Below are 267,737 nucleotides of genomic sequence, written 5' to 3'. Positions count from 1 at the left end.
TCCACCTACACAGCTCCACCGATGCACCCACCACACAGCTCCACCAATGCACCCACCACACAGCTCCACCGAGGCACCCACCACACAGCTCCACCGATGCACCCACCACACAGCTCCACCGATGCAGCTGCCACACAGCTCCACCACACAGCTCCACCGATGCACCCACCACCCAGCTCCACCGATGCACCCACCACACAGCTCCACCGACCCAGCTCCACCTATGCACCCACCACACAGCTCCACCGATGCACCCACCACACAGCTCCACTGAGGCACCCACCATACAGCTCCACCAAGGCACCCACCACAAAGCTCCACCGATGCACCCAACACACAGCTCCACCGAGGCACCCTCCACACAACTCCACAGATGCACCCACCACACAGCTCCACAGATGCACCCACCACACAGCTTCACAGATGCACCCACCACACAGCTCCACCGAAGCACCCACCACACAGCTCCACCGATGCACCCACCACACAGCTCCGCCGATGCACCCACCACACAGCTCCGCGGATGTACCCACCACACAGCTCCACTGATGCACCCACCACACAGCTCCGCCGAGGCACCCACCACACAGCTCCACCGATGCACCCACCACACAGCTCCAATGATACTCCAACTAAGCTCCACCAATGCACCCACCAAACAGCTCCACCAATGCACCCACTAAGCTCCACCGATGCACACACCACTCAGCGCAACCACAGCATCACTCAGTGCAACCACAGCGCCACTCAGCGCAACTACAGCATCACTCAGCGCAACCACAGCGCAACCACAGCATCACTCAGCGCAACCACAGCACCACTGGTTCAAATATGTTCTTTCAATGTTTCAAGCTGTTTTCAAGCTTTCACGCTTTATTACAAATCTCAAAAAGATGTTAATATTTCACTTCTGTTCTTGGATTTTCGTCCCAATAAAAAATACTGAACATAATCTTCACAAAAGTTATTTACAAAAGTTTAAGCTATTGCCATTACAAATTACATAAATTATTGAAGTATTAATTATTTAAAAAAATTAAAAGCCATTGTCATTTGTAATATCAATACATCTAAGTCACGTAAATACAAAACATGTTGCATTACAAATGCTATAGGTGTCACATTTGCGAAAGTTATAACTATTGGCATTGTAAATGACAAAGCTATTAATTTAGCTATTTAAAAAAAAAACATAAATAAAAAAAAATCATTTATAAGACCAATAGCTCAAATTTTCCTAATGCGAGCCCTATTGCATTTCCAATGCTTGGTTGGTTAAGGTGTCTTACTCACTTTGACTGCCCGCCACCTCTCCCGCGCTGGGCGGCTGGGGTGCGGCAGTGTTGGTGCTTGGGCTCGCTGTGATAATCACTCCTCCGCTTGGCGGTCTGGTGCGGTTGGGGTTCCCCGACCCTAGTGTTTTGTTGCATTGTGCATTGTCACTCGTGTGTACCGTTCCTTTTGTAGTTTGCTAAGCGCAGTGGACATGCTGCCTGACATTGTGCCTGGTATGCGCTGTTCTCTACCTGTCCGCAGGGTGCCCAGCTTCTTTTAGATTTCTGCTGCCGTGCGGGACAGTCCCTGGGCCTTCTTATGCCTCTTGTTGGTCCGTTTTCTGCAGCGTCAAGGGGGGGGGTGGGCCGGTTGCTTGGCGGCGGTGTTCTCGCCCCTTTTTAAGGAGTTTCTCCTACTTCCCAGCTGTTGCGTTTCTCGGTATGGAGGAAAAACATTCAGAGAAGCGTCCTCGACGGTTGTCTGGGTCAGATTGTGATCCTGCCTTCTCCCTGCAGCCTGGGGGCATGCATCCTGATGTCCTGCAGGCTATGATTGATAAAGCAGTGACTTCGGCATTTGCTGCTCGAGGTGGGCCAGTGTTTTATCTCCCTAGGGGCCAGATGTAGGTAAATCATATTTACCGACTCTTAAATACCGAATTTTACCGATTCGGTATTTAAGAGTCGGTAAATATGAAGAGGGGAGATGTAGGTAATTCGAATTTAAGAATTACCGAATCGGTAGGATTCGGTATTTACCGATTCGGTAAATACCGAATCGGTATTGCCCATTGATTCCTATGGGCCATGAAGCCCATAGGAATCAATGGGCAATACCGATTCGGTATTTACCGAATCGGTAAATACCGAATCCTGCAAAGGGTGCAGGGGGTGTCACTTTGACACCCTCTAGCACCCCAATTCCGGACTTGTGCACACAGACATGCCCTAAGGGCATGTCTATGTGTCACATTGCACAGGTGTGCATGCACAGATGTGCATGCACACCTGAATTCGGTATTTTACCACCCAATTGGATTGGGTGGTAAAATACCGATTCTTAAGGGCCTGTGACACTCTTAGGAGTGTCACCTACATGTGGATTTACCGAATCGGAAAATTACCGATTCGGTATTTTACAGAATCGGTAAATTTACCGAATCAGTAAATTTACCGATTCTGTAAAATGATGGCCCCTACATGCCAAATCCTAAATACCGGTCGGTAACGGCCGAAATCGGCCGTTACCGACCGGTATTTTCTCTCCTACATCTGGCCCTAGGTGTTCTTCTCAGCCTGACCCTGACTCTGATGGTTCTGATGATGTGCAGCGTGGGCGCTTTGTTAAGGGCATCAAATTGAGAGAGGTCCTGACGCTCTTGAAGGACAATTTGGCCTTTCCTGCTGTTATTCCTTTGGAGATGGAGGGGGATTTTTTCTCTGAGTACCGTCGGAAGGAGCCTGACGCCCTCCCCATTCATAAGGCCATCCGGGGGCTCCTGTCCAGGGAATGGGCTGATGTTGAGAAGGCTGGGTTCCCGTGGTTCCTTGCCAAGAAGTACCCTCTTCAGGACTTTCTGACTGAGTTTTTCCCTCAGGTGAAGGTGAACTCACTCACTGTGGGTTTGGCCTCCAGTGGTTCTATTATCTCTGAGGACACTTCTCCTAGTGATCCGGTGGATAAAAGAGTGGACAGTGTTGCTAAGCATGCTTACTCCACTGCTAACTTTTCCATTAGGGAGGGGGCTTATGCCTCGTACGTGGTCCAGTCTCTCCTGCATGATTTTCACATCTTGTCTGAGGCACTCCAGCAGGGGCAGGACGTTAATTACCGTCTGTCCCTTATGGAACTGTACGTTCGCTTTTTGTTGGACATTACTTTCGGCTCTTTGGCTGCTGCTGATGCAATCTCTGGTTCCATTGTTTCTGCTCGGTGTAACATCTGGATGAGATCTTGGAAGGTGGAGGCCTCTTAGAAATCCCTTCTTTACCGCTTACCCTTTGATGGTGCTAAGTTGTTTGGGTCTCAGCTTGAGGATCTCCTGAGAAAGTCTGTGGAAGATCGTAAGCTCCTAACACCTCTGCGGCCTGCTCTGAGGGGTTGGGATTTGGGTATCGGCGTGCCTTAGGGGATACCCCCTCTGCGGGGCGGGGTTCCTCCCAGCCCTTTCCGGGGAGGGGTTGTAGCCATGGCACCCCTTTCTTTGCCAAATTCCGGCAACAGCCTCCGGGTGCTGCCCTTACCGCTGCCTCTCCCAGGTCCTGGCTATCTCAAGGTGGGCGGACGGATTGATCGTTTTTCTTTCGCTTGGGCTCATGACACCACCGATTCCTGGGTTCTTCATCTAGTGGTCGAAGGTTATTCTATCGACTTCTCTTCTCGTCCGCCAGATTTTTTTGTTCCCACTCCTCGAAATCCTCTGAAGCTGCTGGGGTTGAAGCAGGGGATCTTGGATCTTCTCCAAAAGGGTGCCATCTTTCCTGTTCCCGGGACCGAGTTGGGTCAGGGTTGCTACTCCCTGATGTTCCTGGTGCAGAAGCCTTCGGGGGATTTCCGTCCTATCCTGGATCTCAAAACCATGAACTTCTATGTACCTTACCAAAGGTTCACGATGTTGAATTTGCAGCGGATCCTGCCCCATGTTTCCTCTGGGGCCTTTCTGTCAGCCTTGGACCTTTTACAGAAGTATTTACGGTTCTTTGCCCTCGGTCAGCACCTCCAGTTTTGTGTCCCCCCCTTTGGGTTGGTCTCTGCCCTTCGGGTGTTTACTAAGGTCCTGACTCCCTTGGTGGGTCTGTTGCATGCTCAGGGGGTGCTTTTGTATCCCTACCTTGACGACTGGTTAATTTCTTCTTCATCTTTCCTTAAGGCCCTAACAGATGTGCTTTGCCTGGAGTCCCATGGGTTCCTTGTGATTCTCAGGAAGTCCCACCTCATCCGGTCTCAGGAACTCCAGTTCATCGGTACTCTCTTCAATACCAGGTTGGGATAGTGTTTCTTCCTCCGGCTTGCCAGCTCCGGCTACAGTCTCGTCTGGAGTCCCTCCTGTCAACCTCCTCGGCCTCACAAGGGATTGGTTGCGGGTTCAGGGGGACATGTCTGCGTCTCTGTTTCTGGTTCCTTGAGCTTGTAGAAACTTCTTCCATCTGGTGTATCATCTTCTGGTTCACTGGGATTTGGGGTCCCAGGACTATGATGCCTCTCTTCCAGTGACTCCCGCCATTTCTCTTCAACTGCAGTGCTGGCTGGATCCGGACAACCTGGCAAGGGGGTGCCCCTGGACTCTCCCCTTCCCTGTACACTGACTACCAATGCCAGCCCTTGGGGTTGGGGTGCCACCCTCAGGTTTCTTTCTGCTCAGGGTCCTTGGTCCCCCACGGAGAGCTGGATGTCCTCAAATTGGAAAGAACTGGCTGCTGCCTTCAAGGCTCTCCTGCACTTTGCCCGTCACCTGGGGAACGGGTGGATTCAGGTCTGGACAGACATTCAGGTGACCCGTGCCTACTTGAATAATTTGGGGGTACTCGCTTTCCTCTTTTGGCTCTCCTGGCAGGTCAGATTAGGTCATGGGTGGAGGCCCTTCTGTAGTAGTATTTGTATAGCGCACCGAATCGACCCCCGAAGGGGTATCTCATGCGCTTGTACGCATACCGATGTGGAACCCTTCCTGGCTTTTCCCTGTGAAGTGCCCACTCCTGGGCACCCCCAAGGTGAAGCCAGGCATCCTAGCGTTGTTGGGGCCGTCTGCTGGGTCTGACAGCTATCTATCTGCCAGGGAGGGAGAATGAGTGTGCGGATCAGCTGAGTCAACTTCTTCCTTGTTCGGTTTCTCTGTCCCTGTCTCCCTTGGTATTTCTAGAGCTGTCTGGGAGGTTTGGTAGGCCCTGGTTGGATCTCTTTGCATCCCCTCAGGATGCTCTTTAGCTGAGTTTTTGCGCCCTTCTTCCTTGCGGGGAGGAGTGGGGGGTGGATACCCTGAGCTTTCCTTGGCTTCGGGGTCTTCTGTATGCTTTTCCTCCCTTTCCCCTTCTGAGCAGGGTTTTGGCCAAGAACAGGCCTGAGAGGGTGGTGGTGCTGTTGGTGGTCCCCTTTTGGCCATGCCAGCCTTGGTATCCCCTCCTTCTTCATTTGGCGGTTGCTCCTCCATGGAGGTTCCCCCTGTCCCCTTCTCCACTTCGTTTTCCTCACCTGTCTCACCAGGCTCCCAGCCAGTTGGCATTGGGGGTTTGGAAGTTGAAATGCGAAGGCTAGTGTCTTTTGCTTGTTCCTCTGCACTGCCTTGTCTATTCAGAATTCTCAGAAGGGCAGTACTCTTAAGGTCTACGAGCGTCACAGGAAGAATTTCTCTGCTTGGTGTTCTTCGTGGGGGTTTCTCCCTGATACCTGTGAGGGGGGCCTGTGCTTGAGTTCCTCCGGGATGGCTTTTTGCTTGGGCTGTGGGTCTCTACTCTCCGCAGCCAGTGGTCCGCCATTAAGGTTATCCGGGTGTCCTCTCTCGTCTCCTTTGAGTCCTGGGCTTCTCACCTTCTGCCCAGTTTCTTTCATCGAAGGCCTGTCATTGCTTCTCCTGTCCCCCCCTGGGATCTTCCTTTAGTCCGTCATGCCTTGCAGCTTTCCCCGTTTGAACCTCTACCTTCTGTGTCCCTGGAGTTTCTCACCCTGAAGGTTTGTTTTCTAGTGGCCATTACCTCTGGGCGCCGTATGGGGGAACTTGGCGCTTTGCTTTGCCATCCTCCCTTCTTACGTTTCTTCCCTGACAAGGTGATCCTTCGTCCTGACCCGGCTTTTCTTCCCAAGGTGTCCTCCGCTTTTCATTTGTCCCAGGATATTGGTCTTCCTGCCTTTTTTCCTGCCCCTCTACGAGGAAGAGACCCAGCTCCATTCCCTGGATTTAACTAGGGCTCTGGTGATCTACCTTGAGTGTACGGCTTACCTTCGCCAGGTGGATTTTTTATTTGTCACCTCTGGGGTTGCCCAGCAGGGTCATCGTTCTGCCACGACTACTCTTTCTCGTTGGGATCGGTCCGCTGTCTCCTTGGCCTACCTGCATTTGGGGGTCTCTTTTTCCCCAGTCATTCAGGGTCGTTCCACCCAGGGGGTGTCTTCCTCCTGGGCCTCTTTTGAAGGGGCCTCCCTGAGAGATCTGTGTGCGGCGGCGACTTGGTCCTCGCTTCATATTTTCATCTCCCATTATAGGTTGCAAATGGGGGACGATTTTTCTGGAGATTTTGGTTCCGCTGTCCTTGCAGCTGTTTACTGGTTGTGTGTGCTCGTCTGCATTAAAAGTTTTCTTGGCATCTTTGGTGTCTGTTTCTTTTGTTCGTATGGTGCTTGGTGACTGTGACGAGGAAGACGGAGGAGGAAGGTAATGACTCGGTTACTTACCTGTATTCTTAATTACTCTAAATCATAGTCTGGCCACCATATTGGGTGCGGACTTTTGTTTATGGCTGAATGCTGTACGTGGAACACGGGGTGCTCCTTGGTGACTGTGATGAGGAAGACTATGACTCAGAATAATGTAGATTCCCAGTAAGTAACCAATTCAGTTTCAGGAGAAGGAAGTGTTGCACAAGCAATGGCAACATAATTCAGAGGACAAAGTCCCAATGTGTGCTCCCCCCAACTCTGCAGCACTGTCCGCATTTCATAAGTTATGTAAGGTTTCCAAGATATACATAGAACCTAAATAGGAAATTGCATGCATTCTTGCTTATCCTGAAATGTGACTAGTTTATTTCTCACAGGGACAAACTCAACTGTTTCCCTCTTCTTGAAAGATACCAAGAAACTAACATTCTGTGACACACTTGCATAACAAATTAGAGCTCTGACTGACCTTCTGTACCTCAAAATATGGCCCAAGTTCCCTATATGTAGAAAATGTGTAGAAAGATAAGAATGTAGAATCATACATACTTACCTATATTTTCGAACCTGTAACAACAAAAATGAAATTTAGTTTAGTGTTCAACACTCTCATAGCTGACAAAATCATCTTATTAATTCTCTCAATATATTCAATGTTTTAAAACTCTTTAGGAGATATAAAGCTGTGATGCGGTTTATCCACACACTGTAATGGACAGTGCTTAGTTTGTAAAATATTAAGTGCAAGGGCTCTGACCATGAGGCTACTGCAGCTTGCAGCACCCATCGTCCTGGTCATCGCTGCCAAAACAACTACTAACCATCTCTCTCGCATGTAAATGCAACAGTTCAGATAATTCCAGGTCCCCAAAGCTAAAGGAATGGTTGGGGAGGCAGGTATTATCAATTTTAATGTATATTGTAGTCCTGAATTACTGTTGTTCTGCTCATCTCTAAATTAGATTAGCAGCGCCACCATGTGGTGGACTGTTCTAAGTATAGTGTTGATAATTAGGTGCCAGTGCTGAGCACCGGATACCAATTAAGTGCTGGTGCTGAGCACCGTAAAGCACCGGCTCGAAATAAGCACTGGTGATGGGGTCACACAAAGGTCCTATTGACATTCCACCTGTAAATGTATTTCTTGTATTTTGAATTGACTCTGGTGTTTGTGTTACTGAGTACCAAGAGTTTGTGAATAACACTGCTCTTTTAGAAGGTACATCTCCCTAGTAAGCGTGTTAAATTCTTCCCAAATTAGGGCTGGTCATCATGCCTTTGGGGTGTTTTTAGGAGGAGTCTGGGGGTCCTCCCCATGTAGCGGAATGCAGTTTTTGATTGCCACCACTGGTGGAAGGAGGAGAGAAAGGCAAATGTGTCCTACATAGGAAGTCAGGACCACCTCATCTGCTGTCATTAAGTTAGGATCCTCTATGTTCACAAATTGTTTACCCCCCCCATTGGTGACATATATCCTTTACCTTTTTAGACGTTTTTATGGCTACCAAACAAGGAACATGGGTCAAGGCCAGTGGTGGCTGGAAACAATATTAAGTTGTAGAGGTGAGACTCAGTGACAAAGTTTCAATTGTGGTTTGCTATAAACAGTGGGGCTTATTTATTGGAAACTAACACAGTGTGCTGCCACAAGTTATTTTGTTGCGCCACACTGCATTAGTTTCCAGGCACAGGGATGCAACATATTTACAGCAACATGTCGCATCTCTGTGCCTTTCCCTGCATTGGTGCAGAAACTGCTGGCATGCGCCACCACCTTTGAACCATGGTGCAAGGGTGTCTGCGTCGTGGGGAGATTGCTTTTGTGCATGAAGGGAAACCTTCCTACACAAAAACAATCACTTGAGGTGATTTCCTCTTCTACTACGTGCTGTAGAAAGTGGCACGCATTGAAAGAGGAAAGAAACAGGAGAAATTAAAACATTTCTCCTCGTTGCGCCTCCCTAGTCTAACCCTGGGGGGGGGGGCGTAGCATCCTGGCGCATTTCCAGATTTACGATTGCTCGTAAATCTGGAAATACATCAGTGGACATGGGTGTTGCATGGTATGTCATGCCCTTAACATGTGTAGCGAGTAAAGGGGCGAGATTTATGAGCACACGTAAAGCCACGCAGGGTGGCTTTGAGTGTGCTTGAATATTTTACGCAGCAGGTTGCGCCGTCGGTGCGCCAGTACATGACGCAACAATGGCGCAAGGGGCTCATAAATAAGTCCCCGTGTTCATAACAAGCCACGACTGAGATCTCTGAATTTGAGGCTGAAAGCAGCACAAGTTCATCACAACGGGTCAAAGATGTGCCGCTGCCGACTCTAGCAAGATTAAATTAAATGCTTAGTTTGCATGCTATCAACAGCAACAACATTTGCTGACATGCGTTACATTAACATTTTAAAGTTAAACTTTAGAGTTAACTTTAAAACGCTAATGTAATGCATGTTGGTGATTAGTTACTGTTTCAAAATGTGAAAAAACACTATTTATGTACCTACTGCCTGTCATCTGGTCCTGGTCCACTTCTCCAGTCATTAAGGGCCCTAGAGCCAACTACCCTAACCATTCCTGACGCTTCTTTCATGCTTGATACACCCTGAGCGATGTGCCAGTATTGGTTGGAGCGGGCTGGCTTCGCACTCTTTCAAGTGCCTGTGCCTTCTCTCCACCCGGCTGCCTAAGACAGCTCGGTTTGGAGAGGTTTAAAATGCATGTCAGGCTGACCGTCGCAAGACAGCCAACCAAAGTGACATGCGTACTTTGAACTGCTGTAGCTGCCAGCACTCCTCCTTGCTGCCAATCAGCTGCAATGGCCTAACCCGCCCTCCCACTCAGCTCGGGCTGACAGAGAAATAAATGAAATGGTAATAAAGTCAGTTTATTACCAGTTTATTTTTCACTTTGGCTGCATCTGCAGTGGGAGTTGGGTGCCGTTCCAACCCCCATATAGAGAAGCCGCTGCTGGCAAGGTCAAAAGGAAATCCTTCGTTTCCTACGGGGAATGAAGGACTGTATGCAAATGAGGGAGCTCCCATCATGAAAGGAGCCGATAGTGACTAGGGTGACCAACTGGCATGGGTGCAAATTCAGGACGGTGAGTGTAAAAATTCAGGACAAATGGTCAAAATTCAGGACAAAAATTCAGGACAAAAGGTCAAAATTCAGGACAAAAGTTACGTTTACGGAAACATCAGAGGAGGTTGCGCAATAGTATATAAGTAAGTAAATAGACAACCAAAATTAGTACAAGTCTTATATTAGGTTGAGACAATCGTGCACTTCTTGGTTTCTTTTGGTATGCACAACTCTGCAGGTCTTAGACCCCTTAGTTCCATCATCGCCAGCCTTTTCATGGCCATGAAAAGGCTGGCAGTGAAGAAACTCGTAATATGCTTGGTGGTGCCGCAGCTGCACCACCAAGGTACATTGATAAGGGGTCCCAGCACACTTTTACTTATAAGAGAAAGATAAAGTAAAGATTGAAAAAACATAAACGTAAGCCAAGTCAAGTAGTAATGCAGGTACACTGTTATTTAATCACAATGGACCTGGCATGACCAATATATTGCTTATTTAAAGGTACACAAGTTCGTGCCCCAAGGGGTGAGGGAGAGGTAGGGAGAGCGAGTTGGTGTGATGGCATGCAAGGATGGAGGATTTTTGCAAGATCAAAAGTGATGGTCAGTGTTGGAACTGGGGTAGCCTGGCCTAGGGCAAGACTACAATTCAGAGGCACAGTGTAAAGGTTGCAGGCCACCCAAGAGTAAAACCACGCAATAGCACTCAAAAAGAAAACACTACACCAAAAATGTGGGAAAATACGTACTGCTTTATAAAAATAATATTCTCTTTGTTCTCACAATATAAATAGCTTAGAACATTTCAGGTCACTTTAGTATCAGCAATTATATCACTTAAACTGCTAAGCAATTAATCAGCCAGTTTCAACAATACAGTACAATTGTCATTAAATCAGTATTAACACTCTCAGGTTTGTTAACTTGAATCAATAATCAATATCGATAGTATATTTCCTCAGACTCCAGTATTAATTAGATTATACTCCAGTGAGGTGCTCTAGAATTTACTTCCTCACACCACTACTCATTAACAGGGAGCACATTCAATGAGAGGTTTCAGGTAACCCAGATGTCAACAAATGTCTCAGCCGCCTTAATTAGGGGCTTATACCTCTTCTAATTGACCAGAACTCTCAGCACCACTTTAGCACGTGCTCCTTCTCTCAGGCCCTATTACAATAGCTTTCTTTTCCCTGAGCCAGCACTTTCTAGGGATAGCTCCCTCAATTACAGGTGAGGAAGACAGTCAGGGTGTTGGATCTGTTTACACCGGCTCTAGCGCCCCTCCTCTCCCTCACAGACAGTTCTCTCAGGGACCCTTCTTTATTGAAATAACTGGAGGAGATTAGGCCCTACCGGCTCACTCTCCCCACCTGCCCCACACACTCCTTACTGCACCAGGGAGGCGTTACTCCCCAAGTCTCCACGTGTCAGGCTCAATCAGGCGGCTCCACCGCAGTCCAGGCGGGCAGATACCGAAGGGGACCTCTCCCTCACAATCGGCTTTCTGTCCTCGAGGCTAGCGCAGGAAGGTTCGAGGCAAGATCTCTTTCACCCGGCACCCGCTGTCAAAGCCTTAAGACTCGCGTTCACTCTTCCTGGGGTCAGCGCTGAGGGGACGGACTGGCGCAGATGAGCGCCACTGCCTTTTCCTCCGTCGAGCCGGCTCCGCCTCACGAAGCCCGGCGGCTCCACTGGGCAAGCGCGGGAAGCGAGTGTCTCACGGACAGAGACCGCGCTGCTCGCACTGCGCTACCGCTCTTCTCCTCAGTTCCAGCCGGCGCCGCCTCCCAGAAGCCGGCGGTCTCACAGGGCATGCGCAAGGGAGCAGTGACTCCAGCCCAGAGATCGCGCACTTGTGTCAGCGCCTCCCCTCGCTCTCCTCACACACTGGGGCCAGGGAAATCACTACAGGACGGCTCCTGCGTCCAGCGACGGCCTCGCTATCTCTCCTCAAAGTTCCAGTGACCTTAGCAATGATTCGGCACCACTCCACCAACGCTGGCCTGGGGGTCTCCTCGCTCAGCCTCACCCTGCTTCCGCCCCTTCAAAGGAGGGCTCCTCCTCGCAGCAAGTCTCTGCCCCAGCCAGTAAGTGAAGAACTTAGGAGGAGGGGGGGGGGAAAGGCTCTGCCAGCAAGAAAAGTCACGGCAGCCAGTGGCAGGATACAGTTGGCCACTGCTACTGGGGGGGGGGGGGTCACAGGATCTACCCCTACCTCTACTAAACACTGCTCAAGAAGAGCCTCTCTCTGCTGGGCAGAGGACTGCGCACCGCAGCACTGCAGTCTCCTTCTCCTGAAGGCTTCCCCTGTATAATTTAAAACAAGGGGCAAGCTAGGCGCCCAGGGTCTCCAGTAACCCTCAACAGCGGGGCCAGGACAAGTAACCAAAAGGGGAGTAGTGTGGTGGATCAATAAGGCAGCTTCCCAGTCCAGGAGGTCAACCCTATGTCTAACCTTTTCCCACCCTTAGCTACAGCCTGTCCTCCAGCTGACTTCCACAGGTAGACAAAATGGCTGCCTCGCATTCCGCCTTATATAGGCTGCCCTTCAGTGGTCCAGAATGGACCAGAAGGTTCTAGAATGCCCTATGCTAGGCTATGGCCAAGTTCTGTGTGTGACAGTTAGGGCAGTTGGTGGCCACCATTTTAGGTGGTGCCAACTTTCCTGTCAGAACAGGCCTCTGGGCCTGAGGTAAAAGATTATGAGGGGGAGAAAGAACACCTATCCCCCTGGCCAACACCTACAAAAAGTCAGTAGACAAAAATTATTAAGGGTATGAGGGGCAAAAAGGGGACAAAATAAATAATAATGAGGAGGGACTACGTCAAAAAAAGCCAGACAGGTCTAACAGTCAGTCAATTATTGGTCCGAATACAAATACAGATAAATTGCTTCCACGTGGAGCCAGAAGACAAACACATCAATGTTAAACAATATTTATATTGCCATGTTTTAGGTGGCCCTCGTGAGCGTATTATAACTGAGGCATGTGCTGGCGGAATAATAGTTGTCGACGTTTCGACTCCAATGTGGAGAAGGATCAATGGAGGCCTTACAGGGGGTCTTCCTAAGGACGGGGGGGAAGCGGGTGGGTGAGGGGGCAAAGGCTGTGATGTAGATTACCACAGTGTAAATTACATGGAACTGCGGTCACAGTGGGCTCAGCAGTTTAGAAAGAGAACGGAGGTGGCAAAGGATTACTGAGGATAGAAGAAATCAAATCTCCAGTGCGTGGTAAAATACTTCATGACAAAAGCCGCCGTGTTTGGTCAGCCAACCCGGAATTGTATTGAGGATAGCAGAGATCAAGTCTCCAATATATGGTAGATTACTTCGCAAAGTAAAGCCGCCGAGGACGGTCAGCCAACCTGTATAGTTTCTTGAAGTGAACTGTGGTAAGGTTCCCGACAGCAGTCAACGTGCTCAGTCAATGCTGCACCACCAGCATATTACTGCATCACACCGCTGCAACACCACTAGGTACAGGGGGTTCCCCGGCGGTCGCAGAGGGCCTGCGGCAGTCCGACCACGTAACTCAAAATAGGGCTGCAGGACCACTGGTGTGGCTGCCGCAGGTAATGAGGGAGAAATCCATCCAAGGCTGCAGCACTAGGCACTTGCCTGGCAGGTTAGTATGGCACTAGAAGATTTTGGGATTAGTGCACACCAGTCATGTATGTTAGACGTTTCTAATTGCGCTCTTTGTTCTCCATTAACTAGAAATATTGAAATAAAATGAAATCTCATTGTTCATAGACTATGCCTTACTACCAGTCTATCACACAATCAGCTTCTGAAGTGCTTTTGTCTTAGGGCTTGGAGCACTGCATAGGCTACAGGAATGATAACTACGCCCCTGGCAGCGCCGGCTTTACTTCTGGCTCCACCTAGTGTGACAATCTTCGTTGGTCCCGCCCCCCCAAAGACCTCATTCTTCAAGGATTCTCTCAGTACCACTATTCAACAGTGTCCCTCTTTCCTTCATGTACTCTCTCCCATGTGTATTTAATCATTTCTTTTATAGTGGTACTCATCCCAATGTAGTGTCAAGAGTGCTTCACATCACACACTTTATTCAGAGACAATGACTCATACGTGTGCAAGTCAATGTAGAGGAAATGTTACTTAAGACAATGAGGGCTGCAAGATGTAGGAGTTACATGTCATTCATACTGGTAGGCATTATTTGCAGGGCCACTGAAATTATGTGGCAGGGTTGACTAAATAATACAGCAAGTAAATGCAAATTATGCAGCATACTGCGGCACATATACTGTAGTATTACTTTATTATTTTTTAATTTTAAAACATGGAAAATTGGTAATACTGTCTGAGCAAAGATTTCCCCTCATCAGTACCAGCTTAGCAACTTAATAAATAAATAAGCAATGGAAAGATGACCATTGAAGGGCCTACCACTATGCGTGAATACAATTTTCCACTCTTTTAGTAACTTTTGATCCATTTGAGCTAGAAACAATTTTTTGTTAAAATTTGCAAATTATGCAAAAGATAATGGGCTATATGGTAAATACGGCAAATCAATAATTATAAGAAAAAGAACAGCAGCCGCAGAAGTGCATAATTCCAGTTGCCCCGATTACATGTTAAGAATATTTGGTCTGGAGATATACAAACTCAGGGTTTAAAACATAACATAGTGGTTGGGGGTTGTTCTTACTGATACATATGTATTATTATCCAAATGTACCCACTGAACTATCTACATATAAAAAATGTTGAACTGCATGTTACACTTTGTGCTTTCAGGAGGCACATTCAGCTAGATTCATCATAGTGCCGTTTTGCGAGTCTTTAATAGCGATTATTAAGGATTCGCTATTAAGGACTTGCAAAACGGGATTCATGTAGGAATCGCTAAATAAATTGCGATTCCTACACATTCCTTATTTGCGATTAGCAAATTGCTAATCACAAATAAGAAATAACTCCCCATTCATTCCTATGGGCCTAAGGCCCATAGGAATGAATGGGGAGTTATTCCTTATTTGCGATTAGCAATTTGCTAATCGCACATAAGGATGCGATTTCAAGGGTGCCAGGGGCGTCCAAAGGACACCCTGTAGCACCCTTGAAAGGTAATCTACATTGGTGTTGCGCACACATGTCCAAAGGACATGTGTGTGTGTGTAACATGCAACTTAGAAAAATGCATTTAAATGCATTTTTCTAAGGTTTCGCTATTTACCACGAGGTTTGACCTCGCGGTAAATAGCGGCCCAAAATAGCGATTTTGCAATTTTTAAATGCTTCTTGAATTGTATTTAAGGAATCTCTAATTGAGATTTCGGCTTGATAATCTGGCCGATTATCCCTCTGCTCTGCTTTAATACTGGGACCAGTCAAAGCTCAGATATCTCTCAAGGAGATACATTAATCACCAGAGTTAAACTGAGATTTTTTGTATGGTGGCAAAATAATTGCAGACTGGCAAAGAACACAGAAGTCTTTGCCATTAGCTCTGTAGTCTATTTCAAAATGCAGCACACCGGGAACCCCATTGCATGGCTCTTAAGTTGAACTTAGTATGTTATTTATTCATCCTTCTGAGCACCGGACGGAATTTTACTGTCAAGTATGTTAGCAAGAACTCTTCTATTAAGCGTTGCTGAAAGCTTTTGGATTACACCATAGTTGTAAGCTGATGTTTTAAAAAGCAGAATGCAGGCACAGACACACAACGTGCTGTAACTGCAGCATGGCCCATGGTCCATTGTCATTCTGTATGCGAGAATCGCCACAGACAGAATGACAATGGGGCTAACTGACAGACGTGAGGGGCAGTTGAAGCCTCTTCATCACCTCATAGAAATGCGAGATGGCCCCAGCAGTGAGTGCTCTAACGCTTGAAGCTTCGCACAGGGGTCATCCCAGATTTCTTGAAACGTCAGAATTACGGACAAAAGGCGTCTGTGAAAAGAATTATGACGGACAACGGACATGGCAATGAAATTACGGACGGTCCGTGAAATTTACGGACGGTTTATCACCCTATATTGATCATCGGCTGCTGTCTTTTTAGAAACAAAAGGGCCAGGTTATAAAGCCAACCTTCCAAGCACATTCTTGGCTCGAGCTGGTTCCGTTTTACATGAACAACAGCGCCCCCTGCTTTTGGACTTCGAGCGAAACAAAGAGCAGCACCGTGTGAAACGAAGAAGGATGGGCCGGATTCACAGAACTAACTTAAGACAAAATCCTAACTTCTGTGAATACCAAAAGTAGTAAGTTAGGAATTTGTCTTAAGTTAGTTCTGTGAATCGGGCCCGTAGTTTTTAGTTCCCGTTTTTTCAATTATTTATTTTTTAGTGTCTTTTTGAAGGTTTTGGTATTGCTGAGTTGCAAAAAACAATCTTAGATAAAAAAAACGACTTAGAAAATGGATGAAAGGATCTGCGCAGGTCTAACTGCGTACGTCAGTCATTCGTGCCTGCACAAACATAAGCATAAGTGCACCGATTCTACTTATTACACACAAGTAGTTGTGGGTGGGACCATAAACGAATGATAAAGAATGCGTTTCTCCATGGACAGACTCGTTTTCATACATTTGCCAGATATAAACTTTATATTAACGACTTACATTTGGCCCACTGCAAAGAAAAGCATTTTGTCATTACCCATCCCACTGTTCTCTTTATATTCAGCTTAGAAGTATGAACAGGTGAACCGAGCCTCGCAGGATTCGAGCTTGTGGCTTTCAGATGACAGATATACGGCATGTTATTTTTTGTTATGGATTTACTGTTTTGTTATGTTGTGCTATTTTTATTTGTGGTATCTTATGACGTATCCACTAGGCGCGACTGATTAAGAAGTACATCAGTTTTGTACAGTAGCACCATGTATTTCTGACATCAGTTAACTACTGTGGAATATGAAACATTACCATCGTTTTAGTAATGCAGTATTTGCCCCCTCTTTGTAGCCCGCACATCTTCATTTTTATCCTTAGATTTCCCTAGCTGTCCGAAGATTTAACGGGCTTTCTTTTATATAATTTTTATAACCACAAACACCCAATTTAGGGTCCGATTACAATGGCGGACGGACTGGAGTCCGTCGGCCATCTTGGTGGTGACTGGTACCGTCCGCAATACATGCAGCGGTCCCGCACACCCAATTAAAATGCGACTGCCACTGTGGCATTTTGCACGTTAACATTGCAGCCAGCAGCACCCGCCAGATGTTCAAAATGCATGTTGTGCATTTCACTGCACTGAGTGGCAGGCACCTGTAGAAGTCGTCGTCTTGATTCATTAGTGGCGCATACACATACAGGAATACATCTTTTTTTCCTTTAAATCTATATTTACAGTGCAGTGTTTCTGGAAGTTTTCATATGAAAAAAAGAGAGCAAATTGCGTTTTTTCCATTTCTTACTTTGTGAAGTAAGAGCACAATTACGGCTGTTTTCTTGGGAATTTGGCCTCGTATTCACATATGATATCTCGGAGAATGCTAGGTGGACTAATCACTGAAGCAGGGTGGTGGGAGGGGCTAATGCTCTTTGACAAAGAGAAGCAATAGTGTTGAGAAAATATAACTGGAGACCAACTGTTTATTTAGAAATTGCATCAGTGCCTACCTGAGTCTCAGTGGATACCCTGGTGGAATTGGGGAATCAGTAAGTGTGAGACGTCAATGCTGTGATCATGGTAAAGAAAATTAATATTATTTATATTTTGCAAATGCTAGTTATATTTTGCAAAGTTGTGCACGGTGATAGCACATACACTGAATATGCCGTGTTCACCTCTAGCTTTTAAATTTCTTGTCTCTTTTTCAAATATTTTGAAGACCACCCCTATCTATAAATAATCAAGGCCACCTGTGGCAAAAGTTATTTTACTGCTGTATGATTCAGTCTTGCAGCAAATATGGTACGTCTATTAAAACATCGGTCAAGATACGAAAAATCTTAGAATATTTCATCAAGGCGTTCAGAAAAAAGCAAAATGTCTTCCATCACATCTGTGTGCACCTTCCCTCGATTGCTCCTCACTTTGGGCCTGAGAGGGGCGTTTTCTTTTGTTTCCTGAACAGCACCAATCAAAGTTCTTTATGCTGGGCGTACCTGCCCCTTTTTCTTTAATCCATTTGAAAAAATAATACAGTGCACACAGACTCTGGAAAATGTGGTGTAAGAGATTTTCTTTTTTTCTTAACAGCTTGATGAAATATTCTAAGAATTTTTGTATCTGGACTGACGTTTTAATTGAAGTACCATACTTGGGGCAAGACTGAATCTTACAACGAAACTTCTTTTTTCTGCTGTACCCTGAAGAAGTCTATTTTTATATAGACTGAGGACCAGATGTACGACCATTGTGATTTGAGACTCACAATTTGTGAACCATAAATCACAATGTACTACAGTGTCTCAGACACTGTTTGCAATTCCCAATGGGGTCGCAAATTGCATGCCTCATGAATATTAATGAGGCACTCACAATTTGCAACCCGATTGGGAATGGCTTGCCCTCCTAGGTATGGTGGCCTGCTGGGCTCAGCAGACCTCCATGTCTGGGACTGCTTTTAAATAAACCAGTTTTGTTTTTTTAAACGCAGTCTGTTTTCCTTAAAAAAAAATCGGGAATGGATGCTTTTAAAAAAAGAAAAATGAAACTTTTCGATTCACTTTTTAAGGGCAGGTAGTGGTCCCTGGGGACACTGCCTGCCCTTAAAAATATTTTCATCTGCATTATCAAAGGGAAAGGGGACCCCTTCCCATTTGAGTGTGCTTTAACACCCTTCTGAGAAGGATGGTAAACTGCGACTGTTTTGCGACTGCAGCAACTGCAGTTGCAAAACAGTCTTACATAAGGTTCAGACTCGCTATTACTAAGGGACGCCCTTGGAACACCCCTCAATCAATCAATCAATCAGACATGTGGAAAGCGAACTACTCACCCGCAAGGGTCTCAAGGCACTGGGGGGTGGGGTGGGGGGGGGGGGGGGGAGCAGCTACTAATCAAACAGCCAGGTCTTGAGGAGTAACCTAAAGGTCTGCAGGTCCTGGGTGTGTCGAAGGTGGATGGGGAAGGTGTTCCACATCTTGGCAGCGAGGTGGGAGAAGGATCTGCCGCCGGTGGTTGTTCGGTGGATGCGTGGGACGATGGCGAGGGCAAGGTCGGCAGAGCGGAGTTGGCGGTTGGGGTGTAGAAGGTGAGTCGCTTGTTGAGGTATGCTGGTCCGGCGTCGTAGAGTGCTTTGTGAACGTGGGTGAGGAACTTGAAGGTGATCCTCTTGTTGACAGGAAGCCAGTGCAGGTCCTTCAGGTGGGCAGTGATGTGGGTGTTGCGGGGGATGTTGAGGATGAGGCATGCAGAGGCGTTTTGTATGCGTTGGAGTCTCTTCTGGAGTTTGCACGTGGTTCCCGGGTAGAGGGTGTTGCCGTAGTCCATCCTGCTGGTGACGAGGGCTTGGGTGACCGTCCTTCTGGTTTCGGAGGGGATCCATCTGTAGGTCTTGCGAAGCAAGCGGAGGGTGTTGAAGCAGGAAGAGGAGACGGCGTCGACTTGTTGGATCATTGACAGGGAAGAGTTCAGGATGAACCTCAGGTTGAGTGCTTGGTCGTAGGGTGTGGTGGCAGATGGTGTCGAAGGCGGCCGAGAGGTCCAGGAGGATGAGGGCTGCGGTTTCGGCGTTGTCCAGCAGGGCCCTGATGTTGTCGGTGGCGGCGATGAGGATGGTTTTGGTGCAGTGGTTGCTGCGGAATACGTATTGGGACGAGTTCAGGGTGTTGGTCTCTTCGAGGAATTGGGTCAGTTCGATCTTCTCGATTACTTTCGCCAGGAACGGGAGCAGGGAGATGGGCCGGAAGTTCTTGAGGTCCTTTGGGTCTGCTCTGGGTTTCTTGAGTAGGACGTTGATCTCTGCGTGTTTCCAGCTTTCCGGGAAGGTGGGGGTCTCGAATGAGCTGTTGAAGATCTTACGGATTTGGGGTGCGATGACGGAGCTCGCTTTGTTGGAGATGTGGTGGGGGCAGGGGTCTGATGGTCAGCCAGAGTGAATGGTGTTCATGGTCTTGATGCTGTCTTCGTCGTTGACGTTGATCCAGGAGCTCAGGTGGCCAGTGTTACTGGGGGGTGGTGAGTCTGGGGTGTTGGTAGCTGATGGAGAGGTCTGGGTGTTGAAGCTGTCGTGGATATCTGTGATCTTGCGGTGAAAGAAGGAGGCTAGAGAGTCGCAGAGGTCTTGTGACAGTGGGATGTCGTTGGAGCTGGAGCTAGGGTTGGCGAGTTCCTTCACGATGTTGAAGAGCTCTTTGCTATTGTGTGCGCTGTTGTCGATGCGTTCCTTGAAGGAGATTTGGCCGTTCGGATGAGTTGGTGGTGTCTGCGGCTTGCGTTCTTGAAGGCTGCATGGCTGTCTTTTGTTTGCTTGCGGCGCCATTTCTTCTCTAGTCTCCGGCAGGTCTGCTTGGATGTCTGGAGGTCAGCGGTGAACCAGATGGCACTTCTGTCGGTGCATCTGTTTGTGGGTTTCGTGATCGGGGTGAGAGTGTTGGAGTGGTCGTTGATCCATTGCTTGAGGTTGCGGGCGGCTGTGTCGGAGTGCTCGGTCGGTGGGTCTCGTGCGAGGGTGGTGATTAGCTGGTCTTCGGTGACCTTGTTCCAGCTGCGGTGGGGGATTTTTTGCTGGTGGTTGTGTGTGGTGGTTTTCTTGAAGGAGAAGTGGATGCAGCGGTGGTCGGTCCAGTGGAGTTCAGTGGTGTGGCTGCTGGCGGAGAAAATGGGGTTGAGCGTGTGTCCGGTGAAGTGGGTGGGTGTCATGACAAGCTGTTTGAGGCAAAGGTTGGTGAGGTTGTCCAGTAGTGTGGTGGAGTTGCTGTTGTTGGTGTTCTCGAGGTGGAAGTTGAGGTCTCCAAGGAGGATGTAGTCTGTGGAGGCCAGGGCATGCGAGCTGATGGCCTCTGGGATGAAGTCGATGAACTGTGTCCGGGGTCCGGGGGTCTGCACACGAGGGTTCCTCTGAGAGTGGTGTTGGGATTGATGTGGATCTGAAAGTGCAGGTGTTCAGCGGCGCTGAGGGTGTCTTTGGTGTTGGTCGAGATTCTGAGGGTATTTCTGTGGACAATAGCGATTCCTCCTCCTGGTCTGTTGATGCGATCCCTGCGGGTGAAATTGTAGCCATCCGGGATGGCTATAGCAATGTCAGGTGCCGATGAGGAGTTCATCTAGGTCTCCGTCATGAAAGCGACTTCTGGGGAGGATGAGTTGAGCAGGTCCCAGAGTTCGACGGCGTGCTTGTGGACGGTGCGGGTATTGAGTAGTATGCGTCTGAGGTGGTTGTTGCCTGCCTTGGTGTGGGGGCAGGTCTTGCTGGTGTACGCCGGCTGGTGAAGCTGCAGTTTCGGCAGGTGAACGGTCTGTGGGTGTGCTTCGGGGTGGCCTGGAAGCAGGCGGTAGCTCGGCTGGTGTTGAGTGCGTGGAGGAAGGTGGTGTCGTAGCGGCATCTCGCGTTGTGGTGCTCGCAGGTGCCAGGGGGTCTGGCACTGGGCGCGGTCCAGGTGTGGACGGGCACAGACGGGCTTTGCTTAGGCGCGTCTGCTGTGCGACCGTGCAGCGGTCACTAATTAACTAGGAGAGGGGCGAGCCGCTGGGAGGTGGGAGGTGGGAACGGGGTGGGTTGTAATTGTAATTGTAATTGTAATAAGATTTTTAAGGGAACAGCCAAGTCTTTAAAGACTTTCGAAAAGGCAGAAGGTTAGGTTGGGCACAGAGGTCCAGTGGGAGAGCATTCCACATCTTGGACGCATGATAGGAAAACCGCCGGCCTCCGGAGCATGCTTTCTTAATCCTGGGTATTTGGGTAAGGTGGGCTTTAGAGGAACGGAGAGTTCTAGTCGTGGTATGCGGGACAACGAGGTCCATAAGGACAGGCGGGGCTTTTCCATGAAGGATTTTATGGGTTAGGCACAGGGCCTTGAACTGCACCCTTTGCTCCACGGGCAGCCAGTGTAGTGCTCTGATCGCAGGTTTAGCTGAGCAGTGGTTTTTTGTGCCTGTGAGAATCCGAGCGGCAGCATTTTGCACAACCTGTAGCCTGGCTGTGACTTTCTTTGGTGCAACGAGATATAGGGCATTTCCGTAGTCCAGTCTGGACAGGATGAGGCCCTGTAGGAGGAGCTTTCTTGACTGGAAAGGAAGCAGGGGGAGAATCTTGTGAGTAGTACGTAGTAAACCGAAGCAGGTTCCAGCCGTTTTCCTTGCCTGTGTGTTTAGGGTGAGGTTATGGTCTAGCCAAATCCCCAAGCTTTTGATGTCTGTTTTTGGGGTTGGGGCAGGGCCCATGCACGGGGGTCATAGAGACTCCGGGCGGAAGTGAGACTGATTGCCCATCACCATTATCTCTGTTTTATCCCCGTTGAGTTTTAAATGGGAGGAATTCATCCAGCTGACTATGTCCCCCAGGCAGGATTGCAGGTCGATGGTAAGATTATCTTGCCGACTGAGGGAGACAACCAGCTGAGTGTCATCCGTGTAGGTCAGGAGTTTAATACCATACGGGATGACAATTTTTTCCAGGGGCGACATATACACGTTGAAGAGCGTCGGGCTCAATGACGAGCCCTGGGGCACTCCGCATCGTATAGGGGTCTCCCTGGAGATAAAATCGCCTTCCGCCACCTGGAAGGAGCGATTGTGGAGATAAGATTTGAGCCAAGAGAGGGCCGGCCCTGAAATACCAAGGTTTTCGAGCCGCTGTGCCAGGATGATGTGGTTGAAGGTGTCGAACGCCGCGCTGAGATCCATAAGGATCACTGCCACTGATCCTCCTGCATCAATGATCTTCCTAGCCTCTTCGACGACCGCCACCATCGCTGTTTCCGTGCTCTGGCCCGGGCGGAAGCCTGTCTGTGATGGTTTTAGCAAATCGTTGGATTCCAAATATTTTGAAAGCTGACCATTGATGAATTTTTCAGCCATCTTGCTAATGCCAGGGAGGAGAGAAATCGGCCTGAAGTTGGCCAGATTGCCAGGGTCAAGGTTGGGTTTTTTGATTAAGGCTTTGACCACAGCCTTCTTCCAGCTTGCGGGAACCGTTCCACTTTCTATAGCAGTGTTTATCAGGTTCACCATAGGTGCTAGAATGGTAGGAGCGACCTGTTTCAGATGTCTGACTGGCGCTGGGTCATGCGGGGACCCGCTTTTGAGGGATTGAAGGATGGGCCCTAAGGTTGCCTCATTGATGGGAGAGAACATGATTAGTTCTGTATCCAGGTTCTGGCACTACGGCAAGTGAGGAGGTGGGGGGTCCACAGGGAGAAGAGGGGGGAGATGTTGAAGGATATTTTGTATTTTCAGGTCGAAGAACGTGGCTAACTCATTACAATGGTTGTCCGAGAGATTATGCGTGACAGTTGATTCTGGGGTTTTTAAAAGTTTTTTCATGATTTGGAAAGTTTCTCTGGATGAACAGGATGCCTCACTAATTTTTTCATCAAAAAAGGATATTTTAGCATTTTTTAGGGCCTTTTTGTAGTTGAGGATAGTCAGTTTATAGTCATTTTTGCTGTTGAGATCGAAATCTTTCCTCCATACTCTTTCCGCTCTCTTGCAAATTTTCTTTAAGAGGCGGACCTCGTGGGTGAACCACGGGGAGGTGGCTTTTTTCCTAGGTTTCCGATACGTTTTTTTGGGAAGAACTGTATCTAAGGAATTTGCAATCCAGGACGTGAACTCCACGTCTGCTAAGTGAGGGTTCATTTCAGGAAGTGGCCTGGTGGCCTCTAGAGCTTGTTTCCATTTGTCGATGTCAAGTTTCGCCCATGGACGGGAAAGTCTGCTAGGTGCTTGGGTGGAAGGAGGAGTGGCCTGAATTCGCCAACTGAAAGGGATGAGCAGATGGTCGGACCACGGCACAGGGATCGGTGTTCCCACCACAAGATCAGGAAAATTGCAAAAGATGGGATCAAGCAAGTGTCCACGATTATGTGTGGGAAGATCGTTTTGTAAGTGGAGTTGGTGGGCTGCCAGGTCTAGAATCAGCTCTGTGACTATTTCATCTTTACTATTGTCAAAGTGGACATTGAGGTCCCCTAAAATTAGGAGATTGGGCCGTGTACTGGCCATGGCCAAGGAGCATTCCAGAAGTGAATTATGGAATTGCCCCATGGCTCCTTGTGGACGGTAAATGAGAACTCCTGAAAGGGAGATACGGGGGGACATTTGGATAGTGAAGTGCATATTTTCACAGTCCGTCAGGGGGCTGTCAAAGAATCTACATGAGAAAGACTCTTTAAAGATAACGGCAATTCCTCCTCCCCTACCCTTAGGACGGTTCAGGTGTTGTATCAGGAATCCGTGGGGTAGTGCCTGTACTATATCGGCATCTGAGTCAGGCGCAAGCCATGTTTCTGTAAGAAACAGGATCTCTAGATGGTGTTCCTCGATAAGTAAGTGTATTTCATGGGCGTGTTTTGGCAGAGACCTGCAGTTGATAAGAGCCATATTGATGATCGTCTGAGGGTGGTGCTCATTTATAGAGGGGGTGAGTTTGAAAGGACAGTGGGGACAGTGGGTGAAGCAGGATTCTCCTCTCAAAGATTGGGAACATAGCGGTAGAACAGGCAGATTGAGATGGCATAAGGAATCTCTGGAGTATGAAATCCTCGACCGAGCCCCCGTGCCTGGCTTCTGGCTCGTTCTGGCGCGGACGGGCGCAGACGGGCTTGCCTTAGGTGCGCCTTCGGCGCGCCATCGTCGCGACCGCTGCGCTTTCGAAAGAAACACATAATTTATGGTGAAAAAGAGTCGTGGGGGAGGGGCGTGGCCCCGTGAGAGGGGGCGTGGCCTTAGGGTGCGGCGGGAAATGGCGGCAATATTTGATTCTATTGCGTGTCCTCGGCAGCGCTAAGATCCGCTGCGAGGCTGTGGGCAGGAGGCTGGCAATGTGGAACGGTGAGGTTGAGGCGGGAAGACGAACGCTGAGGCAGCGTTATGGGCTGAGGAGGAAGCGGAGGGACAAGCCACTGAATACAGTGGTCAGAAGGCAATACAAGACTCAAGGCAATACAGTGGGCAGAAGGCAGTACAAGTTTAAAAAGTACAGAAAGAAAAGAAAAACAGAGCGCGGCACCCAACAGGTAGTGATTTCGAACCCTGCCTGTGTGGGACTGAAGCTGTGGGTCAGTCCAGCGGAGCTGCGGGGGAAGAGCTGATCTTTGACGGTGGTCAGGGGTCTAGCTCGTGCTCCCCGCAATGGTTGCCATTAAAGTAGAGGAAGGGGAGGGGTGAGGGTCTGGGAGGCGGGAGTGGGCGGGTTGAGGCGGGAAGGAGAATGCTGAGGCAGCGTTATGGGCTGAGGGGGAAGCCACTTCCTAATAGGGTCTCTAATCCAATTTAGCGAGTCGCAAATCATTTTCAACTCGCTAAATAGGGTCTACACATGGGAAAGTTGATTTTTGCATGTGCAAACGGGTCACACACCCATTTGTACATGCAAAAGACGGTAGTACACCTGGCCCTAAATGAGTTGGCTGGCTTTTTTGGTGTAAACATGCGAAGCAACCATTAGAAAATGACAATAAGTAGATGATAAGTCACTTTACCGACTTTGAAATGATCAATCAATTTTATTTGTTGTATATGTGGTGCACCTCTGTTGTTTACATTTATTCGTTTCCCGTGATATAGAGTGGCGTCTCTTGGCAGAGGGTGCTTACAGGGAGTCCTCGCACACAGTAGAAGGTACACTCTGGGAACTATAAACAAACACTGTAGGAGATAATGGTATAAGTGCGGCACTCTTTTCGGGTCTATTGCCACCCTTCTTATCAAATTTCTTTTGCTGCTGTCCCTTAAAGTTACACTCCTTCCACTAAAAGTATTGTTAACATCTGAGTAAAAGTGCATTAGATATATATTTTTCCTGGTTTTAATACTCTGATGGTATTAGGCTTGTCTAAGGCCTTTACTCAGCAGTGCATTAAAGAGCATCAGCAATCATGAAATAAATATAAAACCTACAAATAGTTTTTGTAGGTTAAGGTTAATAAGCTTAAAAATAATCCGATTGCTAATGCCAGAAAGCCTTTTTGTATCAGAGCTAGTGGTGTAAAGAAAGTGGAGGGGCCCCCTGCAAAGTACATGGACCCCCACACTCCAGACCCAGTCAGGCGTTCTAAGGCACGGGGTGCACCGCCCATGAACAGTGATGGAGCGCTCCCCCTGTGGGTAGGGGATGACCCTTACTGCGGGGGCTTTTGTTAGCCACTGATCAGAGTGTCTTAAAACAATCAGCAAATAACATAACACAGATGTTTAGCATTGAGTACACTTGAAATCCTGACACTTGAATTTTAACCAATCCCAAGATTGAGCTTATTGCCTCATTCCTAGATCAGAACCAGGTACTTTGGAATCATGTAATTTTGCACCTGTGCATTTGTCTCAATTGCCACATAATCCATCACCTGCTGCATAATCTGCATATTAACAAAAAAAAATTGAGCAGCTCAAATGAATCAAAAGTAATAAAAACATGGCAACACGTGTTGATGAATGAACAGTGGAAGGCACTTCGCAAAGGTTGGCTAATCATCTTTCTGATGCTTATTGATATATTTGGGCATTAGATTAGTACTAATGAGGTGAAATCTTTGCCCAGATGGTGTTAACAGAGAGAAAAATGACAAAGTAAAAAGACTTTACTATCACAAAATGTGCCACATTATGCAGCATAATTTACCTTTTCTTGCCTCATAATTTAGGAAACTCCATATAACTTGGTCTACACCTGCCGCATATTTCCAGTGCCTCGGTCATACCTCTTATGTTTTAAATAATAGCCAAGATGAAACAGTGAACGTCAACAGTGATCCACGTTTACAATATGTTTGTGGAGGCAAACACAAAGTGTCAGCCATTTTATGAGCACGCTCTTTGCCCAACTGTCACAGAAGCAAAGCACATGGCTGATAAACATATGGAAAGAGTATGACCATGATCCGGGGCATATAGATAACGTAAATACTTACAACGGCTCTTTGTCTGCCTTGGGCTTCGGTGGGCAACGGATACATCTTGCCAACAGGTATGTGAGGTACGCCAGAAGTCCAAGCAGAAGGCAGCCGCCCAGGGCAATGACGAATGGTACATACCACGCCAATGAGGAATAAGCATTTTCTCGCCGTGTTACGTAAGTCACTGCAGTCTGTGTGGAAATAAACAGTTTAAAGGGGTAACTATACGTAACAACACTCTTCATTGACTTTTACATTGTTTAAATGCAAGTACGCCTTAGTACATGGCGAAATTTGGTAATTCAATCTAATATCCACATTTAAACCATAATTATGCTAACAACCACTATGGGTCTGACAAACCACTGACAACCCTAACAGGGATAAGACAATACCACCTGCCTAAGTAGGTATTCAAGTGACACCCGGCAAAGATTTGTATGGAGACCAACAACATGCAAAACACAAAAATCAGTAATTAAAAATGTGCTTGGTTTTAACATTTTTAGCACAGGCAAAGCGCAAAAATCACCTGCTAACCTGTTAATATAACTTCAAAAAAAATATGTGCACATAATGGAGAAGTTTCTTACTCCCCAACATTCAGGGTCGTACCTTAGTCAGTGACAATCAGGGAAGATTAATCTCACATTTTCCAACCAAAAAAGCAGTGGGCCGCAGGGTGAGATGATTCATGTTTTGAATGAGCTACTGTTTCCATGAGAAGCAGGGTCCTAATTGATTTGCATCAGATGGACCTCTTCCTAGAGTGGCAGAGTGGGTGGAAAACAATGGTTTGGAATGCTACCCCAAGTCATGACCAGTGGTTAGACTGTTTGCAAGCGTTCATCCCATGGAGTACTCCGGTGGGTGCAGATTTAATACTTTTGTGATAAGCCAGTCACTATTTATCAGTTCCCAATTAAAAAAATTAACAGGTTATAACCTCTTAGTGATTACAGAATGGTGGGAAAAGCCAACACAGACATAGCAGACCCAACGCAGGGCCCCTAGATTCAACTACTAAGCCTAGAATGCATTTATTTGGGGGTGTCACACCCCAAGCACCCCCTGAAGCTCAACTCCTGCAAAAATTAAATATGGTTGCTTGAGGAAATAAAGTTGTGTTGAGAAAAACAAATCTTTCTGCTTTTCTTGCCTGATCACTAAAAAGGTAAAATTACTTGAAATAAACTTTGGTGCCGTTCCCTCTTTGTAAGCTATTTTGAGGCTCATTGACGCAATTCAAAACTTCATAGAGAATACAAATCACTCCTTACTTTCTGACTGCTGGTTTCCTGGCTGAATGTTTGGCCCGCTCCTTGTAGCCACAGTTTTTTAGTTAAATGTCACTAAATGCCACAAGTGGAAGACAAACCAATTTGTGCATTGCTATTGGTGTAGCCTTAAATTTTCATGCTGAACATGGCTCCCTCTTCATTGCCATGGTGTGGCCTCCAATGCAAAATAGGCTCCTATTTGATCACCCTGCACTCCTAACACTGAACCCTCCTGATGGGACCTACACCAATAAATATGTTGTAAAACAAAATAAGATTGGCAGATATTAGTCATGGACATCCATTATATTACCAATTTGAAGATGTGTTCCTGGGATCTTAGCTAAGATGACTCAGGGACAAAGACCTCCTGTTGGGACAAAAACCACAAATTACTAAACATTACTCCAAGGAATTGAAATTGAATTCAGTCCAGGAAGCAATAGACCATTCTGGGACGGCTACAGGTGTCACTAAGGCCAAATGTGTGTTTGTGTTGAGAACTGGAAACTTTGACGTTCTTTCAAGAGTCCTCAATTGCCCAAACAAAGGGCAAATCCTCTGAGTAACCCATAGTGCCATCCTGTTATTTGTGTCCATGTTAAAAGTGTTAAGTGTCTCCTTAAAATGGTCCAATACTGAAGGAAAAGCCACAAAGGTGAAATAAAATGTTTTGCAATATTAGAATCTTAGTAGTTCTTGATTGTAGACAGTGGAAGATACTGGAGTTGACAAGCAAGGCAACAACACCACTTTGACTCAGGTTTGAGAAACGTCCTACATAAAACTAGTAAATCCAATGTAGCAAAAATGGGTGAGGCAATGGAAAGGGCTATACTATCAAGCACAGAGTGCACCCCAAGTGGTAATTGTCCACTACCATCACCAATTCAAAAGCAAACATAATAATAATAATAATAATAATCTAAGGGGTTCACCAAAAAACAATTTCTATAACAGATGCAGAATACCATTGCTTTTGAGACCAGATGTCATCAATTTATATATGTCATATGAATACTTTCTTGTGTATAATAAATAAATCTGCAAAATTATGAGATTATAGAAAGGATCTGGTGGGTAGTACCCTAGATTTAACAATGATCCCATATTATATTCGCTGTGTGGCTTGGCCTTGAAAAAATTACTTAAACCACAAAACATGTGTTAGCTGTACCTATGTTGAAGAAATGTATGCCACATTGCTATAGTAAGTTGAAGAAATTGTATTGAGATGCTATTTTCTTTTTTGTAATTTCATCAATTAGTTGATTTTCTTATTGTTGTACCTATATTGAAATTATATATGAGGAATGTATATAATAGCCTTAGAGGATTGTATTGTGTATATTATATTGAGATAAAGAAATTATTTTTTCTATTCTCTCATAATTTTGCGGATTAATTTATTGTATTTAAGAAAAAATTCATATGACAGAAATGAATTGTTGAAATTTGGACTCAAACGCAATAGTATTTTGCATCTATTCTAGAATTTGGTTTTTAGGGTTCCCCCTATACTATACTTTTTTGCTCTTAATTCCAAAGTTGTATCCAGCTGCACAAAAATGGGGTGAAAAAATCTGAGTCTAAAAAGCATAAAAGTGGGCGATAAACAAGATGAAAAATAATGAAACAAATGTATTGTAATACATCCAACTAACAGCAAGGGCAAGGCCTCCATGTATATGAACAATACAGGTATTACAGGACAATAGATTGACACCATATTGGATTTGGAAACTTCAGAAAACATGCATGTAAGAAATTGGGTTATTTGTTTAGGGGGTGGAAGCCTCACCCAGGCAACAACCACAACCCTTGTCAGGGTGAGCCACAAAGGTCACTAAATTAACCTGTGCTACACCCTCTGGTAGCTTTACACAAAAGCAGTCAGGCTTAACTTGGAGATACTGTGTAAAGTATGCATGCAGCACTTCAAACAGTAATGAAGTGAAAACACAAGACAAATTAGAAACCAATTTAGAAAAAAGTCAAGCCTGATCGATGGAGCATGGGATGGATACACAAGGTGGATCAGGCCTGGTCTCAATTTACCTTTCGACTTAGGAAAAATCCTGAAAAAAGTTCCTGACAAGGTAGTTTTCAGCAGGGCAATGCAGCAGGTGGAGTCCAACAAGTCGTGGTCACTGGGAAGCCTCTGAATGAAGTCTCAGTGAAGTCGTCGATGATGTAGGGGGGAGGCGGATCCTCTGAGCAGGAAAAGCAGAATTTCCAGGCCAAGGAGGTCGTCATCATTGATGGGGAGCTGGTCGCTGTCGAGCCCAGTGAAGACTTTTACCTTTGGACTTGGACAAGTCTTTGGAAGTAGAAAACCTACCATGCATGATGAAGCTGCAGGCTATAGCCAAAGGGGGCTCCATGATACATGATACTGTCACTGAGAGATCCTGCTGAAAGGGATTTGCTTCTGAGGAGAAGAATATAATGGGAGTCTGTCAGTTCTCAATGCAAGGTTCACGGCACAAGGAGCCCCAGCCCCACCCTCTTCAACGTCTACATGAGACGCCTTGCAGCCATCGCACGCCAACACAACCTCAACATCATCTCCTACGCTGACGACACCCAACTGATCCTCTGCCTCACCAGTGACCCCGCCAACGCCAGAACTAGCCTACACGAAGGGATGAAAGATGTCGCCGAGTGGATGAAGAACAGCCGCCTGAAACTGAACTCAGACAAGACGGAAGTCCTAATCCTGGGACCATCGCCCTCCGCCTGGGACGACACCTGGTGGCCCCCGACCCTAGGCAGCGCACCCAAGCCAACAGACCACACACGCAACCTGGGCTTCATCCTGGGCTCCTCCCTCTCGATGACCAGACAAGTCAACGCCGTCTCCTCATCATGCTTCAACACCATACGCACGTCCGTAAGATCTTCCGATGCATCCCGACCGAAACCAGGAAGAAGGTCACCCAGGCACTCGTCACAAGGCGACTGGACTACGGAAACACCCTCTACGCCGGAACCACAGCCAAGCTACAGAAAAGACTCCAACGCATCCAGAACGCCTCTGCCCGACTCATCCTGGACATCCCCCGACGCAACCACATCTCCTGACACCTGAGGGACCTGCACTGGCTCCCCGTCAGCAAGAGAACCACATTCAGACTCCTCACCCAAGCACACAAGTCCCTCCACGATCTGGGCCCCAAGTACCTCAACGACCGCTTGACCTTCTACACGCCCACCCACCAGCTACGTTCGACAAGCCTCGCCCTCGCCGCCGTACCACGCATCCGAAGAGCCCCCGCCGGAGGAAGATCCTTCTCCTACCTGGCGGCCAAGACATGGAACTCCCTCCCCACCCACCTCCGGCTGACCCAGGACCATCTCCCCTTCAGGAGACAACTCAAGACCTGGCTGTTCGAGCAATAGCAGACCCCCCTTCCCCCAAGCGCCTTGAGACCCTCCGGGTGAGTAGTGCACTATACAAATGCTATGATTGATTGATTGAGCTTGTTATGCCCCTGTAGCTGAAGGAGGGTAGCCAACAAGCCATTTGAATTATTTCTAGTGGTTCCGGGTTCCAAGGAAATGGCCCAGTTCTCTTCCTTTGAATTACTTCAGGTGGTCCTGGTGTTCAAGGAAAAGGTCCAGTTCTCTTTCAAGCAGCAAAGCGGTCCTTTAACCCCTTTCATGCTCATGACAAGGTCAGCTCGTGATGGGTGTTACCTGCGCTGTGCGTTTGACGAGCTGACCTTGTCATGAACAATGGTGATTGAATGAATGCAGCACAGGAGGGGAAAACCCCATAGTAGCCAAGTTGTTAAGCAAGAAGGCAGTCCTCTGGTAACAGCAGGGCAGTCCTCTGAAGGCCAAGCAGTCTTCTGGTGTCCAGGCAGACCTTCTGAAGACTTCTACAGGTCCAGGAGTGAACTTAAGAGGTGATCAGAGGTTCCAAATGTATACCTGGTTCCAGTCTTTGAAGTGGGGGAATTCCCTATACAATCCCTAAATCTGGTTATGTAAAGTTCTTCCCTTCCCTTGACAAAAGGTTAGTGCCAGGCTCTTTTAGGCATGCTGGAGGCAAGCCTTTTGAAGTGTAAGTGAAGCAGGAACAGTTCCGCCCACAGCCATCCTCCATTCTACCCTACCCTATGGGCCTCTAGGGCTTACCTTAGGGGTGATTAAAATGTATTATAAAGGAAGGTTTGGGCTTGGCAAAAGGCTCATTTTGCCAGGTCGAAATTAGTTTAAAACTGCAGTGGAGCTGCAGGTACAGACCTCAAACATGATTTAAAGGGCTACTTTAATGGGTCGCCCAATGAGTGCTACAGGCCCACTGGTAGCATTTAATTCACAGGCCCTGAGTACATGTTTGTAGTACCATATACTAAAGGGCATATAAGTAAATTCAATGTGCCAATCAATTTTCATTTAAGCTGATCGACCTACAAATATGTAAAAGCGTTGAACAGAGTGGGAGCCTCCCTGCACCACAGGACCAGTCGGGGTCTGGGTTACACCTGTTATACTGGCCAATACTGGAACGATGTACTGAACAGAAAGCAGCAGGTGTCCCACACATACAACAGCTTCAGCCAAAACAGGTTATTATGGAGTGGTCTACCAGGTAATAATGTTGTACAGTGTGTGAGTGTTCACCAACAGAGCACAGGGAGTGATGCCCGGCATAGGAGACTCCTTGCTTTGAGCTCCCTGTGTGCTTGTACAGCCTTAAGTGTCAATGAAAGGATTCTGTTTTAGGTCTGGTTCTGTTGCACTCTGCTAGGAGATCATGACCTTGGGAACCACTCTTAAATCTGAAACATGCAAAGATGCTAGTCTTGGTCAGAAGTCCTCAAACAGGGTTGACCCAAACGGAATTATAATGACAGTCCAGTGACAGCGGGAAATCTGACATGCAGATGCACTCAATGAAATCCCTCTTCTGCATGCTTGCAGCAGAAATACATGTGCACAGCCTTGCTGATGACTTTTCTCTTGAAGAAGTACGGTGTCAAGGGGCGTCTAGCTACAAGCATTAAATAAACTTTGATGCAGTCAGCGGAGAATTTGGCATTTGTAAGGACGATGCTAAATCTCTAGGAATGTTAACAGTGGTGGGAAATGATTCTACCTCTGGTGAGGTGTCCTATGGTCCAAAGCAACTGGAACCGTCCAACTGGCTTTATTCTGCCACTGAATCTCAATCTCGCTCTCTCTATTCTTGCAGCAGGCTGGTTTGTTGACTTCCTCATCTCATCATTCAAATAGATTTCAAGTAACTGTTAAGCCAATGAAGGGATATATTTCCAAAATGTGTTAGCTCATTGTTAAACGATAACGCCTATCTCTGTGGGCTGTATACCTTGAAGCTATAGCTGCCTGGATAACCCAGGCAGGTGAAATGAGACAAAGGCACTGGAGTCTGACATAGGTCTAGGCGATTGCCTCTCTATAGATGGGACCAGGGACTTTGCACAGCTGCCAAGTTTTCAGAGTGCATATGTTTGTCATTCCTTATGTTTGCAGTCTGCTTACTTGGGACATTTACTAGACTCGTGTCTGACACTTTGCAGGACACTTTATCACAAGCAGCTGAAAAGGACGACTGGGGCAATGCAGGAAGTTCTATTCTTATTGTATTGTTTAACTGAGGTACCCGAACTTGTATCACAAGACAGGAGGCTCAATTATGCGATCTCTTTTCTTGCTTTCTTCACATAGCACATTCGAATAGTACTCTGCAAGTCCCACAGTCTTATTTCCCAGCAAGAAGCATTAACATGAAAGACAGACACCGAGCACTATACACAGGTGTGATTTCCAACAAAATTACTCTTTTCTTGCTGCATGCAAGTTAAGTTTTTGTCGAATGTGTGCACTTTTTTATTTTGATTCTTCTACTTTTTGCTTAGATTGTGTGGCTACTGTAGAGTGTAAGCGTATTGTTTACAGTGTCTTGAGTTGATTGGGAATGCTTTGTATCTGATTGGTAGAGTCTGTGGCTTCAGCATAGGTCAGTCTTGTCTTTGGTTTCAAAGTGATACTTATGTATGGCAGTGCAAGGGGAAACGTTTGTGTCTACCTGAAAATTGTTACGTGGCTGGTTAATTTGTTTCCAGTAGTAGTGGGGAGACCGGGGCTGCTTCACTTCAGTTCAGTGGCGCAACGAATCTTGAGGGCCCCCCCCTGCAAAGTACAAGAAGGGGGACCTCCGTGCTCCAGACCAGGGCCGGCTTTAGGGCAGTGCGACCGGTGCAGCTGCGCTGGGCGCGGACCTGTGAAGGAGGTGCTGACCTCAGGAGGGCGCTGTGTTTAGCAATAACTTATGATTGGAGAGTTGAGGTGCACTTCGCCCGGTGGCAGTGAGTGAAACTGAGGAGGCTGTCATGGGGTGTGGGGGCACCAAAAATGATTTTCGCACCGGGCGCAAACAGCGCTAAAGCTGACCCTGCTCCAGACCCAATCAGGAGCTCTCAAGCCAGGGGCACAGCACCCATGCAGTGTACCAGAGGAGCCCACTGGAGCTCGCGGTAGGGGCTGCTGGGGCTATTGTTACACCACTGCTTGATTTTATTGATTTATTAGATTATACAATTAAGGAGAGAGGTGCACTGGTAAAGCAGTCTTTCCCTTGAAGGTTTGATACTTTGTTTCCCTGTGGCAGTCTTTAATATCAGCACATCAAGAAAAGAGGACGTTTGTTGGGCACCACAACTCTTTCCAGTGGTGTTTATCTTTCTTTGATGTTAATGCTTCCTGTTTGAGAATGAAGGATTGTGGGAATTGCAGTGTTTTCTTTGAATGTGCGATGGAAATATAGCTGGAAAATCGACTGTGTAACAAGAGCGGCCCGTGCAGGTAAGAGCGGTGTTCCGGATTGGGAGGGGGCGGATTCGAAAGACTACCACGAGGCAAAAGTAAATAAATAATTAATTTTCCATCGGCATCTTCCGAAATTCCCCCCCCCCCCCCCCCCCCCCCCCCCACACACCTGGCCCCACCTCTCTTACCTGCACAGGCCGCGGCTGCTGCAGAAAGTCTCAACTCTCTCTTTCCTAACAGCTAGAGAAGATGCCATTTGTAATGTGAATAGTCATCCCCAAAGTTGTCCAGATCAGGTCTTAGCCTACTGTCCTTTTTGTGACTTAGTTCCTAGTGTCTAATGATGTAATAAAACTTGATAGCCATTACTTTCATGTGAAACTCCTAGGAATAGAATCCCTCCCTGTAATGACATAAAGCGAAATGGCCATCCTAGTCATAGCTGTGAGAGTTATAGAAATCTTAGGGGAATCATTTTCCAAACCAGTGACTTCACAGATGTAAACACAGCTTCCTGTTTTAATCAATACCTGTAGCACAGGCAGTAGATAGCCAAGATGTGGAGCAGGAGCCTGGAATGGAAGCCTCAGACAAAAACATGTTGTAAGTTCCAGACAAGCCCAAACTGATTAGATCTGGGGTATCCCTTAGCTTACCGTAGTCGTTATGGTAGTGGTTGGTCCTGGAATAAAAGCATTAATGCTCAGTGTCACCGTCCCAGTCTGAATGAGTCCCGTCGAGGCTCTTGTTGCGGTTCCCAGTAAATTGTCATCTGTGATGTACACCAAAAGTTTGTAGTCCCAGACTTGGTCTAGTCCATTGGCGTAGTCAAACGGGATCGCAAGAATTAAACTTGTGATATTTGTGCCGGCACTCGGTGAGAAAGTGAAATGGTTGTTTATGTTGCCTAAAAAACAGAACATCATGGTTATGATATAGGCCCGTTGCTTTCTAGAGCACTAATCTGCAGAAAATATTTATTATATTTATTTCAGTATTTGGCTGATACTGGGGTACCATGGCAGTTCACTCTCACGTCTCGGGACACAGGTTTAAATACTAGGCCCTCAATACTAACGTTTTTGGCAGATGCTGGCACTACGTAACAGATTGTATTAATTTACTTACTATTTTATACATTTACCTGTAGAGTACTAAGCTGTTGCATCACACAAACGCAAACATTAGTACATTAGTAACTACGTCTCTACCAATACATCAGAAGCCATTACTCAACAGTGGGAGTACCATTAATCTGCATGAGTTACCACATTGCAGATATATATACATATATCTGCAATGTGATCAAGCCTCGTTTGGGAGGCGAAACGCGTCACGGCGGATGGCTGGCAACACTTTTGCACAATAAATCACTGAAGAATTAGCACAAATTCTGGGCTTACTCGCGTTATTCTTCTGGAGAGGAATGGTTGTGCATAACGGTTTCGTTATATATATATATCTATATCTATATATATTTATTTTTTATTTTTCCTTCACTCCAGACCACCAGCCGTTGCTCCACAATGCCACTGGTGCTTGCTCTGCGCACGGTGGAGTGCGTGATTATTTTTCCAACACTTGGTCACCTTTCCACACTGGACCAATTGCAATAGAGAGCACTCTGAGCCATTATACGTAGTCCAATTTTCCGTATTTATTTTCGTGCTACAGCTTAAGTTACCAAACGCGTTTCGGCATTGCCGCCTTCGTCAGTGTTAACGTATGGTGTGAAAAGGTGAATTTAAATAAAGTTGTGCTTTACAAAATTTCCCTGAAATATGAATAGAACTTCAAAGACATATTTGTTTTGAACCTGTCCTCCTTCCCCTTTAACCTCCTCCTGCTTCCCTCCCGTTACTGTCACATTCTCTGGGTAAAATCATGACCAGATGACAAAATATATGCCCATACAGGGCAGAATTACTTTATTAATTTTAGATTGGAATCGAACACTATTGGCTGGCATAATCATTATCAATTGTAAATATGTATATATGATGCAGTGGCAAAAATTTGGGATCGAGCAGCAGAATAGTTGATTGCAACACATATAAAGTGGCCGTATTCTGTTTCAAATCATGTTTACTTGCACTAAACGCTGGAAATGAGTGTGATTTGTAGTGTATTAAACTCACAAATACTCAATGAATTTCACAAGCTAATGCTATATACATATTTGCTTACATATTTAAATGATGAATAGGCAGAAGTTTTCAATTCATTATTGTGAAAGCAACAACATTTGTATTGATTAATTTGACCTTTACAAAATGGCGACCAAGCACGAAGCGATCTTCAATTTTGTTTTCTTTGTTTAAGACACACTATGTCACTTTCTATGCACATGAAATTTTGTAAAGCACAACTTTATTTAAATTCACCTGTTCACACCATACGTTTACACTGACGAAGGCGGCACCGCCCAAACGCGTTTGTTAACTTAGGCTGCAGCACGAAAATAAATACAGCAAATTGGACTACGTATAATGGCTCAGAGTGCTCTCTATTGAAATTGGTCCAGTGTGGAAAGGTGACCAAGTGTTGGAAAAAGAAAAAAAAAAATATATATATATATATATATATATATATACACACACACACACAAACATATGTATGTGTATATATATACATGGTTAAGCCTTCTTATTGAAAGTTTCCTAGTGGTTTCAAAGCTTGTATTTCCCAGAAAAGAGATTGTAACTGAAATAAGTCCTGTAATTCACAGTACTGAATTATTTTGAAGGACGTTTAGCTTCCCCACATTACATAGATGGCCATTTTGTCAGTGCTGGTCTATCAGAGCATTACTCAGCAAACCTTAAAAGTTCACCCTTGCGGGTCCATAGCAGATGCAAGCAATCAGTGAAGCCTCCCCAATACATGAAAATAAACATTGTAAACACAGAACATTATCATCAAAAGTCAACACTGGACTATATTGCCCTCTATTTTCTTTCCATATATATGTCTTGTTCACCCACTTTGTAGTGACAATATACTATATATGAAAAGTCCATTTTATAATGAATGTTTTCAATTTCCTTACAATGAGCTATGCATTTAAAACGTGGTCTACAATAATACACATTGCTGCATAAAACATGTTTTAAATATTATATTAGCACAAACACACACATTATCAAAACATTAACAGACATACCTATAGTCTCTGGAAAGTAATGAATACTAAACAAATTATGTTTAAATGTTCCAAATCTTTCTGAACTGTACTAAGATCAATCAACCATGTAATATAAAAAATATGTTATGGGTAACGTGTTATATGGTCCTATATTGCCATCTTGGAGTTCATGTTTATAAACATCTGCAGAACTCTTGATGGCAATGTAGGCTTACCTGTTATGTATTCTCTCTCTCTCTCTCTCTCACACACACACTCTCTGTGTCTCTCTTTCTCCTCCCTCTCTCCCTCCACCTACCTCTCTCTCTCTCTCTCTCTCTCTCTCTCTCTCTCTCTCTCTCTCTATATATATATATATATATATATATATATATATACATACACATATGTATATGTGTGTATATATACATATAAATATAAATATATATATGTAACTAAACCATATTTCACAGGTAAATGTTTTTGCATTTTTGTGGCTTTTTCGCAATGCTTTGGGTGCCTCCTCTCTTCCATACCCCCCTCCCTCCGACACGCCTCTGGGTTCGAGCACCTCCTATGGTGCACCCACCTGGCTGTGGAATTTGTTTTAAATTGCAATTTTATTAAGTATGTGGATTTTAGGGTGGTGGGGAAAAATGAAATTACCCTCATCAGCTAATCAAATTTGAGAAAAAAAAAATCCAATCATCAGTATTCATGATTTTCTGAATCACAAGTGTTAACTCTTTGGAACCCACCCAGCGCAAAAATGAATTAAAGGATTTACACTAAATGAGTGAAAGCCAACTTTTTATTTGAAGTTCTACTTTAATACCAAGGGGCATATCATCAAGTCCCGGAGATAAAATTATCGCCGCTTTAGAAAACACAACTTTTTTGAGCCCCAGCCTCTTTAACTAACTTTTTCCTCTTCACAGATCTTCACAAAAATTGGCATATCAGACCTTAGCTGACTATGCTAGGCAATCTGCAAACTTTTGTGCAGATCCATTCGGAAGTTCTTTTACTTGTCTGCTTCAAGCCCATATGTCAGAGATCTGAGTTATTTTCTGGGTGTGGGTGGAATGTGCACAATAATATGCAATCACAAAAGTCAGTTGATTATGTCTCCAACCATCGAAAAAAGGAAACTACTGCTTTCATGTATGCTTTAAAGTATGTAAACCAGTAAGCCTATACCACCACTATACATTCTCAATGGATTCATGTTCTTTGGCTACATCATGGAGGATTGATAGTATCCTACTCATAGCCTCTTAATCGCTTTGTAGACATTGCATCATTGCTTAAAGTGTTGACTCGCTCAGCATTTTCAAGCCTCCCTTGCTACCCAGACACAAATTAGAAATACTGTGGAGTGGTTCTTCCCCTTCCGGAGGGACTGTTCCCAATGCATATACCTACTTAGGCATTTCTTAAACTAAAAACAGAAAACCACTCTCAAAGAGAAGCTACCACCACACCACAGACAAAGCATAATTTATCACTTTTACTGACTATTGGGCTTTTTGACTGGAATATTGGTACCCACTGCCATCGCTGCTAGGAAAAAATAACCAAAGCCAGTTACTCTTCTGACCAGGGAACTCACATACCATTATGGACACTGTGGGGCTGATTATGATGGAGAATTTTCCACATCCTCCGGGCCGGCGGAAGCCACCGCCGGCCCGGAGAATGCGGAAAATCCTCTACGGACCCACCAAAGACCCACCGCCACATTAGGATGGCTGGTGGGTCCTGGTTTCAGTCCGCCGCTTTTCCGCCGTGGTTGACTTACAACCGCGGCGGAAAAGCTGTAACGTGGCTGGCGGTGTCTATCAGACACCGCCAGCCACATTAGGATGGTGTAAAACAGATGCCTTTCCACGGCGGCTTTTCTGCCATGGAAAAGCATGTGTAACTTCACTGCGGGGGCCCGTTCCGGGCCCCCTAGGTGAAGGGGGGGTGCACATGGGGGGTACCTATGGTACCCCCCTGCATTTGTATGCAGAAAACGGCAGGCACCGCACGGTGCCTGCCACTTTCTACATACAAATGCAATGTGTGCATTTTTAACAATGCTGCGGGTGCAGCTTGAAGCCACACCCGCCGCAATGTTAAAAATAGAGGATGTGACCGCCAGGGTGGCGGTCACATCCTAATTTGACAGGAGGGAACTCCGCAGGCCATGCAGAGGTTCCCTCCTCCTCTATGGTCGCGGACGGACTCAAGTCCGTCCGCGATCATAATGAGCCCCTGTATGTGGCATTTTATACGTAGGGCTGGGCAGAAGTTCCTCCCAGAAGCATGCAGTGCCGGGGCCTGAAACCAGGGCATATTCGTTAAAAACAGATGACTCCCTCCTCTGCCACTATCCACTTCCCATTGAAACCGTGGGGAATATAACCATTTCCACCCCAGGGCACATATTTGTTTTTCTAATCAAGGATCTCCACCAATTAAGGACCGAGCAATCAGGAGGAATTCTGTTTTGAGGATATATAACAACAGATGACTATGCGCTAGCCATTGTTTAGTTTAAATGCTTAAATCAATGTCACAATCAATTATAACAAAAAATGCATTCTATAAAGACACAACAAAAAATGGTGACGTACAGGTGCCATCAAAAATAACACAACATTGAGAATAATAGACTACACATACAAGAACAATAAATGTAAAAATCTGTCAATCAACGAAAAAAAGTTTTCAAATCTAAAAGAAAGACCTTTAACAATTAGTACAGTCCGTATTAGGATCAATGAAGTCAAGGTTTCAACCATTTTGGTAAAAGTGACCTGGGCCATCATCAGGACAAATTGTCAAAAAATATTTAAAGAGAAGCAACCTACAAAAAGAAGAGAGAAACACAAGTCCTCACTAGTGTGCCAAAAGGAATGAATGTGAGCCAAGTATCATATCCACAAAGAAGGTTTACCTTTTCTTTACTTTATATTTTTCATTATTCTTAAAATGTTCCCAAGAGAGCCCATCATTTGATACAGTTAGGGAGGCAGAGCATCATTGGACAAAATGCTCAGCAGGATTACTTGGCTTTGATGTTTTGGGAAAACACTGCTTTTGGTCAGCTGGAAGATCACATTCAGTCTTCCCCATGCCAAGTCTTAATTTATCCACCCAATGTATTCACCACTTCTCTACAGAAAGACTCATTCTGGTTCATTGGAGAACCACTGTTCATCACAAGAAAGGCAGCTCATTTAAGCTCCTTGTGGTTGCCTCGGTTGTGTGTCACCCTATTGGAAAGCTCCTGTCTGCCCCAGCATCCCACAGAGCCCTGTGGTTTTTATAGACCATGTTTAAACAACCCAGAGGTAACTCCCACCATTCGTTTTGCCCTCTATAGCACTGGTCCCCCCTCTCTCCACAGCCAGCCCGATTAAAATAATCATTGACCACTCGACGGCATCTACACCAAGGACCTTGTGTTCCCACTAGGGACAATCCCAGTGTCGGACGACTTTCTAGAAGGCCACCTTCTTCTTCGCCTTTTGAGAGATCTCCACTCCATTAAACCCTTACCAATATTACAATTTGACCAGTATAGTTCAGAATTCTAACTTTGAGAGTTGTAAATTCCAGCTTTCAGTTTAGGTATGGATAAAATTCATTTACAAGCAACAGGTCCAAGTCAGTTATTTACTTGTCCACAAATGCACATATTCTATTGGGGCCTAAATCCATTGCTTTATCAGCAAGTTAGCTGACTGACAACCTTTGTAAGCCTTGTGTTACTCTGTTTATAAAGCAAGGATCGAAAATACATGTGGGTACTCTCCCTGGTGCCCCTCAGTGAAAAAAAAGAGTGTGATGTATTGTGAGACAGACCCCATGCATTTCTAGTGTCAGCAAATAGGAGAAAATCAAAAAACTTATTAGGAGCAGTACAGTTGCACAAGGTAGCATATTGACGCACTGGTCTTTTTATGTATTTATTTCTGTTTGCCTTAAAGCATTTGCCTAACATTTTGGCCACCACAACTGCAAGAAAAATGACATACCTGAGTTAATGAAGTAGCGAAATGATGTGGGACCAGAATCCCGGTCGATACATGACAACTTAAAGTTTTGAATGCTTGTTCCAACTGCTTGAGTCACTGGCACGGATAGGGTATATGCATTTGGCACACAAATGGGTTTTTCATCATTAGCTTCAAGAATATTTACAGTGACCTAATGAATAAGATAAGATTAGGGACACAAGACATTGTTTAGAACACTGTTAAATGATGGAAGCCACATAGATATTTTGGATATGGATATATAGAATAAAAAAAATAGAAACAAAGCTGCATAAAAGTACTAAAAAGTACAATTGGTAACATGAGCACATTTTATAAAACACGTTCAGCCTAATTTCAAATGCTGTAGTAAATGGTTGTAATGAATACGTTACTTACCTCCAGTAATGCTCTTTTTGGAGTGTACTCTATCTATCTACCTGCAATTTCCTCACCTTTAGAATATTCCCCAGGCACCAAACTACATCAGAAAACCTTTCGTAGCAGAGCTTCTGTGCACTTGTAGGTGGTGACCTTTGGCTCAGTGTTGGCTTTGTTGTGCTCTGGAAGAGGCAGAGCAGTGCAGAGTATAAGTGCCACTCCTGCACACATTCGTTTTTGCTTGAGTCTTTCAATGCCCTCGGGCACAGGACACACGACATTTGGAGGTATCAGAGTGCAGGACTCTAATTTGGGACCTTGTTAGATGGGAAGACAAGGCCATCCACAGAAGGAGTTGGCATGACAATAAGGGATCACCGGAAACAGGGTTCCATAAGGTAAGAAACTTGTTCTTTTGATGGATGCTTCTAGGCACAAATTCCTTCCCCTTAGACTAGATACCAAAGCAGTACCTGCCAAAGATGGAGGGTCTGTGAAGTCTGCTCAAACTAGAAAATCTTGTCTGACTTAATGGGCGAAATGCCCTTCCAATCATACCGGCTCAGTAGTACTTTCTGAACATGTGTACTACTGCTCATGCCGCAGCCTGGCAGATGTCAAAGAAAGGCAGCCCATTTGGCATCACAGTGGTGGCAGCCTTGGTGGAATTGGCCCTCAATTGTTCTGGAGGCTGCTGCTTTATGGCCAATGCACAACAGATCTTAATACAGAGGCCTATCCACCTGAACAGAGTCCTTTTCTGCACTGCTTTTTCTTTCTTTCCCCCAGAGAATCCTACAAAAAGCTGCTCGTCCACCCAGAGGCCTTTGGTGTGATTGATGTAAAAGCCTAAAGCTCTTTTAGTTGTCTCTTCCTCTTTTGACGGGTGGGCCAAAGAACACTGGGAAAGTGATGGCTTGCACAACATGCAAAGAAGTCATGACCTTCAGTAAGATGGCCGTCGGATCCTCCGCAACAGTTTGTCTAGAAACAAAAGTTGTGTAGGGCGGCTGCACAGAGAGAGACTGGAATTCACTCAGGCAATGAGCTTAAGTGATAGCGATGAGCATAGCAAACTTTAGGGTTTCGAAGCCAGGAGTGTGCAGCTGAGCTGTGCATCAGCTCAAAGGACGTACACATGAGAAATGTCAGGACAAAATTAAGGTCCCACAATTGCATCACAAATGGTTTTCGAGGAGACGTGTGTCAAACCTTTAAAACAATGAATAACAATAGGGGATTTGAACAAGGACGGCTGGTTCGGTAGATGCAGAAAGGCAGAAAGAGGCAACAAATAACCTTTAATAGTGCGTACTGCAAGACCTTGCTTTTCCAAACACTAAACAAATACGGAAATATCCAAAAGTTTAGCTAGTTAAGAATTTGTCTTATCAACACCATATTAGGCCACAAATTTGCCCCAGCGCCCATCGTAAATAAACTTTGTGGAAGGGTGCCTAGCAGCCAAGAGCACATCAACAACTTCACCAAGCAATTCAAATGCAGTCAACTGCTGCTCCTCAATCTCCACAGATGGAGGTGCAGTTTGCTTAGGTTTGGGTGGAGAACCCTGAAATCCTTCTGAAGTTTGAATGGAGGGCAGACGCTCATGCCCAGATGTTTTGGGTACCAGGCTGGCATGGCCAATCTGAAGACACTAGGATGACTTGGGCCCGGTTCTTCCTGATCTTCTTCAGAGCTCTGGGCAGGTGGGTTGGGAGCCGAAATGCATGTCCGGCAGTTACTCAAATGTGCAAAGGTTTGGACACTGCATGTTCTTGACGGTGGTAAAGAGATGTAGATAAGGTTCCCCCCACAGTTGGATGACACCCTGTACCACCTTGGGGTGCAGAGGTCATTTGTGATCTACCAGGTACTGTCAACCTGGCATTCAAGGATCCAGCCAGATCACTCACAATCAGGGAGATGCCCTGACATTCCAACCAGCTCCAAAGGTGCAGAGCATCCTGACACCGGAGGCAGTACTCCACTCCACCCTGCTTGATGCAGTACCACATGGTGGTGGTATTGTCTGTGAGAACTTGCCTCTCCTTGATGGATGGCAGGAAGGCTTCCAATATGGAGCCGAGTTTCCACTGGAGACTAAAGTCCTCTGATCTCCACCTGCCACTGGTCAGATTGTGGTTGAGCAGCCACCTCTTTAGGTCTTTTGCAGTTATCTCTGAAACTTGGATGGCATCTGACAGATTTCCTTGATGCTGGGCACATTGAGGCTTCCACTTCCCCTGCAAAACCCATATATTCTACATGGCATAGCCACCATAGCAGGACCCATCAGGCCAAAAAGTGTCAAAACTGTTATCAACAAGATCCAAGACTGAGTCTAAAATGCTAACCTGAAAGGAGGAAAAGGCTCTGAACCACACTGTGTAAAAGATAGCTCTTATAAAAGCAAGTCCCTGCAAAGATGCAACTTCAGCTCACTGATCGAGAACCCCAACAAAATCAGGATGTTTGCTGTTGTCTGGTGGTGGTCTACAACTGACTGTGGTGAGTCTGCCTTTAACAGCCAGTCATAAAAGCAGGGGAAAGCTAGTATCTTCACCCTCTGATGCTGGGCGGTGACCACAGCCATCCCTTTCATGAACAGCTGGGGGGCTCTTGTAATGCTGAAGGGGAGAATAACACGCTGAAAATACTCTTGCAGACATGCTTGCTACCAGGTGAAGATGCATAACAAGCAAATGGTGTACCAGCTATGTCTTAAATGTATACGTTGTAAAACTTAATAAAATATGTTTTAAAAAAATTAAAATACTCTTTGCCAACATTAAATCTTAGGTACCATCTGAGGGACTGTAAGATGGGCCCTGGAGAACATCCAGTCACCCAGATCCAGGGGCAGACGGAATCTGGGCCAGCATGAGCATTTTCAATTTTGCCTTCTGTAGTAAGGCATTCAGGGTTGAAGGTCTAAAATAGGCTGAAGGCCTCTTGTTATTTTTCATAAAAGTAAATAGCAAGAGTAATAAATTGTCCCTATTTCGGAGTTCAGAACCCTCTCATTGGCCCAGTTGGAAAGTAGAGCTTTCATCACTTGCAGTAAGATTAGTAGGTTCTCTCCTCAGAGCCGTTCTGATGTGAGATGATGCTGCAATTGCAAACAAAACAGGTGATGGACCGAATGTGGTTCAATGTCACACATTCAACCCAGTCAAAAGATCTGGGCCCAAATCCATCGTTTTTTTGCACTCCACACCACCCTGGGTTAGACAATGGCGATATGCAAATCAGCTCTGACCCTGTGCCCCATGGGAACAGTCCAGTCCGAACTACAAAAGCCATGTCCTTCCCAGAACGGAATCAAGCATCCGAGGACCGGACCGGTTTCGAGGTAACACCTCTCATCAGCCCGGCTAGCTTGACTCCAGTGGTGTGGAGTGCCTGGGACCCACGTCTGAGCATCCCCAGCACACTTATGGCGGCAATTGCAAACAAAACAGGTGATGGACCGAATGTGGATCAATGTCACACATTCAACCCAGTCAAAAGATCTGGGCCCAAATCCATCGTTTTTTTGCACTCCACACCACCCTCGGTTAGACAATGGCGATATGCAAATCAGCTCTGACCCTGTGCCCCATGGGAACAGTCCAGTGCGAACTACAAAAGCCATGTCCTTCCCAGAACGGAATCAAGCATCCGAGGACCGGACCGGTTTCGAGGTAACACCTCTCATCAGCCCGGCTAGCTTGACTCCAGTGGTGTGGAGTGCCTGGGACCCACGTCTGAGCATCCCCAGCACACTTATGGCGGCAATTGCAAACAAAACAGGTGATGGACCGAATGTGGATCAATGTCACACATTCAACCCAGTCAAAAGATCTGGGCCCAAATCCATCGTTTTTTTGCACTCCACACCACCCTGGGTTAGACAATGGCGATATGCAGGGCCGGACTGGGAACCAGAACCGGCCCTGGCAAAGTGCTCGGCCGGCCCCCCCACCCCCCTCTGGGGGGAGGAGGGGGAAGGGGGGGCGCGACAGCGCTCTGTGCCAGGGCCGGTTTTCGGCCGTTTTTGTTACAGGGCCGTTTTTGCTGCAAAAACGGCCCTGTAACAAAAACGGCCCCCCAGGGGCCCAAAACCGGCCCCAAAACATGCGGCCCACCGGGGGATTGCCCGGTGCCCGCAACGGCCAGTCCGGGCCTGGCGATATGCAAATCAGCTCTGACCCTGTGCCCCATGGGAACAGTCCAGTCCGAACTACAAAAGCCATGTCCTTCCCAGAACGGAATCAAGCATCCGAGGACCGGACCGGTTTCGAGGTAACACCTCTCATCAGCCCGGCTAGCTTGACTCCAGTGGTGTGGAGTGCCTGGGACCCACGTCTGAGCATCCCCAGCACACTTATGGCGGCAATTGCAAACAAAACAGGTGATGGACCGAATGTGGATCAATGTCACACATTCAACCCAGTCAAAAGATCTGGGCCCAAATACATCGTTTTTTTGCACTCCACACCACCCTGGGCTAGACAATGGCGATATGCAAATCAGCTCTGACCCTGTGCCCCATGGGAACAGTCCAGTCCGAACTACAAAAGCCATGTCCTTCCCAGAACGGAATCAAGCATCCGAGGACCGGACCGGTTTCGAGGTAACACCTCTCATCAGCCCGGCTAGCTTGACTCCAGTGGTGTGGAGTGCCTGGGACCCACGTCTGAGCATCCCCAGCACACTTATGGCAGCAATTGCAAACAAAACAGGTGATGGACCGAATGTGGATCAATGTCACACATTCAACCCAGTCAAAAGATCTGGGCCCAAATCCATCGTTTTTTTGCACTCCACACCACCCTGGGTTAAACAATGGCGATATGCAAATCAGCTCTGACCCTGTGCCCCATGGGAACAGTCCAGTCCGAACTACAAAAGCCATGTCCTTCCCAGAACGGAATCAAGCATCCGAGGACCGGACCGGTTTCGAGGTAACACCTCTCATCAGCCCGGCTAGCTTGACTCCAGTGGTGTGGAGTGCCTGGGACCCACGTCTGAGCATCCCCAGCACACTTATGGCGGCAATTGCAAACAAAACAGGTGATGGACCGAATGTGGATCAATGTCACACATTCAACCCAGTCAAAAGATCTGGGCCCAAATCCATCGTTTTTTTGCACTCCACACCACCCTGGGTTAGACAATGGCGATATGCAAATCAGCTCTGACCCTGTGCCCCATGGGAACAGTCCAGTCCGAACTACAAAAGCCATGTCCTTCCCAGAACGGAATCAAGCATCCGTGGACCGGACCGGTTTCAAGGTAACACCTCTCATCAGCCCGGCTAGCTTGACTCCAGTGGTGTGGAGTGCCTGGGACCCACGTCTGAGCATCCCCAGCACACTTATGGCGGCAATTGCAAACAAAACAGGTGATGGACCGAATGTGGATCAATGTCACACATTCAACCCAGTCAAAAGATCTGGGCCCAAATCCATCGTTTTTTGCACTCCACACCACCCTGGGTTAGACAATGGCGATATGCTGCGGCAGGTCAGAAATACACTGAAGGACATAGACCTGCTGAATGATCTGAAGGACACACACACCTGTTGTATGCAATGCATTGCCGTCCTGGGAGGAAGTATTGGATCCTTCCTCTCAGAGGGTGGTAGTGTACTACTAAGGGCAAACTAAAGCGGATGCTGCTGGGGAGGAAGCCCGGGAAGATCAAAGCTGCTGGTGATATGTACATAGCTTGCCAGATCCCCGTTCCCAGCCATGAAAAGAATAGGTGGAGGGGGCTGGCATGGCCTGTTCACCAACCCTATGTGGTAGACCAGGAAAGGCTGAAACTGGTGAGGAAAGTGTCTTGCAGGAGTCAAGAGTTTCAAAGAAGGCAGGGTGGGCCAACCTTCCTTAAAGAGTTCTAAGGCAGGGGGGTGTGGCTTGGACGGCGCTGGTAATGGCCGCCTAGCCTGTTCACTGCTGCGCAGGGGAGCGGACTTCACGATTCTAGGGACGCTAAACTAACCCTGAAGCCGAATGGAAGGAAGAATCGGGCTTCGGATGCTCTGAGGCACACTCCGTGTAAATTTGGGCGCATAATTCCCGCGGGTTACACCTTTTTTACCAACTTGCTGCCACGCGACCAAGGATGAACCCCGGAGCAGCGCACTGGTAAGCTGCTCGTCTCATAGCGAGCAACGGCGGATCTAAGTGACTCACACGGAGAAGAGGTGAGCCTTAGAGGTTACTCTACTCGATGCTTGGCTCTCCGGTGGGGGATATCTTCATTTAACCGGCGTAGACCATAAATACCGGCGATTCCTTATGCCCGACTGCCTGCCTGACCCTAAGATGGCCGCCTGCTATCAGCCTCGAGCGTAGATCACTCTAAATGCGCTGTATCACCGCAATTACCCAGCGAATCGCTTCAAGGGCATAGCGACTTCACCCTGCACCTTTATGAGGGAGTCCCCTGATTGTGAGAGCGCATTTTAACCAGCGTTTTGACTAAAACTTGGAGGAGCCTACCTTCACTACCGCCTGACCCCAAAATGGCGACTGTGCTCAATTCTACCGACTTTTTGGGCGCGAAAACAGCAATGTAAAGTGGAATCTATGAACTTTGAGCATTATGCGATCTTTGTACAATTAGCCCTGCAGTCCCAAAGTGCTGTAGCTCAACCTACCATCTCTTATGTCACAATACCACATGGGGGTGCAGTCACAATCAGAATTGCAATCACAAGTAGTGCAGGACGAATGAGCATTACCTAACATTCAAAAATGTACTTTTCTGAGAAGTACTAGCTTACTGCACACTCCATTGTGAAAGCCAAAGCTAAAGCACAAGAGACTCGACCCTTATCTGGAGCACGACGTAGCTACCTGACAGAACTCCGAGACCTATGTCACAACCTTGGGGTCTCTGACAGTCAATCTGACTCGGCCAGCGCTCTGACATCCTACAGGTCATCCTGTGATTTCTCGCAAGCTGGAAGGCCACTGCAATAGCTCCAACCACACACAAATCTCCTCCAAAATGGCAGACAGAGACGAGAAGAAGAACAACAAAAAGGTGAAACCGGAACCCTCATTGTCGGACTCTCCTATTAAATCGAGGGCGGACGTCAGTAGCACCCTAGAGGTAATCCTGAAAAAACTAGCAGAAGTACACGATCTAGCAAAGTCAACCAAATCCAACACTGACACTTTGCAGCTGGAACTTACTGCAATTAGAGCTGACATGAGCTCTGTACACAAAAGCATAGATGAAGCAGAACAGAGAATTAGTGACTTGAAAGATAAAACCAATACTGCATCCACTTCCATACAGCAACTCCAGGGATCAACGGACCAGCTCAGACGCCAGTTAGCGGAGTTGGAGGACAGAAACAGAAGGGGCAAAGTGCGCATTTTTGGAATCCCAGAAAATGCAGAGAAAGATGCGAATTCCTGTGTAGACTTTCTAGAAGCTTGGATTCCGAAGATAACAGGGATTTCCTTCCACCACGAGTTTGAACTCGACAGAGCCCACAGAGTTCCCAGCTACATCCCTCACAGTTACAGAGGCCTGCGTCCACTGATATGCAAACCACTGAGGTACCAGCATACGGAAGCTATACTTCAATTCGCAAGACGCAATCACAAAATCACTTGGGAAGGCCATAATATAACTTTCACCCAGGACTACTCGAAAGACACACTCGAAGTCCGGAAGGGCTTCCTGGCCCTGAGAGAAAAACTTAGATCGAAAGGCATTCAGTACTCCTTCGTTGGACCGGCGAAATTCAGAGTCACCATACAGGAATAAACCGAAATTCTTCACGGACCCCAACGCACTGGCACAATTCATTGGAGACTCTCCACCGCAGAGCATGGACTTGTCCAACGGCTCTTCAAACAAACGGAAGACCAACTCGCAAGAAAATATAAACTCGGGTTCTGGTCATGGGTGACTCTGACATAACAATCTCAAGCCTCTAACTTGAAGTTCCTAGTGTTCTCATTGTTCAGTATCTTTTACAGTAGATAGTAAGTCGAAATAGTATTCACCCTTGAGCAGCCGAACATTCTGCTGCCTCTTCCGCTTCAGTTTCTGTTGATGTTTTGAATGGATCTGATTGACTCCGTCAGGTAAGACCGCTGAATGTTCACACCGAGGTCACCTGCACATCCACTAATATCCTTATCAAGTGTTTTAGAATGGAACTCGCTTTGTGCTCTTTGATCCAAAATCGGGGCGTATGCTCTGCTCCATCACCTTTAACACCATGAACCTACCAGGGACTCAGTGATTCTCAGAGACTATATATGTACCTATAGAAAGTCCCCTCATGTCATCTTGTCTTTTGATTGCGCATGCCTTTTGATTACACATTGAGAAGTGTGGCTCAGGGGTTAGAGGCGGCAGACCCGGAAGCTGAGATCGGCCCTGGACCAGGGTTCAATTCCCCGCCCCGACGGGGGTTGGGCTCAATAATTCCACGGACTCGATAATTCTCGCTCCGGTGCCTACTCGACTCACGGGTTCACACTCTGCGACTCTGGGCAATAGCTTGCTTAATCTCCACAACGGCCCCTTGTGGCGGGATGCCTGGCTTTCACCTTGTGGATACCCTGCCGGGGTATCTCACAGGGGAATACCAGGACGGGTTCCCTAAGCAAGCGCATAGATGCCTGCGATGTGGGCGATTTGCGCTATATAAATACATGTACATTTACATTTACACATATAACATGTATACAGTATGCGTGTCTAAATGGTCATGTTCAAATACCTTTTCCTTAATACTCTTATTTAGTAAGTTTTTAAACTTCACTGCTTAGTTAAGTTTCAAGTTTCATGATCATACGCTTTATCAGTGTCTCAAACACTACTATATACTGCTTACTACATACAGCTATTGAATATTGTTAGTTGCCTGTTCCCTGTTACACCCACCATTCTAATCCCTTCCTGCGTCGCAGATGGATGGCAATGCCGTCGCAGTTCCCACGTTCTTTTGAGAGGGGACGTGGGAGGGGGGAGGGAAGGAGAGGGAGGGAGGAAGGGGGGAGGGGGAGGGGGAAGGAGGGAAGGGGGGGAAGGGGAAGAAAAAACTCTGGTTTTTTTCAGCATGCTTTCTTTATTTGAGGTTAATGCTTTTTCTCAACTGTATGTCTACAAAAGTACTGCTTTCCGATATTTCATGGGGGCCCTCGCAGAGCACTCACAGTGATCTAACCTATCGTGCTATTAGCCTATCCCCAGAAATAGTCTACAGTACCATGTTTACCACAAACCCGAAATATGCCTACTCAATCGACACCATTGTAACAGCAATACACGAGAGACGGAACAGAACCAATGAAGCAGCTTACTCATTCATACTCAACACACACCAACCACTCTCTAACCTACTCTTCAACAATATAACACCTGAACAAGAGCGACACCATAGTAACCAATGACTCGTAATACATCTATCTCGGAGGGCCTTAATATTGTTTCCCTCAATGTTAAAGGTCTCAATCACCCGGTCAAGAGGAGAAAAGTTCTGGAGGATCTGTCCAAATCCAAGGGCGACATCCTACTCCTGCAGGAGACTAAACTGTCAAAAGATGACGCTGACTTTATAAACCAACATTGGATATCTCACAATCTTTGCTCTCCAGCGGTTAGCAAAAAGAGGGGGGTTCTTACACTAATAGCTAAGAAATCCAACATCTCCGTAGTTTCACACACTCACGATAATAACGGCCGCTTCGTCATGGCACACCTTCAGAGAAACGAAGATCATATCCATGTCATGAACGTATATGGCCCCAACAATGACGATCCAGAGTTTTGGGATTCACTAGCCCCGACCCTAGAATGCATACCCCAGGGAGAACTACTAATTATGGGTGGTGACTTCAACCTGCCACTAGACCCAATTACCGATCGTCACTCGAATTGCGCCTACCACCCTACACGTTCGCATACTAGTTTACACCGCCTATGCTCCAGATTCAACCTACACGACTCATGGAGACTCCAACACCCTGACGGCCGAGATTACACCTTCTACTCGCCTCCTCACAATTCCTACTCGAGGATAGATTATATCCTCATTATTAGCCCCTTCACTCACCTCATCGAAGAAACCAGTATTGCCCCTAAATTGATTTCCGACCACTCAAGCATACAGACCAAACTAGTGGGCTCCAGTTCCATTCTCCCCCCTAAAAGATGGAGATTCAATGACGAAATATTTTCTGAGCCGGAAAACAAACAAAAGATCGAGGAAGCCATCCTAGACTACCTCAAACTTAATGACACCCCTGACTCAGACATAGCGAATGTTTGGGAGGCACTCAAAGCCACTCTGAGAGGAGTAATAATAGGCATTCGAGCTCAAGCTAACAACAAATTAAACAAAGATTTGTCCACTCTGGAAGGTAACATCAAAAAGCTGGAAACCGCCCATATGGCAGATCTTCAAAACTCGATGATTTTAAAAGACCTCACCAAACTCAAATATGAATACAACTCGATACTCAGTAGAAGGGCAGGGGTCTGGGTCAATAAGTTTAAGGCTCTAAGAACGTGTGAGGGCAACAAAGCTGGAAAGATTTTAGCGTCATATCTAAAACATAAAAATAAGCAATTCAACATCGCCTCAGTTAAAGATAGCAACAATGTCATCCAAACAAAGCAGAACCTAATTCTCAATACATTTAAATCATTTTATCAAGACATGTACAAAAATAACCTAGACTTTAACTCGGAAGAGTGTAACAGATACCTAACCTCACTGGGTCTTCCTAAACTCAACGATGTTGACAAGGACACACTGAACTCCCCGATTACCCTACAGGAAGTATCAGCGTCCATTAAAACGCTTAAATGTAAGAAAGCACCGGGCCCTGAGGGGTTCTCAGCCAGCTTCTATAAAGAACTCACGAACTCCCTGAGCCCAACTCTCCTAAAACTTTTCCAATCCTTTAGCGTAACAAAAGGTATTACCAATTCGATGAGTGAAGCTACCATCATAGTCATACCCAAAGAAGGTAAAGACCCTCTGCTAACCAAAAATTACAGGCCAATCTCCCTAATTAACTTAGATTGCAAAATTTACGCAAAGATCCTCGCCACACGTCTAAACTTACAACTCCCAAAGCTAATTAGTACATCACAAGTAGGCTTCATGAAACAGCGCATGTCCAACGATAATACGAGGATCCTCTGTCACGTCATTGAAAAAGCCAGAATACTCGCAGCCCCGGCCGTAGCCATTACTCTCGACGCAGAGAAGGCGTTCGACAGAGTCTCCTGGTATTTTCTCAAGAGCTGCATGTCCGCCTTTAACCTGGGGGAACCATTCACTGATTTGGTTATGGCCCTATACCGTTCACCTTCCGCACGCATTGCTATAAATGGTTCATTGTCGGACCCCTTTCCCTTGGAACAAGGGACAAGACAGGGCTGCCCCCTCTCCCCCCCACTCTTCCTCTTGGCAATGGAACCCCTAATTGCTCATATAAAAAAAAATGAAAGCATCAAAGGTGTGAAATTCGGAGATAAGTGCGTCAAACTTGCCGCCTATGCGGACGATATCCTGGTTGTAACAGAATCACCAGAATCTTCCATCACTGCACTAATGACCACCATAGATACTTACTCTTCCCATTCAGGGTACAAACTCAACCGGGATAAATCTGAGGTCAAGCCACTCAATATTTTAACCCCCAAAGAGGTGCTGGGAGACTCAGGGCTATGTTGGCAACCAGAGTTTGTGAAATACCTAGGTATCGAGTTTGGTGACTCCCTCATGGAGACCCTCCATCGAAATGAAAAAATAACTTTAAATAAAATCAAGACCCAACTAGAGGGGTGGTCCCCCCGATTCATTACTTGGTGGGGTAGGGTGGAGACCATCAAGATGATGATTTCACCTCTAGTTAATTACCTCATATCTATGCTCCCATAAACCTCACATCTGACTTCTATCACAAATTAGACATGGCTATCTCTAATTTTCTATGGAAAGGGAAAAGAGCAAGAATCAGCATAAAAAAACTTCGCTTAGACAAATCCGCGGGTGGGGTCAATTTGCCAGACTTTAAAAGGTATGAGGCCGCATTCCTAGCCAAACAAGGAGCCCACTGGCTCGCTCCCTCACCTGACTATACTCCAGTATGGCTAGAAATTGAGGAGGAAATTCTAGACGGTATCTCCCCTAGCGCGGCTCTCTCATCTAACCTAAACAAGCTAACCCACTCAAAATCAATATTTCATAACACCAAATCTGCTCTCCTAAAGTTTGATAGAATCCTAGAAAACAGCATTCGGGCTCACAATGGGAATCCCTTTGGGACAACCGTAACATTATGTACAAGGGTAAACCCATGCACAACGAGACATGGATCAAAAAAGGCATACTGTTCCCATACCAGCTGTTTGCGGGGGCATACCCTATTCCTTTCAGTGACTTACAACTCAAATACGATCTTGCACCAATTGAATTTTATAACTTCCTAAACGTAAAAACAGCTTTGTCCAAAACCAAACTCTCCCCGACACCACCCTCACTCCCGCCATACCTTGCCAGATTAAACAGACTAGGACACCAGGTTTCCTTTCTCTATAGACTCAGCCGTCCCCAACAATCTGGCCTTACTGCCCCAATTACACAATTCTGGAATAACCTTTCATCCAGGCCAATCACAGACTCAGATTGGACCAACACATGGGTATCTTGCACGAGACACAAAATCAGCCCTACGCTGTCTCAGACAAAATACTGGCTCCTACATAAGGCCTTCTGGACCCCGGCGCGATTATTTGCACACAACCTCACCCCAGATGCCTTTTGCTGGAATTGCAAACGCGCGGAGGGTGACTTGTCACACATTATCCTAGAATGCGACTGCGTGGCACAATTCTGGGGGAAGATATTCAAATTGATCTCAAAGCTATTCCACATTTCACCAGTAAAAGAGCTCCCTTACCTAGTTTTCGGGTTCACCCAGGACCCATCCCTTGATGCAGACGATAAGGCATTACTTGACCTCCTCCTCTCGGCGGCGGTTAAGACAGTCCTCAGCAACTGGAAAGATACCAGCAAGGCCAACTACGCAGGGTGGCTGAATTGGATAATCAGCTTACGTGGACCAGACAATATTGCACTCCTTCAGACACCGTGGCGCCCTCCCACGAGAAAATTATGGTCGACTCTTGATAACTACTTCAAGTCACATAAGCCACCTTAGAATGGCCCACACACCGTCCACGACCCACCAACATATGCTCCCCGACTCCCTTCATTGCACTATTAATTATCGTAGAAAATTCTCCTTCATGAATGAGTAAAATGCTGTTGAAATACAATGTCTGTTACTAAATTGTTATTGAGTATAAGATATGTGCTCTACTGTTCTAGGCTAGATACCAGCCATGTACTTTTGTACTGACATTTACTATGATATATTGTAGCGTACAGTAATTTTGATTCGTAAAATTATGACTCATATTATGCCAATGGATTTACTTTTTATATGTCTATTCTGAAACAACCAATAAAAACTTTTGAAATTAAAAAAAAGAGTTCTAAGGCAAAACCAGTGGTTTTGCTGAATAGGCAGGATACATCGAAAGGCTTATCCATAAGGAATGCTTGGACATTTCCTGAAAACCCTATCGATTGCATCCACGCATGGAGATGGAGCATCACCTTAGTGTGGAAACCTTGCCCCAAGCAATCAGTAGTATCCAGGCCAGAATGAATGACACATTTAGCCACAATCTGCCCTTGTAAATGTAAATGTATTTGAGCTTATATAGCGCACAGCTACCCACAAAGGGTTTCCCGGCGCTTGCTTAGGGAACCCGTCCTGGTATTCCCCTGTGAGATAACCCCGGCAGGGTATTCACAAGGTGAAAGCCAGGCATCCCGCCGCGAGGGGCCGTTGTGGAGATTAAGCAAGCTATTGCCCAGAGTCGCAGAGTGTGAACCTGTGAGTTGAGAAGGCACCGGAGCGAGAATTATCGAGTCCGTGGAATTTTTTGAGCCCAAGACCCGCCGAGGCAGGGAATTGAACCCTGGTCCAGGGCCAATCTCAGCTTCCGGGTCTGCCGCCTCTAACCCCTGAGCCACACTTCTCCAATGGTATGAGACAAGGATGCCCTATATTCTTTTGAGACTGCTGGCAACATCTCGCTGGCCATGTTCGAGAGTTATGTGTATCTTGGTCTTGTAGGCAAACTAAATTGATGAACCATAATGCTATGTTGGATGAAGAGAATATTTGTTTTCAGAACACCTCAATCTTTTTCAACTCTGTGTCTGGGGACAGTGGGTCGTGGGGAATGAATTATGATTTACCATACTGGCCGTTGCTTGGACCACCAAACTCTCAAGAGTTGGACGCTGTGTAAGGAAAACACAGTCATCAGGCACCCATCTGTGGCACATGTCCAGCTACTTGTTCAGTGATGGGCTAGAGCAAGGCTTAGATCAAGTGCCCATCACAGTGCCAATTAGTGCTTTGATGAATGTGAGTTAGGGATCAGGAGGAAACAGGCCCAGCATGCAGGACTTCTGTAAGGACATTTGTCAAAACTCCAACAGAAGAAAGTTGTAGGTCCTAGACTTCAGCAGCAAATCAAATTATTACAAAGGAATCACTCTCTTCCACTGGCACCCCAAGGGGGAAAATTAACCCTTTATCAGAAGAAGTATTAAGCCCCTTGGTCTCCTGTAAGTCCATGCATACGCTGTCAACATCACAATGTGGGGGTAATTCCTCCCCTTTATCACCATTGTCATCTTTGGGTGGTGGTAAACTCTGGTCAGAGGCAGAGCTAAATGATTATGGAGCCTCTGAGAGCAGCTGTGTGGTACAGGGGATGTGTTGAAACATGGAGCACTCAAGTGGAGTCATGACCTTGCTCAGGTTTGAAATCAATTTGGCTCAAAGGTGGATATTGGAGTATGCACCAAAACCCCCTCTGGTGCTGTTGATGTTTGTAATGACATTGATGAAAGAGGGAACGGAGTGGAAGTCAGCACGGGAGTCAATGTGGAACCCGAGACAGGATCTAGGAACTTAGATGGCACTGAGGACTGTTCCGCCAACACGCAACCCAACCAGAGACACTTGTGGGTCCCTGGGACCTGAAGGCGTGTCAGAAGAAGCTGGAAGAGCCTGAAAAAAACACAGCATGGCCTCTTTAAAGGCCTTGACCAGCTTTGACATTGGCAGAGGTCCGTCGAACTTGTGACATATCGATTAATTGCAGAATGTGCTCCAAATTTGGGGATCAGGAGTGAGGCCACGTGGTACTTTGATACTCTTGTGACCTCTTTAGATAGAGTGGCAGGATGGGATTCAATCCTACTTCGCCTTCTAATGTTTCCTCTTTCATTTTGACTTTGATTTACTGGATGACTTCGACCACGAAGAAGACCTGACATGGGATTGGCCTCAAGAGCACGAGCCGTTTGGCGCATGAGGGTGCACTCATTGTTTGACTTGGAGTTGTGCTCAGAACCCAAACACCAAAAGGCACAACTCATGTGGGTCCATTATCGACATATGTTTTTGACAATCACAGCATGATTTGAACTCTGTAGTTTTCCATTGTAAAATCATAGAATATAAATAAAAGAGTTAGCAGAACTCTGGATCCACATTCGAAGGTGTGAATAAAGGAAGTTACACCAGCATGCAGAAATGGTACTTACATACAACTCTGCACCATCACTTCCAGGGTGGATTTGTGTGCGGCTCGCCAACGTCAAGTAGACAAGGGCAGGTGAGAATTTGCAGTCCCCTATCGTGCTTTTTGGGTGCTAGAACACAGGCGGTCGTGGCAGGTTTACTTTGAGAAAGCTGCCATTCACGTTGAGAAAGCTGCAGAAAATCTACTTGAGCAGCAGAAAGAAGCAGCAACCTCTGGTGCATGGTGTGATTTGCGCTGATTTCAGAATGCTGAACAAGCCCCCGGGAACCCTGGTGCTAAAAGTAAGCGCGGGCAGAACGACATGCCAAATTCTGTCCATGGAATCTCGCTGAGTTTTTAAGTAACTCCACGGAGTTCTGCAGAGTGAAACTCCCCGGCTTGCGCCCATCCCTGGCAATATTGTGGTAATTAAATGTGATAATACTGCATTATATCAAAGAAATATAATCAGAGATTACCTATTACCACTGCACCACCATGCACATACATTTATAAAAACTTGCAGGGATGTGATGACTGTTGTATATTCCCCAGTTATTTGCCTGGGCTCTTAAATCCAGAGGTAATGTCACATCTAAAATATACAGTAAAATGTTTACTCTGTAGATTTACCGCTGCACTTTTAATGACTATACTGAGTGAAGTCAAGCATCTATTTGACTAATATGCCAGCACCAGGGATTGTCCAGGATTGGTCTGACTAGAGTCACTCTAATGTATACCACTCAAGATATTTATATTATGACTAGTTGCACACTGGTGGGCAGAGGCCAGACACAAGGGGCATACCACTATTTCTAATCAGCCAAGGTTTTTACCTTTACAGGATATGGACAATGTAAGGAGTCAGACAGCTCTAAGGTTGGCAACACATATGTCTACCACTTGCTGATGCTTTTGGTCATGTTTATATGTCCTCTGTGTAGCTGTGTACTATCACCGAGGACTGCGAGAAGTCAATCTCACAAGGCTTCTGTGTGCTAACAAATCATGACAATGACTGTGCTTATGTGGAATATTCCAGAGTAGCATGTCACTCACTGAAAAAGCACTCTTCGGAGGTCATACACGCTAAATAAATACATTTTACAATTAAAGTTTTACAGTCTAACAGTTTCTGCCCAAACAGTAACTAACAAAAGAGCAACATCTATTTGTTTCGTATACTTTGTAGGAATGTAGGGTGGTTCCTAAAGTGAGATAACTAGAGACAAAACAATGCCTTATGAAATACATAAATAATATGTTGTACATGATATGTTCCTTCTCATGATGCGTCGAGGTGGGTTAAGAAGATGGTGGAGAGGTGTGGTACAGCGGCCAGGGCAGCTGACTTTAGAGCACAGAGTTCACGGTTTGATCCCTGGCTCTGGCAGCAACTCAGCTCAGCACCATGCGACTCTGGGCAATAGCTCACTAGGGGTCAGATGTAGGTAAATGGCATTTACCGATTCGTAAATACTGAATTTTACCGATTTGGTATTTACAAATCAGTAAATGCCATGTAGGTAAATATTCGGTAACAATTACCGAATCGTTAAGATTCGGTTATTACAGAATCGGTATTTACCGATTCGGTAATTGCCATTTATTCCTATGGGCTTTGAGGCCCATAGGAATCAATGGCAATTACCGAATCGGTAAATACCGATTCGGTAAAATTACCGAATAGTCAAGGGTGGCAGGATGTCACTTTGACACCCTGTTGCACCCCTGATTCAGGCTTGTGTGCCATCTGACACACATACATGTCCTTAGGGCATGTATGTGTGCCACATGGCACAGGTGTACATGCACAGATTTGCATATACACAGGTATTCGTTATTTACCACCAACTAGTAGTTGGTGGTAAATAACAAATCCTTAAGGCCCTGTGGCACTGTTTTCAGTGCCACCTACATCTCAAATTACAGATTCTGTAAATTTACCGAATCAGTCATTTTTAAGGCCCCCTACATCTAAAACTCCAAATACCAGTCGGTAACGGCCAAAATCGGCCGCTACCGACCGGTATTTGGCCACCTACATCTGGCCCTTAATTTCCACGATGGCCCCCAGTGCCTTGAGACCCGTAAGGGTGATTAGTTCGTGCTTTACTAATGCAGATTTATTTATTTATTAAGGTGCAGAAGTAGGAAAGTGGAAGTAGGGTGTTCTGTTAAGTGGGCATTGTAAAGCTCGAGTGGAGGTAGAGTGGAGCCTGCAGGGTGGTTCAAAGCAGCGAGAGAGTTGTGCATGCTCGCAGGCTGTTGAGAAGTAACTTAGGGCCTGATGGAGGACTTGGTGGATGGGTCACTCTGTCACAAAAATGTATACTGTCCACCTTATTAAAAGTAATGCACTAATGCAGGTGAGATATCTGTTACGTTTGAGACAGAGCAAACCTTCCGACAACCTCTGTATCAGGCCTGTATTGAGCAGGAGTTTCTACACAGGATTTAGCAGAAAAGAGTTAGTGAGGCAATTGACGGATGTTGCCGAGAAATCAGCTTTAGCTGTCTGTGTGCTGGTGACAATACAAGGAGGTGCATGTTTTTCTGGGTAGATTGAAGATGGTGTTAGTAGCAAAAATAATGACTTAGTAAAAAGGGGAGACTTTGTTTTAACAACGGCCTAATCATAGGCTGTTACATTAATGCAATTTGCTTAAGACTAAAGCAATTATTAAAATCCGTCTGACGAGCAAGCTGCTAACAAGTGCTTCATGGATGTATGTCATTACAACGCATACTTTTACAATGCATACCTTTACAACACATTTTTTACACCGCAACATCCATTACAACGCATTCCATTACAACGCATGCCATTACAACAAATTCTTTGAAACTACCTTTACAACGCATTCCACTACAACGCATACTACATTTACAACGCATACCATTACAACACATACCATTACATTGCATGTATGGTAAGTATTGGATAGTGTAGGGGTAAAAATTACTATTCTAACTCCAGGGGGGTGCAACAGTAGGGTAAGTGTTGGATAGTGTAGGGTAACAATTACTATTCCAACTCCAGGGGGTGCAACAGAAGGGTAAGTATTGGATAGTGTAGGGGTAAAAATTACTATTCTAACTCCAGGGGGTGCAACAGTAGGGTAAGTGTTGGATAGTGTAGGTATGCGTTGTAATGGTATGCGTTGTAATGACTGCATTGTAATGACATGTGTTGTAGTGGTATGCGTTGTAGTGACATGCGTTGTAATGGTTGCGTTGTAATGGCATGCGTTGTAATGGATGTTGCGTTGTAAATGTTTTGTTGTAAAGGTAGTGCGTTGTAAAAGTTGCGTTGTAAGTGTTGTTTCCCGTGCTTCATATATTCTGTAACTATTGTTTCGCTGCAGTAGCCAAGCAAGAAATGAAAGAGGTACGATGTTTGGTAGGATTAAATATCATGCCGAGTTCCTGGTTCGTGACAAGGGTGTTACTATGTCGGACAGGAAAAAGATGGGCTCAGATGAAGAACTAAGTTAAATATAAGATTTCTTATTTTGAGGAGTTCAGCTTATGTAACTAAAGGGCCATTCAGCCAAGAATAGCAAAGGAGGGAGGAAGATAGAAGACGGAAAGATGTTAGCAGCACCTGCATTGACGTGGTACAAGATACCAAATGACAATTTAGGACCACCAAGGGAGGAAGTGCATAGAGAGAAAACAAGAAGACCAAGGAATGACCCTTGTGGAATATAAACACTTAGAGCAGTAGGTGATGAATTTGAGGAGCATCAGAAAACTGTCACAAGTAGGTCTGGCAGGTTTACATTATCAGCGTTTGCTGAAAAATCAACTATAATCAGGCGAAAGAATGGCCAGTTGTGGTGGGGAAAAGTCTGTTTTTGTGTACGGAGTGCTCGGAAGCCATACAGATTGTGGAAAAGTAGGTTGTGATTATTAAGCAAGATGCTTAAGCACAGGATGTTCTGTAGTCTCAGAAAAGAATGGTAGTTGTAAGACAAGGCAATAGATATGGTGCAAAGAAGAGTCAGCATCAGCTGTAAAGTTTGAGTAGAGGTAGAACATCAGTACTGAAACATTATGCTACACGCTAGTGAACAGCGTGGGTGAATTGAGGGAATAGGCAAGAATGTGCTGTATATGAGAGGTAGGTTATTTACTGACACCACAGCTGCACAGGTGAGCATGTGCACAAGAGTGGTCCATGGTCTTGAGTACAGAGAATAATTCAGCTTGATAAAAAGAAGGAGGGAAATTAGATCAGCTGTAGGCAGTGCTAGAAGGAGTGGTGAATACCACTGGAGGCGCAGTGTATGATAGAAGGGGCAGTGAATGACTGGGGAGATGAAGGAACATCAAGAAGATAGCTAGGAGGGTAAGGGCGTGGCCTAGCGTCGGATCATGACGGCCACACCTTGAGAAACTCAGCTGCCGGCCTGGTTCCAAATAGGCAGTGGTGGAACAGTTTCTGCCTTTGCTCCTAGAGGCCAGTACGCAAATATTGCCAGAGACTAATCTCCTGAGGTGGAAGCCGGGAGCACGATCATTATCCTTTTAAAATTTGAGTGTCACAATTTTGTGCGGTGTATTTTAAACCTACCTGATCTCCTTCCCAGACTTTGTTTCGGGGCCCTAGCAGGCTCCTGCCTTGCCCGTGCAGCGGATTTTAGCGCTGCCACGGGATCACAAACTAAACAAAACACCCTGCCGCCATTACCGGCGAACCCGCAGGCCATGCTCCTTTTCAAGACCACGCTCCCCGCCGATACTATTTAAATGACGCTGCAAGCGCCATTTAGAGACTAATCTCCTGAGGCGGAAGGCGGGAGCACGATCATTAACCTTTTAAAATTTGAGTGTCACAATTTTGTGTGGTGTATTTTAAACCTACCTGATCTCCTTCCCAGACTTCGTTTCGGGGCCCTAGCACGCTCCAGCCTTGCCCGTGCAGCGGATTTTAGCGCTGCCACGGGATCACAAACTAAACAAAACACCCTGCCGCCATCACCGGCGAACCCGCAGGCCACGCCCCTTTTCGAGGCCACGCCCCCCCCCCGCCGACACTATTTAAATGACGCTGACTGCAAGCGCCATTTAGAAACTAATCTCCTGAGGCGGAAGCCGGGAGCACGATCATTATCCTTTTAAAATTTGAGTGTCACAATTTTGTGTGGTGTATTTTAAACCTATCTGATCTCCTTCCCAGACTTCGTTTCGGGGCCCTAGCACGCTCCTGCCTTGCCCGTGCAGCGGATTTTAGCTCTGCCACGGGATCACAAACTAAACAAAACACCCTGCCGTCATCACTGGCGAACCCGCAGGCCGCGCCCCTTTTCGAGGCCACGCCCCCCGCCGACACTATTTAAATGACACTGACTGCAAGCGCCATTTAGAGACTAATCTCCTGAGGCGGAAGCCAGGAGCACGATCATTATCCTTTTAAAATTTGAGTGTCACAATTTTGTGTGGTGTATTTTAAACCTACCTGATCTCCTTCCCAGACTTCGTTTCGGGGCCCTAGCACGCTCCTGCCTTGCCCTTGCAGCGGATTTTAGCGCTGCCACAGGATCACAAACTAAACAAAACACCCTGCCGCCATCACTGGCGAACCCGCAGGCCACGCCCCTTTTTGAGGCCACGCCCCCCCTTGCTATCTTCCTTCACATATATAAAAAAAGTGCATCTTCCAGACACGCACCGGACGAGTGCAGCGAGCACGCCGTCTGCGCGCCGAAGGTGTGCCTAAGGCAAGCCCGTCTGCGCCCGTCCGCGCCAGACCGAGCTCTGAGCCCAGGACCCCTGTATCTCGTACACCTCCCCCACGGAGGTATACCCAAGATACCCTCCTCAAACTCAGGGACTCTTCTTCCTCTCCCTGCTGCAGCACTATATCCTTAGAGGAAGGACAATCCTGCTGCCCAAGCTGTCCATTCAGGCTCACACCGCGACTCCCCCTGAAACCACGCTGGATCAAGATGGTTCTACTCAATTGCAGATCCCTCCCGAAACACCAATCAGAAATCAATATGCTTTTGCAAGATTCCGAGATTGAGATCCTCTTTCTCACCGAAACATGGATCAACTCCAATTTAGACCCTGACATAGTCCAATCACTCCCCCCCGGGTACCTAATCAAGCACCAGGACAGACCCTTCGGGATAGGGGGCGGAATTGTGATCATTTACCAAAACAACCTGTCCTGCCACTTCAAGGACGGCCCAATTCAGGACTGTGAAAATGTCCAGTTCTCTATTCACTTATCCCCTTCTACAACCCTCTCGGGGATTCTCGTCTATAGTCCCCCAGGACAGCCAGGCCCTTTCTGCAAATCCTTAAAGGAAACCATCTCCTCTCTTGCTTGTCGGTCTCCCAACTTTACGGTCCTAGGAGATTTAAATCTCCACTTCGACGATCCAACTAACAAAACAGCTGATGACCTTAAGGAAGACCTAGCTTGCCTTAACATTTATTTGAAAAGCAATCAGCCCACCCATTCTAAGGGCCACCTGTTGGACCCCATATTCACCAACCTCCCGAGCCTAGTAATGAATAACCCCCTCCTATCCCTTGGTCAGACCACTATTTAATCCCCTTTAAGCTTCAACTTTCATGCGAAGCGCCGGAGAGATCTCCTCCCCAAGCACCATCTCTTCCGTGGCAAAAATTGGATACGGCTTCTTGGACCCAAGCACTGGCCTCCACTACACCTGTGCTTGACCCAGACCCCTTCAGAGCAGACGGCCAACTCCGCTCCTGGATTGAACAATCCCTCGACGCCATCCTTCCCGTCAAACCCCTCCCCAGTAAAAAGGGAACTTTTAAATCCCCATGGTTCACCCAGGAACTACGCAAACTCAGAACAAAGTGCAAAAAGCTTGAGCGCCTCTGGAGAAAGGACTGGGCTATCGAAAGCAAAATCGAATATAGGTCTGCCCTGAAGCACTACAAATCTTGTATAAAAAACACCCAGGCAACCTTCTTCGAGGGGAAAATACTAGCTGCTGCTACCTAACTCTGCCAAAGAAACCTATCGCGTCGTTCGCCTTCTTACAAAAACCCCAGAACCACCACCCAGACCTGACCCTTCGGGCACGAGATGCAACCAGCTAGCTGAGCTCTTCTCAACAAAAATTAACAACATTCTTAAATCGCTCCCCACCCCCACCACTTCCCACCTCCCCTCGACCCCTTTTTCTGGCTCAGTAGCCCCATGCCTTGAAGCATTTTCCCAGGTGACCACAGAACTTTTCCTGACCACCCTACAGTCAGTGAAGAGTGGGGCCCCCTCAGACCCAGCTCCTATGAGCAAACTAAAATTGGTCGCCTCCACTGTAGCCCCCCCTTCACCAACCTTATTAATGCGTCCTTTTCACTTGGCATTGTGCCAATCAACTGGAAAAAAGCCACAGTCCGGGCACTTCTCAAAAAACCCCATCTCGATCCCACTGACTTGTCTAACTTGAGACCAATTTCTCTCCTCCCGGTCATCAGCAAAGTGGCCGAGAAAATCGTCAACCATCAACTATCCCTCTTCTTGGAATCCAACAACCTCTTGCGCCACTCCCAGACAGGGTTCAGACCAGGACAGGGAACAGACACCGCACTTCTAGCCGTGGTCAAAGAGGCAAGAACCATCATCGACACGGGAGGATCAGTGGCAGTGATCCTCCTAGATCTGAGTGCCGCCTTCGACACGGTGGACCACGCCATCCTTATCCACCATCTCAGCATGGCAGGAATCGCTCTGTCCTGGATCAAATCATTCTTAGAAGGCAGAACCTTCCAGGTGGCTGACGGCACAGTTAGCTCAAGTGCTCTTCCTCCTCAGTGTGGGGTCCCCCAGGGCTCCTCCCTGAGCCCCACCCTTTTTAACGTATACATGTCTCCCCTTGACGACATTGTAACCCCATTCGGCATAAAAACAGTTATGTACGCCAATGATACTCAGCTGGTAGTCTCCATAAACCAGTCGACCAAAAGCCTGGACAACTTGTCAGCATGCCTCCAGAACATCTTTCAATGGATGTGCGAATCACGCCTTAAACTAAACAGAGAGAAATCCGAGATCCTTCTGCTAGGAAACCCTCGCAGACTCCCCCATCCCTCTCCTGGCCACCCTGTATGGGATCACCCCCCACCCCTAAGTCCGAAGTCAAAAGCCTAGGTATCTGGTTGGACCAAGACCTCAATTTCAAAGTCCAGGCCAGAAAAACCGCCGGCACGTGCTTCGGCCTTATTAAGAAAGCGCGAAAAATCCTCCACTTAATCCCCTTTCAATCCAGGAAACTGCTTCTTCAGGTGCTAGGTAATTCCAGACTGGACTACGGAAATGCCCTTTACTTAGGGGCACCCGCATCGGTCATCAACAGACTGCAATGCGCCCAAAACGCCGCCGCCAGACTCCTAACCGGGACCAAATCTAGATGCTCTGCCAAACCAGCCCTCAGATCCCTACACTGGCTCCCGATCAGGGAGAGGATCACCTTTAAGACCCTCTGTATCTCACACAAAATACTACAAGGCAGAGGCCCGCCTATTCTGAGATCTCTCGTCAGGCCTCACCATTCGAACAGACAACTCAGATCAGGCTCCCTCTCCCTGGCCAGCGTCCCCAGAATAAGAAAGGCCCGCTCTGGTGGGCGACTGTTTTCATACAATGCTCCAAAGCTGTGGAACTCACTCCCACTCTCCATTCGAAGAGAACACAACTTACTAGCCTTTCGTAGGCAACTAAAAATGTGGCTCTTCCCATAACTCCTCTCTATTTCTTCCCCCGTCTGAAAGCTTCAGGTTGATTGTCAGCGCTGGGACGCCCCAGGGTAGCTATGCGCTTTACAAATCTGCATTCAAATTCAAAATTCAAATTCAAAGCCTCCAGGAAGTTTGTGCGGATATGATTCTGTTGCACCTGCGACACCGTCACTGATGAGCCGTTCCCCGACGTGGCTTCCCTAGCCACACCGCAATTGTGGGGGCAGCCTCAATGGGTAGAGCATGCTTTACCAGGCCTGGATCGCTTCCTGTCACGGTCTCCAGAGGAGAGAACATTGCCAGAGCACTGCTTTTGTGGTGGGCTAGCAGTGGTACCACCGGCTCTGCGAATTGCTGGAGACTGCTGTGGGCCCACAGAGAAGCGGAGAGTGTGACCTTCCTTCAGTGCAACCTAGGCTTCTGAATACCAGAGTGGGGGCGGGCTCCACACACAGAAGCATAGAGAGTGGGGTGCCCCCTGACTATTGATATCTCTCTTGAGGTTGCATGTAGTAGTAAGACGGCCACTGGATGGCAACTTTGCTTAATTTCCCCTTTATTTCTTTAGAGGATTCTTTAGTAGCAACTAAAAGAATCAAATCAGTGTCCAGTTCTGACCCCTGCCTGCCCAGTTTAATTGCAAAAGGGGCACCTAATATTAATCTGTTGGCTAATAAAGTGCTCAACACTTCTTTAACCTCAGAAGTGGATCCGGTACAATAGAAGCAAGCTAAAATCCATTTGCTCAAAAAATACTTCAGCTGACCCAAGTGTTTTGGAAAATTATAGACCAATTTCCTTACTGCCACGCTCTTTTAAAAGTTTAGGTAACACGGGTAAACCATCAACTCTCCCAATATCTTGAAACTAATGTTCTCCTACACTCAAGCCAGTCTGGGTTCAGACCTAATTTCAGTACGGCGCTGACAGAGGCCACTGAGCATATTAAAGGCACCTTAGATAATGGGGGGAAGGCGGTCTTGGTTATGCTAGACCTATCTGTGGCCTTAGATACAGTCCCTCATTCAAAGTTGTTAGCATGATTCTAATCAATTTAGGTCAGTAGCATAGCTTTAAAGTGGCTTTTATCCATTCAGGAAGAGAAAAGTCAGGATACCTTGTTTCTCTTTAGAAGTGCATGAGGTGTCGGTTGGTGTGCCCCATGGTTCAGCTCTCAGACCCGCTCTATTTAATGTCTACCTAACACCCCTAGCCTGGATAGCTGAGAATTTAGGAGCCAAAGTGATTTCTCATGCTGATGACACTCAGCTGCTGTTTACCTACGGAAAGGGAGAAGAGATTGTTTTGGAGGGTGTTAAGGAATGCCTTCCATCTGTGTTTCATTAGATGACTGTTCAATTAAAATGCAATGCCGAAAAGACAGAGATATTATTCTTTGGCTCTATCTCACCAGTGTTATGGCAGACAATCTGGCCAAATGATGCCCCACCCACTGGCCCTCAACAGGATGCAAATACGAATTTAGGCATCAAATTTGATAGAGCTTAGTCTTTTCAATCCCAAATTTAATCAGTGGTAGGAACCTATTTTGGGTTGCTACTAACCCCAGGCGGGTAACTCCGCTCCACCAGTGGAGTTTGCAGAGATTTGCCTACTCCACCCTCTGTTGCGAATTCGGAGGTAGGCAAAACTCTGACTCCGTGGAGGAGCAGAGTTAGCCAGCCCCTCCACCCTCCCAATTTATTTAAAAATCAGGATGCAAGGAGCAGGAAGGAGAGCGGACAGGCAGGGTAAGAGGCAGCCATTCAGGTAGGTGCCGGCTTCATTAATTTTTAAATAATTTGGTAGGGGGGAGGGAGTGGAATTTTTTCGAACTCCGTGGAGCTCTACGTAGAGACACTACACCAGCTCCGCCCACCCTTGGTTGCTACACATTCTCAAAAAGTTCCCTCCCTTGCTCTACTTTCCTGCTAGAAAATGGTCATTCAGGTTATGATAACACCCTGATTGGACTATGGAAAATGCTGTATACTTGGGTCTTCCAGTTAATCTTCTTAATAAACTGCAGGTTGTCCGCTTTGAATCTCCCGCCAAGGTCTTATATTTCCTCTCACTTGAAAGCTCTTCATTGGCTTCCAATAAAAAAAAAAGATTGTCTTTAAATCACTTGTCCTTGCTCATAAAGCACTGCAGCCCATCAGGGTAAGTTATCTCAGGGAAAGGATGAAAGAGTATGCTCCTTTTAGAAGTCTCCGATCTTTTACTGGTCAGTTGGCTAAGATCCCAAAGATTTATCGCGTGAGAATTGGAGGCAGGTCTTTCTCCTATCTCAGGTTGGTTGCCTAAATTAAGATCTTGGATGTTTCAATAGGCCTGTGCAGATAGCCTTGAAGCCAGCACTCATTTGGGTATCTATGTGCTTTATAAATCTCTTTACTATATTATATCATTTTGACAATGTCATAGCTGTTGCCTCTGCAGCCCTCTTCAGAAGCACAGAATAAATGCAGTGAAGTCATGGTGGGGTCTTCCATTTTCCAAGGCCTGCAGCAGGGCCTTTTTTAATTACAAACCTAAAGACACTCCCTAGCAGTAGCAACTCGGGGTAGGCCCCCAAGAAATGTAGCGTCCTCTGCCTTCTGGGTGCTTGGTCGAGTGTGTATTGTGAATGCCGCCACTGGATTCTGGGCAGAGCTCTACTGCCATGAGTTGCCTGCTTCCTACACTGCTGCTTCACACACACTCCAAAGTGTGGGTAAGGCAGGCCAGACAGTGCTCACTAATGGGCCACAGAAAAGCTCACATGAGGCCAGGAGCCTCTGCAGAGCTAGTCAACATGTAGATGCTACAAACACCTCAACCTGGACTGAGTGCTACTTCTGCACAAGAGTCCTCAGGTCCACCACCTGCCACACTTGACCAAATCTTAGCAGCCATAATGGACACTATGTAATGGAGTACTCGCAGTCAATCTTCGTCTCCTTAGAGGGGTCACTGTAAACTATTTGAGAGGCTCCATACACAGAAAACCACACTCAAAGACCTGCAGTATCCGACTGCGGACTTCCATAAGCAGCTGTAGGATCTAATGTCACAGTCGATTCCTGGTAGAACAAGAAGAAAATATGGACGGAAGAGCTAGGAGAAACAATATCTGTATAGTGTGATTGCCAGATTACCTAGAAGAGGACAAACCCACTCAATATATTGAGAGTGCTTGCTAGCACAGACTGTTGCTCCACAGTCCATCTCTTCCTGGTTCACGATTGAAAGGGTGCACCGAGTCCCAGCCAAACCTCCCCCTGCAGAAATCACACCAAGAATAGCACATCCAGGTAACACCGGCAACGTCTTGATCCTTACGGACTACACTTTAGCGGTCCAACACTGTAGGGCTAGCTTCATGGAGTTTAAATGCAGGCTTCTAGAGAAGTGCCTAAAAAATTAATTGTTATTCCCCACTATGCTCAAAATCATGACAGACCAACAGACATATTTCTTCAACACTCCTGAGTAACACGGGACTGGGTTGAAACCTTTGAGGAGTATGGCCCACATGGGGAGGCCAGGGACTCTCAATTATCATCCTTGTTGCCTGCAAATCAACTCCTACGATGGAATCGCAGAAAACCTCACCACCCGACCCCACCCTCATTAACACAAGCCCTGTGCCACCAACGTGAGGCCATGTTGACATTCTTCCAGAGGTCAGATTTGTTGGGCCCCAGGACTTCAATAGCAGCATGTTAACAGACCTCCCTGTAGTAATGCACCAAACCTCTGATAAGATGATTTAACTGGTTACTTCTTGAATGCTTTACCCCCATCCATAGTGGTGGGGTGCGTCTAACCTGCGGTATGCTTGACCTTCTGCATCTACGTAACTGAGACTGTGCTTTAGGCATAGGGGAGTGCAGGGGGTTCTTTAGCGACTGCAGGTCAGGGTCACGAGGCCAGGCCGGCAGAGAGACGACTTGGTATATTGCTGACCAGTTGCCAAGTTTCAGGCACACTCAGCTTCTCACACAGGTGTGCCTTTTGCTGGTTCCAGTGCAGTGTATGCCTCATTTACAATGTAATGTTCTAGTTTGAGTTTGTTCTTACTTGCCCAGGGAAAGTTTGGGTCCTGGGCATATGGGTGGGGGAGGGGCGAGTACAGCCAAGAGAGGGTTCTAGTTCTCTATAGCATACATCTTGTCCACATCTGAGGCCTCTTGGATTTGTTAGTGTCTCTACCTGATGCCATTACTTAACACTGGGGATGACAACATATACATTCTTGAGCTGGAATTTTCAGGGAACCTCCACTACTAAAAAAACATACAAAATTCATTTTTTTCTGCGCAATAGGGGTATCCACATCTCCTTGCTTCAAGAGGCAGAGGGAAGAAAGATACAGATATCACAAAGGAAGCAAATATGGCTGAAAGAAGAGAGGGGGGACTACCACTGCAAGTGCATCTGAGTGACATCTACCCAGAGGTGTCTTTGATGTGAATCTTCAAGTGTGCCTATGATGGAGCAGGATTGTTACATCACAGATAGTTTTAATGAGGAAGTAAATGTTGCTTCAGATTGAACTTTTTTTCTCTTTTGCTCCCTCCTCCATGTGCCATCAGCTTTATGGTCTCAATGTCTTATGGTGTTTAAGTGGGAGGGGAAGCATCTAGTTCACCCTAAGTAAAGTAAGACTGGAAGAAGGCAATACTTCTATCACTTGTAGTAGAAGATAAAGGATATGACTAGGGTTCAGCAGATGGGTTACTTTATTCCAAATGAGACGGATATCCCATCTGCCATATTGAAATTGCATGATATCAAATGCAACTTCTGATACGTCTCGTTTGTGACAGTGTAACCCATCCTCCAAACTCTAAATCAGTCCCTAGAGCTGCTGTTTAGTGAAAACCATTGTCGGCTTATTGTTATGGTTAACATAAAGGGACATTGGCAAGAACAAACCTTTTATATTCTCTAACCTCATGGTTTAGAGAGTGAGTATGCTAGGAGTTAATGGATCAATGCATGAATGAGCAAACTGATTTATAAGTGAGTCTGGTGGTGAGTAAGAGAGTAAACATGGGATGAGTTTGGGTAGGTGAATGAGTGCATGTATTACTGAGTATGACTGATTGACTGGCTGCAGTAAGCACATACATGAGTACATTATGAAGTGACATTGCAAGTGCATGCCCAATTCAGTGATTGAGGCAGTAAGTGAGTGGGTAGGTAAATGAGTTGACCTCTCATTGAGTAAGATAGTGTGTAAAGGTGTAGGTGAATGAGTAAGTCAGAGGTTGTGTGTATGTAACTATGTAAGTAAGTGGTCCCTTAACTGAGTGAGAAAGTGAGCAAGAGGATAGGTTTGTGGGAGAATGAGAAGGTGGGTCAGGGATATCATTAAACAAGGCCCCACAGAGGTTGTTTCTATGACTTTTTGTTTTTCATATAAATTACCACACATAATAGAACACATCTAGCTTCTCTACTTTTTGCTTTGAAAATGAAAACAGACTTTGTTCTACTCACCGTTGCCGTTGCCACTTTGGAATCGGGGTCAGCCGCTTGGACCAGGAGGACATACTTTGGGGTGGTTTCATAGTCTGCAAATGTAATGAGCTGCAGGTTCCCGGTGCTTGGGTCTATCCAAAAGATGTCACTTGAGCCCAGGGTACTGCCTCCAAACTCGATTGAGTATGTGATTCCAATGAAAGGGTAATCCTTGTCCGTCGCATACACCTGTCCGACCTTGGAGCGTGCTAACAGAGAAAACATCCATATCCATCAACGGTTCAAAAGACCATGAAATAGGAAATAACACAGCAATTTTAAATACAACAAAGCAAATCTCTTTATGTGGGCAAGCTCTATTGTGCCACTTGCTATCGACTCTGAGCACTCTCTACAGGCCTTGTTTTTCTGCCAAGACATGATCTCTTCATGGTAATAAGCTCCATCAGATGTGTACACAAGCCCACAATCCTCGCAGACATCCACATTTAACCCCTTCCCTACTGGCCCGTTTCCGCCGCTGTGCGGTAAACAAAAGAACAGGGGCGGGCCATGACGAACCCCAGCCGTCATCAGCACACGAGCACCGTAGTGCATGACGGCTGGGGTTCGTCATCAGCATGGAAGGGGTTAAAGACATCTCATTTGCTATTGAACTCTCAAGTGATTTGATGTCTTCCCACACATAGAGCTCCCTGAATACTCGCTTCTGCTTAGGTGAATACAAACACATGACCTCTCTGCAAAATTACTTTTATATTTCACCGATCTTCTCTAAATTGCTACAATTAGTGCTTACACGTATGGTTTCAATATTTAAATCTACTTCACAAATTGCACAATAATGGTGGTTTTTCCTTTCGGAATGGCCCCAGTAAGTTGAATTCTACACGCTAAAATGAGACTCTTTGGAGGCTTTGATTTTGATAAAGAAGTTCCTACAAAATGGCATCTACAGTACTGCAGCAGACTGGTCTGTGTTAGAGAGAGGATACAAAGAACTACCTCTTAAATGATCCAACCAGATTAGGGTTAAATACTTTTCTCTTTATCCAGTTGGTATCCGTTCCTTTGTTTGATGAAGTCTTCATGGGTTCTGAGACCTATTGGTGACATCATTCACTTTAAAGGAACATCTCAATGACCACTTATGGGTCGTCCGCCCACTGGCATTGACATTGACCCTTAACATACTTTGATCACATCTACATGGGATTTGAGACCTGTTATGACATCATTCAGCACTCAAAAAGCATCTCAATGACTATTGGTAGGCCCTTCCACCTCTTTCAGCCTCTGTGGCAGTAGAGGCATTGGATCAATTTCTCCCTTACTATGATGCAGGAGCTCGATCGTTACCTCATCCTCATCTCTCCCACCCTAGTTCCGAGTTCCATTATTCACCACACTCTATTGCCCAAAAGCCACATTTTGTCTACTGAAAGACATACGTACATGCATGTGTATGTTGTATCTCTTATCGGAGTAAAACTGTTACCTTGAGCTGATCAAACAAACACATCTACACAAGTGCATTCATTCATGTAAAGAGACTCACATCATGCTCACATCAAAAACCATCAAGGGAAAGAGGACGAAAAAGGACAGGTGAGCAACAGTAAAAGGGAGAGTAGGAGAGGAGCCCTATAAACTGGCCTATAAACTGCTAGTTGAGGACTGATACACAATATGGAAACAATTGGTGGTTTTTAAGGTGTCAATGTAAAACCCCAACACAGTTGACCATATAGAGACACCTCTGTTAGCCGCGTCAAAGTATCAGGGTCCCGGGTTGGATGATAGGAGCTGTGCATCTGTATGTTGGTGTTTTGTATGAGGATCAGAAGAGGTCCGTGCAGGTAGGCGCGGTGGTGCCAGGTGGGGGGGATTCGACAGATGACAACGGGGGAAAATTATTTGCTTATTTATTTTTCCCTTGTTGTCATCTGTCGGATCCCGCCCGCCGCGCTTACCTGCAATGGCCGCTACTGAAGAGGAACTGTGCACATGGTGGCATCTTGGTTCTGTAGTAAGTTTGTAAAGGTCAAGTACTAAACGATTGGCGGTGTGACCTGTTAAAAAGGAAACGCCATGATTTTAACACACTTCTAAACTTTAACAAGGTTGGGCTACTTGCATGACAGACGCATATGGCTCAACTCAACAGCTAATGCACTTGAAAAGGGCCCGCCTACCATTCTAACTGTTCTGACCTCAAGGAACGGGCAGGGCAGTGCCATTTAAAAGTTCTCACAGCAAGCAATGACTTTGATATTTAATCAATTTGTGCGCCAGACGCAATGATTTGAAAAGGAACCATGGATGAATTGGCAGCCAGTGCAGTAAAGCTAAAGTGAGACATGCATGATCATGTCTAGGCAAGTCAAGAACCAATCTAGGTGCAGCATTCTGTAAAAGCTGCAATATGTGAGGTGCCGCTTTTGGTAACTCAGGTGAGATGTGTTGCAATAGTCTGTCTGGGAAGATAAAGCTTTCAAAGTAATGATCATGTGCCAGATGTACAAAGCTTTTTACCAGTTGCAAACCCTCTGATTCGGTAAATCGGAGGGTTTGCGACCGGCAAAGAGTTTGTCTAAACGTACTGTACAAATTTTATGAAACTGAATCTCAAAATGGGATGAGAAATGGTTACCGATTGGGTATTTAGAACGGTTGGGATTTGGGCATTCCCTTCCAAGTAAAGAACTGGTATTTTATGTATCTATGCTTTTCGACAGGACATTTTAAGAAGTTACCAACTCCCAGGTGGCTTGGAAACTCATCCATGATCTTTTCAGGTTCACAAATTGTAGTGTCAGCTTCAGGGGGAGTGTAAAGTGGCCCCCCCAACCTCAGGTTCCTGTTCGAGGCAACGACGGAGAGAGCGTGGCCTCCCATATCCTGAGATTGGTCCAGGAGAGGTGAGGTTTTATCCCCTGCCATTCTGGGTGAGAAAATATACCACTTGGCATGGAGGAATAGATATGTATATCCTTTCATGATTTATTTTGTTCACGTTCTAGATGGTTTATTTGGTAGCACTTACAAGCAGTAGCAATTAAGTATAAATAGAACAGAGGCCCTGAAGAAGCCTAGGGAATTTCCCCTGTTGGCAGAAACATGTCGGCCCACAAGCAGCTATCTGGTAAAACTGCTCTTTTGCGCTGTTCCTGTTTTTAAACAGGAAGAGGCTTACAGCCATTAAATTATCTTGCTGTTTGTTCTCTATCCTTTTTTATCTTTTTTTTCACCACAATTATTTCTTTTTGCACTGCACCTTTTCCCACTAAGTGATCTCATGCATGGTCCACAAACGATTCGTGGGTTGATCCCAGTCCTATAAGGTGGGTTGAAGGTAGTCTTAATCACCTGGAGACACCCCATCCCAACCTTTGGATGACCACATGATAATACTATAAGATCACTTACAAGACATTGATGGGAATCCATCTCTGGCTCCTGGGTTTCACCTACTGTCTCGAGTGGTCTAATGCATGGGTTCTCCGCTATAGACTAGACTTTCTAGGGCACACTGCCCGGCACTAGTCAGGCCTGAAAGTTAGTATATTTGAGAATATCTCACAGACTTTTTTACTAGACCCCTAGGTTTCTATGTATTGTACATCTTGTGTTTTCGGGGACAATAACCTTGGCAGGTCTTTAAATTCCCTTGGACCCTCCTCTCACCTTCTGGTTAGATATTGGAGTGTAAAGTGGCCCAGAAGACCACTGCAAACTCTCAATGTTGTTTTTCAAAACTTTTTTTTTTTTTTTTAAAGAAGCCTTACTTACATTAAGGAAATCAGGCTGCTTTAAAACAAAAAGGTTTTAAGTTTTGAAATGTAAATACAAGTATGACGAGCTACTGTCCCTTGCAGCAAATCCGAGGGAGCAGGGTCGGCTCCTCTGCTATGGTGGAGGAGCGCTGCCCCACTGGTGAGATGCCAGCACACAGAAGAAAAATAAAATGACAATAACATTATTTAATTCTCATTTTATTTTTCACTTTTAGTCGGCGACCACGAGTCCGGGGCAGGACGGGCCATGTCTCTGCGTCGACAGGGGGAGTGGTAGTAGTAGGCACTGAAGTGCGCATGTAGGTTTGGCCAGCCGTCCATGGCAGTCCAAACCTAAATGCGTACTTTGATATCTCCAGGTTTTTCCTGGGAGATAACATCAGCGCTCAGGGCACAGGCAACCAGTCCCCACAGAGTGTTAAACTGGCCCTCTCCGCTCAATCCCAGTGCTTCTCTCATGCTGGGAGAAGCGCTGGGATTGGGTAGGATCTGCAAAGCGCTGCATGATTAGGGTGTAGAAGAGTGTAGGGGAGCAGAAGAACGCAGGCTGGCAGCAGAAGGTAAATCTTTGAACCTTTGTATTTTTTTTTTTCCTGTGCTGCCCCGGCTGCCCTCCCAAGTTGGATTGGCACCAGCCCCTGCTGGGAGCGAGTTGCAATTTGTGACTGCCTCTTGAATCTTCAGGAGCCAAGTCGTTCTACAGACCCTTCTGAATCGTTATGTAACAAACTGACCTAACACTACATAGCTCTGTTCGCAAAATATTTTTTTGTTCCCAAATATTCAGTATGCAAATTGCAACTGCTTTTGCCAGTACAGCTTTAATGCATATGGCGCTGTGTGAAAATTAAAAAAGACAAGTTAAGACAGAGGGGCATATTTACAAGTAGATCATAACTTTTAGCGATTTTCAGGTGACTATATCCCCTTCTAATTTGCAAAGTGGAATTAAGCCACATAACGTGGCTTAACGCTGCCTTGTAAATAAGGCCCTTTTTCATGCTTCACTTAGCATGAAATGGGTGTGCAATGGGAGTTGCAGTGGGTCTTCCGCCACAACACCCATTGCTTTTTGACGCTGCCCCATATTTACAAGGCTGGGCCAGCACCAAAAACTAAGACCAGGTAATGCCCAGTCTTAGACTGGCGATACAATGAGAAATTATTAATTTATTCTCCTTTATTGCTCCATCCATGTGTGCTGCATTCTACAACACACATAAAAAGAGCAAATTGCCTTTATTGATTACTTATATGCAGGAAGGTGTGCCTTCCTGCACATAAACAATCACACCTGCAGCGCGGGCAACATGGCGCAAGGGTGTCTGCGCTGGTGCTAGGCAGTTGTATTAGCCCCAGCACCAGGGTAAACACAGGGATGTGTTGTATTTTTGCAAATACTGCACATCCCTGAGTTTTAAAAATGTTGGAGAACTGCGTTACCAATTTTGGAGTAACACTATGCTCTGGCATTTGGTTGTAAATATCTCCAAGAGGTTGGAATTGGAAGGAGCACAAATATGTGACTGCACTGACTTGATCACGCATTTCAATTTTAAATCAATTTTGACACCAAGATTGTGACAGGGTTACCTAGCGATTGTGCTCAGAGTGAAGTATGGACCAATGGAAGTAGAATCTCTGTTTTGTTACCATTCAATTTCAGTCTATTATGGCACATCAAAATATCTATTGCAAGAGGCAGTTGTGAAAGTTGTTGATGGAAAAGTCGTGATCTTTAGTGACTTTTAACACAATCTGCAAGTCATCGGTATATATGAAATTTGCTGCTGAAAGCCTGAATAAGGTGAGCTAGCGGAAATACATGTTGAAAAGAAGTGGGGACAAAATAGAGCCTTGAAAGATACCACAACTCAGTTGTTGAGGTGATGGGCCATAAGGGTAGTAATGACACTTGTTGAGTTCTTAAATTTAAGGAACTCTGAAACCAAGCAACAGCAACACCCTGGACACAAAGATCAACGAGTCTAGAATCCAATTTGATGATCTATGGTGCCAAATGCCACAGACAGATCCAGTAGATCCAGTAGCACCAGGGCAATCGATTGACCATAGCAGCAACTACAACCATCTGAGTATTGCACGCTGATGAAATCCTGCCAGCATCGTGTGCAGATCGTTGTTTTTCTCTGCAATCTCCTGCAGTTGTTTGTAAACTGAGTTACTGGATCAGAGGAGCAGCTTCTGGAGCTTCGCAACCGGGCAAGCCCACTTACATCAAACTAGCTGATGGACATTCTCACCACTTTCTTGACCACCGACTGTCACCTTACTGTTTGTACCATTGAGAATGTGGTTCCATGAATATGCAAATTGAATAGGATTAAATGTTGGTTATAAAAATGTGCACATGTTCTATTGACGTCTATTTGTTGTGACTGGTATTGCCATGCAGAATTTAATAGAATCCTGGATTCAGTTCCTTACGTGCTGGAACATATAAATCCCAAGGAGCAGCATGATTCTTCCAAGGATGCCCCTTTCAATCTGCTTTTGTTGGTGGAGTTGGCATGTGCACTTGGAGGTAGTGTACACAGCCTGGAGGCAAAGATCCCTTCAAAGGTTACTGTTTACATCCCAATTGACTAGGAAAGAGATGTTGATCCAGAGACTGTGGAGGGGGGGCCTGTCATTCAGAGGAGCAGAGGAACCAGATAATGACTCGCCCATCTGGTTGGCATCATTCTGCTCTGTAGATTCCAACACCAGGCCCCAGAGGGAGATATAGTAAAGACAAAGGAAACATCACTTTGATAGTTCTTCCTATAATGGCTGATCCAAGTCCATGTTTTGGCTCAAAACCGCTGTTGATGGGGAGGAGCCAAGATGGCGGCGGAGACGGACGTGTAGTTGCCCGGCTCCCCGAGCCTCTGTTACCTGCAGCACTATCCTGTCCATTATCCGTGTGCAGCGTTACTGCGGGAGGAAGAAGACAACGCGTGATACCGGGGGTGTTTCTCCGGTGTCTCTACCCGTCTGCTAGCCGATGTTAGGGCATGCTGATCTGGCGACCATTGCCGAGCCCTGGAACCGGAACCCGTGTCCCTGCGCACCGCCGGAGAAGGCTGTAGCTCCGAGGGCTGCTTGAGCAGAGTTGTGGCGGGCGTTCCCTGCCGGGCTGTCTGCTGTGAATGCACCTGCGCCAGCCCTTCCGTGGGAAGTGAACACCAACCGATTGCGGGTCTACTCCGCTGTTCCGTTTCTGCGTACCGCTGAGGTGAGCCGTGCTGCTCCTTTCTTTACTGGTGTGGGACCGGCTGCTGTGATTCGCCCTGATACTCGCCCCTGCCCGCAACTATACAAGTGGGACTATCGTTAATTACTGCCCGATGGTGACGGGCCCACATATCGGGAGATCGCATCCAGTCTGTTCATTGTCGGATTCGCCTACGCTATCGGCGAAATCCCTTGCTGGAATAAACATGGCGGCCGTCCCCTCTGTGGTAATGGTGGGCTCTACCTCGGCTCCTGATTATATCACACTGCATGGACCCGAGCTGAGTGGGGGACGCGGTGCTGCGCTTCGGACTGCGGACACGGCGGCTTACCCGCCTGCCTTCACCTGTGCCTCTATCATGACCGCGATTACCGAACTGAGGGCGGAATGGCATGAGTGCTCCCGAGCACTGGGCATGAAACTGGATGAAGCCGCACTTGGATTAGGGGATGTATCGCCTGGCTGCTCTCCTTTTTCCCACGATCGGCCCCCTCTCTGCGTTGTGCGGGCTACATTGTTGCCGCGCGATGGTGAACCGGGACACACTTCTGGCACTGGTAATTTTGGTGGACTGCCGTCTGCCTATCCCGGCGATGCTACATTGTTTCCTATCCTGCCTAAGCTTTCCATCGCGGCTACGGAATCGCTATCCTTCTACATGGATCCGCTGATGCTGCTACTGTCTTTCTGGATTGCCTATGCCACGCATGCTGTGACTTCATCTCCCTGTGTACTACAACTTCGGATGGACTTGGGAAAGTCGCCTTTCTGGATTGCTAAGACTGCGTGTGACTGGCAGTGTCCATTTTGTCTTGGGGGATCCTTTACTTGCCAAGTGCGGCCATCTTGTCCCTTTGTTCTCTCTGATGCGGGTCTTTCACCGGAGCCATGTTTGGGAGGGCGCTTGAGATCCGGCCAGGGCTAGAATGGCCCTTCTTCATACGAACTGTGTCTGATGGACGGTTTGAGACTCGGAATGGGACGCCTCCTCGACGCGTGATGTTGTTTTATAAGATGTCTTTCCCTATTCATTTTGTGCTTGATGATCCTTGACTTAGTCATTATGTTTAGGGGGGAGTATATGCTATGGTTGGGGAAGCCCGGGAGACCTAAGATTTGGCCCTCCTCGTGTATTAAAAATTTCTTCTTCTTTTCTTCCTTTTCTTTTCTCTAAATTTCGGGTTCTTATTGGGCGACAGACACACTGCCGGGGGGGGGGGGTAGGCCGTAGCCTCTGCATGGGTGTAGGGTGGGGGGTGCAACTTAGTTTATTTTATTTCGTTTCTATGGGCCTTATTTTTTTCTCCTTATCTGCGCTTTTCTTACCCTAATTCTGCCCTGGGTCCGCGATAGGGGTTAGTAGGGAGTGGGTGGCGATGTTCATGATGCGCAAATGCTGACAGACAATCTTGTTGCTTATAAATTGAACCGTCATGTTGTTTGAGGGGTGTTAGCTCCCATTGTTGTTTCACGTGCTGATGTTGCCTGCTCATGTTGCTCAGTTATTGCACGGACTCAGTTCTCCTTGGATACTATTCTTCATTGCTTTTATTAGATCGGGAAAAACTTTAAAAATTAACCTTCCAAGCTCCTGCTTCTCGGTGACACGGTTCTATTCAGTGTAACGTCAATTGATTGTGTAGTTGTATTCTGGTGCCACTGAGAAAATGTATTGACCGTACTTGTGCTTCAAAAGTATCGTGGCCGGCCTGACGGTTGTAGGCCCGTATTTGTTCTTCTACTCATGCACAATAAAGGTTTACAAAAAATAAAAAATAAAAATGAAAAAAAAACGCTGTTGATCCAGGACTTTGAGAAACTTCCTTTTTCCTCATTGTATGGTCTAGTGACCAATCACCAAGTAGCATTTCCCCACAGATGCATGTCAGTCTATTGAACTACACATGCGCCTGGTGTAGAATGTGACATAAATCATATTATGACATGAAATATATAAACCCAGAAACGACAGTCATATTTCTTATTTTCTTGGCCCTGAAACATTGGCTACAGCTTTTTTCCTTCTTCTATTATTACAATACTGTTTGTATTGAAATTAAATATAAGTAAGAGGTGAGAATCGTTAACTTAAATTTTCTACCAAATCTTCTGCATTTTTTCATACCGATCATTGAAATGTTCCTTAGATCACGTGGTATTAATAATTAGGGAACTAATGCCAGCTTCCATGAATATACACAAGGCTGTGAGATGCCCTCAGATGACAGATTTAACTTACATCTATGAGTGATCATTACTTACGTGGAGAAAGTTCAGAAACATTAAATGTGTAAGATGTGCTATTGAAGACTGGAGGGTATTCGTTCACAGGTGTCGTTTTTACATAAATGTACAGAAAATCTGGAATACAAAAAAAAGAAATGAACTGTAACTTTTCTCTGTCTCCTTCAAATGTAAAATAGATCTTATCAACATGAATGGTTGCCCGAACGAACTTATGGCATTCAGAAATCCTGGGATATGGCAAGAGAGTATATATGGGTATGCTGTGGATTCTTATCACAGAGGGACATTCGGTCTAGGACTGTACTGCAGACATATGGCAGCATGGCCAGCAGATCATTGTTTGGTGGAATATAGGCCTACTTTGTTTCTTTAATTAAAGACTCATTTCCCTTTTATTAAATCACTTGCTATGAGCATACTACTAGCTCTGTCTTAAGCCTTATAATGCCTGCCGTAGGGCGTATCAAGAATGCCTCTTCAATTACTTGCAACTGTAAAGCACTTATTTTGTTGTCGTTTTTTTATGTTTATATTCAGTTTAAAGTAACATTTGAAACTTTACTTAGTTAAACACAACATTAAATAATCAATCAGTTTTATAAATATATTTCAATAATCGATAAGGGATTGATGTAGAAATCGGGCTGTCTCCTCCATTCATAAATTACAAAGGATTAACAAATGCTCCTATGTCCCCTGCAATTTTTTACATAATCTCTTATCACCTTCAAGCCCAAACCAGGCTCATAAGGTTTCTTAGTCTTATTACCTTCTTCACATTCAGTGAACAATCTATTAGATCATAATTTTCTATAAACAAACCATTGAATCCCCAACAATATCTATTATTGCTAAGTTCTGCACAATAATGAATCTAAGGCCATATGTACAAATATGGTTTTAAGTTGTGACTTCCCAAAATATTTTGTAATGAACAAATGGCAAATTGCAATTTGGGAACTTGTTACCGAACCGCAATTTGGTTTTGGGATTCAGAATTTGGAAAAGGCTTGTTTAGGGCGTCCCTTCCAAATACTGACTCACACTGATATGTATTAATGTTTTGCGACCAAATTCCTGTTGCAAAACATTATTATTTTACCCCCTCCTCAAAGGAGGTGGTAACCCATGTGCAAATGGGAAAGGGTCCCCAAGGGACCCCTTCCCGTTTGAGAATGTTAAAAAAATTATTTTAAGAACAGGCAGTGGTCTGTGTCTAAATGATTTTCACATTTTCCTTTGAGGAATATGGGCTGAATTAAAAAAAAGTTGTATTATTTAAAAGCAGTCACAGACATGGTAGTCTGCTGACCCCAGCACGCCACCATTCCTTTGTTGACAGAGATTCCTAGTGAGTCACAAATTTTCGGAGAACAACCTTTACAATGCGGTCGTTACACCGCAGTATGTTTACATCGCAGGCTTTATAACGCAAGTTGTTGCAACGACTTGCGTTGGTTGGGGCTCTAAGCTAAGGAATAGTTTGATTTATTATTCCAACACCTTCCTTACTGTTACGTAGGCTGGAGTTGGAATAGTAAATCATACTATACCTAAGTCCAGCACCCTGCACCACAAGTCGTTGTAACGACTTGCATTGTAACGAACGCGATGTAAAATACTGTGTTGTGAATGTATGCGTTGTAACATCATATATTCCAAATTTACCTAATTAATATTCATGAGGTAGGTCCATTTGCGACCCCATGATGAATTGCTACTTTTAATTAGATTTTTCTGTACATTAGGAATGCATTTTGTGTGTGGGGATATCATGTTAATGGAAATAACGTTTCCAGCTTGTATCCCAGCACAAAAATCCAACTATTACAAGTAAATTCCCACTGAATTGGGAATAACCATGTGAACCAATTTTTTTCTGCACAAATATTTGCACAGAATTCTGAATTCTGTGGATTCCAATGTTTACAGTAGATGCAGTTCAGAATGAGGTCCTTTCATAGATGAGATTCATTTGCCAACAGGTGTCTTTCTCTGAACTTCATCACAGTTAGTTTAGTGGCCGTAGAATACCCTAGTTTAGAGAGATACCCTGGTCTCTTGCCAACAGTATGGCTATGTTGTTTATAAATAATAGTTCAACATTAATCATAATGTACTCCAAGGGATATGGTCCCGCCATGAGTGGGTTGAATGGTGATGAAAGCAATAACACAATAAGGCTTGCAAGGGGGTAAATGTTATAATGAGAATTTCTGATTTGGAACCATTAAGACACAGGCATTCGACAGCAAATCTGGTGTATACCTAGGCAGTTTGCTGACTCAGACTTTTGTAATCGCCTGGTGCCGCCAGGAAATTAAATGAAATGTTGAAAGCAAAGTGTAAATTTAAAAACTGTGTTTTCCAGGTCATACAGAAAAGGTAGCAGGGATATGAATAAGTATTACAATACCAGAACTGTAGGATTCTTGTGATCACAGGAGATCTTTCCTAATATTTAGTAGCGGTCAGTTGTTCCCCCTTAGAGTCTGAACCCAATATGGTGATTAAAGGAGAGGACCATATACTTCCAAGTGAATCTAGATCGCTTACATGTATGCACATGCCATGATTCCATTTTGAACTGAATTTAGAAAGGGGCCAACACTGAATTATTCCCCACAATCAGAATCTGGTTTCATAAGCAGGGGTGTATAGAAGGATATGTTATCTAATGAAGATACTCAGCGCGCACATGTAAGTATTTGCCATGTGCGTGTTTCCTCATGGACAAAGCACACTTCACGAGTGATATTAACATCTCTGTCAAATTCAGGAATGTTACAGGAGACATAAATAAGGGAATGTTGTATCGAAATGAATCATAGAAGTATCATAGAAGTATATATAGGTTATGCATTGTATCCGAAAATATTGATCTGGGGTTTTTCATTGGAATTCTGAAGGTTAAATGCTTTATTCTGTCCAGAGGCGGTGAGTCTTTGAATTATTCTAACCTCCTGAGTTCCTGTATTGTCAAGATGGCTGGCATTAAACCCCATTACTTTTTTAGTATAACTCTGTTAGCCTTGACTGTTGATTTTGACCAGTCCAAGCTTCTTTGGATAGTTTACATCCATAATTTTCATCTTCTCAATTTATGCATTAAATGCACATTTGGAAATGTTCTTTTTAAGACTGTTTATTTTTCTATACTGTGAAGGGTGCTTTGCATACCTCTCTGTTGCTGTAATACTGAGTAGTCGCCACTGGTGATGATGAAGTTCAGGGAAGGGACAACGGAGGGATATTTTAAGAATAGCTGTACTTGAGCATACTCAAGCTTCTCGATAGCATCAGCAAAGGCCAGCAATGGTATAAGGGGATATGGGACTATCCAAATCTGCAGTAGGGAGAGTAAGTTCTGGGTCTAAAAATATAACATAAGGCTTTAGAAAGCTATAAAGTGCATGTTTTGAATGAATGTTTTGGGATAATGAAACACAACTATGAATTTAAGTCTACTCCAAGGGTTGACAATGTTAATTCACAAATAACAGATCCAGGCTACCTTTCCTTTTCAGGATGCTCACATTGGAAAAAATGATATACAATTTATCTAAATGTAAATGATTTACATAGTGGTTATTGTGACAATCTGGCATCACCCTACTCCTGGTGGATCATAGTTATTCTGCACTACAGTACTAATTTGGAGTATCATACTCTTCATGTACTTCGTTTGCCACCAACCAGGTGACTTTGTCACCAAAATGTCACATCCTTGGTCCTCAACATTTGATTAACTTAGAATAACAATCTATTATCTAAAAGCACTCACTAAAAAAATGTGAAAGTCCAGGATACACCTGTGGACTCACCCCAGGTTCTAAAGTCCCTTTCATACGTCACGCTGAAAGATCACAATCTTTTCTAAAGTTTTATTAAGCCAATACTTACTAGTGTAGTATGGAGGAGCGACATCCTGCATCATGACAGACAGGGTATATTCATTGCCCACTGCTATATTATTTGGATCTTCAAAGTTCAGATCACCGTTCAACTGAAAACAATAAAAGAGAAATCTCATTAAACCCACTACTTATTCACATTCACCACCACTTGCAAGAAATCCCGCAGCCCAGATTTTTGGAAATGAAGGGATGAATGCAGTCCAACCACTTGAGGAAAGAGCCTTGTGGCTTTGAGGCTCAATTCCCATACATTTTCTTTGTGCACCATTTGGAGATCTGCCCACCACCTCAAGTTTACAACAGGCATCGTAGGCCACATTCAGTAAAACTTGCAGTGGAACAAATTTGGAGATGTCAGGAGTATATAAAGAACAACTGAAGGAGTATTACCCGATGAGGGAGATGAAGGCTTTTTCCAGACTAGGAAACACTGTTCCTTTGTTAGTAAACCCCTCACTCACCACCTAGTGGTGACTTGCTTCATCATCGGAGCCCACCCAAGTGGCCTAGCGTCACTTGGGTGTGCTTCAACACCTGGGTTACAGTGGAGCAGGTAGTGAAGTGTGGGGTGCAAACAAAAAAAGTGTAGGTGTTAAAATTGTCCTGGTTAGTGCTTCAATATAGACTTTAATAAAAAGGTAACTGGACAAAATTTAAAACGTATGGTGAGATACTGGCAGGGGAGTTACGACCTGTGTATCTCTGCTATGTGTTGGTCAACATGTTTCTACCATTAGGGGTGATCCCCGGTATTCTTCAGGACCAAAACAAGGAAGTGGGAGGTGTGGGTCCCCTAGAAGACGCACCCTGTCCTAAATCCTTGGTCATCCAGATGAAAAAACTGTTTCTCTGGGAAGTCACTCCTAAATTTTAGGAAATGAACAAAAAACTGGAGTAATACTCAAGTTGGGCTTCAGCGAGCAGGGGGTAGGCGCTTCACTCCTGTCAACATACTAGTTCGTAGTGAAGAGGAAAGGCTTGCAGCCTACTTCTACCTTCCGCCGCTCGGTTGAAGGTAGAAGTAGGCTACAAGCCTTTCCTCTTCACTACGAACTAGTATGTTGACAGGAGTGAAGCGCCTACCCCCTGCTCGCTGAAGCCCAACTTGAGTATTACTCCAGTTTTTTGTTCATTTCCTAAAATTTAGGAGTGACTTCCCAGAGAAACAGTTTTTTCATCTGGATGACCAAGGATTTAGGACAGGGTGCGTCTTCTAGGGGACCCACACCTCCCACTTCATTGTTTTGGTCCTGAAGAATACCGGGGATCACCCCTAATGGTAGAAACATGTTGACCAACACATAGCAGAGATACACAGGTCGTAACTCCCCTGCCAGTATCTCACCATACGTTTTAAATTTTGTCCAGTTACCTTTTTATTAAATTCTATATTGAAGCACTAACCAGGACAATTTTAACACCTACACTTTTTTTGTTTGCACCCCACACTTCACTACCTGCTCCACTGTAACCCAGGTGTTGAAGCACACCCAAGTGACGCTAGGCCACTTGGGTGGGCCCCGATGATGAAGCAAGTCACCACTAGGTGGTGAGTGAGGGGTTTACTAACAAAGGAACAGTGTTTCCTAGTCTGGAAAAAGCCTTCATCTCCCTCATCGGGTAATACTCCTTCAGTTGTTCTTTATAAAGTCTTGATCAGGGGATCAGGAGTATTCCCCGTCCAGCATCCAAGGACGAAATTCCTTACTCTCTACATGTTCTAGATGTCAGGAGTATCCCTGAAATGCTTAAGCGCAAAACCAGTTCTCAGAGACTTGCTCAGATGCCTCTTAATGACCTTTGAGGCACCTACAAGTGAGCTCCTAGACAAAATGCTCTGTAAATGCACTGGACCATGAGTGGTGCACGTCTGCTGCATCAATAATTTTTCTCCAGAGAAACGCTTTGTGGATTGTGTGTTTTGCTCCTTCTCAACAAGGTGTTGCCTGTCCTCACAAACAGGCCTGTCAACATTTAGATTTGTTTCAATGTGCGTGTGTGGTAAATTCTTTGTTTTGATACATTGTAGTGGCTAGATTGAGGTAATATTGGATGTTCCCTGGCACTTAGAGTTAAGTTGAATAAGAAGCTTAATGAGAACAAACAACTGACATCATTACCTTCCACACAACATTGGGGACTCTTGTTCACATGAGGTATATCAACAAATATTTTAAACCAAAACACATAATTGGGGTGAATGGTTATTGTAAACATCTCTTTAGAGACGTTTTCTGAGAGAAGTAATTATGAAATATATGCCCTGGAACCCACTGCCCTACACTTTGAGGTACATCGGAAGAATGACATGCTGAGCCATATACCAGATGGCTTAAAAGTCCCACCCTGCAATTATACACTCAAGCCAGTAACTGCTGCTTTATCAGCCTTTGCGGCTACAACAAACATGTCACAATTACAACGGAGTCATAACAATGGATTTATCACTACAACAAGGCAGAAAAGTCATAATGCTTTGAGTTAAAAAGTACTTCAATTACAACACATTTTAAGGAGACGGATGTGTAGTGGATATGAGCAGTAAGGGGATTTTATGTTTCAAGAATGGTGAGTGGTTAAGAGTACTATGGGGCAAGTATGATGTAGGGAGGAGTTTCACAAAGGGCTAATACAGAGTTTTTAGAGGTCAGTGTAGGATAGTGTTAAGGAGTAGTAGGGGGGTTTTATGGTTCAGAGAAGGGTAGCATTAAAAGGTAGCAAGGGTTTTTAGCTTTCAGGGAAGAGTAGAGTTAAGAGGTAGTAAGGACTTATAGCCTTCCAGTTAGGGTAGCATTAAGGGGTAATCAAGGCTTTTTAGCGCCCAGGGAAGGGTAGCAATAAGAGGACAGCAGACCCGACTGACCTCAAGAACTTCAGGCCCATCTCACTGCTCCCTTTAGCTGCCGAAGTCATTGAAAAAGCTGTCAACACCCAGATAGCACAGTTCATAGAAACGAACATCCTAGACACCTTGCAGTCCAGATTCTGCAGCAACCACAGCACCGAGACCACCCTTCTTGTCGCCATCTATGACATCCACGCCCTCCTCAACCATGGCACACGGCAGCCCTCATCCTCCTGGACCTATCAGCAGCCTTCAACACCATCTCCCACCACACACTAGCCACCAGACTACACGATGCCAGCATCAAAGGTAAGGCCTTAGACTGGATACATTCCTTTTTATCAGGCAGAACATAGAGAATAAGATTCCTGCCCTTCCTCTTAGAACCAACAGAGATCAGATGTGGAGTACCCCAAGGATCCTCCCTCAGTCCCACACTCTTCAATGTCTACATGGCCCCCCTTGCAACCGTCGTCAGCAACCATGCGCTGAACATCTTTTCCTACACCGATGACACTCAGCTCATCCTCTCCCTCATCAAGGAACCCAATATCACTAGGCACAACTTCCAAGAAGGGATGAAAGCCGCCACGACCTGGATGAGCAAGAGCTGTGTGAAGCTCAACTCTGAGAAAACAGAAGTCCTCATCCTTGGCTCCAACCCCTCAACATAAGATGACACCTGGTGGCCCCAAGCCCTCGGAAACCCACCCACTCCAACTCAACATGCACGCAATCTCGGAATCATACTCGACTCTTCTCTCATCATGAACCACCAGATCAACACCTTATCCTCTACATTCTTCAACACTGCCCGCGTACTTCGCAAGACACTCAAGTGGATCCCCCCAAATCCAGTAAAACCATAACCTACACACACACAACCAGCAGACTGGACTACAGCAACGCCCTCTACACTGGAATCAACAAAAACCTCCTCCCCAAACTCCAAAGTGTCCAGAATGCTGCAGCCAGACTTAGCCTCGATATCCCACAAGACAATCACATCACCCAACACCTCCATGACCTCCACTGGCCCACCGTCGAAAGAAGAAAAACCTTCAAGCTGCTCACACACGCCTACAAAGCCTTCCACAACACCGGACCCTAATACCTCAACAACCGAATCTCCTTCCACGCCCCTAAGAGAAACCGCCGCTCAGCCGAACTCGCCCTAGCCACCGTCCCTCGTTTCTACAGGACCTGAGTTGGTGGAAGATACTTCTCCTACCTCGCAGTCAAGACCTGGAACGAACACCCCCTTCACTTCCAACAGAGCACGAAACTGCACCAATTCAGAAAGGATCTTAAGACCTCGCTCCTTCAATGACCGTAACGGAGCTGCTAACTCCCCCCCTACCCCCGAGCCTTGAGACCCTTGCAGTGAGTAGTGTGCTCTACAAAACCCCTGATTGATTGATTTATTGAGGTGGGGGGCTTTTTAAGGTTGTGGGAAGGGCTGCATAAATGGATAGCAAGGGTTTTTTAGGGTTCACAAATGGGAAGCATCAAGGGGTAGTAAGGGGTTTCAGGGGTAGTGAGGGGTTCTGGTAAGGATAGCATTAAGGGGTAGTAAGGGCATTTTAGAGTTCAGGGAAGGGTAGTACTGAGGAGTAGTAAAGTAAAGAATATATATATATTTTTACCAGGAATAGTGCATATGAAATGCAACTGTTTCTCACTTGGGTGTGAACTTCATGGTGCTTGTTTATCCAGCCAATATGGTAATAAGACTATGTACGATCTATTCACATGACATACACAGTAGGCCTCTGGACTTTTGTTTCACCTACAAAACAATAACATTATGACACATTTAATTTCCTTTAAGCGTGAAATCACATGGGAATTATGTCATATGGCTGTACTTCATAAACACGCTGTTTACCCTGCCTCTTGAAGTTTCCCACTTATAGTTCCTTTTACACAACGATCGCTCTATATTTAGGTTGACAAACAAAGCGGCCCCTCTAAAAATCATGAGATTCCTAAAGGTCTCCTTTCATAGTTCCCATTGTTGTAAAGATCGCTTCATATTCACGTAGATAAACAAAGTGGCTCCTTTAAAAATTACGCGATCCCATAGGGTCACGTGACTGACGTCACCGCTCCGGACGCATTGTGCGTCCTAAGCGTATATTTTGAACACAGCGCCATTACCGCACTGGATGATACGGGCGGCGGATGTGGCCGCTTTCAGGTGTTCCAGCAGGGAGCCGTTTGGCAGAAAGTAAGTCCTTTGCCAGCCCGGACGGGATATTAGAACTTTTTCTAAACTGCCACTGTTTTCGGAAATACGCTAAAACGCGTGTTTGTAAATAATTTTTTCTAGCACCCAAACGTGAAGATTCCTCCTGCCGCATTGCCCATGGGCTTATCTTCATCAAATGAGTAGTAAGTGCACAACTAGGCTCACCTCCTTTGAAGTATTTTGTGCTCTACAGTCTTCTTGCAAAAGTGTGCGTGTGTTTTTCTAGACGTAATTTGGTTGAATTTTCTAACTCACCCATTTTTATGATCACTTGGTACATCCAAGCACTGTTTTTATGTAATCATATTCTCGGTATACAATATCTGTTAAGATAAAGTAATGTCTTTGTCTTTAATGTTGATTGAAAGGTGGACATACCGATAATGATGGGTCTACTTTACTATTTTGAAGGTACAACCTTTCTTCCTTCGAAATAAAGACACATTTGGTAGGAATAACTAAGTGCATGTGAATGGAGCCATAACAGGGTAGAAGTATATATTTTATGGCGCCAAAAGCTGAATATCTCATATTCTGATTCCTTTCACTTTTTCTATCTACCCTCACAGATCCAATGGTGTCTCCTATAAGAAGGAGCCTCTAGCAGCTTGGGGGAAGATTTTCCAACTAGGCGCATCGACACTTGCAGGTCGTATCAATAAATGTCACAACTCCCTGTATCTGCGCATTTTAGGGTGCCCAGAACAGTGAGTTTATTATTTTTCCTGGTCCTGACGAATGCCGAGCAAATTGAACTCAAATGGCAGAAACATGTTGACCGTGTTTTAATTATTTTCTTTTCACTTCACTAACGGGACTATCTGGTTCAAATTTGCACAACCCTGAGTAGTCCAGAAAAACCAACTATGTTTTTCGATCACTGTTTTTAATAGAGTTAGAGCTACCCTCTTAGTAAACAATTTTGAGGAGTAGCGCATACTCTTTTTAGATTCACTTTCACCTCTCTAGCGATAAAAGGGACCCAATGAAGACAACTGGCTACCAGTGTTTCACTGGGGCCTGAGGGTCCTTTTAGCTAGTTCTTTGAACACGTGCACTCTATTTTCTATTTTCTCCAACTGACAATAACAGCCTTGTCTATTAAACTTAGTGGTATATAGAACTAATTCTGGCTAGTAGAGTTTGCCTGTTGTGGATACTAACACTCTCTTGTTGTTTGAATTATATTTATTGCGACAGGAACGTCAGATTATTTACAAAATGTATTTTGTGATAAGCTGTGAGCAATTAATTATTATTGTATGGTGCTGAAGAAATTAGAAATCACGAACTGAGAGATGACTATTTAAACACAATTTTTTTGAGTCTTTTATTACCACTGACACGTTCAGGTGTCTTATATATAGTATGTGGGTAAGACGGCAGCCACAGTAAGAATAGCTTGGTAAATGTAATATTGGTAACTGAAAATGCATTGTAACTTTATTCATTGTGCATGCGTGAAATGCAACTGTTTCTCACTTGGGTGTGAACTTCATGGTGCTTGTTTATCCAGCCAATATGGTAATAAGACTATGTACGATCTATTCACATGACATACACAGTAGGCCTCTGGACTTTTGTTTCACCTACAAAACAATAACATTATGACACATTTAATTTCCTTTAAGCGTGAAATCACATGGGAATTATGTCATATGGCTGTACTTCATAAACACGCTGTTTACCCTGCCTCTTGAAGTTTCCCACTTATAGTTCCTTTTACACAACGATCGCTCTATATTTAGGTTGACAAACAAAGCGGCCCCTCTAAAAATCATGAGATTCCTAAAGGTCTCCTTTCATAGTTCCCATTGTTGTAAAGATCGCTTCATATTCACGTAGATAAACAAAGTGGCTCCTTTAAAAATTACGCGATCCCATAGGGTCACGTGACTGACGTCACCGCTCCGGACGCATTGTGCGTCCTAAGCGTATATTTTGAACACAGCGCCATTACCGCACTGGATGATACGGGCGGCGGATGTGGCCGCTTTCAGGTGTTCCAGCAGGGAGCCGTTTGGCAGAAAGTAAGTCCTTTGCCAGCCCGGACGGGATATTAGAACTTTTTCTAAACTGCCACTGTTTTCGGAAATACGCTAAAACGCGTGTTTGTAAATAATTTTTTCTAGCACCCAAACGTGAAGATTCCTCCTGCCGCATTGCCCATGGGGCTTATCTTCATCAAATGAGTAGTAAGTGCACAACTAGGCTCACCTCCTTTGAAGTATTTTGTGCTCTACAGTCTTCTTGCAAAAGTGTGCGTGTGTTTTTCTAGACGTAATTTGGTTGAATTTTCTAACTCACCCATTTTTATGATCACTTGGTACATCCAAGCACTGTTTTTATGTAATCATATTCTCGGTATACAATATCTGTTAAGATAAAGTAATGTCTTTGTCTTTAATGTTGATTGAAAGGTGGACATACCGATAATGATGGGTCTACTTTACTATTTTGAAGGTACAACCTTTCTTCCTTCGAAATAAAGACACATTTGGTAGGAATAACTAAGTGCATGTGAATGGAGCCATAACAGGGTAGAAGTATATATTTTATGGCGCCAAAAGCTGAATATCTCATATTCTGATTCCTTTCACTTTTTCTATCTACCCTCACAGATCCAATGGTGTCTCCTATAAGAAGGAGCCTCTAGCAGCTTGGGGGAAGATTTTCCAACTAGGCGCATCGACACTTGCAGGTCGTATCAATAAATGTCACAACTCCCTGTATCTGCGCATTTTAGGGTGCCCAGAACAGTGAGTTTATTATTTTTCCTGGTCCTGACGAATGCCGAGCAAATTGAACTCAAATGGCAGAAACATGTTGACCGTGTTTTAATTATTTTCTTTTCACTTCACTAACGGGACTATCTGGTTCAAATTTGCACAACCCTGAGTAGTCCAGAAAAACCAACTATGTTTTTCGATCACTGTTTTTAATAGAGTTAGAGCTACCCTCTTAGTAAACAATTTTGAGGAGTAGCGCATACTCTTTTTAGATTCACTTTCACCTCTCTAGCGATAAAAGGGACCCAATGAAGACAACTGGCTACCAGTGTTTCACTGGGGCCTGAGGGTCCTTTTAGCTAGTTCTTTGAACACGTGCACTCTATTTTCTATTTTCTCCAACTGACAATAACAGCCTTGTCTATTAAACTTAGTGGTATATAGAACTAATTCTGGCTAGTAGAGTTTGCCTGTTGTGGATACTAACACTCTCTTGTTGTTTGAATTATATTTATTGCGACAGGAACGTCAGATTATTTACAAAATGTATTTTGTGATAAGCTGTGAGCAATTAATTATTATTGTATGGTGCTGAAGAAATTAGAAATCACGAACTGAGAGATGACTATTTAAACACAATTTTTTTGAGTCTTTTATTACCACTGACACGTTCAGGTGTCTTATATATAGTATGTGGGTAAGACGGCAGCCACAGTAAGAATAGCTTGGTAAATGTAATATTGGTAACTGAAAATGCATTGTAACTTTATTCATTGTGCATGCGTGGTAAAAGTAATGCATAGTGTTAGCATTCATCGTAGTAACCTATATTAAACTGGTTTATGATAATTAACCCCAAGACTTAACTTACTCTTCATGGAGCTTTTTGTGTTACATATTTCTTCTTGGGCCCAAACCAGCATTTAGTTGTCTTTGAAGATGTCATTCCCAGGAATGGTCAAGAAGAGGACCGCAGCTCGTTTTGTGAAGCCATTAGAAGCTTTTAACTTATGCAGTGAAAACATATGATTACACGTGGAATGGTTATACACTTAAGTGGCTACTTAATAAAGGAAAACTTATGTCAACATTCAACAAACATTCAGACTCTCTATTTATCATGAACTGGCCATGCAATTATACCTTGCCAGCTAAGTTGTAGGGGCTAATTTGCAGTTCCGCAAGGGGGCAGGATAAAAAGTCCAGTAAAGCAACAAGAGACAGCTGAGCAGGCAAGCAATCAAGCCTTTATTGAAAGAGTCCCATATACTTCAGACCCTTACCATGGGAAGGAGTGGGTTGAGTTCTATAAGGAGAGCATAAAATCACCTGTGACCAACTAGCACACTGATAGAGTTCCTGACAGGATAGTTGGTCCTCTCCTCCCCAAAGTGCTACTTATTGGAGCTGAAAACAACTGAAGGCTATGAGCCTCCTCAAATTAACATTGTATGTCAGATTTGGAAATCAATAAGGATATTGTAAATTGTCATCAGGGTGGGCTAGGCTACTGGGAAATCAGGCATTGCCCGATGGGCTGGTCTGGCAGATCAGTGCAGGGGGCGGTTTTTGGGCTGTTTGTGGTCCTGTTTTATGGTCTGTTCGACTTGATTTTACTGTTGATTTCCCAGACATTAAAACAAACATTACCTGTAGCCACCTCAGATCCATGCAATCTTCCATACTTTTGAAAACATTTATACAGAGCGCCTTTACAAGTTTAAAACTGCCCTAATTTGCAAACATGGCCCTCATTTTTACCTCTCTAATTCACTAATGGGAGCCACTTTTGAGTTCCAGGTGCATTTTCTGTCCCAGTCCGACCACGGTGGTCATAGAAGTGGCAAGAGGTGTGCAGGCGCGCAACACCCATTGGGCTCACCGGGCTTCAGCCCCCCCCCCGTCGCCTCCTCTGCCCGGGCTAAGATTACACGCACTGAAATGGTGCAAGAAGGCGGCGCATCCGATCGGAGAATGTGATTTTTTAAATGCTTTCTGAGAGGCCCAGCAGCCCGAGCCAGACAGCCAGCCTCTGAACAGTTTCAGCGTGTGAACCCCCCTGCCCCCACCTCTTGTTTTCCTTTAGGGTGGCGCAGAGGCGAAATCCTTGCCTGAAGGCAGGGATTTCACCTAAGCACTTGATGGGTTGTGAGCATGGGGTGTGAAGATGTGCACAGCAGGGGGAAGGCATGGCCAGTTAAGGTGATGCTTTTCCTTTGTAAAGGAATTTCTGCTGGCATCTTAGCCCAGGGTGTGCTGTCTGTGCACTTTTATAGATGTGTATTCCATACAATTGCACACACAGCAAACCCTTGGCTATGACGCCAGCAGGAATTAATTTACAAAGGAAAAGCTTCACCTGCACTGGCCATCCCTTTCCCCCTGCTGTCTGTGCATTTGACCCACATTGATCTGCACAGTGAGACCTTCGGGAGGGGCTGGATGCCGAAGAGCAGGCAGCAGTTTTTTTTGTGTAAGTTCCAGTAACTTTAATGCATTTTTCAGCACAGCAATACCTACTGCCTGCATATCTAGGTTACTGTGAATGTTGTTCTTGACTTACATACATAGAAACGTCAAAGAGGACAGTCCCCTCCAAATATGCAAATGTAGTGTAAGTTTGTAGTGTTCATTTTTTTGGGGTGCTAGTGGGTAATTTTAGAGTTCAGGGTGGGTGTGGGTTTTATGGTGCCAGTGAGTAATGTTATGGTTCAGGGTGGGTTACGGGTGGGTTACGGATTGGGGTGCCAGGGGGTAATTTTAGGGTTCTGAGCGGGTATGGGTTTTGGGGTTCCAGGAGGTAATTTTAGGGTTCAGGGTAGGTATGGGTTTTGGGGTGCCAGGGGACATTTTAGGGTTCAGCGTGGGTATGTGTTTTGGTGTGCCAGGGGTCATTTTAGGGTTCAGGGCAGGTGTGGGTTTTGGGGTGTCAGGGGGCAATTTTAGGGTTCAGGGTGGGTATGGGTTATGGGGTGTCAGGGGGGAATTTATGGTTCAGCATGGGTATGGGTTTTGGTGTGCCAGGGGTAATTTTAGGGTTTAGGGCAGGTGTGGGTTTTGGGATGTCAGGGGGCTATTTTAGGGTTCAGGGTGGGTATGGGGTGCCAGGGGACATTTTAGGGTTCAGCGTGGGTATGTGTTTTGGTGTGCCAGGGGTAATTTTAGGGTTCAGGGCAGGTGTGGGTTTTGGGGTGTCAGGGGGCAATTGTAGGGTTCAGGGTGGGTATGGGTTATGGGGTGCCAGGGGGTAATTTATGGTTCAGGGTGGGTATGGGTTATGGGGTGCCAGGGGGAATTTATGGTTCAGCATGGGTATGGCTTTTGGGGTGCCAGGGGTAATTTTAGGGTTTAGGGCAGGTGTGGGTTTTGGGATGTCAGGGGGCTATTTTAGGGTTCAGGGTGGGTATGGGGTGCCAGGGGACATTTTAGGGTTCAGCGTGGGTATGTGTTTTGGTGTGCCAGGGGTAATTTTAGGGTTCAGGGCAGGTGTGGGTTTTGGGGTGTCAGGGGCAATTTTAGGGTTCAGGGTGGGTATGGGGTGCCAGCGGGGAATTTATGATTCAGGGTGGGTATGGGTTATGGGGTGCAGGGGGGGAATTTATGGTTCAGCATGGGTATGCGGTTTGGGGTGCCAGGGGTAATTTTAAGGTACAGGGTGGGTGTGGGTTTTGGGGTGCCATGGGATTAACTTTAGGGTTCAGCGTGGGTATGTGTTTTATAGTGCCAGGGGTAATTTTAGGGTTTAGAGCAGGTGTGGGTTTTGGGATGTCAGGGGGCTACTTTAGGGTTCAGGGTGGGTATGGGTTATGGGGTGCCAGGGGACATTTTAGGGTTCAGCGTGGGTATGTGTTTTGGTGTGCCAGGGGTAATTTTAAGGTTCATGGTGGGTGTGGGTTTTGAGGTGCCATGGGGTTAATTTTAGGGTTCAGCGTGGGTATGTGTTTTATAGTGCCAGGGGTAATTTTAGGGTTTAGGGCAGGTGTGGGTTTGGGATGTCAGGGGGCTATTTTAGGGTTCATGGTGGGTATGGGTTATGGGGTGCCAGATGGGAATTTATGGTTCAGCATGGGTATGGGTTTTGGGGTGCCTGGGGTAATTTTAAGGTTCAGGGTGGGTTTGGATTTTGGGGGCCAAGGGGGAATTTATGGTTCAGGGAGGGTGTGGGTTATGGGTTGCCGGGGGGCATTTAAAGTTCAGCATGGGTATGGGGTTTGGGGTGCCAGGGGTAATTTTAAGGTTCATGGTGGGTGTGGGTTTTGAGGTGCCATGGGGTTAATTTTAGGGTTCAGCGTGGGTATGTGTTTTATAGTGCCAGGGGTAATTTTAGGGTTTAGGGCAGGTGTGGGTTTGGGATGTCAGGGGGCTATTTTAGGGTTCATGGTGGGTATGGGTTATGGGGTGCCAGATGGGAATTTATGGTTCAGCATGGGTATGGGTTTTGGGGTGCCTGGGGTAATTTTAAGGTTCAGGGTGGGTTTGGATTTTGGGGGGCAAGGGGGAATTTATGGTTCAGCATGGGTATGGTTTCTGGGGTGCCAGGGGTAATTTAAGGTTCAGGGCGGGTATGGGTTTTGGGGCTCCAGGGGAGTGATTTTAGGGTTCAGGGTGGTATTGGGTTTTGGGGTGCCAGGGGGTAATTTTAGGGTGTGGGGTGGGTATGGGTTTTGGGGTGCCGGGGAGGGATAATTTTAGGGATAGGGTGGGTATGGGTTTTGGGGTGCCAGGGGTAATTATAGATTTCAGGGCGGGTATGGGTTTTAGGGTGTGAGGGGGTTAATTTTAGGGTTCAGCGTGGGTATGTGTTTTGGTGTGCCTGGGGTAATTTTAAGATTCAGGGTGAGTATGGGTTTTGGGGGGCAATGCATCAAACTAACAAAAATGTGTGCTTTAATTGTTGTCCAGTTTCAAATGCAGAATTCACCACATTTTTTTCTCAGCTTGACCTGAGCATTAACCGATCCTGATTATCTGCCATTTTAGCTCCGCCCCATTGATTTACATTAGCCACGCCCCTTCATCTGCCATGTTAGCCCCCCCCGAAATTAAGACCTAGTTGCGCCCCTAAGATGTGTACTAGTTTATTAGGGTAGAATAAAAGGATAACTAAGTCCAAGGTATAAGTGACACAAAGTAACGCGGAAATGAAGTCAAGGTTCCTGGAGGTCTCAGCCAATGTATAGCACTTTCTATAGAGTGATTACGGCATGAATGGCCGACGACAAATCCGTAGCATGTGCGCTCGTAGTATCCCTGTCTCCGGGATTGTGTTTCAACCGGATAGCAGCATTTGCAAACCTGTGAAAATGAATACCTCCCTTCTGTTTGATAAAGAAGGTGAGGATGTTTGGATCTGCTTTGCAAGGGAACATATGACCTGCTCAACTTTTGGATCCGCTTCATCAGGGAAAACTTCTGCAGCACCACTTATAAAGGGGCGCAGTGGCACCATGAGCCCTGGGACAAACAATCATAGTCTGGGGTGCAACAGTGGAGGAGGTCGATCCTCTGCTTTCTTTCACTGACGTGCTCAAACCGCCCTCTGAAATGTAACACTAGCTGTGCTCCTGCCCTCCCACATGTGCTCATGAATGAGTGCCACAGAGGAGCAAAGCCATTGCTCCTTCTTTTTGTGCCACAAGTTTTAGACTTTATCACATTGTGATATTTTCTCTAGCACTTCTTTTATTCCTTCAATAGCTAAATTCTTTAGGTATTTATTTTGACATTTGCTTCTTCCATTGCATTTATGAAATAATCAAAGGTTTTGATCCACGCAGTACATCTGTCAACGATTTTTTGCATTTTGGAGGTGTCGAAGGGAGGCGGTGGTTTTAGGAATAAGACATCATCATAACCTGTGGAACTTTTGGCTACATTTATGTCACTGTTCTTTGGAGTCCATTAGGACCCAAAAGAGTCCTGTTATCTCTAACTCAACAAGTGTCAGGAGGCAAGTGTAAGTTACTGAAATCGCACTGATTTTTGGTGCAAAGGCCGTGACGGTGTACCCCATGTCACATGGTGCACAGTGAACTATCTATCTAGCATATTGGTTCCATCTGATATTTTTTAAGTCTTTGAGGTGGACCTCCATGATAGCTTTCATGAGAGCGGGTGTAGTCCTGAGTGCAGTGCTGCACGCATCCTCAAAGGGGCTGAGCCATAGACCCCTGCTCCCTGCTGAATCTATGGTTCTCTGGTGCAGAGCAAGACTGCATGCCTCTGCGCCAAAGAACCCTTGATACACTGCAGCTTCCTGTTGGTCCTTGGATCCCCCATCCCAAAGGTGAAGAAGAGGAGACAAAAAATGTAAACTAAATCCTTTCTTGTAGTTGGCTCATCCTTGAGAGGTGGATTTGGCCTAATGGAGGCTGTTTAATGAGACATGTGGCAGGCCAGTAGTGTGCCTGATTTGTATTGTGCTCCTTACAAGTAAGGGAGTGACTCAAAATGGAGTACTGGTGACCAGTTGAAGGGTGGTGCAACATATTCACTTTCTCCCTTTACGATGATCTTGGTCTTGGGAGCATTAATGCAGCCGAAGCTCTCCTTCCAGGTAAATACAAAGAGTGATATTAGCTATTTTGATTTGGCTGCTGTGTTACCAGGAATTAATTCAGATATTTCAGCACATTTGAAAACTTGATATTAATTCAGGATTTCTCCTAGGGGTTTAAGGTAGATGCTGAACAAGAGGCGGAAAAGGGAGCACCCTTCGGGGACACTACATGGTTACTCACAATGAAAACCATCATCTGCTTTCAAATTTGTAATAACCTTAGTGCTTTATAATTGCTGTTCTAAATTTCTTTTCTTTTAAGCAGTATTTAACCTGTTGTCATTTAAAGCCACCCACCTACGGACTCTGGCAAAGGTTTACTTCGGTTCAATCAGGTTAATTTTTGTTTTTTATTTTTTTATTGTCAGATAAGTATTATCTTTTTTTAAACCAGTGCACAAAAGGACAAAGTAAGCTTTTTACAGAACCCAGCTCTTGCTCTCCTCCCAAATCAGACTAGAAAAGTACTGGAGTATTGTAAGTACCTAGTCAGGGTACCTTTTCAGTGTCAATGCGTTTTTAATAAATGTAAACAAACAATTGGACTATAATATGCACTAGGTATCCCAAATATTTCATAATTTCCTTGAGTGTGGGGTGTGGTAAGGCTCTCCCCATTGTGTCCCTTTTTAGGAAGATGGTTTTGCTCACGTCACTCTCAGTTTTGGCATTTTCCATGCAGGCAGTAATCAGCACCAGTGGGGGAAGTGGGCTGTGTCAGTGGGGAAGAGGGTGGTGCCAGTGGGGAAGTGGTCACCTTTTTGGTGCCTGTGCTTATATTTTTTTTTACAAATTAAACACTGCTTCCCACCCTCAAAAACAGACCAATCGGAACTGTGGGACTTTTATCAATTCACATTTAAAAGCTCACCTTCAAGAGAACTGACTTATAAAACCATACATCAATGGTACCTGACCCCAAAATGCTTATGTGGACTTTCCCTTGGTCTCAGACAGGTGTTGGATATATCATGCAGAGAAGGCATCCTTATTGCATATCTGATGGGAATGTGCACACATCCTAACGTTCTGCAAGGAGTTTTTAGGCCGCAGAGGGAACCTGGGAAACTCTATCAGCCAGATTCATCAAGCGAAATGCGCTCGCAAAAGGGCCAGATTCTGAGAATCTGGCCCTTTGCGAGTGCAATTTTTGCATTTGGGATTCATCATCCCAAATGCAAAAATCGCCAATAAAGAATTTGCAAATTTGCGAGGATTAGCATTAAAGGAATCTCTATTAGAGATTCCTTAAATGCTTTTCATGAAACATTTAAAAATTGCGAATTCGCAATTTAGGACCGCTATTTACCACGAAGTCAAACCTCGTGGTAAATAGCGAAAACTTAGAAAAATGCATTTAAATGCATTTTTCTAAGTTGCATGTTACACACACACATGTCCTTTGGACATGTGTGTGCCCAACATCAGTGTAAATTCACATTTCAGGGGTGCTACAGGGTTTCCTTTGGACACCCCTGCACCCTTGAAATCGCATCCTTATTTACGATTAGCAAATTGCTAATCGCAAATAAGGAAGCTGTAGGAATCGCAATTTATTTTGCGATTCCTACATGAATCCCGTTTTGCAAGTCCTTAATAGCGATTCCTTAATAATTGCTATTAAGGACTTGCAAAACGGGACAATGATGAATCTGGCTGTATATTTGATAACACATGCCTACTATTAAAGTGGGGCAATGACAGCTCAAGGGCCCAGAGGTATGGGTGAGGCAAATTTTACTTGCTGCAAAAATGCTAATGGCAATCAACTGGAAGCTGAAACAGCTTCGGAGATAGCACAGTGGTTCCACATATTATGGCAAATGATACATCACCTAAATTTGGGAAAATATGGAACCCGCTAATCTACTTCTCGAGTATGGAACAGTCTTCAGAGCCAGCGTCCCGAGTCCACTTGGACCTGGAATGCCAAGCGCCCTCCAGTTCTGAACAACGTGATTCAGAAGAAGAGGCAGTCCACTAGGAATTGAAAGTGTTTTTGCTCGGCATTCATCTATGTTGTTGATGATATTTCCCTGTTTGATGGATGCAGATACTGCTGTGCATTTAGAGTAGGATGAGGGCGGTGGTGGGGGATTTGAGAATTTTTCCCTTTTCCTTCTCTATTGTCACCATAGATGGATGGCACAGACTGTTAACACACTAATCGCAATTGCATGGTTATACATTCCAAATAGGGCGGCCAGCGCATAACACACATTTTAGTGTATTTCATGCTCCTTCAAATTCTGCATCATCCCAAAAGTTCTCCTTTGCCTATTTCCCGCTGAATTTACTTAAACTGTGCACAAGGACTAGCGATTCGAGGCTGCCTTCTAGATGACAGAGAACACAGTGAGGTGGTTTTAGAAAGAGATATCCCCATGACCCTCTGGTTTGACTGGGATAGGATAGCATAAACATAGCATAAGAGATTCCAGGCTGGGACACAAGGAGGTATGGCTTTTTGGTGTAATGGCTCTACCTTTTACTGCCCTGCAAATATATACCACAAAGTTAGCGATAAAAAGCGATTTACCAGTATTTTTCCAGAACCAGGTGGATCCATTTTAAATCTTGCGCCACTGCCAAGTCCAGCCACTCCTGTGAAGTTGAAGATATTATAGGGTGCCTCCACATCAATATCTTTGCATTGACCACTCACCATAGCATCAAAAATGAGTGTCCCAATGGGTTCAGTTTCTGGTACGGTTTCGCTGAAAAGGCAAGCACAAGGAAACGGGTTGACTTCACACATTGTAAACTTGAGGTTACATTGAACGCATGTCTGTGTAAGAGGCAATTGGGCATTAAGCCCAAAGGCACCCTGAGCGGATACTTATGATGGGTCCATTTTGTTAGCGACCCAGACTCGAAGACTTGTAACTTGTGTCAAGCCTGGTGAACACGTTAGATCCCATCCACAAAGGCATAAATGAGCACATAAAAGAGTACTACTATATACATGCCTCTGTGAACCAGCCTTAAAATATCTAAAATGGAAATAAAATAGAAATAATCGAGTCATTGTTCATATACCATTAGTACAAATAGTAAAGACTGTGCCCTCTTTGTACATTTACTAATTAAGGGTTGGATGTTTCGGGTCAATTCACAAAGGCAAGAAAAAAAGACCTAAAAGGCTACTTCCTGTTCTCATTCATGCGTTTGTGAATCAGCCTCATTACACCTTTTTTGTGATTTACAAAACTCTTGCTATCTCATTAATTCAACTCTTGTGCAATTGTAACTGCAAGACAGCATATAATTATCAAGTGGCTACCTGAGTGTATCTCCATGATGCTGAGGTGTCTTTTTTAGGAGACGAATAAAACGTTGTGAGATTCACATTAAAGGAATACATAAGACGTGGTTGAAAGATACGGTGGGTTTAATAAACCTCATCCACGAACAGCCAAGATCAACTGACAAAGTCAAGAGTTCTCATTAGGAATCAATGTACAGGGTTCTGAGAGCTAAGAACACTGGTAAAGGTTCTCAGGTCTTAAAGGGAAAGAAAGGATAATATCACACATCTCCCTTCCTTACATTATAAAAAATAAAAGAAAGAAAAGGGCAATTTTCATAAAATGAAACTTCAGTAAAACAAATAAACAAAGACATGAGAATGAGCAGAAAACTTCATATGAAGCAACATCAGAATAGCAAAAAATAAAGACATTCAAAAAACATTTAAATGGTTAGAAGCACTATAAACTCCATGTGAAATAACAACAGGAAAATACTTAAACATAGTCTTTCAAATAGCAAGGAGCTCTGCGAGTTCTTTGACTCCTTTTGTATGAAGGCAAGGACCTGTCAAGAGAACTGTTAGCAACATGGTGAAATTTGCCACATGAGCCATCATTGTAGATAGAGTCATCTGAAAGGGACAACTTGGGATTAACAACAAGCACACGGGGGGAGGAGCCAAGCTGGCGACCGTGATGGCCGCTTAGGCTCCCGGCTCCGGGTTCCTTCTCTCCGTGCGCAAACATCCTGATTCCTATCCTGAGCGGATGCCGCAGATTCGTGGAGGCGATGTGCTGTGGTCACCGGCAATATGCTCCGGAGGTCCCGGCCGGCGGTAGAAACGCAGAAATTTCCCCTCAGCCTTTCCAGCCGTTACGGTGCTGAGACCGGGGCCTCGAGTGCGCATGAGGCCGGCCACCAACGTGATTATCTCGGCCATGAGCGGGTGGCAGAAGCAGCCGGCCTGCATTGGAAGTCCGCTTGACCGTCTCCTGGGGCAATTGTCCAGCCCACTTCGTGGGACGACATCGCGAGACACACAGCGCTGCGTGTTGGGGGACAGCTGAGATCATCCTGTCCTTCTTTGTCGCCGAGCGCGGCCATTGTGTTGGTCCCCCACCGAGACTTGTGGGCGGCCCAGTGTGCGAGACGAGATCCTGCCTTCCACATCAAGGGCTCCGGCCGGAGTCGTTTGTCCTGCAGTCCACTATCCCTGGCATTGGTTGTTCCGGGAGACATCAGGCCGTTCTACGCTCCTTTGTTCTGGACCCAGCCCGGGGCACTACGGGGCTAAATTACATCAGGGTAGCTATGCCGGGAGGCTGCGCCCTAAGTCAAGGACCTCCGTCCGGGAGGGAGAGTGCTGTGGTTCATGGTGTTGTCCCACACACACATGGGAAGGGGCCCGATTTGAACGATCTCATGGCTGCATTGGACTCCCTTTGCGTGGCTCTAATCGGTGGCGCCTGTGCTTTGGAAATGAGGCTGTACGCCATTGCTTCTTCCTTGGGACAGGAAGACTTGCGCTGCCCGCGATGGCATAATGCTGGCATTGCACCATTCTCCGCGCGGAGTGTTTCATCTTTCCCAGTGGTACTGACTGACCCGAGGTGCTGTGCGGACGACTCTACAGAGCCTAGATCTACTTTCTAGATGTTCGACTATCACCAGACAGCTCCTAATATTCCCCGGACATCGCAACTGATACGGCCCGTTACAGTGTTTCTTTCTTCGATACTTTGTAGTCTACACTTGGACCGCAAGAGTTATGAAGGGACAACAATGGCATGGCTCGATCTTTGCAGGACATGGACGGTTGGTTCTCGATTGTTTGCAAATGAGGGGGGGATGGAGCGGCTTTGTTTGCCCGGGCGGTTGGGCTTAAATGTATGTTATCGAATATTGCTCGCTCAGCTGACGCATAAGGAAGGGCCGAATAGAAGGGGACAGGGTTGAAAACTGTGTGCTGCACCGGGACTGATAATTGGCTGGTAGAAACGTGTTTTTTACGGAGCTCATGCTAGTGCCCAGGACTCGCATAACCTGTCTGTATACTGTTTTGAGTTTATCTTCCATGATTTGGCTCTGCTTTTAGGACGTTCATAGTGCGCAGGGGGGGGGGCGGGGGCCAATTAGAATGGCCCTCTCTCCGTTTTCTTTCCTTACTGGCCTCCGGGCTGGGCGGGGGGGATTTTCCTATCTTTGGGAGGGGTTTCTTTTTATTTTTGGGGCGACAGGCGCGCTGCTAGGGGTTAGGCTGTAGCCATCTGCAGGGGTGCAGGGTAGGGGGTTGGGGGGGGTCTTGTCCGGTTTTTCATTTCTATGGCCTTTTTGTTCCTTCTTTTCTCTTTTCTTTCCTTTGAGTAGTACACTGGGTTACTTTTCTGTCTAAATGGTTCTTTCTTTCTCCTTTCTGTAACTATATTTCGGGTACTCTTTTTACGGGCGACAGGCACGCTGCTAGGGGGGGTAAGCCATAGCCTCTGCAGGGGTGCAGGGTGGGGGGTAGGGGGAGGGTCCTCTTTTTTGTTCTATTGTCCTTTCTTAGTTTCTATGGGTCCTTTTTTCCCTCACTTATCTATTTCTTTGTTTCCTTTATCTTTTCTTCCTTCTCTTGGGTCAGTATGGAGGTCAAGTATTGCGCCTCTTGTCGTATCTGTACTCTGGGATATTGCTAACTTTATTAAGGTGGTCTTGCGTTCATGGGGTGGGCGATGACTGGTGCGAAATGTGATTAGATCTTCCTTTATCCTGATATGTGTACTGTAGCACCGGCACTCCGATAATGATTAGTAGCTCTGTGGACATCCTGACGCGTGCATTGCCCACTCTGTGCCTTTAGGTTGATTGTATGACATCTGATCCTCTTTATTATATATTTTAAAATGAACCTTATCTGATCCTTTAACTCAGTGGTCACGTCTATTCGAAGTGCTTTTTGTAATATATGCAGTATGTTGTAATGGTGAACTACTGAGGTGCTCTCTGGTTGACGAACGTGCTACAAATTGATTTTGAGGCCGGCCAGGATGGTTGTAGGCCCGTAACTGTATTCATACGATGCACAATAAAGGTTTTCAAAAATATAAAAAAAAAAACAACAACCACACTACTCTTATTCCAGATTCTCCCATCATCCGTCTTAATAGCATTCTTAAAAATCTTAACAACAGCTCTAACATCAGTGTATTTCGACCACGGTTTACGACCTACCGGAGTCTTTATTTTTACAAAATCACCCAATTTGACCTCCTGATACCCCACACACTTTTTCTTATCAAAATATTCCTTGCGAGCGGTTTGTTTAACTAACTCTCGGGTTCTCCATTCTCCAATGTCATTGTGAACCAGACCTTTATTTAAACACATCCACCCAGGACACCACAAAGTATTTGGAACTCTCCCTTTGAACAACTCAAATGGAGACCTCCCAGTGACAGAATGAGGGGCATAACGATAAGTATTAACCCTGTCCTGAAGAGTTGACTTCCAATTCAAACCAGAAGACCGAGCTAGCTGTATTGACTCTCTAACAGTCTTGTTGACTCTTTCAACAGCGCCATTAGTTTCCGGATGGTATAGGGAACACCTTTTATGAACCACACCACATTTTTTTTTAAAGTCAGGAAACATAGATGAACAGAATTGTGGTCCATTGTCAGATTACAAGCTATTAGGAAAGCTTTCTTTATTAAACACACCTTCTAAGAACTTAATGATAGAATCAGAGGTAATTTCCCTGACCGCACAAACTTCAATCCATCTAGAGTAAAGATCAATTAGAACAATAAGGTAAGGAGTATCAGAAACTCCAGTCAAAGGACCCAAAATGACAATTGCAACTTCATCCCAGGGATGACTTGGTAAAACCCTTTTAACCATAGGCATTTGTTTTGTCTTTAAAATCTTGTCACTAGCACAGCATTCAACACAATCCCTGACCATCCTCTCTATTTCTAAGTCCATGCCAGGCCACCAGAATTGCATACGTAGGATCTTTTTTGTTTTCACAATGCCTAAATGACCGCAATGGGCATGAGACAACAATTTTTTTCTTAGACTACCAGGAGGAACAAGTTTAGTACCACGAGTTAATAAACCTTCACTCACAGAAAGTTCACCCGAGACTAACAACCACAGCTTTCCCAAGCGAGTATTGTTCTTTAAAGAAAGAATAACTTTACAAATCTCCTCATCTTTCTCTAACTCCATTCTCCATTCAGATTCATCTATTGCACCATCAGTCACCTCACACACATTTGTGTATTCATCCGACTCACAGATATCATCCGTTTCAGAATTTTCAGTATCAACCAACCTAGATAAACAATCAGCTGACTTATTAGCTACCCCCGGAATATATTGAACTTCAAACTCATATTCCTGTAAGGAAACAATCCATTTTCTGATCCTCGATGATATAGCGTCTAGACCTTTTTTAGAAAAAACTTCTCTTAAAGGCTTGTAATCAGACAGAATACAAACCTTGGTCCCCCAAATCAAATTTTTAAACTTCTTCAAAGCCCAAAAAATTGCAAGAGACTCCTTCTCTATCACAGAGTAATTACGCTCCGACCCTTTAAGACAACGAGAAGAACAGCAAATAAGAGAATCTTTCCCATCTTTCTTCTGAACAAGCACCGCTCCTAGACCTTTGTCACTCGCATCCGTAAATAAAACAGTGGGAAGGCCTGGTACAAATGCATGAAGAGAAGGAGCTTCGTTTAATTCTTTCTTAATACATACAAATTCACTCATGCACTCTGTTGACCACTCAAAAACAACATTCTTTGCCGTCAACCTCCTTAGATTATGAGTCTTTTCTGCAAAGTTTGCAATAAATATTCCATAAAACTCAACCATCCCCAGACACGAGAGTAATTCCTCTTTACTAGTGGGTTCTTTCACTTTGTCAATAGACTCTACCAAGTCTTTCTTTGGAAAAACACCATTTCTAGTGATACGGTGCCCCAAATAGTTAACTTCCTGTACCCTGAACTTGCATTTAGCCCTTTTTAGAGACATTCCCGCCCCATCTAAACGTTTCAAAACAGCACACACACGACTATCATGTTGGAGAATGTCATTACCATAAATCAAAAGATCATCTTGATAACACTTAACGCCAATCAACCCTCTTAAAATTTTGGACATAATGCGTTGAAAAACTGAGGCGGCAGAAACAAGACCAAAAGGCATTCTCTTAAATTTAAAAGTGCCCATGGGTGTAATGAATGCAGTCAGATCCTGAGAGGAATTGTCCTGCTCCACCTGATGGTAAGCGGAAGCTAAGTCAAGAGTAGTGAAGTATTTTGCACCTTCTAAAGTGCCAACCATCTCATCTATGTTAGGAAGGGGAAACCTATCCACCACAACTTCTTTATTTAATGATCTTAAATCTATGCATAGACGAATTTCCCCTGTTGGCTTTTTAGCAATAACAACGGGGGCAAGCCATTCAGTTGCTTCAACCGGTTCGATAATGCCATCTTTTACAAGTTTATCTAATTCTTCTTGAACCTTAACTTGCTCCATTAGAGGAATTCTCCTAACTTTTGCCACCACAGGAAGAGCATTATCTGTCAACTTAATATGATGTTTGTAACCACGCAAACATCCCAAATCTTCTTTAAAAACATTCGGGAACTGTTTTGCCAAAATATTCGACAAATTATCATCACTCTTGTTAGGTACAGAATTAGACACCTCTTGAATCTGAACCTGGGGAGAGGCATTAGGATCAAGTTTAACACCAAGTTGACGTTGATGCAACTACCCCAATAACGCATCACCTTTTTTTGAAACATAACCCTTTCCAACAATGATGTGAGAACCCAATTCTATTTCAGCCATAAAGTATCCTAACATTCTAATTGGTTTCTCACTATATCCTAAAGGGGAGATATCACATTTTACTTTTTTGGAAAAAAAATCATTAAACAGTTTCTCATCAATTAACGTTATTTTAGAGCAAGAATCAAATTTAAAATTAATCATGGAATCTTCTACTCTAACCAGATAAGAGGGATGATCTGATTTGTCACCATTCACCTCAAAACAGATAGATCTTACTTGAGGTTGAGGCCATCTTCTCCTAGAGCCATCACCTTTGTATCTTTTTGTTCTGCAAAATATGGCATAATGCCCTCTTTTATTGCATAAATTACATATTGCTTTCAGAGAGGGACAAATAGGTGAATTTGCTAAATGACTAACTTGACCACATCTAAAACAAGACAACTTGTTATTCAAAGCAGAATTAGAAGAGTTAGATAACATGCTCTGCTTTTCTTGTAAAGTTGTGCCTTCTTGTTTCTTTATTTGACATATAGTCTCATCAACTTTTAGTTCATCTTTTGACTCAGAAGTAGATGGTTTCTCTTTCTCTTTCTTTAATTCACCAACACATTTAGTCATATGTTCAACTTGCTTTGCAATAACGAGAACTTCTTCGAGAGGAGGTTCATCCTTCAACCAGAGTTCCTTCCTAATGTCATCATGTGCGCATCTCAAAACAATTTGATCACAAATTCTTTCGTCTAGAGTTTGACCAAAGTTACAAGAAGATGCCAACATCCTTAGAGAGGATACATATTCTTCTACCGTTTCTTCTTTTTTTTGTTCTCTTAAGCCAAAGTGGTATCTCTCCATTATAGTACTGAGTCTCGGTAAGTAGTGTCTATCAAGTTGTAGAATGGCAATCTCATACTCATTCAAGTTTCTTTGTTCGGCAGCCGATAAATCAGGTAAATGTTCAAGAACATCTTGACCCTCTCCTCCAAGACAATGTAGAAGAAGAGAATGTTTTCTTTCTGCACTTAGATTTGTTCAACAAACCCTTGCATAATTTGCAAAATTTTTTTTCCATTTTTTCCATTTTACATTGGGTTCACCAGGACTTGTAAGAAAAAATGCAGGTTGAGTAACATTTTGCATTTTATATTAAGAAAAAATAAATATGTAGTAATATATTTCTCAGGGTTAATCCTTTGTCTTTCTTATTAAAGAAAAGAATATTTAATTGTTCATTAAACTTGTATTTTTCTTTTTCTTTTTTTTTAAATTGTGAAGATACATTTTTTAGTGTTTAAGATTGAAAAGAATTTAATCCACTTTAAACTTGCTTTAATTATTATATTCTTATTTATTTGAAGTGAGGAAAACGTCATAAAGAAAGTCTCTCACTAAGCGTGTGCCTTTCAATAGAAAAAAAGAACACTCATGATTTAATAATTGCCAATTGTCTTTGACGCGCGTCTTAAACTGAAGCGCAACGTTCGAGAGACAAACAGAAGAGAAGCAGATGACGCTCACAATGAAGACGTCAGATGAAACGCAGCGTGAAAGAAGTTTTGCTGTAACGCAGCGCTCGTTACGTTAGTGCGAGCATACACAGCGTAAGCAGAGCTTCTTCACGCGCTCAGTCTCTCGCGCGCTCTATCTTCTTTAAAATCCTTCCCTCATATTTATTTTACTTAGTCCCGTTTTTTTTTAAGTATACCTCCCGCTCTCCTCACTGTTACAAGAAGATTAATTCTGCCGCTGTGAAGTCAACGCTTTGCTTCCTTTCCCAATGAAACAGCCGCTGGAGGAGAGACAAGGTCGGTTTTTCTTTAGTTGATGTTGTGTTGAGGTCGTTTCCGATCGTCGCCAGTAAAACGTTGTGAGATTCACATTAAAGGAATACATAAGACGTGGTTGAAAGATAAGGTGGGTTTAATAAACCTCATCCACGAACAGCCAAGATCAACTGACAAAGTCAAGAGTTCTCATTAGGAATCAATGTACAGGGTTCTGAGAGCTAAGAACACTGGTAAAGGCTCTCAGGTCTTAAAGGGAAAGAAAGAAAAATATCACAACGAACACATTCAGTTCTAGAAGCGTTTTGGGGGAAATGCAGCACTTCAAGGAGCAATAATCACTTCAGTACCAATGTAAAAATGTCACGATAACCAACTATTTATTTTTTCAGCTTTTTTGGTTTAAAGATTAAACAGATACAGCCCGATTCATCATCGGCATGTTTTGCGAGTCTGTAATAGCGAATAATAAGGAATCGCTATTACAGACTCGCAAAACGGGATTCATGTAGGAATCGCAAAATAAATTGCGATTCCTACACATTCCTTATTTGCGATTAGCAAATTGCTAATCGCAAATAAGATATAACTCCCCATTCATTTCTATGGGCCTAAAGGCCCATAGGAATGAATGGGGAGTTATTGCTTATTTGCGATTAGCAATTTGCTAATCGCAAATAAGGAATGTGTAGGAATCGCAATTTATCGCAAATAAGGATGCGATTTCAAGGGTGCTAGGGGTGTCCAAAGGACACCCTGTAGCACCCCTGAAAGGTAATCTACATTGGTGTTGCGCACACACATGTCTAAAGGACATGTGTGTGTGCAACACTCAACTTAGAAAAATGCATTTAAAAGCATTTTTCTAAGTTTTCGCTATTTACCACGAAGTTTGACCTCGCGGTAACTAGCAGCCCGAAATTGCGATTTCGCAATTTAAAAATGGTTAATGAATTGCATTTAACGAATCTCAAATAGAGATTCCTTAAATGTAATTCCTCGCAATTTAGCGAATTCGCTATTTCCGATTTTTGCATTTGAGATGATGAATCCCAAATGCAAAAATTGCGCTCGCAAAGGGCCAGATTCTCAGAATCTGGCCCTTTGCGAGTGCAATTAAGCTTCATGAATCTGGACGATAGTCTGCCCAACTTTCCACCACCGTCGGTCACTCCAACTGATCTATTCAATGGTGTACATTCTCTGTTTTTTAAAAACATGACAACTAAGCCCTTCCCCGCACTGCAATTTATGAACCTAACTTAATTACTTTGTGTTCCCCGCCTAAATCTTCTATCCATCTAATCCAGTGTTGTGATAAGTGAAAGTAGCTGCCAGGCAAAAGGTTGACTCCGTGGCCATGTTTACCTGGTGATTCATTGCATTCAGGGAAAAAACAATAACTAGAATGCTGCAGTCATCATGGTGTAGTTATTGTTAGGACCTAGTTACCGTAGGAAGAGTGTTTTTTTGGTTTGCTAAAAGCTTTGGTGCTGTTTGACCACAAAACTTTCTCAAAATTTTTTTTCCCTGTTAGCTCCTTCTAGAAATGTTGTGGCGTGATCTGTCAAGTGGGGAGCGAGATAAAAAAGGGCACTAAAATGTAATTTTCCCATGCACTTTCCATAGGGATTTTTGAACTGTACTATAGCCCAAATGGTTGCATGGAATTACTCTAAATATGGCAGAAAGCTAGAACTTGATCCAGAAAGTGTGCTTTTTGTGATTTGGTGTAAATCTGCTCAGAATTTATCAAGAAAATAAGGTTAAAAATATTTGTTTATCTGGGTAGTTGGGAAGAACCACAATCGTGTAATGTCAAATAATAAAAACATAATAAAGCATTCCCGTCTTGCACCTCCTTGAGCAAAAAGCTCCTGCGAGTCCCGCAGGAGCTTGCACTCTGATTGGCTGGCTGTAACATGAAGAGAAATCTAGCATCTTCCATTTCAGGACACGAGGACTGAGAAACTTCCCCTGGGACCAAAAATATAAAAACACATTTTGGGGAGGTTTCTGCAATCCTGTTGGACTCTCGCAGAAGTCAGCAAGGCTCTCCAGTTCCAGCAAGAGTCCCCTGGGAGCATAAGGGACTGCACTAACTTCCACAAAAGTCTTGCAAGCAGGGGCAGCTCCTCCACTAGGGCGGAGGAGCATCGCCCAACTGCTTTCTCGCAGTGCGAGAAGCAGAAACATAAAATGGTAATAACTACCATTTTATGTTTCTGCTTGGGTTTGGTTGCGGGCAGGCGGGTCTGCTCTGCAAGCAGGGCTAGGCAGGGGAGGAGTGGTGTGCCCACTCCTGAGTGCGCATGACTGGTCAGGTCAGCCCTCTGGGGCCGACCAAACCAGTCATGCCTACTCTGCCCTTCCCCATTGCAACCTACAAGGTGAACATGGCCGAGCCATTAGCCCCTGGCAGGGCAGCGTCCTGACCAATCACAACGCTGCTTGCAGCATTGTGATTGGCTTAGGGGTGGGAGCCTGGCTGCCTGTTCCAGAAGAGAAGCAGAGATGGCGCGAGACCCGGCCGGCGGGAAGGTAAGTTTACTTTTTTGTTATTGTTAACTTAAACCCCCCCCCGCATGACCCCACTCCCCGCACAACCCCCCCCCCCACCCTCCCCCCACCCACGAGTCATGCTGGCAGCGACTGATCGCAAGATCAGAAAATCATTCAAAAAGAGAGGGGGCATGTGTGTCGGTGGTGGCCTTGTCACATATAGGCAGTTGGCCCTGCTGCCGAAGGCCGTGCATGGCAGGGGATTGGCCTTACGTATGGCATATTACTTTGTTAAAAAAAACTAGAATTTCACTGAAAAAAATGTTAAAGTAACATTATAGTTAGGTATGACAATAATATTGTACTTTACACAAATAAAAATCTCAGAAATTAACTAAATAACCAAGGCTAAACTGACGTTAGAGTTAGGTGAAAATGTCAGTTTAAACTTGACATTTTAAACTACAAAAACACTGAAATTCAACAGTTATTGTTATTTCAAGTTTCTGTGCCATGCACTGCTTATGACTTCACATATTACAACACCACTCATGACATGTTCTGTGACATTATTGATAACATTACTGAAGACAACTGAACCATATATATATATATATATATATATATATATATATATATATATATATATATATATATATATATATATATATATATATATATATATATATATATATACATATATATATATATATATATATATATATTTATATATATATTGTTTTGTATTGTTCTTTTGTAATTTCATGTATATAGCGCTTACTACCTCTGACGAGGAGTCAAGCTATTTTTTCGGCGAGTAGGACGCTACTCCGGAACCCATAAAGGATTAGTGGTGATTTAGTATAGTGAAATATGAAAGCAATTTGAGTGGTGGATATGTTAGTCAGTTATTTGAATTGAGAATGAATGTGTAGGGATAGAAGAGGGGAAAAGGTTTGCATTTATATAGTACTTGCTACCCCTGATGGGGTGTTAAAGCATTTTTTCAGCAAGTAGCACACTACTCCTGAACACAGAAAGCACTACTGGGGAATTAGTATAGTGAAATATGAAAGTAATTATTTTTGTGGTGGATATGTTATTCAGCTATTTGGATTGAGAAGGATAGTGTAGGGATAGAAGAGGGAAAAGGTCTGCATTTATATAGCGCTTGCTACCCCTAATGAGGTGATGAAGTGCTTTATCAATGAGTAGCACGCTACTCTGGAACCCTTAATAGGCTAGTGGTGAATTAGTATAGTGACATATGAAATTAATTTGAGTGGTGGATATGTAAGTCAGTCATTTGGATAGAAAAGGATAGTGGAGGGATAGTAGAGCGAAGGATTTAGAACTTTGTTTTGTTGTTGTTTTGGAGCTCATAGCAGTAGGGGGAGGCTTGGGATGAGTAAGAGGGAGGTGGAGGGGGAAGAGTCAGAGTGAGGGGTTTAGAAAGCCTTGTTTTGGGTGATCAGAATAGTAAAAGAGGTATGAGATGATGCAAGGAGGGGTAGAGTAGGGAAAAGTCTAGAAAGGGTTATTTTGGGAATCAGTAGTGTGTGTGAGTAGGAGTGGTATGGGGAATAGGATGAATGAGATAGTGAAGGTAAAGGATATATTGCTAGAGGTATAGGTTGAGACACAGGATAGTGCATTGGAAAGAATAGTAGAAAGAGGTTTGAGATGAGTCTGATAGTTGAAATAGAGGATATATTGAGAGCGGTAAAGGGTGAGAAATAGGGTTGTGCATTGGATATGCTGAATTAGAAGAAAAGTAATAAATATATACATCCAGACATGCATGGAAAGCATATAGATGCATAAAGGAAGGTAGAATATGTAGATTAAAAATGCATTAAATAAACTCCATCTTTCAAGTGTTGTTATACTTTAAATTAATTTTATTTAGTTATTTATTTATTTTGAAATTCAATAGTGAAGCAATTGTAGATAAATAGTTATAACATATTTACTTATGTATGCAGTCACTTATATATGTTAAAAAAAGAATAATGTGACTATCAGAAATATGTACATTTGTTAAACAGAACTAGTGAATATCTATATTTTTTAACATAATTATTCTACACATTAAAACAAAGCGATACACACACATAGGTATATATTTATAGTACAAATAAATGCTTATATACAGAGGGATATCCTGTATATTTCTGTTTGCCTATGGTAGTTATGTGGGGAAGAGCCAAATCCTGATGAGTTTCTAAAGATAAGGTGGTTATCCATGGATCTTGTGTTTGGGGATAAAGAGTTCCATAGTTTGGCTGCTTCCACCCACAGTTTTTTCTTGTACGTTGAGATTTTGAGGCAAGGTGCCACTCTAGAGCAGAGGTTCCATTGTTGAAAGTGTTTGGTGATTTTATTCCTGATGAAGAGTGGTCCTGTTACATGTATTGCTTTGTGGTTGATACAAAGCATCTTGAACGTGGATCTTCTGGTGACCGGTAACCAATGCAGGGCTTTCAAAGCAGGGGATATGTGGTCTTGCAGTTTTACATGTAAAAGTAGTCTGGCAGCTGATTTCTGATTCTGTTGTAGTCTGTTCATGGTTGTTAAAGGTGATCAAGTGAGTGCCTCATACATTTAAGGATTCGTTATTTACCACCAACTATTAGTTAGTGGTAAATAACAAATTCCTTTTAAAAAGCAATTTTTTGCTTTTTATTCAGTGCCATGTGGCAGACATACATACCCTTAGGGCATGTATGTGGGCCACATGTGCACCCATGCACTATTCAGCGGTGCAACAGGGTGTCAATGTCACACCCTGCCACCCTTGAAAGGGTTCCCCCTATTACCGATTCAGTATTTACCGAATCGGTATTTACGAATCAGTAATTCCCATTCATTCCTATGGGCCTCCAGGCCCATAGGAATGAATGGGAATTACTGAATCGGTATTTACCCATTTGGTAAATACCGAATCGGTAAATACTGATTCTTAATTACCTAATCTTACCGATTCAGTAATTTATACCAAAAAATTATCTACATCCCATTTACCTGTTCTTAAATACCGAATCGGTAAAATTCGGTATTTAAGAATAGGTAAATTGAGATTACCTACATCTGGCCCTTAGTCTCTGTAATTTAAGCCATCAGAGATGGATTTTGATGCAACAATGTGCATCACTAGAAAGGTCACATTGTTTCAGTTGAAAAGAGTTACAATTGAAAAATACCACTTTTCAGAAAGAATTGAATTTTTCCTTTGAAAAAATTAAAACTCATTTATGAAAATGGGCATTCTCTGATTGTATGACAGTGTCTGGAGGGAAGATAGGGACCATCTGGCCAAAGGACAACATGTGCAAGTCATTTTCATGTATTTCTTGTTCATTTTGTAAAGTGTTTGCAGGTCAATTGTTAAATTCTTTTAGGAGGAAATAGGCAGGGCAAGTAGTGCCACAGGATGAGCAGCAGAAGTGCATAGAGTGTACCAGCCACCATTCATGCAGTGGCAGTTGGTACCCTGAATAATTGGTGAGGCAACCACTGACCGGCAATGCCATTTAAGGTCAACGCCAAAGTTGCTAGTAATGGCTCATTATAAACAATATATAATGAATCATGCCTGAAAGCTCAGGCGTTGAGTTTCTTAGAGTGCTTGTCAGTGGGTCATAAGAAAAATATAAAAATAGAAATGCACTGGCTTGCCTCCTCTCGCCGTGTGCTTCCAGTCCACTGTGCTGGCCTGCAGAAAAATTCCACACCAATCCAGATGCTGCTCTCAAGCTGCTGATAATGTTAAGCAGCATGAGAGCAGTGCCAGGATTGGTTGAAGCGGGGTGCCTCGATGCTCCCTCAGACACTGGGGGCCTATGCCTGCAATCCACCTAGCTCTCTAAGACAGCTGGGTGGAGAGGTTTAAAGGGTGCATGTCAGGCTGGCTGTTGCAAGACAGCCGGCCAAAGTGATAAATGCACTCTAAATTAGAGTGAGCACCACTCCCCTGATACCAGCCATAAGCCGTCGCCCTGCCCCCAAAGATGGCTCCGGCTGGGGAAAACAAAAAATAAAATGTTCATAAATTAATTTTATTACCATTTTATTTTTCACCTTTGCTGCGCTGACAGAAGTGGGGTGACGCTCCTCCGCCCTAATGGAGGGGGTATTACTGATTTAATGTGTATATCCATCACGGAAAAGGGAGAGGCCTGCTTGTAGGAGTCGCAGGAGTTACAGCTGATGTATATGGTTCCAGGTGCTGTGTTGAAAGAATGATACATCTGCCACAGTTCTCAGATTGACATGATGAAATCCCAGGAGAGGCATGTTGAGTGTTATCATCTCAGGGGTTCCAAAGTGGCCTTGGTACTGATGGAGCATGGTCTCGAAAAAAGGAGACTTGCTTGAATTAAATCTTCTCATGTAACTACTAACCTCGTATTAAAACTCGTTTGTGGAAATAACACGCATTCACACAACACTTGAGTATTAGAATGAAGCGTGTGTTTTACTAACCAGTAACTCGAGAGTGATACTAAGATGGCCTCTAACTGAAATTCTTTAGTGTGCATGCGCCTACTGCACCTACATAGTATGACGTATCTAATGCTTGGAGGGAAACTTTCTGCACTTGGGCAGTAGCTAACAAGATGGCCGCTTGAAACGCACATGCTTGCCACCTCCTTGCTGAAAACTAATTCCAACTATTCTACTAATGCTAATGCGAGAAGAATAATATTAAGTAAATGGGATTAGAGTAGAGATAGATGGTATACAGTGAAATCATTTATTTTTGATTTTAACATTTGTCTTTTTGACTCTTTCAATAGTGCTTATTATGGGCCTGCAATTGTGAGCCACAGTCTATTCTCTCTCGTTTTGATACACATGCGCAATGCAACCTAGCTGGAATAAGCCATGTCAACTTGAACATTGTCCAAGGCTGAAAACTGCTACATTCATGGGAACCGGAACGATATTCCCACCTACTGTTTTTTTCTTCTAAAAATTTGACAATTGCATTGTGAATACGGGTGGGAATAAAGACTGATGTATGAAATCTAAGGGGTGGGATTTTAAACAAAGAACTGAAAGAAATAATGAAAAAATAAGTATGGTGTGATGATCACCTTGCTTGTCCAATCAGAATTAGAAGTTTCATAAATTTGAAACATTAATGGGTGGCATACAGGAAAGTATATTTGAGGTAGCTTTTAGTTAGTTAGTAAGACTGGATACTAGAGATGACAGAGGGCGGGATGCTGTCGGAGGGCATAGAGAAATTCCAAACTTAACTGCTTAAGAAGAATTGAATTACTAAACCAAGTTATCCTAAGTAAATTAATTTAGAAGATGGTTGTGGAAGAATCCTGAGGAGGAAGAGAGTGTCAGAGAGGGGTGCTACGCAAGTGTTGATGAAATGCAGGTCGTGTGTTCTGTCCTGATTCCTGTCCTGAAGCCTTTGTACGCCAGATCTTTCCTGGGGGATCCTTCCCAATTCCTAGGCCTGGGAGTTGGTTTTCACACCATTCTTAGTAAATATTTCTACAATTGTGTATGCGCTTATGTGCTTTTCTCTCTGTCCTCTCCTTTTCATGCAGCATCATTGCAAAGTATAAATGAAAATTTATGATTGATTATTTGAATCTTCTTCCTTTGAGAAACAGAGTTTGTCATGTGCTGTGTAAGTGGTTCACATGAATTTTACTCTAAGATAAAATTTTAAAATATATCCGACTCTGATCATTTCTAATGTGTAAGTATATTAAAAGCTTATGTCATTTCACCATCAACCATCGAAATTGTCCATTGACCTGAGAAAATAACTTTTGATCAGTGAAAGGTTAGTTAGGGACTAGAGATAACCAATCTTGAGAATTACAAAACAGCATGACCCCAGAGGATATTACCAGTGTGTTGTGAATGAATTTATGGGCCCAGTTGAGTATGTGGTGTTAAATTACCTGTTGCTGGTAACCCTCTGGATCAGTACTGAAGTCTAAGAATTTGCAGGAGAGTTGAGGGAGGGTCAGTGGAGATGTGGTGTTGTGGAGTGGGTTGAGTGGCTTTGAAATAGCAGCTTAAGCCTAATGCAGAAAAACATTACATCAGGCTACTAGGGCCTTGACATTTCCTTTCCAGGCTGCCACCACGTGATAATCCACCGGTGCTGAAATTGCTTCATAGTAAAATACTATTTGGAATCCAAACCTCAGTGTAAACTCACAGATTGGGCTGGAAATTAGGGAATATTGGTTTCACTACATCAGCTTCTCAGAGTCCTGCTTTTTGCTTTCGCTGTCCACTGAATCTCATACAGTGGTGATGTGATCCTTACTAAATTCCAAGCATACGTTGTGGACTTTCTGTATCGCAGCTGCAGTATCTACAACAGGTCCAGAAGGCTGCTGGAAGGGCAGTTTTTCCGCCTTAGAAATGGGAACCTGCCTCTGACCTATATAATTTTCTCTTCATTAGCCTCTAATATGCACCAGGAACACGTCTAAAAGTCTTGAACCTAATGTTCAAATGTTCGTATGCACCAGGCCCCCACGATTTAATTGACAAATGTAGCTGGTGTTTGTTATCGAGTACCCTATGCTTAGATAATCAGCTTTTATTTTATTGATCCTTCAAACATAGGCAAAACTCTAAGGATGGTGGATGGGGTTGTTCGAGGGTAAAACATTTGCAGTACTTGTAAAATGAGGTGTGGAATTTACTTTCTGTTTCTTTTTGCCAGATACAGTTATGTCTACCCTATAAAAAACACGGAAATAATGGGGCCAGCTGGGGGGGATTTCGAGACGACCGCAAGGCAAAATTAATTATTTATTTCATTTTCCCTTGTGGTCGTATTTCGAAATCCCCTCCAGCCGGCCCCACAACCCCATCGCTCTTACCTGCAGCGGCCACAGCTGCCCCTGACTCCATTCTGCGTCAAGATATGATTACATCAATGGAGGCCGCAATGTAAATTGTTCAATTAAAGTAAATTCATAATTTCCCAAAAATGACACAGATGATTTTCTATGTCTGGCTAATGTTGCAAATGTTTTTCTTGACTCCATTGATTTTCTCTAAAGGTTATGGAGATAAAGTTTCTGTTTAGTTCTAAATGTTTGTTCCAGGGAAACTCATAGGAAGATCCAATTTGTGAAACTTTTTTCTTCAAATAGCATCAAACCTCAGAAGTGGAACTTGAGAAAGTGGCTAAATAGGGGCATCATACTTGACTCCAAATGACATTTCACCAGAATATTTAGGCCCTGATTATGAGTTTAGGTGTTATTTATCGTACCTCATAAATAATGATACAACATGGTACGTTATTTATCAGGTGCTATAAATAACCCTTATTGTGAGTTGTTGGGGAATAACATGCACATTTTGGTGTAAATCAGAATGATATGCTAAATTGCATATGCTTTTCCCATGTAAAATTTTGGCAGGCTTGACCTGCTGAAATTTAACTAAGGTTGAGGTATTGTATGCATCCAATACCTATCAACTCCTATTTCCAACCTGTGCTTAAACAGGGATTTACACACAGTTCAGAATATACAGACCAACATTTTTAATGTCTTCCCCAAAAAATCGACAGCAAAAATATTGACTACCACATTTGTGTGAAAGTAACATCTTCTACAACCCTCCTTTTTCTATACACTGTCTATCCAAATTAAATACACACTCGGGTGCAATAGTGTGGAATGTACCAATGTATTCATTGTACGGATGGATCATAAAAGGCTATCCAAGGCTTAATTCAGGCTCTGGACTATGCATGAGTAGAGACGTGGCCTACAGTGAAGCAATTTTTGACCCGGTTCTGGAAACTGAAACGTTAGACCCTTTTGGGTGGTCTGAATATTTCTGTTTTGGACATTCCCATTTTTTTGTGATCTGGACAATCTCCATGTGTGTTCACTTAATACAACAGAACTCTATATGAGAGAGATTTGGATTGTATTAATATATTTTGCAACACTGGACCCAAGACAATAAAGTCTCCAGTTGGACTGAATACTGAACAATATTTTTTCATTTATTATGAAACAGATAAGCATTAAAAAAATTAACATTGATTTAATTAGAAGCGTTTGGAGTACGGTTTAACTAAACCACTAGACAATGTAAAGGCTTGTCTGATTGATCCAGATTATATTTAAACAGTCTTTGTAGGTGGCGTAAGAAGCTTCACTTCCTCCCATGATTTAGGGAGCAGATAGAGCGCTTTACCCAAGTCTGGTGGTAAAGATATGGTAATGATATGCTATGGCAGAGTTCTGCGATTTGAATGTGTTAATACACTATGTTAGAGAGTATGCCCTACCTGAAAGCATACTGTTCGCACACTGGCGGGTTGTCGTTGAGATCCCCAACTATGAACGTTAGGAGAATTTTGTTGCTATGTAGTGCAGAGGGGCTTTCCCGCACTCCAATCTCCAAGTTTATGTTAGGATGGAGCCTAAACGGATCCGCTTCACGGTCTATGGACATGGCAATCTGAATTACACCTGTGACTAAAAAGAAAGATATAAAAAGAGATATCATTTTTTTTATAATACTTTTTACCTTATAGACATGTGTATCTGTCCTGACGTTTCTCATTTTGAAAGCGACATAAAAGGCAAATTTATAGATTGCATTTTTAGATGCTCAAGGAACAGCGTTGCAAAACATGTAAAAACATTTCAAGAGAGCTTCCTACACATATGTGAGGCATGTCAAAAGGCACCGGCTAATTTTTCAATTAAAATTGATTAGCAACGCTTACTCAAAATACGTAAAAGCCATCAGGGAAGCATAAACAGTGTAATTTATTGACACTAAACCACCATTAAAACGTACATGGTGCAGCGTGGACTCAAAAGCCACACCAAAGCAGTAGCAGCCTGATTCATCATAGACCCGTTTTGCGAGTCTATAATAGCGATTCATAAGGAATCGCTATTACAGGCTCGCAAAACAGGATTCATGTAGGAATCGCAAAAAGATTTGCGATTCCTACACAATCCTTATTTGCGATTAGCAAATTGCTAATCGCAAATAAGGAATAACTCCCCATTCATTCCTATGGGCCAAAAGGCCCATAGGAATGAATGGGGAGTATTCCTTATTTGCGATTAGCAATTTGCTAATCGCAAATAAGATAGCGATTTAAAGGGTGCCAGGCGTGTCCAAAGGACACCCTGTAGCACCCCTTAAACGAAAATTGAAACAGGTGTTGCGCACACACATGTCCAAAGGACATGTGTGTGTGCAACATGCAACTTAGAAAAATGCTAAAAGAATTTTTCTAAGCTTTCGCTATTTACCACGAGGTTTGACCTCGCGGTAAATAGCGGGCCGAAATTACGTTTCCTGAGTCTACAAATGTTCTAAGTGTCCCCCTTTTGGGCAGATTGTATGTTAGAAAGTTGTTTTCCTGAGAAGTTAATATATGATGTCGTGCAGTATTGTAACAGTAACATCACAGCATGCATGAGGGTTTCACAATGGTTGCCCTCTGTGAGCACAACCACTAGCGCAAAGATACAGCCACTGCATTTACCAGTGGCTTGGATTCTAGGTCGTTATTGAAGATGACCCATATGTTTCTCAACAAGTACACTGATGAGGATTCTTATCTATTTGTGGAGGCCAGTAAAAAAAAAAAAAGAGTAGATCGATTGATGCAGCTATTGCGCCAGAACATTTAAAGAAACTTAACAAAAGCGTCATGAGCATAGAGCCAGCTCTGTAAGCCACAATCACAAATCAGTCAGCCTAGAAGAAATATGTGCAGCTTCAAATCAGAGGAGAGGGGGGACAACCTTCTGACATAAAACAAGCATTGGCAAGCCACTAGGTCTCGCTTTTGTGACCTAGTGGTTTTGCCAATGGTATTTAGCTACATTGCACAGTATGCCTGATGCCTGCGCATCATGGTTAAAGAATTAGCACAGGGAGCAGATGGGGGCAGATGCACCATAAGGGACGGGGTGCGAAGTAACACCGGGTCGCGGCCAAAAGCAAAACAGGGTATGGGTGGAGGGAGCTACATAGAAGGCATGGGTATTAGGGGAGCAAACAGGTAAAAAAAAAAGCAAAGTGGATCTGGTGGCGAGAAGTACATGGGTGAGAAAGCAATGCAGAGGAGAAGCACACGGGTGACGGAGAAGATCTGTGAGTGCGGCAGTGGTGGAGGAGAGTAGACGAGGAAGACATCTGACAAACACATGCAGTCTGGGGAGTACTTAAAGAAGAAGAAAGAAAACGATTGAAAAGCAAGCAGTGGAAGGACACAAGTAAAGCATCCATGGTCCAGAAGAGTGACAAATGTAGATGAGGAAAGAAAGCCGAAGATCAAGCCACTACAGAAGCAAGCAACTGAGAGTCACCATAAAGCCAACAAGTGATAAACAATGGGTGGTCTATCAGCCTACTGTAAGCTAACAATATGTCTCACAAAAGGCAGGCAGCACACCTGCTGTCTAGTAGGCTTTGACCTAAAAATGTGACTGACTGAATCACAGACCAATGGATAAAGAGGCTGACTGAAAGGCCCCATAAGTAAGTTTATCACACAAATAATGTTAGTAAACTTACACGGTCTCTCTAAAGCCATACCTAGGAATTGAAAGAGTCTGTGCCTTTAATAAGTGATACTGCATTGTCCAAAGAGCATCTTTTGACATGGATTTCAGGAAAACAGTCTTTTGTTTAACTGAAGTACTAATAAAGAAATTAGACTCAGTGCTACAAAAGTATTTCTTCTTTCACTCACCAGCCACGTCTCTCAAGCAAGACGAGGGGAAATGTACAGTTGAGCAAAGTAAATGGGCAGTGCCCCCGTGCAGAATGTGAGGTAGGACCCCTGAATCTCTCATATCTCAAGGATATTCAATGGCCCAGGGTGGAAAGGAGCCCATCTGAAGTGTTTGGGGGCTCCTGAACTGTCCCCGCCTCCTCACTGCAGGGGCTGCAGAGGCCTGTGTAATGCCCCTAGTAACGTTGTGTATCCCAACCTGCACACTTAAACATGTTCTGGAGTTTTGAAATGAGTTTTCTAACATAAGGGTGATCATTTCGTGATTATGGACTGTGTATTACAGAAGATGGCACAGCCGACCCCAATGAACATAAAAGAATGAACAAGAAAGAGGCACAACTGCTCAACAAACAGTCACTTCGGGAAAACAATGTGCCGAAATTAGGGAACAGGATTTGAGTGTTTCTAAGTATACAGAAACAAGATCAGAGAACCGACGGATAAAACATTGGAAGCTTTATCATAATTCCAGGGTGACAGATAACAAGTGGCACATTCCTTGGCACACGGGGATTCAATCTGGGTGAGAGGCTCTGATCAGAATCTGGCAATTGACCTGACATGGCATTTAAAAAAAATATAGAATTATAGATGTGTAACTATGATTTACAGGGATTTTTTTAGAATGAGGGCTTCTGAGGGACATCAATTAGACAATGAGAACTAAGCTTGAGTTGTCTATCATGTCACTCAGTACCCTGAGGTGAAAATCAACCCAGTAACTCAGAGTTACCCTTCTATTATGTTAAGCTGTGTATGACCCACAAAATCATCTGCCCCTGCATATAACTGCTAGACTGGGGGAAAGGGGTAATGGGGAGCCATATAGTATTGCAAAACCCTCCCTGTCCCAAATGTGAAAAAAAATACTTCATCCCTGCCTTCCTTCCTCCTCCTGCGGCTGTGCTTTCTGCTGTAAGTCAAAACAGACAAGCAGTGCTGCTCTGACAGGCTCCAAGAGTGCTGTCCCAGCCAGGATGGGTGGGCCTTTATCACGCAGGAACAGTGGATAATGTGTTTTTTTTAAATCAACTGTTGGTACGTCACAACTGAGATTGACCAGGTTTAGAATCTGGTGAGAAGGATAGAGGATTCCTAGGGAATCAGTCAATCAATCAATCATAGCATTTGTAAAACGCACTACCCACCCGTGAGCGTCTCAAGGCGCTGGGGGGTGGGTGATGCTGCTATTATCTTCACTGGACAGGAAACAAGTTGGCAGGGTATGTCCAGAAGTGGGTCCCTTGCTCACTTTGCCACTGGATTCAAGCTAGCTTGGATGATGAGGGCTGTTAGCCCACAACCTTTCCCAGGATGCTTGTTTCCGGTCCAGGGAAGGCATGGCTTGGCAGTTCAGGCCGGACTGTTCCCATGAGGCACAGGGTCAGACTGGTTTGCATATGGCCATGTCTGAACTGGGGTGGCAGAGTGGGCTAAAGAACGGTGATGGATTAAACCCAGATCAGTTGACTGGGTGTGAGTGTTTGGTTCAGATGCTCCGTGCATCACCACCCCCTTTTGAACCGCTTCTGCTCGAAAAGCCAGGTCTTGAGGGAAGCCATGCAGAACAGCAAGAACGATGTCCCTTCAAGTACAGCCTCTGCCACTATAGGCCGTTCGATCCCAGGGTGTACTGTCAGCTTTCACTGAGCAAACACTCAAAAATAACGCCCTGATGTGGCTTTTGAGGATTTTTAAGTGTAACCATTTTATGTTGCCCCAAATTATGGCTGTGGATTCCACCTCTGGTGTCGCAGTGGACTGTATTCTTTAAAATCAAAACAAGAAACAGTTTACCAGATGACTCTTCTCAACAAGAACACCGTATTTAAGTCCCACGTTTTCCTCTAAAAATGTAATGCATTCTAGGATGTGTAACGTTGGTTTGTTTCAATTGGACTAACATGGTGATTTGTAAAAGCAAAGCATGTGACAGGAACATGGTTACCATGAGGACATGGGGCCATATGGTAATTAAAAAAAACAGAAACACCACACCTCACTGTACGTGTATATACATTCTGAAGAAACTGTGCTATATGGCAGAAAGTCCAGCGCCTGTGCAAGGTTAATAGGCATTGCTGTCAAGAAACCCCCACCTTCAGCGAGCCCTGACATTTTAGCCAACATCACTTTGCATTCTGGGACTTGAAGTTTTTAATTTCCCAATGTCAGGAGATTACAATTTCTAGCAGGCACTGTGTTGTTGTAAGAAGTCAGGACTGATTGGAGTGTCATTCATTCTACAAGATACTTGGAATCCTAGCACCAGGTTTGGGAAATATATAGTCATGCCTGGAAGCTTCTAAGGGGGACCTGCTCAAGTATGAAACAGGGAATCTCTGGAACTCTGCTGGAACAATGTAAGCAGTCAGAGCAGGACTGGGGAGAGTAAATCAAATGCTAGACTCTGACATGGTTGTAGTGAAATAAGGAAAGTTCTGTCAGACTAGTACCTCTGTAATGCAGTGGGGCAGAGGCCACGCCCCCATGCAAATGAGGGAACACCTCTGGGGATAGCGCTGGTGCATTATGTGCGCCAGCAGAATTATAGAAGGGGAACCACGAGCGTCTGCTTCTGAATTTTTTTTTGTTCAGTTTTATATAGCGCAAACTCAACCCAAAGGTATCAGAGTGCTTTACATGAGCAACAGTAGCATTACAGACGGACGCATTTATTTTGTTAGCCACAGGGAGATTAAGTGATGTGTTCAGAATCGCGGGATGTTGAGCGTCCCTGCCGATACTCGAACCCAGGTCCCCAGCTTTAAAGTCCACCGCTCTAGCATTTAGGCCACTTCCTTCTGTAATCCAAAAATGCCCGGGGTGCACAAATGAGGTCAAACGCCAGTTGCGCCCCCCTGGGCACTCCAGTAATACTGCTCCAGAATGGGAGAGAAAACTTGTGAACAATGGCGTATTCAGTACTTTAAATGGGCCGGTACTCACCGGTACTGAGTACCGGCACTTTTAATTTTTAACCTCCCGAGTACCGGCACTTTTTTCATCGTTATGGAGCGTACCGGTACTCATGACTGGTAGGCTCAGTGGTACATGTGCTGCTGAGGATGAGGTTATCTGAACACAACTCAGACAAATCGCCACCGTAGCCCTGTGCCGAGCCGCGGCTGAATCATTCAGCAGCGGCTCATTACATTTTGTTAGTGTGGCAGGGGAGCAACCTCAGTATCACACTGTGAGTGACATGGGGGCACGCTCAGTATCACGCTGTGGGTGACAGGGTCTGGTCAGACCCTGCACTGTAAATCACAGGTATGAAATTTCGCAGCCACTTAAGGTCCAGACAACTGGCTGAGAGTCTGCAAGGAGAAAGCTGTGGGAGGTAGGAACTGGCGGCATTGATGCTCTCTTGACCGGGTGAGAGGGGTGTTGGGAGACACTGTCTCTCTCCCTTTTCTGTAGTGCAGGCTTCGATCTTCACCTGTCTGCTGCTCCTTCACTTTTCGCCATTGAGATGTCTCTACTGGCTCCGTCTACTTTCTATCATTTACCGGTAGCCACCGAAGTAAAGAAAAAAATGCATATTCACCGGCATCTGCAGAAGCATTCGGGATGGGAACCATAGTGGTTTATGTGGTGTTCATCAGGGATGGTTCCACTCAGCAGTTCGTATATTCTAATCAAATTAACATTTTTACAGAATTGTGGTCTGGATGAATTTAAGGTATGTTCACAAATAATGAGGCTAAAGTTTGTATACTGCACACCACAAAGCATAAATACATAAAACTAGGTTCTGTCGAATTCTGAATATTGACAAGAGTCATGAAAACTGGTGTATAGCAAAGGAATCGTGTGGGTTCTTTATTTGAAAGTGAAAGGAGCTAAAGACATACATATTTAAGGCTCTGTTCCTGTTGATGCACAGCTTACCACCATGGTCTGCTCCTGGTAATTAATATCCATGCTGTCCTGAGCCTGGCCTCTGGCCTGAAAATCTGAGCAAGGTTAGGCTGTGGTTGGGGTGGGGTCGGAGTTGAAATCTTTTCAGGGTTCTAAGTTGAACTGGGCTGTGAGTTAGGGTCTCTGTGGGACTGGGGGTGGTCTCTAGTTTTAGGCTGGAAGACAGGTAGGCCTGGGCTGCGTTTTGTGCCCAGCCGGAGAGATTGATAAATTATGTGCTCGTCTAGGATCTGAGCTGGACAAAAAAACTAAACTCTAAACTTAGGTGGGCTCTGAGCTGTGCTGGTTCATCAACTGGTCAGTGAATGGGCTAGAATCTTTAACCCTCACCCGGTTGGACAGAGAACAGGACTGGAGTGAGCTGCAGACATGGGGGCGCTGAAAACTGGTGATAAAATGGCTGCATGTGGGAGGCTGATGCTGGAGTTTACTCACAGAAAGCACAACTGGGAGAGATCCGCACCTGCCACACACTTACCGAAGACAGACTGACAACACTTACTACTCACACATCGCCTCACAAGAACAGGGAGTGGCTCGCAAGCAGCTCCTGTCTCTGGCCCAGGCAGGGTTATGGGCTGGGTCATTTTGGGTAGGGTTGGGTTCTCCTGGATAGGGTTGGGTTCTGCACTGAGTTATTCTGGAAAGGGTTGGGGTCTGCACGGAGTTCTTCTGGGCAGGGTTGGGTATGGACTGGGTTCTTCTGAGCAGAGTTGGGTTCGGGACTGGGTTCTCCTGGGCAGAATGGTTCTGGACTGAGTTCTCTGGGCAGAGTTAGGCTCTGGACTGGGTTATTGGGTTCTGGACTGTGTTCTTCTGGGCAGGGTTGGATTCTGCACTGGGTTCTTCTGGGCAGGGTTGGAATCTGCGCTGAGCTCTTCTGGGCAGGGTTGGGTTATGGGCTTGGTTTCTTCTGGGCAGGGTTGGCTTCTGCACTGAGTTCTTTTGGCAGAGTTAGGCTCTGGACTGGGTTCTTGGGTTCTGGGCTGTGTTCTTCTGGGCAGGGTTGGATCCTGCACTGGGTTCTTCTGGGCAGGGTTGGAATCTGCGTTGAGCTCTTCTGGGCAGGGTTGGGTTATGGGTTGGGTTCTTCTGGGCAGGGTTGGCTTCTGCACTGAGTTCTTCTGGGCAGGGTTGGGTTATGGGCTGGGTTCTTCTGGGCAGGATTGTGTTCTGGGTTGGGTTCTTCTAGATAGGGTTGGGTTCAGGGCTCGGTTCTTCTGGGCAGGGTTGGGTTTTGGACTGAGTTCTTCTGGGCAGGGTTAGGTTCTGGACTGGGTTCTTGGGTTCTAGACTGGGTTCTTCTGGGCAGGGTTGGATTCTGCACTGGGTTCTTCTGGGCAGAGTTGGGTTCTGGACTGAGTTCTTCTGGGCAGAGTTAGGTTCTGGGCTGGGTTCTTGGGTTCTGGACTGGGATCTTCTGGGCAGGGTTAGGTTCTGGACTGGGTTCTTCTAGGCAGGGTTGGATTCTGCACTGGGTTCTTCTGGGCAGAGTTGGATTCTGGACTGAGTTCTTCTGGGCAGAGTTAGGTTCTGGGCTGGGTTCTTGGGTTCTGGACTGGGATCTTCTGGGCAGGGTTGGATTCTGCACTGAGTTCTTCTGGGCAGGGTTGTGTTCTGGGAGTTGGGTTCTGGACTGCGTTCTTCTGGGCAGGGTTAGGTTCTGCACTGGGTTCTTCTAGACAGGGTTGGAATCTGCACTGAGTTCTTCTGGGCAGGGTTGGGTTATGGGATGGGTTCTTCTGGGCACGGTTGGCTTCTGCACTGAGTTATTCTGGGCAGGGTTGGGTTATGGGCTGGGTTCTTCTGGGCAGGGTTGTGTTCTGGGAGTTGGGTTCTAGACTGGGTTCTTCTGGGCAGGGTTGGATTCTGCACTAGGTTCTTCTGGGCAGAGTTGGGTTCTGGACTGAGTTCTTCTGGGCAGAGTTAGGTTCTGGGCTGGGTTCTTGGGTTCTGGACTGGGATCTTCTGGGCAGGGTTGGATTCTGCACTGAGTTCTTCTGGGCAGGGTTGTGTTCTGGGAGTTGGGTTCTGGACTGCGTTCTTCTGGGCAGGGTTAGGTTCTGCACTGGGTTCTTCTAGACAGGGTTGGAATCTGCACTGAGTTCTTCTGGGCAGGGTTGGGTTATGGGATGGGTTCTTCTGGGCACGGTTGGCTTCTGCACTGAGTTCTTCTGGGCAGGGTTGGGTTATGGGATGGGTTCTTCTGGGCACGGTTGGCTTCTGCACTGAGTTATTCTGGGCAGGGTTGGGTTATGGGCTGGGTTCTTTTGGGCAGGGTTGTGTTCTGGTTTGGGTTCTTCTAGATAGGATTGGGTTCAGGACTCGGCTCTTCAGGCAGCGTTGGGTTCTGGACAGAGTTCTTCTGGGCAGGGTTAGGTTCTGGACTGGGTTTTTGGTTTCTGGACTGGGTTCTTCTTGGCAGGGTTGGATTCTGCACTGGGTTCTTCTGGGCAGGGTTGGATTCTGCACTGGGTTCTTCTGGGCAGTGTTGTGTTCTGGACTGAGTTCTTCTGGGCAGGGTTAGGTTCTGAACTGGGTTCTTGGGTTCTGGACTGGGTTCTTCTGGACAGGGTTGTGTTCTGGGCGGGGTCCTGTGTTAGGCCCTGAGCTGGACTCCACCCTCATCTGAGCAGGGGACAGACTGGCTCTCGGCTGTGCTGTGAGAAGGAAAAGGCTGAGCCAAGGGTAGGATAGATTAAAGGGCAGGGTTGGGTTGCATTTGCAAAGAGTGGTGAGCTGAGGGCAGGACTGGTTCACTGAAGGAGATTAGCTCTAGACTTGGCTGGGGTGGGTTGGACCCAAGGCTGGGATCATCCCTGAGCTGAGTTCTTGGATCTTCAGAGTTGGGCTTGAAGTGAGATGTCTCTGTGTTGGCATTGCCAATAGGTCACGCTTTTGGGACCTCATAAGTATTTAGTTACGCAGCACAATATCCTTGGTGCAACAACATCAGCTGTTACACTTATAAGGTCCCAAAGGCGAGACCTATTGGCTATGCCAATGCTTGTTAATTCTGTGGTGAGCCTTTTGTGTCATTGAATATGTGCTTTTGTGTGAGAGAGCGGAAGCGACAGAGAGAGCATCAGGACATAATATGAAGGTATTTTAACTGAAAATGTGAGGAATGTTTTGTGTGTGCATGTCTGCTTGTTCTTGGGCCTGTGTGTGAGCGCATGCTCATAGGCAAGAATGTATGAATGCTGTAACAAAATAAAACAAATAAGAACTGAAGCTGCAAATATAAAAAAAACACAGAAACTAAAGCATAACACATTGTTTGGCCTTGATGTAATTTTTTGTGAGGAAATACCCACTTTATGTTCACACATTTATCATGTTTTTTGGTGTGTGCTGAAACTGCTGTAACTAACATGTTTCTTTAAATGCAATGAGCGGCTTACACAGTTGAAAGGGGCATATTAGGAGACAGGTTATTAATTGTCTCATATGCCATGCGCACATGTGCAGAGGTAATTTGCACATCCAGGCAATTTGAGACTGTTGATAAGTATTTAAGGGCAAAATGATTACTTGACAGATGGCAGTAGTGTCTTTATATAATTATGCCAGCCCTCAGCTCCGCCCCTTGCCCCACCCCTAGCTCAATTTGATGAGTACCTGCACTTATTTTTCCCCATTTAAAGCACTGGGCGTATTTCAGGTGAATACATTTGTCACATATTCTTGGCTCCTTATATAAAACATGAAGAACGATTTCTGAGCAGATGGTATTGTTTGTATTTTATTAAAAAGTTTACCCAGGTCAAATTAGAAGATCAAACATTTCCGCCACTTTCTTTAAAATACAGAATGTGTTACGTGTCTTTTCATCTTTTGCTTTGATCTTTTTTTACTTGAATTGGTTTACAAAACCTACAACTGTCTACTCTTTAGAGGTGGAAAGGATAGACATATGGTGAAACAAAAGTACCTCAAACCGAGCACGGGAAGTGGAAGGACAATAATTAAGCAATTCATCTGTGCTTGCTCCATGCTCCAGTTGACAGACAAACACACAACAGTAAGTGCAAGCAGCAAATGCAGACCAATGAGAAGCAAGGAAATGAGACCGACAATGAAGCCAATGAACGGTAAGCAACGGGTGGGCTCCAATCCCCTTTTAGTTAACAAAATATCTTACAAGTGTCAGAGCATGCGCTGTCTCACACAAGATGTAACAAGCATTTGTAATGCAATAGGTCTCGCAGCATTAAAGTTTGAGTTATTGGCATTGTATATGACAATGCGTTGCATGAATTTTTTTTCAAGCTAAACAAAGTCGGCAAGGATACCTTATGTGGGAAAAAAAAGTTCTGAATTTGTAAACGTGAAATAATCCTAATATCAACGAGGCGCAGTGGATGCGGACCATTAACAGTGCAATAGGCAGGAAGGTGATGGCCGAGAGGTCCCCTGAAGAAAAGAATCATGCAGCAGTGATGGTGTGATCGGGGGGTGGGGGGGTGTAAAACCAAATGCAGAGGTGAACAGCAGCACACAGCACGGGACGAGGCGAAGGGATATGGAGTTAGATGTCGTCTTTTTTTTTTTTAAAGAGAAACACAAAGATTTAAAAAATAATAGGACCTGCAAGCCGCACAGATAGTAATAAAGAGCACACCTTACTACCACGGACTGGAAACAAAGGTCCATACAAATAACGCAGAAAACATGAATCGTGAAGGGTGGTCTAAGTGCTCATTTCATTATAATATGGACGCATCATTCTGTCTCCAGATGATAGACATTACTGCTACCTGTCTGAGGTGAAATTAACCTGTTTTAATGTCTATACCAAAACATGGCTTGCATGCTTTCTGCATTCACAGAGGAGGGGACATCGTCTTTGGGAGGGTCAAGCAGCCAGGGCCAGTAAATGAATATAAACCATGATGGCAGAAAAAAGGGTGAATGGTCAAACAGAGAGAGGATTCACGTCCATAGGCCATTGGCTGTAAATGCAAGGAGATGAGGAAAGCAGAAACGGATTGATGCTTACAGGCTAGCATTTGCAAGATGACGGGACAGGTGTGCGAAGGTCCATTTTAAGGCACCACGGAGTCAGGCAAGTGAAGAAGAAAGCAAGACAAAGAGATACGAGATAGGAACCCATGGTGTCAGGTCTAGACCTGAGAACAGATTGAGTAGGAGGGCGGTTGGTGGGGGCTGCTACAGTTTACAGGCAATGTGTTGAACATAGTACAGACTCACTGTGAAGATGAAAGGACATGTATGAGGACCCATGCTTTCCAGCACCAGCCAATCAGGTCGTGTTTGCATCACACGCATGGTGGGCCGGGGGTCATGCTTAGGCTGCCAGATTTGGGGCAAAAGCACATTCATTGGAAGAGATCATGCGGACATGCACAACTAACCAAGCGAGTTGGAACAGTCATTGTGTGTGTGTGAGTGGCTATGCTTTAGGAGCACTGACCTCTGTATCCTGTACAAAGGCACACTTGCTCTGAGTGGCGGCGCTTAGTAGCACCATACTGTCAGATTCACTCTGAAGCACGGCCACTCGGAGTGGTCATGCTGGTATGTAAATGCTGGACAGGTATAGTGCAAAGAAACATACACTGGAGAAATCAGGCATTTACTACTGGCCTCTCATATATAGAGTGAATGGGCTGAAAATGTGAGGGGGTCTCCGAATAACACGTCAGGCTGACAGATCCCGTCTGGGGGCGCCGTCATTGGAAGATGACACTTGCAAGCTGGTGATACAATGTGACGAGCAAAAAGCAATCAAACGGACTGTTCGTGCAACAGACAAGCCCGGTGCGAATGGTCAGTCATAGGTAGAGGTCATGATTACAAAACCCAGTTTATCAGGTCCAGTGTGATGGCAAGGAATGAAGATTACAGGCACCAGGCTGTAAAATCTTGAAAAGTGGAAGGACCTGTTAAGGGCAACTATCGCACGCTGTACTAGGCTGCCCGACTCATAGCTCATAGACACGAGAAGGAATCAAAAGATACGGGGCAAGCACCCTGGCCGGTGTGCACGAGTAGAACAGTTCAACCTCTGTTAAGGATCCCTGGAAACATTTCCATTATGGAGGAGGCCAGGAGGCATTACTGGGCATGCGGACACACGAAAAGCTATCATGTCTGCCCTCAGCAAGCCAGAGATGAACGAGCACACCCGGGGAGGGATCTGGGCTAACCCACCACATAGGAGGAGGAATGCGCTCAAGCAGCTAGTCACAAAGAGGAGGATGGCAAGTGGCAACCCCCCCTAATCCGATTGGTGATGGATGGAAGTACCTGTGATTCTTGCGCTCGGTGTTAGAGCCTGATGGCTGCCTGTGAAGGATTCAGTGTCCCGTGCTCCTACAGCCGCCCTCCGTAGCAAGGTCTTGACAAACCGTGAGCAAAACCGAAAGCTTCCGTGGGGCGGGACTTCCGTCTTCGGAAAATCATAGAGCAGATTATAAGTCACAGCATAGGTTTGTTATTGAGCAGTAGCTCCGCCTCTGAAATCTACCCTATTAGGGTAAGCTGGAAATCGACAAGACATGTTCTGGAACAGAGCGCTCAAAATCAGTCTTCTCTAATAGTGTCAGCATGACCACTTGTTTGAGTATCTCTGAACAGCTGTCTCTATGCAGGAAAGAGCTAGTGAGCACTGCTGGAGTCTTGGCAGAAGACAAACATTTGCTCTGCAGGACTGGCATTGCCGCGTGAGTAGGGGGCTCAAATGGACAGAGGGGGCAGTAAGGAAAAGACAGAGAAGTGCTATGGACAGGAGGAAAAGCACTATGATGTGTGCTTCATTAACGAAATTATCTTCATGGCAGTAATCTTTTCTTTAAAAAAACGTGCTAAAGATATGGAGTAATAACATTGTGGGGTTTTTTGTGACTGGTTCTTTGCAAATTTTAAAAAGCTGGTCTATTTGGGAGACTCAATAATGCAAATTGCATATTAAAGCGAACCATTTGCCTAAAAATATCTTTATTATAGAACCCACTTTACCCCCTAAATACTCTTTATCGTGATCTTCAATTGCATTTTACTACCAACGTTCAAACCTTCTTCAGACAGGGGTCATATTTTTAAATTTAGGGAAGACCAAGTACATTCATTTGATGTTTCAGGAGGAAAGCTTGTTTTGGGGTGGTGCTATCTAGAGAAAATGATATCTCTATAAAATATATGAATTTACCTTGCATTAAAAATGTAGCCCCTTGCATACTGGTTTCGGTTAAATGCATAAAAAAACACAAATACAGGTGAAAAATGTCATGGCTTAAACCATATGTACAGGTGACCAGAATGTAAACTGTTATTTATTTCTTTTGTTGAGGAAGGGAGGGGCATCATGACTCACTGGAGGCTTAACCTCTTGTAAGTCATGGCCCCTCCCTATACTCAACAATAGTAATAATTAGCATATTACTCTGCACATCTGCATATATGCTATATGTACTATAACAGTCGTCAACATTTCTTCACTCTACAATCTCGGCTCCATTTCTTTTCTTTGTTCTCTGGTAATCTTGGACCGGCTAGCAGCATTCAGTGATTGGCCTATCTCTTCACAAGCAGAGCAGGAGACTGTGACCACAATTGCTTTAAAGAAGATCCGACGATTTAATTGATGTCCTTCTGAGTGAGAATCACAGAGCCATCCTGTTTCTTAAGAACATGAGCGTAGCTCTGAGGCCTCTCAAGGCTCCAATGATGCTAAACGAATTGGAGCAGTTCGCTCCAATTCCGGCAATTGCTTGATTTTTTTCTTTTTTCCCTCAGCAAGTCCACTCTACTTCAATTGAAAAGGGAGTTACCTTTCTAACTTCTGAATTCTGGCCTTTCATTCTCTAAGATTGTCAATCAGCAAATTCCTAGCTCCAAATGTGTTACTTGTGCAGGGTCCCCTTACAACGACTTTCATTGCTTCCCACTCTAGTCAACGACAGCAGTCAGTGCCCTCGTGCTGTGAGAAACAGTGGCTAAGAGCCTATTTTAAAGGGTCATATTCTAAGCCTCCAGGTTGCAATTCTCAGTGTCACGTCAGTCATCCTTTTTTTCATTTGCGTACAGCACCAAGACCGAGTGGTAGTAGAGCACCCTCCCCTGAAGCACCACCTCTCAAAAGTATAGCTAAACTTAACTGTGTTCACTGCATCCTTGGTAGCCAGGCAGCTGGCTTAGAACAAATGACCACGTCTCTCTCTAACAGGCAACGGCTGCTTTGGTTGCTGGTCAAACAGCCTGTACAGATTAAGGTAGCTTGCTAAACACATACCATACATAACGATCTGTAAAAGACTTGCTATATGGAGCCATCCATAAATATTCCACTGGTTGGCTACTAAAAGACACGCTCACTTGGGTAAGGCAAAATCTATCAGACACCTCGGGCCCAAGTTATGGGATAGCCTGACTATTCATCTATGTATAGTTCAAGCAAAATGGCACCAAAATGACAAAAATCCAATAAAGGGAACCAAGCATATGTTTTTTTAAGTTCTAAGGAAGAATAGCACCAAGAAGTATAAAGTGACAAAGTTAGTCAATGGTCATGGTAGCCTGAGACCTGGGCACAATTTGACGCTGACTGCGATGGAGCGTGGCTGAGATACACCAGCCAGGTTTGTCCTGGTCAAAGATTTTACCTTGTGACTTTACTCCTTGAAGCTCCAATCCACCACAAAAGTACACTTCTAAAGCCATCTTGGATCTCAGGAGAGGCACTTAGAGACTCAAAAGATGTGATAAGCAGAAGCCAAACATCAAGGTCCATTCCAGGTCCATTTGCCACTGGTCAGCTGGGCAGTTGCAGGAAAAGACCTCTTGTAGCTTGTTGTGTCCCTGCAGCGTTAACAAGAATTCAGCCTTATGACACTTGGAGTCTGTTTCGTTGACATGGGTACAAGAGAGAGTAGGTTCAGTCTTCAGGGCTCTTCTCAGGTTGCAGAGAGCAGGTTAAGTCCCCTTCTGAAGTTCTCAAATGTGTGCCTAGATATGGCACATATATGCCTCGTAAAAGGTAGTGGGTGGGAATGACTCCAGGGCATGCCATAATCAAAGGGGTAAAAGTTCCCCGGGCCAACCCTACCCACTTTGGACATTTTCAAGATGGCGATAGTCTTTGGCAACACTAACTTTGGGATCTAAATGCTAGAGGTGTGTCTGGGGTGTGTACTATGGTAATCCTATTGGCCTTCCACATATAACACCAAAATCCAGTTTGAACCAGCCACAGTAACCAAATAAACCCAGAGAAAGAAGTCTTGTTCAACAAAGCGAGGCGTTGCTGCAACCAGATAGTGGATACACAAGAACTGTTTTAGCATCCTGATTTTGCCTACTGTAGTGCACCCCAAGTGTTATATGTAAAACCCCAGCAGACCTATCAAACAGGATGTGACACTCAAGCACGAGTTGACACTGCAAAATCAAAAAAAGGTCCACTGTGATTGGAGACTACCGGCTGGGCGACAAAGGAAAAGCCCTGGCCAGTGGTCAGTTAACATTTGCCTGTGACAGGAGAAGACCCATTGGAGTCAATTAAGTTCCTAGACACACCGTACTAGCCATCCTGTCATGGGAACACCTCCCACACAAAAGACCTTTGTTCTCTGCTATTCGCGCAGTTTTCACACCTTTTCAAATGCTAATTAGTGGGTGGTAGAAATGGGGGAACAAATGCAAATTGGGTTTAGGCAGTAAACGGTAACTTTCTAACAGTATCTTTTCCAAAATATTTATTACAAATCATAGGGGGCGAAACATGTATTGGCTGTACACCAAAAGAAATTGAGTGAAACAACTGAAAAAGAATAACGCTTTCTCTCTCCTTTACTGTATTTCTGTTTTCTCCATAAATCTTTATCGAAGTCTGAACGTATTATAGGAATGTATATGTATTAATGTTTCCATACCTTTTTAAGCTGTATTGACTTTTAGTGGGTATGTGGGACATACTCGCAACTTTAGAAATGTGTGAGAATAGGCCACGTAGAAAAACTGTAGCTTCCGTGTCCGAAACTGGTGAAAAGTTCCGACCAGATGGAGCTCAGCAAATCTAAATATCCCTTTAAGAACAATACATTGTGACACAGTAAGTAGCCCACATGTGAAAAAACACGAGAGCGACCCCTCTACACCAAGAGTCAGGGTACCATATACGGTTTGAGAGTTCACTACAACACACTCACTGAGTAGTGGCGTATCATAACCTTGCACACACTATCACATCTTAGTTTTTAACCTTACCGAAGGGTCTCTGAATAAAATTTGATCTCCTTTAGGTAATTTTAAAATCACACTCTCCATCTTACACATTATACCCCACACACACCATCACAGCTGATACAAGAAAAGATCTCCGACAAAGAGCCCTCTTGCTGGGCTCGTGGGGCATTCCAGCGCAGGCCCCACTAGGAGCAAAACGCCCAATGATGAAGCATGACACCCACAAGGGTGTGTGATGGCAACACTTCCAAATAAGGAAGATCCCCTTGGCATCATATATTCCAACCACACCTTTTCTTTATCATTTCCTCTGCACATAGGAGCAAGTACCCACACTGGTTAGAAAAGGAGAAGCCTCGACATGTTGCAGACAGGGCACGTGCAAATAGTGCTGAATGGCTCGATCATACGAGGGTGGCAGATTGCATGAAACAGCCTCCAAAGATCTCTTTTTATACGGAGAAGAAAGTACCAAAATGAAAAACATTCATCTTGTCTGAGGTTGCTCAAATCCAGCACTGCAGCTGGCTGCAGGCATTGTTTTACTAACGTCATGAACCCAGAATACATTTAAGAGTCATTCCAGCATACACAAGTTTTAAATATTCATCAAGGAGCCCATGGGGGAAGTCAGTGGTATGTTTGACTTACTTTGGTTGATGGTGAAGTAGTCGTTCGGAGTGTTGATGCTGTAGAGAAGGCTGCCTAAAAACCCAGCGGAGTCAGGATCTTGCGCCGTCACATTTGCAACAATGGTTCCGGGCACCTGTTCTTCTGGAATGTTGTAAACAGTTTGTTTTCTGTAATGGGGAGGCAATAACCAACGTCACTTGTAATGTCTCGTAATTCAGCTTGAAATTGAAATTCTCTAGTCAAGTCAAGTCAAAAGGTTTATTGCGTAATTAATTAAAATTATTTAAAAAAATTACATGCTAAAATAGTAATACCAAATTTAAACATTTTACTAAAATTGTTACTGCGCCACAGCTAGTAAATAATGTAAAACAATATTTAAAACTTTCATCCAGAGACACTCCACCTATCTAGGGTTCTCAGTCTGTTTTTGCAGGTTCAAGATTTCCTTTACAGTCCCTGGAGTTAGGGTGGCCATAATGTCCTGCCTCATTGTCTTCCCCCTGTTCGATTTGGCCCAGACGTATTTTCACCTCTGCCAGGAATTTGATTCCCCGGCATTCCAGAATTATAGAACTGCCTCCCAACCAACTTGTTACGGCTTGTCTACAGGAACTGATCTTTAGCTCGTTAAAAGTGGGTTTCAGAAGTCGTTGCCTCTGAGCCGTAAATGCCGGACATACACAAAGAAAATCGGCTAAGGTTTCTGTATTGTAACCACATAGCCGACATTGCTCCGTCTTGTAGGTACCTTTTCAAGATGGTAATATATCCTTCGAGATGTGCATACCCATCCTGTAATCTATAAATGCTCTTTTTAGATACTAGCTAAAATGGGAAGTTATGGAAACATGTGGTTTTCCTGCTGTAAAAGAGTCGATAATAGTCCAGCCGTGCCGACGTTTTGTAAGTATACATTTATCTTCTTGCAAGGATTTCCTTTTTGCTGCCACGTTGACGAATCTACTGCTTTATCCATCCCGGATTCCCATGCTGATTCCAGCTCCAACTCTTTCAAACAGGATTTCAAATACTTTCCCCAGGTGCACGGGGTTCCGGTCTCCCCTTGGTTTTTAATTTCTTCCCAGCTTAGCCAGTCCATTGTATCTGGATCTTCAGATCTAAGTTTGTAACAGAGTTTCACGAAGCCGCTCATGCTCCTGAATCTCTGGTTTTGCAGTCCAAATTCGAGCCTGATTTGCGACGCTGAGGCAGATTTTGGAAGATTAAAAACAGCTTTATAGATTTTGATTTGTAGATCATTTAATAGGTCGGCTTCCTTGCCACACCAAGTAACCAGACCGTAGGATAGGGTGGGTAAAAATTGGGCCGTCATAACTTTTAACAGATGCTTATAATTTGGGCAGTCCATTTTTGCTTTTAGCAAACGGTAAGCGAAGATTAAGGATTGGGCTTTGGCTTGTATTGCAATTTTGTGCTCCGTGTGTTTCGCTCCTTGTGATATTATAATTCCAAGGTACTTATAAGACCCTTGTTCTTCCACCTTTACACCGTTCGCCATCCATTTATACTTAAGCTTTTGGGGGTCTACTAGACAGACCACTTTTGTTTTTTCTTTGTTTAATTTCAGCCCTTCCTGTTTCAAGTATGCTGCTAATTTTTTTAGTGCTCTTTTTAAGCCAATTGGCGTTTTGCTCAGCAATACTATGTCGTCTGCGTATTGTAAACCAGGAATTCGATTGTTAGCCAGTGATGGTGGGTGAATGTCAGCCGACTCCAAAACACTCGAGAGGTCCGAGAGGAAGAGGTTAAAAAGGGTTGGAGCTAAAACACAGCCTTGTTTTAGACCTTGGTGTGTTGGTATACTCCTCGTTGTACAGACTCCGTTTCCCAATTTCACTCTTGCCCAGGTATTTTTATATAATGCTTTTATTGACTTTACAAGTTGGATCGGCACGCCCCAGTTCTTTCATTTTTCCCACAAACGCTCTCTTTTGACCCGGTTGAATGCAGACTTGATATCACAAAACAGGCGTACAGCTGTGCTCCCTTTGCTACAGCTCTGTCCATTAACAATGACAGGCAGGTCAGGTTGGTTATTGTTCCCATTCTCCGCCTGAAGCCTGTTTGAAACCAGGGAATTATATTTGTTTCTCCAATCCAATCCTGTAGGTTTGAGAGAATGCAAGAGGCGTAGAGCTTAGCCTCCACATCTATTAAAGATATAAGCCTATAGTTTGCTGGGTTGCGATGGTCACCATGCTTAAATATTGGATGGATAATATTACTTTGTTTCTTTTATTCCACGCTACACTCCTCCACCTGACGTGGCGTCCGAGAGATGGGGAACAGACGTTAGGAGCTCCAACAACAGATCCTTAACCAGTTCCAGGGAGCCCCGAAACCACCACCAAAACGGATCCTGTCACGTTTGCGAAACAAAGACTAAAGAGTAGACAGAAGCGTGTTTTTGGCAAAATAAAACCATACCTTACACGACCTGGCCTCCGCCCTGTCATTGCAACCCCGCCACAACTAGTGTCAGAAGTGGGATTGCCATCCCAGACCATCAGCCAACCCATGATAGACACCCTTAGCCAACACCTCATTAAAGGCCAGGAAAAGCTGGAATGGGCCATCGAGAGACAGATGACCTCAGCGCAGGCGGACCCCGAAGTGTTTAAAAGTACCATCACTGCCCATATCGAGAGCCTACAGAAGACAGGGCACGTCCCTGGCACCTCTATACCAGTAGAAAGGGGTGCTCCCCTGCCGAACTCATCTGGAATAGCCCTCCAGAAGTACTTGCCTGGGGAGGATCCAGATGCCTTTTTATTGAATTTTGAGAGGGCAGCCCGAGCTTGTGGATGGCCCGAGGACAAATGGCCCTTCTTGGCACCCCTCCTATCAGGCGAAGCACAATTCGACTATCAAGTCGCCAATCCTACGGGGCACAATCCCTACCAGAGGATTAAAGAGGTAATCCTTGACCATCTCGGTCTAGATGCAGAAGCTTACAGAGTAAGGTTCCGAAAAGAATGAGGAATACCAGGGGAGAACCCGAAGCACTATTTTTTCGCCTTAAAATGGCCGCAGATAAGTGGCTGAAGCCGGCCACTAGCACCAAGGATGAGATAATGACCCGGGTGTACCTGGAACAATTCATGAAGGCTCTCCCATACGGAACCCAGAGGGGGCTCAAGCAACACTCTCGGCCGAGCAAGCTATTGAGATGGCCGCATATTACTCAAGAATACAACCGCGAACAATGATATGGGACAATGAAAGACCCCACAAGAGTGCTCTACCCCCAAAATCCGAAAAGAAACCAAAATCCCTGATGGACATGCCAAAACCCAAACCAGTCCTAGTAGAGACCCCCCAGTCCAGAGGGCCCCAGTGCTTTGAATGTGGCGACTGGGGCCACATAGCCCGTCTATGCCTCAGAAAGAAACCAGCGTAGGAGCCCATGGAGGTTGGGTACATCCCGAAGGCAGTACTATACTCAGCAGAAATGGGGACATCCTTTTATCAACGTGTGCAGGTAAATGATAAAATAGTAAAAGCCCTATTAGACTCAGGGTGTAAGCAGTCAGTGGTTCAGAGAAGCATTATCCTCCCTACTCAAATTATCCCGATACATTGGTCCACATCCGGTGCGTGCACGGAAATGTAAAGCCCTATCCACTGGCGCTATTGACTATGGTACCCTGAGATAGAAACCCATGCATGGTAAAGGTGTGTGTGGTGGATTCCCTTCCCGAAGATATCATTCTGGGGGTCGACAATCCCAGCTTTCTCTCCATGTTCCAAGATAAAGTAGGGAGGCAAACAGGAGAACCAGGAGTCCCCTTCCGGCCTTCACTTCCCCAGACCCTTGGTTGTTAGATTGTAGCTTCCGATTCGCACAAGCCAATGATTCCACCTTATTTAACACCTAGGAGTCAGCCCATGTTAATCAGAGTAACCCATCCACCACTTATCCACATTTCCTGATCAAAAAAGACCCCCTGTATCGGGAAGGTCAACCAGGGGACCCACACAGCTACCGATCCCTGTACCATTCCGAGTGCAGATCCTATTTTTCTCCCACGCACATCTCACCGCAGGACTCGCAGGGGCTGAGAAAACCCCTGAGAACCTACTGCGTCCCTTATCTGGCCTGGCATCTATAAAGACATCCAGCGGTACTATCAAACGTGCGAAATATGCCAGAAACAGAATATGCAAAGACCTCCAGCAGCCCCTTTGCAACCCATGCCAATCATAGGAACCCCCTTTGAAAGAGTCGGTATGGACTTAATAGGACCACTACCTAAAACATCGAAAGGGAATCTTTATGCATTGGTTATTGTGGACTCCGCCACCAGATTCCCCGAGGCAATGCCCCTCAGGGCCCTCACTACGAAGAACATTGCAGAAAAGTTTGAGGAGTTGTTCTCCAGGGTGGGTCTCCCCAAAGAAGTATAGACGGACCAGGGGGTGCCGTTCATGTCCCTTCTAATGAAAGAAGTATGCCGCTCATTGGATATACAGCACCTCTGCACGTCTGTATACCATCCTCACACTGACGGTCTTGTCGAGAGGTATAAACGCTCTCTAAAACAACTTTTTAAAAGATGCTCACCGTAGAGGGGCAGGATTGGGACCGTCTCCTACCACTGGCCCTATATTTGTAACATTCCCGGGTACAAAGTAGCCTGGGCTGTTCAGCATTTGAAATGCTGTATGGACGACAGCCCGATCACTCCTAGAGATGACCAAAGATGTGTGGGAGACAGAAGAAGAAAACCACCAGCGTTCCTAATTGTATATACCCAACAACTAAGGTCAAAGCTGGGAAAGTTGAGGGATTTAGCCTACTCAACCTGGAGAAAAGTAGGAATAAACAAAATAAGTACTACGATAGGGAGAAAAGGTTGAGGAAACTATCAGTTGGCGACTGGGTATTAGTCCTACTCCCTTCTTCTACCCGTAAATTCCAAAGCAAATGGTTAGGACCTTACCGAGTAACAGACACCCTAGGCAAAACAACATATCGAGTACAGATAACACCCACAAAGACACAATGCTACCATATAAATATGCTGAAGAAATGGCTTGGGCCCACACCTAAAGCAGGCTTCAGCAAGAGTTGGGCAAAAAAGAGACACTTTACATTATATTCTGCAGTAGCCTTTGGTATGCTTATAGCAGGTCAATGTTGGAGAGACTAGCTTGATTTTACCTGGAGAGGGACAGTTGACTCCTCTCCCATTAGACCGGTAAAGAACCATGGCACTCACTAGTCTTAGATGCCACTAACTGTCAGCTCCTTCCTTACCTGGTGAGACGACTTCCCACTCTAGGATGGATGTGGACAGGTGCTGGGTGCAATCCCTCCCAGAAGGACCTTGTGTTCTGCCCGTGAGTAGCATACAGCACGCGGAGCAGCGCCTGTCACTCGAGGATGTCGATCACTCTGGGGAAAGCCACCAGTTAAGCCCGAAAGTGGTACGAAAGAGGAGGATGGTGCAGGGGTTCATAGGGAGTGAGGACTTTCACACCTACATTCACTTTTAAACCATGCTTCCTTTCAGAAGCAGGAACTTTTAGAGGAAAGACTGTTGGTATTACAGTAGGAAACCTGGCCACTGGCCAAACTTCTAGTGATCCTAGAAACTGTGAAAATGATATACCAGCCAGTTGAACGACATAAAGACGTCCAAGATTCATTGCTTGAGAGTTTAATCTTTTTTTTAAAACAAAAATTTAACTTACGTGGTGAAGAAAGGTGTTTCATCATTTATGTTATTAAGATTGATGATCAATGTTCCACTGACGCTCAATCCTCCAGGGTCCGACACACGGACGCTTAAGGTGTAGCTGTGAAAGATACAGAAGTGTGAGAGGAGCCTCGGTTTGGGAAGGTTCTGAAGAGATGGTGATGCATCAGGACAGAAGGTGCAGAACGTACCTGTCTGGGTCAGTCTCATAATCAAGCACCTTTGTTGTGGAAACAGAACCGGTAGTCGAGACTTGGAATGGAGCAGATGCAGGGGTAAGGGCATACTATGCAATACAAAAAGAAGTGCTGATGAGTGTTAGAGTGCTGACATTCGTATCAAAAGTGAATCTCTGAAGTACTTTACCAAATATTGATATGTTTTGTGTTTAGAAAGCGTGGATGTGACACATGAAAATCACAGATTTGCATTTTATATACCACAGTCCGCTCTTGGCACATAGATGGCTACATCCAATATTAAAAGAATCATATACACATTCAAATTAAATTGATATTAATGAAATGTTTCTATGTGTAGAACAGTGCGTGTTATTGCATAAAATACAGTAGTTTGTTTTAAAGACCATATTTCATAGGGTTGATATAATTACCATTGCTTATTTACTTTAGTTTTTTGGAAAGTACATCATTCACCTGAATTATAGAGTTTTTCGAATGGGAGGGAACACAGCCTTTTTAGAGTTTAGGGATCTGTAAAGGTAAATGGAGATAAGGGTAATTTCAGTGTTTAGGGAAGGCAAGAGGTAAAGGTAAAGGGAAGTAGGGTTACTTTTAGGGTTTGGGGGTGAGTACTGGTAAAGGGAAGTAATCTTAAATTTAGGGGTAGGGGAGAGATAAAGGGAGGTAAGGGTAATTTTGAAGTTCTGTGGAGGGAAGAGGTAAAGGTAGGGTAGAAGTAAAAAAGGAGGTTGCTTGGTGTGTGTGTGTGTGTGTGTGTGTGTGTGTGTGTGTAGGGTTCCCCATTGAAATAATATATATTTGTGTGTGTATGCACACAAGATATATAAACATGCAATATATATATACACATATACATATGTATATATATATATATATATATATATATATATATATATATATATATATATATATATATATATATATTTTTTTTTTTTTTTTTATTTAAAGAAAGAAAGAAAGAGTAAACACTGCGAAATTGCTTGCTGAAGGTCCAATATGAATTGCTAGCGTTGTAAAGGTCACCGTGTTGTTACATGCTTGGTAAAGACATGCAACGGTAATGGCATGTGTGGTAACGTCACACGTCTAATGGGAGACCTAGGATCATTGGAATTGCTTTTCTAATTCTAAATATACTCTAATCTTGGCAATTCAAATAATAACAACACCAAACCACGCTGCTAAGTTTTACCATTGCTCTTTGATAAATCCCTATTCTCTTCAAGAGAGGAAAGTAGAAGCTGATCACCCTGAATGCAATCAGGTCCCATTATTAGGTGAAAGTTGCAAACAACAGCTTCAAAATCCTCTCACCTCTACAGACAAAATGTATTTCTTAGCTGAGTAGAATATGCCTGCAATGTAAAACCTTGATTGGTTCAAGATGTACATCCACAATAGTGATAAATATGTAATACAGGTCCCTCCGGGTGGGGACGGAGTTAATGGGGAATAAAACAAGTTTCTCTATTTTAGCTCTTATACGAATCTTTGCTCTCCATTACAGCAAAAAATACTGAACAGAATTGCCCAAATTGGCATAAAAGTAGATCTTTACTCAGAATTGGTACTTTGTCATTTGTTTTCAGATATTTTTCGCTTTGAATGGTTATATCTATAGTGCCATTTAACACATCTATATAAAGTGTGGAGGAAATCTAACATGTTCAGCTCACAATTAGTCTGTTGAGTTTTGTGCAAATCAAGAGAAGCAAGGTCACGGGTGTGAATGAATAACTTTGGGGCTGTGTGATGAACATGCATGAATTTTGGCAGACACATAGGAAGATAAACATGGTGCAGGAGGGATCTCATGTTTCACATTAATCAAACAAGCTTTGGTATCATTGATGGCATCATTCCTAGCATCACAATCTATTCTTTAGTCATTGTATTAGTACACCTAGAAAAGCTCACCATTGAATGGAAACAACCCTTTATTTTCCCTACGAAATGTGATTTTTCTCACCACTCAAACTCTGCAGCTGGTTAGTACCTAGACGTAAAAATGTACTCGTCATTATCCCTCATTTCCCAAAAATTGTCTGTTCTGAAGTGTTAGGCAATCTTCAATGGCATCGGCCAATGTTTCCCATGACAGTGGTCTCTTGGTCTGAAACAGGACTGGGTGCAAGTCATGATAACCCCTACAATTCTGCACAATTTACTTTAGGAAGAGCATGGTTCACCAGCCTTCGTAAATCATACACAAACGCTGTTAGCCCTTATTGAAGCCGGGACTTTGTTCCTTATCATAGTGGCAGGAGCTGTGAGTGGTCTTCGACTTGTGTAAGCTTTACAGGAACCTGGTCCTAGTATGAGTTAATGTGCAGACTAACCCTGGGCAAAGCACTATGCTACGCTCGGGTAGTTTGCAAAGTTTCCGCTACTTTGCACTACGCAAATTGCACGTAGCACAGTGCAAACACACGTAGAGTAGTGTAGTGCTGCGGTCATTTTTTGCTTGCTCGCGGTCCTCAACGCCAAGTTGGCGACCGCATGCAAGCAAAATGACATCCCGGCAAGACTTTTTCCTCCTTTGCGATCATCAACATCAAGTTGCCGATTGCGAGCGTGGAAAATAAACCACCTGGCGAGATTCTCAACGCGGAGAGGTCAGGTTTCTCATTGCCAGTGGTCGCGTATGCTCGCGACCGATCGCAATGAGAAACTACCAGTCCTTGTGAGAAAGCTGCCGCTCGAGTAAAAATCTACTTGAGCTACAGAAAACTACAGCTTGCACTGTGCAAGATGTCGTTTATAATGATTGTAACCAAGTTGCACCACTGCCGCTGCAGCGTGTCTTTCTGGGCACTGGGTAAAATGTTGCTGTGAAACACAGCTAGTATCAACAAAAATAATTTTCTCAAACGCTGAATAGTTTTTGAATGATCGTGTATTTCTCTTGTGATTCCAAAGTAATATATTTACATTTACAAGCCATTCCTTTCACATGGAACCATTTTTTCTGTATGGAACTTCATTTCCCATAATGCATTTGTTTGGTATACACATGTAGCATTCTCCCTATGCATTTCGGCAAGTTGTGCTTTCGTCAGGGGAATATCTGAAAACATTAAATGATGATATCATGTAAGAGTGTGTCCACTTCAGGTACAATCACCACCGTAATTGTGACTGTGTGACTGTTTTGCACCTTGTGGGTGCAGCGGTTAATTTAACTAAATGAAATCTCCTTAGTGTGAGTCTGCTAGTTTTCACCGTGACTAGTGGCTTATTCATTATTGCTTGGCCGATGTGCGCTAGTGATGTGTAATCGTTAATAAATGTTGCATTCTTATCAAGCTGGGTTCTAGCATGCTCGGAGCTAACTGCAGTGGCTGTTTGTATAAGCACGTCCTCGAGCTGAGTGGTAACCCGCTCGAGTGTGCTGGAAGTTATCCCTTAAAACTCATTGCGATATACACCTGGCCCTTTGTAGCGTCAAGGTTTCTCTTGTGTAAAACTTGAGAAACTACCAGTCCCCATTGAGAAAGCTGCCGCTCGAGTAAAAATCTACTCGAGCTGCAGAAAATTACAGCTCAAATGTTTGTCCGCACTGTGCAATAATTGAAAACGGCATCTTGCACAGTGCGAACAGGCTACTACGCAGTTCACCTAGTGCTACGCGTAGCGCGAAGTGCACTTCGCGTAGCTACGTGTATCGCTACTTCGCGAACTATGCCCAGGGTTAGTGCAGACAAGCGCAGTTGATTGGTCAGCTCTGTGGTTGAAAATCTAGATCTAGCAAAGAGGATCCTGTTTGATTAGACGCAAAATGAGCTGTACATATAGCCTCAAATTACGTTCCCTATTTGAACTGTAAGCGAATGTAAAGTGCTGACATGAGGTGTGATGTGACCTCTCTTTCAGAGCCACAGAAATAATAAATGAAATACACCCTACCCCCTGCACAACCTCTCCTTTTGGTGTTATATGTACCATAATCCATATGGCTTTAGATTAATTCCCACACTGAACTTCACACTGTGACTGTACTGCTCTTGTTGTAGTTGTTTTAAGCATGAAGATGCACCCTTATGACTAGGCCTTGGTGAAATTTTATTTTCAAAGGGGTATTTGGCGTATTTTGGGTATTGTGCGAAGTAAAAGTTACACAAAGGTTCTCAGATTACCCCATTACGCCAAGTTGCATATGGCGACTCCCTTTCAGCGAGAAGGTGTACCACGAGATGTACCTTTCGGGCAATTTTTTAGCGCGAGCTGCATTTCTCGAGTAGCAGTTTCTTTAATGTGTTCAGGCAACAGACATTTCCAGTATGGTTTTTTTTTTACCACAGGTGATTGTCCAGGAAATTCTTGAGCATGAAACTACAAATCTGAATTTGAGTCACCGTTTTGAATGTATGCTGCAGTTCCCTTAATGAGGGCGGTCAACAAACAGAATTTTTGGTACACTAATTGATCGTTTGGGTATATTTTAAGCGTGAAACTACACATCGTACCGCGAATAGCAGTATTTTGAATGTAAGCGACCGGAAATTATCTCAAAATTACATTTTCGAGTTGAATTTTTACCGGAACACATATGTTCATTTATTTTTGAGTGCAAGATGCATTTTGCATAATTACTTATTATTTGCATAATATTTAGGTAACTTTGCGTAATTATACTACAGAAAATTTTGCTCATCCCAACTTATGACCTCCCTCCATTGTCCTACCTAACCTGCTACCTCTTATAGGCCCAACTGTAATGTCACGTCTTCCATTTCCCTCCTGTGCCTAGTTTTTTTTTTTTAGGGTGCTGTGGTGCTAGTCATAATCCTTTCCCTTTCGGCCTCATCCCTTCCTGCCTTTTCCATGACTCACAACTTTTCCTTCATGGCCATGCCATGACCCTGCCTGCCTCATTGCTGTCAGCCTTGGACACTGCAGGTTATTCCTTGCCTCTTTCTTGCCTCATTGCTCTAGGGCCTGCCTTAGCCCCTGCTGATCACTCCCTTGCCCCTGCCTGCCTTACTGCTGCTGGCTTTAGACAACACAGGTCACTCCGAGGCCCCGCCTTCCTTGCTTTTGCTGCTCCCAGACACCCCAGGTTTGCCATGCCCTCTGTCTGCTTCCCTACTTCCAGTCGGGGTACCCCTCCGCACCATAAATGGCGTTAACATCACATGTACGAATTCACGAAGAACATGAATGTTAATTGCCTACACACTCAAACATGGCAGTCAATGTTGCTATTTCTTTAGAACTTACCGTAAGATCACTTTTTGGACTTTCTGGATCAGAAGCCTCTATTTGGTAAACCATCCCAACAGGAACTTCTTCATTGATATAAATCACTACATCTGTGCAAGATGTATTAAAAAAAAGAAAAAAGTTAGTAGTAGGGTATGTGTTATGGGTATCAAATTCTTCTAAGCTCATTAACACCAACACAGGCATTTAGTACCTTTCAAAGGCTTCTGGTGCGCATGTGAAACTTATGCACATTAGAGTGACAAGTTGTACCTAGAATCCTTTCTGGCCAGTCCCAAAGATGAGTTATTTGAGCACGAGGTCAGGGAAACTATATGCAAATGTTGTGAAAGTCTACACAGTTGCACACATTGAGAATGCATTGGTCACATCTACTTGCACTTAAAAATATGCACCCAAATGAATCAGCTGCAATTGGCACACAGTGCCTGTTTCCAGAGTGGGTGTAGCGGTGAAGAATTTTGATGAAGAAAAATGATTCTCTATGAACAGGAAAAAGTGAAACAAAACATATTTTTGAACTTCTCTTATTTCCTAACGCTATGCACTAAAAAGAACTGCAATTTCCAGGAGGTAGAGACCGGAACACTTACGTTAGAAAACACAGAGAGATGTCAGGAATAGGTCTGAATGGCATAAGTCAGACTGGGAACAGAAACCGCCCTGGAAAACTGCTCAGCTGTCCCCCACTGGGGTGAGGGGGAGTGCAGCTGAGCAATTTGCGACGGCCAGTTTCAGCCGATTTTGTTACAGGTGGCCGATATTGCCGACCCAGGTAACAAAAACGGGCCCCCAGGGGCTCAAAACCGGCCCCCACCCAAGTGGCCTACCGGGAAAACGCCTGGTGCCCGCTATGGCCAGTCCGGCCCTTAAAGTTCCAGAGCTTGGAGGCAACCTTGACATAAGCCGGTACAATGCATAGGTATACTTAAGACATCAAGACATTCACGCTTTTTTTTGTGTCAGGTACCCGCATTGCAAACTAATCAAAATTGAGGCAGGCCAGATTGGCTGTAGCGGCCACCGGGCGTTTCCCGGTGCACCACCAGGTTCGGGGGCTGTTTTGGGCCCCTGGGGCTGTTTTTGTTTTGGGGGGCCGCAATAGCGGCCCTTTGTAACAAAATCGGCCGAAACGGGCCCTACCAGCTCGGCCCTCCTCCCCAGGGGCCGGCCGAGCTATTTGCCAGGGCCGTTTTCGGTTCCCAGTCCGACCCTTGTATTTGTAAAGGAAGATGACATATTCAATCTCATCTAGGAGGACTGGTGGTGACGAATATATATTCAAACTTAGTAAATGTTGAGAGATATGCTTATTGCAAAAAATATTCTTCTGTCCATAATTTATAATATTTTACACATTTTAAAAGTTTCATCATCTTTTTTTAAACGATGAAAACCTAAATCTCCCCAGCACTATTTTAAACTGGGTTTATTGCCAGTTTCTTACCTAACCATCAAACATACCTTCGGTCGCCATGTTATCCAGAAATATAGGTGGCTCGTTGACGTTGACTAGTTGGATGGTCAATATCTGAAGGGCTGTGAAGCCGTTGGTGTCCTTGGCATAGATCTGCAGCTCAAAGCTGTTTGGTGCAGACTCGAAGTCCAGCGGCGGGGCTCCAGTAGTAAAGACCTGAAATCCAGTTTACCAAAGTTATCTTGCTTTTCGGATAGTTCTAGATACTTATCAAATGTAGACCAACAATGACCAAATAGCCTTGCCAAGAAGTGTATGTTTTGTAACTTACTCTCCCGTTTAGGTAAAATAGCACCATTTCTAAACAGTTACCAAGGTAACACCCTCAGTCTGGAGATGTTTTTTTCTCATTTTCTAAATTTATTAAATCTTGATTATCACAAAACTGTTTATTTTTTGGTTTGTCGTCGGATTTCAACCATTACCAACTAGATACGTCATCCTTTCACACAAAAATATATATATACGTTGATAAAAAAATAATTCAATATTGGCAATGAATCACTTTTGTCAATTGTTCATTGCATTTACTTATAGAGAAGATGTCGGAAAAAGCCAATATTGAACAAAATTATTTTCTTGCCGCTCATGTACAAATCCAAGCCTGCCCTGCACTGTCCCATTGTGGGCAGGTAGAGGGTCGCATGGCAACAAGTCCTGTTTTCTCCCCCATCGACCATCCTCAATGCCTCATGGTATAGGCCGACATTAATAGTATTATTTTTACTCACCAGATAATGTAAGCAGCAGCAGTTGTAACAACTATTACTGTACGTCAATAATAGCTATTCTTACTACATATTGATACTGTAACCTACATTACCTGCCCTTACTGTTACTACATATCGATAATAGCACTCCTTATTGTTACAACATATCGAGAATGTAACCTATGGTACCTGCCCTTACAGTTACTTCATATCGATAATGTAATCTACAGTACCTGCCGTTACTGTTACTTCATATCGATACTGTAATCTATACTACCTGCCGTTACTGTTATTACATCTCGATAATGTTATCGACAGTACCTGCCCTTACTGTTACTACATCTCAATAATGTAATCTACGTACCTGCCCTTACAGTTACTTCCTATTGTTAATGTAATCTGCAGTATGCGCCGTTACTGTTACTACATATCGATAATGTAATCTACAGTACCTGCCCTTACTGTAACTACATATCGATAATAGCTGTCCTTATTGTTACAACATACCGAGAATGTAACCTATGGTACATGCGCTTACAGTTACTTCATATCGATAATGTAATCTACAGTGCCCGCCGTTACTGTTACTACATCTCGATAATGTAATCTACAGTACCTGCTCGTACTGTTACTACATCTCAATAATGTAATCTACAGTACCCGCCCTTACAGTTACTTCCAATCGATAATGTAATCTACAGTATCCACCATTGCTGTTACTATCTATCGATAATGTAATCTACAGTACCTGCCCTTACTGTTACTACATATCGATAATAGCTGTCCTTATTGTTACAACATATCGAGAATGTAACCTATGTTACCTGCCCTTTCAGTTACTTCCTATCGATAATGTAATCTACAATACCCGCGGTTACCGTTACTACATAACGATAATGTAATCTACAGTACCTGCTCTTACTGTTACTACATCTCAATAACGTAATCTACAGTACCCGCCCTTACAGTTACTTCTTATCGATAATGTAATCTACAGTACCCGCCGTTACTGTTACTAATTCTCGATAATGTGATCTACAGTACCTGCCCTTATTGTTACTACATTTCAATAATGTAATCTACAGTACCCGCCCTTACAGTTACTTCCTATCAATAATGTAATCTACAGTACCCGCTGTTACCGTTACTACATAACGATAATGTAATCTACAAAACCTGCCATTACAGTTACTAAGTCTCAATAATGTAATCTACAGTACCCGCCCTTACAGTTACTTCCTATTGATAATGTAATCTTTGGTACCCACGGTTACCGTTACTACATATCGATAATGTAATGTACAGTACCTGCCCTTACTGTTACTACATCTCGATAATGTAATCTACAGTACCCGCTGTTACTGTTACTACATATCGTTAATGTAATCTATAGTACCCGCCCTTACTGTTACTACATCTCGATAATGTAACCTACAATGCCTGTCCTTACTGTTACTATATATGAATAATGTAGCCTGAAGTAGTTGTCCTCACATTAGTAATAATCAGTAATGTATTCTACAGAAGTTCTTCTTGCCTTTACTTTGTATCGATGATGTAAACCACAGCAGTTGCCCTTCGGTTTACTACATCTCAATAAGATAATCTACAGTAGACTTCTTCTCCGATACTGCATATCGAAAATGTAACCTACGGTTGTTGATGTCCTAACTGTTACTACATATGCTACATTCAATAATCACTGTTGCCACATACCTATCATGTAGCGTACAGTAGATTTCCTTGCCGTTATTACGTATTGATAATGTACCCAACAGAAGACCCCCTCACTGTCACTAAATATCAATAATGTAACTCACAGTAGATGTCATCACTGTTACTACAAATTGATCATGGACCCTTCAGTAGTTGTTCTTGCTGTTACTACAAATTAACAATGTGACCTACATTAGTTTTCATCAGAATTACTAACACTAATGTAACCTACAGGAGTTGTCCTGTAGTTACCACATATCAATCATGTAACCTAGATTGATTGTCCTCGCAGTTACTAGATATTGATAATGTAACATACAGTGGATGTTCTTACTGTGACTAAAGGTCTTACTTAGAGTTTGGCGGGGGATTCTCCATCACAAATGTGGAGGATGTTCTGTCCACCATTTTACAAGAGCATTACAGCTTATGGCCCTACTAATATGGCGGAGTAGATAACTACCACGTTTGTGACGGACATGCAAAACTCTGAATAAGGCCCTGAAATATCAATAATTTAGCCCACATTTGTTGTTGTCACTGTTACTACAGATCAATAATTTACCCTGCAGTAGTTGTCCTTTGGATTACCATTGACAATGTAAACTATTGCCAAGGCCACTGGAATTTTTCGAATGTGTGACGCTGAGATTTTCACATAATGATATATTTGCCACATAATCTATTATCTGCAACATAATTTACAGGTTTTAACCAAACAAAATTTGTTTCTAGCTCAAATGGTTCAAACGTTACTAAAAACGCGATGGCACGTGTTGCCACACAGTGGAAGACCCTTTGCAAAGCTCCAATGTAAACCTTTCTGTTGCTTATTGCTAAATTTGGATGTTAAACTGATACTAAAAAGGTGCAACCAATGCCCAGAGAGTGTTACCAATTTTAAAAATGATGAAAAACAAGTAATACTATTACAAAATGTGCCAAATTGTGACGCATAATTTGCTTTTCTTGGTGCATAATTTCCTCAAATTTGCTGCATAATTTGGCCTTCTCCTACTGCATAATTCCAGTAGCCCTGCCTTTAGTAGATGCTCTTGCTGTAACTGCAAATCAATATTGTAACCTATAGTAATTGGTCTCACTGTTACTACACATTGGGCAGTAGTTGCCCTTGCTTTAACTGCTATCAATAATTTAACCTATAGTAGCTGCTCTTGTCAATAGAATATTCTACACGTGTTTCTCAGCAATCTTCTGCATATAGAGCGCTATAACATTCATGCAGGCCTCACCAAATTGAAACCGTCGATAGGCAGATGTTTGGCAGTTGCATCCTTATATGTAAAGCACAAATATGTTAACAATATTTCACTTTAGAAGTAAGGCAGTAGTAGTAGTTACAGCCAAACAGATAGTAGTAAAAGAAGTGACCTAGTGAAAGGTAAAATTTGCAAAAGGTAGCAAGTCCTGTATAATTTCAATTGAATTTAATGTAAGTATAAACGAGTCATATACACCAAGGGCTGATGGGCGAGATAGGAGAAAGGCAAAATTGTGAGTAAAGAAAATGCAAGGAAAGCAAAATGTGAAAGAACATGCAAATACAGGCTGGAAAGGGAGCATGATTACTCTATGGCACATCTTTACACTGGAATACTAACACAGAAAAACAAGCTTTGAAAAAGCCAATAGGACCTGATGCAGTGGTCCAACACATGAAAACGAGGTGTTCACAAAGGCTGTTGATTCTTGTTGTATTCACAAATGCTGGTAGTCACAGTAAAAACCAGTCCTAGTGGTTTTTTAGGTCTCGCCTAGGCAGCGTGCCTGCGCTGCATAGGAGATGACCTCTAGAAATTGGTCAGCTCTTTTCCAGCACTCGTGCTTGTGCTGGCATCCACCTTGTGGGAGCGTGCAGTGGCACGTGCACTAATTGAAAACAGATGGCCCTCGCGCCGCTCCTCGCTCCCGCAAGGTAGATGCCAGCACAAGCATGAGTGCTTGAAAACAGCTGTTTGCATTTACCTGGTTGCCCTCGCTATCCCTTCTTAACTGCTTGTCTTGCTGTCGCTTTGTTTGCTTTTATTTGTTTCCCTTGTCTTGCACTCGCTACCACTTCTTAATGTTTTTTATATAAACTTTTCATGAGATGTTTGCATTTGTCTGCTCTTATTTTTTCCCCATTGCTTGTCTTGCACTCGCTTTCCCTTCTTAATGTCTTTTATTTCAACTTTTCACGAGCTGTTTGCATTTGTCTGCTCTTATTTTTTTTCCCATTGCTTGCCTTGCACTCTAGTCCCAGCGCTGCCCAGAAGCCACGTGTGTACAGAGCCTCTGGCCCCACTTACTACAGTTCATCCCGGTGCCCTGACACCCGCCTCTGCCTGTGGCTCTTGTTTCCTTATTGTATGCCATATACGCCCATGTGCTTCCCAGCTGTCCTCACAAGCCCCAGTCATCCGTTAAACATGTATTTAAAACGCCAAGAAGTGAAGCATCGACTTGTGATTTTCAACCGTTATAATGAGCTGCAACAGTTCAATTAAGAAAATGTGTTGGAGTTGTGGAGCTTACCCAAGGGTGTGTGGGAGGCAGACAAGGTGTGATTTGGTGTATGTGAGAGAGATGTGTCACCCTGACGTCCGCGCTCACCCATGCTGCTTTGTTATATGTTCGGCTTTTTGTATAGCCAGAGGGAGACATGCTGGACTTGCACGTTTGTGCACGTGTGGTGTGGCACAGGTACAACCACACTGTGTGAGAGGCCAGACTAACATATGGGTGGGTCCCTTCGTGTAGTACAGTGTACAAGGCAACGTCTTGTGTTGGTATTTTTCACTTAGATCCTCAATATACAATGTAGAAGTTATCTGGGGAAATAGATTTTCCTAATGAATCTGCTACACTCATCTTTGAATGCATTTTCTTGAGCTTTAAGAAAATGTATTCTAAGATGGCGGTTCCATTTTTTTTAAACGTTATTATTCATTTACCATTCCGAGATGACAAACATCCGTTGGAGGGGCCAGGGAGGCAGGGTTGATGCCCTCGGGATATTAATGGTGGCCGTCATCAGTGGAAATAAGTCCTCACTTGAGAGGCTTGGCGGCCTCTGTGCCCATCACCAGGGAGCCCCCCTGTGACCCGCGAGACGCAGTAGCTAGAAGTGCCAGCAGGATCACACCAATTTCACCATTACCCTATCCCCATACACACTCCCTTCTCTTCTCTGCCCCCTCTCAGCTCCCTGCTGCGCTCCTTCATTATCTGACCCTCTCTCCCCACTTCCTCTCTCCTCTGCCTTCTCTTTCCCTCCCCATTCTCCCCCTCCTCCGTACCAATACATTTTCCTTCCCCTGCTCCTTCCCCTGCCCTCCCCCTAGCACCCCCACCACCCCTTCTCGTTCCCCACACCCCTCTCCTGCCTTCTCGCGCCTAGCAATACCCAGAGTGTTCTTTGTAATATTTGTAAACTCGCAGCTTCTATGCTGCATGGCTAACCACTTATATGGTCCCAAAGGCGAGACCTATTGGCTATGCCAATGCTTGTATTTCTTTCCAGCGCTGGGAAAAGTAGAAAAAAATATTGCTTTCTGTCTAAAATGCATATGAGATTTAATGACTTGAAGTGAAGCGATTAGTTAGCCTGATCTCAGAAGATCACCAAAGGATTTAAATGGGGTGAGTTAGTTCACAAAAAGAAAAAGATGGCGAGAAAAAGATAGTTGAGGGAGAGGCTCTGACTGTTCAGAACTTTACATTATTCATGTGTAAATATATCATAATATTGCCGGTCCCTACTGGAAGTACAGCTTTTCTGCAAGACATTCTTTACAAAAAAAGTAAAACCAAGTGCAAGAGTGTGTTGTTATGTCAAAGCAGTCATCTCATCACGAAGGATATGTTCTGACTGCAGACAGATCAGTGATGCTATGGAGTTATTGTCAGTCCGAAAGTAATGTGTCGGTCACTGGCATGCTGGACTATGTATCTGGACTTCATTAATTATTTTGCTACATTTGGAAACCCACCGTGTAGAGAACTCATTTCAGTTTGTCAATGAGTGTTGGATTTTTCTTTTTTCCCCCAGAAGCTATTAGGGGAAAATCAACCAGGCCTTGTGGTGCCTGCGTGAGTACGAAGAAGTAGCCATGGTGAGACTGGCCTATGAAGAAATTAAGCACTACCCAATGGGCTGGTCAGACACATCAGTGTGTTGACCTGTTTTTTAGCAGTTGTGGTCCAGTTTTATGGCCAGGTGTGCCGTTTTTTAGGTATCACCTAAGCAGTGCATACACTGCTTCCTGCCAGGCTGTATCTCCTCTGTTGGGTTTGAGCACGCCCTGGGTTGCCATTTGTTCCTGTGTGTGCTTTTTAGGTCTCGGCCTATTCCATTCCGCAGGAATGAATAGGACGAGTCTATTGTGGTGAAACCAAGAGTTAAACTAAGGTCTCTCAAAAAAAAGCGGATTTGCACGAGTGCATGTGTTCTCGTGACCGCGCTTTTCCGACCCGCCTGCCTCCGAGAGCTTCACACAAAGCCATCTGTTGCTTCCCCAGCGCACTCGGCCTCACTTCTCCTCCCCCTAATTACACTTCTTTCACGACCGCGAGGCCGTACTTCAAAAGGATCCTCATCCGCTCCTTTCTGCCCCCCACCCTCGCCTCCACTTCTCATCTCTCATCACAGCTCCCCTCTCATTCATCCCCCCACCCCCAAATCCGCTCTTGTTTTAGGACTTGTGCCCTGACTCTACGTCTCCACTCACGTTTGTGGAAGTGAATCTGTGTGGTGTTTAAAAACTGTTGAAATCATAATGTGTGACATCAATCTACTTCTAAAATAGCACTCTTGAACAGCAGGCCGCTGGAGCATGTGAAGGAATCCTGCGCATGTTTATGGCAGCTTTAGAACATGCAATCCATGTATGACACCGGCCCGGATCACGTTCACCAGTGATCTTTCCCTCATGCGCATACTTGTAAAATATTAATTCCTGGCACCTGCTTCACGTGCAAAATGCGTCAGTAAGGCCGCATGGCTGCAAATTAAATCCCAGAAATGTTGTTTGTGACGGATGACGCGTCCCAGATGTCAACGCGCGCGGGCAGCTATATTTTGTATTTGATGCATGGACTTTAAAGCTATCCTGAAAAAACATGACTGCAGCATAATTTTTTCCTGTGATGCTGCTTTGGTGTCGACGGGATATATCATTCCTCGACAGGGGCCTAATTTACGGTGGAATGAAGCGTCAGTCTCCCGTGCCGCGCTATTCATTCTGACGTGTTGTGCTTGGCAGCGCGTGCCACGGTCCCTCCATGTGCACAGCCAGTGTTGTCGACCCATTGCAACCGGGCACTCTCTCTGCACATACCCCGCTGTAATCACACTCCCGGGGGTTGTGATGTCTGCAAGTAATGCGCAAATTATAAGAGCCTATTTGACTGCAGTTAAGATAAAGCTCTGAGCTCATTATAAACGCATTTTACTGGAAAAGTGGTAAATTGGGCAGCCTTAAACTAATGGCACGGAGACGTGCTCGCTGCGATTTACGAGCAGTTACAGGAAATACGCGCCATTAATATTCAAGCAATGCAGGAACGTTTGCCCTACAGTAAGGCTCATGCCAAATGTGTGCATAAGGAAGAGCTTCAGTGAGCTTTTTGGGGGAGTAGTTCATGAAATTCAATCATTACCATGTCTATAAGCATTTTTTAAAGAAATATAAATGACAGAAATTCGTCCATTGGCTTTTTTCGGGAAAGTTTTCTGAATAAAAGCCGAGCCGCCTGCCTCCGAGAGCTTCACACAAAGCCATCTGTTGCTTCCCCAGCGCACTCGGCCTCACTTCTCCTCCCCCTAATTACACTTCTTTCACGGCCGCGAGGCCGTACTTCAAAAGGATCCTCATCCGCTCCTCTCTGCCCCCCACCCTCGCCTCCACTTCTCATCTCTCATCACAGCTCCCCTCTCATTCACCCCCCACCCCCCAAATCCTCTCTTGTTTTAGGACTTGTGCCCTGACTCTACGTCTCCGCTCACATTTGTGGAAGGGAATCTGCGTGGTGTTTAAAAACTGTTGAAATCATACTGTGTGTCATCAATCTACTTCTAAAATAGCACTCTTGAACAGCAGGCCACTGGAGCATGTGAAGGAATCCTGCGCATGTTTATGGCAGCTTTAGAACATGTAATCCATGTATTACACCGGCCCAAATCCCGTTCACCAGTGATCTTTCCCTCATGCGCATACTTGTAAAATAATAATTCCTGGCACCTGCTTCACGTGCAAAATGCGTCAGTAAGGCCGCATGGCTGCAAATTAAATCCCAGAAATGTTGTTTGTGACGGATGACACGTCCCAGATGTCAACGCGCGCGGGCAGCTATATTTTGTATTTGATGCATGGACTTTAAAGCTATCTCGAAAAAACATGACTGCAGCATAATTTTTTCCTGTGATGCTGCTTTGGTGTCGACGGGATAGTTTACACTTAGGAAGGCATGTGTGTTCATGAAATGTTATGTATTCAGGAGTAAACTCCACGTGTACACACAACAGACCCTCTTGTTTTCCTCACAAGCTTGAAGGCAATCTGCTTCCAAGCCCCCCTGGTGTTTATGGCTTTTCTCGCTCGCTAATGCGTTTTTCCCCTCCCACCCTTCCTTTGATGTCCACCGCGCGTGGCCTCTGCCTGTCGCCTCTCCGTCCTTCACAGCCCCTCTCTGTCATGGAATATCAAATTTGGGGACTACATCTTCAAAACAAGCCTGTTCATGTTAACACTTGCAATTAGAATCCTTACTTTCTTTCCATTCATCCTTTCTTTCCTTCTTTTCTTTCCTTCCTTTCCTTCCTTCCCTTCCTTTCCATCCTTTCTTGCCTTCCTTTTCTTTCTTCCATTCCTTCCTTCCTTTCCACCCTCCCTCTCATTCCTTTCTTTCTTTCCTTCCTCCTTTCTTCCTTCTTTCTTTCGTTCTTTCTTTCTTTCTTCCCTTCCCTTCCACATTATCTCTCAGCATCACCACAGCACAACTCAGCACCACCACAGCATCACTCAGCGCCACTCCAGCATCACTCAGCGCCACCACAGCACCACTCAGTGCCATTGAGCTTATATATATAAGCTCAAATACATTTACCCCAGCATCACTCCGCACCACCACAGCACCACTTAGCACCACCACAGCATCACTCAGCAAGACCACCACAGCATCACTCAGCACCAGCGTAGCACCACTCACCGCCACCACAGCATCACTCAGCCCCACCCCAGCATCACTCAGCACCACCACAGCACCACTCAGCACCAACCCAGCATCACTCAGCACCACCACAGCACCACTCAGCATCACCACATCATCACTCAGCGCTACCCCAGCATCACTCAGCACCACCACATTATCACTCAGCACCACCACATTATCACTCAGCACGACTCAGCACCAACACAGCACCACTCAGCACCACAGCGACACTCAACACCACAGCACCCCTCAACACCACAGCACCCCTTAACACCACAGCACCCCCCAAACCCAACAGCACCCCTCAACGCCACAGCACCCCTAAACGCAACAGCACCCCTGAACGCCACAGCACCACTCAACGCCACATCACCACTCAACGCCACATCACCACTCAACGCCACAGTATCCCTCAACACCACAGCACCCCTCAACACCACAGGACCCCTCAACGCCACAGCACCTCTCAACACCACAGCACCACTCAATGCCACAGCACCACTCAACGCCACAGCACCCCTCAACACCACAGGACCCCTCAACGCCACAGCACCCCTCAACACCACAGCACCCCTCAATGCCACAGCACCACTCAACGCCACAGCACCCCTCAACGCCACAGCACCCCTCAATGCCACAGCACCCCTCAACGCCACAGCACCCCTCAACGCCACAGCACCACTCAACGCCACAGCACCCCTCAACACCACAACACCACTCAACACCACAGCAACCCTCAACACCACAGCACCCCTCAACACCAGAGCACCCCTCAACACCACAGCACCACTCAACGCCTTAGCACCACTCAACGCCACAGCATCACTCTGTGCAACCAATCAACAACTGGTTCTAATATGTTCTCTCAATTTTTTCAAACTTGATTACAAATGTCACAATAAAATGTTAATATTTCACTTCTGTTCTTGGATTTTCATCACAATAAAATACACTAAACATAATCTTCCAAAAAGTTATTTGCAAAAGTTTAAGCTATTGCCATTATAAATTACAATAACTTTTATTTAAGTATTAATTATTTTAAAAAATACAACCCATTGTTATTTTTAATATTAATACATCTAGTCATGTAAATACAACACATATTGCATTAAAAATGCTATAGGTGTCACGTTTGCAAAAGTTACCACTATTGGCATTGTAAATGACAAAGTTATTAATTTAGCTATTTTCAAAACAAAAATATAATTTAAAAAAAATTGTCATTTACAATACTAATACCTCTAACTTTCCTAATGCGAGACCTATTGCATTGCAAATGCTTGTTTGAAAATTCTTTTCTGTGGCCACTTGATTTTATTTGTCCCTTCTCTCCATGGATGGTTCTTGCCCCTGACGACTGACCCTGTTATATGTATCATTGTTACTTTGTCTGTTTTCGTTTGCTTGGTCGCACTTTAGGACTCGGGCCTACAGTCCCAGTGGGCGTGGCCTAAGAGTCCTTTTGTAAGGGCTGGCGAAAACGTACCGAACAAATTCCACGGTGCTCGTGCATTTTAGTTGTTTTTTTTGGCAGCTGCCTTGCAATTGGGCTTCGCATGCCTGTCTTTTCATTACAGAACACGCTATAGGCCATAGGCGTTAGAGTAGCTCCGCCTATGGCATATTCGTGTGTTCACTCGCTCCGCAAGGCCATATATCTTCAATTATCTCTGCGTCCCAGCGGAGATAATTGAAAACATATGCCTGCCGTGGCGCGCGCGCGATGCAGAGGTTTTTTTTTTACAGTAACGCACTTCTGTTTCCCGGACACTGCAGTGGCGCGCGCGCGATGCCAAGTTTTTTTTTTACAGTAACGCACTTCTGTTTCCCGGACACTGCCGTGGCGTGCGCGCGTGATGCAGAGGGTTTTTTTTACAGTAACGCATTTCTGTTTCCCGGACATAGATAGATTTTTGTATGCTACCCACAAACTCAATTTTGTTAATCTCCTTGGTATTACAGTAACGCACTTCTGTTTTCCGGACATAGTGCATTATTTGCCAGGAATAGGCCACGTGCTCTGTGTTGCTGTTTTACCCAAGCTAAACATGGTAAACAGGCTACATTTAGTGTTATATTTTGTATTAAACATTAACTTGTAATGTACGTTATTAAATGTTTAGGGACTTGTTATTGTGGAGAATCTGCTGCTCTTTTCTTAGTTTCTTCTTCGTTGTGTTAGTGGGGAAACAAAGCTTTCAATCTCCTCGCCCCCTTCTTTCAAACATGAGGCCAGAGGAAAGGGTAGGAATGTGACACAACTGTTACCTGATTAGATAAGAAGTGATTAACACAAAACAGATGGTGCCTTCAGTTTTACGAGGGGCAGCGTGCTTTTGTGTATGTAAGTGTGGTTTGGTTTTTTGTAAGTAAACCTTTGTAGTCTTATAACTTGTATCATTGTGTTCATAGAGCCCTAAATAAAGAAACACATGCACAACCATGCGTGCAGAGTGAGTGCAGAGTGAGAGTAGGTGCAGAGTGAGTGCAGGTGAAGAGTGAGTGCAGAGTGAGTGCAGTTGCAGAGTGAATGCAGCATGAGTACAGAGTGACTGCAGGGTGAGTGTGAGTGCAAAGTGCAGTGTGAGTGCAGAGTGAGTGTAAGTGCAGAGCCAGTGTAGAGTGAGTGCAGCTGCCAAGTGAGTGCAGAGTGAGTGCAGAGTGAGTGCAGAGTGAGAGTGAGTGCAGAGTGAGAGTAAGTGCAGAGTGGGAGTGAGTGCAGAGTGAGAGTGAGTGCAAAGTGAGAGTAAGTGCAGAGTGAGAGTGTGTGCAGAGTGAGTGAGTGCAGAGTGTGAGTGAGTGCTGAGTGAGTGCAGAGTGAGACCAGAATGAGTGCAGAGAAAAGTGAGTGCAGAGTGCGTGAGTGCAGAGTGAATGCAGAGTGAGACCAGGTGCAGAGTGAGTGCAGAGTGAGTGCAGGTAAAGAGTGAGTGCAGAGTGAGTGCAGGTGCGAAGTGAGTGCAGTGAGTGAGTGCAGAGTGAGTGCAGAGTGAGAGTAGGTGCAGAGTGAGTACAGGTGAAGAGTGAGTACAGTCAGAGTGAGAGTGAATGCATAGTGAGAGTGAGTGCAGAGTGAGATTGAGTGTAGACTGAGAGTAAGTGCAGAGTGAGAGTGAGTGCAGAGTGAGTGCAGAGTGTGAGTGAGTGCTGAGTGAGTGCAGAGTGAGTCCAGAATGAGTGCAGAGTAGAGTGGGTGCAGAGTGAGTGAGTGCAGAGTGAGAGCAGGTGCAGAGTGAGTGCAGAGTGAGTGCAGGTGCAAAGTGAGTGCAGAGTGAGTGAGTGCAGAGTGAGAGTAGGTGCAGAGTAAGTGCAGGTGAAGAGTGAGTGCAGAGTGACTGCAGAGTGAGTGTGAGTGCAATGTGCAGAGTGAGTGCAGAGTGAGTGTAAGTGCAGAGTGAGTGCAGAGTGAGAGTAGGTACAGAGTGAGTTCAGGCGAAGAGTGAGTGCAGAGTTAGTGCAGAGTGACTGCAGAGTGACTGCAGAGTGAGTGTAAGTGCAGAGTGAGTGTAAGTGCAGAGTGAGTGTAGAGTGAGTGCAGCTGCCCAGTGAGTGCAGAGTGAGTGCAGGTACAGAGTGAGTACAGAGTAAGTGCAAGTGCAGAGTGACTGCTGAGTGAGTGTGACTGCAGAGTGACTGCAGAGTGAGTGTGAGTGGAGAGTGACTGCAGAGTGAATGCAGAGTGAGTGCAGAGTGAGTGCAGAGTGAGAGTGAATGCATAGTGAGAGTGAGTGCAGAGTGAGAGTGAGTGTAGACTGAGAGTAAGTGCAGAGTGAGAGTGAGTGCAGAGTGAGTGCAGAGTGTGAGTGAATGCAGAGTGACTGCAGAGTGAGTGCGGAATAAGTGCAAAGTGAGAGTGAGTGCAGAGTAAGAGTGAGTGCAGAGTGAAAGTGAGTGCAGAATGAGTGCAGAGTGAGAGTGAGTGCAGAGTGAAAGTGAGTGCAGAGTGAGAGTGAGTGCAGAGTGAGTGCAGAGTGAGAGTAAGTGCAGAGTGAGAGTAGATGCAGAGTGAGAGTGAGTGCAGAGTGAGAGTGAGTGCAGAGTGAGAGTGAGTGAAGAGTGTGTGTGAGTGCTGAGTGAGTGCAGAGTGAGTCCAGAATGAGTGCAGAGTAGAGTGAGTGCAGAGTGAGTGAGTGCAGAGTGAGTGCAGAGTGAGTGCAGGTGAAGAGTGAGTGCAGAGTGAGTGCAGGTGCAAGGTGAGTGCAGAGTGAGTGAGTGCAGAGTGAGAGTGAATGCAGAGTGACTGCAGAGTGAGTGCAGAATGAGTGCAGAGTAGAGTGAGTGCAGAGTGCATGAGTGCAGAGTGAGTGCAGAGTGAGAGCATGTGCAGAGTGAGTGCAGAGTGAGTGCAGGTGAAGAGTGAGTGCAGAGTGAGTGCAGGTGCAAAGTGAGTGCAGAGTGAGTGAGTGCAGAGTGAGAGTGAGTGCAGAGTGAGTGTAGAGTGAGAGTAAGTGCAGAGTGAGAGTAAGTGCAGAGTGAGAGTGTGTGCAGAGTAAGAGTAAGTGCAGAGTGAGAGTGTGTGCAGAGTGAGAGTGAGTGCAGAGTGAGAGTGAGTGCAGAGTGTGAGTGAGTGCTGAGTGAGTGCAGAGTGAGTCCATAATGAGTGCAGAGTAGAGTGAGTGCAGAGTGAGTGAGTGCAGAGGGGGAGCAGGTGCAGAGTGAGTGCAGAGTGAGTGCAGGTGAAGAGTGAGTGCAGAGTGAGTGCAGGTGCAAAGTGAGTGCAGAGTGAGTGAGTGCAGAGTGAGAGTAGGTGCAGAGTCAGTGCAGGTGAAGAGTGAGTGCAGAGTGAGTGCAGGGTGACTGCAGAGTGAGTGCAGAGTGAGTGCAGAGTGGGTGCAGAGTGAGTGCAGAGTGAGAGTAGGTGCAGAGTGAGTGCAGAGTGAGTGCAGGTGAAGAGTGAGTGCAGAGTAAGTGCAGAGTGAGAGCAGAGTGACTGCAGAGTGAGTGTGATTGCAGAGTGACTGCTGAGTGACTGCAAAGTGAGTGTGACTGCAAAGGGCACAGTGTGTGAGTGTGCAGGGTGAACAGTGTGTGAGTGTGCAGGGTGAACAGTGTTTGAGTGTGCAGGGTGAACAGTGTGTGAGTGTGCAGGGTGAACAGTGTGTGAGTGTGCAGGGTGAACAGTAGGTGAGTGTGCAGGATGACCATTGTGAGTGTGCAAGGTAAGCAGTGTGTGAGTGTGTACGCCCAGTGTGTGAGTGTGCAGGACACGAACACTGGAAGTAAGTCAAATACATACACATACATAAAACCACACACACACACACCACACACACATGCACCACACACACACACACCACACACACCATGCACACACACCACTCTTACCACCACACACTCACCACCACTCACCACCACACGCTCACCACCACACACTCACCACCACACACTAACCACCACACACTCACCACCACACACACAACCACACACCACCAGCCATCAGTGCACCATTTCACCGCACAAAGCACACACAACACCAGCCATCAGTGCACGCTTTAACCAAGCGCACTCACCACCAGCCGTCAGTGCACACTTTTACCAGGCGCACTCACCAACAGCCGTTAGTGCACGCTTTCAACAAGCACACACACCACGAGCCATCTGTGCACGCTTTCACCAAGCATACACAGCACCAGCCGTCAGTGCACGCTTCCACCAGGCACACACACCTCCAGCCAGCAGTGCACTCTTCCACCAAGCACACACACCACCAGCTATCAGTAAACAATTTCTACAGCACACACACCAATAGCCATACGTGCACACATAAATTGTTAACGCATCCACAATAAACTATTTAAGCAATCGCATATGGTGCACTTTACTTTTAAATATATTCATCTAAAGCGCACCTTACCACCATTCATACAATTCCAATTCAAACCAACATAATTCCGCCACATACCAAATGCATACACTCCATAACACATGGCTAAAAGACATTGCCATTTACAATGCCATTAGCTCTAACTCAAATAAGTCTGAGGCCTATTGCATTTCTAATGATTTTTCCAGTTTGCTTTGGTTAGGTTTTTTTGATAGGCACGGGAAAACTAATGCTAGACTTGAACTGTCATGTGGCCCATGGGGACATTGTTGTCTTCACTAAGTTAGCATGAGCACGTTGCAGCCTGCAAGCTGCTTTGCGCACTTTACTACACATCTTTGGCTGTTTTCACATGAGAACTCATCGCTGTGTTCACTCTTTGCATGTTCTTGGGATTTTGACTGAACATTATGCGCAAGGTCGAACAACAATGGCCCTTGTTATTTTGTTCTGGCCAGGCCTTAGCTCTTAGATAAAACATACTGATGCAGCTTTTGTTTGGACAAATGTACTTGGGTTTTTATTAGAATACAAGAATAGGTAGCACACACTTGGAGAGGGGCCTTTCCAGAGAGAAGAGCAAGATAGCACCTATGATGTAAATCTACCATCAATAGGCTAAGGTATGGGGTCTGCTGATAAAGCCTAGAGATCTTCCACTATATAATAATACTGTTTCTTAGCAAGGGGAGGGATGTCAGGCTCTATTGTCTTTTCATTATGACATCCCTCTTTATGAAATACTAGCAGCCCGTCCCGACGTTGTCCGAGTATGAATTGCTGCCGGCCAGTAGTATATTGTTTAGTAGGATTTCGTTTTGATAGCATTTCTTATCTGTTAAAGGCCTGTGAAACACTCCGATTCACAGGGCACAGCTGATGCACTTAAGAGTGCGCATTCGGTAGTGTGTGAACTCGAGTTTCCCTACTTTATTTTTCCTCGACAACATAGCATGAGCACAATTTACATTACAGAAGAACACATTAATTTGTGGTAGGCACGGGGAGACAAAGCGATTTGCCTGGAATCACAGGATGTTGAGCTGATGCCGAGATTCGAACGTAGCTCCCCAGCTCTAAAGTTCGCAATCCTATAACTTGTGGCGGGAGGTGTGTCTAAAAGTGTATGTCGGTGCTGGCCATCAATGAGAGAGACCTGTGCATTTTTGAAATGGGTGGTGAAAAAATATGAGTATGTTGCTGGAGATGTGGGCCGCCGTGCCACCAATGTACTTACCGGGGGAGGGTAAACACCCATTATTCCGCAACTTTCTTTCCGCATACCATCACTCCGCATACTTTCATTACGAAAGTACCATGACTCCACAATGCCATTATAACGCATGGCATTACATTTTATATGCTTTACCACGCATACATTTACAACGAAATTCATGTTGGAGGTACTTAATGCCTCAATTTCTACCAACATGGTTCCACCAGCATGAAAACAGGCTAGGGTGAGGGCACTCTTGAAGAAACCTAATATGGACATGAATGATTTTAACAACTACCGTCCCATTTCCTTGCTCCCCTGGATCAGCAAGATACTGGAAAAATACATTAACAACCTTTTGACTAATTTTCTAGAAAATCATCAACTGCTTGACCCGTCACAAACCGGTTTTCGCCCCAAACATGGGACAGAATCGGCCTTGTTGTCAGTCCTGGAAGAAACAAGAGGCATCTTAGATCGGGGAGGATCGGTGGCAGTCATCCTCCTCGATCTGAGTGCCGCTTTTGACACTGTGAATCATGAGATCTTATTGCAGCGTCTCCATGACATCGGGATTCAAGGGGGAGCGCTGAAATGGTTCAGATCATTCTTGACCAATAGAACTTTCCAGGTTTTTGAGGGAAGCACCATCTCTACCAGCAGACCGTTGGGCTGTGGAGTCCCGCAGGTCTCCTCGCTCAGCCCAACGTTGTTTAATGTCTATATGAAACCACTGGCGTGTATCGTCCGCCCATATGGTATTAAGATCGTTACCTATGCGGACGTTACCCAGTTGGTGGTCTCTTTGACACGGGCTGAGGGCTCTATGGCCACGGTGGATCTGGCTGGTTGTTTGAGCGAAGTGAACAGCTGGATGACCCTGTCTTGTCTTAAACTTAATCGGGACAAGACAGAGATTATGATGCTGGGACGCTCGGCCCCGTCCTCGCTGAGCTCCATCTGGCCGGCCTGCCTGGGTCCCCCCCCAGTCCCAAAGGATGCCATTAAGAGCTTGGGCATTTGGTTGGACAGGTCCTTAATGCTAGACCATCAGGCTGTTAAGCTGTCTGCCACCTGTTTCGGCCTTATCAGAATGCTGAGGAAGATTCTCCCCCTGTTACCATTCCAAGCCAAACAAACTGTCGTACAGGGATTGATCCATTCTAGGCTGGACTTCGGAAATGCACTTTATTTGGGAGCCCCTGACTTCACACTGCGGAAATTGAAAGTGATCCAAAACTGTGCAGCTCGGACCCTACTTCAAATTCCCCATAGGTCCTCTGCTAAACCTGGATTAACAAGATTGCATTGGCTTCCTGTTAGAGACAGGATTGCTTTTAAATCCCTTTGTATCGCCCACCAGTCATTCTGGGCAACTGGCCCTCTGATCAATCGTCCCTTAATCACCCCCTATCTCCCCAGCAGACACTTGCGCTCAGCTACCGCTTTCCTTGCCACGGTGCCCTAAGTTAATCGGGCTAGATCAGGAGGCCGGTCTTTTACCCTTAATGCCGCTAGGCTGTGGAACAGCTTACCCCTTCAATTAAGGTCCAATCCAGATCTGACCTCCTTTAGGAAGCATCTGAAAACTTTCTTGTTCAATAAATAAACTCTCCTCTCCCTCTGTGTCAACCACTCTGCTGCTTAGAACATCTCGCAATCTCAGCGCTTGGACGCCTCCGGGCAACTATTTCGCGCTATACAAAACGCATTTTCATTTCATGAATGGTAAAAGCATGTTTTTTTTTAATGTTTGGATAATGTAAGTATGGGTATAGGGGTATATGTTTTGGGGTACTGAGGTATATGTTTTGGGGTGTTTGGGTATTTTAAGGGTTCAGATATAGTTTTGGGTCATGGGGTACAGGGGTAGTTTTAGGGTTTAGGGATAGGTATGGGTTTTGGGGTACAGGGGTATTTTTAGGGTTCAGGGCTAGGTTTGGGTTTTGGAGTACAGAGGTATTTTTAGGGTTCAGGGCTAGGTTTGGGTTTTGGGGTACAGGGTTATTTTTAGGGTTCAGGGGTAGGTTTGGGTTTTGGGGTACAGGGGTATTTTTAGGGTTATGGGGTAGGTTTGGGGTTTGGGGTACAGGGGTATTTTAAGGGTTCAGGGCTAGGTTTGGGTTTTGGGGTACAGGGGTATTTTAGGGTTCAGGGGTAGGTTTGAGTTTTGGGGTACAGTGGTATTTTTAGGGTTCATGGCTAGGTTTGGGTGTTGAGGTACAGGGGTATTTATAGGGTTCAGGGCTAGGTTTGGGTTTTGGGGTACAGGGGTATTTTTAGGGTTTAGGGATAGGTTTGGGTTTTGGGGTACAGGGTATATTTATAGGGTTAAGATGGCTTAGTGTTTAAGGGTGTTGGGGTATTTTAAGGAGTAAGGGTAGGTTATGATTATGGGGTGCAGGGGTATTTAAAGGGAGCAGGGTGGGATTAGCACACAATATGAGACATGGCATGAAGGGAAAACGTACCACACGCGCCCAGCGTTTGTCACGCCCCAGCACATGCCCACAGCACAATGCAGACACAGCCACAAGGGACTACTTTGCTGGCATGGTTCTTTTACCTTTTAAATGTATATGGTGGGTGTCTGCATAGCCTATGTCCTTCTGCTGCAACTGCCCTTTCCAACGCTGTATTGGGTGTTGTGATTGGTGCTGTGGTTCCTGAGATTACCCGCCTCAAAGGTTTGGGCTCTCTCTTTATTATATTAGTATAGATGGACTAGCTGCTATGCTGACTGTATTTGTACTATGCATTTTCCTGCTTGTTGTGGGACCTATACTGCATGTTAGTGCACATTACTTAAAATAAATATTTTAATCTGTTTTGTGTCTCTGTCCGATCTTATTTTGGACATCTACAGGAGTGCGAGCGAAAGGTTGTATCATGTTACCGCGATTCCTGAGACATCTGGGAGTGTTGTGTTCTGGGGTGTCTAAACATTTGTTTCTCCTCAAGTTATTAGGAAAGCAAGTGAGGCACTATAGCTAGTCGGTCCTGGGCTCCTGGGTACTAAGGTGGTAGGAAAACCAAGTCACTATACACCAAGGTCCTATAATCCTGCGCATAGTTCTGTGTTTGTGAAAAAATCCCTGCAACAGGTCCAGGTTCCCCAGTTCCAAAGTAGGCAGCTCAGTTCCAAAGTCGGCAGCTCTACATGTTACATCACATCCTCTCAGTAAGAATTTCTGGTTTTCTTTCTAAATACCTCCTCTGGAAATCAGATTGCTTGTTAGCTTTGAAATTAGGAACAACAATTCACACTCATCATTAAACCCAGTTCACGGAAGCCACTCTTCATTTGTGACCGCATCGGGAGGATGCGCGCCTTTCTTTTGCTTTCATCTGTTTTTTTTGGGTTGAATGTGTGTTTAAAGCACTTGATTTGATCAGTGTGTATCTCGCTTCACAGAGGCCGCACCTCGACTTCCATTATTGTGGTGGCCTTGGGACACTGTTCTCCTTTTCCAAAAAAACAACTTCTTCAAATTGAACTCCTTAGATTATGAAGCTGAGCCACTATTCTCTCCCTAGACCGAGCCTACCGCACCCAAGTTTAAATTATTAATCTCGGAGACGCTTCATGGCTGCCGCACTTTATTGAAAACAAGGATTTTTTTGCATCAAAATAGGAAAGAACATATTACACTCAGTACAGCACATGCTTCACGGCTGCTGAAAAACAGCCAGGATCGTGGACCACTATCCTAATTCTCACAATTCTAAAGTCCACAACAACCACTAGATGAGAGCATAGAATAATTCAAACAAGCCCAAACACACACATACATACGGAACTTTGAAGTCACTTCTCAGATGAACACACACTTTTTCTATTTTGCAAAGTACATAGGGGCATATTATCAAGAATGGCGTTAAAATTATTGCCGCTTTAGCGGCAGGAAACTGCTGCTAAAGCGGCGATAATGAGTTTGATAATATGCCCTTGAAAATTCCAATAGAAGCCCATGTTCACACCAGAACATGGGCTTCTATGCGAATTCACAACAGCATATTATCAAGCCCTTTATCGCCGCTTCAGCTGCAGTTTCCTGACGCTAAATCGGCGATAATTTTAACAACGTTTCTTGATAATATGCCCCTTAGTAGTTTTGCCTTGATTTATGCGACATGCATATGTTCCACATTTTTTGCTTTAAGCCTGTCATTCAGAAGAAATTCGATACAGAGGTGCCGCCAGAAGGATTTACCTTTTTTTCCTTACAAACTACCTTTCTGGGATTGTCAGCGGAATACAACGGTCTTTCATTGCTTTGCATTGGACTGCTAAATTTAAAAAACTCAGCCTTATTGACTCTATTGCTCCAAATTTGATAATGATAAGCGCTCCACACGCTGCACGGAACGTGCACTTCATGTTGAACGAGTTATTCAACCCCTTCATTGCGTCCACTTTGGGAGGATGTGTGGCTTTTTTTATCTTGTTTTTGTTGTTGACTGCGTTTGTAGGTATTACAGACTACATACAATTAGGGATATGTTATGTGACGTCGCACTATGTAATGAATTTTATGGCTTTGTGCTTAAAAACACAAATGCAGCTCGTAACTGTGATAACAATCTTTACTGGCATGCTAATGTAGTGCCTCGTATATTCATGCAGGTCTGTTGCAAAACAAACACGGCAAGTACTCTTCTTTCTTACGCTGTCTCTGGCTTCCATCCTGGAGCTTGCTTCATACAAAAGGTGTGCGCCAGCGCCAAGCCTTCACTTTGCTAAAAGCTGTACAAAGACTACACTCACACACTAGTGTTTTACAAATACATGTACCAAACTTTAACCTTCTTTTTTACTTCAAACTGGTCCCATCAGTAATTCCTCCTTTTAGATCCTCTAGGCAGTTGTGAGAAGTTGGCCTGGCATATGCTGTCCACTATTCTAGTGGGCACCTTGCACCAGTCGAAACAACCCTTATTGATGGTAGTTTAAAGACAACCTTAATAGAAAGCTATCCTAGTGATAGCCGTGGAGAGCAGCCTTCAGGCTAAGTCTTGAAGGAATGTAAAGCAGCTTGTTTTAACAGTCTATAATCTCATGAATGACCAAATGAAAGGAGAACCACACCAGGTATATATATAAAATATATGTATTTATTCTAAACACATCCCTCTAGTCTCTTTATGAGGCTAGAGGCAAAAGTACATTCAGTAAACTTAATAACACACAGTAAATTAGCACAATATACGTTGAGCCCTAAGGGCATACCAAACCATATATTAAGAACCACGACTGGCAAAGATACAAGGCCTAGAGCCGGTAGAACAGCTGGGGCCACCAGGAACCACCCAAGGTAGTGTCACAGGGGACCCATGGGAGATGCGTGCAGTGTCTAAACACAGCAGCAAATTACCATTAACTTCTATGGGGAAAGTCGCGGTTGGATTTTTAAAGATAAAGGACACTTAGAGGAGGACTTGGAGCAAATCCCTTTAGAACTAGGAGGTTCTAGAGTCAACACCCACGGAAGCACCGAAGTACCTAGTTACCTCACTCAGGGAAGCCAGGTGCATAGGTGTCTTTTTGTGTCGGGTTTCGTCGTCGTTTTCAATAGCGATCTGCTGAAAAATTGCTGCTGGCGTCCAAGTGGAAAGTGTCCGATGTGATCCAGGCCTGGATGGAAGATGAGAAGAACCTGAAAGCAGAGGGGACAGAGTCTGGGTCACTTGCCAGTGACCAGGAAGGCGATGAGCGGATGCCCACCGATGTCGGGTGCTTGCAGGTGAAGAAGATGAAGCTTGACTGTTAAGCCACAAGGACCATGAGGCGTCGACAACAACCAGGTTCTCGAATAGAGCTGTGCCACAAAGGATGTTGAGTGCTGCAGTGTCGGTTTCCGGATTGGACCCAACAAGCCTTGGCAACAGTAACCCACGCAGAAAGCAGAGATTGGCTTTGGTGCAAGATCTGAGGGCCTCAGCACTTGGTAGGGAGTTGGGGCACATCTGAAGCAACCAGGGAAGCTCATGGAAAAGTAGAGTTACCTTCAAGGGGACCCACCAGTTGACGGACCAGGGATCGCAAAGGAGCCGCAAGCTGAAATGTAAGAAGCGGGCTCACAGAACACTCGTGGAGTGTAGGCCCACAATCTTCAGTGCAGATGACGCTTGGGGCTTGGGCTAAAAATAACCCAAAGAACAACTTCAGGAAAGATTGGAAAGTTAATGCACTCAGCAAATGTGCACGGTGTCTAGGGTTCCGGTTCCACATAACTCATGAGGGCTGCAGGTCTCAGCTTTGCTGGGGACTCGGGTCGGCCTTAGAGAAATCTGGAAATCCTCTTTTTGGGTTACAAATACTTTGGAGTCCGGCGGGAGCTTCGAAGATACGGACTGGCAAATGCTTTGTTAGTGCCTGTTTGAACAGGGGAGTCACTCCTTGACCCCAAGGGAGATTTGTCAGTCCTCCAGTCATTAGTAGCGTGTCGAAGTTCCAGGATTCAGTTTCAGAGTTTCATCCAGGTGTTACCTAAAGTCCTGTTGCCAGGGGTCCCTTACTTATACTAAGAAAAGAGGTTGGACATACTCCGGGGACCCACCTATGGGAGGGTCTGGAAAGAGGGGTGGCTACACCCATTTCCTTTGTCCAGTTTCACGCCAGAGCAGGGGCTGGTAGCCCCTGCAAACGGTTTGAACTTGGCTATGTACAGGGACACCAAATGTGCCCCCAATGCTGTCTGAAAAATACTCTCAGAGTGCCCCCACCCAGCCCCAATACACATAAGCCTGTCTGGGAGGTGGTTACACCTCCCTGTGACAGGACACCTATTGTCCAGGCCTCCCCTGCCGGACTTTCTTCCAGCAGGGGAAGGTCAAACCTGTGTATGTGGCTGCAGCATCTATTTTGTGATGCTAGGGTTCTATTAAACTATTACCGGTTAGACCAGTGTGTACATGTCTCTCCCTCTAGAAGGATGGAATTCTACCCCTGCCACCAGGACTGGTGGGGAGGTAGGATTCCGAAGTGTTTGACACCAAACACGACATGTTTCCATGCAGCCATTTCAAAGTTAGCATTTTCCGCGAGGTTATAATGCGCTTAAGAGTATATGGTGTGGCTGCATCACAGATCAGGCTCCAAAAGCTGCAGAGGGGCCCAGCTCATGCATAGGCACCCTCTCACACAAAACCAAGCACTCTGCCTTCCGGATTGATAAGGCCTGCCATAGGAGTGACTGATAGGTTTATATGTGTCAGTGATTAAAGGTAGATATAGGTAACCTATATTTTAGTAAGGGGTGCATGCACCATCTTACCCAGGCTGCAGTAGCAGTCCGGTGGTTTCCTTTTGGAAGGCTTCCCAGGGGTGGCATAATACATGCTTCAGCCCCTGGCAGGCCTCTGGGATGCCTAGGCCCTGAGTACATAGGCTACCATATACTAGGGACTCACAAGGGTAACCCAGTAACCAATCTGGAATGTACCTAATGTACATTTAATCAATTTAGAGAGGAGGCAGCTAGGCTGGGGTCCTGGATAGCAGGGCCCCAGCCAGACTAAAGTTGAAAAACAGTGAAACACCAGCAAAAAGTGGGGGTAACCATAGTAAGCAGATCCTACTCTCCTACAGCAATGCTGCTAGCTGCTTCTCTGGTTCCAGTAGTAATTCCTCGTTCTAGGTCCTCCAGAAGGTGCTGCTAGCTGCTACTCTGGATCAGTTGGTAATTCCTCATTCTGAGTCCTGTAGACAGTGTTGCTAGTTGCTTCTCTGATCCCAGCAGTAAGTCCTCCATTCCAAGTCCTCTAGGCAGTGCTGCAGCTGTGTCTCTGTTCCCAGTGGTAATACTCCATTCCAAGACCTCTGGACAGTGATGCAGCTGTGTCTCTGTTCATACATCCACTAGACACCAAACCAAAACTCATAGGTAAAAGACATTTCCATCTACAGCGCCAACATACCTAATTCTCAAAAATGTGAGACCTATTGCATTGCAAATGCTTGTTACTGTTGATTTACCTGTTACTGCCAATTATTTTGCTATATGCTTCACTGATTGGAGCACTTATATGTTGGTATTTTTTGCCCAGGAAGTAGCTGCTTGGAGTCTACGCTTCCATCATAACGCACTGAGGCCCTGAGACATGTCAGCGTCTGCAGGCTTATATTTGTGTGCCCCGATATCATGAGTTCATCGCCTCGTTCATACGTGTCATCCTCTGCATGAGAGTTGCTTCTTTTGGAGTGAGAGGTTGGGTTGTCACACCCGTCTAATAAAAGCATCCTGCAGTTTCTAGTTGGCTCCAGACTCTGAGTTGGCTTTGTCAGTGTCTAAGCTGGGTTTCACCAGCACATGTCCTGCTTAACCTGTAAAGAACTTGTTTAATCCAGCCTCTTCATCTCACGCACAATCACACCATTTAGCAGGGATTAACAAAGGTAATTATTAGGCTTCATTGAGAGCTAATGACTCTTCGACTGAGATTCCCCTAACAAGTAAAAGTGCTTCTCACCCTTTTAGGCTTAAGAGAAGAAGTTTTCATTTTTTGGTCTCGCCTACGTAGCGCGCATGCGCTACACAGGAAAAAGACCTTTAGCCATTGCTACACTTTTGCAGGCACAAACGTGCACGCGTTGCATTGCTTCCAATGGCAACGCGTGCACGTTTGGCGATTTCCTTGCGGGAGCGAGCAGCGGCGCCATATGTTAGCAATTATCGTGCCTTACTGTTCGCTGCCGTAAGGGAAACTGGCGTAGGCCCCCTCCTCTCTCCCCTTCCCCTGCTGCCGTGCAAGGCGCACGCGCGCCCTTGTTCTTAATGTGGACGTTCAGCATTGAAAGAGGACTTGGCAGGTGTTCAAAGTGCTGCTTCAAAGTCAATTCCTAAGTACTTTTCTTAAAACAGAAGGATGCTTCTCATTGTGAAGGACTCTTAATGTACTGTTCATGTGATCTGTGTGGGTAGTTCAGTCGAATGGGTTTATGTGGGTTCCTTTTGTTTCAATGTCTTCTTTTAAACTCTAAATTTTAAATTTTATTCTAGAAGAAAAAAGACACTAGTACTTGTACGAGCAGCAGACAGCACAGTTCCATTCATCAGAAGTAGCTCCAAATATAACGCGTCTGAGACTCAAAGTAAAAAGGTAAGTGGAATTCTGAACTTGGCAAGCCTGCTTCCCGGTGATAAATAAATAAGTAAAAACAAGCCCACGCGCTTCCTGTTTTTTTAGCTGTTTTGAGGATCGTTGTAATAAACTTTGCGCTGAGTAAAACTACATCAACTATATAAAGGAAAGATGCAATTCACATTTTGTAAGCACTATTTTCCCTTGATTTAAACAATTAGAGGAAATTCGGATTCAACTTTAATTCTTCAGTCTCAGTCGTCACTTAACATAACACGGATGAAGACTACATGCCCTGTTTTTCAAGGACACTGAAAGCTGACAGTCCCCGCCTCTCCAAATATCTCTCCTTCACTGCTGCATGATGCAGTCTCATAATAATGGAGGGCAAGACAAAAAAGACGAAGCCCAAACCACATTGACCTCATTCAGTGACCTATGGCAACATGACATGCCCCCCACGCAGAATGTGGTGAGAGGACCCTAAGACTCATCTTTCTCACAGATTTCATACCCTCAGGTTGAATGGGGATCCCTGAAGAATGGGGACCCCTCTGTGCTGTAGGCCCCTGAGCTACACCCTTGATGATCCCAAAAGTCACAATCTGAGGGACCTCACACATGTTCTATTACAGAGAGGCTGTTAGCCGAAAGAAGAACCCATTTAATTGATGCATCTGCTTCTGTTCTGTAAAAATGTATCAGGTTCTTTTGGTTGCCCAGGAGCTGATATAGAGTAGGCCTACTTCTTCCTCAAATGACCTGCTTTCAACACCTTCACAGATGCAATGGCGATATGCTTGTTTCACACCTTACATAAGTCAGAAAAGTGAAGCAGAGCACAGATAGGTGCTGCAGCGTCGGTCATTGGTTGCAAGAAAGGAGCAACAGTCTCTTGGCGCACATTTGTTGGCAGGCATTCAACTGGGGAGATCGCAGATGAATATTTAAATTTTAAGGTTTGGTGCTTAGAAAAATTATTTTAGAGGGACTTCTGGAATTCAGGTATAGGGTGCATCACATTTTGCACCTACGTTCTGACAGTGGATCACTGTGCTTTGCCTGTATATATGGGTGCACACAAGGGGCACTAACATTTGTGTATGTAGATTAGTGTTGCCCCACTCTATCTGAATTAAAAAGCCATTTTGAAGTGGAGCATTTTCTTAGATACTGCACAAGCAGTCATTACTCTTTACAAGCAAAGTGCCAGACAGTTTGTATTTTCATTATTTGGGTAGATATTTGCCATCAAATATATTTTGTATATGACAGGAGCAGCCCTTGTGCCAGAAAAACCTGGGCATCCAAAATATACTGAAAAACAATTGTTCACAGAAATTCATTTGTAGAACTTTGTAGATAGGAAAATAAATATATTCTAAGCATACCATTAATGTAGTAAAACCACTAATACATTCTAGCCTTAAGTTGTTTTTAATTAAACCAGAAAAGTATTTATTGTACGAGGCCTTTGACTGGAAATGTTTGTTGAGTGCAAAGTTTGAAAGTTGAGGGTCAATGGTGGTCCTGAATATTTACGAGCACTTAACAAAACAAGCATTTGCATAGCCAATAGGTCTCGCCTTTGGGACCTTAATAAGTGTTTAGTTATCCAGCACTATATCCTTGGTGCAACAACATAAAGTGTTGCATGGCTAAACACTTATAAGGTCCCAATGGCGAGACCTATTGGCTATGCCAATGCTTGTTTATTTTTATCAAGAACTTAGTCGCTTATAAATAAATTCAAAACCCCTTTGCTATAATGGGAAGTGGGAGGGCAGAGTTAATGCCAATGGCTCTCAGTTCAGTAGCTCTTCTCTTTTTCTGAGACTGAAGGGATGTGGATGTGTTGATCAGGACAAAACCGACAACATCATTCCTTTTATTTTATGCTTTTTGTAAGGAAAGTAGTGAATGTACCAAACATTATGCCCCTTCCACATCAATGTTCATATTTTCCAGCAGCCTTGTTAGGAAGGCAATATTGGCTTACAGGCTTCTAAGCTCTAATGTGCCTACTGACGTGACCCTTTTCTTCATACAAAAGGCATTCTTCAAATTTTAGAAGGCATGTTTATTCTATTGGCGAACTGAGCAGTTGAACTGGTGCCAGGTTAATAACGGCTGATTTACGTATTCCCCACCTCTTTATATAGTTTGCTTTTTTTGTACTCTGCCAAAGAATATACAGATTTTTGAACAGCACCTCTTGAGTTTGAAATGCTCCTGCTGGCATACATATGTTCTCTGAGTGGCACTCCAATGTTCCTTGCAGCTAGGTTCATTCTAAAAACCAAATACCTAATAGAAAATAACAACAGCCTGGGGGGTGTTCACACATACATGCCTGCACCAACACACAATGCACACACATGCTTACAAAACACTGGTAACTGCATCAGCACTCTAAGCTGTCTCACCTCTGTGGATGGAAATTATGACCTAAATGTTGCTGCACACAGATCACTGCAGTAGACGCTCAACTATGAGAAATATGTTAATGGGATCGGGAACTGTAGACTGCATGTGACACGGGTTCTATATCTTGCTCTCTACTCAACACTCATCTGACAGTTATTATCATTCTATACAACACACTACAATGGCACTAACTTGTACAACACACTACAATGGCATTGGTTGGAAGGGCTTCAAGAATTGCCCTTACTTTTCAGACTATCACTGTCCCTGTTTTTGATACTCTTAACAGCCAAAGTCTCAGCTCTCAGCGTTTATTGTTAAGCCCTGCAACATCACTTGAGGCACAATTTTTAGTTTTTTACTTCGGCACACTGCAGAGATGGTTGGGAAATGTTAGATTTACACCCCATAAGCCTCACCGACTAAACTCAAACCCTAATCCTCAACCTGCAGTGGGATTGAGAATTGTGTCCTATAGCTTCCAACTCTCATTTTCCTTCAGTGTGGCATTTCCATGTTTTCAGTGTGTTTATGTGCAACATTCCAATTCTTATGTGTTATGGGTATCAATATATTTCTTTCCACTGAGGAGTGAGCAGTGTACACTCTGGGTTGTGCAAGCCGCACGTCCCCACTGGTCTGGGAGGGCGTGGCAGGGAAAAACTGCCTCACTGGTGCTACCACCTGGGCGGACTAATCATATGCAACTGCACGAGTTGATCCTGTAAAACCATGGAAGGCACCGAGATGCACATGAGACTGGACCCGGCACCTGCTCCTTATAAAAAGATTGCTCCAAGCCGTCCGCAGCCAGATGATCCAATGCTACATGTGATGGCGTGTCTCACATGGAGGCAGGACCCTTGCCGGACATCTTGGTTTTGCACAGCTGTGGGAACAATGTAGTGAGTCCAAGACTGTGCCAGCCTAGGTCACCAAAGCAAAGTCCTAGTCAGTTCCCCCAGACCCAGCCAGCATACTATTAAGATGTGGTCTAACGGATGTGGTCTGACGGCTAGATTACCGACCTTGGAGCTGGGAAACCAAGGTTCAAGCCACAGGGTCGCTGCCACATCCTATGATTCTGGGCAAATCACTTAATCTCCCACACGCCTATCAAAAAAATAAATGAATGTGTCCTTGTGTGGTAGAGCATCATCTGCTGGTTGACCACTGTAAAACAGCACTTGATATGGTATCCGTTGACATGAATATTTCCAAAGGAGTGGTTGCATAAACTGAGTCTCTGGCTCAGCTTACAAGGTTTTCTTTCACACCCAAGGGTGACAAGAGTGAACTTAGTTCAATGCACCAACACTTGAATGTGATAAACAGAACTCCAAACAATACGTAGTTGAAGTAATGTCAATGCTTTTTTATTATTAACCCCTTGCATGCTGATGACGGCCCCCGTCCGTCATGCAGCACGGTGGGCGTGTGCTGATGACGGCGGGGGGCCGTCATGAACTCGTCCACTCTTTAGAAGTGCCGCACAGGCGCAGAATCGCGACCGCACGCAAGGGGTTAACAGTCCTTAAGCAGGCTTCTAGGAACACTGTGGTGTTCAGAAATAAACCTTTTTTGTTCTGTCCAATACACACACACAAAAGACACTTAAACTAAAAAGCTTATTTCAACAGGTGCACAGTGTTCCTCAACACATATAACATAATCACACAGAATGCTATTAAAACTACTAAAATACACTTTACTTGCAACAGGAATAAAATGAACATTTCTGAATGGTTAAAATGTAATCTAATAACCTAACACCCTGAAGCCTCTTTTTATACGCTACACTAGGAGAGCATGGAGAGTAGAATAACTTGCAGCTAGATTTTCTTAGGGTGAATGAGCACATTGCATACCTTGTTTATAGCAGAACGCTAATAATTATGAGTCAGGGAGGCCGGGTCCCCTCTCTTGTGATAATCTGGAGCGAGGGCCCTCAATAGCAGTTGGTCAAATGACAGTTGTTTTCTACTGCATCTTATTTGAAATGGAATTTCCAACATCACCTTAGGAATGCTTGATATAAATAATGAGCATCAAGATGCAAGTCTAAGAGTCGTTTCTTTAAACGTTTATGGTAATGATGTGACAATTGAGATGCGCTGTTTTGGCTATTGTTCTTTGTTTGACATTGAAATTGAGATAACAATGCACTTGTTCCAGACTGATGTCGCATCAGGTGTTTTGTTGATGTCTATATCTAAATGACTTGATACTTTCAAAATTCTTGGAAAGGTTTGGAGAGACAACATCTGTGTCTAAGGCAGGCATTTTGATGATTATTTTGGCGCTGGGGCATCCCATAGGAGCTGGAACTGATGCTGCTTACATTGTTGGATACGGTGTTCCAGACAGAACTGGGGCAGGAAATCGCAGATTTTTTTAAAACAAAACTTGGGCTCAGTTGCACGTATTGAGACAGTATGGGTGGCCTTCAAGGTCACAATTCATGGGTACTGCATTGCTAATAGAAAATGGTGTAGCTGAAAAAGATTGGATGCTATATGTGAAGCAGCTATACGTAACCGAGTCTATCAACAGAGACTGTGTAAAGGGGACAAGCAGTGGGGCAGTCCGAGCCGAGCAAGCTAGCACAAAGCCTGGAGTCACGCTCCTGAGCCCAGGCACTTCTTCCACGTACAATAGAGCTCTGGCTGACACACATGACTCTCCATCAGTCCGGATAAATACCCAACTGGTCATCAAGACTATCAAGAGCATGAAGCGACGGGGGTCCCGGGCCAAACGGGATTCCAGCACCGTTTTTTAAACTGGCCCCAGAGTTCTGGCCATCACATTTAACCCCACTCTTCAATCACACCTTTTCGACAGCTATAACCCCAGAGTCTTGGAGGGGTTCCATATTGGTCCCCATTTTTAAAAAAGAGGATCGCCGAAAGCCATTGAATTATAGGCTCATTGCCCTGCTTGTTCTGGAAGCCAAGGCATATGCCCGTCTACTACTGAATAATCTGGAGAAGTGGGTCAAAGAGAGAAGAATAATACCCTTGTACCAGACCGGCTTTAGATCACAGTCATCAACCATGGACAACGATCTGGCGCTAGCGCACCTATCTGCCCAGGCAACCTTGAAGAACCATCCTCCACTCTTTTGCTGTTTCGTCGATTACAACACAGCCTTCGACAAAGTAGTTAGAAAAAGATTATGGTGGAAGCTAGAAAACTAGGGCATCCCCTCAAATCTCCTGAAGGCAATAAGATCATTATATGAAGACACCTGGGTGCAGGTCAAAACCAGTGCCTGCACAGTTTCCCCCAAAATAATCACAGGGAACGGGTTGAAGTAAGGATGTGTGCTGGCCCCCATCCTCTTTAACTTATACACTGCGGATTTGGGGGAGGCCCTAAAAGGAGCCAGTCAAGTAGCCCCAAGTTTAGGAAACGTGTGGCTGCAAGTGCTACAATACGCCGACGACACAGACATAATGGACAACACGAAGGTGGGCCTATAAAGAGACCTAAACGCATGAAACCGCTTTAATATCATCAATAGCCTGTCAGTCAACCAAGGAAAGACCTAGGTCATCATTTTTAAAACCTACCTTCTGAAGAAGAAAGCACAGTGGCAAATGGGAAATGTGCAAATTAACTCGGTGGCCTCATACGACTCTCTAGGGGTCTGGCTGACGGAACGGGCCAAAGAGAATGTACATTTAAAACAGCAGAGCTCCAAGGCCAGCAAGGTTATAAATTTATTAAAACAACTAAGCCATCATCTGATCAGTCCGTCTGCTGTCCAAATCTGACAGTTTTAAGAGTGAAGCTTCTTCCAGCAATCAGTTATGGTCACCTTGCCTTTCCCGGGCTACTGGATGCTCGCCTTAATTCAGCCCAAGTCAAGGCATACAAATCAGTGTATATATACCGAGGTAAGCAAGAAAAACAAAGCGAAGACTGGAGCTAGACCTGGTGAGGCCAGACCTGAAATACCAGGGGGAGATAATAAAGTTATATTTGAGGACACTAAGGGTTCCGGTTAACTCCTTAAAACATCATTTGAGATCTATCTTTGAGGGGCCAGGCTTGGCCAGGGACATAAGCCTAGGTAATGCAATCAAAACATTGAAGATCGAGGAAGAAAGCATACTGCGGCTGGACATCCCCCTGAACTCCTGGAAGAGTGCTATCAGCAAACAAGTGTGCAAAATCTCCTTTGATCTCAACCACAAATCTCTCAGTTGAATCTTTCATTTAGATCTGTTGAACAATTACTACATGGCAGGGAAAGCACAACCATACTTATGCGAGGCTCTTACTACACAGGCCAGAATCAAAATCCTTTTCATGAGGCTGATCACATTAGGGATTGTAGAATTCAACCCTGCATGGGCCAGAAGGGGGGAACCCATAAATTGTAGACTGTGTTCCTACAAGAGGGAATCCTAGTTGCACCTTCTATGTTGCTGTCCTAACCTTAACAACGAACATCTGTGACTCTTGCGCCCGATCTGTATCAACAAGGGTATAAAGTCTTGTAGCGAAGCATCAGCTTTGTGCTTGTCAACCACTAACACAATGGCTTTAGCAAGACTGGCGAAATGTATCCATCAAATCAGGATTGCCCTAATAGCCGCTAACGAATGTAGTAAAACACTGGCGAAGAGTACTGCAAACTTTGGGGAAGAAAGCTGATGGGTTTTTTTTATGATGCATTGATGATTTTGCTCTTCTAGCACACCCTCCAAGAGAGCACCACTCTGCAATAGCTATCCAGTGCACCATAGTAGGCAGTTCAGAGCTTCATAATGCAGTTAATTTTTAGGGCTTCAAAGGCACATCTCGAACATGCACAAGGACCCATGACAAGGACCATAAATTCTGGTGAAGGCCGACTATGCAGGAACCGGGGAGGGGTGTTAAATTTTACTCATCACAAATTGAAGTTTTGTATCATTGTTTCAGCTTTTATATGCTGATTATTTTTACTGTAATGATTTTAATTAATTGTACAGTTAATAACATTCAGGTATTCAGGCATTGCTAATAGTTCAGGGGTCCTTTGGGACATCCGCCAGACCCTAAGGAAACTAGAAGTTGAATTGAAGAGATTAGAAAGGGTGATGGGGGTGGCATGGATGGGGCACTTCAAAAGGAATTTAGAGAGAAGCTGTCAGAGTATAAAGATACAGCAGACAGAGAGGTTTGTTTCAGGGGTAACTGTAGCTCGCAGATATCGGGAGAGCGAGCAACCGGCTAAAGCCCTTGCGGAGGAAAATAGCAAACCTTGCTTCTCCAGCTACGAGTTAGCAATCTCATATAAAGATGGTACTAGACATAGAGATATATAGACATACTTAAAGCATCCACTGCACATTATGCCATGCTATACAGTATTTGCTGACAGCAGCCACTTGGCGCCCCCTTCGAGGAGGTTGAAATCCGTGCCGCAATAATGCAAATGAAGTCCGGTAAGGCACCAGGCCTTGATGGACTTCTGATTGACTTCTATAAAACGTATATTGATCAACTCATACCCATACTACAAAAATTTTATGAGGAAGCCCAGGAAATTGGCATTCTTCCTCGGTCGATGAGGGAAGTGCTTATAACACCGCTCCTGAGGCCTGGGAAACCTACTGATCATTGCGATTCGTACAGACCGTTGTCTCTTAATAATAACAATGCAAAAATCTTCGTCAAGTTACTGTCTAACAGACTCAGCCTATTAATGGAGAAATTGGTGTTGCCTGATCAGTCCGGATTTTCCCCAGGGCGAGCAACATCCCATAACCTTCGCACCTTTTTTCCATTCTACAAAATGGAGATCCCAAGTTTGCACTCGTGGCCGTCTTCTTAGACGCCATGAAAGCCTTTGACTGGGTAGAATAAAACTACTTACTGGGGATACTATAATGTCTGGGCATGCCAGTGGGGTTTTTGTCATGAATCAGCCTGTTGTATAGCTCCACGATAGCCACAGTCCTGATTAATGGGCAGTTATCATCACCTTTCCCTATCACGAGAGGCACAAGACAAGGCTTTCCATTTTTCTCCATACTTTTTGCGTTAGCTATTGAACCCTTCGCAGCCAAATTACGGCAACATCACTAGGAAAAAGCATTAAGGTGTCACATGCGACAGATACTCATCTCCCTTTATGCGGATGATATTACTCTGTACCTTAGGGATACACAGCAGAACTTGAATCGCATAATGCAAGAATTAATTCTCTTTGAAGAACTCTCAGGGATTCATATTAACTGGGGGAAGTCACAGATATTTCTGCTCACCACTGCTGCAACGCCGTTTCCTCTCGACTTCCCGATAGAATGGTGTAATTCAGAAGTAAAATATTTATGGATACATCTTACATAAGGCTGTACTGAATTAATATGCCTTAACTATGGAAGGGCTTTGGAAAATATTGAAAGCTGTGTCACATTTTGGATCTCATTGCCCCTATATCTGACAGGTAGAACTTCTCTGATACAAATGGTGATGTGCCCCTGTTTACTATACTTATTTATGAATATGCCCTATCACCCTGGCAGGCATTTCTTTACAGCCCTACATACGGAATTGACCCTATTCCCAAGGGGGATTTGATGTTCCCAATTTAGAATTGTATTACCATTGCGCCCAAGCTCACTACGCACATTATTGGTTCCACCCGCCCAAATATATGCCACAAGTGGCAGTGGAGCAATAGCTTGCAGACCCAATCTCTTTGGCCGGTATAGTGCTCAGCACTCCCAAACCCCCCCGGGAAGGGCACCACAATGGTCACATGCACGGTGATCGCTTGGCGGTGCATAGCTGAATTATTAAATGCTCCAGGGATATATTCCCCTCTACTTCCATTAGAGTGTTACCCTCACATACAAGTGATCCAAGAAACTGCATTTAAGAAAGTCATGTGAAAGGCAGACATAACATGCTGGGGAGACTTATATCAAGACGGAAAGCTCCGCACACTAGACCAGATATTTATTAACATAACACCCACTCCCATGGACATATTTTTATATGTAAGATTGAGACAAGGCGTTAAAGATAATACACCATCTTATCCGTTGGAACCACCAACCCTATCCCTGCTGCATATGATATCACAGTCTGAGACGTCGGCACATGTTGCCTCTGCATTGTATCATACTGTGCATACTAATCAGGTAATTAGCCAATGCCCTGCAAAGGAACAATGGAACAGGGATCTGGGATACGAAATGACAGACATACAATGGGCATACTGTTGCACACAAACAGAACGGGTTGCTATCAGCAGCCGATTACGCATCATTCATTTCAAACTCCTGCACCGTTTTCATCACACACCTACTAAGATGTACAAATATAAGCTGAGAGGTACGATAGGTGCGACAGATGTGGGTAGAAGGCGCAGACTTCTTGCACGTTGCCTGGAACTGCATTAGAATTTGCCAATATTGGTAAAAAGTTTTTAAAGCAATGGAGCAGATAACATCACAAAAGCTGGCACCATCTCTGGCACGCGCTCGTTGGGATACACTGAACAAATTGATGTAGGCTATCAAAAATATGTTTCACTCTGGTTCCTAGTGGCCAAGCGCTGAATCGCATGTAGATGGAGATGGGGGAGAGCCCCTAAGTATAAGGAGTGGATCAGGGATTTATTATCCTGTCAAGAACAAATGCTTGCCCATTCGGAACTTCTCCCACTTACCTCACGTGCTAAAGAGCCTCTTAAGACATATCTAATATCCCATCCAGTGGAGAAGGTTGCTGATCATACATTAATTTCAACAAACTTTGCTCTAAATCGTATAGGTGACTTGATTGATTAATGGCTGGGAGGTCCAATACTGTCAAACACCAAACTTTTGATGATGGTAGGAGTGCAAATTGTAAATGATGTAGAACTTACATTACGATATTGTCATATATGTATAGGCAAAGAGAGGATCTACAATCTGCCGGATGTTGTCTATATAAGATGCATACATGTAATTGATAATTCTGTATAAATGCCTCTGTATCATTTGTTTGCAAAAATGATCAATGTTCAATAAAAGATTTTAATAAAAAAAAATAAAAAAACGTGTTTGTGGACGCCTTGTCTGTTTTTGTGACTGATTCTACACATCACTGCAACAAAAGGGGTGACATGCATAGATTTATTGCACACATAGCATTGCTTTTATTACAGTCTCTCCTCACTGTTGGCACCAGTGACAGGCAAAACGAGTAAATAGTGAACACATGCAATAACTGCTCACTTCCTAAAAGGTGATAGTGCAAAGATGGGTCCACATCGTACTCTCCACTGACAGGAACATCTTAAGGATTTTGGGGACCCTGAACCAAACATAGGGGCCGATTATGATTGCGGTTTTTCCGCATCCTCGGGGCCGGCGGAAGCCGCCGCCGGCCCAGAGGATGCGGAAAAACTGCAGCGGACTGACCAAGGACCCACCGCCACATTAGGATGGCTGGTGGGTCCTGGTTTCCGTCCGCAGCTTTTCCGCCACGGTCGGCTTACAACCGCGGCGGAAAAGCTCTGATATGGTGACGGTGTCTCTCAGACACCGTCCGCCATATCAGGATGGGCTTTAAAAAAATGCTTTTCCGCGGCGGGTTTTCCGCCACGGAAAAGCATACGGATCTTCACTGCGGGGGCCCGTTGTGGGCCCCCTAGGTGAAGGGGGGGTGGGGGGTGCACATGGTGGGTACCTATGGTACCCCCCTGCATTTGCATGCAGAAAGCGGCAGGCACCGCGCGGTGCCTGCCTCTTTCTGCATGCAAATGCAATGCGTGCATTTTTAACATTGCCGCGGGTGCAGCTTGAAGCTGCACCCGCTGCAATGTTAAAAATAGAGGATGTGACCGCCAGGGTGGCGGTCACATCCTAATTGCACAGGAGGGAACTCCGCATGCCATGCAGACGTTCACTCCTGCTCTGGGGTCGCGGACGGACGCAAGTCCGTCCGCGATCCTAATCGACCCCATATTTTGGGGGCCCTTTTCAGAACAGCTTTGAATTTATGATCCAGTTTCAGCTCTTTAATGCCCTTTTTGATCAGGTCACTGACAGGCACACTCGTCCAAATTCTAAATGTATTTACATCAAATATTCAGGGATAGTGATGCGTGTTTTCAATATAGTAATATAGCTGCAGCTCACTAATATTACTGCAAATAAATCTGTGTCATGTCCTCCCATTTTGCATACGTGAGCTCCTGCTTTAATCTAAAGAAACGTTTTTATGGCTATTGTATGAATCATAAGCACAACATTTCTCTGAAAAATGTCTGTAATGGACTTTCAAACATCACCCACAGTAAAAAACGGTATTTATATCAATCTGTTTATGAATTATTCAAGGTCATCAGGGCAAGACTCTCTGCAGATCAGAGCTGGCTCTATCAGGGGAACCCCTGAACTCTTTGAGCCCACTTTGCCCATGCCTTAAAATATCTCTGTCACAAAGCTCTGATGCAGCTCCATGGACTGTCCAATAGGCACAACCCTACCAACCTCACACTCGACTACGTCACTGACTGGCCAATGCGCACAGCATGACGGAGCACCTGCCCGACCTTCATGCGCAGCACTCAACGCTTGTACTAGGTCATACATAAGGCTCCCGTTTTTTTCGTTTTTTACGGATTTTTACAGATAAATACAGATAGAAAACAATGTGATTTCTGTCTGCATTTATTTTTAAAAGTAAATAAATACAGAAAATTGGACTTCTTTTAAGTCACTCTGTGCTGCCTTACATGAACTATATGCCAGCATCTGAGCAGATGGACAACACTGCAAATTTTTTAAAACGATGCAATTTCATTAAATAATGCCACGTGTCAACAAACATTTGTGGTATAATGCTAATATTTACCAGTGGATATTTTGTTATATAATATGCGGCAGCTGAAATAGCTAAAACAGACAGACATCAAAGTATGTGTGCGCGTCTATCAGTTAAATAAATATGGAAATGTACAGTTTTACCACTTAATCAACTGCAGAACACAAAATAAATATGGATAAATACAGATAAAGTGGGCAAAAAATAAATATGGATAAATACATATGGAAATGCTAAAAAAATAAATACCATAAAACAGGGAGCCCTAGTCATACTACATGCATGCAGCTTTGCGACAAACCCGACAGCTACTGCATAGCGCTTCAGAGCCATACCATTAGCATCAATGAGCTACATAAATTATGTCACACAATACTATGCAACAGGTATCCTGCGGACATACAGTTTGCATCTACATGACCAACTTAGCCCTTTCTTTTAGAGCTATAATTGTTACTGCTGAGTGAACTCAGCTATTTGTTAAATGTCTACTCCGACATGCCGTACAGTGACGTGTAATTACTGCTTTCCGTGGAAAGTTCACAATAGTCATGCATACTTTTCTCAGACCAGTTGTCACTTCAAGATCCTGATGAGTAATGACTTAAAGATAGGTTGTAAAAGAAATGTTCACATTTGCATCCCCTATATTTATTTGCCTGTTTTACATAGCCGTGGGGGGCTTGGGAAACGTTTTACATATGACAGCAATAACATTGCAACAAATAAATGATCGATTACAGAATATCTACTGCAGAAGTGTTGGGATATGTATGTTTGCTGGTGAGACGTTATTGATTCAGTATTGTTTCTGAGCCTTTGTTGATCCTGTATATATATATATATATTTGAGACTTAATTGACTCAATATTCCAAAATCAAAAAAAATAATGGGTTTCCAAAAAAAAAAGTTGGCAAACCACTTGCCACCATCAGTGGTTATACTATTATGGACGAAAAGAAGAAAACGAAAAAACAGACAAAAGAGAGAACGAAGCAAACAATTACAAACTTTTTGAAAAAATATGGAAAAGGAATGCTGCAATGCCTTTTGGGCCTGAGGTGCCGGACAAACTTTCAATTTTGCATCAAATCAAAGGTTAACAAATATAAACAAAATATGCAGTATACGGCAATAGTTTTGGGTAATTTTACCAAGTTATATCTGGAGTTGAATTGTTCTAAAAATGGATTTCCTACATATGTGATCCAGTAAACTAAAAAAATGTTTAATATGGTGAAATATTGTAAAGATAAACAACAGCCTTTGTTGTTTTGAACCATTTTTATTTAAATAGGTTTTGTGCACGAATCATACCACTTAGTACATTCGTGGGAGAATTACATTATTCGAAATTAGATGGGTTACACCAAGACATTTGTTGAACAATTAATTACATGTTGGAACGGTTTATCGAAGACAAATTTGACAATCATAATTATGGCATATTATATGGCATTCACGCTTATTTCTGGTTCAGAATTAGGCTTTGAACATCTGAATCACTTGGCATTCCAAAACGTGTATGATGGGGAGCCGCGGCATACACAAAATGTGTGGAAGATATTTGGCATAAAGGCCTTAACGTTTGACCTAGAACTAAACAGATCACGTATGTATTAAAGGGATGCCATATCCGTTTACTTTGATTTACTGTCATGAATCAGGACCATCATATTTCCAATGCATGTAAGGACCACACTTTAGACCTCCATAAATGTATTGGAGGTGTGTTTGGGAGTTTCCAGAAGTGGTCAATGAATAGCATGGCGTGCAAAAACATATGTGTCAATAATTTACATAAGGGGGTTATCAGAGGATATTAGCAATCTTCCCCTAAGTAGCCAGTTATTAGGAGTAAGGTATCAAGCTCTGCAGCGAGCACCAATATCCCCTAACTTTCCCGTTGTATCTTAGACCAGATCTCTCAGGTCTTGGGGTAATGCCACCACATCTATTGCATAGTACCTGTTGAGTTTCCTGTTTATATTTCTGTTTTTCTATTATGGGTTTCCTCCTTCGGGAGGGAGATGTGTTATGTTCCCATATTTCCTTTCCCCTGCGCTGCTCCTTTCCCCCGCGCGCTCCCCCCCCCCATGTGTGCGACAGTGATGTCACCAGCTAGAATGTTGGTCACCTTGGTGTTCTAAGGTGACAGTTGACTTTACAGTTGCTTTTGACAGTTTGGCATTCTCTTAGCGCTTCCATTGCTGAGCGCACCTGCTTATGGTGTGTTGTCCAAATCTACCAATTAAGAATTAAACGTATTAGTGACTCCAGAATCTTACTTTACAACAGTACCTCGTTCCCTATACTCCTTTCAACAGTCACAGACCGCCCGAACGGTTTCAGTGCATCGTAATCAGTCAGTTGGAAATGTGTACGATTCAGTTGGAAAGATAGTTTTCCGAATCGGGTTCTGAGATTCTGAATCCCAATCAGAGCCTTTCCGAACGACATCGTAATCGACCCCTAAATAGGGTTTCCATAGGAGTTTTTTTCAGGGCTCCCTTTTTCCTGAACAATCTGCAGCCAACCCCTGCAAGAATTGAGATAACCTGAAATTATCGACGGGGCTCATTCCAAAATGTTGGGCACAGGTCTGTCGTTTGAGCAATGTTCTGTTTACCTACAGGTCTTCTAGTAAGGGTGGATCATGCTGGCTCCACCTCTGGAAGCAGGGGTCTTCTTGTCCTGGTTGATATCGAGATTCAGAAGCACATGCACCTTTGGTAAGGAATATGATGGTTTGTTACCCCTCTGTTCTGGCTAATCTCAATATTCAAGCAGCGTTTTAGTTGTACATAATGTGGAATCATTAGTTCCACATGTAGTGGTGTAAACCAGGAAAATCTAGTCTAACAGAAAGTTGGTAATTTCGCTTTTCGACAATATCCATGGCTTTGTGTACAAACACTAGGACCACTCTAGAGCAGAGCATATTTGGGCTGCCTATATATAATTTTTAACACTGGGAACTCCTTCGCCACCTTCTGATTTTGGCCATAGCTTAAATGTCCGTCCTAGGCGTTTTGGTCATCTACATGAAAACCACCAGTTTCTGTTGGATTGATCGGATTATGTGCTTTGGGACTTTTAGTGGGAGTGTTAGCAGAACATGTAATAATAGGGGACTAACATTCACTTTTATGTTCGCAGTATACCTGAAACAAGATATTTCTACCCAGACCCAGCAATAGAGACCCGCATAGCACGTGTCAAACGTGTGGGACATTCCAGCCTTAGAAATCAAATATGCACAAGTGGAGGTATCTTCCCAAATATTTTATGTATCCTCTAGACTAGAGTGATTAGAGTTACTAAAGCACATCTCCCTCGCCATGTACTTGTTACTATTTTGGGCATGAGCAATACTCATGCCTACTGATTTAAAGGTCTTCATTTAGGTGTTGCCAGAGGTCTCAGCAGCGACCACTTACTTGCCCCTGGCAAACCATGGCATTGCCTTGTGACACCTGCACTCAGAGGGAGCTCAACCAGTGCCAAGAAGACCGGGACAGCCCTTATGGGCATCAGGGCTCCACCCTCGTTTTCTGCCCATTTTATTATTACATTAATAAAGAACAATAGTCTATTATTCACTTCTAGTGCCATGATAAATGGAACACCAACATCTTGAAGAGACCTCCAGTGGCAGATGAAATGTTTTTTAAATGTATGTTTTGTGGGTGCCTGTGGGGGAGAGTGCATTTCTGTGCATTTCTGTACGAGTGAGTGTGTATTTATGAGTGTGTCTGTATATGTGTGTGTGTGCTTGTGTGTGTGAGTGAAAGTCAGTGAGTGAGGGTCAGTGACAGGTAGTAAGTGAGAATGAGTGACATTGAGTGTCAGTAAGTGAGCATGAATAAGAGTGAGGCGTGTGAGTGTGACTGCAAGTGAACGACAGTGAATGACAATGATGGAGTGAATGAGAGTGACAATGAGTAACAGTAAGTGTGAGTAAGTTGAATCTACATTGAGAATGAATGCTGCACATGAATGAGAAAGTATGAGTGAGAGTAAGAGTGGATATGAGTGAATGTGAATTAATGAATGAGTAAGAGAGAGTTTGAGAGTATAAATGAGAACATACCTGCCAACTCACACAGTGCCGCCCTGTGTCACACGATTTCAGCTCCCTTCACACGGTTACTCGGTGAGGAGTCGAAATCACACAGTGACAGGAAAAAGAAGGTGAAAATCACTGGAAACAGTGGATGTGAAGCTAATTTTCAGAGGTTGTAAACAGCTGATGTCCATTAACCCGTTTACCGTGGCGGAATGTGGGCATTAAACGGAGTGGGTAGGGCTGCGTCGGCCAACGGTTGTGCACAGCACCCAGCAGGTAGTGCTCACGTCCGCACGGAAGGGGTTAAAAGGTGTGAAAACACCCCAGGACATCAGAAACAGCCTCGATGACCCTTTGTTTTTTGGTTTTTTTTTGGAAGAGGTGGGGTGCCGCCTTCCTCCTAAGTGGAATTATTTTGTAAATTGTCAGGTATAAGAGAGTGATTGAGAATGATAGAGTGAGAAAAGGAGTGAGTGCAAGTGAGTGTAAGTAAGCGTGAGTCAACAACTAAAGTGAGTGAGTGCAGAGGAGTAAGAGTGAGTGCAACATATTGAGTGAGAATGAGTGAGTGCAAGTGAGTGTGAATGAATGAGCGCGAGTGAATGAGTGAGAGTAAAAATGTAATATTATGTTTATGTGTTTTCCATTTGCCTTGTCTTGCTGCAGGTGGTTCTTGGGGTAAAGAGGCATCCATGCCAAAATACAGCCAGTGGCATTCTGGAGGCAATTGTTAGCATGAGGGCTACATGCGAGAAAAGACTGGCACTGCCATACTTGGCGCAATTACTGAAATAATGGGCACCTATGGTAATAACAAACTGGTGCTGGCATACCAGAGGTAATCCTTGGCAGATGGGGTACCCGTGAATAAATACTGTAATACTTGAAGAAATTCTTGGTATAGGGGCACTTGTAGCAAAATGCTGGAGCAAGCTCATCGGAGACACATCTTGGCATAAGGCAGATAAACCACGGCAAATGGGAGGAGGCAACCATGGCAAAATACTGGCTCCCCTACCTTAGATGTAATTTTGTCATACGAGTCACCCATGGTATATGGATGGTATTAATGGCAAAATATATTCTGACTCTGTCCTTCTTGTCTTAAGGGGACACTCATGGCATATGAGGGGCATACATGAAAAAATGTTGGCCCTGGAAAAATGGTGGTAAATTTTGACATCTGGGGGCACCCATCGCACATTGTTCAAAAAATGAGGTTAATCCTGGTGAGCATCAGGTTTCATTGGCATGGCACAAAGTGAGTGGACTTGAATAATTAAAGAGTACTGTTTAAGAGCATATGGCTTGTTATCAAATATATGTGAAAAATGTCATTTTAAGTGCATTATTTAACCTGATCTTTTCAATTTTCCTAAAAAGCAGAACGCACCCTCCCCTGAGCTCTCCTAGACAATACATGGCTCCCTTGCAACAATTCAGGGCACGTTTTATGCCACATTATTTTCAAAAAGGGAAACAAGGAGACCCTGAAGGTCTGAGGGGACCAAGGGTGGACGTATGCTAAAGAAAACAGTGGTCCCATACAAGTTAAATAAATACAATATCACAATTTAGTGATCATAATTGGAATTACGTATGTATCAATGAAAAAATAAGGAATTTAATTAACAATTAAGTTAAACGCGGAGATAATATGCAAAAAAAAGTGAGTGGGCAAGACATGACATGGTCAAGTGTAATCAGCCAATTTCCTTACCACAGGCAAGTGACTTAAAAAGTGACTTTTAAAATTTGTGAATATGTAGGTAAACAAAAAGTTACATCTCAAATTTCACAATTAGATACAAATTATAGTATAGAGTTAAAGATGTATGTGTCTACGACGTTTCGATCCCAATTGAGGTATAGAGATCTCATCAGGACTAAGCGATAAAACAAGTGCCCGGGAAGTTGCCTGGATAAGTATAAAGGAAAGGAAGGTAATGGGGAAAGGGTATGGAGAAAAGAAGTCAGGAATGGAGTTAAAAAGAATTAGATTAAAAAGTATAACAAGGAGGCAAGGTCATGCATGGTTAAACAAGCTACAATCTGGTTATCGAGGTGTGGTGTGCCAGATTGGTGAAAATTGCAGAATATGCCAGAAATTAATGCAAGAGGCATGACAATGTGATATAATACGCACAGGGCATGGTGGAGGCCAGACAAAAGAAACGCGCTAGATGGAGTGGCCTGATTATCAATTAAAGGGATAGGTAGGTAGGCACAAGTGGTACATACAGTGATGTGTTCTAACGGGCATGTTACATAGGTGAACAATTATATAGCCATGATTAAGCTAGAGCCGTGAAGAGAAACCAAAAAATACGGAAGAGTGGTGTCACTCGAGGAGTGACGCAGCGTGTGAATTGCGCAAGTGAGATCGGATAAAACGTGCATGCGGGCACCTATTGGTGGGGTAGGTCGGATTCGGCCTCGGAATCCCAGAAAAATAGGAGGCAGCAGTGGGGTGAACAGCCTGGTAATAAGCGGAGAAGGGATTAAAGGATTAAAGACACTACGCTCAATCGGATATCTAGAAAGAGGGAAGAATGTTTGCAAGGCCAAGCTCTTACCGGAGGCAATCGAGGGTAAAGAAGCTCCTGCCCGGAAACACTAACGTGCGAGGCCAGTGGAGCCGTAGAGTATCCAAGCCTAAAAGGGAATGAGAGGGGTCTGTAAATGGACAAGTGTGATGCTCAAAAGTAGAAAAGTCGGTCCCCAAAAATATGTGCTTACCTGAATAGGCAACGTGTCAGGAATGAAGGGGCAGCAAGCCGGGTGCTCCGTGTTATGATGCCACAATAGGGAAAATGAGCAATGCGTGTACTCAACCAGTATCGGAGGATACAAGTGAATCAAAAATTTGCTAACATTCGTGCCAAGAATTTTCAATTCTATTAAGGACACGGAGGCGAGGATTATGCTTCTCATTCTTTTACTGAAACTCACAGCAGCCAATGAAAATACGTATTTTTCATTCAATAACATTAAACAAACTACATATCCCATCATGACATGTACTTAGGCACGCCCCCATAGTCCATAAGAACCCCTTGCGTGCAGCCATCTTCCTCTTTCTTAGAGGCGAACAAGTCCAAAATAACTTGAAACTTCATAACTCCTCCAACATGGAAGAAATAACAACATCTCAGGTTGAATATCCTGGCAATCTTCTACGTTCAGTCTGCTTTCTTGTCTGAACCTGAAATAAAGGAGATGAAACCGTAACCAGCGAAACAACTGGGTGGGCAAGCAGGTATACATAACCATGCCGGGTGGGATAATCCTCGCCTCCGTGTCCTAAATAGAATTGAAAATTCTTGGCACGAATGTTAGCAAATTTTTGATTCTATTACAGGACCGGAGGCTTCAGATTATGCTAGTTTAACGCTTATTGAAAACAACAGAGGTAATATCCCCCACCGGCTTATAGTAATATGTCCTAAAAGTGGACTCCGAGGACCAATCTGCACTACGCATAATGTCCTGGATGCTGAAACTCAACGTGAATGATTTTGAGGCCATAGCGCCTCTCACAGAATGAGCACCAAAAATGGTAATGTCAATGCCAGCTTCTTTCATGATATAACGAAGCCATCTGGCAATGGTGGCAACCGCAATTAACAATTGTGAATAGCCCTGAGGCCTAATGGCCTTTGTGCATTCCTCATATGTTTTTAAACATTGAACTACACATAACTTCTCATTATCATGAAATGCATTGTAATTAATATGACGTGACAATGTCTTTGTGCGTCCTGTAATGGTAAAGGAAACTCCTTCCGGAGTAAATACTCTACCTGTTACGTCGAGACCTCGTACGTCCGACGAACGCCTACATGCTGAAAGGCAAAGTAACATGGCTAATTTGGCCGATAGTTGCTTCCTAGTTAATAGTGAATTGACAGGCCATGTGTTAAATAATGCTAGAACTAAAGACACATCCCACAAACCTGTGTATTAGGGTTTTGGGGGATTGGCCATCCTAATACCTTTAAGCAACTTGCAAACTACTGGGTGCATGCCTACAGGTTTCCCGTCTATTTGTACATGCCCCGCTGAGATGGCGGACCGGAAGTTATTCACCGATCTGTAAGCCAATCCGTCCGCTGCCTTATCCGCTAAAAAGTTTAACACGTGGGGAAGCTCTGCCCCCACGGGATCCAAGTGTCGTTCAACGCACCAATCCACCCAGTTTTTCCAGGCTAAGGAATACCGTTTCCTTGTGGATGGTGCCCAGGCCTGCTTGATAAAATTGGAAGTTCTGCTCAAAACACCTGGCAACTGCCACTGTTCCCTGAAAGCCTCCAATCCATCAGCTGAAGTCTGCCCTCCATTATCAAAGGATGCAGCTCCTGATGAGGGCCCACCAATAGCAGTTCCGACTCCGAAAGTAGTCTGGGGAGATCGCAACACTGTAATAACTTGGGGAACCACGACTGGGACGTCCACCACGGCGTCACAATGACTATCTCCGCCAGTTGTCTGATCACCTGTGACATTACTCTGGGGATCAACATGAAGAGGGGAAAGGCATATTGAATTGCCTTCGACCAGTCCTGGAGAAAGGCATCGGTCGCCTTCGCTAATGGGTCCGGTCTACAACTGAAGAACTGAGGTATTTGGTATGTCAGTCTGGAGGCAAAGAGATCCGTCTGGAATGGACCCCAAATAGTCTGTTTCCATAGAAAGACCTCCGCCAGCAACTTCCAGTCGCTGTAATCCCTGAGGTATCCCGAGTTCCAATCTGCCAACTGATTGGACTGGCCAGGCAGATATTCCTCTATTATGGATATTTAGTTCGCAAGGCAATAATGCCAAAAGTCTTTGGCTATCTGTACAAGCAGCGACGACCTCGTGCCGCCCAACTTGTTGATGTACCTCACCGCTGACACATTGTCCATGCGAAGGAGGATACAACAAGAGGTCTGCCTCGGGGATAACGTCCGCACGGCGAACGACCCTGCGAGCAGCTCCAAGCAATTTATATGTAGCGAAAGCTCATGTGGAGGCCATATGTCGCCTGTAGAAATGTCTCCGCAGCGTGCCCCCAGCCCCAGCGGCTGGTGTCGGACTCGATTATGACCTCCGGCTGGAGACGAATATTGCTCGGCCGTTCCAGGCGTCTACATGGCCTAGCCACCATTGCAGTTCGGTTCGTACTTCCTGCGATAGAGGCACGACGTCCGAATAGGACAGTCCTTTCTGCAGGTGCCTGATCTTTAGCTGTTGCAGGGCCCTGTAGTGAAGAGGGCCCGGGAATATCGCTTGGATCGATGAGGCCAATATTCCCACCACTCTGGCGATTGCTCTGAGGGTGACTGTCTGATTGCTCAGCAACTTCTGGATCTCCTTTTTGAGATCCCTCAGTTTCTCCTTTGCAAGACACAGTTGTGCTGCCATTGAATCTATTGTGAATCCCAGGAAATCTATTACCTGAGTGGGGACCATCACAGATTTCTTTGAATTGATGACAAAACCCAAGTCTTTAAGCAGCGTCGTCGCAAGAGCGAGGTGTTGCTGAAGGACCCGCTGATCCTGCGCCATGATCAGGATGTTGTCCAGATAGATTATAAGGCGTATCCCCCTCTCTCTGAGATAAGCCACGATCGGCTTCATTATCTTGGTGAAACACCAAAGAGCTGAGGAGAGCCCGAAAGGCAGAGCCAAATATTCGTACCATTGGCCCTTCCACCTGAACTGGAGGTACCTGCGATGCGGAGGGAAGATTGGGACGGAGAGGTAGGCGCCTTTGAGGTCCAATCGGACCATCCAGTCCCCTTCCTGCAGCAGGTCTGTCAATAGATGGATGCCCTCCATCTTGAAGTGATTGTAAGTGATAAATTGAATGAAATCCCTGAGATTCAGAACCAACCTGTTTCCACCTCCCTTCTTCTGAACAATGAACATATTGCTGCAAAAACCGTGAGGTCCCTGGTCGGCCGGTGCTATTGCACGTTTTTGCAGCAACCCCACGATCTCCTCTTCTATAAAACTGAGATCTTGTTGGGAAAAATTGAGATTTGCAGGGGTACCTGATTGAACAGGACGAGAATAAAACTCCAAGTGAAAGCCCTGCACTGGCTGTAACACCCAGGCGTCCAGTGTAAGCTCCTGCCACTGTCAAAGGCAGTGTTGCGTCCGACCCCCCAAAGGAAGATGAGAAAGATCTGCAACTCTCACCTGTGTTCTGCTGATTTTTTTAATTTCCTCTATTGTTGTTCGACTGGAAACGATTCCTGTTGAACCTCCTGCGTGAGGGATTGAAGGTCCCTCCTCTGGTCGAATCGTAGTCGTTCCTGCCATGACCAAAGTCACCTCTCTGGGAGCCTTGGGGACCTCCAAGGCCCAACGAGCGACCCCCGCCTCATCCGGCCCTGTTAAAAACACCCTGGCTTAGCGCTCTTTTGATGCCTGACTGCGCTTTATCCAGCGCCGTGAAAGTCCCGACGTACTTTGATACGTCCTTTACAAATTTATCCCCAAAAAGCTGGCCCGCTGCTAGGGGTCCCAGTTCCGCGTCTGCCAACTCGGTCAGGTTGCCGTCCATTTTAATCAAGAGGGACTTGCGCCGCTCAGAAGATATGGCACAATTCGCATTGCCAATAAGGCATATGGCCCGCTGGCTCCATCCTGCCAGTATATCCGGGTCAACTGGTGTAGAGGATTCTCCAAGCCCGGTCCAGACCACGCTTGGGGTCCTTTGAAAACTTCTTCAGAAAGGTCAAAAGACTAGCGTCTATCTCCGGCGTTTCCGCCACTTTGTCTGGGAAATCTGGCCGAGGACACTCTGACTTGAGGCGATTACGCACCTCTCTCGGGAAACTTTTCCTAGGATTCTCATGCAGATAGGCCGTGCCCGCGGCCGGGGGCACCCAGTCTGAGGACCTGGGGTGCATGATGTCGAGAGGGTCGAAAGTAAATGGGGTATTTGTAGGTGCCACCCCAGCTGGTTGCGACGTCTTCGCTTTCTTTGGAGGAGGCTCCTCCAAGGTGTCTGTGTCTGTGTCCGTGTTAGTGGTGTTTGTGTCGGTATCCTTGTCTGGATAGGTTCTGCGCTTGGACTTGGCCTTGCCCCCGGAACAGGAGTGATCAAGTGCCTCGCCGGCGGGCAATGTGGATAAGGCTTGCGCATGTGGCCACTTAACAGAATCAGCTGCTGGCTGACCTGATGCAGATGCCTCTGCCTTCTTCTTTTGCGACTTGTCATAGCCGGTCCTCTTAGCGAAGCCCTCCAGTTGATTCCTGATAGGGCGTAGGGCAGCAGCTAGGGCTTGTTGGACAGTTTGTGGGACCGTGGTCTCCATAGCCCTATTCACGAGGACTGGACTGAGTCGTCCAAAGCATTGACCAAATTGTCCTCTAAGACAGCCTCCTGCTGTCCCTCATAGGTCTCCTCCTCAGCATACTCTTCATAGTATTGCTCCCCCTCAGACATTATCAGGGGTGGCTTTATTACTTCCACTCTAGGGAACTGTAGCACTCCGTGATGTGGGAAGACCTTCTCAAGCCACAAGGAGGGTAAAGGGGGGGGGGTCAGCCCACTCTGCACACTAAGATTTAAAGTTGGACCCCCTCAGCAAAGCTGTAATCACAAGGGCCAGAGACCCAGGCCAAGGTAAAAGTACAAAGAATGTGTGCTCACTCTATCAACAGGCCACTATTTTCCAACCTTTTGCAGGCGATTTTAGAAGCAGAGCGACCACCGATGCAAGAACGACTGAGAACACTCGTTGAATGTCAAAAGGAAATTCGTGCCGTAGCGCGCTGCCCAAGCGCGACTGAAAACCTACCAAAAGATAGCCCAAAATTCAGCGCATTCGGGAGCGCGCTGGGGCCGAGAGCCACCCGGTCCTTACAGCGTCATCGGGCGATTAGGGAAGCCCTGCTCTTGCGCGAGAGACGCGCCTACCAACAATGAGGGGAAAACGCACCAGGGAAATATCAGGCTCCGTGAAGAGGAGTCGGTGTCGGTCTGTTCCTGGTCAACGACTGTCACTATTTACACGCCCAGAGGTGCGCACACGAGCCACAGAGGAATGTAGGAAAACGGGTGACAAAGCGCTCCTATAACGCGCACACCCGCCAGTGCACTAAACAATCGACAATAAGGCAAGTCTAGAGCATATCAATGCCCAACAATCATTAAAGTAATTCGAGTATACAGTATATCAGATATAAACACAATAACCCATGCCAAACAGCAGAGGGGTGAAACAAAGTGCACTTATCCCTTGCTGTGAGCAGCAAAGAAAGAGGAAGATGGCTGCACGCAAGGGGTTCTTAGGGACTATGGGGGCGTGCCTAAGTACATGTCATGATGGGATATGTAGTTTGTTTAATGTTATTGAATGAAAAATATGTATTTTCATTGGCTGCTGTGAGTTTCAGTAAAAGAATGAGAAGCATAATCTGAAGCCTCCGGTCCTGTAATAGAATTCGGAAACAACTGAGGGCTCTATGTGTGAATGGCGCCCAGATATGACGTAATTCAAAGTCGCGAGTAAGTCTAATGGAAAGGTAGAGAAATATGGGCGGCCATATTGGAAGAGAGTACTGTGTGTGGACGTGGGTGGAAGAGCAGAGAATGTAGGGGGCCCAGGATGGGGTAAAGTATAATGGACCCCAGTGTGGGGGCACGTAAGGGGTAAATTGAAGAGAATGAATTGTTAAAACAATTAGAAGTAAAGGAGCAGCAAGAATAATGAATTGCCATACAGGTGATATGGAGTGCAGATTGCATAATAGAAAAACGAAAATAATTAGAGCAATAGGGTAATGAGAGTCAGGGGAGTGTAGGGTTGGAGAGGGAGCCAAGATTGGAGTAGTTAAGTAAAGGAAAGAAGCAAGAATAAAGCAAGACAAGGAAAAAACAGCAAGATAGAAGGATAGAGGTACGGAGAGTAATGCTTCTTAATGACAATAGTCTATTGCGAGAGGACAGGTGAGTGTAAGGGGATTAATTCAGAGCAGTAAGGGTAAGTAAGGGTAAACCCAAGTGCACAGATAATACAATTATACAGATGGTTTACAGTGGCTCAATTAGAGAGTAACAAGATAAAGCAAGACACGAAATCATAAGGAAGAGTAATAACAGAAAAAAGATGCATAAATGGACAGTGCGACAAGTGGGCTTAAAGCAAATTGGACCAGTCCTCCAAGCGATTTAGTCCAGTGAGGAGACTGTCCGTTCGTATGATCCATTTGAGCTCCTCTTGATTGAGGATGCCCGCAATGTTCGTACTTCTTGGGGGTTGATGAACCACTGTGATCACTTGCCACCTTATCTCATCTTCAGTGTCGTTCAGGGCAGTAAAGTGTTCAACAAGTGGTGCATTCTGTGTTTTGCAACGTACCCGGCTTTTTTGTGTCGTTTGACCCACATATATTAGATGACATGGGCAAAAAATCGCATATATAACATTGACAGTGTTACAGTTAAAGAAATTAGACAGAGTGACATCAATGTTTGCATGCACACATTTTTTTTGTATCCGTAGTGAGGTGGCAAACGTTGCATCCACCACATTTGAAGTGACCTACTACGGTGGTAACCTCCAAACCTCTCTTAATGTGGGATTACTTTTGGTACTGGGGAGGGCTGCCCTTACCAGATGGTCTTTTATACTTTTGCTTTTCTTGAAATCAAAAAGGGGGCGTTCTAAATTGAGGCTACCTACATTAAGTGTGGGCTAGTGTTTCAAGATGCATTTCCTGACTGCATTGGAGATGGGTGAAAATGTAGGTATATATATAGATGGCGTGGCACACCTTCAGTTTTAGTTGTTTCCTATTGTGGTAAATTAATTTTACCGTATCATTTTTCCTTATAATTATCAATAAAAGACAGCTCATTCAAATGAGAGGCAGAGTCCGTGGGATCTGAGTCATACGGGCTTTAATGGAAAATCCTCGAGGATGGATATCATGTTCCATCACCACTAAGGCTCAGGAAGGGACATTCAACGTTTTATTAACATTATACATTATATATAGTAAAATGGTACAATTGAAATCAATACAGTAGGCGTAACAGGTGAAAAGAATGAGATAAGAACACATGTGCGTAACAGGAGGCGTGTAAAAAGGCGTACACATGGGCGTGCACTGGACATGTCAGAGAAACGTCATAAGAAACGTCACATGTGGGTGGATGCATAGAGAAAGTTGCAGGATCAGCAGAAACCTATGACCTGAATGCGCGCGCAACTAAGCATGACGTGGAACGGGGAGAACTGGGGCTTTGACTTTAGCACTAGTGGAGGAGACTGGTGTCTGGGATGTCAGGGCAACCTGTACCTATAACATATCTGGTATCTCATGTTTGGAGGATGTAGTGTCTGAAGTAAAAGGTCTCTCGGGCAAAGGCCGTTCAATACTGAATGCTAGTGCGTGCAGACGTGTCTTGGTGCAACGCGCGGAGCCATGGGCCTACCATGGTAACGGGTTCAGTAAATCACTTGCAAGGAGGACAGGAAGGCCGGGCCCTTTGCTCTGCAGCCGGGAAGATGTTTACCTATTTCACTAGACTGGAATGTGTTTTCGAGGAGGCTGAGCAGATAACTGTAGGCAAAATACGATTTTGGCAGGCAGTCCAGGCCGAGCCGGGTACTGCTTCGCTGGCAGGAAGTAAGGCAGGGGTCAGGGATGCATACAGTTTTCGTAGACAGGAGAGATGAGACTCGGGCCTCGTTTAAGAGCCTAGCTCGACTGGGCCAGGAAACATGGAGAAAACGTGTGCGAGATTCAAAAGTGCACCATGTAAAGACGTTGGCACCATAGGCCTAGAAGCCGAATTGACGGGATTTTCATGCAGGACTGGATAGCTGACATGTTAAGGATGGACGCAAATGTATCTGCGTCTTTCTAGCATGTACGGAACAGAAGTTACACGACATACAAGGAACATGGGTGCATGGATAGGGTGCGAGTGGGGGACACATTAGCTACCTTAAAATTTCTATTACCTCATTCCCTCCTTGGACCCTACTACACCCTTTAGGATATATCTATATTCATGAGACCATCTATCTGCTCGTAAAGCATCATTTGTTCTTCTTTCTTTATCCGGGGACGGGAACGTGTACTTGGACGGGGAATACAAGCTGTGGCGCACAAGCCGCAAATCGCTGGCCCACATTGCAGACAGAGACAACAACTGAAGACTATGACCAAAATTATTCCTAGGAATGATAATGATTTCCATCCCCAGGCGGATATTACACTCCAGAGCCAACCGGACCAAGTCCAGGAGCCTGGATTCTGGTGTATCAGGTGAGCAATTTCATGAAGCCGAGTTATGGCCTTATACACGGAGGGCGCGTTATTAGGAATAAACACGCAACAACTGGATCCGATGACTCTACAAGCCCCGCCCCTATCTGCCAGGATGACGTCAAGGACAAGGCGATTTTGAAGAACAACAAGTCTCATAGCAGACTGCTCCTCGGTCAAGTTACCTAGAGCAGAAGTAGTCTCATTCACTACTGCTTCCAAAGTTCTGGTCAATCTTCGAATTAATTTACTATTTTGAATGGGGCCTATGAAGAAAAAGAATCCTTTATTGAAATCTGTATATTGCTCCAACGTTGTTTCAGTCTGATCGACAATCAGGGTCTTGATCTCCCTTCTATGACTTATATGCACAAGATGTGAATTTCGATGATAATCAGGTGGGGCTAGGAAAACAGGTGGCAATAGGAACGCAATATAACACGTCCCATCCCAATCCAATGGCAGACGTACATAGGCTGTCTGACCACATATGAAATAAGAATGGCGGGAAGCTTTGAAAGTAGACTTTCCTTTATCACTGAATTCGATCACAGTATTACAATCACTGTGTCCTAGATGTACTGAACCATTCTTTCTGATGCATAATTCACCTTTCACTGGCAAAACTGTAATAAACGGCAAGTCCGAATTAGTCTCAGACTGCACATTCAGGATCATGAAGTTAAGTGTAAAATTACCTAATCCATACACTTCATTTTCTAGATCGGTCCCTGTCCTTTGGGGAAGACCTTCTTGGTCTGGGAAACATATTTTATTCATAACTGTATTCAGGTTCCCCCATATCCAATTGCCTTGGGAAACCTTGGACTTACTATCTAGGGAAGACATTAAAGTAAACCATGCACCCCACGAACCATTATGTGTGAACGGATAAGGAAAGAGGGGCAGAGCTCCCTTGTATTTCTGATAGGGAGGGAGTCGGCCACATACCCAGCAATTGGGGGCATTGCTGGTTTGGTGAGAATGATGTAACATACGGATGAATGTATTGTTGCGCATTGCTAAACGATAGGATAATTCGTGGGGAGGCAGGTCACTAAAAGTGTGCTCTACAGTATCATTAGAGGAAGTATGTACATGAGAATCAAGAGGAAAGAAAACATGCAACATTAAACTTATGCATATGATCGTAAGACTCAGAAGAAACATAAAAGTTAATGCGATAATGCATCTGCTGTGCAAATTTTTACAGTACTGTTTTCTCTTTTCGCTACGCCTATCTCTCTGACTACTTGGGTCTATCTTATACATGTCAGAAACCTGTCTAACCGCTTCACCCGAGGGGGACTTAAACAATTAAACGCTGTCTGACTTACTAGACCTCAACTTGGAACGATACTCCTCTTGGGGAGTTTTCTCTAGCAGGGGGAGTTTAGAGTCAGTGTCTAAAAGTGGGCAGTCCTTAATCGGAATTTCTGGACACAGTTCGTGAAATTTCTTAATATGGCTGGAGTGCAGCCATCCCTTGCGACCTTCCAGCTTGACTGCAGTCCTCGTTGACATCAACACCAACTTTGGCTGCTTCCATCTGGGTTCCAGCGGACTTTTCCTGTCAAAGTTCCTCACGAAAACATATTCTCCGGGAACGACTTCATGCGGTTTTACTTGGGTGTTGTCCGGGAAGGCAGCCGCGACCTGTGAACGACAAGATTGTAGTGCAGACATCAAGGAAGCCAAGTAATCTGTCAGCATAGTACTTTCAACATCGGTAATTCGTTTAGGCATAGGCGCACCCCACATATTCGGGGGACGACCAAAAATGATCTCGTACGGGGACAATCCTGTTCTAGAATGGGCTACCATTCGCATGTAAAAGAGTGCAACTGGCAGGGCAACTATCCAATCTACTCCTTTTTCTGCACAGATTTTTGCTAGGCGTGTTTTCAGGGTTTGATTATGTCTCTCTACGAGACCTGCGGCTTCGGGATGTCGGACGCAGTGGAACTTCCACTGGTAACCTAACAGGAGTGATACCTGTTTCATAAGCTCGGACGAGAATGGCTGTCCATTATCAGAGTACACGACACGGGGCAAACCATATCGTGGGAAAAACTCACGTACCAGCTGTTTGGCAGTGGTTGCAGCAGTGTAATCGGGAACTGGATATGCTTCTGTCCATCGGGAAAGAGCACATACGACTACGAGGACATACTTGAATCCTCGGCATCTGTCCATCTGGATATAATCCATCTGGAGGACTTCAAAAGGATGGTCAGGAGGATGAAATCCACCTTGTTCCACGGGAATACCTTTGCCTGGATTGAACTGACAACAGATCATGCAAGTACGCACTTTCTGTTTCGCTGCTGCTCGTAAATGTTTGTTGAACCAGAGATTCTGTAAACTGTCTAACATGGCTTTCTCTCCTAAGTGTGCTGGACTATGTGCTGTATTAATGATGATTTGAACCATAGAGTCGGGGAGGAACCATGTGGCTCTTCCCTTCGTCATCCATCCCTGATCTGTTTGGATCCCTCCTTGTTCAGTCCATTTCTTGATTTCATCTGGGGTTGCATGTGTCTGTATGTCGAGTACTTCTAGAGTGGGATCCTTAACTGTCAGGCACTGTGTCAGTGTAGGTATATCAGTCTTTGTCATATCAGTCGGAATGTCTGTCTGAGCTGTGAGTTTGGTTGTTCGATCTGCCAGGTCGTTACCCTGGGAAATAGTATCAGTGACTTTAGTATGTGCTTTGCACTTCATAATGGCTATGGCTGTAGGCAAATGTATTGCTTCTAACAGGGCTTGAATGAGGGGACCGTGTTGGATCTTAGTACCGTGAGAAGTTAAAAAACCTCTCTCTTCCCAAAGGACACCGAAGTCGTGAACGACTCCGAATGCATACTGTGAATCTGTGTATATGTTTACTTTCTTGTTCTTGGCTAGTATACAGGCTTGGGTCAGAGCAATGAGCTCTGCTGCTTGAGCAGATAGTGTGTCAATACGATGTGTTTCTATGACTTCAGTTTCAGTGGTCACCGCATATGCGGCCACTAACTCTCCTGTGCTTGTTCTCATACATGAACCATCCACGTAAAGTGTCAGGTCTGGGTCGGTCAATGCAATGTCTGTCAAGTCTTGTCGTGGCTTTGTCACTGTATTAATGACTTCTACACAGTCATGTGGTGCTGGATCAATTGTACTCGAGGGTAACAATGTGGCAGGATTGAGTATGTTGCAGCGTCTGATTTCTATGTGTGGCTGGAACAGTGTCAGTTCATAACCTGTCAGTCGTGCTATGGTCAAGTGTTGAGTCTGGGTTCGGTTCAGAAGGACTTCCACGGAGTGTGGAACCTGTACTGTCAAGGGATGTCCTAACACTATTGAATCGCTTTGTCTGATAGCTAGAGCTGTTGCTGCAACTGATTTCAGGCACGCAGGCAGAGCCTGGGCTACTGGATCCAATGTACTAGAAAAATAAGCACAAGGCTTATGGTGTCCTGCTTGATCTTGTGTGAGAACAGATAATGCTGTGCCATCGCGTTCTGTGACAAAAAGTGTAAAAGGTTTGCTGTAACATGGTGTCGCTAAAACTGGTTCTTGACATAAGGCTTTCTTCAAGTCATTAAAAGCTTGAGTATGTTCCTGAGTCCAAGGGAGGACAGTCGAAGTCGCTGCCTCCTGTGTTGTCAACTGTATGAGTGGCTTGGCTAGGTATGCATATTGGGGAATCCATTGTCTGCAGTAAGAAGTGAGGCCAATGAAGGCCCTTACTTCCTTTTGTCTCTTGGGTTGTGGCAGATGTGCAATTAACTGGATACGATCTGGTGTCAACTGTCTACCCCTCTTGGACAGCAAGTGTCCAAGGTATACCACTTGCTGGGCACAGAATTGGAGCTTCGAAGGGGACACTTTATGCCCCTTTTCGGCCAGAAAATACAAGACTGTCAGTGACGCGCGCTCGCAGTCACGTTCGGTCCGTGCTGTGATTAACAAGTCATCGACATACTGCAGTAGAGCAGTATCAGTAGGCATGTGAATACTGTCTAGTTGTCTTTTCAGTGCTTGGCTGTAAATACTAGGACTTTCCGTGAACCCTTGAGGTGCACGTGCAAATTTGAAGCTTCGGCCATTTAAACAGAACCCGAAAAGGTATTGGCTTTCGGGATGAATCGGGACACTAAAGAAGGCGTTCTTGAGATCGATTACAGTGAAGAACGCAGCTTCGGAATCAATGGCAGTCAATAGTGATGAAATATCTGGGACTACTGGGTACTGTGGTATTATACATTTATTGAGTTCTCGAAGATCAATCACTAATCTGTAGACAGGAGGTGCATTTGGGTCAGTTCTTTTAAGAATCGGAATGATTGGAGAATTACATACATTGGAGTCAGTTTTTACAACTACTCCTTGTGCAATGAGTTCGTCAATAATTTTCAGTAAGGCTGCTACAGCCTCGGGAGGCAATTTGTATTGTCGGATTCGGGGCAGAACAACACCTTGCTTGAGTGTGACACGATAGGGAGTAATGTGCATACAACCTACATCAGTTGGACCTTGCGCCCATAAATGCTGTGGAACATTTTTCAATCTTGCATCAAAATCTCTCAACACATAATGACCCTTAAAGTCACGTAAAAATAATCTCACTCCTTCCGGAGAACAACATATTACTGCTCCTAGAGCTTTCAGCGTTTTAATACCAAGCAAGTTTTCAGGACATGATTTCGTAAGTAACAGATCTGTAGTTCGAGACAATGGACCAACTGCAAGGGGAACTGGCTTTGATACATCGTTAACAATAGGCTTTCCTGAAAATCCAAGGGAAACATTTTGTGAGCCTGAGAGGGGTGCCCCTGGAACCTCGTCATGACTAATGGTAGTTCTGCTCACCCCTGTGTCAATCAAAAATTTTCTGTCTTTCCCTAATACCTGACTATGTACATAGGGACCCTCTTGATCTACAGGAACCTCGATAAGGGGCAAGCCAACCTCCCTCTCTAGGCTGTTTCATGTATACTGCTGATAATCGGGGTAATCGGACTGTGCATACTGGTACATTTGCTGTGTAACATGTTGTGTTGCGGCAATGGGCTGGGGTTGGGGTACGGCTACTGTCTGTTGTTGTACATTCTGTGGATGTTGCGTATTCTGTGTAATATTCTGTGGAACGTGTTCTGGTCTAGGCGGACGCGGTCTTTCTTTCGTTTTGCCTGTAGCAATATTGTGTCTTAGAACGGCACATTCATTTATGAAGTGACCTGGCTGTTTACAATAATTACAATTCCCTTTAACAGGAGCTGCAGAATGGCTAGTCTGTGTGTTCTGCATGTTACCCCTCTTCTGACCATATGCTGGGACGGACTGGGCAACTAGTACTTTCATTTTCGTGTCTTTCATACGTCTCTGTTCATGATCGTGTTCCTCTCTAATTCTGTTCTGGTGGTACTGTAACATTTGTAACATTTGGGAAGGCGTATTTGCTTGCCATGTGCTTTCGACTTTCAATACTCTGTTTTTAACCTGTGGTAAGGAATTCTCGACTGATTTGGTCACAAAAAGATGTGGATATGACTCGCTACTAGTTTTCAGGCCACTATTAATAATGAAACATTTCTCGAATCTGGAATAAAAATCACTAGTGTCTTCGTCTTGTTTCTGTTTGCAGGCTGAGATTGCATCCCAGTCTTCCTTTTTAACTGTCAATAATCTAGGCAAAACTTGTACTAATAATCCTGGTAATGCTTTAGTTTTGTCCCCAAGACCTAAACCTGGGGTACGTGTCTTTTCCTCGTCCTCTAATTCAGTCCAAATAATCTTTTTATCTCCCACCTCCCATTCCTTCTCTTTCAGTTTTTCGTAAATACCTGCTGGCAACAATACTTTTAACATTTTAAGGATATCGGGCTACGTGTAATCTCCCATGAGTAACATGTCTTTTAATTCACGGTGGAACCCTGCTGGATCTTTATCGTGACAAGGCACTATTTTCTTCATTTCTAATAATTCCATTTTAGTCAAAGGAGTGTATACGAATACGCGTTGAAGCACACCCCCTGGAATCTGGACGGGATGAACTTCTCGTAAGGGATTCTGTCTGTCTAGGTGAAAAGGCTGTCTTACTGGGGGTGGAACAGAAACAGAGTGTGGAGTCAGGAAAGTTCTGTATTTGTGACGTTGTTCTAGAATGGTATTAATTAAATCGGTACCTAGGCCTCTCCATCTTTTTAGGAGTAATTCTTCCAATATATTATATATGGGACCTGGATCAGAGTGCTGGCTCTCATATAGAGTAATGAGATGTTGGATCATATACATACCAGCTAGTCGCTGTTCGTCTGGAGAAAGGCTCAAAAACGTTTGTGCTACTGAATCGTCTTTATATATACTATCATTCCCAGCCCATTGGACTGCTGACCGGGCTAGTTCCTGATCATGCATCGTATTAAGTTCATGGTAACCTATTCTGTCTTTCAGTATTTTATCAGTGTCTTGGAATACATGTTCAAGAGAACATTGTTCTGGTATCGGGGAAAGGAAAAGTTTCTTGTTTTCTAGACGAATGGGTCTGTCAAAAGGTCTGTCAAAAGAATACTGTTTAGGAAGCTTCACTCTACCTACGTACGCTATTGTGCCTCGATTTTCTACTGTATTATCTATTTCTTCCTCTTCTGAGGATTCATTCTTGTCAGACTCGGCTTCCCTTTCAGCCTTCTGTCTGTCATGCATCGTTACTATTTCTTTACGGATCTTTCTGTACATGGCATCTATGCAATTTTGTTTATCATGTTTACAATCTGCAATATTATTACTCCATTTTATCAGTGCATCCATCTCTTCTTTGACAGCACCTGGCCGATCTAGTTCCCTTATCAAACAATTTATCAAAAATCGTAAGATCAAACCTTGTGTCTCAGCCTTCTGATATGCCATGGCCTCGCGAATACATTCTGGTCTCTCCCCTGTTCTAATAAAATGATGTATATTGTCTAGATGGTTTGTCATTTCCGGTAATAACATCAAATAATCTGTATCGCGTCGTAGACGTAACGAGACTAACATCATGTCTCCCTCCCTGCCAGGTACTGGGTCATATCTACAATCTGTAATATACTGTCTAAGGTTTTCATGTGTGACCGCTTTCGGCGTACGTTGCAATGCTAATTCTCTGACCGTAATTCGTTTAATTTGTGGCGGGGTGCGAAGGTGGCCTCCTACGGCACCCCCTGTGGCGGAGGCGAGGGCATGAACTGACTGGGTTGTAGCTGCTGATGTCATGGCGGGTATAAGAGGTATATGTAATGGGGATGGACTCTGGGTTGCGGTTGTCGCAAAAGGATTGAGAGGACCAATAGTAGGGGGAACAGTAGTAGTAGTAACAGCAGTAGGGGAAGTGACAACAGGCGGGGGAAGATGGAGACGTGGAGGGGTCGTGGCTTGAACAGTGGAATGAACGGACGGAGCAGGCTGCTGTACATTATTAACAGGTGGTACGGGTGCATTGGTATATGCTGGAGCTACATCATCTAAATAGGAAGAAAGGAAAATGTCTGCTGCGGTCTTTTTGTGACGGAGTTTAGTCGGAACCAATGGTGGTGGCAAGTTACGGGGTACTTCCGGGGTCGCCTTGGGCAGGGCCTCGGCAAGAACTGGATACATGCCTGTAATGAGTGCATTTCTTTGACGGTCTAATTGTTCTAATCTGACTTGTTCTCCTTCTTCTAGTAACTCCTTTTCTCTGACTTTTTCAGATTCTTCTCTACTTCTCTCTACTTTTCTGATTTATTTCTCTGTCCTTCTATGCGATTCTTTACGCCACAATTCTATGGCATCTTTCTGGGATTGTCTGGCTTTCTTTTTCCACAATGCTTCTTCTACTCTCATGATGCATTCAGCATCCCATGTCCCTGAGACAGGCCATCTATACTTTTCTTCCAGGTCTTTGGTGTAGTCCACCCATAAATCTAGATACAGCACGGCATCTAAGCCATGCTTGTGGTACATAAAATATCCTGGAGTGTCCCTAGGTGGGACGGGAACTGCTTCTTCGAGTATCCCTTTCCTAGTTCCTATCTGACGTAATTTCGAGAACAGTGGCATGATTAGAGTGATTCGGACGTGAACACAATAAACACAGTAATGAATAGCAAACAATCATTCACACCACGACATTAAAACACATTAAAACATTTCAGACTGGAAACCCATATTCTGTAAATCTCGAGATTAGAATACTGAATAACTAGATGCACTGCTAAAACAGTACAGACAATACCGGTCCCATAAAGAGACACGTCGGACCGTATTCACCTAAGTGAACACGTCTGGACCAGGTCTGTGTACCCAGACCTGTCTTGACCGGGCACAAATTAATGAACCCGTCTAGATGCGTTCCTAACAACGGTACTCACCGGGAAGCAAGAAACTGAAGGCCTCGGAAACTGGACTGAACTCTGGACTGGACTGGACTGCTACGGCATCTGACTGCTACGCATCACGCTACCACGCATGCGCTTCGGAACAGGTGGGCCTCTGGATACCTCAGACCTTGCTCTCTCGACTAGGGCTCTGGTCGGGATTCTCCGCATTCCTCACCGCCTCGTCTGGACGCCGGACCGCAGTCTCCGTCTCCCCCGTGGGCCCGAGGGAAGATAGCAGGAAAACCCGCAAACGTGCACGGTTTCCGTTGCGGCTGTAGAAGGGGTCAAAGCCTGCGTAACATCGCCGGCGAGTGGGGAAGGGGGGGGTTCCTGTTCGGGCGCCAAATTATGTGGTAAATTAATTTTACCGTATCATTTTTCCATATAATTATCAATAAAAGACAGCTCATTCAAATGAGAGGCAGAGTCCGTGGGATCTGAGTCATACGGGCTTTAATGGAAAATCCTTGAGGATGGATATCATGTTCCATCACCACTAAGGCTCAGGAAGGGACATTCAACGTTTTATTAACATTACACATTATATATAGTAAAATGGTACAATTGAAATCAATACAGTAGGCGTAACAGGTGAAAAGAATGAGATAAGAACACATGTGCGTAACAGGAGGCGTGTAAAAAGGCGTACACATGGGCGTGCACTGGACATGTCAGAGAAACGTCATAAGAAACGTCACATGTGGGTGGATGCATAGAGAAAGTTGCAGGATCAGCAGAAACCTATGACCTGAATGCGCGCGCAACTAAGCATGACGTGGAACGGGGAGAACTGGGGTTTTGACTTTAGCACTAGTGGAGGAGACTGGTGTCTGGGATGTCAGGGCAACCTGTACCTATAACATATCTGGTATCTCATGTTTGGAGGATGTAGTGTCTGAAGTAAAAGGTCTCTCGGGCAAAGGCCGTTCAATACTGAATGCTAGTGCGTGCAGCCGTGTCTTGGTGCAACGCGCGGAGCCATGGGCCTACCATGGTAACGGGTTCAGTAAATCACTTGCAAGGAGGACAGGAAGGCCGGGCCCTTTGCTCTGCAGCCGGGACGATGTTTACCTATTTCACTAGACTGGAATGTGTTTTCGAGGAGGCTGAGCAGATAACTGTAGGCAAAATACGATTTTGGCAGGCAGTCCAGGCCGAGCCGGGCACTGCTTCGCTGGCAGGAAGTAAGGCAGGGGTCAGGGATGCATACAGTTTTCGGAGACAGGAGAGATGAGACTCGGGCCTCGTTTAAGAGCCTAGCTCGACTGGGCCAGGAAACATGGAGAAAACGTGTGCGAGATTCAAAAGTGCACCATGTAAAGACGTTGGCACCATAGGCCTAGAAGCCTAATTGACGGGATTTTCATGCAGGACTGGATAGCTGACATGTTAAGGATGGACGCAAATGTATCTGCGTCTTTCTAGCATGTACGGAACAGAAGTTACACAACATACAAGGAACATGGGTGCATGGATAGGGTGCGAGTGGGGGACACATTAGCTACCTGAAAATTTCTATTACCTCATTATGGGTAATATTAAAGTGAAATTTTTACAAGTTTTTGGGCGCCTCAGGAAAGGTCCCTTCTGGCTTGGGGACTCTGGTTGAAAACAAATGTGAAGGTAGTGTGGGGGTTCCCACACTGAATCCTGATGGGTGCTCCTCAGGAGGTATAACAAGCCTCCAATTTTTCAATAAAGTATTTCAAGTTCAAAAAAGTCAATTGTTTTACCAAGATTTTAATCAAAATTTCATGTAGTCAAATAGTTATATATTGTTTTCATATAGACTGTACTCAAAATAAAAAAAGCTTTATTCGATTTTATCAAGAAAATCATAAAAGCGTACAAGTACAATTTATGCACAAGAATTAAAAGACAATTTTTTAAAAAACTCACTTGAGCAAAGTTACCAAATAGTTAAAACATATCTCTAAAATGTAAAATATACTAGCAATCATTGGACAAAGGGCCTCGTATTCCACTGGTCGATATTGACGTGTACTACTTAACACATTGAATTTCTAAATTTCATCACTGACTTCAAAAAGCAAGAAACAGCAAAGATAACATCCACATCTTCTAAGAGCAATAATTTCAAATATGCAGGTTTACATGTTCTTATCCCCCAGCGCTTAAGTAGGGGTAGAAGGAATAATTTCCTTGGGCTGGTATACAGATTACAAAAGAACATGACGTGAATATTGCTTTGTGTTGAATGGTCGTCACATGGACATATTAATTTCAGCGAGGTCCAATCATTCTGTTTCGGTAGAGTGACCATGCGGAAGAAAATCCCTAGGCGCAGCCTAGTCAGAAGCATGCGAGGATAGGGTGCTATTTGGATCCTAAGATAAGATTGTAAACCTTCAGTAGGGGTAATTTGCTGATATCTTAGGATTGTACCTTTAAGTTTCTCTATGTCCCATCTTGCACTTTCCAGGTGTGTAATTAGTGATTTTTTAAGGGCCGGCCTAGTCATGCTTTGTAAAATCTCTGGATCATCGTAAAATTCAGGGTGTCCAATGTTAGAGAACATCATTTGTACATGTCAAAGCCATTTGACTTTTGCTGCACCATCCAGAACCATGCAGTCTTTAATGAGGTTTCTATTCAATTTACACTCCTCTGTAGTCCAAATCTTGTGCCAAAGCAAACAGGGTGATATTTTTATGATGTCGCTAAGGTATTTAACATCAGTCTCAGTGTGAGTCATAAAAGTCGACGTAGTTTTTGACACGCCCAATAGGTGACAAATGAAAATGTTCTCACAAGTTTGTAAAGAAGACACATTCTCAAAGCCCCAGAGACCTGCGCCATATGTAGCCGTGGCTATGCACTTTGCCCGGTAGATCTGTATCATTTCTCGAATGGGTTTACCCCCAATTTTGCCTGCAAAGGTTTGTAGGGCACCTATGGCACGACTGAAAGCGAGTTTCCTGGCTGACACTGCATGTTTCCACCTTCCCCACCTATCAAACACAATGCCCAGGTAGCAAAATGTGTCTGTTATGGCAATCTTTTGCTGGTCCAGAAATATTGAGCATGGGGGTCTATTGGTCTTTTGGGAGCAGGACATGGAGAAAGTTTTCGAAATGTTCACCTTCAAGTTTCTCTTGCCCATATAAGATGAGAATTCGTTTACTGCTCTCTGCAAGCCTACTTTTGTCCTTGACATGATTGCCGCGTCATCGGCAAATAAAAGAATGGGTGCGGGCCTACCATTAACAGCCGGATAATCGCTTGACAGAGTTAATAAACTCTCAGCAATAGAATTTATATAAAATGTAAAAAGCAAGGGCGCAAGTATGCAGCCTTGCCTCACTCCTCTATTTATGGCAAATTTTTGTGAACATTCCCCCTGGGTCCCAAACCTTACTCTAGCCCCTGCATCTCCGTATAATTCCTTAATGAATGTGAGAATAGTTGAATCCACCCCAATGTCCTCCAACGTCGACCAGAGCAGCGCGTGGTCCACGCAGTCGAATGCAGAGCTGAGGTCGACAAAGGTTACAAATAGGTCCCCTTTTTTAGCCTGCGTATACTTAGAGACTAATAGGGACAAATTTAGACATTGCTCAAGTGTCCCTAGTCCCTTTCGGAACCCATATTGGAACTCCGAGATGACCTTTTTCTCTTCTTCCCAGTGTTGTATTTTCTTGAGAAGTATCCTTCCTGCGACTTTCATAAGTCCGTCAAATTTTTGTGAACATTCCCCCTGGGTCCCAAAACATTACTCTAGCCCCTGCATCTCTGTATAATTCCTTAATGAATGTGAGAATAGTTGAATCCACCCCAATGTCCTCCAACGTCGACCAGAGCAGCGCGTGGTCCACGCAGTCGAATGCGGAGCTGAGGTCGACAAAGGTTACAAATAGGTCCCCTTTTTTAGCCTGCGTATACTTAGAGACTAATAGGGACAAATGTAGACATTGCTCAAGTGTCCCTAGTCCCTTTCGGAACCCATATTGGAACTCCGAGATGACCTTTTTCTCTTCTTCCCAGTGTTGTATTTTCTTGAGAAGTGTCCTTTCTGCGACTTTCATAAGTCCGTCCAGTAGCGATATTGGACGGTAACAAGCAGGGTCGTCCCTGTTCCCTTTTTTAAATATGGGGACTACAATCGCGTCCGACCAGGTGGTAATGAACCCGCATTTATTTCCCATATTCAATACATTTGTGAGCAAAGGAACCCAAAAATGCGGCTCTGATTTATAAACATCCACTGGGGTGTAATCAGGGCCGGGGGCTTTGCCTGAGGCACTTTCCCTAAGGGCATCTTCAACTTCTAAGGTAGTAAATACCAGTTCAATCGGGTAAGGGTGTGCTGGGGAAACAGTTAGCTGATTATCCTGTGTTATACTATCTGCAGATGAAATCACCCTACATGGGTTCGGGGCATTCCCCTGGGTATTATTAGAATAAAGGTTACCGTAGTGTTCTACCCAGAGCTCACCCGTTATAGCTACTTCCACGGAGTTATCTCTATCTCTTAAATTATAGACAGATCTTATAACTTTCCAAAAGGCATTACTATCCTTGCTCCTAGCGGCTTCCCCCAAAGCTTCCCAGGCCTCCTTCTTCAGTGTCGCCCTCCGCTGTTTGATAGCCAGCTTATATTCTTGTCTCGCCTGACGAATTTGGACCCTATTTTTTTGGATCAGAGGACAGAGCTTTCTTTAAATTTTTCAATGTAGATGTACATCTAGAGTCAAACCACCCACGGGTATGCCTCCCATTGTCCTTGTAGTTCCTAGTAAGTGCATTTTTTATGTGACGCTGTATGTTAGAAAATGCAGCCATAATGCTCTTTGGATCAGTATCTTCCTCTAAGCAGGCAAGAATGTCCGTGGAACAAGAGGATAGGAGGTTTTGAAAGAAGGATGTTGGGTTCGTTTTCTCCCATTTAATTACATACCCATTAGTCTTAGTTAGGGTAACCTCATATGGGTATGAAACCCTGCTAGGTTCCTTTGCTTTGTCCCCCAGCAGTTTTACCCCGAAGGTGATGGGATAATGATCGCTCATAGGGTCATCCCCAATTTCCCAGTAGGTTATAAAATCAGGATGAGTTGGTGATATCAACGCAAAATCAATTGTGGTTTTACAACCTCTTCCATTATACGTTGGGGCAAAGGGAACCCGGGGGAGCTTGCCTGGTTGATAAAAGTGAGGTCAAAGGTAAATATAACGTTGTTAAGGAGAGACCCCATGTTGGTGTGGGAGAAGTGCAAGGGACCATCCTCCCCGAGATCTGACAGGCCGCACAAACCTAGCTCACAAGTCGGGCAGATGGTACAATTGAAGTCACCCACCCACAACATTATATGATCCCCTGTACCTTGTTCTCTCAGTTTGTGGATATGATGCATCATAATGTTCCTATTTGATTCCACTTCACTAATTGGCAAGTTATTATAGAAGTTCACAAGAACCACCCTTTGTGAAGTGCCCCATTTGAATGATATAATTTGGAAATACTGACTGGAGTGGAAGTTGCAAACTTTTACATCCCCTACATTCGAGATGTATGTGCACAAGCCCCCCTTGTTGCGAACCTGGGCTGATGGCACAGCAGGAGAGTGAAAGGTTCGATAGCCCAACATGTGGGCTTCCTCTGTAAGCCAAGTTTCTTGAAGACACAGGATGCCATACTTCTGCACAATCTCCAGCCAAGGTTTGTGGGTGATCTTACTACCAAGGCCTGCTACATTCCAGGAAAGAAGAGAGTGCATTGGGTTTCTATATCCCTGTGGATGAGGCCCTCCATTCCCCTTTGTGCCTTTCAGATCTTGCGAGTGTGCAGGCTCTACCTGTCGTGTAACTTGGGCAGTGAGATCGTGCTGTTCAGGGGGGTTTAAGTCTAGCCCAATGTGACTTGGAACTTGGGATCTAGGCATTGATTTTTCACTCGAGTCAGTCTCCATTGGGGGATTATGGGCATTGGTAAGGATTGAAGCAACACTCATTCCCAGTCAGTCCACCTGATCCAGACACTCAAACCTATTCATAGTGGGCGCTCCTTCCCACCAGTTGTTAATGGGTTGCCAACCATCCCCGTGTCCTTTCCATCTGCGATTGTGAACTATTGACCAAGCCCCAGGTGGCTCGACTATCTGTTTTGGAGGATAGAAAAAAGTAAGGGGTCTGGTGACAATGGATTGGTCAGTATCACCTGAACCCCATGAGCTGATATATTGGGCTGTGTGGGGGTCTGCAAATGAAACCACTATGCAGTCGCCAGGGATGGATTTATGTGTAGGACCCACCCATGGCACTCTCCTAACCATTAGAACCCTACTCCTAAGAGTGTTAGGAAGCTGCCTATTGACATTAAGCCAGTGAATCACCTTATTCTTTAGGGACCACTGGGTCTCCATGGAATGTGGGTCAGGTGCTGGTACACCAGCCAGTACAACGACATAGGGTCCGGCGTCAGGAGGGAGATCAATATAACCCCCACGAAAGTTCTGGCGACCATGGTACTGATTGGCTATACGCGCAGTAGGAGGCATGTTAATCTTATTGGGCTTGTGGGCAACCTTAGGGGCTGGTTTGGGTAAAGTCACGTTCTCAGGGCCTTTTGTCACTGGTATTGAGAGTTTTGGTATGAAGGGAACTGGAACATTTGGCTTAGACCGGGGTTTGGGTATTGGGGTAGGTTTAGGTAGGGGTGGAGGCAAGGCAGGGGGCACCATTGCAGGGGCAGGGGGACTAACGTCAGTTACTGGAGCCGGATGGATACCATCATCACCATCCTGGGGAGTACCTTCAGCAATACGAGGAAAACTTACTTACAGTTGCTTTAGGCTAAGAGTGGCCAGGGAGACTAAGGTCTTATCCATCTCTAAAAGATTATTCTCAATACGTGAAAGTCTGAGTTGCAAAGGCGACAGTAACTGTTTTAATGTAACCCAAACTGTTTTAAGAAAATCTTCGTCATCACCCCCCTTGTCTCTGTCCCTCCCTGGCTCACTTTGCCCTCCCTCTATAAGTTGCTCGTCGTGTGTGGAAAAAGGCCCTAAAGTAGGGTCAGGGACCACGTTAAGGTTGCTGTGTTCATTGCCCCCCCCCTATTAGGTGGCTATCCACATTTGGCGCTTCTATGATCTCCCCCGTGGTGGGTAGTGTTCGCCTATTATTAAAGAACTGCAACCTTGCGATTTTAGCTTTCTTGCGAGCGTAGGCAGACCTCGCGTTGCTTTTCTTTTTTAGAGTTGGCCCATCTTTATTTTTAATTTTTGCTGCTGGTGGGGTCGGGTCTGTCAGGCAAAATAATGGCAGTCCCAGGACCAATGGGCACGATTCCCTCTGGAGTTTTAGGGGGCACAGCAGTAGGGATGGGTATAAGCTCTAGTGGAAGAGAAAGGGGAACATGGTGAACATCAGCATGAATTAACAGTGAGGGTGGGCAAGAAGCATGTTGTGGTGATACAGCAGACGCAATTTTCCCCAGAGAAGATTTTTTAGAATGGGCAAGGGTCTGTGAAAGCCTACGTGCAGCGTCAAGCTCTAATGACACCCTCTTCTGCATTTTCGTGATTTCAACGTCAATTGCCAAGTTAGTCTTCACAAGGAAATCATCCAATGTCCCATTGGGCTTACTCAGCCCCATTGCAGTTTTACTGCGACTACCCCGTGTGCTCATAATAAGTATGATTCACAGTACCAACAATGTGCTTAATAATAACAGTAGGCAAGCCAGCAAACACGAACCAAGGGGGGTGGGCCAGGCCAGTCCTCTTTGTCCTCGAACGGCCTCAAACGGCCCGCTCTTAGCCCGGCCTTCGCCCGCTTCTTCGTCCGCGCGCGTCCCGCGTTCGCGTTCGGGGCGGAGTTAAGATGGAGGAGGAGAGGAGGGGGCGGGAAGAGGAACCAGGTGCGCGCGGTGGACGGCGCAAGCACTTCTGGTCCTCGCAGTCCCGCTCCCTAGGCAGGTGACGATTAAGGCTCTCCCCCAGCAACAAAACAACGATGGTGACCGAGCTGGTGTACTCCCAGGTCACAGGAAAGGCTCCACAAAGGGCTCCGCAGAGCAAAGTGCCCCAGATACGGCCAAAGACAAAGTCCACTCTGTGTTTCAATTCACGAGCGGCTCCCGCGCCAGCGGGGGCCGCGAGGAGTCTTTAAGCCCACAGAAAGGTCGGAGGGAGGAGGGGGCGGGGAGAGGAACCAGGTGCGCGCGGTGGACGGCGCAAGCACTTCTGGTCCTCGCAGTCCCGCTCCCTAGGCAGGTGACGATTAAGGCTCTCCCCCAGCAACAAAACAACGATGGTGACCGAGCTGGTGTACTCCCAGGTCACAGGAAAGGCTCCACAAAGGGCTCCGCAGAGCAAAGTGCCCCAGATACAGCCAAAGACAAAGTCCACACTGTGTTTCAATTCACGAGCGGCTCCCGCGCCAGGGGGGGCCGCGAGGAGTCTTTAAGCCCACAGAAAGGTCGGAGGGAGGAGGGGGCGGGAAGAGGAACCAGGTGCGCGCGGTGGACGGCGCAAGCACTTCTGGTCCTCGCAGTCCCGCTCCCTAGGCAGGTGACGATTAAGGCTCTCCCCCAGCAACAAAACAACGATGGTGACCGAGCTGGTGTACTCCCAGGTCACAGGAAAGGCTCCACAAAGGGCTCCGCAGAGCAAAGTGCCCCAGATACGGCCAAAGACAAAGTCCACACTGTGTTTCAATTCACGAGCGGCACCCCTGTAGAAATGTCTCATCCATGATAAACATTATTAAGAAACGTAGAAAATGCCTATGCATTTCGGGAGGAAAGTCCCTTCATTAGGGGACTTGACTTCGTCTAAAAGGGAAATAAACACTGTTTTAGGAAGGTGACTGAAACCCATGTTCAAATACGTAATAACTAACAAAAGCCAATTGCAAAAGAACCTACAACAAAGCAAGACATGTGTGTCAAACAAGAGCCAGTGGATTAATCGAATCCTTAAACTAATAAGTTAATGAAATCCTTAAACAAGTGAACTAAAGTGGTTGGGAGGTGATGAAAAACGGGGCAGTGAACATTATTTCATTTAGTGCAAACTCGTGCGCGAAAGCCGATTTTACTAGGAAGTCCAGGAAACCCACTAGGAAATCACCCGAAAAATGTATGCGTTATCGTACGTGTCAAAAATAAATAGTAACAGTGAAAAGATAACATGCTTACCGAAACATTCAGGATAGCGCGTTCAAGAGCTGATGGTATGAAGCGAGACGCGCGGGTGATGGTGTTTAAAAGGAAAAGAGGTCATGTGAGGTGAAGCGGTTCCGTTGTCTGCATAGAAAGCGGACTGAGAGGAAGGTCAATGACCTGGTGAGTGAAAATGATAAACGTACTCAGAAACTAAAAATGAGTGTGACAAATTAAAACGAATCTAGACAGAATTTAAAAGTGGAATAAGAAAGTTGGATAGAAAAAGATTATTATAAAGTGAAACTAGGGAATCCTCAAAAAGGTGTCGGCCATCTTAAATAGGGAAGGTCGTTTGAGCACAGAAAAACTAGTCACGGTTGCAACAAGAAATACAATTATAAGAAGTATACAAGGTGATAGATGTTTGGATATAAATACAAAATTAAAGGGAAAAAACGGAAAAAGGCGGATATTCTTTAGGAATATGAATGGAAAAAAACGAAGAAAATGAAGGAGTATAAAAGACGGTAAACTAGAAGATAAAAGTGGTCAGGTGGAATAAGACAGTGTAAGGGAATAAACAAGAATACCCAGGACAGAATCATACGATATCAGGACACATGTTTAGAGATGACAACTGTATTCAATCCGGTCATTCAATCCTTTTGGTTGGCACGAGTCCAACATTTTGATCCAGAACAGTTCACGTTGTAACAGTTTCTTATGGTTGTCCACGCCAGATCTAGTAGGTACAACCTCCAGTACAAGGAACCTCAGCTGACTGATGTTGTGTTGAAATTCAATAAAGTGAGCTGCTAGAGGAGATTTCAGATTTTTATTTCTTATGGTGCTTTTATGCTCAGTGAGTCTAACTTTGAGTTTTCTTTCGCTTTTCCCGACATAGGGTAAGCCGCAAGGGCACTTCAGTAAATATACCAAATTCATGGAATCACATGTGGCGTTGGTTCTTAATTTGATTTATTTCCCAGATGATGGATGGTTGGTGGAGTTGCCTTTTATTACGTTATTGCAATGGCTGCAATTATGACAAAGTTTGGTGCCAGAGAAAGTGATATCCAGTGGTTTGGGTTTGAGTTCCAGCATGTTTTTCAAATTATTGGCTCTTTGATAAGCGAATAATGGAACGCAATTGAACAAGCCTTGAAAATCTGGTTCACATTGTATCATTTTCCAGTTCTTTAAAATGATGTCTTTGATGACTGTGCTTCTAGAAGAATATCTGGAGACGAATACTGGTCTATCAGTTTTACAAATGGCAGTTTCAGAGTTATAGAGATCCGCTATGTTTTTGAGCCTCATACGGTCGCTGGCGGCCTGCAGAATCACTTCAGGATACTTTCTCTCCCTGTATTTTTGTAGTATGTTCTTCTCGGTGTGTTGATATTCCTCTGGTTCAGAACAGATTTTTCTGGCCCTCAACAGTTGTGAGAACGGTAAGTGTTTCTTCAAAGCTGGCGGGTGACAGCTAGTATATAACAGAGCATTATTACGGTCTGTGGTATTGACAAATAGAGAAGTCTTTAGATTGGAATTGTCAAGAGTGATTAAAATGTCCAAGAAAGGTAAACACTTAGTATCTGCGTTGTTAGTGAATTGGATATGGTCATCCACATTGTTGATGTAGGAAATGAATTCCGGAATCTCTTCTGGTGGTCCCGCCCAAATTAAGAAAATGTCATTGATATATCTCCAATAAGTCTTAATTTTGTTGGACCATTGACCATTGTTCAAAATATGATCAGTTTAAAGCCGGTGCATGAACAGATTTGCGTAGCTGGGCGCTGCGCAATTGCCCATGGAAGTACCAACTAGTTGCATGAAAAACTCATTGTTCCAGGTGAAGTAACTGTGGTACAACGTAAATTACATCAATTCAAGTAGTAGCACTTTCAGATCCTCTTTCAGAGTGTAATTCAGTAAAAAGGATTCCAAAGCTTCAATGCCTCTGTTGTGTGGTATGGATGTGTATAGAGCACACACATCGAGCGTTACCAAGGTATATTGGATGTCGGGGTTCAAAGTCACTTTATTCAGTTGGTTTAGAAAGTCTGTGGAATCACGTATGTACATGGACATGCCCCTCACTATAGGCTGAAGGCACATGTCTACAAATGTTCCAGTGGGTTCATGGATTGAATTTTTTGTGGACACAATGGGTCTCAGTGGTGGGTGGTTTAAGTCTTTATGAATTTTTGGTAGCATGTGAATGCTGGGACATTTGGGATGAGGGTGAATCAAATATTGCAGGTCTCTTTGGGTGATGGTCCCAATTTCCATAGCTCTTTCCAGGATGGTTTTCAGAATTTTCAAGAAAGCTTCAGTGGGATCTGACATCACTTTCATATATAAATTCTTGTCATTTACATGAGCAGTTACATTGGTCTGGTAGAAGTCTTGGTCTAAAACAACTAGGGCTCCCCCTTTGTCTGCCTTACAACAAATGATGTTTTTGTTCGCTGTGATTTCTCTGAGAGCTTTGTAGTCTCTGGTGTCGAAATTTTTATGTTTGGTGTGTGGAGTTTTAAAGTGATCTTCCAACGCGTTCAAAGTTATGGTCTCGTAGGAATCAAAACTCTTGTGGCTTACAGGAGCCATGAACGAGCTCTTACTCTTCAGATTCTTGCAGGTATGTTCGGTTTGAGGGCCAGATGTGGGATTCACGTTGGTGAAAAAATGGCGTAATCTTAGATTACGCATGTATTTATAAAAACAAATCTCCAATTCAAGAGTGTCGGGGTGATAGGTAGGAACAAACGATATTCCTTTCTGTAGAACGTTCATCTGGTTGGTAGACAATGGAGTTTTTGAGATGTTGATAACTAAACTCTTTTGCTCCTGGTTGCCTGTGCTATGGACGTTGTTGTGGCGGTGACTGCGGTTTCTACCCCTCCTGGTTCTACGGTGACGGTGGGACCTTTCTCTAAAAAAGGAACCTGGGAAGTAGTGGGAACAGACTGAGTTATACTTTCTCCACCTCTCTCCTGGGCGGTCGTTCTTTGGGGTCTCCCCTGTGGTTGACCACGTTTAAAGACTGTTGATCCATCTGAAGAGCTGCCTTCATCAGACGGGTTGGTAAAAGGTCTTTGCTGTCTTCGTTGGGCATAGACCTCTGCCCAACTGTACACCTCCCCCAATTTGTAGTCCATTGTGTCTCTTTTATATTTCCTTATTTTTCTGTCATTTATTTCTTTGGTGTATTTGTCCAACTGAATGTTGATGTCTTGGAGGGCTTTGCCTAATTCATCCTTACTCATGTTTTTCTCCAGATTCTGTGAGATCTGGCCAATTTCTTTCTCTAGATCATTGATAACTTTGGAAAGTTCTTCGACAATCAGAAGGATGAGGTCTAAGGAACAACGGTTTCAGATGGCGTACCAGCGTTCAGTGAACTTCGGGTTGTTCCTACATAGAGTGGGCTTTAGGGCGATGCGTAATCCTCTAGGGATACGTTGATCTTTGTGATATCGGATAAAAGTTCCAGCATGTAAACGTTGGTTAATGATATGTTTGGATGTGTATAAAAGTTGTCTCAACATGCTCGGATTGGAAAATGTGCTCGTCGAGGTTGGATCCACTTCTTTTACCAGTGAGTAGATCCGTTTAGTTTCTTCGGAATCGAAGCCAAAGTTATCGGCTCGGTTCGCCGTGATATTTGAGATTTCTTCAAAGGACATCTTAGCGGGTGCTCACACTGGGATGCCAGAAAAATTTGACGAATATATATATAGATGGCGTGGCACACCTTCAGTTTTAGTTGTTTCCTATGGGTAATCTTAAAGTGAAATATTTACACGTTTTTGGGCGGCTCAGGAAAGGTCCCTTCTGGCTTGGGGACTCTGGTTGAAAACAAATGTGAAGGTAGTGTGGGGGTTCCCACACTGAATCCTGATGGGTGCTCCTCAGGAGGTATAACAAGCCTCTAATTTTTCAATAAAGTATTTCAAGTTCAAAAAAGTCAATTGTTTTACCAAGATTTTAATCAAAAGTTCATGTAGTCAAATAGTCATATATTGTTTTCATATAGACTGTAGAAATGTCTCATCCATGATAAACATTATTCAGAAACGTAGAAAATCCCTATGCATTTCGGGATGAAAGTCCCTTCATCAGGGGACTTGACTGTGTCTAAAAGGGAAATAAACACTGTTTTAGGAAGGGGACTGAAACCTCTGTTCAAATACGTAATAACTAACAAAAGCAAATTGCAAAAGAACCTACAACAAAGCAAGACATGTGTGTCAAACAAGAGCCAGTGGATTAATCGAATCCTTAAACTAATAAGTTAATGAAATCCTTAAACGAGTGAACTACAGTGGTGGGGAGGTGATAAAAAACGGGGCAGTGAACATTATTTCATTTAGTGCAAACTCGTGCGCGAAAGCCGATTTTACTAGGAAGTCCAGGAAACCCACTAGGAAATCACCCGAAAAATGTATGCGTTATCACATAATGACAAAAAATCCAATAAGTAGAAGTTAACATATGAATTTTAAAGGAATAAACATAGTTCTAGCGGTTAGAAGCAATACACACCAATGGGAGCTTACTGCCAACCCATGTCTTCACTGGACCGGAAACAAGTTGGCAGGGTATGTCCAGACGTGGGTCCCTTGATCGCTTTGCCACTTGATTCAAGCTAGCCTGGATGAAGAGGGCAGTTAGCCCACAACCTGTCCCAAGATGCTTGCTGCAGGTCCAGTGAAGACATGGCTTGGCAGGTCAGGCCGGACTGTTCCCACACAGGGGCAAGACTGATTTGCATATAGCTGTGTCTGAACTGGGGTGGTGAAATGAGCTAAAGAACGATGATGGATTCAACCCAGATCTGTGACTAGGGATGAGTGTCTGAAAAGTTTCAGTGCTCCTTCCATCATCTCCTTGTGTTTGCATTGGTATATGGTATTCCATTTTACAAGGGACTTACAAGTAAATTAAAAATGGCAATTGTTTATACACCAATGTTGCCATGTTTAGGGAAGAAGTGCATGCACTTTAGAACTGGTCAGCACTGGTAAAAAGCTCAGAGTCCTAAGGCCAACAAAAAGAATCAGTAAAAATAGGAGGTAAGCAGACAAAAGGATTTGGGGACGACATCCCTAAGGCGGACAGGTCTAGCAATAACTTATCCTGGTGCCCCTTGTGTTATCTGTGGAATATTTCCCATTGACTTTCAGTTTTGATTCTGGACGTTGATAGCTGTCCTAAATTAACCAGTAGGTTCACTAACGAGCTACATTCGATCTTGTTGAATGCTTTCTGAGCATCATGTGTAAGAAGTGTCATTCGGGTGTCATTCTGTAATGTTGATCACTTCAAACCGCCAGTCTTATGCTGCCCAATGTCTGCTAGTGTTTTACAAACCCAGACTGGTAGGGTGACATCAGTATATGCCAGAGTGAGTTAAGATGAGTGACCAACATCCTAGTAAATATATTTGCATCTGAAATTAAAAGTACTATAGACTGACTGAGCAGCTGCTCGGTGATCTTCCAGCCAGGAAAGGGGACTTGTGGATTTTTAGCTCTTCGGTTTCTTGGAGGTGGTTACACCATTCTCTCTCTTGTCAATTTTTGTTTGACCATCTTTTTCTACAATCTTCCCATGTTCTGCCAAGATATGAGCTTAATATGAGCTCAAGACATCAAGACATCTTTCCGGGTGTCCACTCTGGCCATGCCCCACAGCTTTATTTTGATACAAAGATGAGATTTTTGTCAGGAGCCAAATTCCAGGTGTGCGGCAGAGTCTGGATTGCCTAAATTTGCCCTCATCAAGTGCAATTCCGCACCTACATTGTTACCAGCTGCTGCTTTGCACTGCATGGTTGAGTCCATGTACGTCAATTAGGGGCCATCCGAGATGTCGACTGGGATCCCTAAGCAACCGGTTGCGGCCCCTGCCACCTTGCTTGCGACCCCTGGCTGCTTGGAAATCTCTGCGGGCATACATCACTCAGCCAGTGTGAACAGCGCAGTGCCAGCTCTTGATTGCACTGCTGAAGCCCTTGATCATGATTGCCTGTCAGCTGGGCCTGTGGAAAAGAACTCGTCTTGCCCGTTGCGTTGCTAAGGTGTCCCAGGGTGGCCAGCGCAGTTGTTGCTTTTAGATACATTGTATGTATCTACTGCAGTGGCCTGGGCTTCTCAGTAACTTGATATGCTGGTGGAGTCAGTGGACAGGTGCAATGCAGCACAGTGATTTTTTAAAGCAAGGTCTGTGTTCTGGGCTAAGTCACGTGTTCGACACACAAAAATGACCTGCTTGAGAGCACCTGGACATGAGTGTACTGTCGGTGCTTCTCTTGAGATTATTTCACCCTGCTAAAATACGTCCTGCTTAAGACATTGGCAATTCCAGATATTGGACGAGACGGGCTCACTCAAATAATGTGACATAGTTCATCCTAGGCCACCTTGTCCCAACCTGGTATTGATGGAACTACCAGGGGGGCCTCAACCTCAAGTTGGGATACCGTGAGGGAGTTATTATAAATGATTCTATTTCTGGATAATATTCCGAGATCCAGTTGGGGTTATTAAAAATACCTTAGGGTAAACGGCAAAGTGTCCTATATTAAGGTGGTGTCCTAGGATTATTAAAAAACCCAATCGATGTATTGATCAGGGGACGTCAATAGGTATTATGGCTCATGCGTATCTCTAAGTTGCAGATATGTTTCTGCCCTTCTGACAGCCTATGTAGGTCTTGGTCATTCATCATGGCTGATATGTGGGGGGATATACTTCATCTAAGTGAGGGAGTGGAAGGTTATGCAGTGGGGCCCTCCCTCCCTCTCTGGGATACCCAGGTAATAGTACCTAATATTATAGAACATGAATATGGCATTGAAAGAACTTGTACAAGCATGTGAGAGTCTTAACATGCATCAATTAGAGTCAGAACCCACACATCAAAGAGCCCATATCCTAGATTTAATATTTGCCAACTCCGCTGAGGCTAAAGTGATTGAAGTACTGCCTCTATGTTGAACTGATCACTTTTTAGTCCACTTTCTGTTAGTACTACCGAGAGCAAACAACAAAGCAACCTATCCTGGAAATTTTCGACAGGGAAGGGAATGGCCCAGACTACGAGAAAAAAAAACAATTCTCACTATTAACGGAGAAAAATGTATTTGACTCCAGTAAATCAGTGGGAGAAAATTATCTAACCTTCTGCGCACAAATTAACGAGACCTTGGATCATAGAATCCCAGTAAAAAGGATACAAATAGAGACAAACCAACTTCCCCCTGGTATAGTGAGGATCAAAGACTACTGCGGAAGGAATACAAACAGGCAGAAAGAAAATGGAGGAGGCTCTTTTCTGAACTAGATAAAAGAACCTATAACACGCAACTGAATAAGTATAAGGAAGTAATTACTAGAGTAAAGGCTTATTATTATGAAAAAACTATCCTGGATGCACCAAATAAGGCTAGAACTATTTTTAATATAGTAAAGCCGGCCTGTGTAATAGATCATAGCTACGCAGAATCTATGTGACGATCTGGCAACTTATTTTGGTGAAAAGATTAACAAAATCATTGGCGGCCTTAACTAAAAAACCCTGACTGGGGTGGACGATGAAAACAATCCATCTAGGAAGGAGGAGAATGATCTACTGGCGACAATGGCGCTAGAGATACAAGACGGGAGCATAGACAGTGACCATCAGCCTCATCTGTTATGGTTTCAAACTCCCACGGAGGAAGTATTTACTAATATTGCTCTGATTGTCTCTTCTGGGTCACCACTGGACCCCCTTCCACAGAGGACCTGGAAGGAATTCAAGGTGGAACTCTTCCCCCTGTTACGCCAAATCTGCTGCCAGTCACTGAGCAATGGTGAGGTCCCAGAATGCTGGAAACAAGCAATAGTGACCCCGCTACTCAACCAACCCTTGATCCTCTCTGTCCGTCTAGCTATGGACCCATCTTTTTGTTGCCCTACCCGGTAAAAATTCTTGAGCAAGTAGTCAGCAAATCCTTGCCCATTTATTTGGAGAATAACCATCTACCAGATGAACTGCAATTCGGATTCCGTCCTGAGCACGGAACCGAAACATCCCTAGTAACTGTGTTTGATGATTGAAAATGCGTGCGGACAACGGGCAATCGGTCGAATTAGAACTGCTAAATATGTCAGCAGCATTCGATACGGTGAACCATGGTATTCTGCTAAAAAGACTTAGAGACATCGGTGTCAAAGGTCAAGCACTGAACTGGCTTCAGTCCTACCTATCGGACAGGACCCAGACACTGAGTATTCAACCTTTCACGTCCCTGAAGACTTCTGTCCAACATGGGGTCCCGCAGGGCTCAGCAATCAGCCCAATTTTATTTAATATATACTTGCATCCACTTATTCCTATCATCAAGTCCTTTGGAGTAGAATTAGTCAACTATGCTGACGACATACAGCTTGTGTTTTCGCTGGAAGGGAATCAAACAATCTCCATGGATACATTTCATAAGTGCATGGAAAGTACTACAAACTGGCTTACAAAACAACTTTCTTCAATTCAATGGAGACAAAACAGAAGTCGTATATTGCACTACGAGCAAAATAGCCCGTCCCCTTCCTGCTGATTTCCGGATAGCCCCCACAGATACTCCGCTAACTACAGCTAAAACAGTATGTAATCTGGGGGTGCTGATGGATAATAACTTTCAACTGGACTCACAAATAAACAAAACGGTTGGCACCTGTTTTTCATTAATTAGAGCACTAATAAAGATGCTTCCGTTATGGCCAGTCCCTGCCAGAACATAAGTAATAAGTTCTGAGCAGGCTGGATTACTATAACTCTCTGTATCTTGGAGCTCCAAATTCCCTGGTACTAAAGTGGCAGAGAAATCAAACAATAGCAGCAAAGCTGGCTCTAAACCAGCAGCGCAGGTCATCTGCATCTTTGGCCCTAAGAGATCTTCATTGGCTGCCGATTCGGCAGAGGATACTTTTCAAATCTCTCCGCATCGTTTTTAAGGCAGTACATGGTCTGGGTCCCAGACCACTGCAGAGAAAATGTACGTGGTACACCCCCCCAATAAACTTCCACTCATCAACAGCAAATTTGGTTAACACCAGAAAATGTAAACGTACGTGGACTGGAGGGAGAGCCTTCATCTCCGTGGCTTCACGGATGTGGAATGAACTTCTAAATGACATTAGGCAAAGCGAGAACTTAATGCAATTCAGGAAGAAGCTGAAGACTTGGCTGTTCCCGAGGGAGAAATAACTCACAGATGTAGTGTCACCAACTCACTCAGATGTTGTACTCTGTTTCCTTTCCCGCCCCTAATGTGTTGTATGTCTCCTCTTTTTGGGTGGATGATTAACCACACCATATAACAAGTACTTTCTCAGCGCCAGGATACCCGTTGGGGGATAGTGTGCTATACAAATTCAGTTTACATTACATTTACATTACGTTTACATTACATAGTGGGTTGGCCAACCCTGATTTAAAGTAAGAACACATACATATTAGAACACTTTCAGCAATTCCAAGCTCTGGAAGCTTAGAACTGCGGTTGTAAATCCTGATTCGAACACTTACCGCATACTTGCCAGATGCAGCACTAATCCTGAACGCCTTTGTAAGTGGATTGGAGTTAATGATGAAGGGGAACCCAGCTGTCAACACCACTGTTGTGGGTGTCACAGTAAATGTGAAAACTGAAGTACCTGCCGGGCTGTTTTCAGGAACATTGACTGCATCGGGCAATCCAACAAACTGTAGACTTCTGCTTCCTGAAAATAAAAACACTGAAATTAATTATGTCTGTCTCTGCGAATTATGTTATACTCATTCCTATACCTATGGGTGTCCAGGCACTTGCAAAGTACAGACAGGTTGTGATAATTAGAGCCCCAAGCTGAGGAGGAGATTGGGCCTGGAGGTCCTAGCATAGAAATCCATCTCATAATCTTTCATGTGTCTGGCACAGGACATTCACAAAGCCCCGGCTAATAAATAGCCATGCATGGTATTATACCAACACACTTCCTGGAAGGCTTACAAAATGGCCGCTCAGAGGGTGGATTTTTAAGCCAGCCTGGTGTTGGGGTGTACTATTGCAGAATACAAGTGCTTATTTCAGTTGGAACTTCATTCAGACCCGGCAGCAAGAAGGCCCCTTGGTTCACCGACGAACTCAAGAGCTCCAAGAAGAACTGCCGAGCCCTCGAGAAAGTCTGGAGAAGGGATCCGACACCGGACAACAGGACCTCCTTCAAGCTTGCCACCCGGAAACCCCACCAGCTGATCCGCGCCGCCAAGAAAACAGCATTCAAGGACAGGTTGGACAACAACGCACACAACTGCAAGGAACTCTTCAACATCGTGAAAGAGCTCTCCAACCCCAGCGCAGGAAACAACGACATCACCCCATCGCAAGACCTCTGCAACTCCCTCGCCTCATACTTCCACAACAAGATCGCGGACATACACAACAGCTTCAACAACCAACCAACGCACACCATGACCGAACAACCACCCCCCACCACCACCCTCCACGCCTGGACCCCGATCAGCACCGAAGACACCATCCGCACGATGAACTCCATCCACTCCGGATCACCGACCGACCCCTGCCCTCACCACGTCTTCAACAAGGCCGACGCTGTCATTGCACCCCACCTACGAGACATCATCAACACATCCTTCGACACCACCATCTTCCCTGAGAGCTGGAAACACGCCGAACTCAGCGCTCTACTCAAGAAACCAACAGCGGACCCCACCGACCTCAAGAACTACCGCCCCATCTCGCTCCTCCCGTTTCCAGCCAAAGTCATCGAGAAGACCGTCAACAAGCAGATGGCCGCCTTCCTCGAGACGAACGGATCCCTCGACCCCTCACAGTCCGGCTTCCGAGCCAATCACAGCACCGAGACCGCCCTCATCGCCGCCACCGATGACATCCGAGCCCTGATGGACAATGGAGAAACAGCGGCCCTCATCCTCCTAGACCTCTCCGCGGCATTCGACACGGTCTGCCACCGCACCCTAGTACGGCGCCTCAGCAACATCGGAATCCAGGACAAGGCGCTGGAATGGATCATCTCCTTCCTCGACGGAAGAACACAGAGAGTCCGCCTACCACCGTACAAGTCAGAGGCCTCCGAAGTCATCTGCGGCGTCCCTCAAGGATCATCTCTGAGCCCCACCCTCTTCAACGTCTACATGAGCCCCCTCGCGGCCATCGTACGCAAACACAACCTCAGCATAATCTCCTACGCCGACGACACCCAGCTGATCCTCTCCCTGACCAACGACCCCGCCGCCGCCAGAGCCAACCTGCACGAAGGGATGAAGGAGGTAGCCGAGTGGATGACGACCAGCCGCCTAAAACTGAACTCGGACAAGACGGAGGTCCTCATCCTGGGCCCCTCACCCTCCGCCTGGGACGACTCCTGGTGGCCTCCCGCCCTGGGCACCGCACCCAAACCGACAGACCATGCACGCAACCTGGGCTTCATCCTGGACTCCTCCCTCTCCATGACCAGGCAAGTCAACAACGTCTCCTCGGCGTGCTTCAACATCCTACGCATGCTACGGAAGATCTTCTGGTGGATCCCCACCGAGACCAGGAAGACCGTCACCCAGGCCCTCGTCACCAGCCGACTGGACTACGGCAATGCCCTCTACGCCGGTACCACCGCCAAGCTCCAGAAGAGACTCCAGCGGATCCAGAACGCCTCAGCCAGACTCATCCTCGACATCCCACGAACCAGTCACATCTCCGGACATCTCAGAGACCTTCACTGGCTCCCCGTCAGCAAAAGAATCACCTTCCGCCTCCTCACCCACGCACACAAAGCCCTACACGACCAAGGCCCGAGCTACCTCAACAGCCGAGTCAACTTCTACGCTCCCAAACGCCACCTCCGATCAGCCAACCACGCCCTCGCCGCCGTCCCCCGCATCCGAAGAGCGACTACAGGAGGAAGGTCCTTCGCCTACCTGGCTGCCAAGACCTGGAACTCCCTCCCTCCCGACCTGCGCCTGATCCAAGACCACCTCTCCTTCAGGAAGAAGCTGAAGACCTGGCTGTTCGAGCAGTAGCGGCACCCCCCCCCCCCCCCCCCCCCAGCGCCTTGAGACCCTACGGGTATGTAGCGCGCTTTACAAGTGTCATTGATTGATTGATTGAGTATCTTCACTGGGGCAGGGCCGGCTTTGGTGCTGGTGGCGCCCAGTATGACGATCACTTTTGGCACCCCCATGCCCGCCTCCCGGACTCTCTCACTACTACCGGGCAAAAGTGCCCCCCATCTCTGCAATCATAAGATATTGCTAAACACAGCGCCCCATCCACAGGTCAGCGCCCAGTGCGGCTGCACCAGTCGCACTACCCTAAAGCCGGCCCTGCATCGGAGCATCAGAAGAGCATACAATGTCTGACTGCATCCACTTACCATGAGTGTGCCGCAGCATCCCTTGCACACGCTTTTCTGCCAGGGGAAAGAACCCCAATACAAACAAAACAACTCACACTTGGGCTGAATATTTGCAAACCTTCTTAACAGTCTATTGTGATGTGGGCATTTTATCCACAGTGTTATTTTCAGTGTTTTTCAATCCTTACCCTCTGGTGTAGAAGGGTGTCGTGCACTTTCAGGCACGAGCTGGGCTATCAAGAACACGTGAATGCACATGATGCTTGTAATGAATACAACACACAATTGTGGAATTGTTTTCATTGTTCAGAGGAACACTTTATTGTGATGCCAAGAAGTAGTGCAAGCAGCCTGAACAAATCTCACTGCTATTGCTTAATTCGGGCTTATTTAATATGTTGGTATACTCCCAAGGCCCTGGTAATACACTCGTGCAGTAATAGCATTTCTTTCTGATATGGCTGTACATTTTGGTGAGGAAATGCAAAAACGAGGACTGAGACATGGTACATCATGTACTAGACGCGTAGCTTAATTTTTAGGTTTGGCTACAAACAGTTTTAGATGTCTGTCGCTGGACCTATTGTTTCCAATACATATGTTTTGCTTGGAGTGAGCTTTCAATCAGCACCTTGCTCCTGATTGGATGGCTATGTCGTCTATCTCAGTTGACTGCTTTTGATTAAATGCCTTTCCTCCCTGTTTGTGTGACTATCTCACACAGGACCATTTCAGTCTCATTAGTGTTCTGATTGGATGAGTTGCATCTTCCAACTACATACTTGAGGAGACTTTTTTAATATTATTTCGCTGGTTCCCTTCTTTTTTCTCTGTCTCTCCTGTGCACCAGGTTCTTCTCTCATCACTTCCCTGTTCCCCATTGCACCCCTCCCTGACCGACTAGCCCCCCATGTTAAATTGTTTCTATCTTATTATTTATTTATTCATTTTTACAAGGTCCTGGAAGCAGCAAATTGCCGTTTTTGAGCTTCAAGTACACTTGAGTTTCACTTTGAAATATTTTAATCTACCATTCTAACCTGGCCATCTGTCATGGTAGAATAGTAAATTTAAAAAAAGTCACCATACATCATTACACAAACTCATGCAAGCGTCAGGCGCAGGCGTGTGCATAGGTGGCCATCTTGAATTTTTTTTTGTTTAATAGAAATCCCATTGCAAGATTGACGGTCATGCGGATGCATGTGTCTTGATGGATGTGTTTGCATGAGATTAGCAAAAAGCACTGGCATTGCCAATAGCCTGATCTTTTACAGCCCAGACATGTTTGCTTTGATGACATTTGTTTTACCTTATGTGGTTTCTGGTACCCACACGCAGAATTATCGTCATCTAATGCAGAATAATACATTTCTCAAACTTTGCAATTATGGAGAATAGGAAGCAAGCTGGTCTTTGCCATTTCTGTCTTCAACACAACACATTGGAAGAGCACATTCTGAGCTAACTTTCCTGTGGTACACAAGGTTTTGAGTAGGGTTACTCCTTGCACTGAGGCCTTGGCTGATCAAACATCTATCTGAAACTGCATCGATGGGATCCTATTTATATACAATTGGACACGCAAATGTGACTCAGCGTACAATGTACATCAGAATTCACAACATTTTTCAAGGAGTACTTCAGGAATCCTGCGGCTGCTGCAGGGTTTCAGGCAGAACCTTGGAAACGTTTGAGAATGTATAGGAATCAACACCAATGCAGATCTGTAAACCTTTGGGTGCAGCTTCTTCTCGGACTTGGTCAAATCAGTTCTTTGAACTGACCCAACATCTTTGGAAAATCCTATTTTTACGACAATGGTTTATTTGGGTTATGTTAGGCTAAACCAACCCTACAACCAGATGAAATGCTCACTGGTCACATCTTTACTGTCTCTACTGAGAAGACAGCCAAGAGATTTCAAAACACTAAGCACACTGCATAAAATACTATTTAAAGTTTCACCCGGGTAAGCAAAACTCAAACTACGTCGTAGAACTGCCCTCTAATTATTCCAATACCTTATCAAAATCCCCAAAATAAGAAGGTAGATGCTTGATCTGCGAAGGCCTCTGTGCAAGGAATATTCTACCCAAAACCAATTCTTGATATTCAAGAAAGTAATTTAAGTTAAATTTACCTTTGCAAACTAGGGAGAGGCAGAGTGTACATATCAACCTCTCCATCTTCCACTCTCAGTCATGTTATAATAGCCCCAGTGCTTAATGGTCAGATTTGGTGCAAGCGTGTTTGAGGCCTTGGGTTTATTTTCCACTTTTTTGGTGAGTTGGGTGACTGTGTACCCTGCCTTGATCTATCAGCAGCGCGCCAATATGTGGTCAGAGAATGTCCACTTCAGTCCAGTCCAGACTGTGTTACTGACAGAAGAGTTTTCAATATGACGCGTATTCTGTCACTAAGGGAAATGTTTGTGTTAGAAATGGGGGTCTCTAGTTGGCAAGGGCTGTCACCTTTCTCCAAATAGGGACCCTTCTTCCTAGTCAGGATAAGGGAGTTACACTCCTAAAATAACGTGCGGTGCTCGCCGTGGTGCTGCCAGGTCACGGTGCAAGCAGCGGCGTCATCATTGCTGTAGCACTGTCATCAGCTGAGGAACTGGAGTCGATGGTGCCAGTAGGCCAAGACTGCGGTGCAAGCAGCGGCGTCAATGTTGACAGCAATGCAGTGTTGTGATTGGTTTTCAGCATCCTGGTTGGACTCTCAACCACAGAATTGGAGCCTGGGCTTGTCCTCCATGCAGGTTGTAATGCAGCTTACATGGAGAACGGGGAAAGTGCGCATGACTGGTTTGGGCGGCCCAAGAGGGCCGACCAAACAGTCATTATGCACTTAGGAGTGGGTAAACCACTCCTCCCCTGCCCTGCTCCATGAGCAGTGCAGCCCCAAAGCAAAGCAGCAGGAAGCATAAAATTACAATAACTTAAAGTTACTATCATTTTATGTTTCCTCTTCCTGCACTGCTTGCAAGCAGTGAGGAGACGCTCCTCCACCATAGCAGAGGAGCCGACACTTCGTCTACCCTGCTGCAAAGCTGGCCGCTTTCAGTGGAGTGCCACGTTCCTTCCTTCACTACTTTGCCTGATATGTTGCACTTGTCCTGGTGTAATTTTTGACACTGGGACACTTTCAGCAGCACCTGCACGTTGTCTGCTTATGTCCGAGCAGCAACGTGCAGGGGAAGAGGGCTTATCAGATTCCAGCTGCGCCCATAACAAAAGATGAAGTTAAGGCCTCTTTTTGCTAGAGTATTCTGGCTTGGAGCTATCAATAGCCTCATACCTTAATGCAAAGGATTGGAAACATAGGATCAATTCACTTCCCAGGTTCTTAAGAGAGAAAACTTTTGAAGTTATTCAGTCCTTGTATATTACAAGATATATGCATAAATTGTAAGAATGTCAGTTGTGTTGGTCTCCCCACTATTTATGCAAATAACAGTTTAAATACCACTATTTTGTTTTATTTCTTTTATAGCGCTTTAGCACTACAGTAGTGCTAAGCTCTATTAAAGAAATAGAACAAAACAGTGGTCTTTAAATTGTTTTTTGTGTACGAGTGATGTAAAGCACTCTGACTACTTGCGTGTCACTACTCATCCCAATGCAGGATGTCAGAGCACTTTACATCACACGCACAGATTACATATTGACAATAAGTCCTATGTGTGCACATCAATATAAAGGGTGTGTTACATAAGACAGTAAGGGTTACAAGGTGCGGGAGTCCCATATGTCCTTCATACCTCACTGTGCTATAGAAGAAAGTTTACAATTTATGAACTGCAAGTAACAAAAGGATCCCTGTGTTAAAAGCAGCAACCCACTTACCAATTTACATAAAAAAAAATCTGTCACCTGCGTGTTACATAATAAGCTTTGCAGGAGACATATTAACTCTCTATGTTACTTTGATTCAAAACTGGGACTAGGCAAAACACAGCTCTCTCCAACAAATACGGTATCCTCCAGAGTTAAATTACCATTATTATTATTCCCTGAGATTTAGCTGGTACACAAAGATCCCTGCAATAGGTGCCTTAACCCCATAACATATTTTAAAATACAGACATTGCAACCAATTAAGCAAAACAGATTTACTGCCACGTTTCTCCTTGTTGCCAATTTCTTTGTGGCAGGGTTTAAAAAACAAATGTATAAGGTGAGGCCCAGATTTTGCGTCGGGGTTGCGTTACTATTTTGGCACAATCCCAATGCTAAATCTAATTTATTTATTATTGTAATGTGCTCAAGTGTACTAATGATAGACCAGCTAAACATATGTGAGGTCTTAAGAACTGGTGTCACTCCTGTGAGGTCGTGGGTTCTGAAGCCACATCCGTGATGTAACACGCGGTGATGTCACACCCATTCTGCCTAACTTGATGAGTCCCCCCACTTCTTTTTTAGGACTTGAGCCCTGTAGAAGACTCCTTTTCAATGACTTATGAGATGACATTCAAAGAGATAGGTCTTCATTTCTTCGCTAAGATCGGGCAGCTCAAATGTCCGGAGGGCTACCATTCAGGATCCTGGCAATGTAGCAGGAATTGACTTCTCTCTGCCTTTTTGGGGGCAGTTCTTAACTTCTCGCAACGGCCTAGCTACTTGGGCTGTGTTGACCCCAAGCAATATTCAGTTTTCCCTCTGAGTACAGTGAGGCACGTGCCACTTCTTCTTTCAAAGCAATGCAATCTTCTGGATGATGGTGCAGTCTGGAAGAGCAGGCACTCTACAGTCACTGGGGGTCTTTCAATCCAATCATTTAAAAGCAAAATATTTGCAAATGACCACTGTTTGCAGGGGTGTAACACAACCCCCTGCTGCCTGTGCAGTGCAGGGGGGCCCAACTCTTCAAAGGCCTCCAAAGACATCAAGTGGCCCCTATTACGCCCCATGGGTAATTAATATCTGTGATTTATGTGAGATTTAGGGGCCCCTCTTCACATTCTGCAGGTGGGCCCCATCATTTTACATTACGCCACTGACTGTTTGCAAAGGAACTGCCTGCAAGCCCACCTTTACAAAAAATATTTTGCTTTTTAATTAAATGGGTTAAAAGACCCCGGGCGTTCCAATAATTAGACAAATATTCCGATTTTGCCCTTTTTTCATGAAGAATAGGTTGCATTGACTTTATCAAACGGCTGGTCTACGGGTAGTGACTAATTTCTGCCAATTCCAATCTGAAACAGATATACCCCAAAGAGGCAAGACCACCTGGCACTTTTTAACCAATTGCTCAGTTACTTGGTTGCTTTTTTCTAATTCTGGCCAATCTGATAATCTTGGGGGCAGTGGTTTAGGGGGTCATGTACCGGGGACTTCGCTATAGATAGTACTTCACAGATTCTTTTTACATCACACACATTTGTATTATACATGTAAATATATATTTGCAGTTTGAGTCCACTAAGCGCTGGAGGAGCAGTGCCGCGTTTTTAAATTCAAATTCAAATTTATTTATTATGTTTTGGCTCTCAAAGAGGGCCACATAAACATGTACAGACAGTAACAAAATCATCAAAAGTGCAAGAGTGATAAAAACATAGAATTCGAACCGTAATATCTACACTGCAAACCATCAGTCCCACAAGGCCGGGCCGGCACAATCTTCCAGAACCATTAATAAATAGCTAAAAATCCTTTAAAAAAGTTAAAAACATAAGCACAAAACATTTCATTCGGTGGGCAATAAAGTGCATGAAGAAAATCTTGTAAAGTGACAATGCTGAGGCGTAGACAGATTACTTTAAGCCATCTATTGCGCAAGCTACGTAACATAGGACAAATCAGAAGTACATGCATACAGTCCTGGTCATTCAATTTACATAAATTGCACAACGGTGAAGTACCATGCCATTTGGACAGCAGCACATTAAGAGGGATTAAGTCGTACCGTAATAAAAACCAAAACCTACGTATCCCATGTGGTAAGTTCCACAGGGCATACGGTTGAGGCTGTTTCAACCTATAGGAGGAGATGAGTGGCTCCACATTCCTTTTATCTCCAACTGTTTTTTTGTCGGATAGAAAACAGTACTCCCACGAGGCCTCCTTAAGGACCTGCTTTAACTGCATGGGAGAATAGGAGAAAAGCGCGCTTTCATCTAGTCTAAGGATTTTCACAGCCCTTCTAAAATTACTGACGAGTTTGGAGAACTCCTTAAAATTTCCCAAAAGTTCATTTTTGAGTAAAACTCGCAGGGATCCCTCTCTTGCTCTGGCCAAACTGGCTGCCCACCTTATTAAGGCACACAGCCCCTGAACCCAGGCACTCCTGAGTCCAAAATCCAACCTGCAGGCGGCCAGTGTACAGGCATTGTTTAGAGTCGAGAGGGATCTTAGGAGTTTTCCCTCAATCTTGTGACAAAAGTCCCAGAGTTTTATCTCTATTATTTCTATACCATACAAGATGGTAGCGGGGATTTTAGCTCTGAATACTTCCAGAAGGCTAGAAAAATGTCTTTTCCCCGTTGCCAGGTATAGAGACTTTAGCCCGTTGCCATGGGCAAGAGCTTTGCGGGAGCAATGCTCTATATGGAGATTCTCGCTCATATTGGCCGAGAATATTTTCCCTAAAAATGTATAATAAGTTACGACCTCCAATCTATGCCCTCCAATAGCCCAACCAAAATTTGTCGAGCGGCATTTCTTCCTACCAGCAATACACATCACTTTACTTTTATTAATATTGATCTTCATATGATGCTCCCCAGCAAAGTCCTGAAGAGCCTGAAGCCGATTTGCCAGACCCACGGGAGTTAAGTCAAGCAGTAGCACATCGTCGGCATACATCAGACAGGCGATTGGCACCCCTCCAATCAATGGTGCGATCCCCTCACTGTGGGACACAGCAGCAGGGAGGTCAGTTGTATATAGGGAAAACAACAGGGGCGCTAATAAGCAGCCCTGTTTAAGGCCATTCTGGGATGGTATTTTGGCCGAAAGCCCCCTTTCTCCCCCCATTAAGACCCTGCACCAGGTCTCAGTGTGCAGAGCCCGCACCAAATCCAACAGGGGAGTAGGGACACCCAGTGACGCCAATTTTCTCCACAGCGTTCCCCGATCTACTTTATCGAACGCTGTGGAGAAATCAATAAAGGCAGCGTATACAACACCCCCTCTCACCTGGACATATTTATCAGTAATAACCTGAAGGGCAGTCAGGTTGTCCAAAGTGCCATGTTCCCTTCGGAAGCCAGTCTGTTCCAACGGCAGGATGTTCCGCTCCTCGACCCAATCAGAAAGAGAACTCAGGAGGCATTTCACAAAGACCTTTCCGATGGAGTCGAGGAGCGCAATCATGCGATAGTTACTGGGGCTGTCCCTTGCCCCCTTTTTGAAGATAGGGACCAGAATGCTTCCTCTCCACGATGCAGGGACGCATTTGGAAAGATGGCATGCCCTAAACAGGGGGTATAAGATTTTGCTCCAGGTTAAAGGGTCTTGTTTTAGGACCGTCATCGGAAGCTCATCCGGTCCCATGGCCCCAGAGGAACGCATGTTTTTTATAGCCAACTCGATTTCCTTCTCAGAGGGAAAGAAGACCGAGTCATCAGGGGTAGCATACATAATGTTATCCACACTTGTGGTCCCATTCCCTGCATATAATTCTCGGATATGAGAGGACCATATATCTTCAGGTATAGCTATGGGAGTAGGGGAGTGGCGTGTACCACATCCTTTCCCGATTATTGCCCAAAAGTCTTTGATGTTGCCATATGCAGCGGATTCCCTTAATTTGATCCATACTTCGTCCTCCCTGTCCCGTTTAATTTTTAGCTTGAGTCTGCTTCTCTTTCTTTGTCGCGTTTTTATGTAGAGCGCACCCCCGTTAAGGTGCGTGGCCTAGGAGCCAGGGCCCCCCGTGGATCCGCGCCTTCCCCTGCTCTCACGTTTCTTTGGCCAGGGAGCAGGCATTGGAGGCCATTGGTCCATAGGGAGAGTTTCCTTACCCATTGTCGCTCAATGGCTCATTAGGGGACAGAAACAGCAGTAGCGGCCGGTGGTGGGAGTAGCTGCCGGGCGGTGACGTGGGGAGGGGGAGGGGGACGGTGGGAGGTAATAATCTAAGGAGTACGGAGGATTATAGGTAAGTAAAAATATAAATAAAACAAATTTTGTTGCGTGCACTGCATTGCATTCGGGGATGTAGTGCGCGCAACTAAATTTGTTTGTTTTATGTATATGTTTACTTACCTGTAATCCTCCGTATTCCATAAATTACTACCCCCCACCCTGCCCCTCCCCCTCCCCAGTCCCTGCCCTGCAGCTACTCCCACCAACGACCGCTACTAAGAAACAGGAAAGGGGTGGCGTGAGTGATGCATCACTCCCAGTCCTGGTGCCGCAAGGTCGGACGGGGGGGGGCTCTTTATGCCCATGCCGAGTTGGCCTCTGTCTTTTTGGCTGGGAAATCATGACATCGGGACCAGGGCTTCAGGGGCGCTTGGTTCTCACAAGATGTCTCAAGGCCACAAGGTGACCAGGGCTAGGAGGTCCTTCGCCTTCCCCTCCTGCAGTGGAGTGACAAAATGACCACAGGGAGGAATGAACTCTCCGTACAAATACTTCTTAGGGCAGCATTGAGGGGATGAGCAGCAATCCTTAATCTGCATAGGAGAGGCACAGCGGTTCTGTGGTACCTTTTTTTTCTCAAAGTTTTATATAGCGCAAACTAGACCCAAGACTTTGGGTATCAGAGCGCTTTACATGAGCACCAGTTTCCTTACAGATGTGCACATTCATTTTTTTTTAGGCACGGGGAGATTAAGTGATTTGCCCAGAATCACAGGATGTTGAGGTTGTTACCGAGACTCGAACCTGGTTCACCAGCTTCGAGGTAGACCGCTCTACTCATAAGCCTACGTCCTCTCCCTACCTTGCTTACAGTTTACCAATGGAGCCACAGCATCTTGGGGCCCCTAAGACAGCACAGCGTTGGAGGAGCGGAGTCAGTAGAAGGTCGACAAGTGTTTAGAGGGCTAGGACCGCCACTCAGGTATACAGATGCTTTCATCTGGGTAGTCCGAGAAGATTAAGGCGAGCAAGCCTTAGTGCTGTGGCATTCATCCTCCTGTCCTGAACTTGGATGCAGTTTTGGACTCTCATGCAGCATTTGTAAATATTGACCTGGTTATTAATCTTTGTCATATCTGAATGTGTAGATTTGATATTTCATGATGCAATCATCTTATTATTGTGCGACTTGGACCTGTTTGTATGAAAAATAATGTTGTGTCCATTGTTTGATGTGAATAAACATGATCTGTTGCCCCAGCCATAAAACTTGAATAAGTCTTTGTTATTGACTCAGTTGAGTGTGTGGGGGGGTCCAATCTGGGGGTCTCTGGGTCCTATTTATTTGAAAGTTTTATATAGCGCTGGCTAGACCCGAAGGTATCAGAGCGCTTTACATGAGTATCAGACCATAGTTGCAGGTGACATCACTACAAGATTACACAGTTTCAGAGCAAAGTTACATAGTTACATGTTAGGTTGAGAAAAACAATAAGGACATATACGTAAGGGAAAGAGGAGCAGGCATGGGGAGATTCAGGAGAGAGGAGGTACGAGCTGGGGAAGTGGACAAAGAATTAAAGACGGAAAGAGGTAGGGGAGGATGAGAGACAAAGCATGAAAGAGGAGGGGGTGGGTGGAGGGGGCACAAACCAGTAGACGAGTAAAAGCCCCGTCCAAGGTCCGGTAGGCTGTGATAACAGGGGAAATGGTATCAATCCCACATCTCAGTTGTGAGAGGCTCCATTTACGCTGTTGACTCTCTCAGAGGGGTCTCTGAGAATCCAAGGCCTACCTACTGGATCCTTCTCCAACAAGGGGAGAGAGAGTGCTTTGGCAAGGGGTGCCATACCATACCTCAACTGTGATTGGCACCCTTGGCACTGTGGACTCTCTCAGAGGGGTCACTGAAACTCCAGGGTATAAATATTGGATCTATCCCCAACAAGGGGAGAAGGGGTGCTTAGTCAAAGGGCACAAGGGACAGGGGGTTAGCAGGAGGGTCGGAACTGACAGGTCACCGGAGGGGGAACATAAAACAGAAAAAGACAGGGTCCTCGAAAGCCAAGGGGCAGGGAGAACCGGGAGACAAAGGGAGGGAGTCAGCGAATTGTAGAGTCCCACAAGAAAGAGATACAGATCGAAGAAAAGGAAATGTATAAGTTGTGGAGTCACTCAGGGGAGAGATGCAAACGGGTAAGCTCAAAATCACAAAATAGTGATAGTGAGTGCGAACTACTACATATATTGGTGGTTAGAGTTGTGTCTCTGCAGATAGAAAATTCACTCAGGATTCCATTATCACAACATTTAGGCCAAAAACGATTATATAATATTTATCTACAAAGTGAACGGAGAAACAAGACATCCAAGGGGGTAGAGAGAGGGCGGGAGGGGGAGATGAGATAGGTAATAGGAGAGACGGGAGCCTGGGTGGGAGAAAGAGATAAGGTAGTCCAGCCGAGGAGCAATGTCTGAGGGTCGGCAGGATGATGTCCAACGGACAGAGGGAGAGGAAAAGAAACAACAAAATGGTGGCTCCGTGCTGCGGATATCGAAGGACAGCCATGATAGATTGCACGATGCAGAATATCACCAGCATGCACAGCACAGTCTCTTTGGTTTCAGAATACGCACCGTATTAAGGCACGATTGCGTTCATATTTAGATTAGTGATAGCGGGTGGCCGCCAATTTTAAGTGTTAAGCTTACTAGCACTGGGTGAGTATAGCCAGCAGCAGTTGGGGTTGAGTAGTGGCATAAGCTTGCTCTCACTGTCATGCAACCCGAAACAGAGCATCCACACTGCGGGATATCCTCAGCGTGTTAAGCACTGTCGCCCCGGTTTTGGAAGCCTCACCACATTTGAAGCCGGGTAGTGTTTCCAAATAATGATCGCAAGTGGCCGCCATTTTGTGAGTGGCGGTTGAATCGCTGAAAGGTCACAGCCAGTGTTCCTAACTCCCAGCAAGCGACTGGGATACAAGGACAGTAGCACAGATATCCCTGGTGAGGTTAAGAGTCACATGCAGAATACGTTAATCTGCAGATGAATCAAGCTTAAAATGGGAGTGATCAAGGACGTTTGTCATGGTCCGATCCTCCATGTCCCACCCTTGCCGCCATTAGGTAGTCAGGCAAAAAACGCTGATGTTGTTACACTTCAACACTCATATCTATGGGGTTTAAAGTACCTCACCGGGTATCGGGCGCTGTGATCCGTGCAATCGGGTCCCCCAGAAGGAATAGAGAGCAGCGCCAGCCATTCAAACCATCTTATTATGTCTGCCGGGCAGGCGCCAATTAAAGTTTTTAGCTCCCGGTCCGAGACAGTAATACAAAAGCAGTTTTCGCTCAAATTAGAACCTCTCCAGCCTCAGAGGCGTGAGCTATTTAGGCAGTGTCATTTCCACCCCAGGCCTCTCCCAACACAGTGTTTCAATGGCTATCTGGGCTTCGGGAAGTCAGATAATCACCTCCGATCCGACGGAGGATCTTTAGCGACGACGCACACTATAGTCTTTCTTTTTACTGTCTTTCTTGTTACTGTGTCCTAATTACAGGGATACGATTGATTTGCTGCTGTAGACAAAAATGCTCTGGGTGCTCTGCCAGACCGCTAGGTACTGTAAACACTTGCTTGCTGCAGTTTGGGACTGGTAGACAAACATTTACCAGTGCTGCTTTTGGTTCCAAGTTGAGCCCTGCAATTATATTATAAAATAACACTCTTTTACAACTCTAATCGTTCAGGCAGGGTTTGCATGCTAGACAGCACTTGTGGCCCTTTCTGATAATTAACAGTGCTACAGCACCAAGTCAGAGATGTTTTAAGGCAGTGGTTCCCAAACTGTGCACCGTGGCTCCCTGGGGAGCCATCAAACCTAGGCAGGGGAGCCTTGCACCAAGCACTTTAATGCATTTAATGTTGAAGAGTCTGTTGACTTCAGTTAAACTATTTAGACTTAAACGCATGATGTTGATGATTTGTAAGTGACATGCCTAAAGCTTTAAACATAGTGCTTAAGTGATGGCATGTCGAGGGAGATGGCCTCCATATTTTACTGGATCCCCACATCCCAACACTCCCATAGTAAGCTGAAGATGCCTGATTTATTTTGTTAGACTTGTTTATGGTTTCCTTTTTTCCAAATACATTTTACACCAATGCAAGTTATCAGGAAAGTACAATTGTCCTGTCTATTAACCCCTTCGCTGCGGGGCTAATTTCCCCACAGCGCGGGGGAGGGGGGCCGCGCACGGCGCCGCTGTGCTCATGACGAGCCCAGGCTCGTCATGCAGCACGGTGCTCGTGTGCTGGTGACGAGCCTGGGCTCGTCATGACCACGCCCGCGCAATGGAACGCTCAGCACAGCGGGGAAATTAGCCCCGCGTGTGAGCGTTCCACGGCTCATGACGAGCCTAGGCTCGTCACCAGCACACGAGCACCGTGCTGCATGACGAGCCTAGGCTCGTCATCAGCACAGAAGGGGTAAACACACCAAGTAATATGAAGTATTGACATTTCTACTTGAATCATGGGTACTTTCAGTACACATTTTTTTCAGTACACATACATTTCCAAACAGGCCTGCTCTCTCCTTGAGCACAGGGAAGTAAAACACCATATCCGACATCATGCCAACATTTGGAAGCAAGAAAGAGGGATATTTAAAAAACACAAATCTGATAAATGTATTTTACTTGCATTGATTTGGAGGCAATTTTAGGGAGGAGACAGCAAAAATAAGGCTGTATGTGGTTTTAAAAAAATTGCGAGTCACCCTGCTGAGACAGGTGTGTTGACACGTATGACATGGGTAGAAATGGGAGTGCATGCAAATATTCTTCAAGTGCAGAAACACTTTAGCAATGGGGCCTACATGCAAAGGGGTGCTATCTAGCACTGTAAGTGTGATAAAAAAACATTTGAGAGGATACTCTAAAAAAGGAATGGGCAAAGAAGAGTAACTAGTAATATTTTATTACAGGCGCCACCTTAGTAATACACTCTGCATATATAATTATAATATCTTCATCCGCTTCATCCCAATTATTTTCAGGAAGAAAGTTTCAAGTAATACGGAGGCTGGGCTTACAATCACCTCGCCCTACAAAAAAAGTAACAGAGGGGAGCCATGGGCAATGGTCAATTGGACAAGGAAGCCGTGGATCGAAAAAGTCTAGGAACCACTGTTTTAAGGTATAGACAAAGTCAGCAATTTCTCCGGCCCCCCCACCTTCCAAGGTGCTTGTAGAAAAGTGAAGTTTCTACCTAGTTCCTTTCTGTGCATTTTTTAATCTTCTTACATTTTAACATGAAATTGAAAGCAGTTGTTCCAAACAGGGACCCCCCAAAATGTCTTGCCCTTGGACCCCAAAACACTTAAGATGACCCTGCACCTGTGTGTCAAGATAGCCATGGATTACTGCAGAAGAATGATTAGAAAATGTAAAACGCAACTGGATCCTGGAGCTGGAGGAATTGTACCAGCAACATGGAAACATGCCATGGTGAAAGCACTTCTCAAAAAACCCAATCTTGGAGCCTGGAAATATAGGCCAATATCGCTGCTCCCCGAAATGAGTACATTGCTTGAAAGTCATGTCAACAAGTTCTCGTCAGAATACCTAGAGAACCATAATATCCTCCACCACACCCAGACCGGGTTCAAACCTAAAAATGGCCTCCTCACCGTCGTCGAGGAGGCCAACATTTTGCTGGAGCAAGGAGGATCAGCAGCTATTATCATCCTTGATCTCAGCGAAACTTTTGACACTGTCAGTCATAATCTTATTGTCAGAATCCACAGCGCAGGAATATCGGGACTTAGAAACAGGACTTTCCAGATCTTTAAGGGAAGCTGTACCTCAGATATTTTTTCTCTGAAGTATGGAGTACCTCAAGGCTCATCATTAAGTCCCACTCTATTTAATGTGTACATGCGTCCATTGGACGACATTGTACTTTCATTCAGGATTTCTATAACCTCATATGCGGACAATGCCCAACTGGTCTTTGCTCTTTCTCGTAATCAGGATCTTCGCTCCCCGACCTTAGGCCCCTGTCTAGAAGAAGTATCTCACTGAATAAACAACTCCACCTTGAAACTAAATGGCGATAAGACAGAGCTTACGATTCTATGCAATTCCCCTAATCTTCACTTGGGCCTAAACTGGCTGAGTTCCCTGGGTACTCTGCCTAACCCCAACACAGCCATAAAAAGTTTGGAGGTATGATTGGAAAAATCCCTGACCAATGAAACATGGGCTCAAAAGTTAGCAGCAACTTGCCATGACATCCTTAAGATGCTCAGGAAAATTATGCACTTGCTCCCCCCAGCCTCCCAAAGAATACTGGTTCAGGCAGGGACGGTTCTAGGATTTTGGGGGCCCTGGGCAGAAATGTAATGTGCGAGACCCCTCTAATTTGCCTATAACCTTACACATTCAGGGCTGTTTGCATCTCAGTAGATAAACCTGGTCCCGAAGCTTTTTTGTACAGACCCCTCCCATGGTGCAGCCCCTCCCTCTCAGCCACCTCCAAGCACCTCTTAGCAGCTCATAATGGCCTGAATGTGTTAAAGTTGCTTTTCATCAGAAAGGGTTAAATCTGCTGCAGGACAATTGGCGTCCTATGGTGCCTCTGAATGGGTAGCAGGACAGGAGGCCTGCTTACAGGACAAACCTGCAAAAGGTGTCGCCTTGTAACTGGGCCAATAGGAGGGCCCCCGTCTCAAAGGTCTAGCCTCGCTCTACCATGGTTCTGAGGCCCAGGGGAGCCCCTCCATGGGCACAATTGTAAGGAGCTACCTTTATCTCAGATTAGATAAGCAGGGGCCAGGAGAGGACACGCGTGCTGTCGCCCGGCTGCAACACACTGGTGTGGGGCCCTGTGTTTGTGTGCTGAGAGCGGGACCCTGGGCAGATGTCCACACTGCCCATGTCTAGCGCCGGCCCTGGGTTCAGGCACTCATTCCATCTCGCCTGGATTAGGGAAATTCACTGTGCCTAGTGCTCCAAAGTTCATAATAAGAAAACTGCAGGTTGTACAGAATTCCACTGCTCGGATTCTCTACAACATTCTTAGGCACAAGTCAGCTCGACAAGCTCCGATGTCCTTAAATTGGCTCCTGGTAGTCCAGAGGGTTACTTTTAAAGCCCCCTGTATAGCCCATAGGGCATTGCTTGATAAAGGCTCTTTGATCTCCAGACCCCTGATCTCCCCTTGCACCTCAAGTAGAACTTTACGATCCACCAACTCCCGTCGGGCCATGGTTCTGCCCATCAAAAAAGTTAAAAGAGGAGGACGGTTCTTAAAATATAAAGCTGCTAAACTCTTGAATTCTCTACCCTACACTTCACGGACAGCTAACCTGGTACTTGCCTTTAACAAACTTTTGAAAACCTGACTGTTCGACAGTCGCCTCTTTTAGGGTTCTCCAGCCAGCTAGATTCACACTGCTAGTGCTGGGATGCCTCGGGTAGCTATGCGCCCTACAAGCGCCCTATAGAATAGAATTGAAGGCTGTAGCAATTTCTTGCAGTTGTCAGGAGTGTTTTAAGTGATAATGTATTGACAGCAGAGGCTGACTATATCTGCAACACAAAATGACCTACTGGCGCTTGAGTAACCAACGTCCTTGCACAATCCTGCTGAAACGCAGTCACATTATAGTAGAGGTGGGCAAGCCGCTGAACGCTCGAGCCAGGCTGGAGCCTGAAGCCTGAAGCCTGGCTCGGCTCAGCTCGAGCTCCTGCTGGAAACTCGAGCCCATGACGAGCCGAGCTTTCATGTGGCTTCTGCCTGCCACCCTCGCTCTTCCACCCTCATGCACAAAGAGGCAAAAGCGAAGCATTAATATTTCTTGTAAAATGAGAGCTAAATTATGGACATTTAGTGGCTGAGTTGTACACAGCGAAACCAGAAAACCGCAATGAATCGCAGCTTCCCCGTCTAACCAGATTGTGTAATTTTAGGCAGAGACTTTATTTACATTTTTCTTCACTTTCGTACATGAAAACAAATTTAAATACCGGTATTCCGATTTCCAGCCGTACAAAAACATATTATGTTAATTAAATACTACAGTCCTTAATTTGAGCCGGTGGTTTCCGGTGCCAGGTACCGGCACTTGATTGACAGCACCGGCACTTATGGCAGTCTGCCACATGGTGGGCTGTTTGTTTGATTTAGAGTGAGCACAACAACAGTTGTTAACAAATTCAAGATATGTTAAAAATGACTAGTACCTCCCCCCCCCCCCCCCCATGCTAATCTTATAGTTTAGGGAGCCTGGAATAGTCTGAGTTGTCACACTTGTAGGGTGTGATGGTTGGTAGCTGGTTTGGTATTGTCCTTTGTAGCGCTAGCAGGGGCAAAGGGCTGTGTAGGCTGCAGTGGCCGCCTGATGAGAGCCCTGGCACTTAATTTTTTACAAATTAAGCACCATAAAATAGTCCATAATGTTGCTGTATCTACAGGAATCTGGGCCATATACAGGGTTCAACTGTCAAGGGTGCGGTCGGGGCTAGCAAGGTTCTAAGATCATATTTAAAAACTATCACTTTAATAAGTACTTCTCAGTGCAGTGCTATAATAGACATATTAATGTCAAAGGTCCCACATGCCAAAGAGATGCACTTGTTTTAAATTGTGATTTTACTTCATCATATTTTATCTGTTTATTGTTGTATGATATACATGGAAAACATTCTCAAGGCTCGGCTCGTGCAAGGGCTCTGAGGGCCAAGCCAGAGCCTTGGCTCGGCTTTGACTCGGCTCGCCCTGTTAATTTGTTGGCTCTCTCATCTCTACATTATAGCACTTGGGAGGAATAAACGCCCCAGCAGAGTTCGAGCCTGTAGGTGCTAGTCACACAAAGCAGCCCCTGCAGTAGCTGCACAACCCGCTCAGCTAACTTGTCAGTTTTCACTGTTCGACCCTGACACATTACCACGGCTCAGAATCATTGCCGGCTACAACCAAGGGCTTAATATTACGCACATAGCTTCACTTTACCTGTTTATTCAGATTTATGCACGTAAACCCGAGATAAAAAAAATTGATTTATCCCCTGCCTTCCTCGTGCCCCCTTTCCACTCTGCCCACTATTACAAATCCATCTGTCAGCTCGACGGTGCTACGTGCGTACGTGTGCGTCAATAAAATCATCAGGGCTGTCTCTCTTACCAGGTGTCCCTACCAGGAGCAGGAGCAGCGCACACAGACGCTGCATGGCGGTGGGCGCTGTGCCCGCTGCGGTGCCCCCACAAGAGCCTTCACCGAGTCCGTCCACGCCCAGCCCCGCGGTGACCGTCCCTGGTGAACAGCCGGCTATCGAGGTCAGACAGTGCCTGGAGGCGCCAAACACACGCCCAGGCGCACAGTATCCAAGGAAGTCTCCAAACACTCCCGTCTGCCTCGAGGGCCTGCCCCTGGGCACACTCGAGCCTCGCCCTGCCCCGGACCCGGCCAGCCTCACAGGAAGCCGGGATTCAACACACTGCAAACAGGTATCAACTCTGGGCAGCCATAAGGGGTGTGGACGAGGGCTCACTCGCAGGACCGTGCTGACCTGCAGCTCGGAGGGTCAGTGCACCGGCTGCGGAGATCGGAGATAACACGAAGGCGCAGGTGCCAATCTTCTCATGTCTCTACTCGTCCCCCAAAGAGTATCTCCTTTTACCCAAATGTGTCTCTCATCACCAGTCAAAGCGACTCACCTCCTCCCTAACCTGTCAGAAACTAAAGCATGTTAATCGCGCGAACATGGAGCAATACATTAATCAGATCGTGCAATTAAAACACATTCATATGATCGCAGGAATTCAACTTGTACAATTTTTCATTTAAATGTCTTTCCTCATTCCCAATGTGCACCCCTCTTCCCCCCACGAGTCTTTTCTAGTCCACCAAAGTCTCTATCATCACCTCAATGTCTCGCCTCTGCCCACATATATGTCTCTCCTCCTCTCAAAAAATACCATACTTTTCCTCAATGTGTCTCCATTCCCGTAGCCCCTCTTCTCTACCCGTCCCCCAAAGTGTCTCCCAGCATTCCCAACGTGTCTCTGCTCCCCAGCTTACCCTCCGTTGATGCTTTTCCCACAACCCACCCACCTTCCATTACTACTTCAACAACAGCCCACCCACTTCCCTTTACCACTGCTCCTCTCATCCGCTTTAATTTTTTGTATGCATTTTGGGGAAATTAGCTTTAACAACTGGTCTCAAAGGCGAGACCTGTTGGTTTTGCCAATGCGTGTTTTTATGATGTTAATATCACTGCTGGCTCGTCTAACTTGACAAACAGCAATTTTAGGAGAGGCTCAACACTTCAAAGATCTCAAATAAATAATTAACAAAATAAGAGACACAAATAGGTCTTGGAGCCCGAACACAATTTACTCCACAGGACACATTGTTCCAAAGAGATTTTTGCTATGTGTAGCATGTTTTCTGAGAGACCTGCTCTGCCACGGTTTAATTATTTAATCTTTTTTTTTCACTCCACAATCTGGGGGGATATTGTCCCAAGGGGCCCCCACGGCTCCTACTCCCATAGAAAAGTACTTGATCCAAACCTAGGAGTTGTGGAGGCGGACACCAAATCCTGAACATTTCTCTTCTCGGGGCAGGTCTCTAAATTCAGTCTTCCACCTGGTTCTTGCTGGGGAAAATTATGATTTTAATTTTCAGAGGAGGTATCTCCGCAGAGTAATTCCTGACCTGTATACTGTACCTTGTATATAAAACTCTTTCTCAATAAAATTCACTTGAAATAAAACAACATTATCAACCTTTAATATTTCACTGGAGCTGTTAAGGGTGCTTGTGGCCCAGCCACCTAAACACAGTCACATACTTTGTCAATGGGGAGGTCACTAAACGCTATTCCTTGAGATCAAATTGTCCAAAGATGTTTTAAATTTAGGAGATAAAAGAAACATGGAATTCAACCAGGTTCCACAAGGTTAAGTCATTGTTCTGCTAATTCTAGGCAGAATATCTAAAATCAAAATTAATTACATATCCCTAATGTCTTGATGACATAAGAATAACATTTGTGAGACAACTTTAAATTCTATTTATTAAGATGGAAGTGAAAGAGAGAAGTGGAGGTTTGGGTGTGCGAACGAGGGAAGGAAAACGTACATTGACTAATGAACAACTTCCACGCCTAGATCTGTTGATTTCAACTGGCTAAACAAATATTGAGGAAAACTAGAAATGACCACACAAATGTTCTATGTACACAAAGGGTTCTTTACACAAAAGTATTTATGAGTAATAGAGGTATTAGACAGGAGTAATCTTTCACCTATTCTTACACGCCTTATTGAAATGTCCATGAAACGTCCAACTCCCTTTTAAGTTAAAGTGCAAGAGGGCACAGTCATTTCTGTTTGTAAAAAAATGGGGTTGTTCACGTTCTAACTGAAAGAAACTGGGGCGACGTTACACCCCACATCGGACGCACAGCCGTCGTTTGTGCATAAAAATGAAAAATGTGTTCCATTTTTCGTCAGAGAAGTTTTTTATTCACCTTTTCTCATAATTTGTATAATAGTCATCTTTTTATCCAGTCACACGGTGGACATCTATGTATACACAATCCTTAATGCTGAAGAGATGCTGATACTAGCTTTGCCCACAGCATGACGCTTTACATAAGTATTCCTCATTGTGTTAATTTCAATACCCAATGCTTTTTGGGCCCACTTCGGCCCTTCGTCAGGGGTTATCTATAAACATCAAAAACAGTATAATTAGCTACGTTTGCTATCTGAATCATTCTCACCACATTAAGGGGCACATTATGATGGCGGACGGACCTGAGTCCGTCCGCCACCATAGAGTAGGAGGGAACCTCCGCATGGGCTGCGGAGTTCCCTCCTGTGCAATTAGGATGTGACCGCCACCCTGGCGGTCACATCCTCTATTTTTAACATTGCGGCGGGTGCGGCTTCAAGCTGCACCCGCTGCAATGTTAAAAATGTACGCATTGCATTTGTATGTAGAAAATGGCAGGCACCGCGCGGTGCCTGCCGCTTCCTGCATACAAATGCAGGGGGGTACCATAGGTACCCCCCATGTGCAAACCCACCCCCTTCACCTAGGGGGCTCGCAACGGGCCCCCGCAGTGAAGTTACACATGCTTTTCCACGGCGGAAAAGCGGCTGCGGAAAAGCATGTTTCAGAGCCCATCCTAATCTGGCTGATGGTGTCTGAGAGACACCGTCACCATATTAGTGCTTTTCCACAGCGGTTGTAAGCCAACCGCGGTGGAAAAGCTGCGGATGGAAACCAGGACCCACCAGACATCCTAATGTGGCGGTGGGTCTTTGGTGGGTCCGCTGCGGATTTTCCGCATCCTCCGGGCCGGCGGTGGCTTCCGCCGGCCCGGAGGATGCGGAAAATCCTCCATCCTAATGAGGCCCAAAGTACATCATTAAGGTTTAAACCATACAATGAAAAAACAAAATCAATCCCCCTAATCAATGTAAATGTAAATGTAAATGTATGTAAATGTATAGGCATTTATATAACGCACTACTTACCCGGCGGGTCCCAATGCACTTCGACCACTGCGAAACCCTTCCTGGCTTCCCTGAGAGATGGTCCCTTAATGGGTATCTCCAGGGTGAGACCAGGCATCCCCGGCGGTCTGGTGGGGCCGTTAGTGAAGATGAGGCAAGCTAATGCCCAGAGTTGCCGAGTGTGATCGCTGATCAGAGTGGGCACCGAGGCGAGAGAATTATCGAGTCCGCTGACCCTGGTCCAGAAACCTGCCGCGCCGGGAATCGAACCCTGGTCCCGGGCCGTCCTCTGCTCTCGGGTCTGCCGCCCGCTGAATTCCTGAAAGTGTACCCGATCATTAGTGCATGCGTAGGAGTACATTAAAAGCCTCTAGGTTCTCATAATGTTGTTTATCTCACCCGTATGTACCCATCCCTATATGATCCAAATATTTCCCTTTAGCTTTACAAACCCTGCTAATACACGAGCCCGTACCTTGATCTATCTGTTGACTGCTTCTGTTCTGATGTCAGAATCATTGTGAGAACCTGGCTGACTTGTTCTATTTAAAACACCTGTAGCGTATCACCGCCCATTTTAATCACTTCATTTGCCATTCGTTTGTTCAAGCAAACTACAGAACCCATAATGCACTATACCTGTATACCAAATATTGATTAATGAATGGAGACAACTGTTGTGCATTCTGTCATCTTCTTTATGTTGTCCACGTTCTACCTATTTAGGAAGGATTCATTCCATTTTCATTTTTAATGTATCAGTCACCAAACCTTCAATGCACAAGAAAACACTAAACTGAGCCTTAACTACTCTGATCTTTAGCCTACAGCCTCACTCCACCTCACAGTAATGTTCACATGTCTGCATACTAGATTATTGGCATGTCCATTTGAGTCATCACTCCATGCCCTCCACATACCCCCACTGACAGAGTCTTCCTATTTATTTTTTATTCCTGTAGCCTCCTTCCCACTCCCTTTTCACCATCTTCACCTATGGCCCCTATGCGAGTTTGGACAATGGGCGCCCTGCTATGAATTGGCAGAACTCCTGCCTCACCATGGTTCCCCTGACTCATTTAGAGGTAGAGGAACTGCTGGTTTTCCGACTTATAACTTCAACTGGTTCTACTGTTGGAAACCCCTGGCCATCTGCTACAGGACTACTGGGTCACAGTAGTGGTAAATCTACCCTATTTCAGGCCAATCTGTTGTAAAGTGTTCCTTGCACTGGTCTGCATGGCGGATCTTGGCAGGGGGAACTAACAATGCTCCCAAGCCACTGGAAGAAATACCCCTGCACATCAGGTGCTTGATTTTTGTGTTTTTTGTTAAGCAGGTTCCCACTTCGGGACTTTGTGTGAGAAAAACAAAAAAGAATGAGAGTCACCGACAAAACACATGACACTCGCTTGCAATTCAGCTCTGCATGCAGGGCATCCATCCCGACAGATGATGCACTTTATGCACAGAGATTCCCGCCAGGCAGGATAATCTAAATATGGTGGGAACCCCTCGGCTGGTGGGCAGCCAAGCGCCTGGCTGGCCCTCCACCAGAGGCTAAATGATCACCTTAATCGATTTCAGTCATCTTGTTTCCCTCATCCCTCCATCGTTTCTCACCAAAGAATCCTCCCTGCTCTCCCCTAAACTATTACCCCTGAAACTTCTAACACTTACCCTTCATGCACCCCTTCCACCATCTTTGCAGTTGTAAGCTCTCTCGCAATCTTATTCCCTTGGTTCTGCAGAATCTGCGGTCCCTCTGTTACTGTAATCTCAACTTTTGACTCATCTATGTTACCCAGGTGCTTTTCCATATGTCACCCCACCCTTGCTCACTCCTGCCATTCACACTTTCTCTTCCTGCTTCCTCCAAGCTGAGAAAGCTTGCAAAAACTCTTTCCATTAGAACTCTGTACCAAAAAGGCCTCTCTTCCTTCTTCCCTCACCACAGCTCAATAAAACGTATTTTTTTCCCTTCATTGTCTCTGATAACACCCAATCTCATCAACTTTTCTTCATCATCAACCATCTTCTGTTTGCTTCTTCCACCCTTCTTCCTAACTCTGTTCTCTTTTTTCTTTTTCTCTTGCAACAAATGCTCTCTGCTTGCTTATTGGGCCCTCCTCCTGAGCACTTCCCCCCGCCTTCCTACTCTCGTTTCTCCATGGAGACTCGTATAGATCTTTTTTTTACTAATATCTCAATTTAATTCTATTGGTGCTCCTTTTAGATCTACCTACCTCTTTCTATTCCTCTCTCCGCATCTTTTCTTCTTCTTCCTTTGGGGCTGTATTTATGCCTCCTCTCCTTACAAAACTATTCTCTGCATCCTTCCAGCATCTTGTATTATGTCCGTCACTCTTTCCAAAAACTTTAGAAATTATTGTTTGTTTCCAACATGGTTTCTATTTCTTCTCCCACTGTTTATTCTACCCATTTTAATGACACCTCCTCCCTCCTCACCTCACCTCACTGGAACCTCTTTATGTCTACGACTTTCTTTTATCACTTGGCACAAACAACCTATCTCTACTCGTTCAGGTCGACCCTTCCACATTTGGCATGGTGGCACTCTTTTTTATGGATACTCTCCGTGGTGGCAAAGGATGGGTGGCAGGGGGTTGAATGTTAGCAATGGTAAGTGATCCTGCTGCTCTCACTTGGGTAGTAAAATACCTTCATAATTGGACTTCAGTGGACCCTCGCACCCCGGGGCACCATGCCACGGCACCTACCTCTCTCTACTTTCAAACCCTTTGGGTCTAGCCTGTTTTTACTTGGCTCTTTCCTCTCGAGTCATATGTCCTCTGGGTACAGGCCTAATCAATTCTCATCCACCATTTCTTCTCCTGTTTGCGGTTCAGAATGTAGGCTTGAGCTTCTGTTCTCTCTCTGTACATCCTCTTTGGGTGCATTAATTGCTTTTGTGGCTTTCAAAATAATCTCCTTCCCTCTCAATTACAAGATGTGTTCTTATCTTCCAATAACAATGCCATCAACACCTGAACACTGATCATCTTTCAGCCCTCTTTGCTAAAATGCATCGGCTTCCTCTCTATCAACCAATCTAAAACTTAAATTATTTTCATTCTTGCTTCCACTGGCTCCTTCTTCCCTCTACTATCTCTCCCGTAACCCCTTTTCCTCTTTGTGTCTGTAATATGGTTGTCATCTTTGATCCTCTCTTGTCTTTGATGGCTCCATAAATGCTAACATTTCAATCTGTGCCGCGTACGGTAACTTGTTTCTATCGACCTTGCACACTCATTGGCCATGCTTTCATCCTTTCATGCCTTGACCTTCGTAACTACCTCCTCGTTGCCACAAATCTTGTCTTTATTAGTCCTTCAAACAAAATTCTAATGCACAATTTACATGCAACCGTAGCAGTGTACCCTCTCAGCAGCTTTTCTACACCAACTACTCTCTCTACATAGGGTCTCAAAGCATTTACTTCAAATATCTTAACATCACTTTCTAGTCTGTCAAGTGCATTACTCCATCAAAACTTTTGTGTACCCCTCTCTGCTCTGCTTCTAATTTCTCATCGTGACACCCTGAGCCTCCTAATGTGTCTTCTACTTTATTTTTAAGCATTTCTATATTTTTGCAAAAATGGATGTAAAGAATGAAAGAGCTTTGCGCTAAAATAGAGTTGTAAAAAAAATGATTTATTTGCAAAGTTTTATATAGCGCTGGCTATACCCGGAGGTATCAGAGCGCTTTACATGAGGATCAGCAAGTTACAGGATACATAGTTATATCATTTGAATCAGCGAGTTACAGGTTACATAGTTACAACAGTTTGAATCAAAGAATCAAAGAGGGAGGGGGAGTGAAAGAGAAACAAACGGGGAGAAGAGGAAAACAATGTCAGATGACCGGCTGGGTAGGTGACGGCCAAGGGGCCAGACTCCTCTATTGCTGTGTAGGCCAGCTCCACCGGGCATCAGCCAAGGTTGCTCGGGCTCCGCGGTAGGTAAGAACAGTTTTGGTATCCGCCCAGGGGGGCGCCATCATAGTTCCTTTGAAGGGGGAGGGAAAGAGACATAGATGGGGAGACAAGGAAAAAAACAATGTCAGATGACCGGTTGGGTAAGTGACGGCCAAAGGGCCAGACTCCTCTATAGCTGCATAGGACAGCTCCACCGGGCATCTTCCAAGGTTGCTCTGTCGCCGCGGTGGGTACAAACAGTTTTGGTATCCGCCCAGGGGCCGTCGTCATTGTTCCATCGAAGGGGGAGAGAAAGAGACACATAGCGGGGAGACAATGAAAAACAATGTCAGATGACCGGCTGGTAATCACTCTGTGCCATATTCCAGTCCATTGTTGTTTAGCTTCTCTATGCTACTGCACACAGGGGCCAACCATATACAAATCCGTCTTGGCTACACCCAAGGATGGTCCATAGTGAACTGCCAGTCCGGATCCCTTTTGAATGGGAGCACAAGCAGCCACACACCAGTGTTGGACTTCTTTAATCTTCCCAGTGAGGTGCAGCTTTAACCCTATGACGTAAGTGACCTCCTGCCCTACCTGTGGTCATACTTCCCTTCTTTGGGATGCTCAGACAGTACAAAAAGGGATGGTAATCTGGTAATGACTGAACGTATTCCAGTCTACCGTCTGTAGTAACACAGTGGGCATAAAAAAAGTTGTCTGTTTTTGTGGTTGACTTACAATGTAACATAAACATAAGCTGCAGAAACTACAGAGTAAAGCATTGATTTTAGTGTGTTTTCAGGGGCATTTACAGATTGTTTTAAACCTATTTTTTGCCCCACAAATGTATTGACTTCTACAGCAATAGTCACACTGCGGGTTCAGTCAGTGGCATGGCCTAGCCAAGGCAGAGTGTCAGTCAGTACATTTCATCCGGAAGAGGTCAGGTAAATTAAAACTGGCTAGACTTTTCCATCCCCTAGCCACCCTGCAAACCTCTAGGTTTGGGTCTGTTGCTTTACTGACACCCTCCGGCGGACCATCCTAGCCCAATACCGTCGAGACATACTCCCCTGTTCCATATTGAAGTCTGACCTCAAGATCAACATTTTGTGCCCGGTTACAAGCAAAGGAATCAGCACCCAACAGAGTTTATTTCCGGTGTCATCACCATTGGAGGTGAACCCTGATGATGTGACTTATTCGTTCATGGTCAGTGGTGGGCCACATCTCCTTAAAGTAAACTCTTTTGTGTTGCCACTGAGAGAACTTGCAACCTACTGCCTGGTTCTCTCAGACATTTGAGTAACCCCTAAGCTGTCTCTATTTCACTGCAGCACCCCTTGCTGCCTTGAAAGACATCGTTCTGTGGACTCTAGATCTGGCTTGACTTCAGGCGGCCGTATTTCAACGCTGTTGTCTGCAATAATGTAACAAAAGTCAGCGTAATCCTCCGTAGCAGGCGTCTGTGTGTATTTTTATCTATCCGATCCTGTTTGTAAGCCATCCTCGCTGCTGGAGAAAGTTAATCGCCCTTTGTGTCATCTCCCTTCCAATCCACACAGTGCCAGGCCCTTTCACGCCCAGAGAGTTGGCAAAGGTAAGTTTGAGGCCTAGGGTTTATTATTTTGCTAAGCCTCTCCCTCTGGTGCCCATGAACTGATTGACACCTGAATTGTATGATAACCTTGTGGAGGAGCTGAGATGCATGAGCTGAGAGGCAGCACACCTCTCTGTGGCGGAGTGCTTGGCTGGAAGAGTGTGTAGTTATGGTACTGTGTGTGAGTGACCAGAGAAGGGCTCTTATCCCGCCTTAGGTCAGTGAGTGAGTGTTTTAAAATAAAGCGCTCTGTGAATTGATTGTTGAGATATTTTGAGGTGGTTTCTGTCCGGTCCACCAAGGAGCGACAGTGGAGGGGCTAGCACCACGACCTGGATGGCGGCAGACGTGGCAGGTGCTCTAAAATAATGCCCAACAGGTGACAGACCCACTGACATGGCCTATATACAGTAACATTGTAACTGACCTCCTGAGCCCATCCAAGAGTGAATAGCAGTAACCCACAGTTAATCATTGGGAAATGCTGGCTGTGATCAATGTTTTTTAGGAACTACTCAGAAACAACAGCAGTGAGACCCATGGGTTGCACTGGTTCCAGGAGGCCAGAGTGAAGCTCCTTTGGGTCCACCAAGGAGCAATAGAACAGTGACCAAGGGCAGGAACTTGATGCGGAAAGTCAATGAAATGCCTTATGTGATCCACCCACAAGTGACCAGAGGGGCAACCTGCATCATGTTGCCAGGGTCACAGCACACGATCCGACATCCATACCCAATAGACAGACTAGTCTAAGCAAGGCAAATACATGTGGCAAGTAGGAGATCAAGAGGCCTATGGCCTCATGCCCCGCCCATTCAAAGAACAGCAGTGACAAATAAGTAGTGTCAGGTAGATTTTAGACCAAGTGTGATAAGGTCCACCCAGGAGTAACAGAGTAGCAGCCCACAGGCATGCAAGGCATAAAGGGAGACCGAATGACTGCATTACAGAGGTCCCCCAACCCTGACAGAGGAGTAATGTATGCCATGCACCGCTTAAGTGGAACCAAGACAGATGCCCTATAGGGCCCATCAAGGTGTGACAGGGGAGCAGCTTGTGGCATGCATGGTTTACAATCACCCACAGTAAACACTGTATGTGAGTTGCTTATGTATGATTCTGAAGAGTGTCATTGCCTAATGATAGAGAGCAGAGGTTTTTAATCTGTGATATGGGGGCTTCCAGGCCTTCGCAACACCTACTCAGAGTGTCTGCAACTGCTTAGAAAATTAAATCATATTTACAGATTAATAAAGTGTAGATAATTAAAGAAGTCAAATGTAAAATATAAAAATGTAAATGTTCTGTAAATGTGAAAGAATTTGAAATTGGAGGCTAAAAATTAAACTGGTATCCTCAGATTGATTTGTGGGGCAAGTGTGATTACATCAAACAGGATATAGTATGGACATTGGGTGGCCTCAATTAAACTTAGAAAAGCTCTAACATTCCCTTTAAAATTATTATTTTTTTATATTTGATTGTGAATTAAATACAATATTTCATCATTTGTGTATTTTTTTGATGAATGCTTGTTTCTGTATTTTAGATTGGGGTCTCCAGCTTTCAGTAATGACCCATTGCAAGCGTCGGGCTCCCCCATTTCCAATATTTATTCAGTGGGGCCCCGGATTCCAGTAATGGTTAATGTTGGGGTCAACAACAGTCAAACGTTAAAGAACCACTGATGTAGACTAGAGCAACACAACTCTTCTAGTGACTTGGGGGTGTGGCCAGAATTAAAAGAGGAAAACTTTCCCACCCAGTTCCTGAGAAAGAGGTTGCCTAGGGACAGTTCTTTCTATGCCCTCACTCTGTCTCCCTGCTACAAGTGCTCCAAATGTGCATTCACCAGTTGCACAGATGGCCCCACATCATTCTGCCATTGCAAACAAAATGTCATATATTTTTTTTAAAATATTTTTTATTGCAAAGTCATATAGAAATTTTCAATCACATTACATAATTGCGCCTACAACCCTGAGGCCGGCTTGCAGTATGTTGTACTGATGATCCAGGTGCAGATATGTTAGCCTCCCCCGATTGTTGAGGCACTATTGATTACTCAGGATACTTATTCATACGGAACGGATAAAATCTACATCGAAATACAATTAGCATTTTGTGTTTTTTGTATAACTAATAAACTTCACACGTGAGTCAGTATGACAACAATTTATACGTGGTTTGTTATCTGGTATCGACGCTGCCCTGCGAGAGATCAGTTCTGCAATTCTCCCTAAGTTACATCCCACCCGTGCACCCCCCCTTCACCAAACCCCGCTGCATTGTAACCAGCCCCGTTCCCCTCACGTGTGCTGCCTTCCGTTGTTCCAGACCCCTAGTCAGTGTCCTCCTCATCCTCAGAGCCATCAAGATCCTCCTCCGGCAATGGCTCACAAATATCCCCTCTGTATGTGTTCCACGGTTGCCAAACCCCATTCCATTTGCGTGGATTATCTCTCAGTTTGTATACTGCCCTTTCCGTCAACATAAGCATATCCATGTTTCTGCTCCATTGTGCCAAAGCAAAATGTCATATTTAACCTCCTTTTGTTGTCCCAGTCACCGTCGGTCTTCTTCACCACATCTTTCTGTAACTACATACATTTACCATACGAATATCCTTCATTGATAAATAAATACACACTTGCAACAGCACATTTGAGGCATTAACTCATAATAATGCATTGTTCTGCATACACTCGGTTTACACAGATAATTAAGGGTACTGCCACGCACCCAGTTTACTTCTAAACAGGAGGTGATAGTCCACACCCCCAGTTTACACATAAAAATGAGGGGTACCACTTTACTTAAAAACACGAAGGGACTGAAGGTTTTACATCTGTTCAATGTGGCCTTACCCTTCCACCCACACTGCAAGACCATGGCAGGTGGTATCTTATGCACCCTTCTGTAGTACATAAGCCTCAAACTGCAGCTCTGTCTATAGTGCGTACCCCAGTCCTACTCTAGCATGTAACAGCCTTTCCCCAAATCACTCAAATAGCAGTAAATCACACCCATGCAAACCACGCACGGTTTCTGGCCGCTCTCCCAAATGATTTATCACGATGAAATGTTAATAGTTCCTTTTCATTGTGTGATCTGATCTGCACATGCTTGTACTTGCCTGACCTCACCTAGCATTTCCTTCATTTGTAAACTCTTAATTCTATTTATACAGGCTGTTACCTTGGACTGTTTCATTCCGTTTACTGTTTCATCAGATTGCGTGCAGACTGCTGTATATCATAGTGTTTACCCTGCCACACCGCACCACCCCGTTAAAGAAAAAATTGGAACATTCTTCGTAGTCGAGCGCGAGGCGAGTATTCTGTGGCTTTTACATAAAGCAATGCTTTTTTTTTAAATGCAGTCCGTTTTCCTTAAAAGAAAACTGAAATGCTTTTCAAAAACAAAATGAAAAAGTTTTTTTTACATTTTTTAGGAGTAGACAGTAGTCCTTTTGACCACTGCCTTCTCTTCCAAAACGTTTTTACAACCATTCACAAAGGCGAAGGGGTCCCTTGGGGAACCTTTCACATTTGCGAATAGGTTACCAGCTACTTGAAGTAGGCGGTAAAATGTGAATGTTTTGTGACCGCATTTTGGTTGCAAAACAATCACACATACCACTACAAGTCGTCATGAGGAAGGGACGCCCTTAACATACCCCTTCTTAACACTGAATCGCTAACCCATTTTGCATTTCGGTAATGTTACCGAATTGCAAAATAGGGTTTTATAGATTCAAAAAAGCTTTTTGCTGTCGCCGTTTGCGAGCTCAAAAAGCTTTGTAAATTCGGCCCCATTTTCTCCAAGAATCTCTTAAGTCTCCTCTTCTCATCCTGTAATAAGAAGGTCTCTAGATTATTACAGACCTGGGACACTCCTCAGCACACAAGAAAAGAAGACAAAATAATCCTGCCTCAGCATGGGCGTCCGCAGAAATGTTTCCAGGGGGGGCAAACTTTTAACTTCATCACTCGTCTTCCAGGGGGGGGGGCAACATTTTAACTTCCTCACTCGCCTTCAAGGCACTTTTAATGTAGACGGCCCATTGTCGTTCTTTAAGTGATGATCAGCAGCAGACAGAATGACAATGGGTCCGTCCACAGTCTGCTCGAGGTCGGGGAGGGGCTGCTGCAGCTTCTAGAGTTCAAAGAGAAGTGCGAGAGGCCCCAAGTGAGAGATCATTTAAACTTCTGGGGCTTCTCACAGGGGAACAGCCTGCTGTAATCTTGAACATTACGGACCAAAAGGAATGGGACCGGTGACCCAGGGGGGGGGGGCAAGCGGACCCCCTTGCCATCCCCTGCGGACGCCCATGTGCCTCAGTATAGACAGACGGGTCATAGAGTCAGAATTTCAAGAGCCCTAGAGAATTATGATCCATGTTGTACTCCCAGTAAAGCAGCGACCTTCTCAGGCCATTCAGTCATTCTGCACTGGTGCATTTTGTGTAAGGACACAGGTAGCATCAGAAGTGGGACTTAGGGTCCAGAGAGCTAAGATGCATTCCCTGGTGGAGAAACTCCTTTAAGTACCTGTGTATGGCCAGTGCCCGTTACAAGGTCAGGCTAGACCAGCCTGTGAATGTAGGCAAAAGGCGTACGAGTCAAGCCCAGCCATGCAAGGAGATGTTTTGGAGAAGATAGTGGAGCCATTTTCCAAGCCCGGGTGTGATTCCAAGTGTCTACCTATCATTTGAAGAAATACCAAGAAGGGGAGGACCCCAAGGTCTTTTTTGCCATCTTTGAGCAAGTAGCCACATGCAATGGGTTGCCATCAGTTGTCCGATTATATTGCCCTTTGCTGTTGAGGAAAATGGAGGCGTCCATCCAGTCTCTAAACTCAGGAATTAAAAAGTGCCTTACGGGTAAAGGTTACAACTCGTCCCAGAACATTACCATCCTCAAAGTCCCTGCATACGATCCACACAGAAGAGGCATGTAAAGCTGGCACACTTGGTGGATATTTGGAGTGATAGGAAAGCTTGGCCTCCTTCAGATCATTTTTCACCATCTTGTCTTTATCACAGGATTCGCAGCCAGTACACTGGGAACACCCAGGAACTAGGTGTCCTCACTTGCACAGCACCTTTCTCTTTAATATTTTCCAGACAGGAGAGTACTTATGCAAGTAACTGATTTTGATACGGCCCTGAACAGTGCCTGTTGACCTACAGGAGCTAATCTGTTATTCACCTCATTTTAGGTGCGTGGGATGGCAACACACCTCTCGGACATGCTTCACATGCCCACCAGTAACCCTGACATGCCAGCCAATATTCTCCTCGTTGATCCTGTGGTTGTCTGTCATTCTTCCTCCTCAGGCTGAGCTCTGGTGTATGGTCTGGCGCGTCCTTCCTCCTCCATTCCTCCTCTGCACCCTAATCAGACCACAGTGCTAAGGCGCACAAGCAGGCCCCCTAAATCTGTGATCGTCACTTATCACACTTGGAAAAAGGCCAGGCCGAAGCCGTCCACCACAGGCCTCCATCTAGCCCACTGATTATTCACAAAGATGCAAGCGACTGTTGTTCATCATCTCCAAATCATGGCCTCAGCTGATATAGCCTCCACGCTCAAACCGCAGCCATCAGCAGCCACATGGAGCCCCGTCACTTCACTCAGCATCAGTTCCTTGTATTACAGGCATCAATTATCAATCCACCATCTTGTCAAGCCTTGTTCTTTCAGCTGAAGCTCACTACAGCCCACTTTAGGCTGTCCAGTGTTGTCGATGATAGTCTTTCGGGGCATCTAAAGGTACCTTACTTTAATGCCTGTGGCAGGATCAATCCTGAATATCCAACATGGCCTGAATTAGTGTGGATGGTGATCCCAACTCAAGGAGCCCCGCTAGAAGCGTGGCCATCTTGGAGCCAGGCAATCAGACCCTCCCATTAGTGATCAACCTTGACAATGGCATATTGAGCAGCATCCTCAAATATCTGAGCAGCAGCCCAGGATAGCTGACAATTTCCTGATTCCATTTAGCAATAGTACGATAGAATGAATCGCACAATGAAATATTTGGGCAACGCTCAGAGATGTTCAAAATACCGCATAAGCATACTGGCAACCAATAATACTATTTCCATTGGTATTTTATTTCCTGTGGTATTAACTGATACAAATACATTGAAGAGTAATCTGTTCTTGAGAACATTTAAAACTGATGTTATTTTTCATCTCATTTGTGAGAATTATTTCCCAAAGGGACACACTTGTTCTTTTTCTGTACTGCACAACTGTGTGAGTACTATCCTATTTTCATATTTCCCCATTCTTAAATTACTTTAAAGGAACAACATTTCTCCTGATACTTTGGTGTGCCAGGAAATACTAGGATAATGTGTAAGCTTGCCTTACGCACCATCTGAGAAACAAAAACACTTTTGGGCAAAATATTTGAAAAATTGTGCTGTAATATGCACTGCTTTTCAGCTATTTCCAGAACTCCCTTGGGAGCAGAGCACCCACCTACCAACTGCTTTTGGGGAGTGTCAGACTAGCTTATTGTATTGACTTGCTCTGTGCAATTTGTGAGTGTGGCTTGTATGCAATTTTTTTCCTAGGATTTGATTGTCAGTTGAACCCTTGTGGCTGCATACTTTGTCATTGACAAAATATGCATGTGCTAGGTAGGCACTGCAGGCATACATATACTTAGGCCAACATTTATCATTGTGTTGTGTCGCCCTTTCTCCACACAAGGGGGCGAAAGGGGGATGCAATAGTAAAGTTAGATTTATCAAGCCACACAAGGCCACCTTGCGTGGCCCTGCATTGCTTGATAAACCTGGAGTAACGCAAGGCAGGGCAGACCACTGCCTTGCCTTACTCTGCCCCTGGGAGGCGTTCTATGGGTGGAACGTGGGTGTTGCCACTCATCCACCCGTATATTTTGGTGCATTTCCAGACATACCATTAGTGATAGACCTGGGAATGTGACAAAATGCTACGCTGTTTGAATTCAAAAAGAATATTATC

At 44.9% G+C, this 267,737-nt stretch overlaps 1 protein-coding gene across 1 annotated transcript; it reads right to left on the bottom strand.

Annotated features, from left to right (window-relative positions):
• Positions 1-26,744: 26,744 nt before the first annotated feature.
• Positions 26,745-252,008, bottom strand: CDHR3 (cadherin related family member 3). The gene is made up of 15 exons (XM_086929671.1): positions 251,835-252,008; positions 231,754-231,947; positions 151,287-151,455; positions 149,820-149,911; positions 144,588-144,682; positions 144,392-144,496; positions 138,689-138,837; positions 121,424-121,613; positions 102,324-102,501; positions 85,387-85,489; positions 81,499-81,597; positions 72,220-72,449; positions 41,964-42,135; positions 35,468-35,718; positions 26,745-26,924 (listed from the first exon to the last, which is right to left on the bottom strand). Exons 1-15 carry the CDS (start codon positions 251,878-251,880, stop codon positions 26,745-26,747), a joined length of 2,253 nt encoding a protein of 750 aa, XP_086785797.1. The 5' UTR covers positions 251,881-252,008.
• Positions 252,009-267,737: the final 15,729 nt, after the last annotated feature.

Source organism: Lissotriton vulgaris, chromosome 1_1 (assembly GCF_964263255.1).
Source record: "Lissotriton vulgaris chromosome 1_1, aLisVul1.2, whole genome shotgun sequence".
Lineage (NCBI taxonomy): Eukaryota > Metazoa > Chordata > Amphibia > Caudata > Salamandridae > Lissotriton > Lissotriton vulgaris.
Note: the sequence above shows the minus strand (reverse complement) of the source record. Positions and strands in the feature narration are given on the sequence as shown.

Bases quoted from the DNA above. Each gene is read 5' to 3' on its own strand.
- CDHR3 (XM_086929671.1), bottom strand. From the start codon at position 251,880: ATGCAGCGTCTGTGTGCGCTGCTCCTGCTCCTGGTAGGGACACCTG. The intron at 81,598-85,386 runs GTAAGTATTGGC...TTTGTATTCCAG, and splicing joins CGCTCCTCCATACTACACTA to ATTTTCTGTACATTTATGTA. The intron at 26,925-35,467 runs GTAAGCTAAGGG...ATTTCCACACAG, and splicing joins CCACTACCATAACGACTACG to ACTGCAGTGACTTACGTAAC.